General features: G+C 40.1%; 2 protein-coding genes and 2 pseudogenes across 8 annotated transcripts; 3 read left to right on the top strand and 1 right to left on the bottom strand.

Annotated features, from left to right (window-relative positions):
* Positions 1-2795: 2795 nt before the first annotated feature.
* Positions 2796-9189, top strand: LOC125349350 (annotated as a pseudogene).
* A 21154-nt stretch (positions 9190-30343) lies between these two features.
* Positions 30344-30920, top strand: LOC125366167 (annotated as a pseudogene).
* A 32966-nt stretch (positions 30921-63886) lies between these two features.
* Kif21a (kinesin family member 21A) lies at positions 63887-208848 on the top strand. 7 transcript variants are annotated; one of them, XM_048366627.1, is made up of 37 exons: positions 63887-64149; positions 140052-140274; positions 140394-140576; positions 142264-142413; positions 143389-143523; positions 144458-144625; positions 148413-148528; positions 149628-149823; positions 150447-150636; positions 151466-151529; positions 155618-155821; positions 161798-161836; positions 166252-166339; positions 167435-167552; positions 167964-168152; positions 168791-168990; positions 171493-171600; positions 172488-172556; positions 172661-172875; positions 173017-173170; positions 173584-173778; positions 174451-174552; positions 176138-176303; positions 176780-176800; positions 180639-180699; positions 181863-181917; positions 182850-183064; positions 185320-185427; positions 187474-187602; positions 190103-190141; positions 194673-194809; positions 197560-197740; positions 200186-200350; positions 202916-203033; positions 203325-203495; positions 205073-205272; positions 208115-208848. In XM_048366627.1, the coding sequence occupies exons 1-37, from the start codon at positions 64106-64108 to the stop codon at positions 208206-208208; spliced, it is 5010 nt and encodes a 1669-aa protein (XP_048222584.1). In that variant the 5' UTR covers positions 63887-64105; the 3' UTR covers positions 208209-208848. The 7 variants fall into 7 exon arrangements, with proteins under 7 accessions (XP_048222584.1, XP_048222531.1, XP_048222540.1 ...); XM_048366574.1 differs by lacking the exon at positions 161798-161836; XM_048366583.1 differs by lacking the exons at positions 161798-161836; positions 176780-176800 and having other exon boundaries at positions 63888-64149.
* Positions 125317-125812, bottom strand: LOC125366173 (cytochrome c oxidase subunit NDUFA4-like). The gene has a single exon (XM_048366666.1). It carries the CDS (start codon positions 125723-125725, stop codon positions 125477-125479), a length of 249 nt encoding a protein of 82 aa, XP_048222623.1. The 5' UTR covers positions 125726-125812; the 3' UTR covers positions 125317-125476.
* Positions 208849-288358: the final 79510 nt, after the last annotated feature.

Here is a 288358-nt window from a genome sequence, read left to right as displayed (position 1 = left end):
TGGGTAAACTGAGGCCTGGGGCCTTGGTTTGGGGGACTTGGTAAACTGAGGCCTGGGGCCGGGGAACAGGGTCTGGGGCCTAAGGCCTGGGTAAACTGAGGCCTGTGTACTGGGTCCTGGGGCCTCAGGCCTGGGTAAACTGAGGCCCAGAAGTGGCGCTGTGGCTCAAGTGGTAGAGTGCTAGCCTTGAGCAAAAAGCAGCCAAGGACAGTGCTCAGGCCCTGAGTCCAAGCCCCAGGACTGGCAACAAAAAAAAAAAACAAAAAAAAAAAACTCCTCCTTAAACTAGAGACTGAACTGTTTGAAAGTTGCTTCATTTAGTCTTCCTGCCACCCTGAAAGGTGAAAAAGGAAGTTCCCTTACTTTAAATATTTTTTAAGAGTCTAGTTAAAAATATATACAAGAACCTCTATACTTTGACTTTCAATAAAACCACTGTTAAATTATAATTTTACAAGGACTATCATTAAACATGGAATAATTTTAAGATATCATAAACTGCACATTTTTTGTAAAAAAAATCACTATTTATCATAGACATCCTCTCCTATTTCATACTCTGCCTAAACAATTACTATAGAAAACTTTTCTTTCCATTCCTTAAATGAAGAATTGGATAGAGTTGGAGGTTAACTAATATTGACCCTGTGGATGGTCCAGGGAAGGTTTTAAGGAGGTTCTTAATATTCACCAAAACCACAACAACATAGAAAAATACCTCGAAAGTTATGATGCCCTTCTGCCTTCTGCCACTTGAGGATACAGCAAGAAGACTGACATCAAACAACAAATGATGGTGTCTTGGACTGTGAGAAATAAATTTATGTTGCTTATATATTTAAAGGAGAGGTTAAGTATTTCTTCTCAAAATTGGGTAGAGTGATTTCTCCCTTCCTCAATTATAGACATAGAAATTGCTCTCAGTCCTACTAGACATAGATATCATCTGCCAATTCATATATATTTTGTCTCTCCATATGCCCTCAGTTCCCTTGATTTTATATATTAAATGACTCATCATTTTGTAGACCTGGAATTTAATTTCACTCTTAATCAGAATTTTATCAGCTAGCAAAAGAATATTTACCCTTCAAACCCCACCACAAACATTATTTGTCTGTAAATGTTTACTAAGGAACTCTAGCCAGAATTATTTTGAGTTTATTTCAAAATTTCATTGCTTCATGGGAATCTGTAGCTCCCACCTGTAATTCTAGCTACTCAAGAAGCTGAGTTGTGAGGATCAAGGTCCAAAGCCATCCCTGGCAGGGAAGTCCATCAGTCTTATCTTCAATCAACCACTGGGTTGTGACCCAAGTAGTAGGGCTAGTCTTGAGGAGAAATGCTCAGGAATAGTAGCCAACTCCTGAGTTCAGCCCTGGGTCCTGCACACGTGTGTGTGTATGTACACACATGTATATATATATACATATGTATGCATGTGTGTATATCTTTTGTATTTCTTACTTGATTAGGCCATATGAAATTAATAACTTTGTCTAATTTCTTTTATTAGGAAACGAATCCCTGGAGTTCTTTCTCTTCTGGGGTTCTATGTCCCATAAGACTGAGCTGTCTACACTTTTTTTGTTTGTTTTTTTGCCAACTGGGGCTTGGACTCAGGGCCTGAGCACTATCCCTGGCTTCTTTTTGCTCAAGGCTAGCACTCTACCACTTGAGCCACAGCGCCACTTCAGGCCATTTTTTCTATATATGTGGTGCTGGGGAATTGAATCCGGGGCTTCATGTAAATGAGGCAAGCACGCTTTGCCACTAGGCCATATTCCCGCCCTGAGCTGTCTACACTTTTAAATACTCTTAATACATCTGTCCCTTTATTTCTTTTACAGTACTCTATGTGTTTCCCCCTTTTACAAGGATTGCAACCTATAATGATTTATTTATCTGTACAGATATTGCTTGAATCCTTATTCAATAAAACAGTTTCTGAGGGACAAAAGCAAATCTTTCCTTAGATCATTAATTTTTAAGTGAGCCAATGCATTAATAACTCATTGACCTTGCACGAAGTCAGCCTTTAGACTGCCAACTCCTTGATTATTTAGAACTACTGTAGAACTTATTTCATTTGGGCGTTATTTCCTAGTGTCTAAACAAGTAAAAGTACATGCAAGTTTACAGCACGGTGCTCTGTCCACCGAATGTGTGACGCGGGCTGGGCACTGAGGCGGGGCTCACTCACTTCCAGACCTTTCTAGGTCCTTGCACCACGTATCTCAACAAAATCTGTCCCTTGCAGACTTATGGTGGCTGGTAGATGTTAAAGACCTTCAAAAATGTGGCTGTGACTTGACCTGGGAGGATGGAGAGTAGCAAAATTTGACCACAAGAACTGGTACCAGGAGGCAATGTTAGGACGTGGGGCTTTCTGGTCTCATTATGGCTTCAGGTTCCTCAGCCACTGTTGTTCCCCAGGCTGGGGCCTGGACAGGATCTGTGGATACTAAAGAGAGGCCTGCACCTGGCCACCTGGGAAATGGACTAACCTCTCCTCTCAGATGAGGCACCTAAGAAAGTTATCTGATAGCAGACTGCTTGGTAGAGACCAGCATGCTCATACAAGTCATAGGAATACTTCCGGGGTCACAGATAAAGTCTTTCAAACTGGACATAAGCAACGACTGACCTGTTTCTTTCTGGCTCTGTGAACAGGGATCCAAGTGACTGCACAGGACCGGAAGTGCCTCCCCCTCACAAAGGAAACCGGTTTGACTGGGCCTCAGCCAACCACTTCCGGTCATCTTTAGACTTTTGATAGTCCCTTTGTGTGCGAGATGGTGGTCGCCAGCCCCTCTGCTCAAGCAGGGGCCCACCGGCTCCCCTTGTCAGTGTCCTCACCACCGAGGACAGTCGCAGGGTGGCAGCAGCGGTGGCCGAGGCCACAGCTATGTCTACAGAGACATGGAAGTCCAATATGGCATCCTGGGTTCGCTGGCACTGGGGTAACTGGGGCTATGGTAGCTGAGGTGTCCAAAATCCTGCACACGTTTCCGGAGCAGCAGGGCCTGAAGTCGCGCAGGGCATTACTAGAGTAAGAGAGCGCAACTCCAGTCCTGAAGCCAAGCCTCCAATTCTTATCTCCAAAATTACCTAAATTTGCCCACTCACCATCTGTACCTCTCTCAAGTGGTCTAGTGGTGTGAGCCAATAGAGGGGATCCCATTGCTAGTAGATAGCATGGAATGTGGGTGTGGCCTCAGTGCTTTTATTCCATTGGCCAGAGAAATATGAAAAAACTGGAGGCGTGGCCAGAATTTTGTGATCTAGGCAGAATTGTAAAGGTCCCATGAGAGCTGCACACCTGCAACCCATTCCTTGTCCAGCCCTCCCACATGGGGGTAAAGTTAACACCATCTCTAGCTGGAAGTCTGCACAGCTCTATTGGTGACTGTTAATGACCATGACCTCCATTACAGTTACAGTAACTGATGATCTTGAGATTTTGCTCTCAGGCCACTGCTTGTCACCCTCTTGTGCTGTCGGGTTTAAGCACCATAACCAAGAATTCAGGTGGTGACTGAAGAATGGGTGGAGGTTCTCATTTCAGAACTTGGACTTCGTATTATCATGTCTTAAGAAATTTCTCCTAATTTCCTTCCAGTACCCTGGCTATCCTATTTCCCCAACTCTCCCACTCCTTCCTGGACAATTCCTGACTCTGACAGTCTATTTGTTCTCTTCCCATCTTCCTTCAGTCCTGGACTCACTTCTTAGCTAAGTCTTTCCTGTTGCTAGTGTATTCTATTTCCATAAGAAAGGGCCTTGGGGCCACCCAGCCTTTCTTTTACAATTCCATTCCAGGTATGAATCAGAACTGAAAATTTGCCAATGTCTTTCTAATACTCCATTCATATGTTTGTGCTTTTCTCACCCACCCTGACTCAAATGCAGCCCACCCAGCTCTGCTTTCTTCAAGCTTTTTCTGCAGTAGACCTGTATACTGACCAAATGCTTAATAACTGTAGGTTACTAGTGGATATCATATTTGGCAGACTCAGACATTCAATTCATTTTATCTACTCTTTAATAAAAGGCTTCCTAAGCACAAGTAGCTGATACAAAAAATGCATATTTTAGAGTCTAAGCTAAACAATAAGCTAAAAAAAGAATCCACAAATATTTTGCATACAATAAGATCTGACTAGTGTTTGGTTGACAACAGACTCTCTTTAAGCTTTGCCAAATGACATACCAAATTCCTTGTGTTGGAGAGCATTTCTAATGTAATTTCACCTACCTTTTCTCATTTCTCAACATCCCTTGAAGTTTCTATTGGTGTCTGTGAATCTATCCACTCTCTTCTCCTCATTGGCCAGTACCCTCCTTACTCATGGCTCACAATGGCTTCCCTATCCTTTCTTCATAGGACATATTTTTTGGATGAACTATAAGCTACTGATAACCAGCTTGAATTCTCCATATTTATCCTAATCTAGATTCCCATTGGAGATAATCTGATTGGCCTAATTTATCTTTCCTTGTGAGTTCATGCCCTGTGTTACTTGGTAATTCGGTCTCTGGAATTCAGCCCATCCTGGCTCTATTTGTTCCCTATGGGGAAAATCCTTCTTGTGTCTTTCAATATGGCCTCCACAAACCATCCAGACACATACCGATTTATCTTAAAATTTCTGTTTTCTCATGTTACTGGGATTTCTAAATGATGTATTGGTCTCTGTGGATAGTACCTGTATTTCTAGCCACTTGGGAGTCTGAAATCCTGTTTGATGTCCCATACATGTGCCACCCCAGCAGCACCTAGGGCATTATGGGAAGAAGCATTTGAGCAGAAGCTGAGGCACTATTGGAACAAGAAGAACCCTAACTGTTCACATGTTATCTGTTGTATGTACTGGGCTGCTTTTTCACCCTGTCTCCTAACAGTTACCATTTCCTTCCCTCAATATCATTCCTCAGAAGATCTGTTTATGGATGCCCCACTGGGATATGTGAAGCAACACATGGAACAGCAACACCACTTCAAGAGCATTCTTATCTGTAGCAGACTGTACTTTTACAGAAAAGGATTGATTCTCAAGTCTGCTTTTTCCATATTTCAACTTGTCCTTTTAGTTCCTCTATCTTTCTATTACTTTTTAAGTGGGACACAGTAACACTACCAATAACAGTTTAAAAAGGGAGAAATAATGGGATCACTTGGTAATTTTTTAAGTTAAAATATGATATATATTTCTTAATGTCTCAATAAGATCAAAGCATTTAAATCATTATAATACATATGTATATATACGTGTATTATAAATATATTTCATATGTATGCATAAGAAATATATATTTATGTGATAATAGAATAGAATATAAATTATATATGTGTATAAAATAGAAATATATAATAAATATATTATATGTAAATATGTCTATTTCTGTGTCTGTGTCTCTGTGTGTCTGTGCGCACGCTGCCCTGGGGCAAAGCCTGGCACTGTCTTTGAGCTTTTGAGCTTTTTACTCAAGGCTAGCACTCTACCACTTGAGCCACAGCTTCAAGTCCAGTTTTCCTGTTAGCTAATTAAAGATAAGAGTCTCACAGATTTTCCTGCCCAGGCTGGTTTCCAAGTGCAATCCAGCTCTCCACTTCCTGAGTAGCTAGGAATACAGTCATGAGCCACCAGTGCCAGGCTTAAAATTATAGTATTTTTAAACAAATATCACGGGCTGGGGATATGGCCTAGTGGCAAGAGTGCTTGCCTTGTATACATGAGGCCCTGGGTTCGATTCCCCAGCACCACATACACAGAAAATGGCCAGAAGTGGCGCTGTGGCTCAAGTGGCAGAGTGCTAGCCTTGAGCAAGAAGAAGCCAGGGACAGTGCTCAAGCCCTGAGTCCAAGCCCCAGGACTAGCCAAAAAAAAAAAAAAAAATATATATATATATATATATATATATATATATATATATATATATATATCAGAAAGACCTAGACTCAAAAGTTAAAAACAGGAATCAACTGAAAAAGCAGTTTGGCTTCCTTCCTACCATAGCTCTGTTTAGGCTACCTTACACAGACTAGGAGGCTGAAACTGAGCTTTCTAAATCTGCCCACTCCTTTCAAGGGTGAATACCTGCCACTTCTCTCTAAATGTAGATGGAAAGATGCAAGCATATCTGTAAAGGGGAAGCCCAAAAGCTCACCACTGACTCCGAATGCCAGGTAGGCCCTATTTTAGAATACTGAGCAGCAGTCATTCTGGCCACCCAAAACCATTGTCTAATGTTTAGGGATTGTTAGAGAACATGATCGTATATATTCCCCAAACTCAGAAATAAGAAAGGCAGCAGATAATAACTTCCAGATTAAGTCTTTATCTTCGATTTCCTGCAAAGGATTATTTCCTATTCTATTTCTTCAGACTCTAACCCCAAGTCAGTAAAATAAATCCCTGCTAAAAGTCTTGGCTTTGTGTGAGATACCCTGAAATGTTTTTCATGAGTGGACCTCAAAAACATGTGAATTGGGGTTTAAAAATTCCATTTGGTCCTATGCTTCTTCATCACTGTTGCCAGCACCAGATTATGTTTTTCAGTATGAGTCTTGGCAGTACAATCTGCACTGGATTGTCTTGTTATTATTTTGCTATGCTATTTTAAATGTTGCTTATCCCTCTCACTTGTCATTGTCAACTTTTCCAACATGACTAAGCATTGCACTCTGAGGGATGACCTTCTAATCTCAGATAGTGGATTCTTCACTCTATCTTATTCATATCTCTTTGGCCAAGTAAGTAACACCTGGAATAAACTCAAATGGGCCTAATCCATGATGATAACCTTTTATAATCATCCTGGTATTGGCTTTATTCAGATTATTTTGCTGATCATAAAATAAAATCATTTCCTTTTCCTTGTATGCATCAGTGACAAACTGATTTAGATGTCAGGTTCAGTCAATGCATAATTGTTCTTTCTTGGTAGCATGTAGCTGAATGACACAATATTAAATGCTAACTCCACATACACAAGTGATGACTGGATCCCAAATGTGGTTCCAGAAGACAATTCCAGGATCTGCAGTGTCCAGGCCACCCAACCGGCTCCACCACATTGCATCTAGTATCCCCCTGGGCCCTGGCTAATCATGCTGTTTCTCCAGTCACAACCAGGGCTTTACTTTGGAATCACTGTTACCTATCTTTTCCCCTAACTAGTGTGAGTGTGTGTGTGTGTGTGTGTGTGTTACTGATACAAGTCTGTAGAAAAGCAAGCTATCAAGGGCCTGTGGCCTATAGAACTTGCTGAAGGCAGGATAAGCTGGAAAGGAAAACCCGCTTGGCAAGGAATAAAAAAAAGAAATTTCAAGTTACAGGATAAAATGAAATAAAAAGCAGGATGGTAAGTCTTTGGTGCCACAACCTTACAGGAAACAGAAAGGAGATCAGAAAACCATCTTCAAGCTCTCCACTTCTCCCTATTGAACCCAAGGCCAGCCCCTGAAAGAAGAAGGCATGAGGTGGCTGAGGTAGGTGAAAATGCCACCCACTCCTAGCACATCTGTGCCATGAGCTCTTTTTCTCTGCCATATTTAGTTTCTAATAAACTTTCCCATTGCCTTTACTCATGGTGAGTCTTGCTTGAATTATTCTCATGTCAGATGCAAAGTTCTGAGGTCAATTTAGCTGTTCTAAATTTCTAGTAATATATTGGTTTAAGGATTTTGTTCTGACTCTGATACATGGAAAGGTCATATACTAGCATCTGAACTCAAAGTCTTGAGATTTACCACTTGAGTTATGCCATCAAACCTTTTTTCTTTATTGATTCTTCAGATGGGATCTCATGCTCTTGGCTCCAGCTAGCATCAGATGATGATCTTTGTACCTGTCTCTCCCATGTGCCTGGTATTATAGGGGTAAGCCACCATACCCAGCCTTTCCCTAACTCCCAAACATAGAATTAAAAATATTGCATGTATGTTGCTTAAGGACTGTGTTTGTAAGGTATTTAATGCTGATTTTTCTGTGACTAACTGCCCAATATCAATGGATATTTAATACTTGTGAATCAGTGAATCAATGGATAAAACAAATAAGAAATGAATGAAACAAATCTAAATCCTTCCCAAAGATAATTCTATTGATGCTTTGCCTTCATTACACCTGTTCTTTTCTTCTGTGATAATTGTGATAATTGTTTTCCTTGATTTTTCCATAACTATAGTTCTGTTCTTCATCTATTCTGACAAAAAAATGATTGCTTTCCCACATGGTCTAAAACTGCAGAGACTGAAAACCTCATAGAATATGCTAATTTTATATATAAAAGTAGGAAGGTAGGGCTGGGAATGTGGTTTAGTGGAAGAGTGCTTGCCTAGCATGCATGAAGCCCTGGGTTCAATTCCTCAGTACCACATATACAGAAAAAGCCGAAAGTGACACTCTGAGTGCTAGCCTTGAGCAAAATATACTTCTCCTCCACTTCCCCTTCCAGTTCCAGGTGCAGCGGGCTGGCAGTTCAGACACGGCCAAACCCAAGAACCACACCATGGACAACCAGTCCCAAAAATGGCATCAAGAAACCCAGATCACAAAGATACAAATCTCTGCAGGGGGTGGACCCCAGGTTCATGAGTTTTGCTAAGAAGAACAACAAGAAGGGCTATAAGGGGCTGGGAATGTGGCTTATTGGTAGAGTGCTTGCCTAGCATGCATGAAGCCCTGGGTTCGATTCCTCAGCATCAAATAGGCAGAAAAAGCAAGAAGCTAGGGACAGTGCTCAGCCCCTGAGTCCAAATGGCAGGGGGCAAAAAGGCTTTAAGAAGACGCAGGTGAACAATGCCAAGGCCATGAGCAAGACCCTGGTGAAGCCCAAAGTAGTGAACAACAAACACAGATGCCCCCAGCACCCCACCTGAAAGTTTCAGCACCTAGCCTACATGGCCCACCCCAAACCCAGAAAGCACATTCCTGCCTACATTGCCAAGGGCTGCAGGCTCACTGCTCCAAATACCAGGGCTCAGGCCCAAAGCACCGGCCCAGGCCCAGGCTTCAAGCTACCACTCCAGCTCAGGTCCAGGCTGCAGGGCCTAAGGGTGCCCAGGCCGCATCCCCTATGGATGCCCAGGATCCAGAAGCTAAAGGTGCCTAGGCTGCAGCTCCTAAGGGTGCCCAGGGTCCTGTGAAGGCCCCACATGAGACCTGTGTCTGCCAGCATTAGACAGTGGACTGCTGTGGCTCCCTGGCCACCGTCTGCAGGAGGGCTGGTGGCCTGGGTCATTTCTCATAATAAACCTGAGGCAGGGAAAGAAAAAGAAAACTTCTCTGAGCAAAGGAAGCTGAGCACAATATACTACATTGTACTTGACTTTATCAGCAACCTCCTAGATAGAGATTTCCATTTGAAAGAGTACTACTGTTTTGCTATTTGTTTAAAATCATGTAATTCCCCAGTCCCCTCACCTATCTATCCTGTGTCAGTTTTACTCGTCATTTTTGTGATAACCCAGGTGTGATTTGCTATCAACACAATGGTTATGCCCTTCAACAAACAAAATCTACTGTAATTTATCATTTGGAATAGCAAAATATACTCAAAGGGAACTCATGAGATTTTAATTTGATTCTATTTTCCAGTAACTGTTTGAATTTGAGCAAATGAATTATATTTCTTTAGTCATAAGTTACAGGATCTGAGTGGTCTACATATCATACATACTAATGATGCATTGTTGACTCTTGGCATATGTTAGACTCCAGGGCTTGTGTTCATGCATGGTTGGTTTGGCTGACTTGAACATTACAGTGTGGCAAGTCTCCATTACTGGCAGCTCACTATAATACTCTTAACAGCTATGCACCTCTGGAAACAGGGCAGGACTCCCTTACAGCAAGAAAGATCCACAGAACATGGAACATAATGCAAGGAAGGAGGCCCTCACTTATTGGAGGGAGGTCTAAACACAATGAAACCCAGAAGACCCAGAACAGGGCCCTTCCCTCTCCCCTTACTGTCTGTGGTGAACTCTCTCGTGTGATGTTTGATTGAGTTTAGTCCTTTTCCATGACCTCATTTCTGAATTTCCTTTCCCACCAACATCTGAATGAAGACAGTACTAAACACTGCTTTTCTGGGCTTTGTTTCCACTTAAGCCATGTTCAACTTTAGCTTTGGGAGAAGCAGGTAGTAAATGTTTGCTTTGACAGATTCATAGCTGAACAAAGCCCTTTGTTTTCTTCTTCTCTATTCTTAGGAGGGCAGAAACAAAATTGTTGTTGTTTTTGATTTGAAAAATTGCCCTGAGCAACAGTCAACACCCATCTTAGGCATGCATGTCAGGTTAAGTGCTTTAATAAATCAACACTGCAATTCAACCTGGATCAGGTAGTAACTGTGAAGAAGGCTTCATATGTTTTATTTAGTGGATTTACTTGTTATGTAATTTTTCAATAGGGGGAAGGCCTTGTGGAAAGAAGTGTGCAAACAATTAGGTTGCTATTACTTCAAGTGGTTGCTCACAACACAACCTAGGTGCAGCCTTGTCCCACACAGGTCCTATCTTGCTAATTATTTGTGGAAATTACACAGGAAGTGAACACACAGAACAAGCTGGGGAAATGCAGATGTAAAGTGAGAAGAGGGAAAAGCGTAGATACAGAAAGAAGTGAAAAAAATTGATCAGAAATGGTCTGAAAAAATTAATTTCCATCAACTACAGAATAAATATTGAAGCTATCTGTTGTACCAAAACTTCTAGATATCTTGTTTGTTTTTGAAATGTACTCCCTTAACCATGCATTAAAATAGTAAGGAGGAGGTAACAAATAGTACAAGAAATGTACACATGGCCTTAGGTATGAAACTGTAACTTTGACAATCACTAAGTAATTATTTAAAAAATAAAATAAAATAGTAAGTAAGCTATTCCTCTGTCTCTGTTTCTGTCTCTTTTTTTGTATCTCTGTGTGTCTCTCTCTGTGTCTCTGTCTTTGTCTCATTCTCTGTCTGTCTTTCTCTCTCTTTTTCCCACCAGTACTAACACTTGAACTCAGGGCTAAACTCTCATTTAGCTTGGTATTTATGCTGGTGCTCTAAAACTTGAGCCGTGCCTCCAGTCCAGCATTTTCCTGATCATTTTGGAGATGAAGTCTTGAGGACTTTTCTGCCCATGCTGCCTTTGAAACCTGATTCTCCAGACTTCAGCCTCCTGATTAGCTAGAATTGTAGACTTGAACCACCAGCACCCAATTTTAAGTAAGCTGTTTTCTAATTTAAAGTCACATAAACTAATTTACAGTGTTTCTTATTTTAATCTTTATAAGTTTATCATGAACACCTCATTTGTTGCTACTTCCAACAGTATTATTTATTGCTCTGCTATCCTGCAGACTATTCTTACAATAGCATAGGAAATATTTAGTTTTGTTTTGTTTTGGGAAGGAGGGAGGGAGGAAGGGAAGGAGGGAGGTAGGTAAAACATACTGATGATGACTTGGTGTTATGGAGGCACATACCACTTGAAAACTTGAAGCAAGAAGATTGTGAGTGTGAGGCCAGCCTGGGCTACATATCACAAAACACAACACAAGCTGAGCACAGTGATTCACAATTCTAATCTCAGCAGCTCAGGAGGCTGAGATCAAGAAGATGGTCATTTGAAGCCAGCCTGGCCCAAAAGCTTGTGAGACTCTATCTCAACCAAAAGGTGGGAACAGTAGTATATACATTGAAATGCATACATTGAAGCATCGTGGTTCAGGCCACCCTGAGCATAAAAAGGTAAAGCACCTGCTTAGTAACTAAAAAGATAAACAAACAAAATTTGAACAAATAAATAAATGAACTAACCATACTGATGCCTGAATTCTATTCTGAGCCCTGAGCAGCAGGAACTTTTTTTAAGGCATTGGAAAGCTGAATTCCAATGGCTCACCTCTGTAATCCTAGCTACTAAGGAGATTGAGATAAGATGATCACAACTCAAATCCAGCCTGGGCAGACAGTGCTAAGAATTTCTTACTTCAAACTAACCAGCAAAAGCCAGAACTAGGTGTGTGGTTAATTTGATAGAGGGCCAGCCTTGAGTGAAAAAGCCCTGAGTTCAAATCCCAGCACTAGCATTAAAAAGTATTTTTTTTTCAAATTTTTATTTTCAAACTGATGTACAGAGAGGTTACAGTTTCATACGTTAGGCATTGGATACATTTCTTGTACTGTTTGTTACCTTGTCCCTCATGTCCCCCTCCCTCCCCCCCTTTCCCTCCCCCCCCAGGTGTTCAGTTCACTTACACCAAACAGTTTTGCAAGTATTGCTTTTGTAGTTGTTTCTCTTTTTTTACCCTGTGTCTGTCAAATTTGGTATTCCCTTTGAATTTCCTACTTCCAATACCAGTAAACACGGTTTCCAATATACTCAGATAAGATTACAGAGATAGTGTAGGTACAACCACAGGAAGGTGATACAAGAACATCATCAATAATAGAAACTACACATACACATAGGACGTTGAAAGTAGTTACAACTGTGATATAACAATTGTTTCCATAACATGGAGTTCATTTAACTTGGCATCATCTTATGTGTTCATAAGGGTACAGCAATTGGGCCTTGTGATGCTCTGCTATGGCTTGCCTAAACCTGTACTAATTATTCCCAATAAGGGAGGCCATAGTGTCCATGTTTCTTTGGGTCTGGCTCACTTCACTTAGTATAACATTTTCCAAGTCCTTCCATTTCCTTACAAATGGGACAATGTCATTCTTTCTGATAGAGGCATAAAATTCCATTGTGTATATGTACCACATTTTCCTGATCCATTCGTCTATGGAGGGGCATCTGGGTTGGTTCCAGATTCTCGCTATGACAAATTGTGCTGCGATGAACATTGTTGTGCTGGTGGCATTACTGTGATTTTGTTTGTGGTCTTTTGAATAGATACCCAAAAGTGGGGCTGCTGGGTCATAGGGGAGTTCTATATTGAGCCTTTTGAGGAATCTCCATACTGCTTGCCAGAGTGGCTGAACCAGTTTACATTCCCACCAACAATGAAGTAGGGTTCCCTTTTGGCCACATCCCCTCCAACAGTTGTTATTATTAGTTTTCTTGATATATGACATTCTTGCTGGGGTGAGATGGAATCTCAATGTTGTTTTGATTTGCATTTCCTTTATGGCCAGTGATGTAGAGCATTTTTTCATATGTCTCTTGGCCATTCTCATTTCCTCATCAGAGAAGTTTCTTTGTAAGTCTTTAGCCCACTTGTTGAGGGGGCTATTGGTTCTTTGCGGTTTTGTTTTGGAAGAAGGTAATTTTTTTAGTTCTGCATATATTTTAGAGATGAGGCCTTTGTCTGTTGAATGTCTGGTAAAGATCTTCTCCCAGTCTGTGGGCTTTCTGTTTATCTTGTGAGCTATGTCCTTTGCCGTGCAGAAGCTCTGCAGTTTGATGCAGTCCCATTTGTCCAACCTTTCTTTGATTTGTAGCCTTTCAGGGTCTTTGTTAAGGAAGTTCTGTCCTGTGCCAAGGAGCCCAAGTGTTTCTCCTACTCCTTCCTTTAGTGTTTTCAGGGTGCCTGTTTTGATTTCAAGGTCTTTAATCCATTTGGAATTGATTTTGGTGCAGGGTGATATATAAGGATCTAGTTTTAGTTTGTTGCATGTATTGAGCCAGTTTTTCCAGCACCACTTGTTAAAGAGGCTATCTTTCTTCCATACTATTGTTTTAGCTCCTTTATCAAAGATTAAGTAGGCGTAGTTCTGTGGGTTCAATTCTGGGTCTTCAATTCTGTTCCATTGGTCTTCAGGCCTGTTCCGGTGCCAATACCAAGCTGTTTTTATTACTATAGCTTTATAATAGAGCTTGAAGTTGGGTATTGTAATTCCTCCAGCACTGTTCTTTCTGCTTAGGAGTGTTTTTGCTATTCTAGGTCTTTTATTGTTCCATATGAATTTCTGGATTGCTTCCTCTATTTCATTAAAGAATGGTGTTGGGATATTAATGGGTATTGCATTGAATTTGTAGATAGCCTTTGGCAATATTGCCATTTTGATTATATTAATCCTCCCAATCCAGGAGCATGGGAGGTTTTTCCATTTTCTTAGTTCTGACTTAATTTCATTTTTCAAGCTTTTAAAGTTCTCATCAAAGAGGTCTTTCACTTCTTTGGTTAAGGTTATTTCTAGGTATTTTATGTTTTGGGGGGCTATTGCAAAAGGAGTTGCTTTCCTGATTTCAGCCTCGGTCTTCGGGTTGTTAGCATAGAGAAAGGCCATTGATTTCTGAAGGTTTATTTTATATCCTGCAACTTTGCCAAAGTTTTGGATCAGCTCTAGTAGCTTGGGGGTAGAGTCTATGGGATTCTTTAGGTATAGGATCATGTCATCTGCGAAGAGAAAAAGTTTACTTCATCTTTTCCTATTTGGATCCCCTTTATATTCTCTTCTTGCCTAATTGCTCTGGCTAGGAATTCTAGTACTATGTTGAAGAGCAGGAGAGAGAGTGGACATCCCTGCCTTGTTCCTGATTTTAAAGGGAATGGCTTTAGTTTTTCACCATTTAGAGTTATACTTGCTGTTGGTTTTTTTTTTTTTAAGTCAGAAGGATTAAAGTCAAAGCCCCAGCTCAAAAAAAAAAGTCTTTATCCTCTGGAGCTCAGCCTCCTGAGCAGCCAGGATGACAGGTATGAGCACCAACTTTGGGCTTCGGGGGCATTTTTGAAAGGGCAAAGCATTTCCAACTCCTATAAGGTAAATTGCTACTGAGTTCACTCCCTGTCTCCACATGCTTCCTCCCTGTGATGGTGGATAGAGGTTCTGTGTGTGTGTGTGTGTGTGTGTGTGTGTGTGTGTGTGTGTGTCTGTGTGTGTGTCTGTGTGTGTCTGTGTGTCAGTCATGGGGCTTAACTCAAGGCCTGGGCTTTGTCCCTGAGCTTCCTTGCTCAAGATTAGTGCTCTACTACTTGAGCCACAGCACAATTTCTAACATTTTCTGGGTAATTTATTGGAGATAAGAGTCTCATGGACTTTCCTGTCCCAGCTGGTTTCCAATCATGATTCTCAGATCTCAGCCTCTTGAATAGGTAGGATTACAGGTGTCAGTCACCAGTGCCCAAACGTTTTTCTGTTTTTAAGCAGTTGCAAAGAGCCTTCCTGTTGTTGTTATCATAGTTATCATCATCATAGACACTTCTCAGCTGGTGGTCCTGAGACTTCAAACAGTGAGGAAACTGGAGCTTCCTCCAGAAGCTCTCTGCTCCTTAGGAATCATTCCAGTGTTAGCTGAGCTAAAGCTGCCACCATTTCTAACACTGCTGCAAACTTTGGGCATGCTCAGTTAATCACAAGGGTGGCTTTTGGAGTATGTTTACTGCCAACCTGGGCACATTCAGGAACATTTAAAGAAAATCAAGACTATACAGGACTGTCGGCATTCACACACAATGAGACCAAAGGAGGATGCTCTTAGGGGAGGAATGCAAAGGCTCAATACCTATGTGTACCTCATCATATAAAATAATATTTATCAAAATGAACTCTAGGAAATGGAAACAAGGGGCTTTTCTAGTTGTTGCTGTTTTTCTTTTCTTTTTGTCTTGTTTGTTTATCTGTCTTTGGGAGGGTAAGGAGGCATAGAAATGGAGGGACAGAGAGTGAACAAATGTAGCACTGGTACTCACTGGACACTATGTTGAAAATGAACTATGCAACTTGTAGGTGGGGATGGGAGGGGAAAACTTAGAGAGTGAGAGGGAAGGGGGTGACACTGTCCAACAGGAAATGTACTCTTTGCCTGACATATAAGTATAACCCCCCCCCCGTGCATCATCTTTATAATAACAATAAAAATTTGCAAAAAAAGAGAAGGAAATTGAGGACATAATGAAAAATTTCAAAGTAAACATTCCTGAAGTGAATATGGTTGAAGATGGAAGACAGAATAAGAGAAAGAAACAGGAGAGTAAGATTGACTACATGGTATGCCTATATGGAAATGTCATAATGAAACCCCTTACACAACTAATGTAAGCTCCTAATTAAGTAGGTGGTTCATGCCTGTAATCCTAGCTATTCAGGAGGCTTTAATACGAGGATGGAAGTTTGAAACTAGCCCAGGAAGGAAAGTATGTAAGACTCTTATCTTCAGTTAACCACCAAAAGGCAGGAAGCAGAACTGTGGCTCCATTGGGAGAGCACTAGCTTTGAATGAAAAAGCTAAAGGAGAAGTGGTGCTATGGCTCAAGTAGTAGAACACTAGCCTGGAGTTGAAGAGCTCATGGACAGCACCCAGACTCAGAGTTCAAGCCCCACAACTGGCAAAAATATTAAAAACAAACAAAAAGAAAACTTTGGGGCTGGGAATGTAGCTTAGTGGTAGAGTGCTTGCCTAGTGTGGATGAAACCCTAGGTTTGATTCCTCAGCAACACAAACAGAAAGGGCTGGAACTGGTGCTGTGGCCCAAGTGGTAGAGTGTTGGGATCTCTAGGATCCCTTCCCCCCCATCTCCGGGGGGGGGAGGGTTGCCTGAACCTCTATTTTCTGGAAGAAACTCTGCCCTACCCCTCATACTGGCAGAAGGAGTAATGCATGCCCTTGTGTCCTTTCTGGACTGCTCTAGGCTGAAGTGGGATGCCGAAATCCCTTCCTCAGCCCCCCATAATGTGTCAGGAAACGCAGGACAAAGATAATGGGGAGACGGCTGGATGGTTGAATGAGTCTCAAAGGATTTAATTGGGAGGGGTGTTTATATAGCGGTAATGGCGGGAAAGGGAAGGACTTGGGCCATTGGCTAAGCCGGGTTGCCCATAAGGTGATGTCATGAAACTTCCTTTGTGGGCTGGACAACCCTATCATGGTGGCATGCACGTGTTCGCCCCCCAGGGGTGGGGGTCTTCTTTTCCGTTTGAGGCCAGAAGGTGGGAGGGACTCGCTGTTACACTGTCCCAGGGCTGGGGAAGGGGCAGCGTCTGGCTCTTGGTGCCCTTCCCCCACCAAGGCCAAAACTGAGTCCCCAAGAGTAGAGCACTGGCTTTGAGCACAGAGAGGCTCAAGGACAGAGCCCAGGCCCTGAGTTCAAGCCCCAGGACCAGAAAAAAGGAAAAAGTAGCTTGTTGCCAGGTGCTGATAGCTCATACCTGTGAGGATTGTGTTCAAGCCAGCTGGGCAGGAAAGTCCAAGAGACTCTTAACTCTAATTAACCATTGAAAATTAGAAAGCAGAGCTGTGACTCATGTTGTAGAGTACCCAGGGACAGTGCCCAGGCCCTGAGTTCAAGCACCAGAACTGGCACATAAAGGAGGGGTGTGGGGTGAGAAGGAGGGAGGGAAGGAGAAATGAATAAATTTTAAAAACCCACAAAATAGCTTGTAAACCTAGCTACCTATTAGGTTGAAATTTGAGGAGCACAGTTCCAAACTATTTGAGTAGAAATGTCCATGAGCCTCTTGTCTCCAGACCATCAAAAAGCGGAAAGAGGAGGTGTGGCTCAAGTAATAGAGTGCCAGCCTAGGAAGCACAAAGCCCTGAATTGCCCTGAGTTCAAACCTCAATACTGACCCCCAAAAAAGAAATTACATTCCTGATTTTCTACATTCCTTATTAACAAATAGTGCACACATGTTGAGAGTGGCACTGTAGCTCAAGTGGTAGAGCACTAGCCTTGAGCTGAAGAGCTCAGGGACAATGGGTAGGCCCAGAGTTCAAACCCCACAACCAACCAAAATAAGTGAATGAATGAATAAATAAAGAAATAAGTGTAATTGTAACAACAGGTTAATCCATAATAGCTATTTATATGGAAGGATCTTTTAATCAGTTTTAGTAAATTATAAAAACACTAAATCTTAGACAATTCCCAAAATAGCTCTTTACTTATTTATGCATCTGATCATTTATTTTTGTTGGTTATTTGGAGAGTCTCACAGACTTTTCTCCCCTGGGCTAGCTTTAAACCATGATCCTCAGATCTTAGCCTCCTGAGTAGCTTGATTATATGACTGAGCCACTAGCACTTAGCCATACTAACACATCTAGTAAAAATAATCATTTAAAATAATAATAAAATTTAATGATATTTAATAATAATATTTTAAAAATAAAAGTATTTTTTCTATTTAAGTATCTAGCAAATCTTAACAAACAGCTTCAATCCCACTGAAATGTCTGTAAACCATTTTTATCCAGATGGGCCAGGCAGTTCTGCCTGTAGCCCCTCTAGACCTGATTCCCTGAGCACAATGACCAACACAGGAAAGAATCTGCCTAGAACATAGCTGCATCTAATACTACCATTTCCTTTTCTTAATGCATGTGTTTGTATTAAGCTGAGGAGCATTTCTCAATCTTGTTTGCTGGCTCCCTGTTTGCTGTGTTTACCATGCTCTTTGCTAAGGCTTTCCATGCCCAAGAGAATGAAAGGAGGCCAAGTATGGGCTGGAGCTAACTCTTTGTCACTTTGATCCTTGTCTTTTACCTCAATGTTTTTAATAATCAAGGAAGATGTTGGTGATATATTCAAAATTGAAGTTGGTTACAAAAAACAAAAAGAATATCTACAAGAATTCTACAGGTTTGTTATTAAATACATACCTGTTCTATGAACCTTACAAATTATTGATTAAAATGAGTTATTCAAGGTGGGTGGTGGCTCATGTCTATAAGTTTAGCTACTCAGAAGAAAGAGATCTGAGAATCAAAGTATGACACCAATCAGGGCAGAAACATCCACAAGACTCTTATCTCCAGTTAACTAACAAAAGGCAGGAAGTAGGGGTATGGTTCAAATGGTAGAGGACCAGTCTTGCATATAAAAAGCTAAGCAAGAGAGCAAGGCCATGAGTTTAAACTCCAATACTGGCATTTAAGGCAAAATGGATTGAATTGCAAAGAAATAACAGCTACAAGAATTCCACGGGTTTCCATTTGACATATACATATAATATGGACCAGAGTTAATTGTTTATTAGAATGGGATATTCAACCAGAGCATGAACTATTAGACTCAGATTAATTTTTATTTTTAGACTAAAGATAAGTAATGAGCCAGTGGCTCATGCCTATAATCTTAGCTACTTGAGAGACAGATCTAAGGATCACAACTTGAAGTCAGTTCAGGCAGGAAAGACTGAGACTCATTTCCAATTAACCAGCAAAAAAGCTAGAAGTGGACCTATGACTCAAAGTGGTAGAGAGTTAGCCTTGAGCAAAATAGCTCAGGGACAGCGTCCAGGCACCGAATTCAAGCCTCATGACCACCACCAACAATAAAAAGCAAAGATTTAAGGCAGAATTAATACATAATCATAGTAGAACAGCACCATCTATAGTTTATTTTTATGTTTATGTCTTCCCTTTAATACATGTGTTAACAACTGAGTTTATGCCAGAAGGGAAAATACTTTTAATTACTGAATAGCCCAAATTCAAAATATCAAGATAATAATAAGTAAACCATTATAGGTTTGTTATCTGCATAAGCAATCTATATCATAAGACTGAGCTCAAATTTTCCTCAACTGTGTATCCCACATATATTCATGCACATATATGCACATATATTCAACATTATAAATGATAACAATAATATATGTGTTTTAGGTTAAACATGGTTGTTGGGGGTGTTTTTTTTTTCATTTTTCTTTCTTTCTTTTTCCCAGTAATGGGTTTTGACCTCATGGGCTGGTACTCTAGCACTTGAGCCACAGTTCCACTTACAAAAAGCTGGTTAATTATAATTAATTTGTAGATAATTAACTTGGAGGTTAATTGGTAATACAAGTCTTACAGACTTTTCTGCCCAGGCTGGCCTTGAATCTTTTTTTTTTTTATTTGGCAGTTCTGGGGCTTGAACTCAGAGCCTAAGCCCTGATCTGGCTTCTTTTTGCTCAAGGATAGCACTCTACCACTTGAGCCACAGTGCCACTTCTGGATTTTTCTATGTATGTGGTGCTGAGGAATTGAACCCAGGGATTCATGTATTCAAGGCATGCACTTTACCACTAAGCCATATTCCGCCTTCCCACTCCCACCCTGCCTGGAATCTTGATTCTCAGTTGCTAGGATTACAGGTGTAAACCACCAACCAAAGCACAGCCATAGGACTAAACTTTGCCTTAATTCAAATTTACCTGTACAATGCATTTCACACACACACACACACACACACACTCACATTAGATAATAGAAATGACATATTAGATAATAGAAATGACATATTATATAATAAAATTAGTATTTTTTTCTTTTATCTTTGTGTGTGTGTGTGTGTGTGTGTGTGTGTGTATGGTGTGTATTGGTAGTAGAACTTGAACTCAGGGCTTTCAACTCTTACTTGGCTTTTTTGCTCAAAGCTAGGGCTCTGCTACTTGAGCCACAGCCCCACTTGTAGCTTTATACTTATTCATTGCAAGTAAGAATGTCACAGACTTTTCTGCCTATACTGACTTTGAACCTCAGTCCCCAGATCTCAGCTTCCTGAATGGGTGGATTTACAGATTTGAGCCGTCAGCACCCAGCTCCTTTTTTCTTTATTTCTTCTTCTTTTTTCTTTATTTAGACAGGGTTTTGATACATAGCCCAGGCTGGCCCTCAAACCCAAGATCCTTCTGCCTCCACTCCACTCCCAGAGGATTATAGGCATGCACTACCGCACCCAGCCTGAAAATTTTTCTTTAGTTGACATTTTTTTCCTCTCATGCTGAGCAATAACTTCCAAATAATAGAAGATTAAATTTGCAATTTCAGAGACTGATTTATAAGGCATAAGTCATTCTGGACTTTGGCACAAAGCTGTGTTACTAAAACACAAAAAAGTAGTAATTAAGGGATATATTTTTTCTCTCCTTCTCAGCGTCCATGAGAAACAAACACAGTAAATCATTGTGTGCTGAAGCTATGGAGACATTCTCATTTGCATGTCAAGGAACAATATCTTGAACCTCCAGTCACATTGCTTATGCTGATGAGGTGAAAAATAGAGCAAATTAGGTTGTCTAGTAAAAGGAAATTAACCTGGATGAATATTACCAAGTTTATATCTAAGCAGGCCACCCACATACACATATTCAATGATGAAGCAATGTGGAAAAATCATGATGCCTGTAGGAAAGTGAGAAGAAAGGGTGATGATTAACTATCTTGGCCTGCTCTTATTTGGTGGTGTGGCTGAGTCCACTTTCTACATGGAAGGACGTGGAAGATTATCTGGGAGTGAGTGTGAGGATGCATCATACTGCAGGACAGGAAGGTACACCCTTCTTCTGGGAAGATTCTCACTAAGGTGTTGAAACTCAGGAGAGGAGGAAGTCTGTTGATGGAACTTTTCTTGCAGTGACAAAGAGTTGATCATCTAGCAGGTCGGTTTCCACCCCCAGATGTGACATTGATTGACGATGTGATAAGACTCTTAGCCCTTGCTTAGTCTACAGGAAGTTTTGAAGCAGGAATGGTGGAAGGTTAAATTCATCTTCTTAAGGAGCTCTGAAATCCCCAGATACGGGGTTCATAAATAAGAGTTTGGGTCTTTGGGAGAGAGAAATCCACAGGCTGGAGAGGTCTTACCTAATTACATACATGACCGAAATGTTAAAGGTATGAGAAAGGAGCTTAGAAGGTAACCCTGAGAAAATATAGCTATTTGGCGATCAGCATTAGGTGTAATCATTTGAAATGTGAGACCTGTAAGTACCTAAAGAGTTAGAAAGTCATAGCAAATTGTTTGAAGGGAAATATTATTACATAGGACCATTTAGACACAACAGACTAATTTTTGCATTCTTTATCAATATCTTCTGATTTTTTGGCCATCTAGTCTCCCAGGACAATTTACACAGGTTTGGTTTTTGTTTATGGGGTGTTTTTTTGTTGTTGTTTTGTTTTGTTTTTAAATCAGTCCTGGAACTTGAATTGGGAACCTGAGCACTGTCCCTGAGCTCTTTTTGCTCAAGGCTAGTACACTTTGAGCCACAACACCACTTCTGCTTTTCTGGTGGTTAATTGGAGGTAAGAGTCTCACAGACTTTCCTGTCCAGGCTGGCTTTGAACTGCGATCCTCAGATCTTACCCTCCTGAGTAGCTAGGATTGCAGGTGTGAGCCAACAGTTCTCAGCAACATATTATTATTTTTTGGCAGTCCTGGGGCTTGAACTCAGGGCCTGAGCACTGTCCCTGGCTTCTTTGTGCTCAATGCTAGCACTCTACCACTTGAGCCACAGCACCACTTCTGGCTTTTCTTTTGTATTTTTTGGCCAGACCTGGCTCTTGAACTCAGGGCTTGAGCACTGTCCCTGGCCTCATTTTGCTCATGGCTAGCACTCTACCACTTGATGGCTTTTACTATATATGTGGTACTTGAAAGCATAGGTCCCAGCCATCCCAGAGGACCATGCGGAGATAATCACAAGCAGGAGAAGAAGGTTCATAAGGAGGTTTATTACTGGGGCCATAGTTCCCACGGGAGAGGTAGCTACATGGCTTCTGCACCTTATCCAGGTGGCAGCTTCTCTCTCTGGGGGTAAAGGGGAAGTAGTTAGGTAGTGAGTAGGAGTGGCTCGTTAGGTATGGGTGGATCTGGGGGCTAGTGGAATGAGCTGAGGACCTGTGGCTAGGGAAATGCTAGCATTTCCCCACTTGTTGTTTATTAATAACAGAGGAGGGGTACCAGGATGGGAGTATGGGCAGAGGTTGTTTCTTCTGGAACTACTTCCTGCTGAAAAGGGGCGAAGTAGTCAGGGGTCCCTGATTCATTATTTGGCCTGGTACCGTCCAGTTTGGTTGGTAAAAGTCCTCATCATTTCCACGAAAATGGTTATCAGGGCCAATGGGTGTCATGGTCTCCTCTGGCTACCTCCTGCAGCTTGGGCACATCAAGGAGTCACTGGGGCTAGGGTCCTCAGGGTCCAGATCTGTGCTCGGCAGAGAAGTGTAGTAAGAGGATGGCCTTGAACTGCAAGTTCCCAGGTGGTGTCCTGGGTAAGGGATGTTATCCTGTTAAAAGAGACTTGAAAAGGGCCAGGCAAAAGGCTGACAAGTTCACAGGACCAGTTAACATGAGCAACATGGGAGAACACACCCTGGGCATAAGCCAGAAAAGTTCCATTTGGAACATAAACCCAATTGTGGCCCATTACAAGGAAGGAGGAATAACTGGACTGGGGGCAGGAAAGAAGTGTTTAGGGATAGTGGACTGGTTGGGAGTAACCAGTCAGAGGCATATATATATATATATATATATATATATATATATATATACATATATATATATATGTATATATATATATTACACAAATAGTATATATACACAAATAGCAAGTAACAAAGGCAAGAGTGCAAGTTTCTGTCTAGATGGAAAATGGACAGGTATGGACATTAGGTGGGTAAACAACTATTCCTCTTGATCTTCCAGCTCTGATTAATTTTGCAAGGGCAAGTTTAAATTGACTCCATTTAAGATGAGACTTCATCTCCTCTTACTCCTCTCCATGGTTCCTCGTTGTCAGGATTGACCTTGTCCTGAAGGTCTAGGTGCTCTTTGCTTAATAGCTGGTCCCAGTTGCCATTCACAGGGTTTGAACTCAAGGCCTGGGCACTGTCCCTGAGCACTTCTGCTCGAGGCTAGCACTCTACCACTTGAGCCATGGTGCCGCTTTCAGCATTTCGCTGGTTCTCTTGAGCCAAGCTTCCAGTCTGGCTCTTTGCTGGTTAGTTGGGAGATGAGTTTTAGAGGGAGTTTTTTTCTCTGCCCTGGCTGGCTTCGAACTGCAATCCAAGGAGTCTTAGCCATAAAGGCCCTTTTTATTTCCAACTAGAGCAACAAGAGAACAATAGGAGTAGAGCTTACCTGTAACTTCTTGAGAATTGACCAACAAGTACTTGCCAGAGTTCTGATGTAACACTTAGAGAACAGCAGACTGAATGAGATCCATGTGCCATCAAATCAAATCATCATTTAACCTTACTGGCAGGTGGAAGAGAACACAAATGAATAACACTCAAGAGGGCAAAGGGTCAGGACAATGTAAAAGTCTCAGCTTCAGCAGATCCAAAGTGGTTGTGTCTTCCATCCTGAATCAGCAAGCTTTGAGGAGGTTTTTTTTGTTTTGTTTCTTGCCATCCCTGGAGCTTGCCTCAGGGCCTGAGCACTGTCCCTGGCTTTGTTTTACTCAAGGCTAGCACTCTGCCACTTGAGCCACAGTGCCACTTCTGGCCGTTTTCTATATATGTGGTGTTGGGGAAACGAACCCGGGTCTTCATGTATATACAAGGCAAGCACTCTTGCCACTAGGCCATATTCCCAGCCCCCCGAATCAGCAAGCTTTGAGTCAGGTGTGATGGAGACAGATAGGAGAGATGGGTTGGATCTGGGTGAGGCAGTAGTGGCATCTCAGAGTCCCCTGGATAGATTGTCACACCTCCTGCTGGGTTGCCTGCAAATTTCTACACAAGACTGGTTAAAGACATTTGAAATCTCCCAGTATTCCCTGGTTGCTTACTCTGAGTACTATGGCTTTTGTAGACTGATGCCCTACTGGTTTAGGCAGTGTGACAACTTTAAGGCCACAGTTACAGAGCTCAGGGTAGGGGGCAGGGTTACCGGGAACTTGAGGCTCCACATCCCTGCCCTGCCTCAAGGAATTCGAGGAATAATTTGACATGCCCATTACCTAGGGGATGGGTGGGCTCCACCTCCAAGAGTTATTGGAACCTTGATGGAACCAAGATGGTGCTTGCTAAAACCAATTCTATGTCCACCACATGGTCAATGCTAGAGAATGTTGGCTAGAGCCAACAATAAGCAGAACTTAACAGAATCTCCAAGCTTAACAAACATCAATCAAAGCAGATGTTAAACAAATATTGGTACCCTTGGAAGCTAGTACCAGCCCATCACAGGCAGGCAGGCAGGCAGAGTTTAGAGAGAGGCAGAGAGAGAGAGAAAGAGAGTGAGAGAGAGAGAGAGAAAGAGAACTCCACCTGCCCGAGCGCTCATAGACGTTATGTAAATTATGTAAGTCCTGTAAAATATTTCAAATTTATAAGATTGGGCTCAAACTTGAGCAGCTTTCCTGAAGCATTTTAGACTGTTCCCCACTTGATGAGTGACCAGCGGAGCTGAACTAGAGATCAGTTGACTCCAAACACCCACAATTGCTGATTCCCTTGACCTAGCCCAGTGGCTTAAGGTCGACGGCCCAGTGGCCTTCCCTGGGAGTGGGGCTCAGAACTGAGCCAAGATTTATGGTGGCCCAGTGGCCTTATGAAAAATCCGATCCAAGCCCCCGGTAATGGTCACTCACCCTGGTTGGAGGTTCAAACTTGTCGTTGTCGTGGTGGATGGAATTAGAGTGCTTGGTCAGGAGAAGTTACCTCGGTGGTCCTCTGGGTGGGCTTAGGACAGCAGAATAGGTCCCGGGGACAGCTTGGACCCCCAGAAATGGGGGAGCAAATCCACCGGGAAGCCTATCCTGGGTTTGGCACTAATGAAAGCATAGGTCTCAGCCATCCCAGAGGACCATGCGGAGATAATCACAGGCAGGAGAAGGTGGTTCATAAGGAGGTTTATTACTGGGGCCATAGTTCCCACGGGAGAGGTAGCTACATGGCTTCTGCACCTTATCCAGGTGGCAGCTTCTCTCTCTGGGGGTAAAGGGGAAGTAGTTAGGTAGTGAGTAGAAGTGGCTAATTAGGTATGGGTGGATCTGGGGGCTAGTGGGAGGAGCTGAGGACCTGAGGCTAGGGAAATGCTAAGAGTACTGAGGAATCAAACCCAGGGCTTCATGGATATGAGGTAAGTACTCTACCAGTAGGCCATATTCCCAGCCTCACATGTTATTTTTATTGTAATCATTACAACACCTTGAAAGCTCAATGGTAGGTTCTTTTCGACAGATAAGAAAATTGTGACATTAAAAATTTCCTCATTTTCCCAGGATGATGGATGTAGCCATAGAAAAGACAGAGTCAGCATGTGAGCCCAGGTGCATTCTAACCTCTGGGTTGTCATTTATGGTGGGTGGAGATGTGTATACTCGTCCTGGAGCTTGAACTGAGGGCCTGGCACTGTACCTGAGCCTTTTGTGCTCAAGGCTAGCACTCTACCACTTGAGCCACAGCTCCTTTTCTGAAGTTTTTGTTTTTTTTGGTGTTTTGTTTTTGTTTTTTGATAGCTAATTGGAGAGAAAAGTCTCATGGACTTTCCTGTCGGGGATGGCTTTGAATCTCAGCCTCCTGAGTATTTAGAATTACAGATGAGAGCCACCCAGGGGCATCCAGCAGGTAGACTGAGTTTTATTGTTCTTTAAGGGGAAGAGTTGCTTGATAATGGCAATGCACAAAGGGAGTTCCTTGTAAACTTTACCCAGTGAGTTTTGTTGTGCCTTAATTCAGGTATTCAGATAGAAGCTTTTCATATGTTGAGAGCCCCAGAGAATTCTAAGAGAAAATGTTGGGGTGGGGGTAGGGGGGCGGAGATTGGACTTTATATAAAACAATCTTAAGAAATGTTGTAGCAATTCACTTCTAAATTATTTGCTTGTGGGGTAACAGTTATATTTGTGCTAGTATCCAGCCATTGGAAAAGCTTTGTGGGTTACTACATACACAGCAAGGACCTGTGATGTTTGAAAATATGAAGGCATTTGCTAATGCATGCTTTATGCATGCATCCTCCTTTAAAATAAGGGTCTTAAGCTATTGTCCCAAAGTTACATGTTTTATTGAGTGACATTAATTTCATTTACTTTTATTATTTTTTGTGCCAGTAATGGGACTTGAACACAGTTCCTTTCTCTCTCTTGGTTTCTTTGCTCAAGGCTTTACCATTTGAATCATACCTCTACTTGCAGCATTTTGCTGGTTAGTTGGAGATGAGAGTCTTGGGGATTTGTCTAGCTAGGCTGGCGCCAAATGATGAGCCTCAGATCTCAGAATTAGTAGCTAGGATTATAGGCATGAGCCACCAGCTCTGGACTTATTTTATTATTTATTAAAAAAAATATGTAACACACTTTACTAGAGGAAAATTACCATTGAAGGCAGAAATTCTGAACTTTCTAAATATATATTTTTAAATAAACACCATAATATATGTATGTATATACATATATATTTATTTCATTTTTATTTTTTTGCCAGTTCTGGGGCTTAGTACTCAGGGCCTCAGCACTGTCCCTGGCTTCTTTTTTTTTTTTTTTCTCAAGGCTAGCACTCTACCGCTTGAGCCACAGCACCCCTTCTGGCTTTTCCTATATATGTGGTGCTGAGGAATCAAACCCAGGGCTTCATGTATACTAGACTAGCACTCTACCACTAGGCCATATTCCCAGACCAACACCATAATATTTTAAAAGTATGAAATTAAAGGACTCTGGCATAAGAACTATTACTTCCAAATTGTTATCCTGCAGATGAAATGGGAAAGAATGTTTGTACATACAAGCCACTTGTTTGCCAGGCACTGGTGGCTCACATCTGCAATCCTAGCTACTTGGAAGGCTAAGATGTGAGGATCGCAGTTCCAAGCCAGTTCGGGCAGGAAAGTCTGTGAGACTCTTATCTCCAATTAACCACCAGAAAACCAGAAGTGATGCTGTGACTGAAAGTGGTAGAGCTAGTGCTGTAACCTTGAGTGAAAAGCATGGGGACAGTACCCAGGCCCTGAGTTCAAGTCCCATAACTGACAAAAAAAGCCACTTGTTTTTACATTACATAATTTAAAAAATTAGTGTCAGGCAGTGGGGAGAGCTGGAGCCCTGGCTTTTATTTCCATTTTTTCCCACCAATTACATCTTGGACAAATTGCCAAACTAGGGCTGGGAATATGGCCTAGTGGCAAGAGCGCTTGCCTTGTATACATGAAGCCCTGGGTTCGATTCCCCAGCACCACATATATAGAAAATGGCCAGAAGTGGTGCTGTGGCTCAAGTGGCAGAGCACTAGCCTTGAGCAAAAAGAAGCCTGGGACAGTCCTCAGGCCCTGAGTCCAAGCCCCAGGACTGGCAAAATAAGAAAAGAAAAAGAAAGAAAAAATTGCTAAACTAAGATGGTTGGATTTGCTGATCTAAGTATCTTGTGCTGTTCAAACATTTCATCTATCTGAATTCCCTAAATGCAAGATGAACAGCTTACAGAATATTTTCTCAAGCAATGGTAGCCTCATAATGGCTTTGAGTCACTGAAGGTTCACTTCTCTTGGAGTTACCTGATAAGATCCTTTCTTGGTGCAGGGTGAATAGATGAGGTAATGTCTTAATAGACCACACCTTGTCAGGTAGAAGCACTTTATCAGTGGAGCAGTGGGTTGACAGTACCTGTAGATGGCTGGGCACAGGTTCCAACATCATTTTATTATGCTGGATGAAGGATTTGTGAAAATCAACATTGTAGCATGCTGAGAATGAAAGACTTCACTATCTTCCCCCTAATCTACAAGAAGTGGCAGGTACCAAGGCAAGATCTATGCTATGCAGATAAAAGCTGTATCTAGCAAGAAATTGACAAGCCATGAGGGATAAAGCCCCTGTGATCTCATAGCTCCCATAACCTTCATGTACTTGCATGGCAAGTTTCTTTAAGGAATCCTTGAGACTTCTTACACTGAAGTACAAATGCTGGCATTTGAGTCATGGTTGGAGGTAATTGCTTTGTTGCCCACACAACTGGAAGTGTTCTTTAATGTAACAATAGGATGATCTTAAGAAAATTAACATCATATTTTTGGGCACTTTCCCCTCTCCCTGGCCATCTCTTTTACCTGTATTATTTTTTAAACCAAGAAGCACACGTAGCTGGGTGCTGGTAGCTCACACCTATAGTCCTGGTTACTCAGGAGGCTGAGATCTGAGAAAAGCAGTTTGAAGTCAACCTGGGCAGGAAAGTCCATGACACTATCACCAATTAAGCACCAAAAAAAAGCCAAAAATGGAGATGTGGCTCAAGTGGTAGAGTGCTAGCCATGAGCAGAAAAGCTCTGGAATAGTGCCCAGGCCCTAAATTCAAGCCCCAGCCCCAAGACTGCTACCCCCTCCAAAAAGTATTTGTAAACAGATTACAGGTATGCTAATATCTTTGCTAAGCTCTTGCTCAAACTTCAGCTTTCTTGCTTTGAAGTTGTACACCAATTTCTCTCCATTTTGAAAATTTGAACATTTAATTTTTAGTTTATAACTCTAGACAGGAGGTCATTGTTTATAGTATTGAGCCCAATTATACTGTGGGTTTTTTCCCTCTAGTATTGAGAGACAAAAATAAATTAAGTGGCTACTGCTTTCAATTGGGTAACAAAGAGAGAAAATAGGGCTGGGAATGTGGCTTAGTGGTAGAGTGCTTGCCAAACATGCACAAAGCCCTGGGTTCAATTCCTCAGCACCACATTAACAGAAAAAGCCAGAAGTAGTGCTGTGGATCAAGAGGTATAGTGCTAGCCTTGAGCCCAAAGAAGCCAGGGACAGTGTTCAGGCCCAGATTTCACGGCCCAGGAATGGAAAAAAAAAAAAGGAGGAGGAAGAGGAAGAGGAAAGAAGGAGGAAGAGGAGGAGGAGAAGGAGGAAAGAGAAAGGAAGGAAGGAAGGAAGGAAGGAAAGGAGGGAGGGAGGGAGGGGGAGGAGGAGGAGGAGGAGGAGGAGGAGGAGGAGGAGGAGGAGGAGGAGGAGGAGGAGAAGAAGAAGAAGAAGAAGAAGAAGAAGAAGAAGAAGAAGAAGAAGAAGAAGAAGAAGAAGAAGAAGTAATTACTCTTGAGATTCTATCTGTAGATCTAAAACATACTTCAGTTCAACAAACATGTTCCTACTGCTATTCTATTGATTGTATAACATTACCAAAAAAATAAAAAGCCAGCTGCCTGTGGCTTAAGCCTTTAATCTTAGCTACTTAGGAGGCTAAGATCTGAGGATAACAGTTCATAGACAGCCTAGGCAGGAAAATCCCTGACTCTTACCTCCAATTAACCAGCAAAGGGTAGAAGTGGAGCCGTGGTTCAAGTGGTGGAGTGCCAGTCTTGAGCAAATTAATTTGAGGGTAATGCTAAAGCTTCTGAGCCACGTCTTCTTTTTTTTTTTTTTTTTGTGGCCAGTCCTGGGCCTTGGACTCAGGGCCTGAGCACTGTCCCTGGCTTCCTTTTTGCTCAAGGCTAGCACTCTGCCACTTGAGCCACAGCGCCACTTCTGGCCGTTTTCTGTATATGTGGTGCTGGGGAATCGAACCCAGGGCCTTATGTATACGAGGCAAGCTCTCTTACCACTAGGCCATATCCCCAGCCCCCCTGAGCCACGTCTTCTGAGTGCCTTGAGCTAGGTGCATTTGGCTCCTACCTGTAATCCTAGCGACTTGAGATTCTGAGAATGGAATGGTTCAAGACCAGCGTGGGGTTTTTCCTGTAAGTGGCCTGAGGTGACCTGTGAAAATGGTTCGCTACTCTCTAGACCCAGAATAACCCACAAAATCACAAGGTTCGAATCTTCGTGTTCACCTTACGAACACCAGAGAAACATCCCAGGCCATCAAGGGTATGCATATCTGAAAAGCTACCAAATACCTGAAAGATGTCAATTTAAAGAAGCAATGTGTGCCCTTCCAATGTTACAATGGTGGAGTTGGCAGGTGTGCCCAGGCCAAACAGTGGGGCTGGACACAGGGTCGGTGGCCCAAAATGAGTCCTGAATTTCTGCTGCACATGCTTAAGAATGCAGAGAATAATGCTGAACTGAAGGGTTTAGATGTAGTCTCCCTGGTCATTGAACACATCCAGGTAAACAAAGCACCCAAGATGCGCCGCTGAACTTACAGAGCCCATGGATTAACCCATACATGAGCTCCCCCTGCCACATTGAGATGATCCTTACTGAAAAGGAGCAGATTGTTCCTAGACAAGAAGAGGAAGTTGCACAGAAGAAAAAGGTATCCCAGAAGAAACTGAAGAAACAAAAACTTATGGCACTGGAATAAGTTTAGCATAAAATTGCAAATAAATGAATATTACCATTAAAAAAAAAAGACCAGTCTGGGGACAAAGTGTCTCTTTTTGACCAATATTGGAACTTGGTGGCCCATATCTGTCATTGTAGCTTCTGGGAAGCACAAATAAGCAGACGGCAGTCCAGGTGCATCCTGGGGAAAGGCATCAAGACACTACCTTGAAAACAACCAGTGCAAAAACAAGGACTAAGATGTGTGGCTTAGTATCAGAGTACCGGTCTATTAAGTTCAAGGCCCTGGGTTCAAACCCTAGTACTGAAAAAAACTGAGATATGTCTTAAGTAAACCCCAGTACTGAAAAAACTGAGATATCTCATCAGTAAATAAACATTTCTGATAAGAGGCTAAGGACATCGGAGGAATGCTGACTGAAGGAGGAGGCTGCAGCAAAGGCTCCTTCAGTTGACAATCCTGAAAGGCTGAACAGCAAGATTGCCAACAGTGGTGCAAGAGATCTGAGAAACTTGTTCCATGTGAACTCAGTAGAACAAAGCATAGCATCCACAACAAGCTTTCCTATTAATTCTATTTTTGCTATATCTTAGATATTTCTTTGTCTGTTTCTGTTTTTTTCTCTGTCTCTGTCTCTATCTCTCTCTCTGTCTCTCAGTGCCAGAACTGAGACTTCAACTCAAGGTCTTATACTCTTCTTTTCCACTCAAGGCTGGTGCTCTACCACCTGAGCCACACTTCTTCTTGTAGCTTTATGTTGATTAATTGGGGATAAGAATTTCACAGACTTTGAACCTTGACCTTCAGATCTCAGCCTCCTGCATGACTGGATTTATTGATTAATAATTTCTCTTGATATTACCACTCATGTTATCATTTTGCCTCTGTGTACATGCTACTTATTATTTAAACTGCATATATCATGTGTTTATGATCAGTGTTTAAACCTTACACTTGAGAGTTTCATTCATACCATTTATTTTCTTGTCTTTAATAATACAATGAAAGGGCTGGGAATGTGGCCTAGTGGTAGAGTGTTTGCCTAGCATGCTTGAAGCCCTGGATTTGATTTCTCCATACCATATAAATAGATAAAGCCATAAGTGGCACTGTGGCTCAAGTGGCCGATTGCTAGCTTTGAGTGCAAAGAGGCTCAGGGAAACGCCCAGGCCCTAAGTTCAAGCCCCAGGACTGGCAAAAAAAAAAATAGTACAATGAGATTTCCAAATAATTTGCATATTATAGTATTGGCAAAAATAATAACAACTTTGTTAAACCTGAAGGTTAATATGAAATCTTAAGAATCATCACAACTTGAAATTTTATTATGACCAGGAAATGGAGACAAGAGAGTTTTTCTTTGTTGCTGATTTTGTTTTCTTTTCATTTTGTTTGTTCATTTATCTGTCTTCAGAAAGATAAGGGGCCATAGAAATAGATGAACAAATGCAGCAGTAACACTTACAAGATACTAAGTGAAAAATGAACTATACAACTTATGGGTGGAGATTGGTGGGGAAAACTGGGAGAAAAGGAAGGAATGACATTGTCCAAAAATAAAGTACTCTTTACCACACTTATGAAACTGAAACCCCTCTCTGTACATCACCTTTATAATAACATCAAAAAATTATTATGTGATTTTTGCCCTACCAGGTCTTGAATCCCAAACCTAAGCTAAATATAAACACAAATATTAAGTGGGCTTTGAGTTTGAGTAAGTCTAAGTAGAGGGGGAAGTGAATCTATAGGCACACAATTACTATCACAGAGTAATAGAAGAGAGAATACTATCTTTAAGAAAATAGCAAGCTGGGTACCAGTGGCTCATACCTGTAATCCTATCTACTCAGAAGGCCAAAAGCTAAGTCAGATACTGCACACAAATCTGAAACCTTATCTCCAAAAAAATGGCACCAAAAAAACTGAAATTGGAGGTATGGTTCAAGAGGTAGTGCAACAAAAGCTAAACAAGGGCACAAGCCTTGAGTTCAAGCTTGAGTACTGCCCAAAAGAAAGGAAAATAGCAAAAACCTTCTGGGAGGAGCCACTGAAGCATTAGACTTATGGGTAGAAGCTTGCAAGATGTTTAGTTGAGAAGGTGTGGGGGAGAGGGAAGGATTAAAAACCAGAGCCTAGCACTAGTGGCTTGTGCGTAGCTACTCCCAGTTCTAAGCAAGCCCAGGCAACAAAGTCTCTGAGACTCCAATTCGCCAGCAAAAAGCCAGAGGTAGAGCTGTGATTCAACCTTCAGTGAAAAAATGCTAAGGCCCTGAGTTCAAGCCCCAATACTGGCACAAAAGAAAAAAATTCATGAAGGATGTAGAAAAATGAAAGAACATCACATGGAAAGGCGCAGGGAGCCCAGTTGGGGTAGGTTGGAGTGAGGGTTTCTAAGGGCTGGAAGATTAGGAAGGTAACACAACTTGCGTCCATTGTAGCACAGGCATCACAGTCTTTGTTAAGGATACTGAACTTTAGCCAGTAAAGAATTATAAAAGAAGCTTAGGTGTGGGTGTGACATTAACAAGATTTGTCTTCCCAGATACTATCCAGTTTGGGTCAGACAACTTAGATTCTGATCTTAGTTTCTACCTCAAGGCTTTGAGAAGCCACAGTTTCCTGCCAGGCTATTGAGTTCTGTTCAACAAGCACTCAACAACATCGGTATATAATCCTCTGCCAACACTCCTCCGCCTTCAAACGGACTCAGAGAAACACACTTTGTACTTTGAGATTATTCTACTCCAAGGTGGAAGTTTTCCCTCAGGTCTATGTACATACATTTCGGTTGTTCCTGTATGTGGCCAAGTTCTGTTCTTCCTATAAACACTTCTGAAATTGAATTTTTAAAATGTAGAAACTGGCTCACACCTGTAATCCTAGCTATTCAGGAGGCTGTTCTGAAGATCTTGATTCAAAGCCAGCCCAGGCAGGAAAGCTGTGAGACTCTTATCAACAATTAACCACCAGAAAATTGGAAGTGGAGTTGTGGCTCAAAGTGGTAGAGTTCTAGCATTGAGCAAAAAGCTCAGGGACAGCACCCAGGCCCAGAGTTCTAGCCCCACAACTGACCTGCATATATACATACATACATAAAAAATAGAATAGGGGTAGTGCTTAGTCTCTTCAGTGTTGCTTCTTTTAAACTTCTCTGACACTTTTTCAAATCCTTGATTAGGAGCGAGCTCAGAGGATTATGTAACAATAACTTGACTCTATTTTCCTTGACAAACTTGCATATGGAGAGAGAATGCATCTCTTGTTCACTTTGGTGTCCATTCATCTGCCTATGCCTCAATAATTGTTTCTGTCTCTCTTGGTTTCTATGGAGGTGCCAACAGATACAGGATTGCGCCTAACTATTGCTCCTAACCACCTGAATTAATCTGGAACTTGGATTAATACATATCAAAACTATGCAATATCAGTCATAATTTTAAAAAAACAAACACTGACATAGTTGTGTATATCTGTAATTGTGAGGTAAGAGCAGGAGAATCATGAGTTCAAGGCCAGAATGAGCTAACAAAATGAGTTTGATACCAAGGGAATATGTAGTGAGTCTCTCCCCCCCCCCCTCTCTCTCTCTCTCTCTCTCTCTCTCTCTCTCTCTCTTTCTCTCTTCTTTCCCTGTCTCTAAAAACAAAACAAACAAGTAAAAGAGAAAAATTTCTCTGGGAAAGGCCTTTAAACAAAGCTGAGTGAAGCACCTCTGGTTGAGAATCTTCTCGTATCCACAAACCACCCATGCAGTGGCAGGCTATGTCTTATTTTGATTGCTTATTTCTGCAGTTGAATCTTTAAATAAGAGTGCATGGCTCTATATTTGCTAAACCTTTAAAATTTCAGCATTTTTTACTTGTTTGAAAATGCTACCAAAGATGTTGAGTGGCTTGTTCAGTTGCATTTTCCTATATCAGTCATCTATGGTATAGGGATGAGTATTGGACTCTATCCATCTATCTGTCTGTCTGTCTGTCTGTTTGTTCGTCCCTTTGTCTATCTCTCTCTCTATCCATACATCTACCTGTCTTTCTGTCTATAATATATTTATCTATCATCCCTTATGAATCAATTACATATGTCTATACTCACTGGATGGGGGTTCCTACTTTTTTTTTTTTTTGGCCAGTCCTGGGCCTTGGACTCAGGGCCTGAGCACTGTCCCTGGCTTCTTCCTGCTCAAGGCTAGCACTCTGCCACTTGAGTCACAGAGCCGCTTCTGGCCGTTTTCTGTATATGTGGTGCTGGGGAATCGAACCTAGGGCCTCGTGTATCTGAGGCAGCCACTCTTGCCACTAGGCTATATCCCCAGCCCGGGGGTTCCTACTTTAAACATCCTTTGTGTAGCTGAACTTCTCAAATGTCCCACATTTGGCTTGCCCCCAACTCTTAGGTCTTATATCAAATGTACATTTTATCATCTTACTTGTATGTGTAATAATAGCTTGGACAGGACTAATAAGTCCACCCCCAAATAAAGTAATTTACCAGAAAATTTTTCTTTGGAGAGTCAGTGGTAGCTCTGAACAATCTCCAGTATAATTTTAAAAAAATAGAAATTGTTGGGTGCCAATGGCTCATGCCTGTAATCCTAGCTGCTTAGGAGTCTGAGATCAGAGGGTCTGGTTCAAAGCCAGCCCACGTAGAAAAATCCCTGAGACTCTTACATTTAATTAACTATCAAAAAGCAGGAAGTGGAGCTGTGGCTCAAGTGGGAGAGCTAGAACTGGTGCACACACAAAACAATAGAAATCATATAGCTCACTGACCCCATTTCACACTATGCTGATTTTCTATAACAATTTAGAAAATAGTTTACATTGCTTAGGTTTTAGGCTTTTTTTGTTTGTTTGTTTGTTTGTTTTGTTGCTGGTTCTGGGGCTTCAATTCAGGACTAAGGCACTGTCCCTGAGCTTTTTTTTTTTTTTGCTAAAGGCCCACCACCTGAGCATTCTGGCATTTTACTGGCTATTTGTAGTCTCATGGAATTTCCTGCCCAGGCTAGATTTGAATTGAGATCCTAAGATCTCAGCCTCTTAAGTAGCTAGGATTACAGGTGTGAGCCACCAGCACCCAGTTAGTTGTGCATTTTTATGCATAGTTCCTTCAAGTTCCATTTTTCTCACTATATGTGTGTTGTTAATTGCACAGAAAAACTTGTCAGAAATGACAGCACTAACTTCTTAAAGCTTAGTAAGGCAAAACGTCTTTATGAACCCTAAAAAACCTATAAGATAAATTATATAATTATATCTATTATTTCTGTATCTTTGGCCTCATATCCAAATCTCTGTAGCCAACACTATAGAAATGATGGCTAACTTGATTCTTATCACATATGTTATAGAATATGCTTGAGATAGAAAATAAGAAAGAGGTACAGGTCTAGAAACATGTTAAATTAGCTGAAGTCCAAATTATAGGCACTTTGTTCCTTTCTGACAAGGCCCTGGGTTTAATCTCCTCCCACTGAGTCTTTCCTTTGTTATGAATTACATGTATTCAGCTGTCACTCAGAGCTGGGGAAACACCACTTTTCATTGGTGCCTGGGAACCTCCGGAGCTTCAGGACAGAACAAAAGGGTAGTCTCCAAGTACAAAGGCTTAAAGGCCTGTTGTTACTGCCCCATCCTCAGGAAGCAACTGCTGCTCCAACAAGGACTAAACAAAAAAGGCTTGAAACTTGTGAGTGAATGGCTGGATGTATACAGAATTTCTGATGCTTAAACTTCATTTGCATTAGCTTTTCTCCCTTGTGGGATGTGCCAAAGCAATTTCTGTGTTCAGTTTTAAGTTAAAAGTGTTTAGACAAGCCAGGTAGCAGCAGCTCATCCCGGTAATCCTGTCTACTCAGGAGCCTAACACCTGAAGGGACACAGTTAGAAGCCAGCCAAGGCAACAAACACTGTGAGACTAAGAATCAGAGATTCTAGCCCAGCTTTTTAGCTGGTTAATTGGATCTGGGGGAGTTTTCTGCCTGGGCTAGCTTCAAACCTGGAGCTTCAGATCTCAGTCTTCTGAGTAGCTGGGATTATAGGTGTGAGCCTGTAAGCCGCCAGTACCAACAATTTTTGAATTTTTTTTTTCTTGGTGCTGGTCCTGGGCTTGAACTCAGGATCTGGGTGCTGCCCTAAAGCATTTTCCCCCTCTCTACTACTTGAGCCACAGTTCTGTGAGGTTTGGTGAAAGGAGAACACCACATGGTTCAGGCAGAGAAGAAGTTATTGAGGGAGTAGGGGGACGTGTACAGAGAGAAGGACAAAGAGAGGGACTATGGGTAAGTGAGATACAGAGAAAGGCAGGAGGTATGACCATAGCTGATGCAGAAGTGATGTCAGTGCCTGGGGAACCTCTCACTGTCAGAAGAAGGCGTGATGGGGTGGTTCAAGAAGTGACCTCAGCAGATGAGGAAGTGACCTCAGAGTCTGGGGTCCTTTGCTGACTCAGTCAGGTGATTATGGTTTCAGGCAGGTGATTTCCGGTAAGGCTAAGTGCTGTCTTTCATTAAGAGGAAGGGGGAGGGCTGTTCTCCCAGGCAGACCTAACAAGTTCCATTTCCAAATTTACAATTTTAATAATCACACAAGACTATATATATCCAGGCACTGGTGGCTCATACCATCTCCAATTAACTAGAAGAATGACTAGCGGGAAGCATGGCTCATATGGTAGAACACCAGCTGTGAGCAAGAATATGCCCTAAATTCAAGCTCAAATACCCAACTTTCCCCTTTTAAGAGGAAAGGGAAAGAAAAAAATTTAAATAAGTAAGTTACTAGCAAAGAAGCAGTATTTAAGAACAATGACTGTCATATATTATTGAAAGACATATGTTTAGATTAAGGAAAACAAAAGGTCACATTCACTCAAGGCTGGTGTTCTACTATTTAACCACAGGTCTACTTCCCACCTTTTGTTGGTTACTTGGAAATAAGAATCCTGGGGATTTGGGAATGTGTGTTAGTGGTAGAGTGCTTGCTTATCATGTATGAAGCCCTGGGTTCAATTCCTTAGTACAGAAAAAGCCAGAAGTGGCACTGTGAGTCAAGTGGTAGAGTGCTAGCCTTGATCAAAAGCAGCTCAGGGACAGTGTCCCAGGTCCTAAGGAAAAGCCTCACTGGCAAAAAAAAAAAAAAAAAGCTTCTTTAGGGCTGGGAATATGGCTTAGTGGTAAAGTGCTCAGCTCGTATAGATGAAGCCCTGGGTTCGATTCCTCTGCACCACATATATAGAAAAAGCCAGAAGTGGTATTGTGGCTCAAGTGGTAGAGTGCTAGCCTTGAGCAAAAAGAAGCCAAGGACAGTGCTCAGGCCCTGAGTATAAGCCCCAGGACTGGCAAAACAAAACAAAGTATCTTGGGGATTTATCTGATTTGGCTGGTTTTGAACTAGGACTCTCCAATACTTGAGCAGCTAGGATTACAAGCCTGAGTCACCAGTACCTGGCCCACACATTAAATTTAAGCCACAGGAAAAAAGTGTAAAAAGGAAAAGAAAGTGGGCTATAGGCCAAGAGTTGAGTTTGAAAATTCAGAAGCTTCCCTCACACGAGCTACAAAGAAGTTTAAGATACAGTTATCTGGACTTCCGGGAAGACAGCAGAGGAGCTGCAGTGCACTAGCTCAGGTCCCTCCAGTATCGCAGTTTTCTCACCCCATAGAAACTTTTACTACTAGAAAGACAACCAGCGTAAGTTGTAATAGTACAGGGATTCTGGCCAGGAAGGAAAAATCGACTTTGCTCATCTGAAAACACAGATTCGAGCTCTGGGCAGTATCCCACCGCCACACCAGTGCCAGCGCCGGGCACAGCACCCGGCACAGAAACCCGCACTCCACGCAGGTAAAGCACACAGCGGAGACCAGGCGGCGGCTGAGCATGGACGACCTGAAATTGCAGAGAAAGCATGAGTACCCCATGAAAGATATTCTCACTCGTGCCCACAGAGCAGCTTCGGCAAGGCAGCCCTTCCCCCACCGCCAGAGCAAAGCACCATCTTTGCCACTGGCATAGGGTCAGACCAGATTGGAACTAAAGCGGGCCTGGGAAAAGTGAGGTCAAAGTAGCCATCTTTGAAAAGGGCAAGAGGGACCGAACAGTGAGAGCCACCTCTGCCCAGGAGAACGCCCCCTGCCCAGGCGGGAGGTGTGCCCAGGCCCGCGGCTGAACCAGAGGTGCCCCACCCTGCCCACCAGAACTTCTAAATTTAACGTGAAAACAGCCAGCAGCTCCCAGCATCATGGAAACCCCAGATGGTGGAATGAATAGATCTTGAGACAGTTAAAAGGTCCCGTCACAGAGGAAGCCCAATTCCCAGCCCGAAACGAAGCTGCTTTCCATAGCCACCTCCGCCAAGGAGGCCGGCCTGCCCAGGAGTCAGAAGCCTCACACAGGCAAGCAACTCTCAGCCAGGTAAAACAGGCCAGAGGCACCCCGCCCTGCTCAGTCCACAGCCTATTCAAACCCAGGCGTTAAAGGCCACGGCCCCACAGCAGACAGAGGAGCAAACTGAAATCTGCCAAACCCAGACAATCAGGAATATAGACTGCAGACCATCACAAGGAAACCAGAGACTGGGGAAAGACCACCCAAACAAGGAGGACTCCATTTTTTTTTCTTTTCTTCTTTTTCTTTTCAACATTTTTTAAACTTTTTTTTTTTTGGGGGGGGGGGGGCCAGTCCTGGGCCTTGGACTCCGGGCCTGAGCACTGTCCCTGGCTTCTTCCCGCTCAAGGCTAGCACTCCGCAACTTGAGCCACAGCGCCGCTTCTGGCCGTTTTCTGTATATGTGGTGCTGGGGAATCAAACCTAGGGCCTCGTGTATCCGAGGCAGGCACTCTTGCCACTAGGCTATATCCCCAGCCCCAACATTTTTTAAACTTTAAAAAAAGAAAAAAAAAATTTTTTCAATTCGGAAACGTCGTCGGTTTTTTTTTTTTTTCCATGTTTTCTATTTTTACCTGTTTGTTTTATCAAGTTTTTTTCTTTTCTGTTTGTTTGGGTTGTTCCTTTTCTGATTTTTTCCTTTTTATTTTATTTTATTTTTTAAATAATTTTTCTCTGTTGTGTGCATCCGTCCCCCTCTTTTTTTTACTTTATTTCTCTCTTTGCATTCTCTTTCTTTAAAACTTACTTTCCTATGAAGAACACCTCCACTCTTTTCTACTAACTCTCCATTATCTATCATTGCAACCCTGTTCTCTCTACTGATTCTACTCTTCTCCACATTTCCACATCACTGAAACTAAACCAAAATCACCACCTCCCATCCCCAAAACATTTTACTCTATTCTCTTTACTACCTCCAACTTACCCTCCTGACTTACTTCCTGGACATCCAGTCTCCAATGACTCCTGGTTATTGGATAGAGGGTACCCCAGCTTAATCCGAGTGAATCAAAGGGGTTCATAAAGAAAGCCAGTCCTAAAGGAACTTAATATAAACAAGAATTGCATATAGGATTGTAACAGTAAATAAGTAACTACTGAATACAGGGCCCAGGATCAGTTGTTATATTGAAATTGTATTCTTTAGGAACAACAAATCTAATTTTATAGACAGGCATACAGAGTATCTGTACATAATTGTGAACTTGTAAGATTTACACAACAGTGCTTGGTAAGGGCTGCTTTGGGTCTTAAACGGTGCTCACAGGTGCTGGTAGACTGGCATCCCCAATTCAAATGGGCAGAAGAAACACAAGAAAGATGGTAAACAATGAAGTCTTATCCCCCACTCAAAACAAGCAGGAAGCAGAGCAGTCAATCAAAGACATAGAAGAGAACCCCCAAAAAGCTCTACAAAGTCTACTGATAAACATGATAAATGAAAAGTTTGAATCTCTTCAGTCAATTATTCTAGAGCGTGAGGAGGCAAACCAAAAATTAATGGAGAATTTCATGGCATCCACAAATAGAAAGATAAATGAACTTCAAGAGTCAAATGAAAAGATACCTAACCAGCGTAAAGATTTGAGAGACAACTCTCAAAACCAAAGTAATGAAGTTAATGAAGTAAAGAAGTCCATACAAGACCTAAGAAATGACATGGAAATTATCAGGAAAGACCAGTCAGAAGCAAAAGAGATTCGAAATCAAGTAGCTAGCCTACAGTCCTGACTAACTGAAGCAGAGGATCGATTTCAGGAGCTGAAGATTCCTTAGATTCTATGGAGAAAGATAAAAAATCAATACAAATCCAGTCCAATCAACAAAACAGATCACTACAGGAGATTCAAGACATGATCAGGAAGCAGAATTTAAGGATAATAGGTATTGAGGAAAACTTGGAGAAAGAGGTTATTAGGATAGGCAACCTATTTAACAGAATATTAGCTGAAAACATCCCAAATATGAAGAAGAAAAGGCCTATACAGATACAAGAAGCATTTAGAACTCCAAATCGACCAGACCAGAATAGGATATCCCACCGACACATTGTGATCAAAACAGGTTCAGTAAAGTGAAAGGAAAAAATACTCAAAGCTGTTAGGGCAAAGAAAACAATCACATATAAAGGAAAAACAATCAGATTTACCCCAGACTTCTCAGCAGAGACCATGAAAGCAAAGAGAGCCTGGAATGAAGTATACCAAACTCTAAATAAAAATAACTACCAACGAAGAATTCTGTACCCAGCCAAACTCTCCTTCATAGCTGAAGGTCAAATAAAAGTCTTCCACAATAAGGAAAAACTGAAACAATATATCTCCACCAAACCAGCTTTACAGAAAGTCTTCAAAGATGTACTATACAGGGATAATAATCAAGATCCCAATACAGACAGAGAAATGAACCCTAATTAGTAAACATCAGATCAAGAAATGGGAAGATCCAGCTTTAAACAAGATAGTGATAATGAAAGGAACAAACAATCATCTCTCAATCCTAACTCTCAACATTAATGGTCTTAATTCTCCAATCAAACGACATAGGCTCATAACTTGGATCAAAAATCAAGATCCATCTTTCTGCAGCCTCCAAGAGACACATCTATCCAGCAAAAGTAAACATCTTCTAAAAGTGAAAGGCTGGAAACAAATCTATCAAGCAAATGGCCCCCATAAGCAGGCTGGAGTTGCAATCCTAGTATCAGACAAAATCGATGTCAAATTAAAAAAAGGTAAGAAGAGACAAAGAAGGTTACTACATACTAGTAAAGGGATCTCTCCTACAGGAAAATATAACCAATCTAAATATCTACACACCAAAAGCAGGAGCACCCAACTTCATCAAACAAACACTACTGGCTCTAAAAACACTCATAGACCCAAACACATTGATAGTTGGGCACTTTAACACTCCACTATCACCTCTGGACAGATCAACACGCCAAAAACTGAACAAAGAAACCACAGAACTAAACAACTGCATAGACCAACTAGACTTAATCGACATCTACAGAATATTCCACCCAGCAAGGACAGAATACACATTCTTTTCGGCAGCACATGGAACATTCTCCAAAATAGATCACAGCTTAGGGCACAAAGAAAATCTGTACAATTCAGAAGTTTCAAAACCATTCCCTGCATTCTCTCAGACCACAATGGAATAAAATTAGAGCTCAACTCAAACAGCCACCACAGAAATTGCTACAATTCATGGAGACTAAACAACACACTGCTGAACCATCAGAGGGTCATTGAAGAAATTAAAACAGAAATTCAAATGTTTATGAAATTCAACCAAGTTGAGGACACAAAGTACCAGCTCCTTTGGGACACAGCAAAGGCAGTCCTCAGAGGAAAATTTATATCTCTGAGTGCATACATTAACAAACTGGAGAAACAGCAGCTCAATAATTTAAGGAAGCACCTTAATTTCCTTGAGAGAGAACAAGCAGCCAAACCCCAAATCAATAGACAGAAGCAAATAATTAAAATCAAATCAGAATTAAATCAATTAGAGACGGAAAAACCATCAAAAGAATCAACAAAACAAAGAGTTGGTTCTTTGAAAAAATCAACAAGATAGACAGACCCCTGGCAAACCTGACCAAAAAACAAAGGCAGCACACTCAAATAAACAAGATAAGAGATAAAACAGGTAATATCACCACAGAAATAACCGAAATTCAGAAAATAATAAGGGACTATTTTGCAAACCTTTATACCAACAAATTCGAGGACTTGGAAGAAATGGATGATTTCCTAGAAAAAATTCATATCCCCAAACTCAACCATGAAGATTTAAACCTTCTAAACAGACCCATATCCAGTATTGAAATAGAAATGGCAAAAAATGATCTCCCATCCAAGAAAAGCCCAGGTCCAGACGGATTCACTGCAGAATTCTACAAGGCTTTCAAAACAGAACTCACACCAATATTTCTCAAACTCTTCAATGAAATTGAAAGAGAACATTCACTACCAGACTCATTCTATGAAGCCAGTATAACCCTCATCCCAAAACCAGGCAGGGACTCATCCCGGAAAGAGGTCTATAGACCGATCTCCCTCATGAACATAGACGCAAAAATTCTCAACAAAATTCTGGCCAACCGACTTCAACAGGTCATCAAAAAAATAATACACCACGATCAAACTGGATTCATCCCAGGGATGCAAAGTTGGTTTATATACGCAAGTCAATTAATGTAATCCACCACATCAACCAGAGCAAGCTAAAGAACCACATGGTTTTATCTCTGGATACGGAAAAAGGATTTGATAAAATCCAGCACCTATTTATGCTAAAAGCCCTGGAAAAACTGGGATTCCAGGGAACATTCCTGAATATAATCAAGGCAGTTTATGACAAACCAACAGCAAGCATAACTCTAAGTGGTGAAAAACTAAAGCCATTCCCTTTAAAATCAGGAACAAGGCAGGGATGTCCACTCGCTCCCCTGCTCTTCAACATAGTACTAGAATTCCTAGCCAGACAATCAGGCAAGAAGAAAATATAAAGGGGATCCAAGTAGGAAAAGATGAAGTTAAACTTTCTCTCTTCGCAGATGACATGATCCTATACCTAAAGAATCCCATAGACTCTACCCCCAAGCTACTAGAGCTGATCCAAAACTTTGGCAAAGTTGCAGGATATAAAATAAAACTTCAAAAATCAACGGCCTTTCTCTATGCTAATGACCCAAAGACCGAGGCTGATATCAGGAAAGCATCTCCCTTTGCAATAGCCCCCCAAAACATAAAATACCTAGGAATAACCTTAACCAAAGAAGTGAAAGACCTCTTTGAGGAGAACTTTAAAACCTTGACAAACGAAATTAAGTCAGAACTAAGGAAATGGAAAAACATCCCATGCTCCTGGATTGGGAGGATTAATATAATCAAAATGGCAATATTGCCAAAGGCTATCTATAAATTCAATGCAATACCCATTAATATCCCAACACCATTTTTTGATGAAATAGAGGAAGCAATCCAGAAATTCATATGGAATAATAAAAGACCTAGAATAGCAAAAACAATCCTAAGCAGAAAGAACAGTGCTGGAGGAATTACAATACCCAACTTCAAGTTGTATTATAAAGCTACAGTAATAAAAACAGCTTGGTATTGGCACCGGAAAAGGCCTGAAGACCAATGGAACAGAATTGAAGACCCAGAATTAAACCCACAGAACTATGCCTACTTAATCTTTGATAAAGGGGCTAAAACATAGTTTGGAAAGATAGCCTCTTTAACAAATTGTGCTGGCAAAACTGGCTCAACACATGCAACAAACTGAAACTAGATCCTTATATATCACCCTGCACCAAAATCAATTCCAAATGGATTAAAGACCTCAAAATCAAAACAGACACCCTGAAAACATTAAAGGAAGGAGTAGGAGAAACACTTGGGCTCCTTGGCGCAGGACGGAACTTCCTTAACAAAGACCCAGAAAGGCTACAAAGCAAAGAAAGGTTGGACAAATGGGACTGCATCAAACTGCAGAGCTTCTGCACAGCAAAGGACATAGCTCGCAAGATAAACAGAAAGCTCACAGACTGGGAGAAGATCTTTACCGGCCATTCAACGGACAAAGGCCTCATATCTAAAATATATGCAGAACTAAAAAAATTACCTTCCTCCAAAACAAAACCGCAAAGAACCAATAGCCCACTCATCAAGTGGGCTAAAGACTTACAAAGAGACTTCTCTGATGAGGAAATGAAAAGGCCAAGAGACATATGAAAAAGTGCTCTACATCATTGGCCATAAAAGAAATGCAAATCAAAACAACATTGAGATTCCATCTCACCCCAGTAAGAATATCATATATCAAGAAAACAATAACAGATGTTGGAGGGCATGTGGCCAAAAGGGAACCCTACTTCATTGTTGGTGGGAATGTAAACTGGTTCAGCCACTCTGGCAAGCAGTATGGAGATTCCTCAGAAGGGTAAATGTAGAACTCCCCTATGACCCAGCAACCCCACTTTTGGGTATTTATCCGAAAAACCACAAACAAAATCACAGTAAAGCCACCAGCACAACAATGTTCATGGCAGCGCAATTTGTCATAGCGAGAATCTGGAACCAACCCAGATGCCCCTCCGTAGATGAATGGATCAGGAAAATGTGGTACATATACACAATGGAATTTTATGCCTCTATCAGAAAGAATGGCATTGCCCCATTTGTAAGGAAATGGAAGGACTTGGAAAAAATTATACTAAGTGAAGTGAGCCAGACCCAAAGAAACATGGACTCTATGGTCTCCCTTATTGGGAATAATTAGCACAGGTTTAGGCAAGTCACAGCAGAGGATCACATGAGCCCAATAGCTATACCCTTATGATCACATAAGATGATGCTAAGTGAAATGAACTCCATGTTATGGAAATGATTGTTATATCACAGTTGTAACTACTTTCAACATCCCATGTGTATCTGTAGCTTCTACTAATGATGATGTTCTTGTATCACCTTCTTGTGATTGTATCTACACTATCTCTGTAATCTTATCTGAGTATATTGGTGTTTTTTTTTGGCCAGTCCTGGGCCTTGGACTCAGGGCCTGAGCACTGTCCCTGGCTTCCTTTTGCTCAAGGCTAGCACTTTGCCACTTGAGCCACAGTGCCACTTCTGGCCGTTTTCTGTATATGTGGTGCTGGGGAATCAAACCCAGGGTCTCGTGTATACAAGGCAAGCTCTCTTGCCACTAGGCCATATCCCCAGCCCCAATCTGAGTATATTGGAAACCGTGTATACTGATATTAGAACTAGGAAGTTGAAAGGGAATACCAGAATTGAGAGATACAGTGTAAAAAAAGAGAAACAACTACAAAAGCAATACTTGCAAAACTGTTTGGTGTAAGTGAACTGAACACCTCAGGGGGGGGGAAAGAGTAAGGGAGAGGGGGGAGGGGGGTATGAGGGACAAGGTAACAAACACTACAAGAAATGTATCCAATGCCTAACATATGAAACTGTAACCTCTCTGTACATCAGTTTTATGATAAAAACAAGATACAGTTACCTGAATCAGAGTCTAAAAGGTAATCTCGAGTAAGGATAGATAAGGGAAAATGAGGCATGGTAAATAGCAGCCAAGAATTCAGAAACAAGCACTGTATTTGGAAACATAGCTGCACTATCTTCTTTGCTTTGCCCCTTACACTCCTTCTTAAGGTTAAGAACAAGGGCAGCTTTCTCCATCTGACCTTGCCTGCTGGCCCCAGATAGTGAGTGCTCTGGAAATTAAGCAGAGACATCATAAGAGAGACATGCATCCTGGAAAAGCAAACACTTGAGAGAATTATTCCTCTTGGCACCAAATACTTATCTCAAATATGGACACCTGTCTTGAAAAATGTATTGCAGATCGCATCTTTTCTTTGAAGGCATGCTCTGACACCAATGGTCAAAATTAATGATCAACTCAGTCTTCAAATGATAAAAGTGTAACACCAAGAGTCATTAACTATGCCAGGTGTGAGAATAAAGAAACACAATTATCCTAGAATAACTTGAAGTTAAAGCTTGCTTCTATTATGCATACCTCTGATGTCAAAGAGCTCCACATGTCTTCCTTCAAGCACCCAAGCTCTGACTTTTTGCTTGCCTACTTGCCTGCTTATGAATTAAGCTCTGTCAAATTTTCTTACCATTGTGAATTATCTGGAAATTCTTATTCTGAGACTGAAGACAAGGACCTGTGAACTAAAATGCTAAGTGGCGAGGAGTGTTTCCCTACTTCTAGGAGAAATCTCACTTGGAGTTGGTGACACATAGTTGATTCTCAGTAACAGAATCAACTTGTGCCCAGGTATCAATGCCTCACATCTGTAATTCTAGCTACTTAAAAGGCCAAGATCTACACCCATACATGTTAAAAATCCCTGGAAAGAACAGGAATAGAGGGAACATTCTTTAAAACAACAAAAGCCATATACAACAGACCAACAGCTATTATCATATTAAATGGGGAGAAACTAAAACCAGAAACTCAGAAACTAGACAAGGATGCCCACTCTCCCCGCTTCTATTCAACATAGTGCTGGAATCCCTAGCCATAGCAATAAGGCAAGAGGAGGGCATCAAAGGGATCCACATTGGCAAAGAAGAAATCAAACTATCCTATTTGCAGATGACATGATCTTATATCTGAAGGACCAAAAAAACTCAGTCCCCAAACTCCTAGAACTAATAAACCATTTTGGCAAAGTAGCAGGATACAAAATCAACCCACAAAAATCAGCAGCTTTTCTGTACACCAGCAATGTACAAGCAGAAAAGGAAATTATGGAAATAATGCCATTTATAATAGCTAAAAAAAGAATAAATTACCTAGGGATTAACCTCACTAAAGACGTGAATGACCAATTTAATGAGAATGATAAAAATCTAAAAAGGGAAATCAAAGAGGACACAAGGAGATGGAAAGACATCCCATGCTCATGGATAGGCAGAATCAATATAGTGAAAATGACCATATTGCCCAAAATGTTATACAAATTCAATGCAATCCTCATCAAGATCCCAGCTACATTCTTCACTGAAATAGAGAAAACAACCCATAAATTCATATGGACATTAATGGGTATTGCATTGAATTTGTAACTAGTCTTTTGCAATATTGCCATTTTGACTATATTAATCCTCCCAATCCAGGAGCATGGGAGATTTTTCCATTTCCTTAGTTCTGCCTTAATTTCATTTTTTATGTTTTTAAATTTCTCATCATAGAGGTCTTTCACTTCTTTGGTTAAGGTTATTCCTAGGTATTTTATGTTTTTTGAGGCTATTGCAAAAGGAGTTGCTTTCCTGATTTCGGCCTCAGTCTTCGGGTCATTAGCATATAGAAAGGCCATTGATTTTTGAGGGTTTATTTAATATCCTGCTACTTTGCCAAAGTTTTGGATCAGCTCTCGTACCTTGGGAGCAGAGTCTATGGTGTTCTTTAGGTATAGGATCATGTCATCTGCAAAGAGAGAAAGTTTAACTTCATCTTTTCCTATTTGGATCCCCTTTATGTTTTCTTCTTGCCTAATTGCTCTGGCTAGGAATTCTAGTACCATTTTTTAATGAAATAGAGGAAGCCATTCAGAAATTCATATGGAACAATAAAAGACCTAGAATAGCAAAAACACTCCTAAGTAGAAAGAACAGTGCTGGAGGAATTACAATACCCAACTTCAAGCTCTATTATAAAGCTATAGTAATAAAAACAGCTTGGTTTGGTATTGGCACCAGAACAGTCCTGAAGACCAATGGAACAGAATCAAAGACCCAGAAATGAACCCACAGAACTATACCTACTTAATCTTTGATAAAGGGGCTAAAAAAATAGGATGGAAGAAAGATAGCTTCTTTAACAAACAGTGCTGGCAAAACTGGTTCAACACCTGCAACAAACCAAAACTAGATCCTTATACATCACCCTGCATCAAAATCAACTCCAAATGGATCCAAGACCTCAAAATTAAAACAGATACCCTGAAAACACTACAAGAAGGAGTAGGAGAAACACTTGGGCTTCTTGGCACAGGACGGAACTTCCGTAACAAAGACCCAGAAATGCTACAAATAAAAAAACAAAAAAAGATGGACATATGGGACTGTATCAAACTGCAGAGCTTCTGCACAGCAAAGGACATAGCTCCCAATATAAACAAAAAGCCCACAGTTTGGGAAGAGATCTTTCCAGCCATACAACAGACAAAGACCTCATATCTAAAATATATGCAGAACTAAAAAAATTACCTTCCTCCAAAACAAAACCGCAAAGAACCAATAGTTCCCTCAACAAGTGGGCTAACGACTTAAAAAGGGACTTCTCTGATGAGGAAATTAGAATGGCCAAGAGACATATGAAAAAGTGCTCTACATCATTGGCCATAAAAGAAATGCAAATCAAAACAACATTGAGATTCCACCTCACCTCAGTAAGAATGTCCTTTATCAAGAAAACTAACAATAATAAATGTTGGAGGGGATGTGGCCAAAAGGGAACCCTACTTCATTGTTGGTGGGAATGTAAACTGGTTCAGCTACTCCAGAAAATGGTATGGAGATTCCTCAGAAGGCTAAATATAGAGCTCCCCTATGACCCAGCAGCTCCACTTTGGGCATTTACCCAAAAGACCACAACAAGAACACACTACAGCCACCAGCACAACATTGTTCATCGCAGCACAATTTGTCATAGCTAAAATATAGAACCAACCCAGATGCCCCTCAGTAGACGAATGGATCAGAAAAATGTGGTACATATACACAATGGAATTTTATGCCTCTATCAGAAAGAATGACATTGCCCCATTTGTAAGGAAATGGAAGGACTTGGAAAAAATTATACTAAGTGAAGTGAGCCAGACCCAAAGAAACATGGACTCTATGGTTTCCCTCATAGGAAATAATTACCACAGGTTTAGGCTAGTCACAGCAGAGGATCACAAGAGCCTAATAGTTATGCCCTTATGAATGTATAAGATGATGCTAAGTGAAATGAATTCCATGTTATGGAAACGACTGTTATATCACTGTTGTAATTACTTTCAACACACCATGTGAAACCGTAGCTTCTATTGTTGATTATACTTTTGTATCCCTGAATCCTTAAAACTACTGAAGGACAGAGTAGGAAAGATGCTAGAACTTATAAGCACAAGAAGGAACTTCCTGAATATAGTCCCCGGGACACAACAGATAGGGGAGAGACTCGACAAATGGGACTACCACAAAATAAAAAGTTTCTGCACAGCTAAAGACATGGCTACCAAACTAGAAAGACAGCCAAAAATATGGGAAAGGATCTTCACCAGCACAGCAACAGACAAAGGCCTAATATACATAATCTACAGAGAACTCAAAAAATTAACCCCCTCCAAACCCAGTAAACCAATTATTAAATGGGCAAAGGAGCTAAAGAGAGACTTCACAGGAGAAGAGATAAAAATGGCAAAGAAACATATGAGGAAATGTTCAACATCCCTGGCAGTAAAGGAAATGCAAATAAAAACAACCTTGAGATACCACCTCACTCCAGTTAGAATGGCCTATACTCTGAACTCAGGCAACAACAAATGCTGGAGGGATTACGGGGAAAGAGGAGCCCTTCTCCACTGTTGGTGGGAGTGCAAACTAGTACAACCACTTTGGAGAACAGTATGGAGGTTCCTCAAAAAGTTCAGCATAGATATACCCTATGATCCAGCCATACCACTCCTAGGCATCTATCCTGAACAACAGGTCTCAGGATATCAAAAAGACATCTGCACATCCATGTTTATTGCTGCACAATTCACAATAGCCAAAATATGTAAAGAACCCAGATGCCCCTCTACAGATGAGTGGATCCAAAAAATGTGGTACCTATACACAGTGGAATACTACATAGTGATTAGAAATGATAAAATATTGGTATTCACAGGGAAATGGTCAGAACTTGAACAAATAATGTTGAGTGAGATAAGCTTAAAACACAAAGAACAAAGGGGTATCATCTCCTTGATATATGACTGTTAGGGTGGAGTGGGGGGGATAGTAGGGACCAGGTCTGTGAAACAAAAAACTTTTTGTCAAATGGTATTTCCACAGGTTTGGGTCAGCGACCTTACATTATGTATCTAAAACCAAACAACTACTAAACATGAAAAGGTCTAGAATAGACCTATCAGTGGATCACAATATCTCAACAGCTATGAACATATGATCATATAAGGATAAGCAAACTCTACTGTTGACATTATGTTTAAAGTTCTAGGTGAATTTCCTTTGGCAAATGCCACGTGGCTACTGTATATGATTTTGGTACACTGGGAATTGTATATATGCCTACCTGATCTAGGGAAGGGAAAGAAAAACGAGGGTTTAAGATATCACAAGGTATGTACTCACTGCCCTATTATGTAACTGTATCCCTTTTGAACAATACCCTGTCAACAAAATTTAATTAATGAAAAAAAAAAAGAAAAAAATAAGGCTGAGATCTGTAGATCGCAATTTGAAGCCAGCCTGGACAGGAAAGTCACAGAGACTCTTCAATCAAGTGCAAGAAAAAAAAAAAAGCCAGCAGTAGAACTGTAGTTCAAGTGGTAAAGCTTCAGTTTTAGCCTCAGGTCTGAAACCAAAGAAAAAAAAATCAACTTTCACTTGGAATTCAAGGGTAATATTAGGGAAAAAAAGGATTTTTTTCAGGTCATCTTTGAACCTTTGAAACCCAGTATAAAATAACATACATTGTATTTGCAGCTATAAATACAGTGAGAATGAATTATATTTAATCCCCTCCCCCTCCATGCCTCCCCACTTCCTAAGCAAGTCCTGGGACTTGAACTCAGGACTTGAACTTAGTACCTGGGTGCTGTCCCAGAGGATTTTTGCTCAAGGATAACATTTTACTATTTGAGACACTGGACCACCTTTGGCCTTTTGATGGTTTATTGGAGAAGAGTCTCATGGACTTTCCTGCCGGGGTGACCTTGAACTTGGATCTTAGATCTCAGCCTCCCTAGTAGCTAGAATTGCAGATATGAACTACCTGTGGCCAGGTGTATCTACTTTTTTTTTTTTTTTTGCCAGTCCTGGGGCTTGGGACTCAGGGCCTGAGCACTGTCTCTGGTATCTTTTTTTGCTCAAGGTTAGCACTCTACCTCTAGAGCCACAGTACCACTTCTGGCTTTTTCTGTTTCTGTAGTAATGAGGAATCAAACCCGGGGCTTCATGTGTACAAGGCAAGCACTCTAACACTAAGCCACATTCCCAAGCTATGTATCTACTTTGAAAGAGCTTGAAATCTGGTGGGAAGACTTTCTTTTGAGACTAAGTCTTCTTATGTATTTTAGACTGGCCTTGAATTTGTGTTCAATCCTCCAAAATGATAAGAATAGAAAGCATAGAACAATTATTCCTGAAAGACATTTTAAAACAGATTTTAAAGTAAAGTAAATAACTTTAATAGCACCCATAAAAATATGAAGAAGCAAAGAGAAAATTGGATGGGTAGCATTAAGATTGGATTGAGCTTGGTATTGGTGGCTCTTGCCTCTAATCCTAGCTACTCAGGAGGCTGAGATCTGAGGATTGAGGTTTGAAGCCAGCTTGGGCTAGAAAATCGATGAGGTTCTTATCTGGGAATACAGCCTAGTGGCGAGAGTGCTTGCCTCGTATATATGAAGCCCTGGATTCAATTCCTCAGCACCACATATATAGGAAAGGCCAGAAGTGGTGCTGTGGCTCAAGTGGCAGAGTGCTAGCCTTGAGAAAAAAAAAAAAGAAGAAGCCAGGGACAGTACTCAGGCCTTGAGTTCAAGCCCAGGACTGGCAAAACAAACAAACAAACAAAAAACCCAAAAACCAAACAAAAAAAAACCCACATGAAGTAGGGCTGTGGCTCAAGTGGTAGAGGAAAAAGCTAATCAAGAGTACTGGTACATCTAAGTTTTATTAAAGTAGGTAGTTGATAAAGGAGAACATCTTCTGGTATTCAGGCAGGAGAGAAAAGTTCATTCCCAAACTGCTGGCCTGTGGCCAGATGATGCATGGCCAGAGAGAAGGGCCCACAGCTCACCTGCCCAAGCCTTATCTATGGCGGGAGCAGGAGATGTGGCTAGATGAGGGGAGGTGGCTTCCTGTAGGTATGCCATTTACCTGCATGGAGCCCTCCTGGGGCAGACCTTACAGTACACACACAAATACACACACACACACACACACACACACACATACACACACATCAAAGACATGGATTAACATGATAAAATATATACAATGTAAATACAAATGTCAGTTTCCTGGGAGGTCTTTGTTGTTAGAGTTTACTGTGAAATAACTTGTCTCAGATAAGATCAGAAAGCTGAGAGAAATTTCATATGGATTCAAGGAACACATCTTACAGAGATGACACGTGTATTTTGCTTTAAAAGCACCAAATGGATATTTGTATAAAGAAAATTTAGGGATCCAGGGATAAAAGCTTCATATTATCTTGTCTACTGTAGCTATATTCTTTGAGGGGAGGCAGGTGGCAGAATTTAATAAACATTAGCTGTTCATTGCAAAAGTTAGTAAAATAGACATCTCCAATTTAAAATATCACCTTCATGCTTTTAATTGCTATTGGTTTTCTGAAACAGAGTAAGAATAAAAAATCTATAGCTTTATTAATCTTGCAGTCTTAGGGTATCAAGAGCCACTAGAAATGAAAATACTAGACATGTAGAGTTGTAATGAATGAGCTATGTCAGAAATATAATAGGGATCTGGTTTCAATGGCTCACACCTGTCATTCCAGCTACTCAGGAGGCTGAGGTCTGATTGAGGACTGAGACAGGAAGCCAGCCCAGGCAGAACAGCTCACTAGACTTCATCTCTAATTAACCAGTAAAAAAAAAAAAAAAGCTTGGCACAAGGTGTGGTTCAAACGGTAATGTTCTTGCTGTGAGCAAAAAAGCTGAGGGAGCATGTGAGTCTCTGAATTTGAGCCCCTCTACCTGCACCAAGAAGGACAGAAGGAAGGAAGGAGGAAGGAAGGGAGGGAGGGAGGGAAGGAGGGAGGGAGGGAGGGAGGGAGAGAGAGAAAAAAGAAAAGTAGGAAAGAAGAAAGAAAGAGCAAAAGAAAGAAAGTAGAAAGAAAAATGGAAAGAAAGGAAGGAAGGAAGGAAGGAAGGAAGGAAGGAAGGGAGGGAGGGAGGGAGGGTGGGAGGGAGAGAGAAAAAAGAAAAGTAGGAAAGAAGAAAGAAAGAGAAAAAGAAAGAAAGTAGAAAGAAAAATGGAAAGAAAGGAAGGAAGGAAGGAAGGAAGGAAGGAAGGAAGGAAGGAAGGAAGGAAGGAAGGATGGAAGGAAGGGAGGGAGGGAGGGAGGGAAGGAGGGAGGGAGGGAGGGAGGGAGGGAGGGAGGGAGACAGAAAGAAAGAGGACAGAAAGGAGAAAGAAAGAAATAATGAAAGAAAGAAGGAAGGAAGGAAAAAGAGAAGAAGGAAGGAAAGAAGGAAAGAAGGAGAAAGATAGGAAGGAAGAAAGGAAGGAAGGAAGGAAGGAGAGAAGAGCAAAGAAGGAAGGAAGAGAAGAGAAGGAAGGGAGAGAGAAAGAAATTAAGAGAAATACAGTTAAACCACTATTTGTTTCTTTTTATAATGTTAAAACTTACTGAACAGCAATAAATTCACAAGATATGTTCATTTTGTTGCCTTTAAATCAGCAGTATTCTTGATTTTGCTTTGCATTCTTAGGTTCTTTTAATTCAGTTCTAATGCTAATTACTAATTTTAAGAATTCAATGTTATTATATGTATGTATATACACATATATGTATATGTATTATAGAGAGAGAGGGAGAAAGAGAGAAGAAAGGAGGGGGGAGGAGGAAGAAAAGAGAAAATGTGTGTGAGAGGAAGAATGAGAGAAAGAAAATCAGTACTTAAGCTTAAACTCAGGACTTAGCTTCATTTTTTTTTGAAATAGGGTCTCATTAACTGGGATTGCCTGAAATGCATTATGCTCTTTCTTTCCTATGTAGCTGGGATATCTGGCTTGTTAGTCTAATTCATTTTTTTTTCTGTCCGTCCTGCAGGGGGTCCTGCAGCTGCCTTGACCCTGGAGGTCACTTGTAAGGGGATCTTGTTGCCTTACACTGTCCTAAAATGTACTAAAGGAGTGCCATCTCAAGGAAGAGGGGGTGGAGGTTAGTTATTTACTGCCCTTACTAGATGGGCCTAGTGTTGCCTAGGAAGGAGCATGCTAACCTGTGGGAGAGGGACTTTCAGGCTTACAGGCATGATCTACCTGATCTACCAGCATTATGCTTTGGTAGCTAAATTCTTCATTGGCACAAATAAATAATCAGTTTATGCCTTATGGTATTTACTTTTGTAGCCAAAATATGGAGTCATTCTACTGTGGCATTTTTATTCAGAATGGAATTACTTAGGAAAAACCATTGCTTGGGCTTGGTACACCTTGAAGGTTTCTGCTCTATATAATGTAAAGTAACCCTGAGTAGCACCAGCCTACTCTCTTCAAGAAGTCATAAGAAAAGTGATGGGCTAGAAAACATACAACCGAAGGACAGGTCTATAATCAGTAGATATGGAGAAAAGAATGTTGGTATTGCTAAATAGATAAGAGAGGAAAAAGTAAGCTCTTCACTAAAACAAGCTAACACAATTGTCTTTTAAAAACTTAGTTCTAAAATATACATTAAAAAAAAACTGAGCCGGGAATGTGGCTTAGTGGTAGAGTACTTGTCTTGAATGCATGAAGCCCTGGGTTTGATTCCTCTGCACCACATAAAGAGAAAAAAAACTGCAAGTGGCACTGTGGCTCCTAAGCTAGAGTGGTAGCCTTGAGAAAAAGAAGCAAGGGACAGTGCTCAGGGCTGACTTCAAGCCCCAGGACTGGCAAAAAGAGGGAGGAGGAGGAGGAGGAGGAGGAGGAGGAGGAGGAGGAGGAGGAGGAGGAGGAGGAGGAGGAGGAGGAGGAGGAGGAGGAGGAGGAGGAGGAGGAGGAGGAGGAGGAGGAGGAGGAGGAGGAGGAGGAGGAGGAGGAGGAGGAGGAGGAGGAGGAGGAGGAGGAGGAGGAGGAGGAGGAGGAGGAGGAGGAGGAGGAGGAGGAGGAGGAGGAGGAGGAGGAGGAGGAGGAGGAGGAGGAGGAGGAGGAGGAGGAGGAGGAGGAGGAGGAGGAGGAGGAGGAGGGAGGAGGAGGAGGAGGAGGAGGAGGAGGAGGAGGAGGAGGAGGAGGAGGAGGAGGAGGAGGAGGAGGAGGAGGAGGAGGAGGAGGAGGAGGAGGAGGAGGAGGAGGAGGAGGAGGAGGAGGAGGAGGAGGAGGAGGAGGAGGAGGAGGAGGAGGAGGAGGAGGAGGAGGAGGAGGAGGAGGAGGAGGAGGAGGAGGAGGAGGAGGAGGAGGAGGAGGAGGAGGAGGAGGAGGAGGAGGAGGAGGAGGAGGAGGAGGAGGAGGAGGAGGAGGAGGAGGAGGAGGAGGAGGAGGAGGAGGAGGAGGAGGAGGAGGAGGAGGAGGAGGAGGAGGAGGAGGAGGAGGAGGAGGAGGAGGAGGAGGAGGAGGAGGAGGAGGAGGAGGAGGAGGAGGAGGAGGAGGAGGAGGAGGAGGAGGAGGAGGAGGACTAAAAAACTAAAAGAAAACCCCAACCAACCAACCAAGAAACCCCAAGTTACAAAGAATAAGTTTGGAGTGAAATCTTATCCGGGTCAAGTCTGGTCCTGCACAATTAGTAAAAAAAAAAAAAAAAAAAAAAAAAATGCTCCTCTGAAGAACTTGGCTCCAGACTTTGGCTCCAGACCATTATGACTTAATAGCTGTAATCTGCATTTCAATGCAATTAACTGGGCCAGTACTTTAAGGGTAATCAAGCTGCCTGCAGAACACATATGCTACAAACTCAACAAAAGTTCAAAGGATTGAGTTTTTATTCTCGGAATTTCCCTTAGACATGACAAGCAGATCCAAGACAAATACAAATAAAGTTTTAACATATTAGTAGTAACTATGAGCCACACAATCTAATTTTTATATGTCTTTATTTATTAGTGTGTGTGTGTGTGTGTGTGTGTGTGTGTGTGTGTGTGTGTGTGTCAGTACTGGCACTTAAACTCAGATGGGTGCTGTCCCTTAGCTCTTTCACTAAAGGCTGGTGCTCTTACACTTGAGCCATACCTCCTCCTGGACTTTTCTGCCCAAGCTGGCTTGGAATCATGATCCTCAGATCTCAACTTCCTGAGTAGCCAGGATTACAGGCCTGGGCCACCAGCCACCAACTATTTACATTCTTAATAAAGAAAACTTTCAATATACTGATTTTGTAGACATGATTTATGCTGTTCTGCAAATCTAAAGGCAATATAAATAGATAAGAAGGAAAGAGAAAAATGTTTAAGTTCTTACTTTCCACTCAGGAATGACTCCTATCAATAAGCAGAGGTTAGAAATAAGCAAAAATAAGAAAATATGTATAGTTAAATTTAACTTTTAGAAATGCTATGACTCTTTATAAAAGAAGTTAGTAAAAATGTAAAAACTGTTTTAATGAAAAGTAAATTACTACTATAAGGAGTTAAGAAAATGGAGGTGTGGCTCAAATGATAGAGTAGAAAAGCCAAGACAGAACTTGAGTCCATGAGTTCAAGCCCCATTAGCATACAGAGAATGACAGAGATAGAGAGAGAGACAGAGAGAGAGAGAGAGAGAGAGAGAGAGAGAGAGAGAAAAGAAAGAAAAGAAAAAAGAAATTTAAGGGGGTTGGAGGTGTGGCTCGGGTCATAGAGTACAAGTGTCTGTTACTCAGCAAAAAGGAAAAAAGAATTTAAGCTCATCTTATTAGTACAGTTTATTAGAAAGTCTTTATATGCAAACATTTATAGTGTAGGCCAAGATTTTTTAACCCCAATACTTATGGAACTAATAATGAAAGGCAAAGAGCATAGATTCGAAATACCTGACTTTTTCTTGTTTTTAATCTCTACCACTAATTTACTGTGCAGTATTGGAGTGTGTGTGTGTGTGTGTGTGTATGTGTGTGTGTGTGTGTGTGTGAAGGGGAAAGAGGAACTGCTGATTGCCTTCTATTCTCTATTAACTGCAAGTAAATTGGGATAGATTAGAATTGTAGAATGCTTTTCCTTTGCAAAATGAAAGGAACACTGCTTATGATTCACTAGTGCCCAGAATCTTTTCTTCTCTGGGTGTTTAAATACCACCTTTAATAGATACCATGGTCTGAAAACAGTCTTTCTGTGAACTATAACTAGTAGGCAACAGTTTAGCTATGATGAAAACTTGTTTTGTGTTGAAATCAAAGCATAGCATGCTCTTCTGGTAACCACTGATTTACTTTCTCAAGAAGTAAGTACTGGCTGTACTGGTGTTCTACAAATTCTGCCCTTTAGCAACTTGCAATCTACTTGAGGAGTTAGCAAATAAGTATTAGCACCACAATAAAGACATAAGCAAAATGCCATGGTAATTTGGCAGAAGAAAAAGTCATCTATATATATGTCCAGAAAAGGGATGACTTCAGTAGAAAGAGCATATTTCCTAAAAAAATTTCTTTTCTTAAATTCCTTTCTTTTTTTGTTGTTGTGGCTTCAATTAAAGACCTGGGCAACTCCCTAAGCTTCTTTAGCTCAAGGCTAGTGCTCTACCACTTGAGCCACAGCGTTACTTCCAGCTCTTTGGTGATTAATTAGAGATAAGAGCCTCACAGACTTTCCTGCTGAGCCTGGCTTCAAACTGCAATCCTCAGATCTCAGCCTCCTGAGTAGCTGGGATTTCAGGCGTGATCCACAGGTGCCCAGTTTTGTTTGGTTTTTAAAGCTAGGCTATAAATAAGGATAACATTTTAACAAAAGTTGTTAGAAAGGCTTCTCACATAGACAATTTGGAGAAATTATTATACCTATTTTCTTGAGTCAGTAACTGAAATAATACATGTCAAGAATTTAGCATAGTACACTGGCGTGGTAGAATAACCCTAAAAAGATTTTTTTTTGGTAGTTAAGAGAAAACATATAAACAAAACAAAACAAGACATTGAAAAACTCATATATCTGATTGTGGGATTAAAGGTTAATTTCTTTTCTTTTCTTTTTCTTTTCTTTTTTTTTTTGCCAGTTCTAGGCCTTGGACTCAGGGCCTGAGCACTGTCCCTGGTTTCTTTTTGCTCTAGGCTAGCACTCTGCCACTTGGGCCACAGTGCCACTTCTGGTCATTTTCTATATATGTGGTGCTAGGGAATCGAACCCAGGACTTCATGTATACGAGGCAAGCTCTCTCGCCACTAGGCCATATCCCCAGCCCCTAAAGGTTAATTTCTTTTTTTGGCCAGTCCTGGGGCTTGGACTCAGGGCCTGAGCACTGTCCCTGGCTTCTTTTTGCTCAAGGCTAGCACTCTGCCACTTGAGCCACAGTGCCACTTCTGGCCATTTTCTGTATATGTGGTGCTGGGGAATCGAACCCAGGGCCTCATGTATATAAGGCAGGCACTCTAGCCACTAGGCCATATCCCCAGCCCTAAAGGTTAATTTCTTAAAGTCATTTTCAGAAAAGATTTCTGAAGTGATGGTTGTCTAGGCATGTTTTGACAAAACAAGTTTTTTACATAGGAATTATAATCATAACTTTTTCTTTTAATCCTTTTGCTAGCTGCAGAAAGGAAGAGCCCCGTAGCTTTTAATGACTGATTAGCATTAAAAATTATAACAACTGGGGCTGGGGATATGGCCTAGTGGCCAGAGAGCTTGCCTCGTATACATGAGGCCCTTGGTTTGATTCCCCAGCACCACATATACAGAAAACGGCCAGAAGTGGCGCTATGGCTCAAGTGGCAGAGTGCTAGCCTTGAGCAAAAAGGAAGCCAGGGACAGTGCTCAGGCCCTGAGTCCAAGGCCCAGTACTGGCCAAAAAAAAAAAAAAATTAGAACAACTGTAGATGATGGAAAGACAGTGAATCAGGGAAGTGATAACCTTAGGGCAGGCTTCTCTTTTGACTGCCTCTTCTGGGTGTGCTGGAACAAATCATTGTGCCTTAGATTGGTACATCTGAAGCATCGCTACTGCTTATAAAATCACTCCATAGCCAAGTGCTGGTGACCCAGTGCCTATAATTGTAGCTCCTCAGGGGGCTAAGGAGGGGGCTAAGATCTAAGGATTGTAATTTGAAGCCGTACTAGGCAAGGAAATCCATGAGACTTATTTCCAAGTAAGTCACAAAAAACCAAGTGATTTAAGTAAGTAGTAGAGTCCTACCTTGAGGGAAAAAGCAAAGGGGAAGCACAAGGCCCTGAATTCAAGCTCCAGCACCTGCACAAAAACACCACTCTATTTGCAAAGATACTTAACAATAAAATTAGCTATTAGTTGATTGTGTATTCACTGGGAGCTAGCAGAACTAAAAAATGACAACAACAAAAACTCTTCCAAAATAACTCCATAGGTACATGGACAAAATATATTACTCACAGGTAAGAAGTCTACACTTAGGCCCAAAGTCACAATAACTCAGCTAATATTTAATGGCACCTTCTATGTTCTAGACACCATTGAAGGAGCAACAGAAACATCAGTGAATAAAATAGAAATAATCCGTAATAATCTCTCTTGTCTCAGAGCTCACAGGGAAATGAAGATAATAAACAACAACAGAATCAAGAAAATATCAGCTAGTGATAAAGCTGAGAAGAGATAAAATATAGTGAATGCTGTGGGAACAAATCAGCTCCATGGACAAGTAGCCAGAGCTGTCATACAGGGCCCTGTACTCAGAAGGCCCCTTTGGTTTAAGGCTCTGTTGTCACTCTGTGTGTGTGTGTGTGTGTGTGTGTGTGTGCGCGCGCGCGCGCGCGCACATGCACGTATAACTCTGTTACTGAAGCTTGAGCTCAGGATCTCACATACCATATTCCAGTGGCTTTCTCATGCAAAGCTGGTGACCTACCACTTGAGCCACACCCCTATGTCCTGCTTTTTGCTAGTGAACAGGAGATAAAAGTCTCTTAGCTCTGTATGCCTGGGCTGGCTTTGAACCTGGATCCTCAGATTTCTGTCTCCTGAGTAGTTTTACAATTACAATGTGAGCTCCTAGTATCTGACTATGTGTTACTCTAGGGCAGTTTCTTCTGTTCTTTTAAGAAAAAAATGCATAAGCATGTATGAACTTGGAAAAAGGAATTATATAATTCTTATAATTTAACATGTGTTAAATGCTCTTGCATTCATGTTAAAACAGGAACAATAATATAGAGATTTATGATAAAATTGATGGAAGCAATTTAAAAATTTCCATTTTCTTTGTAGAGCGTACGGTTAGGTACTAAATAAAACAGTAAGAAGTTGAGAGAACTTGGAAGAAAGGGGGGAAAACCTATACTTCCATGCATAGAGAAGTATTTTTATTCTTTTGTATATTATCATTTTGTACTTGGTTATAGCTGGCCTTTATGGGGGTACTGCTTTCAAGTGGGTGACAAAGAGAGAAAATAGGGCTGGGAATGTGGCTTAGTGGTAGAGTGCTTGCCAAGCATGCATGACGCCCTGGGTTTGCTTCCTCAGCATCACATATATAGAAAAAGCCAGCAGTGGCTCTGTGGCTCAAGAGGTAGTGTGCTAACCTTGAGTAAAAAGAAGCCAGGGACAGTGCTCAGGCCCAAGTCCAAGCCAGGGGTGGGGTGGGGGGGAAGGAGGAGAAAGAGAGAGGGAGAGAAAGAGAGAGAGAGGGAATAGTATTTAAGTTAATACTTAAAAGTCCAGAAAAAGCCCATTATGGGAAATAGCTATTTCAGATCCTAGACAAAAGGTAGGCACTGGTGTAATTCTTGTAATTCTCATTACTACGAGATTGAGATCTGAGGATCAATCCAAGCCAATTTGAGCAGGAAAATTGTGAGACTCACATCACCAATATCCAATTAACCACCAAAAAGCCAGAAGTGGAGCTATGTCTCAAGTGGTAGACTGTCATCTGTGAGTAAAAAAGCTAAGGGACAATGCCCAGGCCTGGAGTTCAAACCCAGTAACCTATTACTGGCACACACACACCCACAAAGGGAGAGAGGGGAATCGTACAAATGTCTTTTTCTTGCTAAATGTTCTCTGCTGTTTTTGCTTTTCTTTTTTTTTGGCCAGTCCTGGGCCTTGGACTCAGGGCCTGAGCACTGTCCCTGGCTTCCTTTTTGCTCAAGGCTAGCACTCTGCCACTTGAGCCATAGCGCCACTTCTGGCCATTTTCTGTATATGTGGTGCTGGGGAATCGAACCCAGGGCCTCATGTACACGAGGCAAGCGCTCTTGCCACTAGGCCATATCCCCAGCCCCTGGCTTTGCTTTTCTTGAAGCTTTCATCAAAGCTGAGATCTCTGTAAAGTGTCCAGTTCAGATCCTCCTGAAGGGGACCTGTCAGGGCATGATTAAAGACAGCTTTGATTGATTGATAGATAAATACTGAGGCTACTCCAGAGACTCATCTACAAGACTTCTGTCCCTAATTTGGCCTAGAAGGGCCATCTCCACCTTCCTCACCACCTCCTATTTAGGTTGATTGTAACAACTTAGTAGGTGGGGAGATTAAGAGACAGAATATGTTTGAACCTATAAGTATATACCTTATGCATGTTCCCATAGGTTTAGATCTTAATACTTAATTTTTTATTGTTGTTCTAAATTGGGCTGCTTCTGTTGACCCACATTTGTATTTCTGCTGAGTAGGATGAGTAGGTGCATGATTTTAGCTTATATATACTTGGGCAGTGTTTCTTTGGATCATGCCATTGAATCTAGTACCCTGTTTTGTGCAGAGCGACATAATTATTTATAGAAATGTATGGAGCGGTCCCCAAAGGATTCTCTGTGGCAAGCCTAACAAAGACATGTGGTGCCACATGTGGTACCAAAAGCATGTGGTGCCACAGCAGTGACAAGCAAAAACCACACTGGAACAATGTTGTTAGAAACCCGGGACTGGGAGAAGAGAGAAAATCAGTTGGGAAAGGCTGACTCCACAACTCCTTGTGTAGATGTGTGGGTGTCTATGGACCAGTACTGGGGCTCAATCTCAGGCAGGGCTGGGATGCTGTCCCTGAGCCTTTTCTGCTCATGGCTAGCATGCTACCATTTAAGCCAAAACTCCACTTCCGTTTTTATTTTGATGGTTAATCGGAATTCAGAGTCTCACAGACTTTCTACTCTAGCTAGTTGGGAACCAGGATCCTCAGATCTCAGACTCCGAAGCAGCTAGGATTACAGGCATGTGCCACCAATGCTCCTTCACTACTTTTGATGACTGTAATTCAGTTTTGGAAACACTGGGGCAGTATCAAGGTTCATTCAGTTCATGTTTCAATGATTGCACGGAAACACACTGGGAAGTAGAATAAATTCTTGAGGGTAAGTGGGTGCCAGCTGCAGAACAGTCAGACTCGGGTGGACAAAGGCGAGGAGGAGGTTAGGTCCAATGCCAGAGTCCAGAGAAGGGAGGGGGCGTCCCAGGAAGGGCGGCCTGGAACTAGGGCAAAGGGGGGGGGGGCAAAGTCCAGGTTTGCAGAGAGGACACTGAGGCCACGGGGAGGCACCAAGCGTCAGTAAAGCCGGACAGCACTGGTCAGCTCCTGGTAGGCTGCTCGATGAATTTATGTTTCGGATTTTGAAAGGTTTCACTCCCTTCTGGACCGGGCGGCTTCACTCTCAGGAGTCTGAAGGGAGGGTTCCCAAGGCTGGTGGCCCCCGGGCGCGGGCAACCTGCGCCGCAGCGGTCCCCCGCCCTCCCTCCCCTGTCCTCGGGGTCCAGTTGCGCCTGGCAGTGCCCGGCAGGGCGTGGCCCTCCCTCCTTCCCTCCACAGGCTGGGGGCGGGCGCTGACGCAGGGCAGGGGGCGGGGGCGCGGGGCCCGGGCAGACGGGCAGGGCAGGGCAGGGCAGGGCAGGGCAGGACCGGCGGGCGGGCAGGGCTCGGCCGGCGGGCACCGAGTCCCCACTGGAGGGGGCAGGGCGCACTCACGCGGTTTCCCGAGGTCCCCGGCGCAGCCGCACGCTCCTCCGGTCGCCGCGTCCCCGCCCTTCCAGCCGGAGGGCGGGGCGGGGCGGCTGGGGGGAGGGGAGGAGAGGGGGCGGGCACCCGCGCGCCTATCAATCATCTGCGCCCGCCACCGCGTCGCCGCCGCCGCAGCCGCCGCCACCTTTCCATTCAGTCGCCCAACATGGCTGGTGCGCGGCGGAGGTGAGCCGGCCGCCCTGCCACGCAACTCCGCACCCGGGCGGGGCGCCTCAGCGTCGCGCTGCGGAGATTCAGAGGAGAGAGTGAGGCCCAGGGACCCGGCTCAGTCGCCAGCATGTGGGGCGCTTCGGACGAGAGCTCCGTGAGGGTGGCTGTCAGGTGAGGAGTAGCGCACGGGACGCGGGGCGCAGGGAAGACCCGCGGGGCTCACCGCGGATGGTATCTCTGCTGAGGTGGAGCCACTTGAGCGGAATCCAGGCAGCGGTGGAGGCCTGGCGGGTCAGCGGGTGCCCGCCAGCCGCCTGGCCCCCCACCCCCGTCCCCCGTGGGCCCGGCGCGCGCGGAGGAGGGGCGCTGGGACCCCCGCCCTTCGGCCGTGTGGGTCTCTGCTGGAGGCTGGAGGTGGCTCTAAGGATCGGGGTCCCCCCATCTCCTTCACAGGGTGTCCCGATCCGCAGCCCGCGGGCCACAGGCGTCTCAGGCAGGCTTGGCCTCCCCCCACCCCCAGCCACCGAACGCATGGTGTGCCGGTTGTGCCTTGAGCTGGAGCTGCGTGGGGCTGCGCTGTGTTTTTGATTATCTAGTGCCTGTGTGTGAGTGCGCCTGTGAGTGTGATTCGTGTGGCCTCCCCTCCCCTGGCAGCGGGAGACAAAGCGAGGCGCTGTCAGCGCTGACTTTGGCGGTCCTGCAGCGCGCCCACTCTGGTTCCCTCCACACCCACCCACGCCTTCCAGGGCCTCGGGGTGCGCACCCGGGGGTGCAGGCTACATCACGGGCCTCTGAAGGGTGCAAAGGAGGGAGTGACTCCAGGCCAAAAACTGTCCCTGGAAATATATGAGGAGAGACACCCAGCGTTCCGTGGGGGTGAGGGGTCGGGAGAGGGTGGGGTTGGCGCATCCCGATTGGGGAGCAGAGTGGGTGCTACCTATGGGTGACACCCCAAGTGTCTGGGTGGTGGGCTTTGAAACACTAGCGTTGTATAACCTGGACACGAGTCGGCAGTGTCATTTAAATTGTTTTCATGCATACCAAGAAGAAAAACTCTTGACAGTTGGATCATGGAAAAAAAAAATTGCAACATCATCAGACTGTTTTTAAAAAATTAATGAAGCATTCATCATAGAGCCAGAGTGTATGGCCTTCCCACAGTGCAAGGTTTTCCCCGCTCAGAGAGTCCTCTGTCAATTCATTTCTCTTTATTCAGTGGCTTGGGAGATGACACAAATAATCTGTTTTTCCCCACCCCCAACTTTCCCAGATGTCTCCAGTTGTGAGAGAAAAAAATCTTTTCCACTCTGGTGGTTTATTCTGGAAGGCGGCTTTAAAAATCGTGTACTGCAAGCGTTTCTATAGTTTTTAGTTGCCAGTCTTTATATTGGAGACAAATCTTGATTAGAGATAGAAAATGGTAATTTTATATCCCTGGTGTCTTTAGTCAACTTAAACAAGAGAATGAATTTGAAAGCTTAATTCCTCCCCCCCCCCATATTTTAATATTTTACAGAGGAGGAAACTGTCACCTGTAGAGGTGACATTTTTATGCCTGTTTAGAAAGGCCTGTTATAAAGCTTTTTATAAAGCTTTTTCTGTTTCAAAGCTTTATAATTCGGCCTTTTAGGTTACTCAGGGGCTATGTATGCATTGCTAGATAAAATCTTTTCTTTCCCCTCCCTCCCCCCCCCCCCCCATTGACATTACCTTTCTCTTGGCTGTATGAATTAATAACTGTTCCAGGGCAAAAGAAGCCCAGAAGCCTAGGAAGGCAGTTTTGTTTTGCAGAGTCCTGGTAAGTGACAGGTAAGGAAAGAACATAGAATATTACTATAAACAGAAATGGTATTTATGAGAAATTTCTTTTGAGATTTGTATGTGTGAATTCTTTAGAATATACTAGGACATTGTGTTGACATTATATTATGTTCCACATTGCTTCCAGTGGATGTAAACACTCCTGGATGACCCTGAAGTGATAGTAACAGATAAATTCTTTCTACTTGGTTTTGCTAAGCATGTGAAGATTTTTTTGGTGGATATGTGTGGGTCTCATTTTGGTAGGGAAAGGCTATATATACTCGGTAACAGAATTTAGTAATCTACACCATAAAGATATCATTTGGTGAAATTTTAGACTTAAAAATTAAATATATTGTTCTCTGGTCCAAAAAGAAATACCCCCTAAACTAATTTTTATTTTACACAGGATAGAAAAACCTTGAATATTTACTTCTCTGTTTAGTGCCAGTACTGGGCTGGCCTGGGTACTGTCCCTTAGTTTTTTAGCTCAAGGCTGGTGTTCTACCACTTGTACCATATCTCCATTTCCAGCTTTTTGATGGTTAATTGAAGATAAAAGTCCCTTGAATCTCAGCCTCCTAAGTACCTACAATTACAGATGTGAGCTACCAGCATCTGGCTAGAGCGTTCATTTATAACAAATATTTATTGAGTGTATGTCTGTATAATTTCTGTATTTAAAATAGTAAAAATTGCTGCACATATGCCACATATCAGAGTCAGGACTGACTATTAAGATGTTTCATGTCATTTGAGTAACTGATCACAATAATTTTTTTTGCCAGTCCTGGGGCTTGAACTTAGGATCTGAGCACTGTCCCTGAGCTTCTTTTTGCTCAAAGCTGGCACTCTTACCAAACTTGAACCACTGGGTCATTTCCAGCTTTTTCTGTTTATGTGGTGCTGAGGAATCCAACGCAGGGCTTCATTCATGCTCTTGGCAAGCACTCTACCACTAAGCCACATTCTCAGCCCCTGCTCACAATAATTTATGACTTAGATTCCGTTGTGTTTTGTTGACCCTCTTACTGAAGGGGCATAAAATGATTGACTGCCCAAAGTTAAACAGATAGCAATGGTAGAAACAGTGTTCTAACTCAGACAGCTTGAGCTAACATCCCAAGTTCTTAACCATTAACTGCATAGGCAAGAGGCAAGAACTTGCTTTGCAAAGTGTAAGTTAGCTTAAGGTCAATTGCTTCTTCCTGTTACAAAACTAGTTCAATGATAAGGGAGTGGTTTTAACAGGTCATTCATTCATGTCTTGACATTGCCAGAAGAAAAGACAGCTAAGAAAGAGAAGCCTGAACTTAAATCAACTAAATATGTCCTCAGAAATGTTTCCACGCCCTCTGATCTGACTGTCCAAATTGTGATAGGTTTTATTTGCAGGATAAAGTAATTAATAGGAGCTGGGTGCTGGTGGCTTATGCCTTTAATCCTGGCTACTCAGTAAATTGAGATCTGAGTATCATGTTCAAAGTCAGCTGGGGTAGGAAATTGAGACTCTTCAGGAAAGTCTCAGGCTCTTTTCTCCAATTAACCACCAAAAAAGGAGATGGTGGAGGTGTGGTTCACATGATAGAACACTTAACTTTGAGCAAAAAAGCTCAGGATCAGTAGTACCTTGGCCCTAAGTTTAAGCTCCAGGATTTGCATGAAAGAAAGGAAGAAAGAAAGAAAAAAAAGGAAGGAAGGAAAGAAAGAAAAGAAAGACCTAGCAATACTCGCCTAGCAAGTGTGTTAAGGTCCAGAGTTCAAAACCCCACTACTACTACAACCACAACCAAAACAATAACAAATCAACACAAAGTGTCATTTTTACACACAAAATCAATAGAGACCTTTGACTTGCCTTTCCTTCTCAATGAATAATGGAGTGATTTTATTAATTGGAATTCACTCATTCCAGTAATTATGGCGTAACAGATAATACAGCACTGACTCCATTCAGGTAAACATGCAAAGCTACCTGATGCTTGTATTTTGCTAGACTTACAAATATGATAAAACCCATGGCTGTTATGTTTCTCAAAATAATGATTTGATACTTATGAGTCAGGAAAAGATATTGAACAGAAAGCTTCTCATTTAGGAAGAATGTTTTTTTTAAATTAAATTTTATTAGGAAGAATGTTTTTAATGTAGTTTTGAAAGATGCTCTTTGGTATAGTATATCTGAGATATATTACCTTTCTTTAAAGTAGATATGGATTTAGAAAATAGTATTGCTGTCCAACCCCATATAGCTATGGAATACCTGAATTATGAATAATGGTTTTGAGGAGTGGAATTTTTAATTTAGCTTTTGTGAGTTTAAATTTAAAATCTAGCCCTTGATTTGCTTACTGGAAACTTTTGAATTATTCTAGAACAACCTGGTTATATAGATCTACTTTTTCAACTGGAATGCTCATGAAACCTAAATACTGATAATATATTTTCAATAGAAATTTGTTTTCCTGGGCACTGGTGGCTCATGCCTAGCCACTTTGAAGGCTGAGATCTGAGGATTGTGGTTCCAAGCCAGGCAGGGCAGAAAAAATCTGTGAGACTTTTATATCCTATTAACCAACAAAAAGATGAAGCCTTGGGGAGAAAAGCTAAGGGACAGTACCCAGGCCCTAAGTTCAAACCCTAGTATCAGCACACACAGAGAAACCTTGGGTCAGAGTTTATCCACATACAATGACCAAAGACTTTGGATTTTAAATACTTAGTCTGAAAAAAATGAATGTAATCATTTTGAAAATCTTTATATTGATTACATGTTGAAATGATATTTTGATTACACCAAATTAAGTACTAAAATGAATTTCCTCAATTAATTTTTTTTGTTCTTTTTAGTAATGTAGTTAAGTTGGGCTCAGCTCATGCTTATATTCTAGCTACTTATGCTGAGATTTGCAGAGTCATGAGTTGAAGCCAGTGAGGGCAAAAAAGTTTGTGAACTTTCCCAATATCAACCAATAATGATAATGATAATAATAATAATAGCTGGGCACAGTGGTGTGCACCTGTCATCCCCGTTGTACAGGAAGCATAGGAGGCTAAAGATCTAGTCTACCCCTGACCAAAAATGAGACGCTATTCAAAAATATTAATGAAAGCAAAAAGGGCTTGAAGGTGTGGCTGAAGTGATAGAGTGCTTGCCTAGCAAGCACAGGCCCTCAGTTTAAACACTCACAGTATCACACAATTGATTTCTAGTAACTTTAAACTTATAAACTTTGCATTTTATATTTATTGGTGAGTACCTTTCTTTCTGTTTTGTTTTGCCAGTCCTGGGGCTTGAACTCAGGGTCTGAACACTGTCCCTGGCTTCATTTTACTCAAGGCTAGCACTCTATTACTTGAGCCACAGTGCCACCTCTGGCTTTTTCTATATATGTGGTGCTGAGGAATTGAACCCAGTGCTTCATGTATATGAGACAAGCACTCTACCACTAAGTCACATTCCCAGCCCCCTGTGAGTACCGTTTTATAATATAGTATAAAATAAAACTGTTGCCAGGTGCTGGTCTGTAATTCTAGTCATTGTAGAGGCTGTGACTTAGACGATCAGTGTTCAAAATTAGCCTGAGCAGAGCAGAAATTTCTGAGAGATTCCACCTTCATTTACCTAGCAAAAAGCTTGGCTAGAAGTGTGGCTCGAGTAGTAGAGTGTCAGTTAAACAATCAAGCCAAATGAGCTTGAGATCCTGATTTCAACCCCTGGTGTTGGCACAAATAAAACTGTTGACAGGCACATAAAAACCTGTACCCTAAGCGTACAGAAATGCCAAACATTAGGTATCTGCTTTTAGAGGAGATAGACACAAACACACTCGCGCACACACTTACCCCCCCCCCCCCCCCCACACACACAATGTGGTTTAACAGCAATGTTTTTTTTTTCTTCAAGGTGCACAGGGATATACAGGTATCATTAGTGATTTTTCTTTTTTTTTTTTGAAAGTCTTGGAACTTGAACTCAGGGCCTAAGCACTGTCCCTGGCTTCCTTTTGCTCAAGGCTAGCACTCTGTCACTTGAGCCACAGCGCCATTTCTGGCCTTTTCTATATATGTGGTGCTGAGGAATCAAGCCCAGGGCTTCATGTATACAAGGCAAGCACTTTTGCCACTAGGCCATATTCCCTGCCCTTGATTAGTGTTTAAAGCCAGCCCATGCAGAAAAGTTTTGAGATTCCATCTAAAAAAAAAAACAGCAACAACAAAATTACCCCCCTCCCCCCAAAGCAGGGCTAGAGATGTAGAGATGTGGCTAATGTGGTTGAATGCCAGCTAAGCAAACAAGCCAAGTGAGTGCCTGAACCTAGAGTTCAAGCCCTGGTATGAGGGAAAAAAAAAAAAAAGGATTAGAATTGAAACTCAGGTTCTCAGGTTTCTGATTTCTATTTCTGTGTTCTTAAACATACTTTCAAGTGTTTAAAGATATTTCATTAATTTCAATTTTATAAATACCTTTCTGAGACACAAATACATATTTAAAATAAATTATTTGAAACAATTTAATGTTGATTACACTTAGTATATTTCATGCAAAAACTGGACTCCAGAGTCTATGCATTAGGGAACATTGCATCAAATCCCATTTGGAGACATATCTATCTATATCTATATCGATCAATAGATATGTCTTGTTCATATGAGTTTGTGTTTGGCTCAGAAAGTAATAGAATAAAACAGGAGGGACTGAAGAGCTAGCAGATGACACAAGACAAAAATCATGGAATTATCATATGCCTAAAATATATTGATTGATGCTCCTTTTTTAGATATGGTTTAAGAAGTTAAAAAACTGCACAAACCCATTGAGCACTTTTGGCTCACACTTGTAATCCTAGCTACTCAGGAGGCTGAAATCTGAGGACCCTGTTTGAAGCCAGCTGTGGCAGGAAAGTTCATGAAACTTTTATCTCCAATTAGCACCAAAAATCCAGAGATGAAGCTGTGGCCTGAGTGGGAGAATGCTAGGCTTGAGTGGAAAAAGCTAAGCAAAAGTCCAAAGCCTGGAGTTCAAATTTTAGTAGACCTGTAGTGGACTTGTTAGTAGTAATTTATGGCACTGGATAGCATTTTGTCTCTTGTTTATTACTTCCCCTTGAGCTTTAGCCATCCTACCTGCTAATTGGTTAGTATTTTGATGCTTAATTATGGGGTAGTGAATGATGCACCAGAAAATCCAGTTTAGTGAAGCCAGGAAAGCAGAAATTACCTTGGTGGTTAATACCACCATCTGTAAAGTCTTTTATGTTCTTATACATTTCTCCTTGAAGAAGCTGATGTATGTCCTCCCCCCACCCCCCGCCCCTCAATGTTGAAACTCACCTGTGGGTCTTTGGGTTAAAAATGACTGTTTTGTGTCCAAAAAAATATGGATCTGATATCATCTGACTTTTAGATTTCGAAGGAAAACACATCAATGAAAAGATGTATGCCAGGTAAAAGTATATGCATTTCTATTCAAAGAAAATTTTTTTGTTGTTCTTTTTAACATTTCTGCAAAGGGGATTTATGAATTCTGTTGTTTGTCTTGGTTTCCCAGTGGATTAACTGTTTAATCTTCTCAGTGCTAAACTAGTTTTCCTATGGCTCAGGCTTTATTGGAAGCAAATGACAGCTAAGCCAGTGGGACAGTTTTCACAACACTAGTATTAGTATGAGGTCTTTCTGAATGTTTTAAGAGTTATATCTGAGCCTAGTGCTGGTGGCTCATGACTATCATCCTAGCTACTCAGGAGCTAAAATCTAAGGATTGAGGGTTGAAGCCAGCCTAGGCAGGAAACTCTTTGAGAATCTTATCTCCAGTTAACTACTTCCAGCATTTTGGTAGTTAATTAGAGATAAAGGATGTTACTGCTTAGGCTAGCTTGGAACCATGAACCTTCTATTTCAGGCTTTTGAGTAGCTAGGGTAACAAATGTTTTACAACTGGATTACTTAATGCTTTTTTTTTTTTTTTTTAAAGGGAGGACAAGTTTATTGACCCTATTGTAATCGTGTAACATTTGAAGCCTGTTGGGATTATTGATATGAAACAAATAGCTAAATATGCAGACTGGACTGATAAACTCTCTAGATTCATTTGGGATCAGCCTTCATAGGTGGCCATGCTTTTTCATCTTTTTCTTCAGGAAAAGAAAAAAACAAGGGGGTTGGAGGCATGGCTCAGGTGGTGGGATGCTTGCCAATGTGCATAAATCTGGTAGTAAGTTCTAGTTCTGGGCTCAGATGAAAATAAAAAAGAAACAAGAAAAATATTCCAAATGTTCCTGTGGACACAGCAGAGCCCAGGCCTTACTCTTTGTTTCTTAGTATCTCTTAGTATGTTGTAAGATTTCTTTTGCTTGTCTTTTGGGACCCTACTGGGGTTAGAACTCAAGCCCTTACATTTTTAAGGAAGCACTTTTATCACATAAACCACACCCACAGCCCAGCTCGCTTTTAGTTTGTTTTTTTGATGTCTTGGGTTTTTGCCTGGGGCTAATCCACCCCTTCTATCTCAGACTCCTGTATAACCCAGTTTACAGACTAGCACCTTTGTCCAGACTGGCCTGGAGCCATGGCCCCTGTGATCTCTGCCTTCTGTGTAGTTGGGATTACCTATGTACCAGTTTTTTTCTGGTTAATTGGATGTAAGAGTCTCATGGGCCTTCCTGCCTGGGTTGACTTTGAATCAAGAGCCTTCCATCCTTTGAGTATTTAGGATTACAGGCGTGAGCCACTGGCCCCTGACAGGAATTGTATTTTTTTTAGAGTAAACACATTCTTTGTCACATCTGCAAAGCCAGTTAGTCAGGAGTTGTTCTCTTTTGCTGTTTCAGGGATTAAGTATTTTATTTACATATAGTAAGTCTAATTGATTTATTCCTTATTGACATACTGTATTACTTTATTGATCTATCAGGAATTTTTATATATGCTTGAAAGAAGCCTAGTTAACTCTTCAATTATTTATTTATTATTTTTGTTTTTGGCCAGTCCTAGGCCGTGAACTCAGGGCCTGAGCACTGTCCCCGGCTTCTTTTTGCTCAAGGCTAGCCCTCTGCCATTTGAGCCACAGCGCCACTTCTGGTTGTTTTCTATATATGTGGTGTTGGGGAATCGAACCCAGGGCTTCGTGTATACAAGGCAAGCACTCTTGCCACTAGGCCATATTCCCAGCCCTTTAGTCTGGTTTCTTACCTGTGATAGGCTTGATTTTGGCTGTGTAGTTTTCCACCTACTTCAGTAGATTTGAAAAAGGATATAAAAAAAGAGACACCCATGTGAAAACACTTGGAACATGATTTCTACACAAATGTATGTGGTTATATTATTAAAATTTAAATTCCGTATACCCAATCATGGGCATGTTGGGTATAGTCCAGATTCTAGGCATTGGATTAGTCACTCACTTATGTGAAATCCATGATGTGAGCTTGCAAGGTGCTTTGAAGGTACTTAACTCAGTTCCCTGGCTTTTTGAGTGTTTCTTATTTGCATCACTAGGAATCATACAAAAATGTATATAAGGAAGTGGAGCTGTGCCTCAAAGTGGTAGAGAACTAGCCTTGAGCAAAAGAGCTCAGAGACAGTGTCTACCTGATTTCAAGCCCCCAATCTACAAAAACAAGCAATGTATATAAATAAGTTCTCTAAACTTTATCCTTCTTACCCTCCCAGTTTTCTTCTTGTTATAAATATATAAACCACACACTATAACCATACCACATTTCTCCTCTTGTAATTTGGTAGAATACATCATTTAAATTATTTTCCCATATACATTTCTGGTTTTTTTTTCTTTAAATTTATTTATTTATTTTTGTGTGCATGAGTTTTTGTTGTTTTTTTAATTTAAATTTTATTTTAAAGGTGATATACTGAGGGATTACAGTTGCATAAGTAAGGTAACAAGTACATTTTATTTTGAGCAGTGTTACCCCTTACCTCATTTTCTCCCACTGCCCCCCAATCTTTTCTCCCCCAAGTTGAAAAGTTCATTTCCAAAAGTGTCTAGTATCACTGTTGCATTGGTTCACCCTTTGTCCCATCATTTCTGTGATTCTCCTTCCCTTCTCCAAATCAGATAAACTTATATTCAAGAGAAAAGGTACAGAAATAAAAAAAATAGTAATAACAGGGAATAAACCAAAAGGGGAAAAAAAAGAAATGATGCAAACAGTACATTTCCATTTTTTGTTTCCATTTCCTGGAGTTCATTTAGATAACTATCATTTTATATAGTCATATCCACATAGATCTTGAGCCATGGTGATCCTCTGCTAAGAATATCCTAGACATATTCTAATTATTACATGTGAGGGAAACCATGCAGCCTATTTTTTTTTTTTTTTGCATGGTCTTTAGTATTTTGTAAAATTAGTACCATAGTAGCTGGGTGCTGGTGGCTCACGCCTATAATCCTAGCTACTCAGGAGGCTGAGTTCTGAGGATAATGGTTTGATGTCAGCTGGGCAGGAAAGTCTATGAGACTTTTTTTTCCCAATTAACCAGCAAAAAAGTCAGAAGTCCAGCTGTAGCTCAAGTGATAGAATGCCAGCCTTGAGTAAAAAAGCCAAATGAATATGTGAGGCCTTAAATTCTGGCACACACACCACATACCATACTGCTATATGCTGTGCTTTGTGATGTTTACAATACTTTCTACTAGCCTCACCCTAATATAAGAGGATAGAGACTAAAAATGGGTAATAAAAATAAGACTTTTCTTTCTAAATTGGCTGTTTTTTGATTTCTGGAACTATTGCTAATACTTTCCTTTTGCAGTAGGTTAAAGATTGCTGTAAGAAGGAAACCGAACAACTGGACCAGAAGCAAGAATGATACAATCACAATACATTTACCTTTTTGTACCCTTTCTCTGTTATCTAGAGCTGATGGGGCCAAGCACCTGTAATACTCACTGGCAGAGCTATTGAGAAAAGATGAGGGCATTTTAAAAGAAAATTGGTACTTAGAAGCAGGGGATGTGTTGTGCAAGCCTGTCTATGGATCTTCAAATCACATTTTAATTTCATAAGAAAGTTACTCTTATTCAGTTTTTGTTCCATTATTGAAATAGCATAATCACATTAGGTAAGGAATCAGAATAGATGAGGAAACAGCCATTCATAATTCACCCTGATAATTATAATTAGAATTTGGGTATATTTCTTTTCAATCTGCTTTTGTGTGTGCACCCATGCCTTTTGTTTTTAGTTCTTATTTCTCTCTCTCTCTCTCTTTCTTTTTCCTTCCTCCCTTCCTACCCTCTTTTTTTCTTTTTCTTCCCCCCTCCCCATTTTTTGGTGGTGGTACTTGGACTTGAACTCAGGGCCTCACATTCTCTTTTAGCTTTTTTCCTCAAGGTTGGCACTCTACTACTTGAGCGATACCTCTACTTCTGGCCTTTTGCTGGTTCATTGGAGATAAGTCTCAGCAACTTTTCTATTCACGCTGGCTTTGAACCTTGATCCTTAGATCTCAGTCTTCTGAATAGCAAGATTTATAGGCTAACATCACCCAGCTTTGTTTTTAGTTCTGTAATCAGTATGTGGGTATTCTTTTCTGGCCTAATATATATAATGAAATATATTTTTTATTTTATTTTTTCCATTTATAATAAGGAAAGACATTTTGATTATCCATTATCTGCTTTATTTCAATAACTAAATACAATATATATTGAATGCAATATGGAATGAATTCAGTATATCAAACTAACTGATAAATGTTTATTGTTTAATAAGGTCATTATTTTTGTTATTGTTGTTGTTTGTGTTTGCAAGTCTGGGGCTTGAAATTAGGGCCTCATGGTCTTCTTTGGCTTTTCAATCAAAGCCAGATCTCTACCACTGGAACCGTACTTCCACTTTTGTCTTTTTGGTGGTTATTTAGAGATAAGAATTTCATGGACTTTCCTGCTGTGTATGGCTTTGTAGTAACATCCTCAGCCTCTAGAATCAGTAGGATTACAGGCAGCTCTGTATCTATTTAGGCTTTGTAATATGATGCTTCGAATGGCAATGAATTCCATTAGTCTCGGTTATTATTATTTTTTTCCAGTCCTGGAGCGTGGACTCTGGGCCAGAGCACTGTCCCTAGCTTCATTTTGCTCAAGGCTAAACCTCTTACCACTTGAGCCACAGTGCCACTTCTAGCTTTTTCTGTTTAAATGGTGCTGAGGAATCGAACTCAGGGCTTCATGCATGCAAGGCAAGCCCTCTACTGCTAAGCTATATTCCCAGCCCCTCAATTATATTCTTAACATGTTTTGTTACACAAGCATAATTGGACCTCTCTTTTGTAGCAGATTTAGTTCTTGTCTTTAAGTATAGAAGTTCTTTTTTTTTTTTTTTTTTGGTCAGTCCTGGGCCTTGGACTCAGGGCCTGAGCACCATCCCTGGCTTCTTCCCACTCAAGGCTACCACTCTGCCACCTGAGCCACAGCGCCCCTTCTGGCCGTTTTCCATATATGTGGTGCTGGGGAATCGAACCTAGAGCTTCATGTGTAGGAGGCAAGCGCTCTTGCCACTAGGCCATATTCCCAGCCCAGTATAGAAGTTCTTTAATTGTCCTTGGTTCTTAATTTTGTATGAACTTTCTGTAACTCATAATTTTTAAATTTTTTTGGATATGTTTGTGATTACTACTGGACATAAGATAACTTAAGGACATTTAATGACTTAGCACTTTTAAATTTGAGCATTTTTGGACACCAGTTTTGTAGTCTGATTTTCTGTCTTTCAATATTATAATGCTGTTTTGTTTTATTAAAATAAGATTATATGTTATTGGGGTTTGAACTCAGGACTTTACATTTGCTAAGAGTTGCTCTACTATTTGAACCATGCCTTTGGTCCTTCTTTTTGCTTTGGTTGTTTCTTAGAAAGGGTTTTGCTTTTCTCCAAGCCGACCTGGACCACAGTCTTCCAATTTATACTTCCTACCTACCTGGAGTGTTGTTAAGTATGTCACCACACCCAGTTTTTCCTATACTTTTTTCTATACAATTCTTTAACGCTGATGGAAAAATATCTCCAGCCATGTACCAGAATTTTGAAGCCTTTCATTTAATCATTATAATAAAATGTTATACTCATGTGTCTATAGGAGCTCAATGAATATTGAAAATCTACATGGGCCAAATAAATGGAAATAATGCTATATATTTGTTGTGAGAATTAAAAACATTGATAATATGTTAAAATCCTTGTACTCTTTATGCTTAATAAATGTTTTTTTAAATATATATATTTGGCAGTCCTGGGCCTTGGACTCAGGGCCTGAGCGCTGTCCCTGGCTTCTTTTTGCTCAAGGCTAGCACTCTGCCACTTGAGCCACAGCACCACTTCTGGCTGTTTTCTATATATGTGGTGCTGAAGAATCGAACCCAGGGCTTCATGTATATGAGGCAAGCACTCTTACCACTAGGCCATATTCCTAGCCCCTATGCTTAGTAAATGTTTTAAAGGTGATAATTATGGCTACAGTTTTTCCCCTGGCTATTTATTTATTTTCCATGCTGGTCCTAGGTATGGGCACTGTCCCTGAGCTTTATTGCTCAAGGGTAGTACTCTACCACTTGAGCCAAAGCTCCACTTTCCATTTTTTTTAGATGTTAATTGGAGATGAGTCTTACAGGCTGTCCTGTCTGGCTTGGCTTCAAACTGTAATCCTTGGATTACTAGTATGAGCCACTGGTGCACAGCCCTTTATTTACTTATTTTTAAATTATATTTTTATCATCTTCAAGTAGTTGTGCAAAGGGGTTACAATTTACCTTGTCAGTTTATGAGTACAATGTATTTTGATTGATATCACCCCTATGACTATTATTTGTGTTACTATCCCTTTTTTCCTCCAACAGAAGAAAAAAATTAAAAGTTAAAAGAGTATCAAAATATTTATTCAGTGATTCTGAACTCTGGTTTGAGAACAAGAGCTAAAACAACAGTCTTGAGTACATTTCTCTCCATCTTATACTTCCAAACTCCCATGCCAACTTCCTTACTTAGGGGACTCTAGATAGACCAATTGGTCTTTAGAAGGACCATTGCCTATAGCATTTTCTGTTTTTTCTTTTCTTCCTTCCTTTTTCTTTTCTTTTCCTTTGTGGTGGTACTGGGACTTGAACTGAGTTCCTTGCAATCTTGCTTAGGTTCTTTTTCTCAAGGCTGGTACTCTATGACTTGAACTGCAAATCTACTTAGGGCTTTTTGCCAATTGCTTGGAGATAGGAGTCTTTCAGACTTTTCTGCTTTGGGTTGGCTTCAAAGTTTAGTCCTCCAGGTCTCAGTAGGATTACAGGTGAGAGCCAACTGTACCCAGCTTTGATTGCCATTTGAAAATGGAAATTTTCAGAAGTTTTCCTTAACACAGAAAAATGGTTTTCTTAGCTTCTATGACTTTACAATATAGGTGTAGTAATATTTTGGCTTTTCTTTTCTTTTTTTTTTTTTTTTTTTCTGTCTGTCATGGGGCTTGAAGGCTTGGTAACTGCTTTACCTGAGCCCTTTTGCTTAAGGCTAATGCTCTACCATTAAGTCACAGTGCCCCGTCTGGTTTCCTAGTGGTTAATTGAAGATAAGAGTCTCACAGACTTTCCTGCCTGAACTGGTTTCTTTCTTTTTTTGTCAGTTGTGGGGGGCTTGAACTCTGGGCCTGGGTGCTGTTCACTGAGCTCTTCAGCTCAAGGCTAGCACTCTACTACTTGAGCCATAGTGTCACTTCTGGTTTTCTGGTGGTTAATTGGAGATAAGAGTCTTACAGACAGACATTCCTGCCCAAGCTGGCTTGGAACTGTGATTCTCAGATGTCAGCCTCCTGAGTAGCTAGGATTACAGGTGTGAGCCACTGGCGCCTGAATGATGTGGCATTTCTTTCCTTCCTCCCTTCCTCCCTCCCTTCCTTCCTCCCTCCCTTCCTCCCTCCCTCCTTCCCTCCCTTCCTCCCTCCCTCCCTCCCTCCCTTCCTTTCTTTTCTTCTCTTTCTCCTTCTCCTTCTTCTTTTGCAAGTCTTAGGGCTTGAACTCAGGGCCTGGATGCTGTTACACCTTACCACTTAAGTCACCATTCTACTGCTAGCTTTTTGTTAGCTAATGGGAGATAAGAGTCTCATGGACTTTTCTGCCTGGGCTGACTTCAAATCATGATCCTCAGATCATCTTCCTGAGTGGCTGGGATTGCAGACATGTGCCATTGGTGCCCAACATACCTCTTAATTCATTACCTGATAAAGAAATGGACTGTTAAATCTAGATGACACTATTGATACCCACAATAATGGAATTGCATTCTTTTCTTTTTCTGTTTATCTCTAAGGACATGGTTGGGGGTTACTTATTGATTTCCAGCTGCTTACTTACCAAGGTGAGCTGATTGGCATGTTAATCCTTAAACTTCTTAAGTGTATTACTTAGTGTATCATTAACCTAAGCATACTTCTACATATATTAAGTGGGTTCTTACTAGGATCCCCTACCTAAAAGTGATTTGATACATACTTGTTTTATATCTAAACACCAAGGGAATGTCTCATTATTTCTTTGTGGCAAACCTAACCTAAGACTTCTAAAGATTTGATTAGAACTTCTTCTAAAGAGTTCCTTAAATATTAAATTGGGTTAATATTGAAACATAAGACATGTAAGTTTACATATTTTAATTATTTGGTCTAAAGAATAAAAAACATCAATTACCAAATACTTGTGAGTTTCTTCCTTTTTTAAAAAAACACAACAAGTTTTTTCTTTTTTCTTTCTTTCTTTCTTTTTTTTTTTTTTTGCCAGTCCTGGGGTTTGGACTCAGGCCGTGAGCACTGTCCCTGGCTTCTTTTTGCTCAAGGTTAGCACTCAACCTCTTGAGCCACAGCACCACTTCCGGCTTTTTCTCTACATGTGGTGCTGAGGAATGGAACACAGGGCTTTGTGCATGCTAGGCAAGCACTCTACTACTAAGCCACATTCCCTAAATAAAGCCATTTATTCCCTAAATAAAACCATTTTTAAAAATAGTTCTTTTAATACTTAAAAAAATACTTCATTATTTACGTGATAGTGCTGTTGAAACCTTTGACTAGATGACTAGTTTTGTTTGCCCTGAAAGCAAATTTCTACAAGGTAAGATGTCAGCAAGTGAAGTCTGAAATTTAAATGATCCCCCAAAATACCCATGTTCTTGTTATAAAACAAACCTGTTTAGAAAACAAACTTGACTGGTGGTGAGGATTGAGTCTTTCTATGCATGTATCAATGACCTAAGTCAGTCATCAGTCAATGACTGAACTGTTGGAATAATAAATATGTCTGTGTCTTTCACAAGTTGCTTTACTGTGAAGTGAAGCATTGTAGTGAGAGATGAACCTAGAATGTAGACAGTAGAAAACTAAATGAATTGCTGAATATGACTAAGAAAGCCATGTTTGGCTAACTTTGAATCAACTAGGTACTAGTGGTTCACACATGTAGTCTTAGCTATTCAGGAGGCTGAGATCTGAAGACTGAGGTTTGAAGCCAGCCCAGGCAGGAATGTCTATGAGATGCTTGTCTCCAATTAATCACAAAAAAGCCAGAAGTGGAACTATGGCTTGGTGCCATCCAGTGTGGCTGGCTCAGAGCACCAGCCTTGAGTAAAAAAGCCAAGCAGACAGACACACAGACACACAGACATGCAGACATAGACCCTGATACAAACACAGACACAGACACACACAGACACACACATACACACACACCCCAAAGCAGAAAAATCATCTTGGGCTGGGGATATGGCCTAGTGGCAAGAGTGCCTGCCTCATATACATGAGGCCCTGGGTTCGATTCCCCTAGCACCACATATACAGAAAATGGCCAGAAGTGGCGCTGTGGCTCAAGTGGCAGAGTGCTGGCCTTGAGCAAAAAGAAGCCAGGGACAGTGCTCAGGCCCAGAGTCCAGGCCCCAGGACTGGCCAAAAAAAAAAAAATCATCTTAAGTTGTTAACATAAGGATCATAAGTGGCAGAAATACAGTAATATAACTAAGGATAAACACTTTTCACAAGCATAGTGAAATTCCCTACCCTTAGAATACAAATAGATGCTTCTATATCATACTTTAATGGTTTTCTGTATTTGTGGCTGAGAACTAAATTGTCTATCTATAAAAAGAAGACATAATAGGAATTTTTTTCTTTCCAAAAGCTATTATTTTAGAGTTTTTCTTTGGATTATAGGATTGTTTATTTGCACATTTCAAAATTTTCTTTTTATAGTTAAATCTTTGAAGATGAACTTTGGTGATGAAAATAATGATCTTGGACTTTGAGTTCAAATCCGTTCTGTTCCATGACTCACAGTGAGGTGGCCACTGTGTAATGGAGCCCTATGGAAAATAATTGTTATGCTTCTCTATGACTCAGGCTCTGTATGTCAAGTGGATAATACCTCACCTGTATTTAGTACAGGCCAAATTAAAACATAAAATGAAAGCTATTGTGGAAGTGGAGCTATGGCTCAAGAGGTAGAGCTCCAGCCTTGAGCAAGAAAGCTAAGTGACAGTGCCCAGGCCTTAGTACTGTCACACAAAACAAAAAGCTATTGCTCCAAACTCATTGTAAGTATACTAGAAACATTTTAAGTACATTCTGACAGCAAAGTGAATAAAATTTTAAGGCTAATAAGTAGATCCCAGCTCTGGACATTCCAATTGAATTTGTTTCAAGTCAATTCAGTGTCCTTCAAGTTACTTCAATTAATTTTGTTAGCTATTGCAACTCACTAAGGTCAGCTGCCTAAAGTACATTTTGAGAAAACTTTCTGGGCAATGGTAAATGTGAGATGTATGAAACTGAAATAAACAAAAGCTTTAAAGCATTTATGTGGGGAGCTGGGGGCTCACACCTGTAATCCTAGCTACTTAGGAGGCTGAGATCTCAGGATCTGAGTTCAAAGTGAGTTTGGGCAGGAAAGTCCATGAGACTCTTATCTCCAATTAACCACCAAAAGCCCTAACTGGAGCTGTGACTCAAGTGGTAGAGCCCAGTGGCCTTAAGCAAAGAAGCCAAGGCATGGTGCTTGAGCCCTGGGTTCAGGCCCCAGTACCAGCACAATAAAATGAATGAATGAATATGAATAAAATGAATGAATAAATAAAAGCACTTGAGGAAAACCAAGTCCTTGGGGGAGAGTTAGGTGAAATTTTAGGTTGAAAGTTTTCTAATAAAAAGACTTCGTTTTAATGTATTTATCAAGCACTTATATGCCAGAAGCAACATCTCTAAATTCTAACTGCATTTAAACTTCAATTATTCTCACAAAAATCCTCTGCTTTGGGTAGGTTTCTCTCTCTCTGTGAGTAGAGTTATTGAGAAGTTAAATCAAAATGCCTGTGGTCACACAGGTAGAAATGTTAGGGCTATATTTGAATCATACTTCTGGCTGCGCTCTAGCCTTAATTATTCCTCTGTATTATTGCTGCGGAATAATTTCCAGCACAATTTCAGGGGAGAGGTGTTTGGGAAGGGAGAGTTAGAAAATAAGGTCAAGTTAGTGGACATATGTAGCACTCCTGAATGACTTTTTTCTTTGAGAGGAGGGATTGAATTTAGGGCCTTGTGCTTGTTAGGCAAATGCTTTACCACTTGAACTATATCTCCAATCCTTTTGCTTTTTAGTTTGTCTTTCTGATAAGAGTTTCATTGCTACCTTTGCCTTTGCCCAGGCTGCCTTGGCCTGTGATCCTCTTATGTCCAAATCCAAAGCAGTTGGGATTACAAGCATGCACTACCACACCTGACTGAACATTTCTATACTTTGGAAGTTGGGCTTCTGATGGAGAAATCTGGTCAAGAGCAGTCAGATGAGCTTTCTCTATATTTCAAGCCTAAGAGCAATTGACCTAAGAGCAAATGCCTGCTTTGCTGGAGGCTGAGGATGTTTTGCTAACTGGAAAAAAGAAATGACTATTCTAAGAGTGCTAGTGTTCCACCCTGTTTCTGACTTGCTAATAGTGCCTGGTTCCTTTGCCCTACTTACTCTTTTCTCATACCCAAAGCTTCTTGACCAAGTTCCAGTGAAATAGTTTATTTTTGTGCCATTTCCAGTTTTGTCCATTTAGGTAATGGGAAGTATCAACTATCTGTGACTTGTCAAACAGAGGAGGTAAAACTTGACTGTTCCTTCAGTTTCGTGTTTTTTTTTTTTTTTTTGCATTACTCCACTCAGATTTTTCCAGGTGAGTAGCAGACACCATTATATCCTTATATATTTATATGCTAGGATTCTGGAGCCTGAGATTTTCTCAAGAACTCATTCATTGTATGTGGGTATACTCACCCACATAGTCTCAGGGTTGATGGGTCCCTCTTGACAGCTCTGCAGAAATGAGATGCCATGCATGAACTTCTCTTAGGTCTTTTTCTATTTAAGTAAAGAAAATCTTGGGTCATACCTCGTTGGCTTGATAGAGACATTGTATATCCCCTATTCTTTGGAGAGGAGAAAACAGCATTCTATATTTAATTCCTTCAAAAACATCTCCATCATGAATCTTTAGCTTACAGTTCTATGACCTGAGGATGGGTGATAAGGCCAGTTTGGTGACCTCTTCTGAAATCCTTTGGGGATGTGTCTAGCTGCTTGCCATAGGAGACAAGCAGAGTCCTTTCCTTAGTTTATTATAACTGCAAGTGTCTTATATGAATTAATAGCTCATGTGATTTCAGTGTCAATATAGTTCCTTCCTGTAGCGTTCCTATCAGCCCTCAAGGAAATTGTGTATGCTTCAAAAGCGGTAGTTACAAGACTCAGTTCTACTTCTGCTGCTAATTAGATAAGTTGTTTTAGGTAAATCAAATGTGTTCTTGTGGCTTCATCCTTAAAGTGAGAAAGTAAAATAAAGAATCTTCCCTAAGATTCTTTTTTTTGGCCAGTCCTGGGCCTTGGATTCAGGGCCTGAGCACTGTCCCTGGCTTCTTTTTGCTCAAGGCTAGCACTCTGCCACTTGAGCCACAGCGCCACTTCTGGCCATTTTCTGTATATGTGGTGCTGGGGAATTGAACCCAGCGCTTCATGTATATGAAGCAGGCACTCTTGCCACTAGGCCATATCCCCAGCCCCCTAAGATTCTTTTCAAGGAATTTCTACTGATATAAATATACCACATTAGAAACTTTTTGCCTATTACCGTGGAGGAGAGCTTTTAGAATATGTCAGGAATATATCATGCCATTTCATGCACATTCTTTCCATCCATTTATTAATTTATTCACTCACTTAATACTATTTTATGTGTATGAATCCAGCCATTGCACTATATTCTTATTTTTTTCCCTGTAAGGAGAAAAGTAAAACAAAATGAAACAGTTTGGGAGATAATAATTGACCAAAAATAAATAAAATATTAATGTAGATGTATAGTTCCTGCTACACAGTAGTTGTTTAGCAATATTAATTCTACACTGAAAAAACTTAAGTCATTTGAACTTAATCTGGGAGCTGCTGTTGACTGTTAATGGGAAATTTTGTTGATTTCTGAGTATTCTTTGTACATTATCAATGCAATGTAATCATGTAATATCACCTGTCATAGATATTTAGCAACTTGCTTTTGTTTCAAAACTATTAACGGATAATTAACTCATTAGTGGGTAATTCTTACTGTTGCTACTGTAGATGCTTGAGTAATCACCATTGATTAAAGAATGTTCTGGCTGGGTACTGGTGGCTCATGTCTGTAATCCTAGCTATATAGGAGGCCGAGATCTGAGGATCATAGTTCCAAGCCAGCCTGGGCAGGAAAGTCTGTGAGACTCTTATCTCCAATTAAATGCCAGAAAACTGGAAGTTGCACTGTGGCTAAAAGTGGTAGACTGCTAGCCTTGAGCAAAAGAGCTCAGAGACAGGGCCCAGGCCCTGAATTCAAGCCACATGACCACCACCACCACTACCACAACCACCAAATCTTCTGAATTTAATGACTACAGTTCATAATTTCTGTTGCTAATATAGTGTCTCAGTATTTCTCAATTATCAAGGTGAAGTATTACAATCTAAAGATTTATAGATCCTAGACAATTCTAGGAAGCTTCATGATCTTTTCATTGTTAGGTTAAACAACAATTTGCTCTGTTTTCCATCACTCAGTGTGTCACTTCATGTACACAGGTCATTCCTACAGAATTACTAACTGCGTAAGTCTGAAAATTTACTAATCATCTGAGATTCAGATGATTACAAAATGGCACCTTACAAAATGGAAGATTTCTGAATTCTTTTCCATTAATAACTAGTTTCTGCTGATTTCTGTGTCAGCCTTAGCCTTTCCTTAGGAGAGACAAGTGTGATTCCCAGAACCTGTTATTCCATGTTCATTCCATTTTCATTCCATGTTCATTCCATGTTCATAATGTACATGCATTGTTGTTGTCTTTTATATCATTGTCATTTACATGATTCCTTTGGTGGTCTCCTTCTTCAAGATTTAAATTATTTTATGCTGGAATGATGACAGTGGTATCACAATGATGTAGAGTGGTATGATTATTATGATTATTCTCAAGAGAAGGCCTTCTTCCAGAGTGTTACTAAGGTTAGGTGTTTTGTTCTATTGCCTTTCTAGAACATAACTTAAAAGGAAGCAATGCCTTTTTCTTATTGACCTATTACATTGCAAAATAACACAAAGAAGCCTCATAACTATTCTCTAACTGGTTAAGATGTAGTTGCTCATGCATTCTCATTCCTTGTCTGTTTCATAGCATAATAAAAAAAGAAGAAAATTTAATGAACCCTAAACTATTGTCAGTTATTGATATTAGAAAATGTAGCTATGACTAAAGAAAATTGTACTCACTAAGAGTTTTTTTTCTTTGGTACATAATTTTGGTAGTATTAGATGATGTATTTGCACTTACTTTGTGTAGTGTGTGTGTGTGTGTGTGTGTGTGTGTGTGTGTGTGTACGTTTATACTATAGCTAGAACTCAGAGTGCTGTCCCTTAGCTTTTCCACTTCAGGCGATGCTCTGCCACATGAACTACAGCTGTACTTCGACTTTTTGCTGGTTAATCGCAGATGAGAGACTCTTGGACTTTTCTGCCTAGCTAGCATTGAACCATCAGCTTCAGATCTTAGCCCCGTGAGCAGCCAGGATGACAAGTGTGAACCACTGGCACCCAGCTGTATTCAATAGTTTCAAGTTATTTTTTTTTGAAATTTAGTGCTGTCATATCTTTCATCCTCCCATTTTATGATAAAGATTTCTTCTGCTGTACTCCCTGGTTGTTAACCATATCCTTCAATGTGTATCTGACCAGTGATATATTTTATATATAATCTTGCCCTATATACATATATATATACATACATATATATATATATATATATTCTTGCAATTCTCTTCTTATTCTCTTACTCTACTTCTCACCATTCTCACTGCCTTCATTCTAGTCTGGTCTTTATTATCTAATGTCTAACTATTTGCTTCAGTCTGTTAATCAACAATAGAAATAACTAACGTTTGTATAACTCTTTGTTGTTTAGATAATGAACCCTTCTATTTCCTTTTCTGAGTCTCTTAGTTAACTTACATTACTCCTGGGTTTGATACCTCAGTGGTGCTGTGGCTCAAGAGATAGAGTGTTAGCCATGGGCAAAAAGAAGCCAGAGACAGTGCTCAGGCCCTGAGTCCAACCTTCAGGACGGGCAAAACAAACAAAAAACCAACCTGAAGCTGCAGAGGCTCAGAAGGTCAACACATGTTTTAATTTTTTCATCTCTGGTGCTTAGTGCATGCATAAACTTATTTTGCTGAATGAATTCAACCTTTCTTCTTGGCCCTTCAATAGCTTGATTCCAGGAACTGAACTTTTGACCCTGCTTTGTATTGCTATTCCAATAATTTGTACTGTCTTGTTGATTCCAGTGTCTTAGTTACCGCCGGTGTTTACTGCTTAGTTCACCATTCAACATTCCCTTGTACTAACAGCAACAAAACAACACTTGTATTCATAGACTGTTGAACATAGACACTTCTCTATAGTAAGCAATCTTTACTAATAAGTAGCATCTCAGTCTTCAAGACAGTGATTAATTCATAAGAAGCCTTTAATCTGTATTTGTTGATTGACCATGAATTTTTGTTACATATCAAAATACATCTTTGTGGTTGAGCTCTGATAGCTGCTGAGAATATCTGCCTGAGGCTGACTCTACATGTGCTCGGAATTCTGCCTGCTGCTTGGCTTCACATTTCTGGTATATTCTGCTTACTTTGGTTCCTGTATAGTCTGATCTGCCTACACAAATACATTTCTTCATATTGTATGATGCTGCTGAGATCCTGCAGTTGTTTAGACCTGTGGGATTTTTTTTTTTTTTTTTTTTTTTTTTTTGGTATGTGTGTGAGTATGAGTGGTGGGCCTCGAATTCAGGCCTCATGCTCTTGCTTGGCTTTTTCATTTTTTCACTGAAGGGTAGTGTTTTGCCACGTGAACAACACCTCCACTTCTGGCTTTTTGCTGGTTAATTGGAGATAAGAGTCTTCTAAGAGTTGTGTGTCCAGGCTGACTTTGAACCAAGATCCTCAGATCCCCCTGAGTGACTAGGATTTACAGGCACGGGCCACTGGATGGTTTCATTTATCATCGTGATAAAAAGTGTACCTGAACACATTTTTTGTTTCTCATAATATGTATATTGTAAGCTCCTATCTCATCAGTTTATTTAGCTTTTGAGATATGGGGTTCTGAATTCAAGGCTTGTTAGGATGGCATTCTACCATTTGAGTCATACATACAGCCTATTTGCTGATTATTTTTCTTTTCTTTTTTGGCCAGTCCTGGGGCTTGGACTCAGGGCCTGAGCACTGTCCCTGGCTTCCTTTTGCTCAAGGCTAGCACTCTGCCACTTGAGCCACAGCGCCACTTCTGGCCGTTTTCTGTATATGTGGTGCTGGGGAATCGAACCCAGGGCCTCATGTATACGAGGCAAGCTCTCTTGCCACTAGGCCATATCTCCAGCCCCTTTGCTGATTATTTTGGAAAGGGAGTCCTGTGTACTTTTCTGCCTGGGCTGTCCTCAAATGGTGATTCTTTTTCTTCTTAGACTCTTAAATAGCTTGGATTATAGGCATGAGCCATCTGCACTGGACTAACAATCATTTTTGAAATCATTGAATTAACACTTGGCCATTTTCAAAATGATTATCTGTCAGAATTTAGTTTGTTTCCTTGGAACAAAGAAATGAGGTGTGAATAGTTGGTGTCTGTCTAGATACACATTCTATATGTCCCCAAGGAACCGCTTTGAAAAGTTTTCTGCCTGGTCAAAGAGACTCAGGATTAGGTGTTGCTGTTTTGTTTAAGTGGAATACCATTGGCTAGGTAGGGGTAGAGAAAAGAATTGACCAATTGTTTCCAAAATGGGGGTGAAACTGGACATGCAATGCAATGTAAGATATGAATTTATCTGTTTAAACAGAAGGCAAATACATTTAACTACTACAGTTATTTTGTTTATTCTTTATGATACCTTTGAAGTGCCATTTTCATATGTTTTAAAAGATGTTCAGAGAGGTAATTATGATTGGTCCTAAAAGACTGATGAAAAACCTAAAATTCTTGCCATAGGTATACAGTAAATGGGTGCTTGCAACTTGAAGTTTCAAAGCAACTATGTAGGCTTTCCTAAGTGGCAGGAGGGTCAATTTATGTTTATTTATTTTTAATTAGATTTATTTTTTTATAAGGGTAGTAGTTTTTCAGAACTCTGGTAAGTTATATAAATTTTATTAAAATCTAGAAGTAGTTTGAGCAAAAATAAATGTATCTTGAAGGTCTGAAGTAGTATTGAGGCAGTTTGGCAGTAGGAATTTACCATTCCTCTAGTTATAGCAAGCACACTAATTGTAATAAATAAATATGTCACCAATTAATTGCCATCTACTGATGGCAGAGGAGGCTTAACCTACCATCTTGCTTTTTATTCGTCATTATGGATCATTATTACCAAGTAGCTCAACATTGAAATGCCTTATATAAACCAGGTACTGATGTCTCATACCTATAATCCTAGCTACTTGGGAGGCTGAGATCTGAGGATTGCAGTTTGAAACAAGCCTGGGCAGGAGTCCATGAGATGTTTATCTCTAATTAACCAGAAAAAAAAAAAAAGCTGGAAATTGATGTGTGGCTCAAGTGGTAGACTTTCCGCCTTGGGCCAAAAAAGCTGAGACAATGCCTATTGAGTTCAAGCCCCAATACCAGCTGCCCCCCACCTCCAAAGAGATTTTATTATAGTAGGTCTGGAGAGGAACAAGCTTTTCAGTGGATGCTGAGTCTTTGAGTCGCAAGGCTATAAAATATAAATTGTGTCATTAAATAGCTTACATTTCCTCTGAAGCATTAGTGTATATATAACCTTATGAAATGTTTAGGCAATACTTAAAAGTTGAGGTAATTGAGACCCAATCCCAGGTATGGACAATATCTCATCTAGAAGTTAGATTAAGTCCAGACCATCATAGACAAGAAGCAAGTAGGGATTGCTTCATGGCAAAAGTAGGGTTAAGGTAGGTTGTGAAGAAAGAGAGGTGGAAAATGGAAATGACAACCAGAAAGACTTTAGGAAGTGGACAGGAGGATCAGAGACAAAGATCATTCTGAAAGAGTGGTAACTTTTCTGGGCAATTAGAAGCAGTCTCTTCCTCCTTTCCTTTCCCTCCTTTTCTCCAGAGTATGACATCTTTGGCGTGGAGAAAAAGAAGGAGATAGCTCTATAGTTTGCTTATTTGTTCATGTAGCAGAAGGATTTTGTTTTGCATTGTTGTTTTTCTGTTGTTTATTTCTAGTTTAATTGCACTGTGGTCAGCTCTCTGAATTTGTTGAGACTTGTTTTATAACCTAGCATATGACCTGCTTTAGTAAATGTTACGAAGAGTATGTGTTTCACAGTGTTGGATTTTTTAAAATTGTATGTCAATTAGGTCAAGATAGTTAATTGCATTGACGAAATCTATATGCTACTGATTTGTGTGTGTGTATGCATGTGTGTGCGTTTGCAGTACTGGGCTTGAAGTTAGGGCCTGTGCACTGTCCCTTAGCTTTTTCACTCAAGGCTAGTGTTCTACCATTTGTGCGACAGCTCCACTTCTGGGTCCTTGGTGATATAAGATAAAAGTGTCACACACTTACCTTCCCAGAATGGCTTTGAATTTTGATCCTCAGATCTCAGCCTCCTAAGTAGCTAGGGTTACAGGCATGAGCTACCTGTGCTGTCTACTCTTTATTTATTAGTTCCTGAAAGAAGTAAGTTAAATTCTCCAAATAAAATGGACTCAGTGATATTATTTTATGCTTGCTCTGTCAGTGTTTGCTTTTTAGAATTATAGGCATATTATCGAGTGGAGATAAACTTGGGATTATTATTTACTTTTGTTTTATGGGTTCTTATATCAATGTCTCACTGCTGTTATAGTAACAAATTACTGACTTGCAATAGCACACATTTTACTATTTTTTTAAAATTGGAAGTCCAAAATAGATTTCCTTTGATCTAAAACCAGGTACTGAAAGGGATAGAATCCTTTATCCTTCCTCTAGTACTGCAAGTTTTGCACATACCTCAGTTTTTATCTTTAAAACTAATGGAGTATCATCCTTAATATCTGTACTGTGCATTACTTTTTTCTTTTAGAAGGACTCTTGTGATTGCATCAGAACCAAGGGGATATGCAGGGTAACTTTCTTATCTCAAAATCTTTTCTGTAGTCATGTTTGCACAGTTTTTGGATAGATGCAGTAACATTTTTGGGTCCCAAGGATTAGGGCAGAGGTTTTTTGTTGTTTTGAGAGGGAAGTATGTTATTTTTGTTGTAATCTTCCTATCAATATGAAATATTCCACTGCATCTTTAAGCACTTTGTCATTAATTCACTTTGTTTTTTAAGGCTCATTAAGTTTCTTAAGTCTCTGAGCTTATTTCTTTCATCAGTTTTAGAAAAATCTCTTAACTACTACCCTTTCGAATACTGCTTCTGTCCTTTCCCTCTCTCTCCCTCCCTCTCTCTCTCTCTCTCTCTCTCTCTCTCTCTCTCTCTCTCTCTGTCAGTTGTGGTATTTGAACTTGGGCCTAGGAGCTGTCTCTGAGCTCTTTTGCTCAAGGCTGGCCCTCTACCACTTGAGCTACAGTATCACATCTGGTTTTCTACTGGAGATGAGTCACAAATTTTCCTCTCTGGTCTGGCTTTGAATCCAGATCCTCAGATCTCATCCTCCTGAGTAGCTAGGATTACAGGTGTGAGCCATTAGTGCCCAGCTTCTCTTATTTCCTGTTATATGTATGTAACATGTTGAGAGAGTCCCACATCTCCCATAAGGTTTGGTTTCTTTCTCAATTATTATTTTTCTGTGCTTTAGATTGGATATTTTCTATTTGTTTTTGAGCTAACCAAACATGTCTTTGTTGTCCAAGCTGCATTGTCCAAGCTTAATTTTAGATGTTATATTTTTTCATCTTAGAATACCCATTTAATTAATTTTCGGGATTCACAATTTTCTCTTGAAATTCTCTTTTATTCTTTTTGTACATTTTAATGCATTTGTAAGAATTGAATCCAGAGTCTCATATATAATATCTGAGTACATTACCACTGATAGACAACTTCAGCTCTTGTAATAGTTATTTTAGAAATCTTCACTAGTTAACTAATATCTAGGTCATCCACTGATTTGTTTTTATTGTCTTGTTTATTTCCTTTTTATTTGCCATATTGTCTTTTATTCATGTCTTCTTGTCACTGATCTTATTTAATCAAATGTGTAAAAGATAACTAGTATGAGGGTTTTTTTCTTTTGCAGTGAGGCATCAATGATAAGAACTGAAAAATTACTGTGAATAATATAATAGGATACCAGCTTATTGCTTCTGAAGGAATTGAGTGTGGAGACTATTTGTTAAAATGACTTCAGAATATAGCCAAAATTATGGGGTTTTCTATAGCACCCAATGAGAGATTGAGTAAACTGTGTAACTTTGAACAAGTTAGTTAGATGTCTTGGTTTCCTCTTTTCTAAGGTTAGATAATTATAGCATCTATCCCTCAGAGTCATTGTGAGGACTGAATGAATATGTTTGGCTGCATACTAAGTGCTTTCTGTGTGTTGGCTATTATTTAATGGGAACTGAGAGTGGATTATTGGATTTAGTTGCTTGAAAGTCTCTAAATGTCTTTTGATAGTGGGTTTTCAGAGATTGATGAGGACGAATGCCAGAGCAAAGGAGATTCAAGAGAGAATGAGAAATTGGCAACAGTAGTAACAGTCCATTTTTGAGATTGTTTTAAAGAAGATTAGAGAAAGGCATTTGTTAGAGGGGGGAAATGAGGTTAAGGGATAGATTTAAAATATGATCATAATAATAATTGTACCAATCTTCATAGTAAACCTACAAAGTAGGTACATATTTACCTTTGGTGTAAAAATGAGGAATCTGAGGTAGAAAAATTGCTTTTAAAAATAATTTTAATTTGTAATTTTTTCCTTGTGCAGTTCCTGGGGGCCTATCTCCCTGTCCCTGAACTTTTGTGCTCAAGGCTAGTCCTCTATATCTTGAGCCACAGCTCCTCTTCCATATTTTTTTTTTTTTTGTGGTTAACTGGGGATAAGAGTCTCATGGGACTTTCCTGCCTGCGCTGGCTTTAAACCAAGATCCTCAGATCTCAGCCTTTTGAGTAGATAGTATTACGATGTGAGCCACTGGTGCCTGGCAAACGAATGCTTTTATTTTCTGAATAACTTACTAGGAAGGGAAGAATTCTAGCATATAGAAGTGCTAGAAGGGGCTATTTCAGCAAGTTAAGTTTTCAAGTATATGCAAATGATGGAATGTACCCCATAAGTAAAGAGATTGACATCTATCTATCTACCTACCTACCTACCAACCTATACTTACCTACCTACCTATGTGCCAGTACTGGGGCTTGAAATAAGGGCCTTGCACTTTCCCTTAGCTTTGTTCAGTCAAGGCTGGTGCTCTACAACTTGCCAAAACTCCACTTCTGACTATTTGCTGATTCATTAGGGATAAGAGTCTCATGGACTTTCCTGCCGAGGCGTTTAACCTGGATCCTCAGTTTTCAACATCCTGAGTAGTTAGAGTTACAGATGTAAGCCACCAGTCTGACAAGACTGACCTTTGTTTGGAGCAGAGAGTGTGCATTCACCTTAATGGCATGGACAGCAGACACAGTAGATTTGGGAGTGGGACAAACAAGTTTTATTTTGACAGTTTATACTTCTCTTTGAAGTAAAAACAAGTTATGAGAAAGGCTGAAAGAATTGGAGCAGAAGCAATGAATTTGTTATTTTAAACAATGGGTAAGTGAACTACTTTAGAATCTAATGTTTTGGGGTTTTTTGCTAGTGCTGAGGGTCATTTGAATTTTGTGATGATTAATTAATTAAAAATTAGTTAATTTTTTGCCAGTATGGGGCTTGAACTCAGGGCTTGGGAACCATCCCTTGGCTTTTCTATTCAAGGCTGGTGATCTACCAGTTGAGCCACACTTCTACTTACGGCTTTTTTTAAAAAAAAACTTACGGCGTTTTTATGATTAATTGAAAGTTAAGACTCATGGATTTGTCTGCCCATTCTGGCTTAGAATGGTTACCTTCAGATCTCAGACTTCTGAGTAGCTAGAATTACAAGTGTGAGCCACCAGCACCCAACCTTGGAATTATAAATTTAAAATAGGGATTGTGGAGGTAAGAGAGAAAAAGACAGGCAGGAAACTCAACATTTTTGAGAAGGAATGAAAAAAATTGAAATAACATGTTAAAGCCTAGAAGGAAGGACAACAGTTTTTTTAAGTCTACCTGTCAAGTTTTGTGTTACACACCTATGTTATGATACACAGTTTAGCAAATGATAAATGCCAGTGGGTTACCTGGACCACAAAACTTCTCCCTTCCTGAGGAGGAAGTAAACACATGTGCAATGTGGGTGTCTTTAATGAGATGTAAACATTGATTTGGAATTAAAGCTTGAATTGGGAATCATGTAGCACCTGTCTAGTTTCCATGTTGTGCTTTAAAAATTTCGGTCCTTGAATTACCTATCTGTTCCACTACTTACTGTAGTGAAAGAGTTGGGTGCCTCTAAAGATAATACAATCATACTTCTTTTTTCTTTTATTATCCTTAAGTGGTTGTACAAAGAGTTGACATTTAACAAAGCAGTTTATGAATGCAATGCGTCTTGATCAGTGTCACTCCTTTCAACATTCTCACCACCCCTCTCAACTTATCCTATAGTTATTTTTAAATGAGGTACAATACAAAAAATGGCTTAAAAGTGTTGAAACAAGAAAATGATGATGATGGTGGTGATGGTGATGATGATGATGGTCAGGATGTATGGATAAGAAGTGGAGTAACAGTTTTTTGTGCAAAATGAAAAGTAAAATATGTACCAGGCACAGGTGGCACACACCTCTAATCTTAGCTATTCAGAAAGCTAAGGTCTGAGGATCATGGTGGATCAAAGACAGCTCAGGCAGAAAAATCCATGAGATACTTATCTCAATTAACCATCAAAACTTGGAAGTAGAGTTATGGCTCAAGTGGTAGAGCATTAGCCTGGAGTCTGGCTCTGAGTTCAAGTCCTAGTTCTGGCATATCAAAAAAACCTCAAGGGCTGGACAAGTGGCTTAGTGGTAGAGTGCTTGCCTGGCATGCATGAAGTCCTGGGTTCAATTCCTTAGCACCACATAAACAGAAAAAGTCCAAAGTGGTCCTCCGGCTCAAGTGGTAGAGTGCCAGCCTTGAGCAAAAGGAAGCCAGGGACAGTGCTCAGGCCCTGAGTTTAAGCCCCAGGACTGGCAACAAAGAAACAAACAACCCTCAAAAACCAACCAACCAGGGCTGGGGATATGGCCTAGTGGCAAGAGTGCTTGCCTCATATTCATGAGGCCCTGGGTTCAATTCCCCAGCACCACATATACAGAAAATGGCCAGAAGTGGCGCTGTGGCTCAAGTGGCAGAGTGCTAGCCTTGAGCAAAAAGAAGCCAGGGACGGTGCTCAGGCCCTGAGGCCAAGACCCAGGACTGGCAAAAACAAAAACAAAAACCAACCAACCAACCAAAAATAGAATATGCTCTGTAACTTTCAAGTTTCTGTTAGAATTTATAGGTTTTGAGTGATTTTTGCTTTCTTTGATTTAAACATGAGTCCATATGTTGTATGAACTAAAGAAGCAATTTTTTGAATGCAGAATAAGATGTTAATTATATATATATATATTCAGCTTATAACTGTCCTCTTGCTATTTTGTCTATTCCTGAGTGAATTTGTTATTTTTCTATTGCATGTATTTTCCTTATGGTCTAGTTAAGAATAACTCATTCTGGTTTTAGTAATCACAGTGAACAGGCAGCCCTCTGTTTTAGACAGAAAAATGTCTATTCGTAAGAAACATACAACAATAATGTGGGACTTTTTTGTAGCAGTTTGTTTTGGAACTTTATATACACTTTTATAAAGCAGCTGCAAAGGAAAAAAATATGTGTAGGTTTTTTTGGTTCTTAAATGTTAATGTAAGGAATACTTAAAAAAAAGAAACTTTTCAAATTTTTTTTTTTTTTTTTTTTTGGCCAGTCCTGGGCCTTGGACTCAGGGCCTGAGCACCATCCCTGGCTTCTTCCCACTCAAGGCTAGCACTCTGCAACCTGAGCCACAGCACCCCTTCTGGCCGTTTTCCATATATGTGGTGCTAGGGAATCGAACCGAGAGCTTCATGTGTAGGAGGCAAGCGCTCTTGCCACTAGGCCATATTCCCAGCCTCTCAAATGTATTTTATTTGACTAATACTTTTAAAGTATTTTCTGTCTTGTACTTTCATTAGATGGTGGCAGTTTAGATAAGCTCTTATAGTTGCTTTACATAAGAATTAGAATGTACATTCTTAAAAAGGTTGCAGTTATTTTGGTAAGGACTTCATAGAGTTGCATATCATTTTCTAATTAATTTCTTGAAGATAACATTTAGTGTTAAGGGAAATTAAAAGATAAACTTTCAACTTGAGTTTTACCACACAAATAGTTGTAAATTCTCCATTATGAATTTTCGTGGCTACCTACTATTTTTTTTTTTAATTTGAAAAATAAAAATCCTTACGGTAAGGCCAGGTGGGGAGGAAATCCTCTAGGAAAATTCACTTTCAACAGGGAAAATTGTAGCACTGTGCATTTGAGATTGTGTTGCTTTAGTGAGGGACCATATAGTATTTGGAATAGTATTAGTACTTCTGAAATAATATGGAAGTCTAACTGATAGGAGTTTTCCAAGATAAATAACTTAAGTTCTATCCTTTTCTTTTTTTCTTTTTTTTTTTTTTTTTTTGATCAGTCCTGGGCCTTGGACTCAGGGCCTGAGCACTGTCCCTGGCTTCTTCCCGCTCAAGGCTAGCACTCTGCCACTTGAGCCACAGCGCCGCTTCTGGCCGTTTTCTGTATATGTGGTGCTGGGGAATTGAACCTAGGGCCTCATGTATCCGAGGCAGGCACTCTTGCCACTAGGCTATATCCCCAGCCCCCTATCCTTTTCTTAATAGAGTGCTTATATAAAACTCAACATAAGAATATGTAAGAGATTTCACATTTACTACTAAATTATTGGAAACTATCTTTCAGAACTATTGATTGCAATTTTTTTACATTATTATCTGTGTCTTGGAGCATATTGGCCCTATTTCATTACAAGAAGTAAATATCATTTATGTTAAACGGTGTTATCCCAAAATAAAGGAGAATATGTATGTGTAATAACCAAATGCCTAGTACATATTTCCTATTTGCTTTGGGATGTGCCTTTTCTAAGTTATGACAAAAGTCTAACAACTCATTATTATTAGTACTACTTAAGGTAGCAAAGCTAATACCTAAAACAGTAATCCTTTCTTAGTTAAAAATATTTTTAAAGTTTATAAGAATGCAATAATATTTTCATGTGATTATATACCCCCTTCCATCAAGTTGTTAGTTTTTTTCCTGATGTTACTTTTCACCATAGGTTAGTGGTGCTACATTTGAGAATCTTATGGGTGCCTGGTAAATATGTAGATTTTCAAATTTAGCTTGTCTAGAAGTTTCCTCTTATGACTCCACATGCTTATTTAACAAAGTGATTAGAACTGGTCTGGTCCTTTGAGAAACTTTCTCCAGGTACCATTACTTAAAGTAACTCAAATATGTTCAGCATTAATTGAATTTTTAAGTCCACAATGCGTGCGCACGCGCGCGCGCGCGCGTGTGTGTGTGTGTGTGTGTGTGTGTATGTTGGTACTAGGGCATGGACTCACGGCCTGGTCTCTGTCCCTAAGCTTTTTCACTCAAGTATTGAGCTCTACTACTTGAGCCACAGCACCACTTCTGGTAGAGTTAAGAGACTTAAGAGATTTTCCTGCCCAGACTGGCTTTGAACTGAGATCCTCGGATCTTAGCTCATTTAGTACCCAGTGGCTTAAAAGAAGCAAAACTTGCCTTGCACATGTAATTCCAGCTACCAGTAGGCTGAGATCTGAGGATCAAGGTTTGACACCAGCCCAGCAGGAAAGTCTACGAGACTTATCTCCAACTATCAAAAAGTCTAACGTGGAGAGTACTAGCTTTGAGCAAAAAGCTCAGGGACAGTGCAAAGGCCTTGAGATCAAGCCCCAGGAACTGCACAAAAGCAAGTAAACAGAAAAAGACCAAAACTTGGCTACTAGGTGGAGATTGTTTTATTTAATAGCTTTTTAAAGTTCACATAATGAGTACTCACATTAAGATTGCAATGACATTGTACTTTTGTATAGAGTTCTATAGTTTGATAGACATAGTTACATCTGCTACTATTTTATCTTCACAGCAATCCTGTGAGGTTGGTGAAACAGGTATTATTATCCTCATTTGATAGATTGGGAATTAGGTTAGTGAGGAATTGAATGACCTGCCCTAGGTCACATAGTCAGTAAGCATCTGAGGTTTAGTAGAACATGAGTCACAACATAGGGCAATGCTCTTTGCAAATCATTTAAGTTATTGAACACTGAAGCATGAAAAATGTATGCATGAGTGCATATATGTATACTTGCACACATATTATCTACATGTGTGAATATATAAGCATATACATGTGTGTATAGGTGAGTGTTTGTATAAGTACTTTATACACATGTGTGTAAGTATCAGTCATGGAAAAATTTTTAAAGTGCAATGGATCTTGATCAATGTTACCTTGTCCATCATTCCTCCCATCTCTCTCAACCCCACCCATCCCCTGTTTAGACAGTGCATTCCATAAGGGCATGAATCATGTGTTACATATCTTCATTTTCTCCTTGCCTTGTCTCTTGATTTGTCAGAATATCCAGGTACTCTGACAAATCTTGGATGAATGAGTACATGGTATGTGAAGGATCTTTAGAATTTTGTATCAAAATGGAGGATTTAATGTGTATTCATATCTTGAAGTGCGAAAGGCTCATTATAATGCTCTTGATTTTTCTTTCTTTCTTTTTGGCCAGTCCTGGGGCTTGGACTCAGGGCCTGAGCACTGTCCCTGGCTTCTTTTTGCTCAAGGCTAGCACTCTGCCACTTGAGCCACAGCGCCACTTCTGGCCATTTTCTGTATATGTGGTGCTGGGGAATCGAACCCAGGGCCTCATGTATACGAGGCAAGCACTCTTGCCACTAGGCCATATCCCCAGCCCGCTCTTGATTTTTCAAGTAGGGATGACACCCACCCTCCCTCCCTTCCTCCGTCTATCCCTCCCTCCCTCCCTCCCTCCCTCCTGCCTTCTCTCTCCCTTCCCTTTCCGCCCTTCCCTCCCTCCTCCCTTTCTTCACTCCCAGATTTTTACTGGTTAATGAGAGATTGGAATCTCACTGTTGCCTGCCCAGGCTGGCCTTGAACCATAATCCTTAGATCTCAGTCTTCTGAGTAGCTAGGATTGTAGGTGTGAGCCACAAGTGCCAGGCACCTTTGAACCAATGATTCAAATGAAGCTTTTGATAAATGAGTTTTCATGTATTTGTACAGTTCTCCTTTTTATTAAATACTACATATATTACACATACATATATAATATTTAATATTCAGTATTACCAGTACTAAATCCCCCCCCCTTTTTTTTTTTTTGGCCAGTCCTGGGGCTTGGACTCAGGGCCTGAGCACTGTCCCTGGCTTCTTCCCGCTCAAGGCTAGCACTCCGCCACTTGAGCCACAGCGCCGCTTCTGGACGTTTTTCTGTATATGTGGTGCTGGGGAATTGAACCTAGGGCCTCGTGTATCCGAGGCAGGCATTCTTGCCACTAGGCTATATCCCCAGCCCCTAAATCCCCCTTTTTTGAAGGTATGTGTCTGTCAAAACACTTTTTCTTGCAAAATATTTGGGAAGAATTTAAGAGAAGGAAATGCTTCTCATGAAGGCATGCCTTTAATAAATAGTATGAGCACTGGCTTTCATTCAGCTTTTGGAGCTTAGCCAAGAGCTTCTCCCATGCATGCTCAGGTTCTTTGTGGCTGCACTTTGAGTTTGCCTGAGTATCTGTAGAATCATGGGGACTTGACTTTTACTGTTGTTGATATAATTTTATTGTGAATACCCTTTAATATATAAAAATTTTGTATAAAGCCTTAAGAAATCTAAAGAAATGATTTATAAATTTGACCTTTTAAAAACCACAATTGTAGCCAAAATATGGAAACAACCCAGATGCCCCTCTACATATGAATGGATCCAAAAAATGTGGTACCTATACACAATGGAATACTACATAGCAATTGGAAATTATGAAATATTGGTATTCGCAGGGAAATGGTCAGAACTTGAACAAATAATATTGAGCGAGACAAGCCTAGAACACAGAAAACAAAAGGGCATGATCTCCTTGATATATGACTGTTAAGGTGGGGGGAGGGAGGGACAGTAGAGACCAGGTCTGCGAAACAAAAACTTCTTGTCAAAGGGTATTTCCCCACAGGTTAGGGTCAGCGACCTTACATTATGTAACTAAAACCAAACAACTACTCAACATATAAAGGTAAAAAATAGACCTCTCAGTGTATCACAATAGCTCAAAAGCTATGTATGTATGATCATATAAGACAAGGATAAGCAAACTCTATTGTTGACATTATAGTTAAAGTTCTAGGTGAATTTCCTTTGGCATATGCCATGTGGCTACTGTATATGTTTTTGGTACACTGTGTATTGTATATATGTCTACCTGATCTAGGGAAGCGAAAGAAAAACAAGGGTGTAAGATATCACAAGAAATGTACACACTGCCCTATTATGTAACTGTACCCCTTTTGCACAACACCTTGTCAACAAAATTTAATTAATAAATAAATTTAAAAAATAAAAATCACAATTGGTTAGTGAAGCTACTTTGAAGTTTGTTTGTTCACTACTCTTATTTTCCTATCCATTATTCCTGTTACTTTTGACCTGGAAACAAATATATTTGTCCATATCTTTGAGCTCTTCTGAGAACTTCTTTCTTATTAGAAAAGCTTTCTACTATAACAGTTCTTCTGTGCAAAGGTTCTTTATTTCCTTTCTTCATGTGCTCTCTGGTCTTTACTGATTTTTTTCCCCTCCACTTCCTTCCCTCCCTTCCTCCTTCCCTCTCTCCCTCCCTCCTTAGCCTTAATCTAGATACACTTTGTTCCCTCAAGCTTGGCAATTTTTAAAGTGTTCCAATTTTCTTCTATAAACTTTTAAAATTATTTACTTTGCATTATCACAAAGAGGTTCACTTCAACTCATCAGCTTATAATTACAGTATACCTCCATCAGTGTCACCACTTCCATTGTTCTTCCCCATCTCTTCCAGCCCACCCATCCCCTCAAGTTACCTGATTTTAGTTCACAGATGTACTGTATTCAGCCACCCTTCCTCACTCACTGCCTACACCATTAGAATCTTCTTCTGCTTATACTCTGCTTTTGTTAACATGTGACCTGTGTGTGTGTTTATAAACATCTACCTCTGAGAGAAAAATGTGTCCTTTGTGTCTCTGAAACTGATTTACTTCCTTAACATAGTTTTCCCAAGATTGATCCTTTCTCTGCAAATGACTTAATATTCTTTTGGATAGATGAGTAAAATTTCATTGTGTGTGTGTGTGTGTGTGTGTGTGTGTGTGTGTGTGTGTGTGTGTATGTGTATGTGTCCCAGCTTTCTGCTAGTTAATTGAAGATAGAAATCTCATGGACTGCCTGGGCTGGTTTTGAACCATGATCTTCATATCTAGGCATCATGAGTAGCTAGGATTACAGGTGTAAGCCACTGGTGCCTGGCTCCATGATCTTTGCTTTACCAGTATAAAACAGTACCAAGAAAATGTTATGCATTATATAAGTGCATATGATTAGAATCTCTGGAATCTTGATGGCTTTTGTTAATTTTGCCTACCATAATACTGTAAGTTGGTAAAAACATATATGCAAGTAGCAACATTAACAAAAATAAAGGCCAGGGGTTTAATTTGTCTGATTTTTGTTAGGAAATTTATCAAAAGCAGTAAGGGGCTTGTCCAGTGAGAACCACAGGTTGTTTCTTTGAAGGTCTGCTTAAAAGTAAATGAAGTTTAAGCAACCTAAAGTCCAGCATATTTTCTACTTCTTAAAATCAGTAGAAAAACACTCCAATATTTGACATAAAATGCCATCTTTGTGGCCAAAGTCACCGAAGAATTGGCCTAGAAAAGGCCCTGCTTGCTTGGCTCTGGCCATTCCAGATTATGATCTGAGAGAGAGAGAGAGAGAGAGAGAGAGAGAGAGAGAGAGAGAGAGAGAGAGAGAGAGAGAGAGACCATTTTTCAAAATGAGGAGCACTAATGGAGTTCCTGCAGATTGATTTAGTGTTTATTTAGTATTGTTAGATACTTAAGTTCTGGAATATGCCTGAATTGGTCTGGCAGCCATAGCACTAAATCCAAGTTAGGATCCTTGTGCTGAGTTCAGAATTAGACAAGTGGAAAGCTTGCACTGCTTTTCTTCTGTTTTCATGTTCTTCCCTAGCAGAGTTAGATGGCTCATGGGAGATTGAAATGACAAGACATGAAATAACATGAAAACCTAGTAGAGTGCCAAGGCCATTGTATTATATGCTTGACATATATTATTTCCCTTTCTCCTCACTGCCATGCAGGCCCAGTGAATTAAAGCATTAATTCCCTCTCATTCTTGTGAAGAAAGTATCAAAAAATATTTCAGTTAGCTTAACAATGTATATCTTAGCCTGTGCTTCCATGACAACAGAGTCAAGGGAAGACCTTTAGACCCTTCTCTTCCATCCACTGTCAGAAAACTGGAAGTGGCACTGTAGCTCAAAGTGTAGAGCCTTGAGCAAAAAAAAAAAAAGCTCAGAGAAAGCATCCAGGCCATGATTTCAAGCCCTAGGACTAACAACAACAGAACCACAAAAAAATAGCAACAGCAAAAAACCACAGCTAAGTCAAGGGTCCCTCTGGACAAGCCACATGGAATTACTCATTTTAAAATATTCAGTTGTGCTCAGGAGGCTGAGATCTGAGGATTGCAGTTCAAAGCCAACCCAGGCAGGAAAGGCTGTGTGTGAGACTAATCTCCAATGAACCAATGAAAAAGCCAGAAGCTGTGGCTCATGGTAGAGTGCCATCTTTTGTGGAAAAAGCCAAGAGACAGTGCCTAGTCGCTAAGTTCAAGCCCCTGTACACACACACACACACACACACACACACACACACACACACACACACACACACACACTTGTTGGGAGGAGGAAAGGGGAATAATACGTTTCTTCTACTCATTGGGTAGCATTTGTTAACTGCCCTCCTAGGTTCTTCTGCTTGTGGGCATAGCTGGGCAGCCAGATCCTGCAACTTGATGAAGCAGGCCTTCATTTGAGTCTGAAAGTGGTGGGAAGTTGGGGGGCCAGGCCTCAGAGTCTCTTTGGATCCCCTCTGTAGTAGCTGCTGCAGCTCTTGGGCTGTGCCAGGGGCTCAGCCCTCCATCCAGGTGAGGCTGCCAGGTGAAGGGTCAGCAGGCAGTGCAGGTTCTGTTTAATTTTCATTGTAGGCGCCCCCTCCCCCCTGCATCTGAGTTTCATTTACGCTCTATCAGTGAGAGACAAAGCAGCAGTAGCCGGCAGTGATGCTTTCTCTGGGTCCTTGAGTACTAGTGCTCAGTGCTGCCTACCCCTCCTTATCCAGAGCTGGAGAGTCTGTCTAGTGGCAGGCACTTTATTTTGGTCTATCCACTGTCCTTTAGGTGCTTGCTTGCATTGGTAGTTGTGTTGTGCCAAGTCGCGAAACCACCACCAAGAAGACCACCGAGACTCAGACATTCCGAAATACAAAAGCAAGGCAAGGCTTTATTTAAGGGAGCTGCAACTCGGACCTCGTCCTACCCACCGACACAGCGGAGGTTAGGAGGGAGCCCCGAACTGTGATTACACAGGGCTTATAAAGGCAAAAAACAAAGTTACAACAATCAGGTGTTCAAGCAAGCAAGATTAGGACACAGGTACAAATCTAATTGGCTCAGGGCTCGAGGCACTCTGGGGGCAGTCAGAGTTAAGCATTCCCAGCGGTTAGAGTTCTAGACTGACTGGGCCCTAATGGACTTGTCCTGGGTCTGCTCACAGGGCCTGCTTATCTCAGGTTCACATGGTAAAGTGGGGTTCTCGTGGTAAAGTGGGGCCTGACTTCAAAGTCTGGCACTTCAGTTGGTTAAAGGTATGCAAGTAAGCTGGGTGCTGGTGGCTCACACCTGTAACCCTAGCTACTTAGGAGATAGATCTGAAGATAACAGTTTAAAGCTGGCCTGGAGGCTTCTTTCCTCCCCTCCCTCCTCTTTCCTCCTTTCTCCCCCTTTTCCTGCATCTTTCTCTCTCCCTCCCCTTCCTCCCCTTCACTTCCTCCCTCTCTCCTCTTTCCCCCTCTTTTTCCCTTCTCCCTTTCCCCTCTCCTCCTTTCTCTCTTTTGTCTCCTCCCCTCCTTTCCATTTTAGATTGTTATGGATTTAATATATACCCATATAGACTTGTTCATCCAAATAAATTGCCACACCCTGGGATCAAAGTCATGTTTTACATCTTAAGTAAACCATGATATTTCTTTATATATACTTTTATTTATTAATATATACATATATATGTGCTTGATGATTGACAGGAATTGTTATCCCTTGCCTCACTGCCTTTAATCTGACATGTTTTCTTCTTCCATAAATCAACCGATCAGTTAGTTTTTATTGAGTAACTTGTATGGGTTAGTTATTAAAATGATATAACTTTAATGATATTTTGGAATAGTATTAATGAAATTCACTTTATCTCTTTCTTATATTTAAAAAAGTTATCTTTAAGTGGTTGTCTGATGGGATTTCAGTTAAACTTGCCAATTATGAGTACAATGCATCTTAATGCCTACTACATTTTTTTTTCTTTTTTGCCTGTACTAGGGCTTGGACTCAGGGCCTGAGCACTGTCCTCTGGCTTCTTTTTGCTCAAGCTAGCACTGTAACACTTGAGCCACAGTGCCACTTCTGGCTTTTTCTGTTTATGTGGTGCTGAGGAATCGAACCTAGGGCGTCATGCATGCTAGGCAAGCACTCCACCCCTAAGCCACATACCCAGCCCCTACTACAGTTTTGTTTTGTTTTGTTTTGTTTTTGGCCAGTCCTGAGGGCTTGGAACTCATAGCCTCAGTGCTGTCCCTAGTTTTTTTTTTTGCTCAAGGCTAGCACTCTACCTCTAGAGCCATACATAGCACTACTTCTTGCTTTTTCTGTTTATGTGGGGCTGAGGAATTGAACTCAGGTCTTCATGCATGCTAGGCAAGCACTCTACCGCTAAGCCACTTTCTCAGCCTTACTACAATTTAAAATTTTTTTTCCTTATTTATTTTATAGTTTTTTATTATCTTTTAAAATTCTTTTTTCTTATTTATTTATTTTCTTTTTTAAATTCTTTTTTCTTCTTTTCATATTACTAAAATTTTTTAATAGAACAAAATTTAGGTCTTAAGTTTCCTTTGTGTTATTAAAAACAAACAAACAGTTTTAAGCCAGGTACTGGTGGCTCATGTGTGTAATCCTAGCTACTCAGAAGGCTAAGATCTGAGGATGGTGGTTCAAAGGCAGCATGGGCAGGAAAGCCCAGGATGCTCTTATTTCCAATTAACTACCAATAAAGCTGGAAGTGGAGTTGTGGCTCAAGAGACAGAGTATTAGCCTTGACCACAAAAGCTCAGGGACAGTGTCCAGGTTCTAAGTTCAAACCCCAGGTCTGGCGCAAAATTTTTTTTTAAATTATTATTATTTTTTGGCTTACTTGGCATTTCTTTGTTGCCATGTGGTTTATTTATTTATTATTTATTCATTGCCAGTCCTGTGGCTTGAACTCAGGGCACTGGCCTTGAGCACAAAGTCTCAGGGACAGTGGCTAGGCCCTGAGTTCAAGCCCCAGGACTGACAAAAAAAAAGATGATAGACAAGTCTGATACATAGAAGATAAATCTGGTTAAGAGCAAGTAGGAGAGAAAGGAACATCCATAGAGATTGACAGATAAGAGTTGAGGAGCCAGTGACCCGGCTTTTGCCTTCTGCACTTCTGCCAAGAGTCAGGGCTGTTGTCACCTCCCTCTTTCTTAGCAAGTCCTCTCAGACTGGGCACCGTCAAGAGCCATGGGGAGGTGCAGAGAACAGAGATGGATTACATGGCACCATGCCACAGATGCCAGCACTTCAGCCTGTCTTCAGTCATTTTCCGGGTGCAGACATGAACTGTAGGTTTGAATAGACAACTTGGTGAAAGGTATGCATAGTGAAACAGTCTTCATTGGGAGTGTGATTGATCATTAAGTCCATCCTTGTCCTCTGAGGTTCTGGAGAAGGTGCTAGAAGTTGTAGTAAACTCTCATCACTTGAAGGGAGGGAGGCAAATCATTGTCATTTGGCCAGTTGTCTGTCCTGGTTGTTCTCTTCCTTTGGAGAAGTGTCCTCCATACCTCCTTGTAAGCATGCTCTGTCCTTCTTGGAACCCAAGATGTGTACAAAGCGGCTGCAGGAGAGCGTGGCTCAGATCATAGGACACACATGCCAAGCAGAGACCAGAAGACCTAGCTTTCTTCCTGCCTTTAGTTAACTTGCGGGGCTGAAGTTAAGGAGTCAGTGCTTTTCAGAAACAAAACAAAACCACAGAATAAGTACCACTTACAGGAAGGCATGGGGGAGGAAGCAGGGGCAGAGATGCCAGTTGTGTGGGCACGATTGTAGCCTGGGCAGAGAAATTTTTCTTCTGCTCTTGGGTGGTGGCATCATGATAAAGGGGATTTGAGTCACCAAGGAAGGCCTTGAATACTGGGATGGGTTTATTTTTTTTATTTTTTATTTTTTTTTGGCCATTCCTGGGGCTTGGACTCAGGGCCTGAGTACTGTCCCTGTCTTCTTTTTGCTCAAGGCTAGCACTCTGCCACTTCAGCCACAGTGCCACTTCTGGCCATTTCCCGCATATGTGGTGCTGGGGAATTGAACCGAGGGCCTCATGTATACAAGGCAAGCACTCTTGCCACTAGGCCATATCCCCAGCCCTGGGATGGGCTTAAACATCAGCCTCCCTCACTTCCTCTCTAGTCATTTGGTTGTTTTTCAAATCCTCCACCTTTTGCCCATTCTCCCTCCCCCCTCAAGAAATCCTATACATGGGCGTGTGTGTGTGTGTGTGTGTGTGTGTGTGTGTGTGTGTGTGTGTACGCACGCACACTGGTGCTTGACTTTTGGGAAGAATAATATGAGTTTTAAACTTTGGCTGAGAATGTGGCTTAGCGGTAGAGCACTTGCCTAGCATGCGTGAAGCCTGGGTTTGATTCTTTAGCACCATATACACAGAAAAAGCCGGAAGTGGTGCTGTGGCTCAAGTGGTAGAGTGCCAGCCTTGAACAAAAAGAAGCCAGGGATAGTGCTCAGGTCCTGAGTTCAAGCCCCAGGACTGGCAACAAACAAACAAACAAAAAAGACAAACCTTAAGACTGATTTGAAGATGCCTGACCATGTCTCCTTTCCCATACTCCAGTTAAAATTATTTTTGTGTGTCTTATAACTTCATGTTATACACCTTAAGTATACAAAATGTAATTTCTTTTAAAGGTTCTCATTTAGACCATTTACTTGCATGAAAATGTAGTAGGAATTATCTGGAGACTCATACTTTATAAAGATTGTACAGTAAGGGGATTGAACACCTGGGAGACAGACTAGGTGTACTTTTTTGTTATGGTTGTTTATTTTGGGTGTTTTTATAATCCTACTTCTCTCATCCTTCCAAGAATCTTCCAGGTAAAAAAATTATGATAAGAAAATATCCAAAGCAATGAATTATATATTTATTTTCAGTTCCCTAAGACACAAATTGGTGACTGTGGGAGAGAGAACTGTGTCCCAAATGAAGGTAAAGTACAGGGCGTATGGTTACTGTGGAGAGTAGAGAGGAGGGAGTGTTAATACCTCAAATCAGAGATGCCATATTGCTCCCTTTCCCATAGGAGATATGGCACCACTAATAAACCTCCTTATAAACCTTCTCCTGTCCATGACTATCTCCACATGGTCCCCTGGCAAGTTCTTGCCTGATTCTGCAGACATGTCAGCCTGGAATGTTCTCTGCTAGGTGGGCATATTGACCAGTGATTCACAGCACAAAATAGGTCACTCTGAGTAAACAGTTGTTACACACCACTAAGCAGTAAAGATTATAAATCTTCAAAGAGAATAGCTAATAATTTGAGTTGCTGGTAATGGAGAATGCCAAGGTGAAACCACAAAAACAGTGGATAAATGAGCTTTTCCACCCTGAGCACCGCTGAAAGCCATCACTGAAATGACTTTGACAGTCAAGATAATCAATATCTGTATCCTTGAGCAATAGAGCCTCCTGCTATCAGGCCTTCCAGACAACCACAAACAGATTATCAGAAAGATAAAGTCCTGGAATACCCATAATTCTTTGACCAATGACATAGCCACACTGATAGACACATGGAATATAGTTTAAAATATGATCATGATATTTGGTTCTTTTGCCATGAAAAGGAGTTGATTCCCTTTTTTGATGCCCCAAATAAGCTCTACTCCATAGCATCAGATAGTATGAGCTTTCTTGCTAGTTGCATTCTGTGGAGCAGTGGGACCATACGTCCATGGTTCCTGAGGTCAATAGGCTCCACATTCCAACTCTCTCAGACTCTGCTCCATGCATATCCTTCTTTTTAAAAATTGTTTATTGTTTATTGTCAAAGTGATGTACAGAGGGGTTACAGTTTCATATGTAAGGCAGTGGTTACATTTCATCTAACTTGTTACCTCCTCCCTCATCTTTTTCCCCACCTTCTCCCTTCCGCATTTCCCTCCTCCCATGAGTTGTACTGTTGGTTTACACCATATAGTTTTGTAAACATTGCTGTTGCATTGGGGTTTGTCTTTTATCTTTTGTCTCATCATTTTGATATTCTCCTTCCCTTCCCTAGTTCCAATATATGTATATACAATATCCAGGGTACCAAAATCAGTTACAGTGATATCAAAGGTAAAAACCATGGGGAAGAAAGGCAAAAGAAAAAGGTATAATTTCACATGGTATGTTGAAAACAACAACAATGATAAATCACTTGTTTCTATAACTTGGAGTTCATTTTGCTTAGCATCATATTATATGTTCATATGTATATATCTATTGAGCTATTGTGATCTTCTGCTAGGATTTATCCTAGGTGTGTACTAATTATTCCTGATGTGGTATACCATAGAGTCTATGTTTCTTTGGGTGTGGCTTACTTCTAACTTAGTATAATTTTTTCCCAAGTCCTCCCATTTCCTTGCAAATGGGCCAATCTCATTCTTTTCTGTACCACATTTTCTTGATCCACTCATCTACTGAGGGGCATCTGGGTTGTTTCCATATTTTAACAATGATAAATTGTGCTGCAATGAACATAGTTGTGCTGGTAGCTTTAGTGTGGGCTTGAGGACCAATGGAATAGAACTGAAGACCCAGAAATGAACTCAAAGACCTATGGCTACTTAATCTTTGATAGGGGAGCTAAAAAAATAGGATGGAAGAAAGACAGCCTCTTCAACAAATGGTGCTGGCAAAATTGGTTCAACACCTGTAACAAACTAAAACTAGCCTTATATATCACACTGCACCAAAATCAATTCCAAATGAATCAAAGACCTCGAGCTAAAATCAGATATCCTGAAAACATTGCAGGAAGGAATAGGAGAAACACTTGGGCTCCTTGGCACAGGATGAAACTTTCTTAATAAGGACCCATAAACAGCAAATCAAAGAAATCTTGGACAAATGGGATTGCATCAATCTGCAGATCTTCTGCACAGCAAAAGGCATAGCTTGCAAGATAAATAAAAAGCCCACAGACTGGGAGATCTTCACTGGCCATACAACAAAGGCCTCATATGTAAAATACACATAAACCCCCAAAATTAAATTCCTCCAAAACAAATCCCCAAAGAAACAACTGCCCCCTCAACAAGTGGGCTAAAGACCTAAAATGAGACTTCCCTGAACAGGAAATGAGAATGGCCAAGAGACACATGAAGCAGTGCTCAATATCACTGGCCATAAAAGAAATGCAAATAAAAACAACATTGAGATTCCACCTCACCTCAGTAATAATGTCCATTATCAAGAAAACTAAGAACAGCAGATGCTGGTGGGATGTGACCAAAAGGGAACCCCACTTTTGGGCATCTACCCAGAAGATGGCATGCATATCCTTCTTGACTGACTATTGTTCATATCTTTTTCCTGTCATCACAGTACTACTAGCATATGATCTTTCACTGAGTTTTTTGGGCTTGTACTGTGAATTACCAGGCCCATAGGTGATCAGGGAAACCCTTTGAACTTACTGTTATTAAAAATCAGGATGGTTGTGTTAAAAAAAAAAAAGACCTCAAATCACAAATTGTATATCTTGGGAGAGATAGGGATGAGTGATAGAAGGGGTAACATGATCAAGATATATTCTACTCACAAATTGACATGTTGAATTGAAGCTCCTTAACTACTTAAGGGTAATAAGTAATTTAAAAAATTGCATGTTATTCCAGTAGATCTAAGAGCTGAGAGTGAACAATACATATAAAATTCAAAAGTATGTAGTCAAAGGAAAATGGGTCTGAATTAAATTATTTGAAGTGTTGTGAATTAAAAGTCTTATAGGATTTCCATTTTTATAACAATAGAAAGAAATGCCTTGTGCTCCAAGGCAGTCATAGCTGGAGGTGTGCTGGAGGTACATTTCTATTGGCAAAGGGTGCTCCTTTCCCCTCACTCTCCCAGCTAGCTCAGGAAACTGGCATGCCCTAGAGGACATAAACACAGTGCTTAAACACAAGGCTTGGACACTGCCCTTTAGCTTTTTTAAACTTCAAGTCTGGCACTTTACCACTTGAACCACAGCTCCATTTTTGACTTTTTGCTAGTTGATTAGAGATAAGAGTCTCACAGATTTTTCTGCCTGCGCTGGCTTTGAACTGCAGCCCTCAGATGTCAGCATTCTGAGGAGCTAAGATTACAGGTGTGTTTCACTAGTGCTTGGCTTGGAAAATATTCTTAACTATAGTAATACCTTCCAAAATTTTTTCCATGTTATAAGTTGCTTATAAATATAGGCTTTTGGAGGTTCTGAGTTGGAGACAATGGTAGCATACACCAGTGGAAACATTTTAAGTTGCCCATTCGGGCATCCATCTTATGAGCCATAGTATATATTATCATGAATTCATATCCTAGATTGCTCTTTTGAATGGACAAAAGAATTCCTATATTTTAGTGATACATGACAAGAATTTTGTAAATCAAAACATTAACCACATATGTATTATTGTCTTTTTTTGATTTTTTTAAAATTTAATTTATTTATTAATGGAACACAAATTTTTTTGACAAGGTGTTGTGCAAAAAAGATACAGTTACATAGTAGGGCAGTGTGTACATTTCTTGTGATATCTTACGCCCTGTTTTTCTTTCCCTTCTCTAGGTCAGGTAGACATATACAATATACAATGTATCAAGAACGTATACAGTAGCCACGTGGCCAGGCCCAAGAAAATTCATCTAGGGCTTTAAATGTAATGTCGATATTAGACAATATGTCAACAGTAGTCTTATATGAACTTACATACATAGCTTTTGAGCTATTGTATTCCACTGAGAGGTCAACTTTTGACCTTTATATGTTGAGTAGTTGTTTGGTTTTAGTTACATACTGTTGGGTCGCTCCCCCAATCCTGTGGGAAATACTATTTTTTTTTTTTTTTTTGGCCAGTCCTGGGGCTTGGACTCAGGGCCTGAGCACTGTCCATGGCTTCCTTTTGCTCAAGGCTAGCACTCTGCCACATGAGCCACAGCGCCACTTCTGGCCATTTTCTGTATATGTGGTGCTGGGGAATCGAACCCAGGGCCTCATGTATATGAGGCAGGCACTCTTGCCACTAGGCCATATCCCCAGCCCGGGGGAAATACTATGACAAGCAGGTTTTGGTTTCACAGACCTGGTCTCTACTGTCTCTCCGTCTCCCTTTCTTAACAGTCATATATCAGGGAGATCATGCCCCTTTGTTTTCTGTGTTCTAGGCTTGTCTCACTCAACATTTTTTGTTCAAGTTCTGACCGTTTCCCTGTGAATAACAATATTTCACCATTCCTAATCGCTATGTAGTATTCCATTGTGTATAGGTACCATATTTTTTGGATCCATTCATCTGTGGAGGGGCATCTGGGTTGTTTCCATATTTTGGCTATTGTGAATTGTGCCACGATAAACATGGAAGTACAAATGTCTTTTTGATATCTTGGGACTTGCTGTTTAGGATAGATGCCTAGGAGTGGTATGGCTGGGTCATAGGGAAGGTCTATATTGAGCTTTTTGAGAAACCTCCATACGGTTCTCCAAAGTGGTTGTACTAATTTGCACTCCCACCAACAATGGAGAAGGGTTCCTCTTTCCCCGCACCCTCTCCAGCATTTGTTGTTGCCTGAGTTCAGAGTATAGGCCATTCTAACTGGGGTGAGGTGGTATCTCAGGGTTGTTTTTATTTGCATTTCCTTTACTACCAGGGATGTTGAACATTTCCTCATATGTTTCTTTGCCATTTTTATTTCTTCTCTTGTGAAGTCTCTCTTTAGCTCCTTTGCCCATTTAATAATTGGTTTACGGGGTTTGGAGGGGCTTAGTTTTTGAGTTCTCTGTAGATGACCCATATTAGGCCTTTGTCTGTTGCTGTGCTGGTAAAGATTCTTTCCCATATGGTTGGCTGTTTTTCTGTTTTGTTGGCTATGTCCTTAGCTGTGCAGAAACTTTTTGATTTGTAGTAGTCCCATTTGTCGAGTCTCTCCCCTATTTGTTGTGCCCCTGGGACTATATTCAGGAAGTTCCTTCCTGTGCTTATAAGTTCTAGCGTCTTTCCTACTCTGACCTTCAGTAGTTTCAAGGATTCAGGTCTGATATTGAGGTCCTTGATCCATTTTGAGTTGATCTTGGTGCATGGTGATAGGCTTGGGTCTACTTTGAGTTTTCTGCATATGGCTGCCCAGTTCTCCCAGCACCAGTAGTTGAAGAGGCTAGGTTTATTCCATTGTATGTCTTTAGCTCCTTTGTCAAATATCAGCTGACTGTAAGAGTGTGGTTTTATTTCTGGATCTTCAATTCTAATCCATTGATCTTCCGATCTGTTTTTATACCAATACCATGCTGTTTTTGTTATGATGGCCCCTGAGTAGAGCTTGAAGTCTGGTATTGTGATACCTCCTGCACTGCTTTTTTTGCCTAGATTTGCTTTGGCTATTCTAGGTCTTTTGCTGTTCCATATGAATTTATGGATTGCTTTCTCTATTTCAGTGAAGAATGTGACTGGGATTTTGATGGGGATTGCATTGAATTTGTATAACAATTTGGACAATATGGCCATTTTCACTATTTGATTCTGCCTACCCATGAGCATGGGAGGTCTTTCCATCTCCTTGTGTCTTCTTTGATTTCCCTTATTAGATTTTTATAGTTCTCATTAAACAGGTCTGTCATGACCTTGGTTAAGTTGATCCCTTGTTACTTTATTCTTTTTTTGGCTACTGTAAATGGAATTGTTTCCATAATTTCCTTTTCTGCTTGTACATTGCTGGTGTACAGAAAAGCTGCTGACTTTTGTGGATTAATTTTGTATCCTGCTACTTTGCCCAAATGGTTTATTAGGTGTAGGAGTTTGGGGACTGAGTTTTTTGGGTCCTTCAGATATAAGATCATGTCATCTGCAAATAGGGATAGCTTTATTTATTCCTTACCGATGTGGATCCCTTTGATGTCCTCCTCTTGCCTTATTGCTATGGCTAGGGATTCCAGTACTATGTTGAAAAGAAGTGGAGAGAGTGGGCATCCTTGTCTTGTTCCTGAGTTTAGGGGGAATGATTTAAGTTTCTCTCCATTTAATATGATGTTAACAGTTGGTCTGTTGTATATGGCTTTTATTGTTTTGAGGAATGTTCCATCTATTCCTGTTCTCTCCAGAGCTTTTAATAAGTATGGATTTTGTACTTTGTCAAAGGCTTTTTGGGCATCGACTGAGATAGCAATGTGATTCTTGATTTTAGTTCTGTTTATGTGGTGAATTACGTAGATTGATTTATGGATGTTGAACCATCCTTGTGACTGTGGGATGAAGCCTACTTGGTCATGATGTATAATTTTCTTGGTCAGTTTCTCGATCCTATTAGCTAATATTTTATTGAGGAGCTTTGCGTCTGTGTTCATTAATGATATTGGTTTGTACTTCTCTTTTTTTGTTGGGTCTTTGCCTGGTTTGGGAATGAGTATGATATTAGCTTCGCAGAATGAGTTTGGGATTTCTTCCTCTGTTTCTTTTTTGCGGAAGAGTTTGAGGAGTATTGGTATTAGCTCCTCACTAAAGGTTTTGGAGAATTTGTTGGTGAATCCATCTGGGCCTGGGCTTTTCTTTGTTGGGAGGTTCTTGATTACCTCCTATATCTCTGTGTAAGTTACTGGTTTATTTAGTTGATTTATTTCTTCTTGGTTCAGTTTGGGCAGTTTATACTTCTCTAAGAATTGATCCATTTCTGTAATATTATTGTTTTTTACTGATTAGAGGTTCTGGAAATAGCTCCTTATGATTGTTTGAATATCGTGTGTACTTGTTGTAATTTTTCCGGTGGAGCCCCTGATTTTACGTATATGAGTCTCTTCTCTTCTTTTTTTTGTAAGTCTTGGGAGGAGTCTGTCAATTTTATTTATTTTCTCAAAGAACCAGCTTTTAGTCTTATTTATTTGTTGAATAGTCTTTCTATTTTCAATCAGATTTATCTCTTCTTTAATCTTTGTGATCTCTCTCCTCCTAGTCATTTTAGATTTGGTCATTTTTTTTTTTTTTTTTTTTTTTTTTGGCCAGTCCTGGGCCTTGGACTCAGGGCCCGAGCACTGTCCCTGGCTTCCTTCTGCTCAAGGCCAGCACTCTGCCACTTGAGCCACAGCGCCACTTCTGGCCGTTTTCGTATATATGGTGCTGGGGAATTGAACCCAGGGCCTCATGTATACGAGGCAAGCTTTCTTGCCACTAGGCCATATCCCCAGCCCCTCGGTCATTTCTTGTTTCTCCTGTTGTTTTAGTTTCATCGTGAGGTTATTCACCTGCTCTGCTTCCATTCTTTTAATGTGAGTGCTGAGGGCAATGATCTTACCCCTCAGTACTGCCTTAGCTGTGTCCCATAGGTTTCTTTGTGATGTATTTTCATTGTCATTTTGGCTTATGAATTCGTTGATTTCATCTTTAATTTGGTCTGTGGCCCAAGTGTTGGATAACAGTGTGGGGTTTGGCCTCCAAGAATGTGTATAGCCTCTGTGGTAACAGTTGTTATTGAGGGTTACCTTTAATCCACTGTGATCAGATATAATACATGGGATGACGTCAATACTTTTGTATTTGCTGAGGTTCTTTGTGTGGGCTATGACATGGTCTATTTTGGAGTATGATCCATGGGCTGCTGAGAAGAAGGTGTATTGGGTCTCTGTAGGGTGGAAGATTCTGTATAGATCTGTCAGATCCATTTGGGATATGGTGTTAGTTAGGTCCTCAGCTCCCTTGCTGATCCTCTGGGTGTTGGATCTGTCTCTTGGAGAGAGTTGGTATTAAAGTCACCCACTATGATTGTGTTTGGGTCTATCTTTTTCTGTAATTCTGTGAGAATTTGCTTGATGTATGTAGGGCCTCTTTTGTTTGGTGAGTATACATTTATCACCGTGATGTCTTGATTTTGGATTTTTCCTTGTATTAAGATGTAGTGCCCTTCCTTGTCTTTTTGAGTTGATTTTAATGAAAAGTCCAGCTTGTCTGAGATCAGGGTGGCTACACTGCCGTTTTGGTAGGTGCGTTTGCTTGGAAGATCTTGCTCCATCCTTTCATTTGGAGCCTATTTTTGTCCCTTGCTGTAAGGTGGGTCTCTTGTAGACAACAGATGCCAACTTTTTGTTTGCGGATCCATTCTGCCAGTCTGCTCCTCTTTATTGGAGAGTTTATATCATTTATATTCAAAGAGATCAAGGATAAGAGTGTTTTTTCTCCTTCCATTTTCTTGTTGGGCTGTTTTTTCCTCTTTTTTTTTTTCTTTCTTGTCTTTAGTGAGCTGCTCTTTCTCTTGGGCTCTGGCTATTGTAGTTTTTATCTGTTTCTGTCTGTGTCTTGCACGATCTCTGTTGGGTGGGATTCCCCTATTATAATTCGCTGTACGGCTGGTTTTTTATTCACATACTCCTTTAGATCCTCCTTGCTATGGAAAGATCTGGTTTTCCCTTCGAATGTGAACTCCAATTTAGCTGGATATTTAATCCTGGGTTGCATATTGTTTGCCTGTAGTACTTGGATGGTATTCTTCCAGTCACTTCATGCTTGATAGGTTTGTGTGGAGTGGTCTGCTGTTATTCGGATCCTCTTCCCATTGTAGAAAATTTCTTTCTTCACTTTTGCTGCATTTAGAATTTGCTCTTTATTCTTGAGATCTGAAGTCTTGAATATTATGTGCCTTGGGGTGGCTTTTCTGGGGTCTGGCCTGCCAGGTGTCCTATAGGCTTCGGTTACCTGGATGGGGTCCCTTGTGAGATTGGGGAAGTTTTCTGCAATAACTTTATTGAAAATATGATGAAACCCTCTGCTCTGGTATTCAGCTCCTTCTTCTATTCCAATTATGCGCAGATTATATCTCTTGTCTTTGTCCTTTAGTTCCTGGATTAGTCTGCCCTGAAGCTTCACCGTTTCTTGGAGTGTGGTAATTTTCTGGTTGTTGTCGGCTGCTTCATCATCCAAGCGAGAGATTCTGGATTCCATATGGTCAATTCTTTGTGCTGTGGATTTAATTGCGGAGTTTATGGATGACAGAGTGCTATTATGGTTGCCAGATCAGCTCTGATAGTGGAAATTTCTTCCTTTAAAGAGTTGTATTTTAAATCTATTTTTTCATGCATTTCACTTCTCAGGATGTTAAGGTCTTCTTTAACAGAGGTTTGCATTGTATCCATTTTTGCTTCCATTTCTTTCTTGGATTGCTTATTATTGTCTTTTTAACTATTCTTTATTCTCTTCCAGGAGATAATCAGTCTTTTGTAAGTGTGTTTGGAATCAGGTTTTGGGTTTTTTTGGAAGTACTGTAGTTTATACTCAGGGCCTTACACAGTAGTGTCGCATGCTTGTGTTTGTGCATGTGTATGCGTGTGTGTGCGCGCACGCACGCGCGCGTGCCAGTACTAAGGCTTAAGCTGAGGGCCTCATTCTCTTGCTTAGCTTTTTTTTTTCCTCAAGGCTGGCACTCTGTCACTTGACCCACACCCACACTTTGAGCTTTTTGCTGGATAATTGGAGATAAGCCTCTTGGATTTGCCTCCCAGGCTGGCTTTGCACGTTCTCAGATCTCAGTCTCTTCAGTAGACAGGATGATATAAGGCATTAATCATGGGTGCCCCTGTTAGAGTCTCTCTCTCTCTCTCGTTTTTGCTTGGGGCCAGCCTATACCTGCATCTTCCTACTTAATGTCTACATGTTTCTGGGATTACAGTCATGAGCCACTCTTAACTGTTGAGATGGAGTCCTGCTAACTAATGTTTTCCCTGAGGTTGGCTTCAAACTGCTATCCTCACAATCTCTGCATCCTGAATAGCTCAAATTCTAGAACCACTGCATTTGGCTATATTGAGTCAATTTTAAGTAACCAGATATTGAATACATGTGTATGAAGTGCTCTTTAAAATTTGAATTATTTCTTTATTTATTTACTTGCTCATTTAAATTCAGAGGATTGAGGATGTGGCTTAGAGGTAAAGCCTGTGTTTAGCATGTGACAATCCCTGAGTTTATTTTCTACCATCATTAAAAAGAACAATCAAGGAATGGGAATCTATGAAAAGTCTCCATTCTCTGGAAAGCATGATAAGAAATACTGTCTTAAAAATAGCATTACAATGCTGTGTGTGTGTGTGTGTGTGTGTGTGTATGTATGTATGTGTGTGTGTGTGTGTGTGTGTGTGTGTGTGTGTGTAGGTCCTGGGACTTGATCTCAGGGCTAGGACACTATCCTAGTTTTTGCTGGTTAATTGGAGATAAGAGTCTCAGGGTCTTTCCTGTGTGGGCTGGCTTTCAACTGTGATACTCAAATCTCAGCCTCCAGAGTAGCTAGGATTACAGCTGAGTCACTGGTGCCCAACTAAAAGTACTCAATATTTATAGTTCAGAGTATGCTTACCTGTGCTTATAAATTAGTATTTGAGAATGTATTTCATTTCAATGAAGTTTAACATTTTCCTAATTTTTAAAATAAGTGGTAATTTAGAGGGCTAGCGATATGGCTTAGTGGAAGAGTGCTTGACTTGCATGTATAAAGTCCTGGGTTTGATTCCTCAGCACCACATAAACAGAAAAGACCAGAAGTGGCACTATGGCTCAAGTGTTACAGTGCTAGCTTGAGAAACAAGAAGCCAGGGACAGTGCTCAGGCCCTGAGTCCAAGCCCCAGTTGGCAAAAAACAAAAAACAAAATAAGTGGTAATTTAGCACTGCATTTAAAGTCCTATTATTGTCTTGTAGCAAATGATCACATAGAACATAGAATTAGCATAGCAGACACAATCTAAACAAACCATTAGTTTTGATTGTAATTATGCTTTAAGCCTTTATCTTTACTTCTATACCTATTTATACATTAAGATGCTTGTTTATTTGATTGTTTATGTATGTATGAATGTATGTTTAGGTACTGGGATTTCAATTCATAGTCTCTTGTTTTTGCTTAGCTTTTTGCCTTCAGGTTGTCACTCTGCCATTTGAGCCACACCTCCAACTCTTGGCTTTTTGCCTGTTAAATTGGAGGTAAGAAGAGTCTCTTGGATTTGTCTGCCTAACTTGATTTGGAACCAGAATCTTCAGATCTCAGCCTCATGAGTGGCTAGGATTACAGTTGTAAGCCATCCTTGCCTGGCTTGTACATTAAGACTAAGACAAAAATGCCTTTTCATAGTTTTATAGACTTATGTAAGTTAGGGTATAAGATCTGCTGCTGTAACGGAAGTACAGGGTAGCAGATGCTTAGAATAATTATGCTTGTCCTAGCCTAACAAGGACTCAGGACTCAGGCTCTTGACACCTGCTTGCTTTTTTGTCTCTAGGATAGTGACTCCTTGTGCATGGATGGAAACTACCACTATTACATTCTAATAGAATGGGAGCAGGGAAGGCAGGGCCTGCCTTTTACGGAACTAACCCAGAAGTAGCACTCATCCTTTATATGACAGCCTTTTAGCCAGCGCTCAGTATTATTAGCAAAGCATGGTAGGAAATGTCAAGTGCTATCTAGTGCTTAGCTAGTATTCCTATTCTGATGGAAGATTCAAAGCATGCATTTGGGGAGCTATCTTTCAGTTTCTACATATACACTCTCAAAACATTTACATCCCTTTACCAAATCTTACCCATCTTATGATTTATTAACTGTGTCATAGGACGCCATTTGCCAGATCCCATGGTGTGAGTGGCTTCTTATGATTGGTACATCCAACCTGGACACCAATTTGTATGCATCTGAAATACACATCCAGTATACAAATGCAACACCCTGTAGGCAGTGTTACAGGAGAAGCAGGGAGGAAATTCCATCTGGAGAAGGGAAGTGAGGAAATTCGAGCCACTGATCATTAGCACATGTGAAATGCTGGGAGATTTGATCCTGACAGCAGGAAAATTGTGTGTGTGTGTGTGTGTGTGTGTGTGTGTGTGTGTGTGTGTGTGTACGTGCCTGCCTGCCTGCCTACCTATTTTGGCATTCTCACCACACTGTGTTAGGGGAGGAATCACTTGTTCTCAGTAGTTCCTGGCTACTTCTTTATTGTTTATTATTCTTCATGACCTTGCTCAAAAGTGGTCCTTGGGGGCTGGGAATGTGGCCTAGTGATAAAGTGCTTGCCTCCCATATATGAAGCTGTGGGTTCAATTCCTCAGCACCATATATATAGAAAAAGCCAGCAGTGGCGCTGTGGCTCAAGTGGTAGAGTGCTAGCCTTGAGCAAAATGAAGCCAGGCATAGTGCTCAGGCCCTGAGTTCAAGCCCCAGTACTGACAAAAACAAAACAAAAAAAAGTGGCCCTTGGAACATTTATTGTTTTCTTGGGGATAGTTTTCAAATTTACTTCCTGCCTGTATAGATAAAGATGTTGTGTCAGTACTGAGGATTGAACCTAGGGCCTGGGTAACAACCACCTAAGCCACAGTTTCACTTTAGGTTTTTGGAGGTGAATAAGAGAAGAGTCTCACAGCTGAGCAGTGGCTCATGCCTGTAATCCTAGCTACTCTTCCTTCTGGATGGAGTATACCATCCTGAGTCATATAGACAACAGCAACATGTAAGTGAAAGTGAAGCAATGAGACATGATGACCCTGAGCCCTCTCTACAATGGAACTCATCAGTCTCAGGCTCCAGACTCAGGAAGAGGAGGGAAAGAGGCAAGACTCCTTTTTTTTTCCGTTGCAGGCTTCTCATGTTGGCTCTGACCAGAACATGCCCACCTGAAAACATCTAGCTACAAAGAGGCTTAAAATGTACAAGTTCTGGTTCAGGCAAAGATATTATTAATTGCAAAATATGTAAGGAAAAAAAAGACAGTGAGTTGAGCACTAATGGTTCATACCTGTAATCTACTATGGCAGGGAAAGGAAGTCCATTGAGACATTTATTATTATTATTATTATTGGTTGGTTGTGGGGCTTGAACTCTGGGTCTGGGCACTGTCCCTGAGCTCTTCAGCTCAAGGCTAGTGCCCTACCACTGGAGCCACAGTGCCATTTCTGGTTTTCTGGTGGTTAATTGGAGATAAGTCTCATGGACTTTCCTGCCTGGGCAGGCTTTGAACTATGATTCTCAGATCTCAGCCTTCCGAGTAGCTAGGATTACAGGCATGAACCACTGCCCAGCTGTGAGACTCTTTTCTTATTCACCTCCAAAAACCTGAAGTGGAACTGTGGCTTAAGTGGTTGTCACCCAGGCTCTAGGTTCAATCCTCAATACTGACACAAAATTTTTAAAATGATACAGAGAGAGAGAGAGAGAGAGAATATGGATTTTGGCGTACCATAAGCAATTAATGCCACAAAATGTAACAGACACAGTTGAAATTTAAAGAAGAAAAGCAAATCCAAAACCTAAAGCAAATAAATGGAAAATTTTATTGCACTGAAATTTAATAGAGCAGGGCAATTATAAAGTACAATAACTTAAATTCATGATGTATAAATTTAATTGGTTTTTATAACAATTGGTTCTTCTATTTGCCTGTGAGAGGTTATATGCTCATGTGCATTATATTTGAAACTATGTGTTAAAAATTTATTTCTTCACCTGTGAGGTTTTTGTTACCCTCATTACCCTGTTACCCTTCATTAATACTTAATGAAGTCTAAAGTGTAGAAGAGACCCAAAATAGCATGGAGTTTTAAGCTTTCCCAGAAAAATTCTCTTAACTACAATGAAAGAAAATGTTCAATATACTAGTCAACTGGAAATGTTTTTGAATCCAGTCATCTAAAAACATTTAGTATAAATTTTGTATTCTCCATTTTGGAACACGTATTCTAGACTTTTTTATGTAAAAGTATTTATAGAGCCCTTTTTGAATTTAGCAAATGTAAAGTTGATATTGGTGGAAGATGTACATATTTTGTTTTACTTTTTGGCTTTTGTTCACATTGTTACAGAACTCTAAGTGTGAACTAATTAAATAATAGAGAAGATTGGATAGTTGGATATATTAAATTCACATTATATATTTTATTTCTATTCATTAGAACCCAGTGATGGAAGTCACATAGTGGCTACTAACAGCCATTTTTGTGTGTAAGTGTGAGGATTATACTGGGATTTGAACTCAGAGTTTTGTACTTGCTAGGTACATATTCTACCACTTGAGTTCTATCCCCAGACTTTCTGTTTTAGTTTGTTTTTCAGACATGATCTTGGGCTTTGGCCTAGAGCCAGTTTTGGACTTCAATCCTACTCCCTCCCCTTCTACTGTAGTTGGGATTTCAAGGGTGCACTAACACACGTGGCCATAGGTGGCAGGGGTTTTAAGGGCTACCTTTTCTCTTCCTTCTTTTCTCAGTAGCTTCCTCCTCAGCTCATGCTTCTAATATACCTGATTTCTCATTCTTCATTTATGCCATATTTTTTGAGAAAGAACTTTATGGACAATGGAACATAGATCTTTAAGGCAACAAACAATGACCTTTGCCTTCTCACAGTACTTACTTCCTGCAACTACCTTATCTTGAATAGAAAATACCTGTGATTTTCTCCAAATCAGTAGAAAAAAGTAATGATGCCAAATGCTGATTCATCATGCCTGAAATCCTAGCTACTCAGGGGGCTGAGATCTGAGGATTACAGTTCAAAGCCAGACCAAGAGAAAAAGCCCATGAGGCTCTTATCTCCACTTAACTACCAAAAAGTCAGAAGTGGAGCTGTGGCTGAAGTAGTAGAGGACCATCCTTGAATGAAAAAGTCATGTAAAAATGCAAGGCCTTGAACTCAAGCTCCAGTACCCCCTCAAATGAGATACCACTCCTATGATTATGTTGGATGGGCTAGGTTTTTGCAGTCTGGAGGTTCTCTTGGTGGTTTGGAAGTAGGAAGCCACCAGTTGCTTATTTATTTTGTTATTATTATCTTTACATAATTATACGAAGGAGTTTCAATTCAGCATATCAATTTATGAGTACAGTGGACAATTTGTTTTTAATGATCTTAGGTTTGTGCTAGTTAGATTTGACTAGTTAGAAACTTACGCAAGTATATTTACTTATTTATTTTGTGGTATTGAGAATTGAACCCAGGTTCTTTTACATCCTGTGGACTTATTTTACATTTAAACTGCTTATTTATTTTATATTTAATTTATTTTCCTTCAGACTCAAGAGCCCTCTGAAATCCCACTGTCTTTTCCTTTTCATAACTGTGTTTCTCTGCTGTTCTTAACTTGGCCCAATTCCTTTCACCTGATTTAATTTAAGGGTTTTCTGTTTGTTTTTGTGTGACATTACTGGGGCTTGCAGTCAGGGCCTGGGCACTCTCCCCTAGCATTTTTGCTCAAGGCTGGCACTCTACCACCTAAGCCACACCCCTACTTCTGGCTTTTGAGGTGATTAATTGGAGGTAATAGTCTCATGGACTTTTTCTGCCCTGGATTGGGTTTGAACTGTAATCCATCAGGTTTGAGCCTCCTGAAAGGCTAGGATTACAGGTATGAGCCACTGTCACCCAGCTTAATTTAAGGTGTTGAAACACAGTATAACAACAGTATTATGTGTAGCTTAGTAGAAATTTTGTTTCTCAACTGGCACCCAGACCATCAACATCAGAATTTGGTAGATCTCATATAATTCATGAGCAGTCAAGTTTTGGAGGTGCTGATCTAAGGTTATTGTATGTACATCACATTGAAATTATAGTTCCTTTTGTTTTTGCCTCATTTGTTGTTTGTGTTTCAAGGACTTTTCTGCCCAGGCTGAGTTTGAACCATGATCCTCTGGCTCTCAGTCTCCTAAGTAGCTAGGATTAGAGGGGTGAGCCTACAGCTCCTGGCTTGCCTGATTTTTTTTTTTTTTTAATCTTTAGATGAAGCATTCCAAAGTATCAAGAAGTCAAAGTTTACTTTTTAAAAAATTTCTCCTGAAGTACCTAGTTACCTATGTATGTAAGTACAGTAAATTCTTTGTTAGATTTAATTGTTTCCAGAAGAATTTCCTCTTATTCTCTGGAAACCTTTAATTCCTCTAGGTAGCCTTGAATGTTGAGAGTTGAGGTAATTATTTTGGTGATGGGGAAGAAATTTTGATAATCTTAGCAACCATTAGAACATACCTGGAAAGGGAAATCTAATAGGTAAAATAGATCTTTGTGGTTCAGACATCTCTAATGACATTTTAATTCAATTTCTAAGACTCAGATTGTTTTCTCTGAGTGTGCAAATGCAATTTTTGACCACATTAGAGTCTTTACTAATGGATGACATTTATCTATTTCCTCTGACCTTCAATTCAGTAAGAGAATTAAGTGCATTCTGTACACCTATCAAAGATATTTTGTTCTCTAATGTTTCTCTTGTACATTCAGAAACAAACAAACAAAAAAAAGCCTGAGAAAGCCAGCTTGCCATTCATGCCAGGGATCTTGTGACTTCCGAACTTAGATCTCATTTTAACGGTAACAGGACAAAGTCAACTGGCAAGAATTTTATGGGGATTGCTGCTTACACTTTTCTTTCTGATGCTTCATAAAATAAGGGAGAAACCCATGAATGACGTTCAGCTGGAGGTGTGTGTGTGTGTGTGTGTGTGTGTGTGTGTGTGTGTGTGTGTGTCTGAAAAAATAAAGCAAATATATGGGCACTGTACTATATTCCATATATACTAATCTATCTATACTATCTGTCTATAGTGTCTTTAGAAAAATATGCTGTGCTGATTGTGTATTCTGGGTGGATTTCCAAAATTATTATTACTTTTTTTTTTTTTTTTGGCCAGTCCTGGGCCTTGAACTCAGGGCCTGAGCACTGTCTCTGACTTCTTTTTGCTCAAGGCTAGCACTCTGCCACTTGAGCCACAGTGCCACTTCTGGCCGTTTTCTGTATATGTGGTGCTGGGGAATCAAACCCAGGGCCTCATGTATACAAGGCAAGCACTCTTGCCACTAGGCCATATCCCCAGCCCCTTATTACTTTTTTTTAATGTAAGCTTTTGTTTATTTTGGCAATTCATTATTTTGCTAATCATTTTCATTTCTAATCCAGTTTGCTTTTTTTTTTTTTGCCAGGCCTGGGGCTTGGGACTCAGGGCCTAAGCACTGTCCCTGGCTTCTTTTTGTGCAAGGCTAGCTAGCACTCTGCCACTTCAGCCACAGAGCCACTTCTGGCCATTTTCTGCATATATGGTGCTGGGGAATTGAACCCAGGGCTTCATGTATAAGAGGCGTGCACTCTTGCTACTAGGCCATATCCAGCCACTATTACAACTTTTTAAAACGAGGTCTTGTTAAAATTCTCCCTGGTTATACCTGCCTCTTTGGACATAATAAGCACTACTGTATAACAGAGCAGAGTTGTTTCATAGAGTGAATCCAATACAATTAAAAACCAATTTGAAAACCAATACTGGGGGCTGGGAATGTGGTTCAAGTGGTGGAGTGCTAGCATTGAGCAAAAAGAAGCCAGGGACAGTGCTCAGGCCCAGCGTTCAAGCCCTAGTACTGGCACAAAAAGAAAACAAAGCAAAACAAACAACACCAAAAATCATATGTCTACTCTACTTTCTAAAAATATCCCATAGGAATAGTCTTTTGTTTTCTTTTTAAAAATTGGATACATGGTTGCCTAAGAAATTAAGAGACACTGGAACTTTTGCCTTCTCAAACATGATTCATGGTTTTGGGTTTTTTTTTGTCTTATTGGCAAGCAGATTCCCTGTAATTGTTCTTAAAGTATTACAATATGAAGATGTTAGAATTTTAGAGCTAGTGCTAAGGAGGAACTTAATATTCCCTTCTTAATCTTTCACTGCATATAAGAATTTCCTCCATGATAAAGCTTCTTTTTTTGAATAAAAAATAAAACCCTACAAAATATAGTCATATTTATGCAAATAGCTCCAAATGTGAAAAAGCTCACATTTAAAGCACCACTGTTTCTCAGCATTTTGTATAGGGTGCCCTCAATCTATACCAGTGCTGCACTGCGAAGTTACAAGCAAGTGGACATGACAAAGCTGCTTCATTATGATGCAAAGTCTTGGATTTCCTAGGCCTGTTCTCATAGGAGTCCTGGCACTTCATGGGGTAGTCTTTGTAGCTACTGGGGGTGGGTAAGGAGTCTCCAGGGTACCCCCAGCAGGAATGACTTCATTTTTATACTTTAATGTTTTATATATTTCTTCAAGTTTCAGAGATTTATTAATCAGTGTAATAAATCCAACAAACCAACTTAATTATGTCATGCATTTACAGGCGCTATTTCCTGGTGAAGTGGAAAATTGTGCGATGGTTCTAAAAGACCTTCATTTTAAGCAGCTTTATTATGAGGGATTTTTAAATTTAGAAGTCTGGGCCTTCTTTTTTCAGTTTGCTGTAGTCCACATTCATGGAGTAGAACTTGTACTGATCACTGGGACCCAGTTTGTTCCAGGGTTCTGGGTTATTCTTCCTGTCCCAACTTACATCTGGATTGAACAGGGCCAGGCAAGTCACATACAGGGCTGCTCCGGTACCTCCCGCTCCAATAAACACAGAGAAGGGGATCAAGCTTGCATGTTTCTTGGCCTGGTTGAGGATCTGATGGAGCATGTTTGCAGCAGAGGCCTGATGTTCAAAAGAATAAAACTTCCAGGCGCAAGACTTACACCGTCTCTGAACCTGAACCCTGGTTGGTCAATGTTTTATATTTTTATGTAATAGGCTTCTATCTCAAGATTGTGTGTGAGAAGAAAAAGTATTATAGAAGTCACCCTGTTACTGGTGTGGATGGCAGGGGGCCTTTGGGTGTCAAGGGCTTCCTCCAAAAGGAAGAGTGAACATCCACTGCTCTCACTGCTGCTTCCAGAGATTGCTACGGAGCTAGCACTGTGTGAGAATCACTTGCAAAGCTAGCTGAAAATATAGATTCTGGGCCCCACCTTGGAAATTCTGACTTTAACAGGGCTGGGTGGGGCCTGAGAATCTGAATTAAAGATACAACAAAAGAAAAACACATTGAATATACCAAGTGATTCTCATGCAGCTAGATTTGTTAATTGGCAGTACTCTTATCTGTTATCAGCAGCCAGAGCCACTGTGGGTAACTCCCTACATTCTAAAACAGCCAACCTGGTTTTGATACCTTAATTGTTCATAAGCTATATTCTCATTTGGAGGGAGATATGCAGGTCTGGCCCTTAAATGAATTCTCTGCTATGTACCATGAATAGGCTGAGACATTCCTAATTTATGATTGTTATCCTGGAGTGTTTATCTATATTAATTCTCTCTCTGTATGTATGTATGTATTTATGATGTATGTATGTATGTATATGAATATGTATGAGTATGCAGGTACTGAGCGGCATTTGAACTCAGGGCCTGGGTGCTATCGTTTAGCTTTTTTGCCCAAGTCTGGTACTGTAGCACTTGGTGGTTCATTGGAAATAAGAGTCTCATGGACTTTTCTGCTTGGGCTGGCTTTGAACCATGATCCTCAGGTTACAACATCTTGGTAGCCAGGATTATAGGTGTGAGACATGTACCTGGCTTTCATTTTGTTTTCAAGATATCGTGGTTTGGACAGTAGATTACATAATCTATCAATGTCCCTTTTTTTTTTTTTGGTATCAGGCTGTTCATGCTAAATTGAAGGGCAAGTATTAGGGTTTGCCTTGCTTCTATAAACACCATAAAACACCATAATTTATTGAGGTTTTAAAAAATACACAAAAATTTCTTCTCTTTCACTTCTGGAGGTCAAAAATCCTAAAGGTAGGCTTGAGTTCCCTCTCTTCTGGAGACTTTGATCAGAATTTCTTTCTTTTTCTTTTTTTCCCCTTCACTTTGAATTTGCTTATATTCTTTGACTTTTAGTCCTTTCCCCCATCTTCAGAGCTGGCAATAGCTGGTCAAGTCTTCTGCACAGTACGTGACTTGGACATGCTTCTGCTAAAGCAAATCTCCTTAGTTGCTAGAAGGACACTCTGCTTACATTGGCCACCTGGATAATCTCAAGGTCCTAAACTCAGTCATCAATGTGATTGAGTTACCATGTAAGGTAATATATTCATGGGATTCAGGAATTTGGGACTCTTATTAAGTCAGCCACTGACCTATCTTATTCCCCTGTTGTCATATTTGTACTCCCAACTATCAATAGCCACTTTCAAAAGGATAGTATCTCCATTTCCTAGTAGGAATACAAATAGCATAGAGAACATACAGCCCATATTATAATAAATTACTATCTTACTATGTCATGCTTCTAAATTGAAGGATCAGGAAATATTGCTATCCAAATATTGTTATCCAAATTTAGAAAGAGCATGAGTTCATTTTTTTCTTCTTCTGGCAAAAGGACAGATAGATTAATGGTGTCATGAAGGGCCTTCTCTGGCCTATTTATTACTGTCAGTATAGTATGCAGAGATGTCACACACGTGACTATTCTGAGTTCAGACTTGCATAAGCAGTACTTTCAAAGATTATGGCCTTGAAACAATTGGGTTTATTGAAATAAAGTTTATAAGATATCCTCTGTGTTAGTTTTTTATTGGTACTCATAAATTCACAAATGATCACAGATTTATAAACTTAAAACAGGCAACATATATATATCTATTATAGCTCAATTTCTGTGCTTAGGCACCCAGGGACAGCTTTAGCTCAGGTTCCGGACACTGTAGTGAAACTGTCACTTGGGATTAGTTGTAGTTCTCACTTAGGGCTGGTGCAGGCTTTGGCAGAATTCAATTTCTTGCAATTGTATCACTTAGGGACCCCTATTTCCTTTTATTTATTTTTATTGTAAAGGTGATGTACAGAGGGGTTACAGTTACATAGGTCAGGTAATGAGTACATTTATTTTGAACAGTGTTACCCTTTCCCTCATTTTCTCCCAGTTTTTTCCTTCCAACTTCCCTCCTCCACAAGTTGTAAAGTTCATTTTCAGCATAGTGCCACTGCTGAATTAGTTCACTCTTTGTCTCATCATTTCTGACCCCTCCACCACCTTACACTCTCCCAAGTAGGTAACCTGACACACAGACAAAAGGTACGGAAAACAAAAGCATCAATAAAAGAGTAATAACAACAACAAAACCACAAAAAGTAAAATAAAAAATTTCTTGTTTCCAGTTCTTGGAGCTCAATTCAATAAACATCATTTTATGTGATTATATGCACATAGCTATTGAGCCTTTGTGATGGTCTCCTAAGAATATCCTAGACCTTACTAGGACTATACTAGGTATATACTAATTATTACAAATGAGGGAAATCATGGAGCCTATGTTTCTTTGGGTCTTGCTTACTTCACTTAATATATGTTTTTTTCCCAAGTCTTTCCATTTCCTTATGAATGGGGCAATATCATTCTTTCTGATGGAAGCATAGAATTGATGTATATCACATTTTCTTGATCCATTCATCTACTGAGGGGCGTCTGAGTCGATTGCATATTTTGGCTATGGTAAACAATGCTGCAATGAACATGGTTGCCCCTTCTGAGTCTGGAAAATCCTAATCATCCTCCAAAACCTAGATCAAATATAATTTCTTGCATGGAGTTTTGTATTTATTCCTCCTTTGAGCATGGATTTAATTTTCTTTGACCCCTGCTGCCCTTTGATGATATCCTTGAGTTTTTTGTTTTTATTTTTAAAATATTTGCTGGGTGCTACTTAGGCTGAGATGTGAGGGTCACTGCTCAAAGCCAGTTCTGGCGGGAAAGTCCATGAAACTTTTCTCAAATCAGCTGGCAGAAAGCAACAAGTGGAGACATGACTCAGGTGGCAGAGCACCAGGCTGGAGCTGTAAAGCAAAGCCACAGTTCCTGGCCCCTGTGTTCAAGCCTCACTATGGTTGTGTGCAAACATACACAGGCAGACAGACAGGCACATACACACATGCACACATGCATATACACAGACACACATACACACAGACAGACACAATTTTTTTTTCCTTTTCACTCAGTCTAGTATTTGGCAGGTGCTTGATATGGAATTTTTAGTCCTTTGAAGCGTTCTGGGAGGTTTGGGTTACAGACAAGCCAACAGATGGAGCAAAGCTGCAAGAACAACAATTCTATGAGCACTTTGGAAAACAGGCAGGTAGTTTGTCTGTCATGTAAAGCACCTCCTTTCCCTTACTCGCTCTGGTCTTTTGGAATAGAAGTTTTTCTTTCTGGGAGAAAGACTAAAGAAGCAAGATCCCAGAGTTTCCGGAAGGATTCATTTCCAAGAATGTAACTTGCCCTTCACTTCAGAAGGCAGATTAGAATTTTCTTTAAAACCAGAATTTAGCTAATCTCTTCTTAATTTTCTCTGGCTATTTATGCTTATCAGCTGACCTTTCTTGGATATCTGATATTCACTAGAGGAAGTGCTACAATGCCATCCCAGAGAAAGGTGCTGGTTTCTTACTTGAAGAGAGAGATTGTTTTAGTGCTCTGTATCCTTAGATGAACCTGGGGATAGAAAGATGGGAGACACTGGGATGGAGGTCAGGGGAGAGTCCAGGGAGGGTTCTATCTTCCCTTGCTTCTGTCGGTGGCTAGCCATCATGCAACTTCACCTGAGGGAACTCAGTCTTTGCTTTTCCAAGTGGTGCTTCACACAAGAGACTGAGGGTCTTCGTCCAGGATTTCAGCTCAAAATATTAACTCCATACACTGTGTATTAAATTGTTATATATTTTATTATTATTGTTGTTGAGCCAGTCCTGGGGCTTAACGTCAGAGTCTAGACTTTGTCACTGAACTTTTTTGCTCAAGGCTAGTGCTCTATCATTTAAGCCACAGTTCTACATTTGGTGTTTTTGGTGCTTAATTAGTGATAAGAGTCTCAAGGACTTTCCTGTCTGGGTTGGCTTCAAACTGCGATCCTCAGATCTTAGCTTTCTGAGTTGCTAGGATTACAAGCATGAACCAACAGCCCCTGGCTTGATCTGTGTCATTTTTCAGAAATATATTCTCCCTGGACACCGGGACACACAAAGTTACACTCTCTTGTTCTGGACTCACAGTCCATTCCATGTAATTCCTGAGGTGTATTTTGTTTTAAAGTATCTTGAGGAAATACTTTTGTTCCCATCAACCATCACTGTAATTAAAGATCCATTTGTATGGGAGGAGTTTCTTCCTGTGGACTGGAATTGCTTATTATTTATGCAGTGGATAAACTCTTAGGAAATGATCTAGTAAGTTCCTATAGAGTGTCAGAAACTTCTAGAACAGGGAGTGGAGGGTTTAAAGAGGGTGGATGCATCTTTGATGTGATGTCTGCTTACTGGAGTGAACTGCAAAGGGATTACAAAAAGGATCAGACACCTCAGTGGCTCAGTATGCTGTCAGAATGATAGCTGTTCTAGTTTTTAAGAATTAGAGGGAAGGAGTTAATAATAAGAAAGGAAGCTGAGAGCCGGTGGCTCGCCTCTGTAATCCTAGCTACACAGGAGGGTAAGATCTGAGGATCTTGGTTTGAAGCCAGCCTAGGCTGGAAAGAGACTCTTATTTCTAGTTAGCGAGCAAAAAGGCTGAAAGTGGAGCTGTGGCTCAAGGGGTAGAGCACTGGCCTTGAGTGAAAAAGCTAAGGGATGATGCCCAGGTCCCTAGTTAAAGCCCTAATACCTAACACACACACGCAGACGCACACGCACACACACAATCAAAGTGAATACTAGTAAATAGCAGGCAATAATAGAGATAATCCAAAACCCTAAAGAATGAGATTAAGAACCATAAAAGATCTGTGCAGTTTATTGGTGTTTGGCAGAAAGAATGATTCTCTTTACTATGTGCCAAATGGTGAATCAGGTTAGATTATAGTCAACCAGAGAACCACCACATTTGTGTGAGGATGAGATCAGAAGAAGAAACACTTTACAAAGACACGTAGGTTATGAAAAAGTCCGTCCCACGTATGTACCTGTAGCTTAAGGATATTTGTGCCTTTGGCAGTAGCCAGTTGCAAAAAAGGAAATGTTCTGTGCCATTAATCTGTCTTGCTTATGGGGAAAAATAATGTGACCAATAAATTAGCAAAAGAAAGGCTTATCCTGGGTTATGTTTATGTGCATAATACATTTATGTATATATACATAGTCCTGCATGTATAAGCATGTATACATGCATGTACACATATATGTATTGTGTATTATGTACATATGTATTAATACATATAAGAAATTATACTTTATTTATTTATTGTGTTACTGGAGCTTCAACTCAAGGGCCTCCTATCTGCTCAGCAAGTACTCTGCCACTTAAGCCATAATTCAGCCCTTTTTTGTTTCTGTTTTTGTTTTTGCCAGTCCTAGGACTTGGACTCAGTGCCTGAGCATTGTCCCTGGCTTCTTTTTGTCCAAGGTTAGCACTCTAATACTTAAGCCACAGCACCACTTCTGGCTTTTTCTGTGTATGTGGTGCTGAGGAATCAAAGCCAGGGCTTCATGCATGAGAGGTGAGCACTCTACCACTCTACCACACTCTGACACATTCCCATTCCAATATTAAGTTATTTTTTTAGGTAGGGTCTTGTTCTTTTTGCTTGTGCACATTTTGCATTATCCTTCTACTTGTATCCCTCATGTTGTGGGGATTGCAGGTATGTACCATCACATCTGGCTTGTGCTTTGAGATGGAGTCTTGTTAACATTATTTTGCCTGCACTAGTCTCCAACTTTACTTCCTAAGAATTTTGGGATTAGTGGCATGATCCACCAAGCCCAGCCCCATAATAATTTAATTCCCTCCTTTGAGCAAACCTGTTACTAAGGAACTTACTTACCTCTGTTCCTTTTTGAATGAAGTTATGTTACTGTCCGTATGGGAGTATAGTAATAAAATTAATAGGATGAAAGTTCCCTTTTAGGGCTTAAGGAATAGCTTAATGATAGAGTGCATTTAGTTATCATATGGAAGGCTCCTAGTTCAATCCCTAGCACCAAAACAAACACCCTCAAGCCTCCCATTTTGGTTCTTTTTATGCCCTATATGGATATGAACAGTGATATTGATTAATTATTATAACAAAAGCCTTATTTGGGGATAAAGACTTTTGTTGTCTAGTGTGCATGCATAATTGTCAGGGTCTCTAGCCTCCTGCACTCTGCTGACCTGCAGGAGAGATGGGGAAACACACCCCAACCAGGTGCGCCAAGAAGAGGAAAGGGTAGATGGACTGCCCACACCCAGCACCCCTTTTACCGGGGGACAAACAGACAGTCCGGGAGCCAGTCAGTGCTAAGTCTCACTTTATTGGGAGCAGGGCGCCGCTCTTATATGGGCCAGAGAGTGGCAGAAGGGGAGGGTTACATGCAACTACTGTAGGGGCGGTGAAGGGATGCCTGAGCTGTCCGTCAAAGGTGGAGGGCCGAGGACCAATCCTAAGAGGCGGCCTAATTCTATGTCACAGCCCACATGACTGCCTCTGGGTTCACCACCAGGTGCCATGCTGGCCACACCTGGTCCCAAGGCTGGGAGGCAGGGCTTTCTAGGACCGCCCTTCTGGATTCTGGTGAAACAGCCACAGGGACCCAGGGCTGGGAAAACAGGCGGGGCCAGCTAATTGCCTCTTAATGATGCAAGGCGTGCCCCACACATAATGTTCACTATTGTATTATACTTACATTCTTTCCAGAGTATATTGATATTTAACTTTCTTAAAGACTCAGGCATACAAAAACCATAAGTGGAGGTATGGTTCAAGTGGTAGATGTCAGCCTTGAGTGAAAAGACCAAGTGAGAGCTTAAGGCCCAGCGTTTGTACTGGCACAAAGAAAGAAAAGAAAAAAAAAATAGAAAGAAAGAAGAAAGAAAGGCAAGAAAGTAGTTTATTACAGTCAGCATAGGAAACCTTTTTTTCTTGAAATATCAATTAAAATAGAATTTGAATTGCAAATAACCTTATTTTATAATGTTCCTCATTTTATAAATTAAGAAAAGGAGATGTGGAATAGTTAAATGCTTTTTTAAGAACAAGGGCAGTGACTCATGCCTGTAATCCTACCTGTTCAACGGCCTCAGATCTGAGGATCACAGTTTGATGCCAGCTCAGTCAGGAAGGAAAGTTTGTGAGACTCTTATCTCTAGGTAACAACAGAAGAGCCAAAAGGAGAGTTGTGGGCTCAAGTGGTAGAGTGCCAGCCTTGAGCAAAAAAGCTCTAGAACATCACACAAGTCCTGAGTTCAGGTCCTGGGAGACACACACACACACACACACACACACACACACACACACACACACACACACAGAGGAATACATTTCTTGGAAGTAGTGGTAGTGTGCCAGCCTTGAGCAAAAGAGCCAAGTGAGAGTGTCATCATCTGAGCTCAAGCCCCAGTACTGACACATACAACCCTTCCTCCCCAAACAAAAGAATCCCCAAATCACTTGGTGCCTGTGACTCATGCCTGTAATCTCAGCTACTAAGGAGGCTGAGATCTGAGGATCTAAGTTCAAAGTCAGCCTGGGCATGAGATTCTTATCTCCAATTAACCACCAGAAAACCGGAAGTGGCGCTATGGCTTAAGTGGTAGAGCCAATAGCCTTGAGCTGAAGAGCTCGGGGACAGTGTCCAGGTCCAGAGTTCAAGCCCCATGACCAAGAACAAAAACAAACAATAACAACAACAAGCCAACCAAACAACAACAAAAAACAACCCAAACCTCCAGAACATCGGGTTTTTTATGACAGAGTAAAATGATGTTAGATTATCACAATTTTTCTTTGCTCACCTGGTACAGTTTATAGGAGTCATCAGTAATCATTTGTTAAATTATTTTAGACTTTACATGATATGTTCTTGTCTCCAAAGATGAGCAATAATTTAGCTTTTATATCTCTGCTATATGAAAATTATGCAGAAATATGTAAAGGGATAAGTAATTACTTAACTTGTAGGAGCAATGTTAGATGAAGACATTAGAGAGCAAGCTAAGAATGTATACATTTTTTCTCAGAAAGACTGACATTTTTAGATAGGCAGGTACATGCGGTGGAGGGGAAAATAATCACTTCAGAAATGAGGATCAGTCAAAAAAAAAAAAAAAGGAATGGCACACAGCCAACTGCAATAGAAATTGGGAAATAGGGAGTTGTAAACAGGCTCAGATTCTGAAGAGAGGTCAGGTTTTATGAAGGCTGTGGAAGTTCCTTAGTGTTCGGAAATAAAGTTTGTTAGTCCTCTTTGTTAGAGCAATATCAGAAAGGGAAGAGGCAGAAAACTAAGTCTACTATGTGCTAAAGGAAAGATTCAAATGTGAGAAAATGAGGGTGGTATTGGTTCAACTTAAAATTCATAGCCTGTATCATACTTTAATTTGAACCTTCAACACTCACCAGCTAGGCACAACAAATTACATTTTTATAGCTATAATTATGTTATAATTATTCACATGCAATATGATTATATATAATTATCCAAAATTATTCAGATGTATAGATAACATAATTACATATAGGTAATCTATAGTTACATAAATGTTATAGATAGAAAGCTATAGTTAAGCATTTTTGGTGGCCTTGTGCAATATAACACTGCTGGGCAATGTTAGAATATCCTCTCCTAAATGTGTATAGCATATGTTTTATGCTACTTAAAAGATATCCTTCCGTAAGAAAGCAGCTCAAGCTGGGAATTGGTGGCTCATGCTTGTAATCCTAGTTACTCAGGAGACTGAGATCTGAGGATCACAGTTGAAAGCCAGCCCAGGCAGGAAAGTCTGTGAGGCTCTTATCTCCAACTAACCACCAAAAAGCCAGAAGTGAAACTGTGGTTCAAGTGATAGAATGCCAGCCTTGAGTGTAAAAGCCAAGGGACAGTGTGCGGGCCATGAGTTCAAGCCACAGTTCCAGCATATAAACAAACAAACAAATAAAGTTAATGAGCAACTGATTTCAAGTTGTAGTCAAGTGCTCATTTTCATTTATGCACCTGTATTTACTTTTATTTGTTTTTATTGCATGAGTTTCATTAATTTCTCAGAGAAATGAAGCAGGTAGAAAGCTGAAACTTGGTATTAATGAGGTGCCTTTCAGAACACACTGAACTCAGATGTGGTGCCTAACTGGAATGCAAAGAAATCACAGGAGCTTCCAGATGAATTGATAATTGAATAGAGATTGAACAAGATGTTCAGAACTGGGCACCAGTGATTCACACCTGAAATTCGAGCTACTAAGGAGGCTAAGTTCTGAATATAGAGGTTCAAAGTCAGCCAGTGCAAGAACGTTCCTGGGACCCTTATCTTCAATTGACCAACAATAAACCAATGGCTCAAATGGTAGAGTGCTAACTTGAGCGAAGAAGCTAAGAACCAGCACCAACACCCTGAGTTCAAGTCCCAGTATTAGCACCACAAAGAAAGAAAGAAAGGAAGAAAACCCCCAAGATATTCATACTGGTAATGGAGTAGAGAACTGAGAAGAGGAAGAAAGCACTGTGTTTGACAGCACAGAAACAAGACAATATGATAGCCTTTCAGTGAAAGTGATTTAGAAATCTTGGCACTCCTACAGATGGAAATCTTTCATGCAAAGGTAGAGCGTAGCCAAAGCAGAGGGTAGACTGAATGGGTCTAGTGACCTGATTAATCTTACATTTCACAAATACCATTGATTCTGCAATGCATGCACGGAGCTGATTGTTCAGAACAAGATGTGATGGAGGCACAGCAGTGAGACTTTTGCAGTATTTGAATTAAGAGATAATGATGGCCTTGATTAGCATGGTATGATGCATGCGTAAAGGAAGAACTTGGTAGACCAGAGAGCTATTTCAAGGATAATTAATAGCTCCTGGAGCTATGTCATTGGTGCAATAAGGAAGAGGGTATAATTGGAAGATATTTCTGGATTTTACTTTTTTGGTTCTCATTAATCAAGATAGTAATTTTCCCGGAGGTGATTAGGGTCTTCTAGTTTCTTAAAGTAGGAGAGAAGGAGTTTGGAAAGAAGAAAATATTAATTTTGAGAAATACTTCTTATCATGAATTTATTTGGGGAATGGGTACTGTGGCTCGAGTGGTAGAGCTCTGGCCTTGAGCACAGAGAGGCTCAGGGACACAGCCCAGGCCCTGAGTTCAAGCTCCAGCACCAGCGAGAGAGAGAGAGAGAGAGAGAGAGAGAGAGAGAGAGAGAGAGAGAGAGAGAGGAGAGAGAGAGAATATATTTGGGTAGGGTGTGGTGATGCCTGCCTGAAATTCCAACTACATGGAGTATGTAGGCACAAGAACTGGGGTTTGAAGCTTGTCCCAGGCAAACAAGCAAAGAGAAGTCCCTATTCAAAAATTAAAACTAAAGCAAAACAAGGCTAAGGATGTGGTAGAGCACTTGCCTATTTAGAGGCATGAGCCCCGAGTTCTAAATGACAGTGAAACAATATGTGAACTGAGTGTGGGTGGCTTATACCTGCAATCCTAGCTGCTCGGGAGGCTGAGATCTGAGGATCACAGTTTGAAGCCAGCCTGGCAAAGTTCATGAGACTCTTATCTCCAATTACCCACCAAGAAGCTGGCAGTTGAACTGTAGCTCAAGTGGTAGAATGCCAGCCTAGAGCAGTGCCTAAAAAACCAAAAACAATATGTGGAACCAGATTGCTGACGTTTCTACTACCATAGGCTATTTCTTTAGTCTAAGAATGTAGATTCTTATGAGTCTTCATTTTGTTGTACTATCATTTTATAATAGAGCATGGTATTATTTTTCCTCTTTGTGTGTGTGTTTGTCCTGGGGCTTAAACTCAGGCCCTAAGTGCTAGCCCTGAAGCTTCATTGAGTACCTAGAATTACAGGTATGAGCCAGTAGCACCTGGCTTCCTCGTTGTCTTTTTAAATAATATCTTGTAGTATAAGTGCTAGATCTAAAAGAAATCTTGGAAATGGTAACTCCATTCCACAGAGCAGAAATCATTGCTCTAAGAGGAAACCAACTGAGATGGTGTGGTGAGTGAAAAAGAGTCCAGGTCTTCTGATGATCACTTCTTTGCTCTCATTGCTCTTCCCATAGTACCTACCATTCCCAGGTTGATTGTTGTAGCCCATTGAAAGAAAACACAGCTGAAGACTTTACCAAGTAAAAATACCAAGCCAGGCACTGGTAGATCACACCTATAATACTAGCTACTCAGGAGGATGCAATTTGAGGCTTGTGGTTTGAAGACAGAAAGACAGACAGGAAGAAGAAACAGAGACTCTTGCTTCCAGTCAACTCCCACCCTCAACCAAAAAAAAAAAAAAAAAAAAAAAAAAAAAGGACAAGAGAAACCCTACAAGTAGAGGTATGGCTTAAGTGCTAGAGTGCCAGCCTGGAGGAAAGTAGTTAAGGGACAGTGTCCAGGCCCTGACTTCAAGACATAGTAATAACACATACACACAAAAACAAGTAAAAAACAAAAACAAAACAACCCACAATGTCAGAGAAGAAAAGTATAGCATCCTATTTTAGATAATTAAGGTTCCAGAAATTCAGTCCCTTCTCAATTTTGCATTTTCTATCCTTCCATTGGTCTTCCATCTTGATGAGCTAAAAAAAATTAAATTCATGGGATATATACTAATGTTACAGGGTTTGATGGAGGGGATTCCCCATCCCTCCAAGAGTCCACCACTCAGAGACAGTCTCAAGCATAAAGATGGATTTATTGGGGAAGCAAAAAGCGAACTGACCGGCCACGGACACAGTGCAGACTCGGGAGCTGCCACTGTGACCTCGAGCAGTCCTCAAATTGGGGTTTATAAAGGTAAAAGCGTAGCACCGATGTAGGGGGGTTGGTGCAGGGGGTAGAGCAAGCAACTAACAAGTTAAGCCATTTACAGAAGCAGAATTTTTGGGTCATGTTGACCTAATGTACTTCCCCCAACATTTCCTACCATGTTTCCCTAATCAGGATGGCGTCAGCTGTACTTCCTACAACACTTAGGGGTTTAACTCTAATAAATAATCGAGCTTTTTAAAAAATCTGTATAGATTAGAATTTAAATCTCAAAAGCACGTCTGGTCAGGATTTTAAAAAATCTGTTTCTTTTTTTTGGCCAGTCCTGGGCCTTGGACTCAGGGCCTGAGCACTGTCCCTGGCTTCCTTTTTGCTCAAGGCTAGCACTCTGCCACTTAAGCCACAGTGCCACTTCTGTATATGGCCGTTTTCTGTATATGTGGTGCTGGGGAATCGAACCCAGGGCCTCATGTATACGAGGCAAGCTCTCTTGCCACTAGGCCATATCCCCAGCCCCTTTCTTTGTTGTTATCATTTTTATGTTTTCTGTCTCTGGTTGTCCTGCCTTTTAAAAACTGTTCTATCTTCATGGCAAGTAGGAGTCTCTAAAAAGCAAACACGTCATTGCTGGGTATACCCAACATGGTTCTCCTTATAGAGCAAGCAGGATGATGCCTGTTTTTGTGTTCTTCTGTTATGAATGGGTATTTACTTTCCTTCTTTGAAAAGAGGCCACACAATTATAAAAAGATAACAGAATCAGGAGCTGGTAGGTGGCTGTAGAGCTGTGTGCTGTGGTCTTCCAAGTGCAGTTAAGACAACCCATAATAATTTATAGGATTTTAGCAAGAAAATACTAGAACTCCTATTTGTATTTAATCTTATTGGTTGGTCATGAGGCTTGAACTCTGGGCCTGGGCGCTATCCCTGAGCTCTTCAGCTCAAGGCTAGTGCTCTACCACTTGAGCCACAGCACCACTTCTGGTTTCTAGTGGTTAATTGGAGATAAGAGTCTCAGGGACTTTCCTGCTCAGGCTAGCTTTGAACTAAGATCCTCAGATCTCAGCCTCCTGAGTAGCTAGGATTACAGGTGTGAACCACCGGCACCTGAACTGTATTTATTTTTAATTTCTTTCTTCACAAACTTCTGCTTTATTGTTTATCTTGGTCTCTCTCTCTCTCTCACACACACACAATCAACATAGGGGTTCCTAAATATATACCTTTAATGAATGCATAGCTATGCATATATGTTCTGGGGATTTGCTTGCTTGTCCCTCCCCGCCAAATTCCCCCCCCCCCCCCCATCTCTGTCTCTGTCTGTTTCTCTCTTTTAATTGTTTTCTTTGTGTGCCACTACTGGGGCTTAAACTCAGGGCCTGTATGCTGTCTTTTGTTTCTCTCTCAAGAATGTCACTCTACCACTTGAGCCATGGCTCCACTTCCAGCTTTTTGGTGGTTCATTGGAAATAAGAGTCTCATTGACTTTCCTGCCTGGGCTGGTTTTGAATCATGATCCTTAGAGCTCAGCCTCCTGAGCAGCTAGGACTTTAGCCAAGAGCCACTGGTGACTGGCTGGGATATCTTCTTGACATTAGGTTCCCAGGCTTGCAAAATGCTAGTGAAAAGCATGGAAAGATGAATGTAGGGTAAATATTGTGTCCTTCACATTTCAGTTTTGCCTATGATGATCACTGGAAATCAAGTGAATAAATCTAAAATTAAAATAAGAAACAGAGTTTTGGTAGTAGTTATTTCACTGAGCATCTACTGGAGCTGGAACTCAAGGTTTGGCTTTATGCTCAAGGCTAATGCTCTACCACTTGAGCTGTCCCTCCATTTCTGGCAATTAACCACTTTTTAGTTTATTGGAAATAAGAGTCTTACAGACTTTTCTGCCTTGGATGGATTTAAACTCCTCAGATCTCAGTCTCTTGGGTACCTAGGATTATAATGGTGAGCCACTGATACTTGGCTGATTTTTGGCGATTTTTAAGTAACATTGTGATTGTTAGGTAGTTTTATACTGAAATCATTCAGTATAATTCAATGTATATAAGTGTTATCATTAAGGAAGAAGTTGGGTGATTGCATCAGTCTTAAAAAACATTTAGTCAAGAATTTGAAAGCTCTTATTTCTTGAGGGATTTTTCTTTGTGGTTGTTCACTTGCATCTTATTTTATTTTTCTGAAATAAATTTATGTTTCATTCTCACAGAATAAGACCACAGCTTGCCAAAGAAAAAATCGAAGGATGCCATATTTGTACATCAGTCACGCCAGGAGAACCTCAAGTCTTCCTAGGGAAGGACAAAGCTTTTACCTTTGATTACGTGTTTGACATTGATTCCCAACAAGAACAGATCTACAATCAGTGTATTGAGAAACTAATTGAAGGGTGTTTTGAGGGCTACAATGCCACAGTGTTTGCTTATGGACAAGTAAGGACCATATTATTTTTGTGGCAATTGTTTGCTTTTCCATTCCATTGTGCTTTTATTTTTGTATTTTAAGTTTTTACTATGGTTGGGTATTCACTTTTCTCTGTTGTTCTCTTCAGACTGGGGCTGGCAAAACATACACCATGGGAACAGGATTTGATGTTAACATCATTGAGGAAGAGCAGGGTATTATCTCCCGTGCTGTCAAACACCTTTTCAAGAGCATCGAAGAGAAAAAACACACAGCAATTAAAAATGGACTTCCTCCTCCAGATTTTAAAGTGAATGCTCAATTCTTAGAGGTAATAAGCTAATTGTGTCACTGACGTGCTTTAAACTTCTCTTTCTCTCTCTGTGTGTGTGTGTGTGTGTGTGTGTGTGTGTGTGTGTGTAAGGGAGAAAGAGAGACGCAGAGAGAGATATTGAGATTCCTGGGGTTTGAACTCAGAGCCTCATACTCCTGCTCTGGCTTTTGCTCACAGCTGATGCTCTACCACTTTAGCCATGACTCCAGTCCAGTGTTTTTGCTGGTTAATTAGTGATAAGAGTCTCATGGACTTTTCTGTGGGCTGACTTCAAACCCCAATCCTTAGATGTCAGCCTCCTGAGTAAATTCTGAATTCTTGATACAAGGACTTACTGGGTGCACTTCATCTGTAAGCTGGTTGTTTTTTATAACCAAAATGTTATATTTATTATTATTTAACACAGAACAGACAACCAAATTCAAATTAGTATGATTTACCTTATTGCTAGTTTAAATGGGCACCCTTGGTTTGATAAAACTCAAGATGAATATAATCATGTACTACTACCAAAAGGAAAGTAAAAAAAGGAAAAGTACAGGAAGATGTAAAAAGCATTTTCCATTCTACCCTCATAATGTAAATTGTTGAAACTTTTCAGTATATTGATGGTAAAACAGGTCTCTGTATTCTTTTCTGAGGAGATAGCCAGGTCTTATCTAATTATTGATTTTTGGATTCATTAAGAAAGACCAAAGGACAAAAAGGAATCGATTTTTTAGGTCAAGTGGTAGAAATTCTTAAAATCTAAGCTAAGTTTTTGTTCACTTAAAACTTTTAAGCTCCTTAGGCATTGGAGTTTCACACCTGTAGTCCTAGCTACTCAGGAGGCTGAGATCTGAGGATCTCAGTTTGAAGCCAGTCCAGGCAGCGAAGTTAATTGGAGATAAGTTAATTGAACTCAGAGCCTCATACTCCTGCTCTGCTTTTGCTCACAGCTGATGCTCTACCACTTTAGCCATGACTCCAGTCCAGTGTTTTTGCTGGTTAATTAGTGATAAGAATCTCATGGACTTTTCTCTGGGCTGACTTCAAAGCCAATCTCTAATTAACCACCAAGAAGCTGAAAGTGTAGTTGTTTTCAAGTTTTCAGCCTTGAGGCAAAAGCTAATAGGAAGGCTTGAGGCCCTGATTTCAAGCCCTAGTACCTGCACCAAAACAAAAACAGATATAAAGAAAGAGGGAAAGAAAAAAAGAAAGAGAGCAAAAGGAAGAAACCTTTAAGTTTCGGGTTAATCTATATTTGGCACATATTTGTTTGCTTATATTTGTAAATATTTGCTTGTATTTTGCAAATAATTAATGGATCATTTTAGCTATTTCTGCACCCTCATTTAATGACTGAAGTCATTTACTATTCTTTTTTTTTAAATTAAATTTTATTGACAAGGTGTTGTCCAAAGGGGGTACAGTTACATAATAAGGCAGTGAATACATTTCTTGTGATATTTTACACCCTCATTTTTCTTTCCCTTCCCTAGATCAGGTCATTTACTGTTCTTGAAAATACATTTGACACTTAAAATAATAGCTAACTCATTCGTGTTTATGTGTGATTTTAAAGAAATCAGTATGATTTGGAAGAAATTAAAAATATGTATGTGAGATAAATAATACCATTTAAAGTGCATTCTCATACTTACAATTTTACCCAAATTAACCTTGTATTGTCTCTTTTGGGTAGCTTTATAATGAAGAGGTCCTTGACTTATTTGATACTGCTCGTGACATTGATGCAAAAAACAAAAAATCGAATATAAGAATTCATGAAGACTCGACTGGAGGAATTTATGCTGTGGGAGTGACAACGCGTACTGTGAATACAGAATCAGAGGTGACTTCTGTGTTTTGCTTAAAATAAATCATTGTTGACTGTATCCAGCTATCTTTTCAGTTAGCCTGTTTAAGATCCAGTTAGGAAGTCAGTGTATCCTTAAGTGTACCAAAGTTAAAATCTTGTCTTCTCTCATCATATATTTAAGCAATATGTTATTATTATTAAAATATCTTGAGTTATCGCTGGGTGCTGGTAGCGCATGGTCACAAATCCTGGCTACTCAGGAGGCTGAGATCTGACAATTTCAGTTCAAGGACAAATGGCAGAAAAGCTGTGAGACTATTATCTCCAATTAACCACCAAAAAGGTGAAAGGGCAAGTGTGGCTCAAGTGGTAGAGGGCCAGCTTTGAGCAGAAAAAGCCAAGTGCGAGTGCAAGGCCCTGAATTCAAGCCTAAGTATCAGTATACACACACACACACACACACACACACGGGAAAAAGTAATAAATTATGATAAATGCATTATAGAATCTAAAGCAATGTATATGGTTTTCTTGTACAGATAAAACTGGTTGAACAATTGATTTTCAAGAATGAGACCACAATCCTTTCATAAATTTGTTTTCTTTTTGTCTGTAACCTACTAGGATTGTAGCTTATAGATGTAATGAAGCTTAAAAATTACACAAATACAAAAAATTTCAATAGAAGATACAGAATATCCTGAGAAATTCGTATTATTGTTCAATTTGTACCAAAGTATTTTACTATAACAGTTTTGGAAGGGAAGCTGCAAATGTCAGCAAATGGCAAACAATAGCATCTCAGTGTTTTCTCCTATTTAAAAAATAATACACTATTATACTGAGAAGTTCAGCTCTCAAAGTGTCTGTCACTAAAATAATAATAGAAGAAATCCACATCTTTTCTGTCTCTTAATATGGGATATTTTTGTGTTTAGCTTAGGCATAGAATTGGATGATAGCTTGTTTCATATTGCTCATTGTAAAAGGTCTTTTCTTCTCTCCCAGATGATGCAGTGTTTGAAGCTGGGAGCTCTATCCCGCACCACTGCCAGCACCCAGATGAATGTTCAGAGCTCCCGTTCGCATGCCATTTTTACCATTCACGTGTGTCAGACCAGAGTGTGCCCCCAAACAGAGGCTGTGAGTTATTCTCATTTCCTAAAGTTTCTGTCTTTGTCAATGAAAACAACAACAACAACAAAAAAAAAAAACAACCACAAAAAACAGACAGACACCTGGGGGCTGATGGCTCACACCTGTAATCCTAGCTACTCAGGAGGCTGAGATCTCACGATGAGGGTTCAAAGGCAACCCTGGCAAAAAATTCCAGGAGTCTATCTTCAATAAACCGCAAAAAGCTGGAATTGGAGCTGTTACTCAGGTGATGGAGTGGCCGCCTTGAATGAAAAAAGTAAAGAGACAGTGCTTAGGCCCTGAGTTCAAGCCACAGTCCTGGCACACAAGAAAACCAAATAAATAATCACACGAATCCCTGAATTTGGTCCAAATACAGTTGTTTATTCACTTTCCTAATTCCTAATTCGGATCCTATTTAAGTTAAAGCCAGCTGACCATGTAAGATTTGGGAGGGAAAATGGATATATGTCTGCATCTGGTAGAAAGCCTGCTGTGGCTCTGTAGCCGGGCAGCCACCCAAGACCCTTGGCTTTAAGGATTGTCTGCTTTCTTCAATATAAGCAAAGCTTCAACTGGGAGCAGTTGTAAACTCTTACTGCAGATTCTGACATGAAGTTTCTAATTTCTAGCAGAAATTATGTTATGTGTGTGTGTGCTCAAGGCTAGTGCTCTACCACTTGAGCCAAGGGTCCACTTCCATTTTTTTGGGTGGTTAATTAGAAATAAGAATGGACTTTCTTCCCCAGGCTGGCTTCAGATCTCAGCCTCTTGGGTAGCAAGAATTACAGGTGTGAGCAACTGATGCCTAGACTGCATTTATATCTTTTGTGGTAATGTGATTGGCTCTTTGTGCTTATTTATGCATGTAGAATGTGGGCAGGGCTAACGGATATTTAATGTGAAAATAAGTATTTTCAATTGTTTCCCATCACTGTAGGAAAATGCAACTGATAATAAGATGGTTTCTGAATCATCCCAAATGAATGAGTTTGAAACCCTAACTGCAAAGTTCCATTTTGTTGATCTGGCAGGATCAGAAAGACTGAAGCGAACAGGGGCTACAGGCGAGAGGGCAAAAGAAGGCATTTCTATCAACTGTGGGCTGGTAAGACTACAGCACTGTGTTGAGAATCTCTCAGGACTTTTCTGGTTTTGTTTTTTTGGCAAGGTCTAAATAACCTAGTCTATCCTTGAATTCAAGGTAATCTTTTCGTCTTTGCTTTGAACACTGGTATTATAGGTATGCATCAACACACCTACTTGTGTTATTTACTTACTTATTCATTTATTTATTTATCCATTTTTGAGCTGGCACTGAGAGCTTGAACTGAGGGCCTGGGCACTGTTCTTTAGCCTTTTCTACTCAGGACTGTTGCTCTGCTTCTGGTGTTTCTGTGGTTAACTACAGATAAGAATCTCACAAAATTTCCTTCGCAGTTTTGTTTGTTTATTCATTCATTGTACCAGTACTGGCATTTGAACTTGGTCTGGGTGCTGTCCCTTAGCTTTTTCTGCTCAAGAATGGAGCTCTACCACTTGAGCCACAGCTTTACTTCCAACTTTTTGCTGGTTCATTAGAGATTTAAGTCTCATGGATTTTCCTACTCATGTTGCCTTTGAATCATAATCCTCAGCTTCCTGAGTAGCTGAGAGCTGAGGCTTGAACCACTGGTGTCTGGGTTTGTTTTGTTTCTATGTTATTTTTTGCTTTTATGAGGACTAGAATCAAATCCTCAGGCTCTTGCTCTGATTTTTTGCCATGCCTCTAGCTCCTTTTCTCTCTTGTAACACTTAATGTACCCAGCTGAAACCCAAGTCTGATCTGAGAAGGAATGTTATGCAATTCATTGAACAGAATTTCACATTGCACACTTTTTTGTTTTTTCTTTTCCACATTTCAAGTTTTCTTCATGTGTATACATTTAGCTGTATTAAAAATTGATATGCACAGAATATTATGTAGAAGTTACTTTAAAACTTCTCTCCAACTTTAAAAATATACAGTCAAAATAAACATTTAATGTTAAGTATTTCAATAGATAAGAGTCAAAAATGGCTTTTTCTTAATTTTTCAAAATCCACCTACAGATTTTGAGAGTTATAATCAAAGATTATTTTAGTAATATTATTTCAAAAGAAGAGGCTTTATAGATATGAGTTTAGTACCATGTCACCTAGAGATATTTTGACTGGAAAATACCTTGCAATTGAGTTAGCATAAGGTTTCTGTGATGTGTAAGAATATCAATATCTATCTATCTATCTGTCTATCTATCTATCTATCTATCTATCTATCTATCTATCTATCTATCTATCTATCTATCTATCTATCTTTCTTTCTATCTATCTAGGAAGCTAGGCATTGATGTTTCATGCCTGTAATCCTAGCTACTCAGGAGGCTGGGATCTGAGGATAGAGGTTTGAAACCAGCCTGGAGAAAAGTCTGTGAGACTCTGATCTCCAATTAACTAGCAAAAAATCTCATAGTGGAGCTATGGCTACAGTAGTACAGCATCAAACTTGATCAAAAAAGCTAAGGGACAGCACCCAGGCTATGGGTGTTCAAGTCCTAGTACCGGCACCAAACAAAACAAAACCAAGAAATACAGAATTTTTGTGTACTGAATCTTTTCCTATTGTCTTCATTATAAAATTGAGCATTTATTCCTGCATAAAAGTCTATAACATCCTTCAATTTCTGTGATGCCCCAATTTCCTTCAATTTCTGTGATGTATGCTTTCTCTCCCATCCTGGAGCTGGAATTTCCAATAATGTGGTCTATTTAAAAATATTGTTGTATAATATTTTGCTCCTATATAACCTTTCTTTGGTAAGATTACCACTGAATAATGATTAGAGCAAACCAAGACTCTCCATGCTCACACTCATCTCAATATTCTCATCATGATCATGTATTTAATTAAGCATTGCATAAAAGGTTAAGAGTTGTATTCTGGGCTTTGTATATTGTTTGGAATTTTCTAAGAAATGAATAATCATGGTTATATTTTCACTTAATTGTTTTAGACACAGGGAAAAGCTCATTGCTCTCTTCTCATGTTTATTCTGTTAAGGCATGTTGAACACAGCAAGTAGAGTTTTAGTGTTGCCAAAGCTTAAGATTTATGGGAAAAAAGGACTAAGATGCTACTTATTACATAATATTGGGCCTCCCAATGACATGGCTATAGATGTTTGTTATGAGGCAGATGTGACCATTGTTTTGAGTATTGTTTGTTCTACAAGTACTACCTTATTGACCATCGTAAAAACAGTAGAAATCAGTAGACAGGGCAGGAAAAATAACCGCTCTGTAATTTATCATAGCATATACTTATATAAACTTTATTGTTTATTTTTATTGTCTTTAAGTAGTTGTATAACATGTTGGTTCTTTAGTATAATGCATCTTGATCAGTGTCACCTATAGTTTAAAAAAATGGATGCTTGACATGAATAATTTTCTTGTCATTTGGGTTTGTTGGGTGGTGATACTAGGAAATGAAGTCTGGTCCTCACACTTGCTAAGAAGGTGCTCTTACAACTGAGCCATGAGTCCAGCCCAATTTTCTCCTAGTAATTTTTTGAGATATGGTCTCAATTCCTGCTTGGGCATTTGCCTGGGTGCAATTCATCTATGTTAGACATCCTTGTAGCTAGGATAACAGGTTCATACCCCTTCGTCCAGCTCTTCATTTAGAGGATGTCTTGAGAATATTTCTGCCTAGTTAGGCCTTCAACCACAAATCCCATCAATCTTAGCAACAAAAGTAGAGAGGATTACAGACTGGAGCCACCTGCAATAAGCTACTCATTGCATTTCTAAATCCAATATTACTGTATGGGAAATCTTTTTCAGAGAAAACACACTGATATTTTATTGAGGTTAAAGATTTTAGCCACATAGAGGATCTACTGTGCAACTGGAAGATCTGAATGTTAACTAACTAAACATTTTATTTTCACTTATGGGTACTAGCAGGGCTTCAAATTTCCTAGGGTGACACACTGCCACTTGAGCCATTTTTCCAGCCCTGCCTTTTGCTTTTTTTTCCTTGCTGTTTTTGAGATGAAGTGTGGTAAACTTTTATGGCTGGATTGGCTTTGAAACTCAACCCTCCATATCTCAGTCTTGTAAGTAGCTAGAATTATAGGTGCATGCCACTGTTTCCAGCGGGAACATTCTATTTCTTCATTGAGTTGAAGAGAAGAATTTTCAAAGCGAGTTGATAAATTAGGTAGAACTTGTGACTCTTCTGACATTTCTATTTTTAAAGAAATATATTTGTGAGTTATGTGTAATATATGTATATTTGTATGTATATTCATATAGATGGTGCTAAATTTCATGTAGTGTCAGTTATTAGTAATTAAGACAGAAACATTTGAAGTTTACTTTATGTGTGTTTGAAGATACAAAAATCAAACCAAACACAATTGTTTTTATTTTTTTTTCAGGTCTTGACTGTATTTCCTACAGACTTTCTTTATTAAAAGTATTATAAGTAGTTAATGTATAGCCTATAATCCTTGGTATGTGGGAGGTGGAAATTGAGACTATGGTTTGAGGCTAATCCCCAAAATTCATGAGACTCCATTCTAGCCGATGTCTGGGCATGGAATGCACTCCTGCCATGGGGAGCCACAATGGCTGGACACATGGTGCATATTTGTCATTGGCTGTGAAAAAAAGGCTATCCCAAATAGGAACACCAAGGTCCACGCCACTTCAAGCATAAAGTGAGACCCTATCTTGAAAATAACCAGCACAAAAAAGGATTGGTGGTATGGCTCAAGTGGTGGAGTGCTTGCTTAGTAAACACGAGGCCCTAAGTTCCAATGTCAATATTGCCCCAAACAATAAAATTTTTCTCTTTTTCTCTCTGTTAGTTGGCACTTGGCAATGTCATAAGTGCATTGGGTGACAAGAGCAAGAGGGCTACCCATGTCCCCTATAGAGATTCCAAGCTGACAAGACTCCTGCAGGATTCCCTTGGGGGCAACAGGTATGCAAAAGGGTTTACCCTCCACATTCCTGAAGTTTCATTATTCATTATTTTAAAAGTAAATTCAAAGGTAATTTATAAAGACAGCTTTTATGATTATGATTATTCTTGTTGGTTGTAGGGCTTGAACTCAGGGCCTGGGCACTGTCCCTGAGCTCTTTTACTCAAGGCTAGTGCTCTACCACTTTGAACCACAGCACCACTTCCAGTTTTGAGTAGTTAACTGGAAATAAAAGTCTCATGGGGACTTTTCTTCCTGGGGTGGCTTTGAACTGTGAGCCTCAGATTTTAGCCTCCTGAGTAGGTAGGATTTTAGGTGTGAGCCACCAGCAGGGGCCAAGACTGCTTTCATTACAGAGCACATTAATAGATGAGGAACTAATTATTATATTAAGTAAACAAAAACATAATTAGAAAATTGTCATTTTGTAATTACTGGGGTCTTGAACTCAGGGCCTGGGTGCAACCCCTTAGCTTTTACACTCAAGAATGGTGCTCTACTACTTGAGCCACAGCTCATATCTGGTTTTTGCTTTGATTAATTGGAGATAAGAGTCTCATGGACTTTCCAGCCCAGGCTAGCCTTACACCATGATCTTCAGATCTCAACCTCTTGAGTAGTTAAGAATCCATGTGTGAGCCACTGGCACCCAGCCATCATCATCATCATCATCATCATCATCATCATCATCATCATCATCATTTCCACCACCACCACCACCACCACCACCACCACCACCACCACCACCACCATCATCATGTAGCTGTACAAAGGGGTTTCTATCAAACATTCATTCATCTTGATCCATGTCACCGCTCTAGTCTTTCCCATTTCTTTCAACCTCATCCATCCTGTCTATTTTCACCTAAGTACATTGAATATTATGACTGTATTCACTACTATCTTCTTTATGTGTTTTTGTGGAGATACAAAGGGTTCGTGTTTTCTCTCATACATAAAAGTTTAAGGTGGTCTTAAAGCACAGGAGCTTTTATTTTTCAGTTTGTATCATCAATTAGTTGTTATCTTGAAGAAAACAGATGATTCAAAAAACATAATTTCAATATTTTATTTAATTTTGTCATTTGCATCTTCCAGCCAAACGATCATGATAGCATGTGTCAGTCCTTCAGACAGAGATTTTATGGAAACATTAAACACTCTGAAATATGCCAATCGAGCTAGGAATATCAAGAACAAAGTCATGGTGAATCAAGACAGAGCTAGTCAACAGATCAATGCACTCCGTAGTGAGATCACACGACTTCAAATGGAGCTCATGGAGTACAAAACGGTAAGCTGAAGGGGCTGGCTTTACATTTCATATGCAGCTAAAGCTGGCATGTTGTGAGCATAGTGACATCTTTTGCGTGTGTGTGTGTGTGTGTGTGTGTATGTGTGTGTGTACTGGTGCTTGAACTCAAGGCCTAGGCACTGACCCTTAGCTTTTTCTGCTTGAGGCTGGCACTTCAGCACTTGATCTAAAGCTTGACTTCCAGCTATTTTTGGTGGTTTATTGGAGTAAGAGTTTCAAGAACTTAACTGTTCAGGCTGGTTTTGAACTGGGATCCTTATATCTCAGTCTTCTGAGTAGCTAAAATTAGAAGTGTGAGCAACTGATACCCAGCAACCTCAGTGTTTATTCGAGTGGAAATAGTTTGGAGACAGAATTTTGTAGTCTTCCTTGTGGATAGTATCAATAATATTCCTTTGAATCTAACCAACCACTTTTTCAAAAGGCTTCTTACTCTATCAGTTATTACAGTGACTAATGCACCATGCAGGGTTGTTCAGGAATAAAGGATCCTTTGCCTTGGGACTGGTAAGATAAAGGGGTGGATGGGTATACAACTGTCCTAATGAAAACTCTTGTGGATTTAAGGCTTCAAAACCAACAAGATATATTTTCTTTTCTAGGGAAAAAGAATAATTGATGAGGAAGGCGTGGAGAGCATCAATGACATGTTTCATGAGAATGCTATGCTACAGACTGAAAACAATAACCTGCGTGTGAGAATCAAAGCCATGCAAGAGACAGTTGATGCGTTGAGGACCCGAGTGACACAGCTTGTTAGTGAACAGGCAAACCATGTTCTTGCCAGAGCAGGTAAGAGGACAAGTATGTGAAAGGGAGGATTAACTTCTGGAGGGCTGGGGACCTTCTTTGTCTTCATTAATTACTAGGAATTGTTGAAGAATATTAAAGTTTGTATATAGAGTCTGTAGTTTTAAGTGAAATGTATAATTTTTTTCAAATAATAAATTCTTGTCCTAACACACTCTGCCCATTGCATCAAATTACCTTGTTAATTGTTGGTTCAGGTAAGTATAGGTGGAAAATTTGCTGTTAAAAATTGTGTTTTAAGGAAGTAGAGGTGTGTCTCAGGTATAGAGTGCCACTCTTGATGGAAAAAGTGAGTGAGAGTATGAGGCCCTAAGTTTAAGCCTCAGTATCAGCACAAAAATAAACAGATAACGAAGTAAATAAGTCAGTTAAAAAGAGAAAAAGAATTGAGTTTAAGCAAAGTACCTGTGGCGGATGTCTGTAAACCTCGCTACTCTGGAGGCTGAGATTTGAGGATCATGATTGAAAACTAATCTAGGCAGGAAACTCCTTGAGACTCTTATCTCCAGTTGACTCCAAAAAAAAAAAAAAAAAGAAGAAGAAGAAGAAGTAAGTGAAGCTATAGCTCAAGTGGTAGAGTAGTGGCCTTGATGGAAAAAGCTAAGGGACACCATATAGGCCTTGAGTTCAGATCCTAGTACTGGCAATAGATAGATAGATAGATAGATAGATAGATAGATAGATAGATAGATAGATAGATAGATACAATTGTGTGTTTTTTAAAAAATAATTATTGGTGCAGATCCAAACTTCTAATTTTTTTAAGTCTTCATTTCAAAGGAAAATTTCCATTTCATATTTTTTCTTTCAGGTGAAGGGAATGAAGAGATTAGTAATATGATTCATAGTTACATCAAAGAAATTGAAGATCTCAGGTATACTTTTTCTGTAACACATAATGATTATGTTAGTTTGGGGATTTGTTATGGTTTTAATATTTCTATTTGTTGGGATCGATTGTTCAGCCCTTGCTTGGCAATATAATTATCTTTGATGTTTTTCTTCTTTCCACCACTTCCTCCATCATTTGGGAATAGAGCAATATGTACACATCATCATTAATTTCTTGAGTCTTCTATTCTTCCTGCTCCCTTTTACTTCTTCCATTCTTGTGTGGGAGAATCATCTCACTCCTATCATTTTGCCTGCTTTTTCCTTGTACATCTATTCGTGTTTCTTGTAGTGTGCTCTAGGACTGGTTATATACCAATACCATGCCATGGACTGGAGGCAAGCTCAATATAAAGGAATTCACAGTCAAGGAGGTTATCTTAAATATTAAGTCCTATAAAGTAAGCAGAATGGTAGAATTTAGTGAAAGAAGTCCTGGGCATAGTGTGAAAATGTGGAGAAGGTCATGGGACCCAGATTGAGAGAATAAGAGTGGGAAAAAATGTCAGGGACATGAGTCATTTCTCTAAGATTCTTAGGTTTCCTGGAATTCTCTGACATGGAGCTATTTTCTCTCGAAATTAAACTTCAGTCAGTTCTTTGGGGTCACATCTATGTTGTTCTGATACAATTCCTGCTGCCCATTTGCAGAAATTAACCAGATAGGAAGAGATTGTGCTTCACAGCTTACCTAACCCGTTCACCATCTTGAACTTACGTTCTTTTCTGTTACATCTCCTTTTGGGCTCTTCTAGGGGGTCTCAAACCATGATAGGATTTCCTCTACTGTTTCTGGCTCCATCAGACATGGGAGATCCTTTAAATGTTTCAAAAATTATAAATGGGACAACATCCTAAAGTAGCCATTGATAATATTACTCAAATAAGTACCGTGTGTGTGTGTGTGTGTGTGTGTGTGTGTGTGTGTGTCTGTGTGTCTGTGTGTCTGTGTGTCTGTGTGTCTGTCTCTGTGTCTGTGTGTAGATACATTTTTCATGCTTTACTGTTTGGGCTTTGGGACATTTTGTTTTGGCTCTGTACCACAGCCAATCTAGACTCACAGTCTCTATCCAGGTTTTCAGTGTTCTTCCTTAACTAAAGCTCCGAATTTATTCTCTGACCAATCTTTTGTTACTTTATAGACATATTATTTACAATTCCTTGAGACACAATTGATATCTCTGTTTCTTAATTTCAAAGGAACCTCTTCCATTTCTAACCTACTTCTTTTTATATTCTTTTTTTTCTTTTATCTTCTTCTTATCTCTTATTTCCTCTGTGTTGGTCATAGATTTGATCTGGTTTCTTTTCTCCACCCTGTTGTTCTAAGGCTGTACCTAGTTTTTATCTTATTGCACAAATGGCTTGATATTATTTCCTAGAACACTAACTGAATCATTTCTATCCTTCCTAGTTGCTACAAGCAACATCTGATATTCTCCTCCTTCATAGTCTTGAGTTCATGCTATTTCTTAAGCCATTAGAGAGCACAGATGATTCATAGCCTTGACTTCAATCATGGACCATATCTTTCCTGTTAGAGGATTAAATAGTTTCAGATTCCCAACTTCGATGCCTCTTTAAATAGATGTGTCCCAGCCCTGGGGAGTAGTCTTCTAGAATGCTAGGATTATAATACACAATGTAAAAGTAATTGACATGTGAGATAAGCATAAATAAACTTTGAATTCAAATTGGATTACCTGGATTGAAAATTAAACTTCTATTTATTAGTAGGTATGTAACCTTAGCCAAATTACTTACTTAGCCAACTCTGAGCTCTAATTTGTTAATCTGTAGGAATGAGATACTTGCTAGCTTCACAGAGTTATTATGGCTCTCAAATAAAAGAATAGAATATACAATTTCTCATATTGAAAGATACTGTAAAGGTCTAACAGGTTGCTATTTTTGCAGACCTTGTTCTCAAATTCTGTTTTTAATAGACTCAAGCTTATTTCATTCTAAATTTCTTTCAAAACTTGGTTTCATGAAGACTTTGTATTTACAGTTCTTAAACTAAATGTACATATATATATTTGTTCATAAATGTATTATTTATCCATATATACTTTCTATATTACATGTATTTTAAGTATTGATATATTTGAGATATTTCTATCTTATCTTATTCTAATTGTTAAGTGATAGTGGTTAGCTACATTAGCATATGTAAAGTAATTACTTATTAATCTTCATATTTTAAGGGTAACATTTTTGTAGAATTTTAAAAACATAAACATAGGAAAATATTTTTTAAAAAGTTGAGCTCACTTCTAGTCCCCCCACTGAAAGAGCGGAAGCTAGCATTTTGGTATGTTTCTTTGATAGTTTTCCAATGTGTGCTTTAACAAAATTGATTTAATTGTCTACATTATTGTTTTGCTATCTGTTGTTTGACATACAATATATCATGACCAGCATACAATGTTACTTTGTATTTTTTTCTGAAATGACATTTGCATGATTCCAAATAGCACTGTCTGGTGATTCTAGTTGCTATACTTAAACCTCTCTTACTGGATAATTATATTATTTTGAATTTTTATAAGAATAGTTATCATTTATTCAATGTGGTATCAGTTACTCAAACACATGTGTGTATGTGTGTGTGTGTATGTATGTGTGCACACGTGCACTCCCCAAGACTGGGGCTTGAACTCAGGGTGCTGGGTGTTGTTCAAGGCTGACATTCTGACTTTTTGGTGGTTAATTGGAGTTAAGATTCTCATGCTTGGAGTGGCTTTGAACCATGTTTGTTAGATCTCACCTCCTTAGTATCTGTTAAGGTGTGACCACCAGCTTCTGGGTGTTATGCAAGGCTGTTTTTTTTTTGTTTGTTTGTTTTGTTGTTGTTGTTGTTGGTGGTGGTGGTGGTGGTGGTGGTGGTGGTGGTGGTGTGTGTGTGTGTGTGTGTGTGTGTGTGTGTGTGTGTGTGTGTGTGCTGGTCTTGAGACTTGAAATCAGGCCTGAGTACTGTCCCTGAGCTTTTATACTTAAAGTTAGCATTCTACCTACCCCCTTGAACCACAGCTTCACCTTTGGGGTTTTGGTAGTTAATTGGAGATAAAGGTGTCTTAGGCTTTCTTGCCCAGGACAGCTTTGAACGCTAATCCTCGGATCTCAGCCTCTTGAGTGGTTAGGATTACAGGCATGAGCCACCACTGCCCAGTTTCACTTGTGTAAGTTTTTATGTTCGTTATATCATTAATTTTCATATCAATCCTAAAGAAAGTATGTTTTAATCTGCATTGAAAGAGGGATGACTGGAGACTTTTAAATTGATGGCCCAAGTTCCAGTGGCAGCAATTGAAACATACCCAAACTCTACGCCTGCCAACTCAGAGGAGTACAGATACTCCCTGCATACCTTGCTGCTCAATCTCCTGTCAGATGATGTGAAGGCAGCATGTGAATGTGCATGAAGGTGAATGGGAAGAGAGAGAAAGACAGAGAGAGGGAAAGACTTACATTTTCTCTATAGCTTATACAAAAATCAGCTGCTTCTAACACAGCCTGGGGTTTATGGGGCAAACCTAAGCAAGAGCAGGAGGCCCTGTTTTCTAGCCCTGGTACTCACATCAAAACAAAAGAAAAAGAAACAGAAAGTATGATAGTGGCCAGGTGCAGATGTCTCAAACCTGTAATCCTAGCTACTCAGGAGGCTGAGATCTGAGGATTGCAGTTTGAAATCAGTGCACATGATACTTTTCATCTCCAATTAAGCACCATAAAGCCAGAAGTGGAGCTGTGACTCAAGTAGTAGAGCAAAATATCTCAGGGACAGTGGCTGGGTCCTGAATTCTAGCCCCAGGACTGGCACCAAAATAAATAAATTTGAAATAAAAAAAGAATGAAAGGTTAAAAGGTGAGTTAGTTAATGGATACAAAGTTTCAGTTTAGGGCAACAAAAACATTTTGGCCATGGGGGTGAATGGTTGTACAATTGTATAAACATGGCTAGTTCTAGAAACCTGTACATTTAGAAATGGATAAGATGGTAAACTTTATGTTATATGTGTTATCCTGTCATAAAAATGATTTATACTTACCATATGTTTTTATTCTTTAGGGCAAAGTTGTTAGAAAGTGAAGCCGTGAATGAGAACCTTCGAAAGAACTTGACAAGAGCCACTTCAAGATCACCGTATTTCAGTAGCTCCATACCTTTCTCTCCCACTATTCTGTCTTCAGATAAAGAAACTATTGAGATTATAGATCTAGCTAAGAAAGATTTAGAGAAGCTGAAGAGGAAAGAAAAGAAGAAGAAAAAAAGGTAGCACTATAAAATTACTGTTACCTGAAGTTCATTTATTTTCAAGGATCTTTGGATTTGTAATTACAAGTATGCATAGTGTTGTAAGGAGATGAATATATAAAAGAAATCATTTAAGTGAGTTCACATTTACAATACTTTTTAATGCTTTATCTCTATAGTTATAGGTAAGGTAAGTAAGCTTAGCTAGAGTATGTCAAGATAAAGATCAGTACTTGAAATTATTGTATTTCTTCAAATAGTTGCTTTTGCATTCCATTCATCTTGCTTTTCCACAAAGCTTGCTGTGGAACATTACAATGCAATGTTTTCACTTACTTTTCCCTCTGTTTTCTTAATATCATTAAGCAGTCTCATGGGCATTCTAATTCCTGTCTAGATTAGTTTACCTAAAGGCTAAACTAATCCATTGAAATGTCATATCTCATCTCTGGAGTATTTCCCTTGTAGCTTCAAAGTAGATAAAGTATATAAAAGTATATAAAAGTTATTCATGCTTTTTCTGGCTTCCTGAATCTTCCTACATGGAGTAGCTCAGCCTTTTACCATTGCATTAGGTTTTTCTCTTCTTTGGACCCATGATAATATCTCCCTTTGAAATCAACTGGTGAGAAGGAGAGGAAGAAAAATATAATTTTGACCACTTGTAATGTGTGCATGGTGAAATGCTCAAAAACTCTTCACAAGTTGTTTACATATTGATTCTCTAATGCAGTCAAATAATTCAATGAGAATATATTTTAATCATGCAAGTGAAATTAAGTTGAAACATTTTTGGCTAGATACTCAAAAGGGGGCTTATTACAGGGAGCTTTGTAGAATTGATTTTTAGTCTACATGGTGATTTTTCTTTCCTCTCTTCTCCTTTCTTCTCTTTTCCCCTCTCCTCCCCTCCTCCTCCTCCTCTTCTTCCTCTTCTCCCTCTTCCCACTTCTCCTTCCCTCTCTCTTCTCCCTTCCTCCTTTCCCTCCCCTTTCTCATCTGTTCTTTTTCCTTTTCCCTTCCTTCCTTCCTTCCTTCCTTCCTTCCTTCCTTCCTTCCTTCCTTCCTTCCTTCCTTCCTTCCTTCCTTCCTCCTTCCTCCCCCTCCCTCTCTCTCTTCTCTCTATCTCTTTCTTTCTTCCTTTCTTTCTCTCTTTTTTTCTTTCTCTCTCTTTTCTTTCTCTATTTCTTTCTCTTTCTTTTTCTCTCTCTCTTTCTCTTTCTTTCTTTCTCTCTTTCTCTTTCTTTCTTTCTTTCTCTCTTTCTTTCTCTTTCTTTCTTCCTTCCTTCCTTCCTTCCTTCCTTTCTTTCTTTCTTTCTTTCTTTCTTTCTTTCTTTCTTTCTTTCTTTCTTTCTTTCTTTCTTTCTTTCTTTCTTTCTTTCTCTCTCTCTCTCTTTCTTTCTTTCTTTCTTTCTTTCTCTCTCTCTCTCTCTTTCTTTCTTTCTTTCTTTCTTTCTTTCTTTCTTTCTTTCTTTCTTTCTTTCTTTCTTTCTTTCTTTCTTTCTTTCTTTCTTTCTTTCTTTCTTTCTTTCTTCTTCTTCCTTTCTTTAGTCATAAACCTCAGGACCTTGTTATCCTTGCTTAATGTTTTGCTCAAGGCCAGTACCTATCCCTTTGAATAACATCTCTACTTCTGGCTTTTTGTTGGTTCATTTGAGATAAGAGTTCCATGAATTTGTCTACTCAGATTGACTTTGAACCTTGATTCTAAGGTCTTGCTGTCCTGTGTAGCTAAGATTCCAGGCATGAACTGGGGCTCCTGGCATATACTGCTTTCTTAGTTTATTTAGAACTTGAATTAGGGAACTAGAATAGTCAGTTGGTCAAAATGTTATTGAAAGTTTAAACTCTTCAAGTTTAACTCTGCTTTGTGTCTTAGTGTTAGGAAAGAATGATTAAAGGATTTACAAGAATGAGTTACACATAACTATACTCAGGAATTTGTGGCTGGGCTTTGCTTTTTTGAGACATTAGTGTTCAGTGGATACTTATCTTGGATGACTGATTAAGACAGCATTAGTACATGTGCAATCACCAGCTCTCCCCTTATGGAAAGCAATTAAACCTGAGCTAATTAAAGATCATAGGATTATTGAAACTAGTGTTAACCAATGTTTTGCTTGAATTAACAGGAGACTTTTACATGTGACTTATCATTTACTCGTAAAAACCAATTCTGTGGGTGGTCATAATGTCACATGATATGACTTGTTTTTAAGGCCAAGCTGCCTTGTGTTCATGAATAACAAACAAGTATTAAGCAAGGGTATACTTTTCAGGGCCATGAGCTGAGTATGCCCTTCTCCTTTTAAGATAAATTTAGAGATACTCTTTTAAGCACTTGTAGGGTATAAAATAATAATAAAAAAAAAACAGACACCAATCCCAGTAAAAAGGTTTTTGATCATTTTTTAGTAGTGCTTGACACCCAGACTTAATACTTCTGGCTCAGGTTGTTTATGTGATAATGTTTGGAAATAACCACATGATAAATAGTTCAGATGGAGAAATATTTTAATGAGTATCACAGATATAATAACAATTTTATGGTATATAGGTAATAGTAAAATTTAATGATGATGACTTACAAGCACCTAGATTTAAATATTAAGAAATAAGTCAGGAAAATGTTAGTTTCTAACAGAGATGTATTTGGAGAGAAAATATTTATTTTCAAAAGTATAAACCAGGAAAGGGCTGGGCATGGTGTTGCATACCTGTAATCCCAGCTACTTTGGATGCAGAGTCAGAATCCCAGTTTGGGCTTATTTCATTAACCTTATTTCATAAACAAAGCACAGCCAAAAGAGCTGGGATGATGGCTCAATAGGTAAAGTACTGTGAGGCCCTGGGTTCAGTTTCCAATACTAAAAGGAAAACTAAAGAAAAAATAAAAAATGAAACATTAAGAGAAAAAATTATATTTCCTAAGCTATGTAAAATACTTGATTTTAAAATGCTTTATAAGGCATTTTCACAACAAGCTCTTGTGTGTCTTTGTAAAATTAACACCGATATAATTTGTGAACCTAAAAATTTATATTCTGTACTATGAACACTATATGACTATAAAAAATCTTGAGTGCCATCTCTGAGTTCATGTTACTTTACATACAAATTTGTAGAATTTGATGAAATTTGGGATTGAAAAATAAAGATATTATTTCATTACATTTAATAAAGTATTTCATCCATTACACTTAGAGCCCAATAAGTCTATGTGTAATATAAATTCCTGTTTAAAAAAAACGACAACACGGAATTCCTGTAAGATATGGAGAGGGCTTGATTAGATTCTCTGTCCCTCCACTGTCATTATCATTGTCATTATCTCCCTCCTCCTCCTCCCCCCTCCTTTTCCTCTTCCTCTTCTCTTCTTCTGGGTGCTGTCCTTGAGCTTTTTATTTTGCTATACCACTTGAGCTGCAGCTTTACTTTTGGCTTTTTGGTGGTTAACTGGAGATAAAAGTCTTGTAGACTTTCTTGCCTAGGGTGGCTCTGAACGTGATCCTCAGGTCTCAACCTCCTGAGTAGCTTTGATTACACCAGCCACCAGCAGCTCCATTGTTTTTTTGAACTAATTACCACAGTGTTTTTAAAAGAGCAATCGGGAAAGCATTTGTTATTATTTATTATATTTAAATGTTGCGAAACAAGGAAAGAGAATGAGGGAGGACTTGGAATACCAAGGAAACCTCAGTGGAGGCTCAGAAACAAACACGTGGTTGAGGACATTTCAGCTTTCTAGGATTGGACAGTGTGGGAGGACTGCATGGTAATGAGAGTGGCTTATCTTAGGGAAAGGAAGGGTCGTGCTTGTGTAATTTTGGAAGGAAACTACTTAGTGTACAGCTGCTCACCAGGGTTCTAAGTATAAGCTATGTCTTATTACATACGCCACTGCATCTGCAAGATGCCTTCAATAGGAGTGTTTGTTGGGCAAAGGTCAAGGCTAAGGATATGAGGAGTTCCAACCCGTAGGTGCCTCTGTTTGATTAGATATGGAGTTTTTCTCTAACTAGGAAGAAGTCTAACCTCACACTGACTACCGATTACTCTAAGGAGGAGAGGTCATGGGAGGTACTGGCACAGAGGCCAGCCTCATGGTGTCTCCTAGGCCATATCTAGGGTGATGGGGAGGGTTGACTTCAAAATTCTGGGAGAGCACTTAAACTTTGATCTGCTTATTGGCTCATGTGAATCATATGTTTAATATAGATGTTGTGTGTAAAACATGCAAACACTCTTTACCCTGGAAATAGACAGTCCCCAGGGAGTCAGATTATTTGAGTCCTTTTTAGCTCATTATCACCAATATAAGCCTAAATTTGACTTAAATTTATTTTTTGCTTTCTTTTTGTGCATATAGATATAGCAATTGGCTATTTATGTATTTAGTTCAATAGTTTTGAATATCTAGCTTTTTACCTGTAATGTAAAGAAACAAAAAACTTCATTTATCCTTCAGACTGCATTATATTTGTATTTAGTTGTGTTGGGCTGAAACTCTAGTAACACAGATTCCTTAAATGTTGGTCTTATCTTCCTGTTACTAGTCATGCTACTCAACCATTTAATCCCAGGCTAGTATCAGTATTCAGGCTTTTTTTCTCAGAAAGATTACTAGTTTTATAACAGCAGTGTATAAGTTGACTGGGAAAAATCAATCACAGTCTAAAAGTCACATAAAAGCACATATTAAAAAATTAAAATGAAAGTTGGGTGCTAGTGGCTCACACCTGTAATGCTAGCTACCCAGTAGACTGAGATCTGAGCATCCTGATTTGGAGCCAGCCCAGACAGACAAGTCGGTGAGACTTTTATCTTTAATTAACCAGCTAAAAGCTAGAAGTGGAGGTATAGCTCAGGTGGTAGAGCCTCAGTACTGGGAAACAGACACACACACACACACACCCCTAAAATGAGAAAAGTGGCTTAATGAAATAATTCATACCTCAGGTTTCATCTCTTCATTTAAAAAAATTGATGATTCCAAAAGCGTTTTGTAATTTTGGGCAGAAATATCATTTTGGAATTCTGGGCATATTGCTATGTGTTTAAAAAGCTTAGCACATTTATTTTTGGCCAACTTGACAAGTGTTGGTAAACAGTTCATTTCACTGAGTAAAGATACTCCAAGATTGTGTCTTCTATAAATTCTGTTAACAAGCCTCTGCTAGCAGGTAATTTTTCTTATTCTTTTCATGCTAAAGGCAATCTTACTAATGGAAAGTACTACATTTCCCATTTTATTTCCACTTTTGCCTTACTTATGGCCTTTTGGTCGTTCATTTATAATAATTAGCACAGTAAACTTGTTAATCGTGATATTATTTTCAATTTATAAATTTATAATTTTCATTGTTAGCATAACACCCATATTTATTTGCCTGTAATACCATTTCATGTATTATTTTGATGTAGGATTTATTTTTTTGCTTAGAATTAGTGATATTCACATGTAGTATATTAAAACCAAAAGCAAGTTTTTAAAAAGTAGTAAGTAGAATGTGTGTAGTATGAATATTTTCATATGATGGTATAAAGGCATTACTTTGTAAAATCCTTTGAATGATGCCATAATAAGTCTTTGGTAAAGACTTAAAAGGAAGCGTATATTGTTAAAATTGTTTTCCAGGGGAAATTAAGAAACTTGGTTTATTTCAGACTTAAAAAAAAAAGCCATGGCATCCAAACATACTTAATGCTTCTCAACTTATATAATAAATATACTTTACTATTAAGTCATCTCCTTGGGTAGCTTTGTCTACTCTTCCCAGATATAATTCTACCTGATTTTCTGCTTGCTTTTTATTCATGCAAAATGTACTGCCTTTTTACTGCTTATTGTCCTTTGATGATATCTTTTACAATTTATTTTAAAGTCTTCAAGCTCATGTATCATTTTTACCTTCTTATCACTTTCGCTTTTTACTGTCTGGTTTTGTCCTTCATTGGCTTGGCCTTCCAATACTGTGCCTCGTGATTTTGAAGGCTACAGAAACTTGAGGAAAGCAATCGAGAAGAAAGAAGGTTGGAATATTTCCAAGGTTTTTTTTTAAAATTAAAATGTCATTGAAATATTTAGTTACCCTGTACAAGAATGTGTTACAGAATTATAGATTGCTTCAATCTAGATTAGCTGTGTACTCGTAAAAATGATGATAATTTCTATCAAAATAACAAAATACCAACATTTTTAAAAAGTACTTTCTAAGCTGAATATAAAAACCCTTACTATTTGCATTAATTTCAAGATTTTCATTTTGTTTCAGAATGAACTACCATAGTGATAAAGATAACTTAGTTTTTAAAAGTATAACAATGGCCAAACAAACTTCTGATATTTGATTTATTTTTTAAAAATCACTAATTCTGTATCTTTCAGAAACTTGTGAGCAGAGTGGGAATTATTAATTTAGGTGGGAATTGATACTAACTCATTCTTCTCTTTATTTGGTGCAATCCTTACTGGAAAGCAACATTAAAACAGCAACAAAGCAAAAGGAAACTGTGGCCTTACTTTAGATAAGTTTTACCAGGCATTCTTTTTTTTTAAATTTTAAATTCTTGTCTTTTTATTATAAAGGTGATGTAGAGAGGAGTTACAGTTATGTAAGTCAGGTAAAGAATACATTTCCTTCCTCCCTCCCAGTTTTTCCCTCCTATCCTCACCCAAAAGTTACCAGGCATTCTTAAAGCAATTTTTGCTTTTAAAATACACTTTAAGGGCTGGAAATATGGCCTCGTGGTAGAGTGCTTACCTTGTATACATGTAGCTTTGGGTTTGATTCCTCGGCACCATATATATGGAAAATTCCAGAAGTGGTGCTGTGGCTCAAGTGGTAGAGTGCTTGCCTTGAACCAAAAAAAAAAAAAAAAAAAAAGATGAAGAAGAAGCCAGGGACAGTGCTCAGGCCCTGATTCAAGCTGCACAACTGGCACACAAAAAAAACCCAAACCAAAACAAAATAAAATATATTTTAAGTGAACAACAAAATCATGGCAGTCTGCTTTCTTCCATTTGAAGTTTAAGAAATATTTAGAAGCAAATTTCTGACTTCTACATAATGAAAACTTGCATGTCATTGATTCAGAATTATGATAATTTAAATAAATAGCAAGTCATATTTTAATTAGAACTTTTCTTTGCCCATTTTAAAAACAAATTTTCCAACTTCTGTAGCCAAATTGATTAAGAAGAAGGTGCTGGTGGCTCATGCCTGTAATCCTGGCTACTCAGGAGGATGAGATCTGAGGATTGTGGTTTTGTTCAAAGCCAGCCTAGGCAGGAAAAATCATGAGACTCTTATCTCCAATTAACCAACAAAACCTGGAAGTAGAGGTATGGCTCAAATGGTAGAGTGCCAGCCTTGAGCGAAAAGTCAAGGGATAGTGCCCATGCTCTGAGTTCAAACCTCAGCATGAGAAAAATTGATCAAGAAAATAACTTTGTTTTAAACAAATTTGTAAAGATTTTAGAAGCACTACTTTAGAAATTCATCACTTATATGAAATAAGAACTGGAGAACTTTCCCTGTGTCTTAAAGGACTGGATTTAAATATCTTAAATCTTTAACAAATTGTAAATTCGTTGATAATATACATCCCATAATTTTATTCTGTATGTGATTGAGTTTTCTAACATTACTGAACATACATTTATATAAATATATGATTTTTCAAGAGTATTTTATAGCTAGAATATAATTCTAAATGTCTGCAGACTACACTAGAATACATCTAATCATTATATGTTTAGGATAATATAGTTATTACAGATTGAATGTAAGCATCACAATTGTGACATTCCTTCTCTTTGGGAATGTCAAAATGAGGTACATCATTAAAATTTAGAGTGGAAACATTTTGACCACCTTAAAATATATAAGCTCTTTAATTAAATTAAGTAGAGGTTGCTTCCAGTTTTTATGTGATTGGTGGAGGGTAGCAAAAGCAGAGTGTATTAGAAAAGTACTTTCCAATCACAAATGTGCATAATCCTATTGCTGGGGATTCTGGAAAAATGAAGACTCCAGTTGGTCTGAGTTGGAACCTGAAATTTTATTCCTATAGAAGTTCTTAATGATAGGGATGCTTAAGGCATCTGAATTTTAACTGTCTAGAAAACTCATTCTAGGAGACTGTCCTACGAGTCAGGACACTTGGCTTTAGTTCCCTTGAGTGGATAAACTTCCCCAGGCCACAGTTTCTTTTTTATTTGTCTAATGAAAGGATTAATTTCTAATATTCCTCTGGCTCCCAAGATTCTGATTCTAGATAGAGTATAGATTTAAATATCTTCCATAGCTGTTTAGATGCATGTTTTAAGTATCAATGTGCCTCAAATTATCAAGGAAAACTTGATTATTTAGGGGGCTGGGAAAATTGCCTAGTGGTAAAATCCTTGCCTCATATACACGAAGCCCTGGGTTCGATTCCTTAGCACCACATATAGAGAAAAAGCCAGAAGTGGTGCTGTGGCTCAAGTAGTAGAGTGCTAGCCTTGAGCAAAAAAAAAAAAAAAAAAGAAGCCAGGGACAGTGCTCAGGCCCTGAGTTCAAGCCCCAGGACTGGCAAAAAATAAAAAAATAAAAAGAACTTGATTATTTCAAGTACAATGATGATAAATACCAATTTTCATTTTAAAAGCCTAAGCCTTGCAAGTGATTTCTTGCAGGCCTTACTGGTGAATGAACCATGTAAAGTTATATGTAATGATTTTTCTACAGAGTAGCCTGGCCAATTTATGTGATACTTAACATACAACTGAAACATAAAATTTATTAAGCTGGGTATTGTGACTTTAGAATAAAGTTGTTGTGTGATTTGTATCTAAATGAAAGCAGATATAGGATGGAACTTGAAGTAATGAAGGAGCAATCGCAGAGGAAGAAGGGGAGGCTCCTTGGGGAGGGAACAGGGAGATACCCTTCTGGTAAATTCTTCTTTTCTAGCCCTAAACCTCAGGCCTAAGCCTCCAGAACAGCCCTATTTGAGTACTTTTATTGTATATCAGGGGAATTGATTAGATGTATGAGTGTGTGTATGTGTGTGGGTGTTTGTGTGTATGTACACATGCATGCACACATGTCCACACTGGTACTGAGGCTTCAATTCAGAACTTAGGTGCTGTCTCTTAGCTATTTGCTCAAGGCTGGTGCTCTACCCCTTGAGTCATAGCTCCACATCCAGTTTTTGGTAATGAATTGGGGACAAAAGACTCATAGACTTTTCTGGTCCTGAGACTGGGTGGCTTCAAACTGTGATCTGTTCTTCAGATCTTTGCTTCCTAAGTAGGTAGGATTACAGGCATGAGCCACCACTGCCAGACATAGAGGGTTTTTCTGAATGGTTCCTAGTTTTTTTCAAGTTCATTTTTTTTCATATAATGAAACCTATTGCAATGTACTTGATGTTTTTCATGGGCATTTTATTGGTAATCTTGCTGCTGCCTTTCCTTTCAATTTGGAAAGGAAATTCTGATTGAGTTTTATAACTCTTTCTAGAGGAATCTTATTTGGAAAGTATTGCCTTATTTGAGTATTATTTTTATTCTTAAAGATTTTAAAATGTTACAATAGCCTAGAAACATCCAACTTTGTTGAGTGTTCACACTTGATGAATGTTGAAATGTAGTGAACACGAGGATAGTCTCTCTGTCTAGTTGGTTATGGTTGCTAAATCTCCAAATGGTTTGGATAGGCAAAAAGTTTGTTAAATGTGGTCTACTGCTTTCCTATCAGGACTACTAGGGCCAATTAACTAGAGCCATGATCTGATGCTAGCATGTAATTATGGGCATAGTTATTAGATGTGGTAAATCCGTAGCAGGCCCTGGAATTTCCTCTTCTATTAGAGAGTGACTTCAGGCAGTTTTGGTATGGAATGGGTCACTTACTCTGTGAGAACATAATAAGATGGCCTCAGAAAGTAGCTGAGCACTGAGGCACCCATCTACAGTCCGTGTAGACAGAGTCATCAGAGGCAGAATTATCCCAAGTCTTTGGATTTATCCAGACATCAATAAAAATGTAGTTTTTATAGTTTTATTTGAGCAAAATTTTGTGTATTTAGATGCAAAACTAAAATGTTTCTTATTTCTTGTGATCTAAAATAGCCTGGTACTGTAGTTAATTGGCCACTGGAGTAATTGATTCTTAACTCTTTCATTATATTTTAGTCTTGAGATAATAATCTATTCTCCAGTATTTCTGAAAAAATAAGCTTGTGTTAATCTGTAATTCATATTGGTTAAGTAGTGACTTATATTCTCTGAAGCATTAGACAGCAAACTTCTGTCTTAGTCAAGTTACAAACTTCTTTGTTTCTTTTTACAAATGATTTACATTTTTAAAGAAGATCTGATAAAAAAATAAAGTGAACAATTTTCCTTTGCATGATAACACTGTACATTTATCTTCCTTCCTTCACTGATTTATTTTTAGTGTGCCTGGAAAAGAAGATAATGCAGACACTGACCAGGAGAAGAAAGAAGAAAAGGGGGTTTCAGAAAGAGAAAATGATTATGAAGTGGTAAGTGTAGCGAATGAACATGTGAACTTTAGACACTGAACTCATTTGTTCTTGGTTGCCAATGACTGCAATTAGTTACATGTAGAAGAATACTATTTTCTTGAGGACTTCTCTCCAGCAACGTAAACTATAAAATATTGATAAATCTCATTCTGATAAATGTATTTTTGTGTGTGCTAGTCCTGGGATTTGAGCTCAGAGCCTAGTGTCTGTCCCTTAGCTTTTTTGATCACAGCTAGTGCCCTTCTACTTGAACCACAGCTCCACTTCTGTTTCATGGTTCATTGAAGATAAAAGTCTTATAAACCTTCCTGCTTGGGCTAGCTTTGAATTGGGATCCTCATATATCAGTCTCCTGAGTAGTTAGGCTAACAGGTGTGCTAATAGGATAAACGGGTATCCTGTAAGCATCTTGTGAGTGTAGGTAGAATACTATGAGAGATGCGTGCTCTTTCATTCATGACCCAATTATCAAGCTGGATGCTGATGTTGTAGTTACTCAAATCTGAGATTTGAGGCTCATGGTCTAAAACCAGCTAGATGGACAAATCTGTAAGACTCATATCTGCAGTTAAACAGAAAAAAGTAGAGATGTAGTTCAAGTGATAGAGCATCAACCTTCAGCAAAAAAGCCAAACAAGAATGAGAGGCTCTGAGTTCAAGTCCCAATATCGGTATATGATACACACACATACACAGATACAGACACAATTATCATATAATAGCCTTAAAATCTTGGCATGATGTTTGTACTAATTAAAAGTGAATTTTTGGGGAGCTGGGGATATGGCCTAGTGACAAGAGTGCCTGCCTCATATACATGAGGCCCTGGGTTCGATTCCCCAGCACCACATATACAGAAAACGGCCAGAAGTGGCGCTGTGGCTCAAGTGGCAGAGTGCTAGCCTTGAGCAAAAAGAAGCCAGGGACAGTGCTCAGGCCCTCAGTTCAAGCCCCAGGACTGGCCAAAAAAAAAAAAAAGGGGATTTTTTTTTTCTGCGCTTCTGTGCTTTGTACTCCAGTATCTCTCTCACTTGAGGCAGTCAGTTTGCTTTGCCAATATTGTGCTATTAATGATGACAAATTACATTTCAGGAAGAGAGTCAAGAAGTGAGTGATCATGAGGATGAGGAAGAAGAGGAGGAAGAGGAAGAGGATGACATTGAAGGGGGTGACAGCTCTGATGAATCAGATTCTGAATCTGATGAAAAAGGTACTTAACCCCTCAATAGCAGGGCAAAAAGTCATTTCGAGAAGTTGTTTAAAGCTGGATGAAAGTCCCTTAGCATTCTTTATTTCATCCTTGTTGAAAGCAGCTTTTGTGACTGCTGACCAACATATTCCCTGCAAAGAGGCTCAGGTGCTGAAGCCAACAAGGCCTTTATTTCCTAACAGGATTTAGTCATCTGTGATTTCCATTCTTTAGTACAAATAGTATCTGTTGTCTTGACCAATGGGAATACTTCCTTGTTCATCTTTTTAGATTCTAATTTATCCAGGGAATTTCCCCACTAACTATCAAGTAAATACCTGGTAGAGATGCTGGTTTTACACTTGTTTGATAGGTAGAATTATGACATTTTGGCCTTACCCTCCTATTGTTTTTTCCTTCTCTTATAAATAGCCAACTATCAAGCTGACTTAGCAAATATCACTTGTGAAATTGCAATTAAACAAAAGCTAATTGATGAACTAGAAAACAGCCAGAAAAGATTGCAGACACTGAAAAGGCAATATGAAGAGAAGCTAATGATGCTGCAACATAAAATTCGGGATACTCAGCTTGAAAGAGACCAGGTGCTCCAGAATTTGGGTAAGATCTTTTTTCTTTCCTTTTTTTCTTTTTTCTTTTTTCTTTTTGGTGCCAGTACTGGGGATTGAACTCAGGATCTCTTATGTTTACTTTTTTTTTCTCAAAGTTGACACTCTACCACTTGAGCCACATCTTCACACTTCCAGCTTTTCTGCTGTTTAATTGGGGATAAGAGTCTCACAGAACTTTGTAATTGAGATGGATTCAAACTGTGATCCTCAGCTCTCAGCCTCCTGAGTAGCTAGAATTGGAAGCATTAGCCACAGCACCCAACAATAATTATTTTTAATGTAGATTAAAGTTTGAACTTAATCATCAAATGGTATTGTTACTTTGTAAGTCAGTTCATGATTTTCATTGAGAAAATGATTTTGACCATTTTCTGGCTAAAAAAGGCAATCAGTATTACATGTTAAATATTGTTGTTTATTTATTTTACATATGCTATCTACCTAGGCTATTTCATTACTACATTAAGAATGTACTACTTTGCTTTATGCTTAGCATATTGTTAAGTAAAAACTTTAATATTGTTATTGAAGTATAAGTTCTTTCTTCTTCAGTGTTGTATACTGTGACATCAAAATCCAAATCCATGTCCCAAAAAATCAAATGTAAATATCCTTTGGTTCATTTAGGTTCAGTGGAATCTTACTCAGAAGAAAAGGCAAAGAAAGTTAAGTCTGAATATGAAAAGAAACTGCAAGCCATGAATAAAGAATTGCAGAGACTTCAGACAGCTCAAAAAGAACATGCAAGGTTGCTTAAAAATCAGTCTCAGTATGAAAAGCAGCTGAAGAAATTGCAGCAGGATGTGATGGAGATGAAAAAGACAAAGGTATTGATTGTAGTTTCCATTAAGGCTTAATGTCGGTGATGCTTGTGCCATGTTCTTTCCATATTCAGTAACAACCCAAACCTACAAAAGACGCACTTTCCTGTTACCATTAGACGTTATCATCCAATAGGCCTTTTCATCAGTCTTCCTTGAGTAAGCTCAAAACCATGTGCATAAAAGCACTTCTAGCTTGACAGTGGTGGCTCATGCCTATAACCCTAGCTACTCAGGAGGCAAATCTGAGGATCATACTTCAAAGCCAGTTTGTGCAGACAAACCAGTGAGACTTGTATCTCTGACTAGCAAGTGGAAAGCTATGGAGGAATGGGTCAAATGGCAGAGTGTCCAAGACTTGAGCAAAAAGCTAAGCGACAGCATGCAGGCCCTGACCCACATGGGCACCCATATACACACAGCACCTTTGATGGATATTTCTTCTCTAAAATTTCTCCTACAATGCTAACAACGATATAAAATAATCATACATGCAAAAAATTTGGATAATAAACAATATTATGTCCATGATCTACTTTAAGATATTAAAACAGTTGGACACTGAGTCTTCTATATATATCTTCCTAGTCATTTTCCCCATTTTCCAAGAGGTAGCCACCACCTTAAATTTGTTATTTATCTTTCCCATTCATGGAAAAGTGCAAGTTTTCCTCTCCTAACTGAAGAGAGTATGCGACTGGTTTTTCCTTGTGGAGTTAATTGTAAAATCTAAAGATTTAAATAGCTGACAGTGCCTGGGCTGTGTCTCACACCTGTAACCCTTGCTACTTAGGAGGCTGAGGTAAGAGGATCAAAGTCCAAAACCAGCCTGGGCAGAGAAATCTCTGAGACTCTTATCTCCAACCAAAATCTTAACCACAAAAATCCAGAAGTGGAGGTGTGCCTCAAATGGTACGGTACCAGCCTTGAGTGAATAAACCAAACAATAAGCATGAGGCCCTGAATTTAAGCTCCAGTACCAGCACACATGCAGACAAAATAGCTGTCATGGAAATGATGGAGGAAGTACTTAAATGATGATCTTGGACTATCTCTGATAACACCAACAGTAGTTGAAAATTCCTTAGTGATTACTATACATTAGACTCTGTTTTAGTTAAGCACTGTCAAGTTATAATGTCATTAAATTCTTACAACAGAAAAAAATGTGATTGAGGCAGGAAATGGTAGCTTACTTTTATATCTCTGCTACTCAGGAGACTGAGGATCGATCACAGTTTGAAGCCAGCCCAGGCAGCAAAGTACCTGAGAGTTTTATCTCCAGTAAACTTTTAAAAGCTGCAAGTAGAGCTGTAGCTCAAGTGGTAGCCTTGAGCAAAAAAGCTCAGGGCTCTGAGGTCAAGCCCCAAGACATACATACACACACACACAATCACACACACACACACACACACACACACACACACACAGATTGTAGTTGAGAAAAATCAAAGCTTAACCTGAAGAAGTTAAGCAATTTGTTCAACACAGCTACTAATAACTGTTATCAAATTCCATTCTAATCAAATCAAATGAATGTTGAGTATACAAAGAATTGAGTATTAAATAATTTGTTAGAAATATAAATGTATTAACCCTGAAAAAAGAATTGTCTATTGAAAGTATGCAAGGCACACAATTTGTCACTGCTAAAATATGGAGCCAACCCAGATGCCCCTCAGTAGATGAATGGATCAGGAAAATGTGGTACATATACACAATGGAATTTTATGCCTATATCAGAAAGAATACATTGCTTGCTCCATTTGTAAGGAAATGTAAGGACTTGGAAAAAATTATACTAAGTGAAGAGAGCCAGACCCAAAGAAACATGGACTTTATCTATGGTTTCCGTCATAGGGAATAATTAGCACAGGTTTAGGCTAGTCACAGCAGAGGATCACAAGAGCCCAATAGCTATGCCCTTATGAACACATAAGATGATGCTAAGTAAAATGGTCTCCATGTTATGGAAATAAGTGTTATATCACTGTTGTAATTATTTTCAATGTGCCAGGTGAAACCGTAGCTTTTTTTTGTTGATGATCTTCTTGTATCCCCTTCTTGTGGTTATCCCTGCGCTATCACTGTATCTCATCTGAGTACCCTGGGTACTGTATATACTGGTATTAGAACTAGGGAAGTGAAAGGGAATATCAAAATCGAGAGACAAAAGATAAAAAGACAAAGGACTCCAAAAGCAATACTTACAAAACCATTTGGTGTAAACCAATTGAACAACTCATGGGGGGATAGGGAAAGGTAGGGGGGGTAATGAGGGAGGAGGTAACAAATTGTACAATAAATGTACCCACTGCCTTATGTATGAAACTGTAACCCCTCTGTACATCACTTTGGCAATAAATAATTATTCAGAAAAAAGAAAGTATGCAAGGCAAGTCTATATCTCCATGATCAGTGTTCAGAATTCTAAGAATTTGCTTCCATACACGTGGTTTCTTTAATGAATTCAGTGATGGAATAATAAACATATATTCCTAATTTTAGGTTCGTCTCATGAAACAAATGAAGGAAGAACAAGAGAAAGCCAGGCTGACAGAGTCTAGAAGAAACAGAGAAATTGCTCAGTTGAAAAAGGATCAGCGTAAGAGAGATGTGAGTAGACTTTTACTCTGTATTATGTAAGAATATTCTGCATGCAGCAAGACTGTCTAATCAATAGAAGAAACATCTCTCAGTTTAATTAATGCAGGACAGTAAGTAAGCATTGATTTTTATGAAAGGACATTTGCTATAGTATATGGATTATAGTAATTCAGTGTAAAAGTTTATGAAATGACTGATTACTATAAACTGTATTTATGGTTTATTTCTTAGGTGATGAGATAGTATTAAGTGTTTCAGTATTATATCAGAGACAAGTTCACGGTGTTTCTAGGGATTTCTACAAATGCTCCTGCCATAGTAACTAGTCCTTACTACTATTTATGTAAGACTTTTACTTTTTTGTATCAGTACTGAGGCTTGAACTCAGGCTCTGGGTACTTACTATCCCTTAGCTTTTTCACTCAAGGCTGGTGCTCTACCACCTGAGTCACCAGAAAGTCAGAGGTAGAAGTGAGGCTCAGGTCATAAAACACCAGCCTTGAAGGACAGAGTTAAAGGACAACACCCAAGCCCTGTGTTCAAGCCCCAGGTGCACACATGCACACACGCACATACACATACACGCAAACACACACACACACACACACACACGGAAGTTAAAGAGACATATTTAAAGGATTTAGAAAAGGGACCTGCATATAATAAACACTCTAATATTTGTTAAATAAATGTATGTAGCACATAATAACTTTTCAGTTTTAAGACTGGGATTGGTGTATCAGTATGTGTTTGTTGGGATGAACTGTATCTGTAGAAATGGATACAACGTTCTTAAAACTCTGAGAGTTTCCAAGAACTTGGGGGAAGTCACAAAGGAGTAGGACATAATATATATTTTAATTTCTGATTTCAGCTTGTTCAATGTTGTTTTACAGCATCAACTTAGACTTCTGGAAGCCCAAAAGAGAAACCAAGAAGTGGTTCTTCGTCGCAAAACTGAAGAGGTACAGTAAACTAGTTGATGATTTGGAGACTACATCTTGACTTTGAGATAGATGATGGATTCCCAGAGATCGAGAGGGTTTGTCAACCCCTGTTGTCATTTCAGGTGACAGCTCTTCGTCGACAAGTAAGGCCCATGTCTGATAAAGTGGCTGGAAAGGTCACTCGGAAGCTGAGCTCCTCTGATGCCCCTGCTCAGGATGCAAGTTCGAATACAGCTGCTGTTGACATGGATGCATCAAGGGCAGGTGCCCAGCAGAAAATGAAAATTCCTGTGGCAAGGGTCCAGGCTTTACCAACACCCACCACAAATGGAACCAGGTTCTCATGACTAATGCTCTCTTGATATTCAGTCATTACAGGCATTCATACTGAATGTTGTTTATAAATGAATCAATCTTGCTTTGGGGTGGGAGATAGTATGTAAGTAGTTATATTTGTCCATTTTTTAAATGATTGTAGAAAAAAATATCAGAGGAAAGGACTTACTGGCCGAGTGTTCACTTCCAAGACAGCCCGGATGAAGTGGCAACTGCTGGAGCGCAGGGTGACCGACATTATCATGCAGAAAATGACCATTTCTAACATGGAGTCCGATATGAACAGACTTCTCAAGGTGCGGAAATAGAAGCTTCCTGTGCTTGCTCTCACCAACTCTAACTAAACTCTACTCATTTTAATGCTTACTACATTGTTGTTTGGGCCTCTTCTTTCGTTGTTCTGGTACTGGGGCTTGAACTCAGTCCCTTAGCTTTGTCACTCAAGTCTGGCTTGCACCACTGGAACCACAGTCCAACTTCTGGCTTTTTGGTGGTTAAAGAGATAAAAGGCCAGATGTGGGCCTTTCTTGACCTATAATCCTGTCTACTTAGGAGGTGAGATGTTAGGATCCTGGGCACAGGATCTCAGCCTCCTGTATAGCTAGGATTACAAGCCATTGGTACCTGGCTTATTTTGGTTTTGATTGTATTTGGGCATGAGTAGGATGAATATCATTTTATTCAAATCTAACTTTTTGTTTTTAAATAGCAACGGGAAGAACTCACCAGAAGACGAGAGAAACTATCTAAGAGAAGAGAGAGGATCATCAAGGAGAATGGAGAGGGGGATAAAAATGTGGTTAACATCAGTGAAGAGATGGAGTCACTAACTGCTAATATAGATTACATCAATGACAGCATTTCCGACTGTCAAGCCAACATCATGCAGATGGAGGAAGCAAAGGTTTGTAATATAAAAAATGTTTAATGGCTGTCGTTTATCATTTTTGTGTGCTGGTACTGGGGCTTGATCTCAGGGGTCTAGGCATGCACTGTCCGTAGCTTTTCTGCTCATTGCTGGTGCTCTATCATTTGAGCCACAGCTCCACTTCTGGATGTTTGGTAGTTAATTGGAAACAGTCTTATGGACTTTTTTGCCCTGGCTAGCTTTGAACCAGGATCTTTACATCTCAGCCTCCTGAGTAAATAGGATTATAGGCATGAGCCACCATTCTGTCTTGAATTCTTTTTTTTTTTTTCCCACCAGTGTTGGGGCTTGAATTCAGGGTCCTGGGCACTGTCCTTGGGCTCTTTAGCTCAAGGCTAGCACTCTACCACTTGAGCCCCAGTCCCACTTCCAGCTTTTTCTGTGTATATGGTACTAAGGAATCGAACCTAGGGCTTCCTGCATGCTAGGCGAGCACTCTACCACTAAGCCACATCCCCAGCCCATGCCTTGATTTATTAATACCTTCAAATATGTCTTTTCAGCTTGACAAGATGCTTCTCGGTGCAGAGATCATGTGATATGCTTTTCTGTGCAGCTTCCTTGACTAATCAAGTACAATAGGCCTTTGCTTCCTGTTTAAATATATCTAGTCTAATGTAATGACCATTATACTTCGGTTTAATGTAGGAGGAAGGCGAGACATTGGATGTGACTGCAGTCATTAATGCTTGCACACTTACAGAAGCCAGATACCTGCTGGATCACTTCCTGTCAATGGGCATCAACAAGGTAAGATTTAATCATCTTTTTCCTGAAGAACCTAAGTTTTGAGCAATGCACTGAATTTCTTTCCTGTTTATTCTCTTTGGTCACACTTCCCTTGTTAATAAGCAATAAGGTAATTGAAAAAAAAAAGAATCTTCCTTTAGAGTTAAGAAGTCTTTAAAACAATGTTATGAGTTTGTTATCTATTATGATTATTGTATCAAAAGAAGAAAATTTCTATTGTGCCTTTTTTTTTGGTGGGGTGGGGGGTAGTGGTGGTGCCAGTACTGGGGTTTGAACTCAGGGCCTAGGCTCTGTTCTTTTAGTTTTTGCTGCTGAAGGCTGGTAGTTTACCACTTGAGCTATACCTCCACTTTCAGCTTTTTTTGTTAATTGGAGATAAGCATCTCAAGGACTAGCAGGGTGTTGGTGGTTCATGCCTGTAATCCTAGCTAATTCAGGAGGCTGAGATCTGACGATCGCAATTCTAAGCCAGTCAGAGGAGGAAAACCTGTGAAATTCTTTTTGCCAAAAAAAAAGTTAGAGCTATGGTTCAAGTGGCAGAGTGCTAGCCTTGGGCACAAAAGCTTAGGGACAAAGCTCAGCACAAGTGGCTCATGCCTATAATCCTAGCTGCTCAGGAGGCTGAGATCTGAGCATAAGGGCTCAAAGCCAGCATGGGCAGAAAAATCTGTGAGACTCTCTTCTCAAAGCTACTCAGCAATAGCTGGAGTGACACTGTGGCTCAAGTGGTAGAGCACCAGCCTTGAGCACAAAGAGGCTCAGGGATAGCTCTCAGGCTCTGAGTTCAAGCCCCACGACACTCCCCCTCCCCCAAGCTCATGGACAGCACCTGGGCCCTCAGTTCAAGCCACAGGGCTGGCGCGCGCGCGCACACACACACACACACACACACACACACACACGAACACACGCACACAATTCTGAAGTACTTTCCTACTTAGGCTGGCTTCAGAAAACCATGATCTTCACATTTCAGCCTCCTAACTCTAGCTAGGAGTTAGTCATTAGCTACCAGTGCTTGGCTCCTGTTTTGCTTTAGCAAAGGAAAACTATCCTCAAAATGAACAAGTTTGGTACTATAACTGAAAATATTGATCTTTTATGGTCTAAAAGATAATCAGAAAAAGTAACAATTCTACCAACCTGATCTTTTGGTAGTACTGGGGTTTAAAATCAGGACAAGTGCTCTCCCACTCAGTACACATCTCTGGCTTTTATCTGTGGAATATAAATGCTCTCATCTGTTACCAGTAAAGAACTTATGCCCAAATATTGAAGGTGTTAAGGACTACCAACTTCATTCTTTCTCACTCTGGGACTCTACTATAGTCTTTATGTTGTTTTCTTATTTAATCTTCATGCTGTGCCAAAAAGTTATTTAGACCATTTGTTACACAAAGAAACTGAAGATCAGGATAGCATCTTGGACAGGTGGACATTCTCCAAGATCATGAAGCTATTGGGTAGGGGAAGTGAGACACATCAAGCTCTGTCTGTCTTTGTGTTTGCTGTTTGACATGGATCTCTACATAGATTTCTCTTTTGTATGACCTAAGATAGTTTGTTGTGGTGGTTTTTCTTGTAGGGTCTTCAGGCTGCTCAGAAAGAAGCTCAAATTAAAGTTCTTGAAGGACGACTCAAACAAACTGAAATAACCAGTGCTACCCAAAACCAGCTCTTATTCCACATGCTGAAAGAAAAAGCAGAATTAAATCCCGAGTTAGATGCTTTACTCGGCCATGCTTTACAAGGTAATTTGGGCTAAATTTTAATTGAGTTGCATGGTAGCTTTGCTTTTCAAATATGCTATTTTATATCCTTCCTTTATGGTTCATCTGAATAGATGCTGTACTTATGCTTTTTAACAATTATTCTTCCTTTAATTTGCATGTCCATATAAATTGAGGGGAATTATTGTTATTCTAAGAAGTGATTTCCAACTTACCTGCTTATTACCTAGTCTTATTAAGCAATTATGTTTTTGGAATCAAAAGGACCAACTAAGTTTCTGAATTGGTTGTTTACTTAGAAGATTAACCAAGTTTCATGACTTTATTCTGTATGTCTAACTTCACTAAAGAACAATTTCTAAGTGTTTGCTATATGGCAACTATTCTACCTACCTTATAAATGGTACATAATCTTGTTTCATGTGAGTTCTTAACATTGGATCTGTTTTGATTGGAGTATTGCTTTTTGTTTCCTTTTTTTGCTGTGATTTATACAGATCTAGATAGTGTTCCCGTAGGTAAGTATATTTAGCTTTCTGTGTACCCTACAGCTGCATGAGTTACTAATTGTTCATGTACACTAATTGTGGTACACCTTATTTTAAAGATTTAAAAAACATTGGCAGCCAGTTGGTTTTTGCATGATCATTTTTTTTAAATGTGGCTATGATCACAAACATACTAAATCTTTTTGTCTTTATTAAACATTCCTGATTGTAAAATCTTAGTGGTTTAAAGAAATATGCTTTCCTTTATTTAATTATCTCTTATTATTTGAGCTCCAGTCATGACTTCAGGTTCGTAAATCTTCTTAGCACCTTCTCATTCTTAGAGGAAAATGTGGAATATGGCTTCCTTTTTCATTCTTAAATGTATTTGTTAACTCTCACCTAGTGTTTTAACCTCCCAAATAACTTCCTTTGTATGTATCTTATATATATTATATATATGCATATATATATACATATTCACTCCGTTCTCATCTGTTCTTTATTTTTGTAAACTTAGGCATAGATGTCTTTACAGTAGGAAGTGAACAAAACTAAGAACTTTTTTTCTTGGTTAAATAGGTTGACATAATGATAAGCATAACATTTTCCAGTATGGAGAAGTTCTGTTTTAAGCTATCCAACCTCTTGACAGGAACGAGGCTGATTAGGATAGGTAACTAGGGCTCATGTTAGGAATCTCAAGTGCCTGGCTCTGTAACCAGTTTGACATTTCATCTGTTAACAAGTCAATTCTATTCCCTCCTCCATTCTTCCTCTTCTTTTACCTTCACCTTGTTATTCTTCTCCTCACCATGCTTCTCATCTCTCTTCCCCTTCCTCTCCTCTCTTTCCTCCTTCACTTGCTTCTTCCTTCTTCTTTTTTCTTTTCATCTCCTCTTCTGTTCTCAGGGTCTTAACTGATAGTAATATTTGAGATCTCTCTCTCTCTCTCTCTCTCTCTCTCTCTCTCTCTCTCTCTCTCTCTCTCTCTCTCTCTTGCCAGTCCTGAGGCTTGAACTCAGGGCCTGAGCATTGTCTCTGGCTTTTTTTTTTTTTTTTGCTCAAGGCTAGCACTCTACCACTTGGAGCCACAGTGCCACTTCCATCTTTTTCTATATATGTGGTGCTGAGAAATCGAACCCAGGGTTTCATGTATACAAGGCGAGCACTTTACCACTAGGCCATATTCCAGTCCCTCTTTTTTTTTTTTTTTTTAAATTCTGGGCTTGAACTCAGGATCTCATACTCATACGTTTTTTTGTTTTTTTTGATCAAGGCTGGTGCTCTACCACTGGAGCCACACTTCTACTTGCTGGTTAAGTGGAGATAAGAGTCTCATGGAATTTTCTGTCTGGGTTTGCTTTGAACCATGGTCCTCAGATTTCAGCCTCCTAAGTAGCTAACTGAGCCACCAGTATCTGGTTTGCAATCAAATATTTCTAAAGATGTCAGTTACAGGATTGTTTTATTAATTCTTCTACACAGTACATACTACTTACTATACACTATACAGAGAGAGAGAGAGAGGTTTTTTTTTAATCTTTTTTGAGTTTATTTCTTTATTCATTCACTTGTTTTTGAGCTGGGACTTGAACTCAGGGCCTGGGTACCTTTCCCTCGAAGCTAGTGCTTTGCCACTCAAGCTACACCTTCACTTCTGGTTTGTTGCTAGTTATAAGGGTCTCATGGACTTTTCTGCCTGAGCTGGCTGTGATCCTTAATCTTCAGATCTCAGCATCCTGAATAACTAGGATTACAGGTATGAGCCACCAGTGCCCAGCTGAAGGGATATCTTTTATATTAAAAAAAATAATTGTAGAGGAAAACTTGGGACCATTTGGTTAACTTCCAGTGGAGTTAGATTGTGAAACTTTAGATATGAATGATCTTCAGAACTTATGGAAGTTTTATCTGTCTTGAGCTTAATGCTTTGATGAGAAAAGTTGCTGACCTTGGGCTAGTGTTGATGTCTCAGACTTGTGCCACGATTAGGTGATGTTATGCGTGGGACTCACATAGCAAGAGTGCTTCAGATCAATTTTGATTCTGAAGACATGTGTTGAGTTAGACTGTTGGGGGTGGGGGTGATGTCCTCTCTGTGTTGGGCTAGGTTGGCTCATATCAGGACATAGTTATCGCCCAAGAACAAATTAAGTGTGTTTTTTGTTTGTTTTTTTTACTAAGTATACCCATAACATTACAAGTTTTCTTTGGTTTTATCACTCTCTGTATATCTTAGCCTACCAGTATACCTGGGAAATCAGACGGAAGCTTGTTGCTTGATATAGTTGTATTTGCTAGTTACTTACCTTACCAATCAAAACATCCCTCTTTAGAGAAGACCCTTAAGCTTCCTACGAATGATGTGCTTTGGGGAACAAATTGCCTTGAAAACCAATGTTATCTTCATCTCAGAAATTGAAGTGTGTGTGTGTGTGTGTGTGTGTGTGTGTGTGTGTGTGTCCCCATCCTAGATGTGGCTCCATATTAGATAATACTATGAAATATTACTGTCTTTCTACCAGGGTATATGCCAACTGATGAGGAAGAAGACAAACATCAGTGGAGAGAGAGAAATTAGTTGATTGATCGAAGTCCCTTTCATATGATGTAAAAGTAAAAGGGGATGAATTAAGTAAAATACACACACACAGATAGATAAATAGATAATAGATACATGATAGATTATCTAGATACATACATGCATTCATAGGTAGAGATTACATATAATACTGTATTTATTTTTGTGGAACGATTTTACAATAGAACATGTGTTTCAAAAGCCTTCACTGATGTTAGGGGCAAAATTTTACACAGTTTATTTGTTGTGGCTGTTTTGTATACTGACTTCTTACTAGCTTTCTGTGTTTGATTCTTTCCTACCCCCTTTTCTAGTGTGTTACCATGGTACTAAAGTAGCAGTGGTTTATTTGTATTTATTTTCAGACTATTGCATGTAGATCTATTTTTTATGTCTTCTGTGTACATGTGAATGAGTTGCATGCCCACAGCTAACTTTTATGTATCTCATATATCTTCTTTCTACTAGGAAGTAAATGTTAGAAAAAAACAACAGAAAAATACTTAACTAGGTTGGGATAGCTATTCAAGTAAAACAAATATGTTTATATTGATGTATTTCACAGTACAGGAAAGAGCTCATGCAGCATTTACTGTAGCCTTGGAATTTTAATATGTATATTTGGGAGCTTGAATAATACATGATAAATACAGGGCTCTGATAAAAGTTCACACATACACGCGCACACACACACACAGACACACTATCTTTAAAATTAGGGTCTTTGAGAGTCAAGTGCTGGTGGCTCATGCCTGTAATTCTAGCTACTCAGGAGTCTGAGGTCTGAGGATCACAGTTCAAAGCCAGTCCAGGTAGAAAACTTTTGAGATTTTCATCTCCTACTGTCTTATCAAAAAGCCAGAAGTGAAGTTGTGGCTCAAGGGGTAGCGGGCCAGATTTGGGTGAAAAAGCCAAAAGCGTGTGAGAAAGAAGCCTTGAATTCTATCCCCAGGACTGGCACACACACATACCAAAGTGTGTATATATAATTATATATACTGAAATGATCACCTAATTCCCATTCTTTAAATATATGCATCCATGTGTCATCATTCAGATGTATGACTTTCCTGTTTGGACACACTTTGCCTCATCCTTGGACATGTATGTAGTCCAAGGGGTTTCCTAGAGGTATGTTTTGTAAATATCTATGATTTAGGGATTAAAGCCCACCCAGTTGACCATATCTGAGACATTGAGCTGATAGTTGCATAGCATAGGGATTATGGTTACCATTCACATGATGATGTGGATAACACTTATATTTGTGACATTTCCTTTTAGAAAATGTAGACGAAAGTACTGATGAAGATGCACCTTTACACAGCCCAGGATCTGAGGGAAGGTAAAAGAACCTTTAGAGACTCAATAGATTTGACTTGTTTATATGCTTTTCATCTTATATCAAAAGTTATGCTAAAACAGAAACACCTTTGAATTTTATGGCTAAGAAAATAGGTAAATAGAGTCAATAATATGGAGGGCAAACCAAGACAATCACAAATTTCAAAATACAAATATAGGAAAAAAAAGAAAAAGGAAGAAACTGGAGGCTGCATGCTGGTGCCTCATTCCTGTAATCCTAGCTACACAGGAGGCTGAGATCTGAGGATTGTTGTTCAAAGCCAGCCTGGACCAAAAGTCCAGGAGACTCTTATCTGCAATTAGCCACCAGAAAACTGGAAGTGGCACTGTGGCTCAAGTGGTAGGGTGCTTGAGCTGAAAAGCTCAGGGCCAGTGTCCAGGTCCACAGTTCAAGCCCCATGACCAACAAAAAAAAAAAAAAAAGGAGGAGATGGAGGAATGTCTTTCTAGAGTGCCAGCCAGTGAGTGAAACCGTCAGGTACTGAATTTGAGTCCTGGTCCCAGACAAAAAAATACCAACACAGGAACATTTAAAAGAGAAAAGTCAATTTTAATTCATTTACACACACACACACACACGTGTGCATGTGCTCCCACTCATGCTCTTGCTCTTGCTCCCTTGGCTTTTTTACCCAAGGATGGTATCCAGCCACTTGAACCACATCTCCTCTTCTGGCCTTTTGCTGTTGGAGATAAGAGTCGCAGAAACTTTTCTGACTTTGATCCTTGATCTTGGGATCTTAGTCTCCTGAGTAGCTAGTATTATAAGCATGAGCAACTGGCCTCTAGCTCATTTTGTTTTGTTCTGTTTTTTTGTCTTTTTAAAGTCCTGGGGCTTGAACTCAGGGCCTGAGCACTGTCCCTGGCTTATTTTTGCTCAAGGCTAGCAGTCTACCACTAGAGCAACAGTGCCACTTCTGGCTTTTTCTATATATATGGTGCTGAGGAATCGAACCCTGGGTTTCATGTATATGAGGCAAGCACTTTACCACTAGGCCATATTCCCAGCTCCATCATCTAGCTCATTTTGATGTGAAATATCATCTCTTTATGTTTTCCATAGACATATTCCAATAGTTAGAAAATGTAGTATTCTATAATAAGTTTGTATGATCTCATGGTTAATTCCTTATTTATATACAGCACACTATCCTCAGACCTTATGAAGCTTTGTGGTGAGGGGAAACCCAAGAACAAGGTAAGGAGAATTAAAATGACCAGTAATCATTTTTTAGTGTTGTTTATACAATCAGTAACAGAGAGATCTCGGATTTCACTTTTAAGAGAGTAGAATAGATGTGTATGTACTCAAACTCTCCTTTATAAGAAATTTAGTTTTTTTAATATTCCCCCTTAAGTGGTAATAGGAAAGAAATTCATTTTGAGAATTTTCTCTTTTAGGAACTGAATTTTACTGTACTTGTGCACTTTTTCTTTGGATAAGATATATTATATGGTGTAACTTTTTTGAACAATTAACTGATAGTTTAATCAAATGAATACCAAGAAGCTGAAACATGTCTCCGCTTTCCTCCCCTCCCCTCCCCTCCCTTTCCCTCCCCTCCCCTCCCTTCCCCTCCCCTCCTCTCCCCACTTTTTCCTTCCTCTGTACCTCTACCTTTCCTTCCCTTCCCTTCTGTTCCCCTTCATTCCCTTCCTTCCCCTACCTTCCCCTCCCCTTCCTTCTCTCTTCCTTTTAATACAGTGCTATTTGAGACCGATTATGTGACTCTAAGTATGATTTTACCACCTCTTACCTGTGTGATTGGGCAAGTTATTTACCTTCTCTGTAGTTTTCTGTAGATTAGTGAATTGAGATGATAGTATCCATCCACATTCTAATGTAATAAAGTGTTTAGAACAACACCTGGCACAGGAGTTCAATATAAATGTTAGCTGTTACTGGGGCCTACAGGACTTCTGAGTGAGGGATATGGAACCACGTCGGTTGATCACTGTCTTACACACTCTGTTTCACACACCTGCTAGGAAAAGATACACTAAATATATGTGTGTGTGTGTATGTGTATTTTTTACCTATTTCAAATGAATATACATCTCTCTTCCCTAATGAAGTTCTATATGTATGTTTGCTCCTGATTGCTTTTCCTTTCTTTCTCTTTTAACTAGGCCCGGAGGAGAACCACCACACAGATGGAATTGCTGTATGCAGATAGCAGTGAACTAGCTTCAGACACTAATACAGGAGATGCCTCCTTGCCTGGCCCTCTTACTCCTGTCACAGAGGGGCAGGAGATTGGAATGCATTCAGAGACAAGTGGTACTTCTGCTAGGGAAAAAGAGCTTCTTCCCCCATCTGGCTTGCCTTCTAAGATAGGCAGCATGTAAGTTGGGCCTAGCTGCACTAACTTCCTTTCTCTTTGCTTAAATTTTTTTTTAATATGCATGTTGCTAATTTCTTGTGTCTTTTTTAAAACATTATGTAAATAGTGTCTAGGTTTTTCAAGGTTAATTTGTGGTAGGTGTTTTCTCCCATATTAGTTTGAATAGTCAATATATTTTGAGATTTTTTGTTGTTGTTTATGTGATACCCAGGAATTGAACCCAGAACCTCATGCATGCTAGACAGTCTACCACTAAGCCACAATCCCAGCCCTTTTTTTTAGGATTATTTAGGATCATAGGTTATAATTTTCACAATGGCTGAGTTTATGAATTACAGACAAAACCAATTTAGAAATACCTAAATTAAAGTATACATGTAGAACCATGATATATAAATAGAAGCTCAAAAGATTCAAATTTGCTTCCAATTACCTATGTCCTAGTTCCAAGAGCCTGGTCAGAATAGTAAGTCTGTGTTGATCCTTCAAGAAAAACTTGCTAATTATAAACTGAATACATTTTGAGCTTTCCTAATTTTTATTTTTTTTCTTGTGCTGGTACTGGGGCTTTAAAGTCTCACACTCTAGCTTGGCTTTTTCACTCTAGTCTGATGCTCTACCTCTAGTTTTGTCTTTTTGCTAGTTAATTGGACATGAATTCTTCTACTTGAGGTGGCTTCCAAACAAGGTTTTCAGATCCCAGCCTCCAAAGTAGCTAGGATTACAAGTGTGAGCCACCAGTGCCTGGTTGCTTTCTTAATTTTTTTTTTGTCTTTTCTTTTTTGGTACTGGGCATTGAACCCAGGATGTTGCACTTGCTAGGCAAGCACTTTGCCACTGAGCTATATACATCCCAGCCCGCTTTCTTAAATTTTTACCGTGAAGCACATTGTATATCTGAGATGAATGTGTTTGCAAATACTTTTTGTTGGCATCATTAAAGATTTGAAGAAGGGAACATTTGCCCTTCTACCTGATATTTTGAACAAAAATTCTATTCAAAGTAAGTCTTACTTAGAATTTTTTTCATTTTATTTTGAGAACATTTTCCTACAGTGATTAGTATGTCTAGTGTGTGTGTGTGTGTGTGTGTGTGTGTGTATGTGTGTGTGTGTGTTTAAGTTTTGGTAGCTAATTCTAAAATAAGACCATTTGTTCATTTGTAATGATTTTTTAATGACACTTTTCAAAGTAACCCTCACATACTGTCTAGCAAGTAGCTGATGGAATGAATTTCATCTCTGCATTAAGGAATGTTGGCCCCCAAAAGCACATACTCTAGGGCTCTGCAATAATACAAAGTAATAAACTTTCCATTCTTGAATATCTGTTTTCCTAAATAGTCTTCATTTTTATGAAGGTATTTCTGTCATCTTCCATTCAAAATCACATCGCTACTTTTTATTTCAAAATTAATGTTAATGATGACATAGAATTTCCTGGCATGTGCTTGAAATGGCTTACATAATTAGTTCCGGATATTTCTAACCCATGTGGCTTCAATGCTTTTGTGATGAGAGTAGAAGAAATATTTTTAGCAAAGGTAGTGATGTAGAACTGGGGACAGCCTTTTAGAAGCTCGCATGTATTCAGGATTTAGCCTGTCAGATGAGTAGACACTTTGGAACTTCAAGAATAAATCTGTGGCCTGGAATTCAGATTCAGGTAATATTTCCTTTTTTCCCCCCTTCCATTTTAAAAATGAACTTAAACATGTATTTTTAAAATAAAAAATCTCATATTCTGATATTCTACCATTTTTGTTCTTGGAAAACATCATAAAGGTAATTTTATTTTAGATGAGACAATTTCCAATGAATCATTAACATTTTTACATTAACACTTATTATAATTATTTGACAGTGGTGTATTTGATGTTCATATTCAAAGTTTGTACATATTTAATATATACATATATTAAATATATGTACATATAATGAATATATATGTGTGGACATAGTTAATGTATACATATAAGTAGGTATCAAGTATATAAATATATGTACTTATAAGTTTATAAGTTTGTACATATCCTGTAAGACTGCTTATTTACAAAATTATAGTTACAGTACTCCCATCAACTAAACATAATTCATACGTTGTCCTATCTTACTTTTATTTTGTTGTTGTTTCCAAGAGACATTTGAAGTTGCAGTTATTACTGTACTAAAAAGTTTCAATCCAATATCTACCAAAGTGGTATGTTTATATTTAACATAATAAAAGATAATTCAAATCACCTCTTCCTATTTTAGTTACAGACAGTCATCTATTTCAGAAAAAAAATTACCAGAGCCTTCACCAGTAACAAGGAGAAAGACATATGAGAAAACAGAAAAGCCAAAGGCCAAGGAGCAAAAGCAGTAAGTTAGTTACTAATGCTCTTTATCCATTAAATGGTACATCACAATGTCCCCTGCATTTTGCTAAAGGAAAACAGTGGGTTTATTTGTTAGATTGAGACTCACTGTGGTTATGAGTATACAAGTAGTTAAGACAATCAAGTCAGCTGTTGGCTTGGCTAAGTAAGTGGTTGTATAATTTTTTGTCAGTCATGGGTCTTGAACTCTGGGTCTGGATGCTGTCCCTGAGCTCTTTTGCTCAGGGATAGCACTCTGTCACATGAGCCACAGCACTACTTCTGGTTTTCTGGTGGTTAATTGAAGATAAGAGTTTCATGGAAACTTTCCTGTCAAGGATGGCTTTGAACCACAATCCTCAGATCTCAGCCTCCTGAGTAGCTAAGATTAGAGGCGTGACCCACCAGCACCCAGCTCATGTAACCTTCTTGTCACACATATACCTGTTAATATATTTGAACACTTGTCACATTCATATACACTGTCCTTTTTCCCCCCAGTTGCTTCTCTTTTTGTTGTTGTTTGGTGCATGATCTCAGGATCTCATGAGTTCTCTTGGTTTTTTCACTTAAGGCTGGTACTATACCATTTGAGCCACACCTCCATTTCTGGCTTTGTGCTAGTTCATTGGAGATAAGACTCTTCACAGGTTTTTCTGTCTGCACTGGCTTCAAACTAAAATCTTCAGATCTCCACATTCTGCTAGGATTACAGGTACCAGCCACCAGCGCCCAACTTTAAGTTGCTTTTGTCTATCTCTTAAAGAGTTAATGTGTACACAGGCTGAGGTTTATTTAATGTATGTTGCAAGTCATCTTCTGGAAGAATTTGAATTAATTATGTCACCTGATGTATCTGACTTTTGTTCATTTTGCCATTTTAAGAAAATGTTTGAGTTATTGGTATTCTCCTCAGTGGTTTCTTTTGGATGTTCAGGGAGGGCCACTTTACTTAGCAATGACAAAGATAATCTGCTGATCCATGTCCACAAGCATTTAGTGAATGCAACACACAGCATGCAGAAGGCTAATGAATGAGTCACTATCTCCTTCCCACGTTTCCCTCAGATTATTTAACTGCTGCTGGTAACAGATAGGTCTCAGATGCATTCTTGAGGGACAACATCTGTGCCAATCTAATTTAAGTATTAGTAAAGTGCATTTCCTTCATATTTTTTAACCAAAAGAATTATGCATGTATCTTCCCTACCAATGGTCTTATCTATCATTTCCTTCATGAAAAACAAACAAATAAAAAACCCTGCATACTCTCTACTGTCTGTGTGTGTGTGTGTGCACTCACGTGTGCATACATTCTAGTACTGGGACTTGAATGCAGGTCCAAGGTAAGCATTTTTGCTCAAGGTTGTATTCGACAATTTGAGCCACACCTCCACTTCTAGCTTTTTCCTGGTTTATTGGAGATAAGAATGTCTGGGATTTATATGTCTTCACTGTCTTTGAACCTGAATCCGCAACCCTCTTGAGTATCTAAGATTATAGGTGTGAGCCACCAGTGCAGACTATAGTCTGTACTTTGACCACTGGTATAGCTGACTTGAATGTCATAGAATGTATCCTTCTAATCATCCTTTCTCTTCTAGTTTTAAAGATGAAATTTTCTTCAAATTAGATACCCCATGAAATTGAGTATCTAAAGAATCATTGGAAAATGAGGGATGGAATAAATACATTAAAGATAGATAAATAACTCAAATCAATAGGAAAATTAATTTTAAGCTCACTGGATCTGTTTCCTTACCTGTAAAGTGAGCAATTTGGTCTTAATTCTAAAGCTGTATAATTTTAAACGTTGGCACTGTGGCCATCTTTGCTATAGTGCCATATTGTGGTCAAGGTAATAAAAGCCAGTGCAAAATGCTTGACAATTGCTAAAAGAGGAAGAAGGAATTATCTAACAAAAAGCATGTATACATACACACACATATATACTTATATATATTTAAAGCATGCTTTTTCTTTTAATAGTTTACCTAACAAAGCATAAGCATTTAAAGCTGTCCATTTTAATGTTCTCTTTTTCTTGTAGCTCAGATTCTGGAACTTCAGAGGCTAGCCTCTCACCTCCTTCCTCCCCACCAAGCCGGCCCCGTAATGACCTGAATGTCTTTAGTCGTCTAACTGTTTCACAGGGAAACACAACAGTTCAGCAGGATAAGTAAGTCATCATAGAAGGAGCCCCTCACACTATGCAAACAGCATTCTGAATCCCTCATTAGAATCTGTGGAAACATTAAGTTATCTCTGTGTTAGAGATGGAGTCTGACTTGTGAACTCTCACAATATTTTATGTAGTTTTCAAATGGAAAGGAGCTCAAATTTGAGAAAACCATTCTCCTGCTGAACATTATTCCCTGCTGTAGATTTACACTGCTATCTTTTCTTTTCTTTTGCAAGTAAATTAGAACCAAGAAGCCTTTGGGAGTCTTGGGATTCAACTTCAACTTGTCCAAGCCCACCAATCTTAAACAGAGGCTCTCCCCCCACCCCCTTGCCTTAATAGATTTAAAAACTTACGAAGACCACTGTTTGATGTGTAACCTATGACTGTCAGTTTGGTTGTGCTGGATAAATCCACTACAGCATTTCAGTCATTGTAATTTTTGAATAGAACATCACTTTAATGGATAGAGGGGGTCAAAGGGGAAGAGAGTTATAGGGGAGGAGGAATTAGAAGGATGTGGAAAAATTTAGTTTTCATTAAATTAAAAAAGAAAAAGTATCCCAACATAGAATCAGAATCTCTTGCAAGAACTCAATACTAACAATATTGCCACCAGGTACTGCTAACTCTGTCTGCTTGGATTTTGAGTAAATTACATTGTGAATGTATGTGTTTAATATGTAACTGTTTCCTGTATGCTTTCTTATCCTGGCTTTTGCTCTTATCTTCATGTACATATTAACAGTCTCTGAGATGTATAAGATGCCATTTAAGATCTCCCTGTCATGTTTAACTTGTGCCAAGTGGCTCTATAAACTTAAAATCACTTATGATTTTCTTTGAATTGTAGATAAATTACTTATCTGTCTTTATTAGATTTTAATATAGTTTAATCAGCACTGGCACATTCTTTAAATTTATCTTGAGAAGTAAATTATTATTATGTGCTACTAAATAATAAAATCATTAATATTGTGAACTAATTTTTCTCACTAGTTTGAAAAGTCAGACATTCGGAATATCTTTGGGAAGTCTATTTTTCTTAGGCACATTAAAAACTGCCAAATTTTGTCTGTTGTTGCATTCACAGTAGTTATAAAAATTTTTCTGACAGATAATATTGAAAATTGGGTCATAGTTTACATTTTATGAAGTACTTTGTACTCTGCCAATATTTTGACTCGATGTCCTGCTATATAAGCTAAAACTTTGAGCAACTGACTATTCTGTTGAAAAGTCCTTTACCTTTTTACATCACTTTCTTTGGGGCTTCTTTTTGAGACCAGCATATTTCATTAGTGAGGTATTAAACCCCCACACTTTATGACATTTGCCTCATGCCTGTTACACAGTCTGAATGAATTTTCACAATACCCATACTCTCTGTTTTGGAAGCTTCAGATAAGGCAATCAGGAGTGGCTTTGCTTAACTTTAAAACTCTACAAAAGTCCCCCAATTACTGAGGGGCCTCTTCTTCAAAAGAACTCAGTGTTTTTGAGATAAGTTAAAACCATGGGTTAAGCCCCATGCTGGTGCCAGTGGCTCTTGCCTATAGTTCTAGCTACTTTGGAAGATGAGATCTGAGGATTGCTGTTCAAAGCCAGCCTGGACAGACAAACCTGAGAGACTAATTCCCCTGCAAAAAGTCTAGAAATGGAGCTGTGGCTCAAGTGGTAGAGTCCTGGCCTTGAATAAAAGAGTTAGGGACTCTAAGCTCAAGTCCCAGTACTGGCACACACAAAAAAACCAACAAACCCAAGGGTTATTATAAGTTTGAATGATTTATGTTTCAGGCAAATATACAATGTATCTATGGATCTTCTACACCAAAGTCTAAATTTAAAGTAATAATTGTTAAGATGTCCAGATGCTGGTGGCTGATGCTTATAATCCTAGCTACTCAGGAAGCTGAGCTCTGAGGACCAAGGTTCAAAGCCAGTCCAAGCAGGGATGTCTATGAGATTCGTATCTCCATTTAACCACCCCAAAAAACCAAAAGTGAGGCTGGCACTCAAGGGTGCCAGCCTTGAGTGAAAAAGCTAAAGGACGGTACTCAGGCCTTGAGTTCAAGCCTTAATACTGGTACACAAACACCTAGTTGTTAAGATGAATTAAATTCATTAATAGTTATTGACATGAGAAGATAAAAACATTAAGCACACATCAAAGTAAACAGAACAAAACTTGAAGTGAAAGTCATTTAGTTGGTATTATTCCCTTTCAAAGCCTAAACTATTAAAGTAAAAATGCATTCTGTGGGTCAATAATAGAAACTTACCCATGCTTCCAGCCCCCTCAGGTCTTGGTGAAAAAAACTGAGAATCAAAAATACCTTGCCTGAATGAGCTAACCTGCAGATACCCACTGCAAATCAAAAATGAAATGTTTGCTGTATTTCTGTTATTCATGTTGTTGCTTTCAACCCAATGTCAGTGTCTCTGCCTGTTAACATCTGTAATTCTTTTCCTCATAATTCTAACTCTTCCACTGTAGGTCTGATGAGAGTGACTCCTCTCTGTCGGAGGTACACAGGTACTTTCTTTCTACCCTTCTTACCTTCTTGCATTTCACTGTTTTTAATGCTTTTCTTAGAAATTCTAAGAAAATACCATTTTTTTCTGTTGCATGCAGTACTTGTTGAAAATCACAGAAGCACATTGATTCTTGTAGATAAAATAGTGGCCAACTCTATATGGTGGCTTCCAAGTCTTGGTGCTTGTTTTCTATCTCTAATCTAAATATCTTCTTCAGAAGCCATCAAGTTTGATGAGTACTGGTGAGAAGGGAGTTTCCTACTCAGTGATTTCAGTATTTTTATTGCTTCAAAGTTGGGAAAGTAAAAGGGTATTTTTTCCCCTTTTCATTAGTTGAGCAATTTAATAGAAAAAGCCCGGCACCAGTGGCTCACACCTGTAATACTAGCTACTCAAAAGGCTGAGATCTGAGGATATCCATTCAAACCCATTTGGTTATCTCTGATTAACCATTGAAAAGCTGACTGTGAAGTTGTGGTTCATGTGGTGGTGTGCTGGCTCAGGGACTGCTCCCAAGCCCTGAGGTTAGCTCCAGGCACAAAACAAAACAAAACCAACCAAAAATACATTTATGTGGTCTCATGTTACAGCTTGGGGGAAGGTCTTACTTTCTCTATCACTCCCAGTCCTATCCATCCTTTTGTCTTCTACCTCTCCTATGTGTTCCCCTGACTTATTGACATGTTCCTCATCTCAGCAGATGTTCCACAAGGTAGATTGGGTAGGGGTAGAATAGTTTCATTCACAGTGCTACAAGACTGTACTTGTTTGCATGAAAAGAAAAAAGTAGCTTCCCCCCCCCCCTTCAAATCAGGGTTGTTGTACAAATTTGTATGATTTTAATTTAATTTGAAAACATGACCTCCAAGTTCATGTTTATGTTTCAGAATGTGAATGAATCACAATAGAAAAAGAGATGCCATGGCTGCTGGCTGTGTCCATGTTTCTCCTGTTGTTTCTGTGTAGGGTAATCTAGGTACAATAGCCTCTTGAGAATTCTGAATATTGGAGAACATTTTCCATATTCAGTTAATATTTCATTTCAATATTGAGGTGATTTTTTTCTTCAGAAGATCAGATAATCAGTGGTATAAAAACACATGTAAATGATAGAGAGTGAGATATGGCGGTGCATACTTGTCATGCCAGTACTAGGGAGGCTGAGGCAGAGAGGATCAGGAGTTTGAGTCCAGCCTGAATTATATAGCAAGTTCCAAAGCCAGCCAGAGCTACATAGTGAGACCTTGTCTCACAAACAAACAGCACAAGAGGCATCTCTAAGAAATAACTGTATCCTACATAAAGCAGTGGAAGTGAGGCTTAGGATTCTTTCTTAATAAACCCTTTGCTGGGACAGATTTGTATTGGATATTGTGTTATCTGAGGATGTAGCTGATAAGCTGAGGGAAAGGAATCCTTTAGAAACATTGTATTTTATAACTGAAGGTGTGGTTTAGTTTTTAGTTGTTTTTTTTTTTTTGTTCTTCCTTTGGATGATTTCTGTTAAAACTTCTATTCTTCTAAGATAAATTTTTATTATTCACCCATATATGTGTGTGTATATATGTGTGCACACACATATGTACACACATGCTATACATATAATCCACACACACCTATATTTTGTACATATTTTTGCTGTCTGAAAAGTAACAACAGCCCATTCTTCATTAGAATAGTGTCTTTCCAGTATTTGAAGGTATGCTTGTAAATGTGGTGACATTAATTCCCATTTATGAACCATGCATTAATAGGACTTCAAAATGGCAAATTTATTTAGACTTTTGAGGAAATTTGCTCCATTACCCCTCACTTTCTCTTCCTCTTTTTCTCCCTTCTTTTCCCATCCCTTCCCCTTGGTCTTCCCTCCTTTCCCTTCCTTTTTCCTCTTTTCCCTTCCCTTCTTCCTTCTCCTCTACTCTCCTTTCTTCACCCTCTTTCTCCTCCTTTCCTCCTTCCCCTCCTTTCCTCTCTTCCCCTCTCCCTCCTTTCTGTCTGTCCCTCCATTCTGTCCTTTCCCTTTCCCTTTCCTTTTCCCTTCCTTCCTTGTACTAGAATTTGAACTCAGGTCCTCATATCTGCCCAGCTTACTTGCTGGGCTGATGCTTTATCTCTTGAGCTAACTCAGGTAATTTTTCTCCCACTGGTTATTTTGGAGGTAGACTCCCTCAGACTTTTCTGCTGGGGAGAGATTTGAATCATGATTCTCTAGATCTAAGATCTAAGATTATAGGCATGCCAAGCTATTTTTTAATTAAACTTTTTTAAAGTATGAAGATTGAAATGCTCTACCACTTGAGTCACGGCTCTAGTCCTTTTGTTTTTTTTTTTTTTTTTTTTTTTTTGGCCAGTCCTGGGCCTTGGACTCAGGGCCTGAGAACTGTCCCTGGCTTCTTCCCGCTCAAGGCTAGCACTCTGCCACTTGAGCCACAGCGCCGCTTCTGGCCATTTTCTGTATATGTGGTGCTGGGGAATCGAACCTAGGGCCTCGTGTATATGAGGCAGGCACTCTTGCCACTAGGCTATATCCCCAGCCCTAGTCCTTTTGTTTTTATTTTGATGTAGAGATAGAGTCTTGCTAACTTTGCCTAAGTTGGCTGAGAACACGGATCCTCCAGCCTCATTCTCCCCAGTGTCCCACTCTTTTTTTGTCTGTTTAAGCATTAGTTTACAAACATTATTGAGTGATGATTTCAAGTATCTGAAATTGTCAAAGTTATGCATTGAACAACACTGGGGGAAGTAATGAGTCCTGGTATCATTTCTGATGATGAGACAGATTCCTTTCATATGTGAAATCATCATAGCTAGACTTCAAAAAATAAATTATTTTTAGCTGAACATAAATTTACTTCCTTAAATTTTGATTCTTCCACTATTCCACTATTCTTCCACTAGCTTTTTAAGATCTGATTTCTATGAACCTGATTTATTGGCCGGAAACTGTAATCCTACTGAGGAGGCTGAGATCCAAGGATCCAGGTTTGAAGACAGCCTAGGCAGGCAAGTGCAGGAGATTCTTATCTTTAATCAACCACACACACACACACACACAAAAACCCAACCAAAACCCAAACAAGAAGCAGGAAGTAGAGTTGTGGCTCAAGTGATAGAGCGCTAGCCTTAAGCAAAAGAAACTCAAGGACTCAGGCCCCAGGAATAGCACCCTTCCTCTCCCACAAAAAAATTGGATTAATTAATGTAGTATATTTTTGCCTGTATTTTAAAATATTCAGTGTGTGTGTGTGTGTGTGTGTGTGTGTGTGTGTGTGTGTGTGTGTGTGTGTGTGTTGGCTCTGGGATTAGCCTTAGGGCCTGGGCACCATCACTTAGCTTTTATGTTTAAGGTTGATACTCAGCCACTTGAAACATAACTCCATGTCTGACTTCTTGGTGGTTAATTGGAGATAAGAGTCTCACAGAGTTTCTTTCTGGGGCTGGCTTTGAACTAGGATTCTCAAATGTCAGCCTCCTGAGTAGCTAGGATTATAGGCATAAGCTGCCGGAGCTTGGCTTAATATTTAATCTTTTTTTTTTTGCCTGGCCCTGGGACTTGAACTCTGGGCTCGGCTTTCCGAGCTTTTTTTGCTCAAAGCTAGTGCTCTACCACTTGAGCCATACCTCCATTTCTGTCTTTTTCTGAGTTATTTGAGATAAGAGTCTCATGGACTTTCCTGCTCTGGCTGTTTTCAAACCTTGACCCTCAGATCTCAGCCTCCCGAGCAGCTAGGATTACAGGTGTGATCCACTGGCCCCTGTCACTTTCAGCCTTTCAATTATGCTGTTGCATCCTGTCTCTGTTGTGTGTTCCTTGATCTGCTTAATAGTTCTAGTTTCTTCATTGTTCCTTAAGCCATTAAGTATTTTCTTTTGCTTCTCTTGCTTTAGAAGGTCTCCAGTTTCTCCATGGTCTTAAAATATGGCATCTCAAAATAAGCTCCATTCCACATGTGGCCTTGGCACAGGAAAGTATGCCTGGCACATCCTCCTGAAATGTTTACTTCCACTGAACCAATAAGCCATTGATGGTATCAGTAGATGGAAGACTACAAGTTATTAACTCTTCTAATTTGTACTCAACAGACAAAGCCCCATTAGGTTTTACTTTAAGATGGTTTTGATATTTTTTTTCTATTTATGGAATTCAGTTCTATCTTTGACTTAAATGTTTTGTTTATATTTTGTCCTATGATGATTTTAGCAGTAGATAGGTATATGAAGTAAATTTTTGTGTGTGTGTATGTGTTTCACTGATATATTTTCCAGTCCACATCTTGATTTTTAGTTTATCAATTTAATCAGCATGCTACTTTTGTCTTTAGGACTAGGGAAAGATTGACTGCACACCAGAGACCTTCTAGATTAACAGTGACCTTCAGATCTCAGTTTCCTGAGTAGTTAGGAAGACAGGCATGAGCCACCAGTGCCCTGCTCTTAAAGGTTTTGTAAAATGAGGGCAATAATTCAACCTGGTCTCACTCTAGTGTTGTGGAAGTGAACCTTTGCTTGTTTGTTTTTCCACACCTTAGGGGCATAATCAACCCATTTCCTGCTTCCAAAGGAATCCGGGCCTCTCCACTTCAATGCGTGCACATTGCAGAAGGACACACCAAAGCTGTGCTCTGCGTGGATTCTACCAACGACCTTCTCTTCACTGGATCAAAAGGTACCTGTTGGTCTCTAATGTGGATATATAATACATGGTGGTTGATTTTGTTGTTGTTTCAATGGCTATGTTTTCAACAGACTTTTGTTGGTTTTTTGTCGGTCTTGGAGCATGAGCTCAGGGCCTAGGCACTGTCCTCTTTATGCTCAAGTTTACTGCTCTACCACTTGAGCCACAGCACCACTTCCAGTTTTCTGGTGGTTAACTGGAGATTAGAGTCTCACAGACTTTCCTACCCAGGCCAGCTTTGAACCATGATCCTCAGATCTCTGTCTCCTGGATAGCTAGGATTACAGGTGTGAGCCATCAAGGCCCTGCTCAACAGATATTTTTTTTTTAATACAACTACTTAAAATCAGTAAGAAATCTGACCAGTTGGTTGAACTCCTAAAATATATCTAGTCATCACACAATTGAGGAGAAAGAATAGCCTCTTTATAAATACATTTCATCACAATCCAGAGATTACCTCTCCATTCAGTAAGTGGGCACCTAGTGTATGTATGCAGGGTTCTGGGTTTTTTGTAATGCACATCAGTGTACAGATCTATAACAGGCCATTAAAATATACAGTATGGTTAAAAAAACAAAGAAAATGACCCTGGCAGCTGCCATGTTCAATGCATGTACCAAACTGACATAGTACTACATATCTCATTTAGTTCTCACTTCCCTACCGATGAGAACTGTTGCAGTACTAAGTACCCAGTACCCACTGGCACCCGTTGCCTTCTTTTTTAACAGGTAGAAGAACTTAGTGTTTAGTAGATGAAATAGTTTGGGTTGATGTAACTGGCAACTAGGAAAACTGGGACTTAAAACCTGGGTCGACTCGTCTCCAGTTGTGCTCTTTTCACTCCATGTGAAATACCTGCAGGCATCTAGACCTCAATGTAAGAACTTTGGAGAGTTTCAGACTAACAGAAGTTTCAGAAAAAGAAGAGATTGCTGGATGCTTATTGGTTCAGGCCTGTAATCCTAGCTACTTTGGAGGCTGAGATCTGAGGATCAAGGTTTGAAATCAGCCCAAGCAGAAAAGAAGTCTATGAGACTGTGTGTGTGTGTGTGTGTGTGTGTGTGTGAATCCTGAGGCTTGAACTCAGGGCTAGGGCACTATCCCTGAGCTTCTTTTGCTCAAGGCTAGCACTCTACCACTTGAGCCACAGCACCATTTCCAGCTTTTGCTTTTTATGTGGTACTGAGGAATCGAACCCAAGACTTCTTGCGTGCTAGGCAAACACTCTACCAGTGAGCCATATTCCCAGCCTCTATTGAGAGTCTTACCTCCTATTAGCCAGAAAAAAAAGCTAAAGTAAAGGTGTGGCTCAAGTGGATGAGTGCCAGCTTTGAGAGACTAAAGCTAAGGAACAGTGCTTTGGCCTGGAGTTTAAGCCCCAGTATTAGCACACACATGTGTGCATACACACACACATTTAAAATATTGGTAATTATTCCAATTAAAATTCCAATGGAAATTCCTCAGTCCAAAAAAACTGTACTGTTAAAATATACTTTTCTAATAATTCAAACTAATTTGATCTCTCCAGGATAATCAGACAACTGTCAGAAAGAAATAGAATAATTTTATGTTTATATTTGTGACTCAGAATAAAAGTAAAATCCACCATTCCACTGAAAAGGAAAGGTATGTGTGATTAGTTCTTTAAAGTTGTAGTAATGTGCCCAAACATTGTTTTAAAGAGACTTATATAAGATGGCCATTTAAAATTGAGCCATCTAAATTAATACCTTTTTTTTTTTTTTTTTTTTTGGCCAGTCCTGGGCCTTGGACTCAGGGCCTGAGCACTGTCCCTGGCTTCTTCCCGCTCAAGGCTAGCACTCTGCCACTTGAGCCACAGCACCGCTTCTGGCCGTTTTCTGTATATGTGGTGCTGGGGAATCGAACCTAGGGCCTCGTGTATCCGAGGCAGGCACTCTTGCCACTAGGCTATATCCCCAGCCCAAATTAATACCTTTTTGATATGACTATTTCAATTTTATTTATTTATTTATTTATTTATTCATTCATTCATTCATTCATTCATTTGGTGCTGGTCCTGGGCTTGAACTTAGGATCTGGGTGCTGCTTCTGAGCTTTTTTCTCAAAGCTAGTGTTCTACCACTTGAGACACAGCTCTACTTCCAGCTTTTTGCTGGTTAATTGGAGTAAAGAGTCTCATGGACTTTCCTGCCCAGGTTGGCTTTGAACCTCAACCCTCAGAACTCAGCTTCCTGAGTCATTCAGATTATAGGCATGAGCCACAGGGAGCTGACTCAAAATTTTACATAATTACTTTTGAATACCACAGAATGCATCACCCCAGACTACTATCTGTTGTGCCTCTGAACCTGCTGTCAGTACACACCAGGGGTTAGCTGGTTAATTGGATAAATATTTTATTCTTTATTTCCTATTTTTTTCTCCTATAAGAGAAAAAATAGGTTTTACTGTTAAGAGAATTGTATTGAGTCTGGGAATGTGGCTTAGTGGTAGAGTATTTGCCTAGCATGCATGAAGCCCTAGGTTCCATTCCTCAGTACCACATGAACAGAAAAAGCCGGAAGTGATGCTATGGCTCAAGTAGTAGAGTGCCAACCTTGAGCAGAGAGAGAGAGAGAGAGAGAGAGAGAGAGAGAGAGAGAGAGAGAGAGAGAGACAGAGACAGAGACAGAGAGATAGAGACAGAGACACAGACAGAGAGAGAGAATTGTATTAACTATCTGCCTCTTTTTCTGTCTGCTCATTGCAGATCGTACTTGTAAAGTATGGAATCTAGTGACAGGACAGGAGATCATGTCACTGGGCAGCCATCCCAACAATGTTGTGTCTGTAAAATACTGTAATTATACCAGCTTGGTCTTCACTGTATCAACATCTTACATTAAAGTGTGGGATATCAGAGATTCAGCAAAGTGTATTCGAACACTGACGTAAGTAATTAAGAAAACATATAGTGTAAGAGTCAATGCTACTTTTTTTATGAAACAGAAGAAAATATAGTGCTATGTTTACATTTTACTAGGTTTTTTTGCTGTTTGTTTTGGTGCTTATCCTAGCACTTGAAATCAGTGCCTTGGCACTATGTCTGAGCTTTTTTGCTCAAGTCTGGTGCTCTACCACTTAAGCCACAGCTCCACTTCTACCTTTCTTTGGTAGTTAATTGGAGATAAGAGTCTTGTAGGCTCTCCTGCTGGTGCTGGCTTTCAACCACAGTCCTCAGATCTCAGCCCCCAAGTAGGTAGGATTATGAGTGTGAGCCACCAGTTTTCTATTTTTTTTTAGTAACCTGTCTATTTGTTTGAGGATATTAAAATATTCACCATAAAAGCACAATGAGAACATACAGAGAAAAGAAAGTTTCCTGATAAAATGAAATCCAAGGCTACTAAAGAGGTTGAGATCTGAGGACTGAAATTTGAAGCCAGCTAGGGCATAAAAGTCAGAGAGACTCTGATCTCCAATCAACCAGCAGAAAGTCAAAAGTGAACATGTGACTCAAATGGTAGAGTGCCAGCTTTGAATAAAAGAGCAAAGTAAGAGTGTGAAGCCCTGAGTTCAAGCCCCAGTACCTACCCCCACAAAAAAAGTTAAAAAATAAAATAAAATATAGGAGCACAATATTAAACAGGAAGGGATACGCTGTATTTGTGCTGTGACTGAATATATATTTTATATTTTTCCTAACCAAATGGTAAGATATTACATGTACCTATTATTTATTATTTTGTGCAGTCAAATGATTTAAATTGCTTCCTTTAAATAAATAAATAAATACCGGTCCTTAGCATATGGCTGAAATTTGTGTTGTTAGCAGAAAGGGCTTCCTTTCCACCTTTAGTGAACAAATATTGAGTAACAAACTATGTTTTTCAGGACAGAGACTATTGTTAGCACAAATTTTTATAATTTTATGCTATATTGGATAGTTGGAAGATGAATTTGTTTCCTCAGTGTCTGTTATTATAAGCATCTGAAAATGGTAAAACAAGCTGGGTGCTGATGGTTCACTCCTGTAATTCTAGCTACCCTGGATGTAAAGGTACTAAGGACCATGGTTTGAATCAGCCAGCTCAGGCAGAAAAGTCTGTGAGAGTCTTATCTCCAGTAAACTACTCAGAAAAGCCAGAACTGTCACTCTATCTCAAGTAATAGAGTGCTAACCTTGAGCAGAAGAAATTTAGGGGTAGTGCCCAGGCCCAGAGTTCAAGCCCCAGAACTGGCAAACAAAACACAACATAAAACAAATAAGAATTCATTCTTCTTTGAGATCAACAAACTCTTCTACATAACCAAAATTGTGATCTAGTTTGTAATTGTTTAAATGAAAGAAGGGAACATTGAAAAGTTTAATATTTACTGATTGGTAGAGTTTAATAGAGGTTAATTATTTTTAAGACTATTTTATTATTTGAGAAATATTAATAATTTCCTGTAGGGAATTTTTGTAAAGAAAGGATATTATATTCTATGTTAGAATTTTACAAATCTAATAGGATTACATCAGTTTTCAAATGATTGGCTTAACTAAGTATTTCAGAGGCTTTTAAGGGAAATATTTCAAAAACTTAACATCTAGAATTTACCTGAGGAAATCAAAATCAGTTGTGTTTAAGTCTTTAGTGAATAATAGGTATGCCATCTGTTACTGAGTTGAAGGAAACAAAAATTGGCAACTTATTGAAAAGGTCTCTAAAGTGTGTAAATCCCAGAAGAGATCTATGACAACGGGTTCTGGTGGCTCAAACCTGTAATACTAGCTATTTAGTAGGCTGAGATCTAAAGATTATGGTTTGGAGGCAAAAATTTCTGTGGGACTCTTATCTCCAGTTACCAAAAAGCCAGAAGTGGAATTGTGGCAGCCTTGAAACCAGCTGCCAAATGAGATCTAGAGGCCCTGAATTCAAACCCTAGTTTGAATTTGGCACCAAAGGCTGGGAGGGGGGTTGGGGGGAAGGTTGGAATCTGTATTCAAAAGGAATAGTCCAGGCCTGCTGGGCTTCTTGAAATTGCCACAAAATGGATTACCTTTGTACCATTTGCTACATTTTTATCTTTGATGTCTGACTTTACTGAAGAATATTTTAATTATCCCTCATTTAAGGCCTGAAATTTCTAGCATTATAATAGACATACACTGAAAGGCTTTTAAACCAATTCATCCTATTGTAAGCCAACATGTATGTATGGATGTGTATGTATATATATATGTGTGTGTGTGTGTGTGTGTGTGTGTGTGTGTGTGTGTATACACATATATACATATGCTAATAAAAAGACAAAGTTCCTGTAGCCTGTTTCCTAAGAATTCAAGAAGTGGTGAGCTAAATTCATATCTGAAAATGTGATCTCTTTTGCTCTGCTTTGCATTGGTTCAGATCTTCAGGTCAGGTTACTCTTGGAGATGCTTGTTCTGCAAGTACCAGCCGGACAGTAACCATTCCTTCTGGAGAAAACCAAATTAACCAAATCGCACTGAACCCAACTGGCACCTTCCTCTACGCAGCTTCTGGAAATGCTGTCAGAATGTGGGATCTTAAGAGGTAGGCGTTTGAGAAAATATACCACTTCTGAATGGCAAATACTACTTCATTATTCTTGTAAAGTTTAATCTTTACAATCAGAGAAGGTACTGTCAAACGATATCTATTTTTGTGTCCTGCACAGGGGCTTGAATTCAGGGCCTTATGCTCTCATTTCGCTTTCTTGCTCAAAGCTCATGGTGTAACACTTGAGCCACAGCTTTACTTCCAGATTCTTGGTGGCTAATTGGAGATGACTTTTCTGCCCAGGCTGGCTTTGAAATATGATCTTTAGATCTCAGCCTCCTGAGTCGCTAGGATTACAGGTGTGAACCACTGTGCCTAAACATCAACACACTGCCCTTGAATGTCTCCTTTGTCTTTCTTCACTCACAGAATCACCACTCTTCTTTCCCTTTAAATTTCCATTACTGGGGACAAAAAGTGAATGAAGAAAAGATAGAAATATTTTACAGTCTCCTAATACTTGTCTGAAAATGATGCCATTTTTAATTAGGAAGAGATGAAAATCTTCATGTTTACCAGTACCTTTGGAAGCATCATTTATGTAAAATCATTTAAACATTCTTTACTTGAACTTTTTCAGTTTATAAATTTAATAACTTTAGAGCATGAATCCTCATATGGAGGTTTTAAAATTTTTTTGTTATAAGGTATACATAAGTTGTGGAGTTGGGCACTGGAGGCTCATGCCTGTAATTCTACCTACTCATGAGGGTGAGATCTGTAGATTGTGGTTGAAATCCAGCCCTGTTAGGAATGTCTGAGACTCTTTATTTTCAGTTTGCCACCAAAAAGCCAGAAGTAGAGCTCTGGTTCAAGTGGTAGAACATTAGTCTTGAGCAAAACTCCTAAAGGGACAGCAACCAGGCCTTGCATACACAGACACAAAAAAGAGATCTACATAAGTTGTGAGGAATTGAGAAGAAAAAGTAGTCAGAAAGAAAAAAAGGATAAGTTGAACTGTAAACCTGAGTTTCATTTCCCCTGAAGTGTGAAGTTGCCAGGCTAAGCTCTACCTCCTTCCATGTAGAGATCCTGGGCCTATCTGCCTCTTCTGTGTGGTCCCCTATTGCTCTCAACGCATATCCCCTGGCCAGAAGGAATTACTGCGGAAGCGAAGGCCACGTGCAGCCTTGGTCAGCATGTGGTTGCGAAAATGCCCTTCCCCCTTCCTATACTTGCCAAGGAAGACAGGGTTAGCACGGACACCTCAGAGAAGCTTCAAAGAGCATTCTGTTTATTCAAGGGAGGGGCTAACAGACTTATAGCAGTAGTGACGAGCGAAGGGGAGGGACTGGCCAGGTGCTAGCGATAGGCTAATGAGCATGTCCATCATGGTGATGTCACGGAACTTCCCGCAGAGGCCCGGCCTCTTGGCTCAGCCTGCCGACATCACGACACACGTGCTCGCCGCCGAAAGGCGGGGGCTGGTTTGCTATCTCTTCCGGCAGAACCCGGAAGGAGGTGAGATGGGCTAGCAGCCAGCCATCCCCTACATCAAGTTCTGTCCTTTGGTTCTGTGGTTATTTTAGCTTTTTAATTTTTTTATCCTCTCACAATTTTGGCAGCAAGGCAACTTTCATTTATGAGTTTAGAAATATTTATTGAACATCAATTATGTCAGGCAATGTACCAACAATATGGTAGACAAGCAAGACAATGGCACTTTGTGCCATCTCATACCTTGTGTTGTGACAAGTACTGCAGACAAGTGACAGGCCAGACACTGTGGAGTGCTTCTCACAAGGGACTTGTCAGTGGTAAATCAGTAGATTCCTGTGTGAATAACTTTGATAAAACTAATGTGATACACGTTTGAAAGCATGGCTAAGGAAGTAGAAGCACAAGCTATAGATAAATAGATGAGAAAGAAATTACAGCCCTGAAATAATGTATTAGAAATAAACTGTCAAATTTCAAAATAGTGATTTTTTACAAAATTAATCAAAAAGAGGTAAGGATGTCATTTTCATTTCCTCCGTTCTTCTCTTGCTCTTCCTTCTCCTTGGAGCCACAGCTCCACTTCTGGCTTTTGGGTGGTTCATTGGGGCTATGTGTCTCATGGACATTTTTGTTGTTGTTGGTTGTGGGGCTTGAACACAAGGCTGGGCACTGTCCTTGAGCCTTTTTTCACTCAAGGCAAGTGCTCTACCACTTTGAGCCACAGCTCCACTTCCAGTTTTCTGGTGGTTAGTTGGTGATAAAATATCACAGAATTTCCTCCCCAGTTTGGCTTTGAGCCATGATCATCAGATCTCAGCCTCCTGAATAGCTAGGATTACAGGCATGAGCCACCATCTCTGGGTTGTCTTGTGGACCATGTTTCAGCCTTGAACAGAAAAGCTAAAGGGTAGCACCCAGGTCCTGAGTTCAAGCCTCAATACCAACACACATTTAAAAAAAAAAAAAAAGAAAGAAAAGAAAAGAAAAGAAGAAACAAGAAAAAAAAGTTACTCAGCAGCTTCACAGTTTTACAAAAGAGTATAGATTATTGTTGTTGAGCTTAGCTCCATCATGATGATAAACATTTTCAAACGAAATAATTTTTCTTTCTTCCCAAAGGTTTCAGTCTACCGGAAAGCTCACAGGCCACCTAGGGACTGTTATGTGTCTTACGGTGGACCAGATTTCCAGTGGCCAGGATCTCATCATCACTGGCTCCAAGGACCATTATATCAAGGTATGCGGTACAGGTGTTGAACTCCATCTGCCTGTGGAGTAGTAGAAAAATTGAATTTGGAGTATATAGACTCATCTTAAAAGCCTGCAGACATAAAAACATGTCACAGGGTAAAACAGGGCTCAGTTTCATTTTCTGTGTTGCTCATTTGAGGATAGTTAGTGAAGTATTGTAGCAAAACAAAACTATGATTAATATCATGAGTGTGTGTGTGTGTGTATGTGTGTTTCTTTGAATATGCACCTGTAGATGTTTAGTGGAGAATTAATAACCTGTGTGCTGCTCTTGTAGATGTTTGATGTAACCGAAGGAGCTCTGGGAACCGTGAACCCCACCCACAATTTTGAGCCTCCTCATTATGATGGCATAGAAGCCCTCACCATTCAAGGAGACAACCTGTTCAGTGGGTCTAGAGACAATGGAATCAAGAAATGGGACCTTGCTCAAAAAGATCTGCTCCAGGTAATGCCCAACCTTTTCTTGGTATGGAACTGACACTTCCAAAACAATCAATTATGGGGAGTCTGGTGGCTCAGGGCTGTAATTTTAGCTACTCAGGAGGCTGAGATCAAAGGATCAGAGTCCAGAGCCAACCTGGGCAGGAAAGTCTGTAAGACTCATCTCTATTCAATCAGAAAACTAGAATGGTGCTGTGGTTCAAATGGTAGCATGCTAGCCTTGAGCATAAAAGCTCAGGGACAGCCCAGGCCCTGAATTCAAACTGCAGGACTGGCACACGTGCATTTAAAAAAAAATTACTGATTAATTCAAGATCTGAAAGAGGCTTTATGTAAGTCTTCATTGTGTAAGGACAACTTTAATTATGACTATTATTAAAGAATGTTTTATTATCAACCACAAGAATTACTAATTTCAAGAATTAGCATTCAGCACTTAATACTTGCTAGATAAGAAAAGACAGGAGTAACAACTGAAAGGACTGAAATTGCTTCATGCATGTTTATTAAACACAACCAACCAGCCCTGGAATAGAGAAGTGGAGGCTTTCCTCTCTCATTTCCTTCCCTTCCCTTTCCCATCTCTCTTCCTTCCTTCCTTCCTTCCTTTTCCTCCCTCCCTCCCTCCTTCCCTCCCTCCCTTCCTCCCTCCCTCCCTCCCTCCCTCCCTCCCTTCTTTCCTTCCTTCCTCTTTTTCTCCTTCCTTTTTTCCCCCTCCCTCCTTCCCTCCCTCCCTTCCTCCCTCCCTCCCTCCCTATCTCCCTGGTACTGGGACTTCAGCCCAGGGATTCATATTCTCCCCTATCTTTGTTGCACAATGATAACTACTTCTTGAAACCCAAATCTCCTTCAAGCTTTTTTGATGGTTAATTAAGAGATTAGCATCTTGTGGGAGTTTCCTAGCCAAGCTGTCTTCAAAACCAATCTTCAAATCTCAGCCTCCTGTGTAGCTAGGATTAAAAGCCTGGGCCACTGTGCCCAGCTTTCAGAGTACTTCAGATTCTATAGCTTACTAACCTTAGAAGCCTTTAATACTAATAAGGTAGTGAATCCAACTGAAAATCACAGATCCACTACTTTAGATGGCTGAATGATCATGTCGAAAATAAACTTTAATATAATCACCAGGCTAATTCTGCATGCCAGCCATTTAACTTCATCAACCACAGTATTTGTAATTGAGTGTGCTATTTTATTTTTTTTTTAGATGTTCTTTTTATAATTAGGTTTCTTTTTTTTTAAATTTTTATTTTTTCAAATTTTTATTATCAAACTGATGTACAGAGAGGTTACAGTTTCATACGTTAGGCATTGGATACATTTCTTGTACTGTTTGTTACCTTGTCCCTCATGCCCCCCTCCCTCCCCCCCTTTCCCTCCCCTCCCCGAGGTGTTCAGTTCACTTACACCAAACAGTTTTGTAAGTATTGCTTTTGTAGTTATTTCTCCTTTTTTACCCTGTGTCTCTCAAATTTGGTATTCCCTTTGAATTTCCTACTTCCAATGAGTGTGCTATTTTAAAAACAATGTCAGTATGGGGCAGGTTGCACTTCAGCTGCTGACCTCTGTCTTTTCTCTCAGCAAGTTCCAAATGCGCACAAGGATTGGGTGTGTGCCCTGGGCGTGGTGCCTGCCCTCCCTGTGCTGCTCAGTGGCTGCAGAGGGGGCATCCTGAAGCTCTGGAACATGGACACGTTCGCGCCAGTTGGGGAGATGAAGGGCCACGACAGCCCCATCAATGCCATCTGTGTGAATTCTGCCCACATATTCACGGCCTCGGAGTAAGTCTCCCCAGGGACCTTTGTTCTGCATTTGTTCTTTGTGTTCAGATTGAAGCAGCATTAGAGGTTGTGAATGTCTACCAACATTGCACATGGGAAATCATTCTGCAGACTTAAAACTGTCTGTTTTAAGATGCCTGCTGTATTTGTTTATTTGTTTAGAGACAAGATCTGGCTCTGTACCTCAGGCTGGCCTTGAATTTGTGACCTTCCTGCTTCATATTCCCAGGTGCCATTATAGGCTCATGCTGCCATGCTCAGTCCTATTTTTTTTTCTTGCCAGCCCTGGGGCTTGAACTCAGGGCCTGAGCACTGTCCCTGGCTTCTTTTTGCTCAAGGCTAGCACTCTACCTCTTGAGCCACAGCACCGCTTCTGGCTTTTTCTGTTTATGTGGTGCTGGGGAATTGAACCCAGGGCTTCATGCATGCTAGGCAAGCACTCTACCACTAAGCCACATTCCCAGCCCAATCACCTCCTAATTTTTTTTTATTTTTATGTAAGCATTGAATCAAGATTGAATCCCAGATTACATGACTATAGTGTTGCTTGGGTATTCATACTCTGATGATAATACAAACTCTGCTGCTAGTTCTTGGTGATTTTGTTTATTTATTTTTGGTACCAGTTCTGGGGGTGAACTCAGGGCTTACTGAGTTCTTTTCTCAAGGTTAGGACTCAACTACTTGAGCCACAGTTCTCCTTCCATCTTTCTGGTGCTTAATTGGAGATTAAAAGTTTCATGGACTTTCCTTCCTGAGCCTTAATCCTCAAATCTCAGCCTCCTGAGTAGGATAGCCACTGACGCTGGTTTGCGATTTTAATTTTTAAAAAAATAATTCACACATGACTGGTTTCTAAGGATTTTTGTTTGCAGCTGGCAATACATTTGCTAATCTTCATAGTTAGGAATTTTTTTTTTTTATCATACTGGGGTTTGAATTCAGGCTATACTACTTGAGCCATGGTCACAGCTCCCCATTGTTTGTGTTTTATTTAATTACTCAGTTTGTTTTAGTTTATGTTTTAGAGAGAGTCTTATGCTTTTGCCTGGGGCCACTTATGAACTGAAGTCTTTCTACCTTCACTTTCTGGGAGTTGCTGTTATCGTTGTGAACCTCTGTAGCTCATTTTCTATTGACATGAGTTTTTCTAACTCTTGGCCTGTGCTACCTTGGAACTGAAGTCCTTTTAGTCTTTACTTTCTCTGTAGCTGGGATTATAGGCATGTGCCACCAAACCTGGCCAAGAATTAATTATAAAAGCAAAATCTGTGTGGTTTTCACTCTCTTTAATATGTATGTAGTAGTAACTGTTTCCTTCCTCCTGAATGTGACCAAATTGATTGATTTTTGCATTTTATTTGTATGTTCACAATGTATCTCTATGTGCTAGGCACGACTAGCTATAAAGAAGTAAGCAAAACACATGCAAACTTAGGCAGGTGTCAGTGGCTAAGGCTGTGTGTAACCCTAGCTACTCTGAATGAGATAGGAGGATTGTGGTTCAAAGCTAACCCAAGCAGATAATTTGTTAGTCTCAGCTCTAATTAACTAGCAGAAAGTCAGAAGTAAAGCTATGGCTCAAGTGGTAAAACAATAAACTTGAGCAAAAGAAGCTCAGGGACAGCATGCAGGCCCTAAGTTTAAGTCCTAGTACTTGTGCGGCGTGCTGCCAGAGCTGTCCCAGAGTTCACCTTCTTGGGTCTCTTTTCAGAGGATTCACAGTTATGCATGGCCTTTTGCACTGTCTTGAAACTCAATATTTTTGTCAAATTTTCTCTGTACTTTCAGTAGAAGGGTGACTTAATGTAAGCCAGTCTGTCATATCTATAAATACTACAGTCACCTTAAACACAACATATTCCAGACTGGGCTGTTGAGCTTGAAGACTTCTCACCCTTTGTCAGATTGCATGTTTTCTAAAATACCAAGTCCAGGTCTGATGTGAAGAGCTGTGACTCTGGGGCAAGAATGCCAGAATTCAAATCTTATTTCTGCTATTTATTTAAACTTATTTATTTATTTTTTGTGCCCAGAAGTGGAGCTTGAACTCAGGAATTCAGCTTCTGACTTGGCTTTTTCACTCAAAGCTAGTGCTCTACCACTTGAGCAAAAGAACCACTTCTGACTTTTTGTTGGTTGCGTCTAAGGGTCTCACAGACTTTTCTGCCTGGCTGGCTTTAAGCCATGATCCTCAGATCTCAGTCTCCTGAGTAGGTAGTATTACAGTGCTCTGTCATTTATTTGATGATCAGGCTGCCATGCACTATCAATAAAAAGGACATTATAATTACAACTACTTGGGAGACTGAGGAAGGAGAACAGTTTGAGCCCAAGATTTTGAGGCCATCCTGGGAAACATAGCAAGACCCTGTCTCAAAAATTTTTTCTGGGGCTGGGAATGTGGCCTACTGGTAGAGTGCTTGCCTCACATACATGAAACCCTGGGTTTAATTCCTCAGTACCACATAAACAGAAAAGGCCAGAAGTGGTGGTGTGGCTCAAGAGGTAGAGTGCTAGCCTTGAGCAAAAAGAAGCCAGGGACAGTACTCAGGCCCTGAGTCCAAGCCCCACGACTGACCAAAAAAAAAATTGTAAGAAAACAGTATTATGGCTCTTATTTCTAATGTAGGTCAAAATGAATTAAACTTAAATAGTGCATACCAAAGGTATATAATAACTGACACAAGCCAATCATTGAGAATATGAACTGCTATTCTGACATCATTGTAAATCCACCTTTGTTATTCTTATGTGACAATGTCTATTTTTTAGTTGGCATTTCTTAAAGGCAAAGCTTCCTTTTTCCCTTTCTGTTCATGTTAAATTTCTTGTTTTGTAGTGACCGAACAGTGAGGATTTGGAAGGCTCGAAACTTGCAAGATGGTCAAATCTCTGATCCAGGAGATCTGGGAGAAGAGACTTGCAGTAGTTAAGCCTAAAGATAAGTCATGCCCTAAATGCTGTGATAAGGCTCCGGGTTCTTTATTTAAAATATTCTGCCAAAGCTTAAGAATAAGAATGGGATGAACTGGAAAATATATCTGAATCCAAATGTTAAATATAAATGACATTCTAGTGAAACTGTGTGCTATCCTGTGTGCTTAATTAATTTCATATCCACTGATGCATATGTACTTTGCTATCAATCTATTGCTCGATCCACACTTTTATTGTGGCTGCATTTTGTGCCTAGCTATAAAAAGTCACCTTCAAATTATTTGAATCATGAGACTTTGGCAATAGTCAGAAAATACCCCTGGAATAGAGTACGTCAGCTCCTTCCTTTAGTCTGTGCAGGTGATTTACCTGTTTAACCTGTTGGAAGCATTATTCAAATTGGTCTCTGTCGAGCATTCCTATCAGCCTTGGAGGTTTCCTAAATGTCAAAACTCCTTTAGGGCAATGGGCAAAAATGATAAAGTAAGGAGAAAATTATTTGATGACTTCTCATAAAGTGGAATTGACTTTGATCTACTAACAAAGAATGTTTAACTGTTTGTTTTAAATGTTGGCATTTACTTGTCTTGATAAAAGTTTGCAATTTTGACATATACACACACACACACACACACACATATATATATATCACAATATATACTGTGCTCAGGACTAAACTACTGTAAAACTGTTGTTTTTTCTTAGCACTGGGCCTATGTTCTGTGTCACTATGTTTTAGATGTCCTAACAGAAAGATACTTTGATCTATTTTCTTATGGAGTTGTTTCTATTACCACCTTTTAATTTGTTTTCTTAAATTTAATAGTAGTATTTCCTTTCCCTTTCCTCTAATTTTTATATGCTGCTAAATATATTTTAAATATATTTTGTTTGCAAACCTTGGTAGCTGTGATGAGAATTCTCATCGTGCATGGTGGGAAAAGCTATGTACATAGGTAGATTCTAAAGAGAGAATATCTTGCATTATGGCTGTATGAATTTTTTAATCCTGTAGATTGGATTTTGTGAAATGATGTATAATTTATGTCTGCCCAGAATATTAATTTGTAAATCCTGCAAGTTTAATTTTTATGTAGATTGTATAACATTTGAAAATACTGTTTTATGTGATTTTTTTCCCTCCAAAAGTATTGGCTTGTAAATGAAATAGCTAGTGCTTCAATAAACAAGTGGCTATGGATCATTTTTATTCTGTCACTCTTGTTCTAATTGTAAGAAAAGAATCAAAGTTTATAAAACTGTGTCATCCAAGGAAAGATAAGCTTTGTTACCTATCAATGGAATCCTTTGTTTACTAGACATGAAACATTCTGGAGATGTTTATGTGGAGCCTCATCTTGGTGAGCTGTGGAAAACCACCTCACGGGAATGAAATGAAAAGAAATGGTGTAACTTAGGACTTGGACACAGATTGAAAAACAAATGAAAAAAAATCTCATCAGTGTAAAGACCGCTAGAGTCTTGGTTGCCTGGAGAGGAGAGGTCCTGGCTGGTGAGAGGGCAGGTAGAGGGTTTACAAGTACTAGAAACTCCCAGCAATGCTTTGTTTTTAAAATTCAGGTCCTAATTGTGTGCATATGTGCGTGCACACAGTGGTATTTACAAGGTCCTGTTGAAGCACTGGCTTCTGTCCTTTATATCATAATAGTAACAGATTCCAAGAGTGCACTTGGATAGTAGGTGCAGATTCCAAGAGTGCACTTGGATAGTAGGTGTACTGTTTGCTTGACTTTTGCTCCTATTCCTGATAATGTTCTACCACTTGAGCCACACCTCCAGTCTTGCTTTATGTTGGTTATTTTGGAGATGGAATCTAGTAAACTTTGTGGTCTGTGTTGGCCAAGGATCCTCGAGATCTCAGCCTTCTGAGTAGCTAGGATTACAGGTGTGAGCCACTGGTGCTCAGCCTGATTATATATGTGTGTGTGTGCACATACATGTACACACATGTATATACATACATATATGTACAGACATATACATACATATTTATTGATTTTCAAGGCATCTGGATCTGGGTGGATCTAGCAGATGCCTTCCATCCTGTCTTTTTTGGTGTCTTTGATCAACTTTCTGTGTTCATAGTATTCTTCCCTTTGTGAGATCTTCCTCTTACTCTCCCAAATAGGTATTGTTTCCTCTTCTTGCAGACAAACTGGGAATTAATTGGGCTTCCATGTTCTGGGAGTAACACAGGTTGGTGTGTGTGTGTGTGTCTCCTCCTCCTCCTCCTTCTCCTCCTCTTCTTCTTCTTCTTCTTCTTCCTCTTCCTCTTCTTCCTCCTCTTCCTCCTCCTACACCCCTTCTTCTTCTTCCTCTTCCTTTTCTTCCTCCTCTTCCTCCCCTTCCTCCCATTCTCCTTCTCCTTCTCCTCCTTCTCTTCCTCCTCCTCCTCCTCCTCCTCCTCCTCCTCCTCCTCCTCCTCCTCCTCCTCCTCCTCCTCCTCCTCCTTCTTTTCCTCTCCTCCTCCTCCTCCTCCTCCTCCTCCTCCTCTTCCTCCTCCTCCTCCTCCTCCTCCTTCTTCCTCTCCTCTTCCTCCTCCCCCTCCTCCTTTCCTTCCCCCTCTCCTCCCCCTCCCCCTCCCCCCTCCTATTGTTTGCAATCATTTCCAGGCTTCCCACATGCTCTCTTTCATTCACTTCATGATGTCATTTGTCTATCAAATCTTGTTTCAAGCACAACTCTCTTGGAACATCATGAGCCTCAGATACAGAGCAATTTCTGTTATACCAAAGCACAGGGTTCCTTTCTGTTGCACAATGGATTGTCAGTTTGTCCTGCTCTATTGCCTTCCTCATTTAAATTTTTTTTTGTGCCCGTATCAGGACTTAGACTTAGGCCCTGTATGCTGTCCTTTAGGGTTGTTTTTGTTTGTTTGTTTCAACATTGGTGCTCTGTTTGAGCTAAATAAAGCTCTACATCTGGCTCTTTGCTGGCTAGTTGGAGGTAAGAATCTCACAGTGGGTGGGGCAAGGTGGGGGTGGGGTAAGGTGGGGGTGGGGTGGGGGTAAATGAGGGAAGGGGTAACAAGTATGACAAGAAATGTAATCATTACCTTACATATGTAACTTTAACCCCTCTGTATATCACCTTGACAATTAAATTACAAGAAAGAATCTCAAACACTTTCCTGCCCAGACAGGCTTTGAACTACCATCCTCAAATCTCAGCCTCATCTTAAAATTTCAGCTAAGATTACAGGTATGAGCCACTGGTGCCTGGCAATTTTCAGTTGCATGTGTGTGTGCATGCGTGCGTGCATGTATGCTAGTTCTGGCATCTGAACTCATGGTCTGGAATCTGTCTTTGACCTACATTTTCCTCAAGGCTGGTACTCTACCACTTGAGTCACAGCTCCACTTATGGATTTTATTTGTTTCTTTTGCTAGTTAATTGGAGATAAGAGTCTCACAGACTTTCCTGCTCAGGCTAGCTTTGAACCATGATCTTTGGATCTCAGCCTCCTGAGTAGCTAGGATTACAGGTGTGAGCCACTGTCTGGCACTCATCTCAGTTTTCGACTTCTGGAGAGCAATGTCTGATTTCTTTCACTCAACATAGCACCTACATTGTCTGCATGTGGTCTTGCAGGGAAACCAAGAGTGTCTACTCTCCAGATGGTGAACAGAGACATTTCACAATGTCAGAAATGGAGAAAAAAGCTGACACTTCTCGTCTGAATATTTGAAGTGGGCTTCATACCTTTCTTTCCCAGTCATCAGTATTAGCCTAACCTGCCATAAAGATTTCTTTGGTTTTAAAATTTAATTGAAACAATGAGAATGTGACAATTAATTGAGTATTTCCCAGAGAAATAGGCTGATAAAATGGCAGCGATTTCACACTTCTGAAATCCAAAGGAAAGGATTCAGCATTGTGCTGTCACTACTGAAGTGATTAAAAGTATTAGTCAGAAATAATTATAGTTGAAAACAATTGCACAAATGATCACAAAATGCAATAAGCCAAGCAGTAAGAAAGAAGAGATTTACTATCATTCTTTTTGTTGTTGTTGGTTCTACACCAGTCTTGGGGCTTGAGCTCAGGGCCCAGGCACTGGCCCTGGACATTTTTGCTCAAGGTGAGTGTTTGACCACACTTTAGCCACATCTCCATTTCTGACATCTCCACTTGCAGCGTGTTTGTGAATAAGATTCGCATGGACTTTCCTGCTCCAGACAGCTTCAAATCCCCATCCTCAGATCTCAGTCTCCTGAGTAGCTAGGATTACAGGTGTGAGCCACAGGTGACTGTCCTTTTGTTAGAAATTATTAATGAGTGATAGGAACAAGTTTAAATGAATTAACATCTATGATTTTATTAAACTGTGATACAGACTCAATGAAATGAGTCAAGATGTCAAAAATCAAGAGTGTGATCACCACAAGATAGATACATCTTGAGAAGGATGTTACTGTTTCTCCATGAAGACATTCTTACATAAAGCTAGCTCAGGCAGAAAAGTTCACAAGACTCCATCTCCAATTAACCAGCAAAAAGCCAGACTGAAGACATGGCTCAAGAGGTAGAGCACTATCCAAGCAAGCAAGCTGAGTAAGCACAAGACCCTGAGTTCAAATCCTGGTATTGGCAGAAACAAAGAAGATGAAGAAGGAGAAAAAGCAGATCTGATCACTAGTTTTAGACACAATGAGTTAATAATCAGTTTTATTTTTCCAGAAAAAAAAGAAGGAATATTATTAGACCCAAATGGGCTCACTGGTGATTTCTGCTAAACACTAAAGAAGGGTTTTATACTAACTACACTAGGATTTTGTAGCTTTTGTTCTTAAATCTTGCTAATATATTTCATATTGCTATATATTTTACTGTAGGAGATAACTATAAAATGTGTATGTAGTTTTTTCTTTTTTTGTTTTTGATGGTAGTACCGGAATTTGAACTCAGGGCCTCAGTCTTGTTAGGTATGCATTCAAGCTGTGGCTTCAGCCCTTTTTGTTCTTTTATCTTTCAGATGAGCTCTCACATTTTTTCCCCAGGACTGGCCTCACATAGAGATCCACCTGACCTCAGCCTCCTGGGTAGCTGAGATAACAGATCTTTCAAAGAATTGGTCAGTCCTAGATGCCATGGGCTCCCATATTAAAGCTTAGTTCCTTAGCTTATAAAGATTCCAAGCCCCTATCATCCAGCAATTCCACTCCTGAGCGTTTGCCCAAAAGATTACAAACCAGGATAGAGTAAAGCCAGCAGTACAATCATTGTAGCACTATTCACCTTAGCCAAAGTATGGGATCAGCCCAGAGGCCAGAGGCCCCTCAACAGATTAATGTATCAAGAAAATGTGACACATATATATGTATACGTTTTCATATATATATATATAATGGAATTTTAGTCATTCTTTAGAATGGATGATATTGAACCATTTGTAAAGAAATGGAAAGGCCTGGAAAAATTTGTGTTATTGAAATAAGGCCCAGAGAGACCAAGTATGCATGTTTCACTTATATGTAGAAGGTAGATTTAGCTTACAAACTCATAAGTAAATACAGTAGGTGGGGTGCAAGTGTATACAAGTGTATTATCTGGAGTATGGTAGATTCAAGGGAGAATTCAAAGTTCAGCAAAATAGACACCAGGAAATGGGGTGGAGTCAAGGGGAAAGGGGTAGACAAATGAGGAGGAGAGGGGGAGAAGGTAGTCAAGAATACAATGCATATCCTACAAAATTAAGAAGAGTGAGGAAATGAGTGGTCAATCAAACTACATTGTATTCATAAACTGTTTTGCTAAATGGCAACTCCTTAGTACAGCTACTTAAAGATAATTTAAAAAATAAGGATCCTTACCTCAAGGTTGACAAGGGTCTTTGTGGAGTAGCTTTTATGATCATCTATCTTCCCCCAACCCACATTTTCAATTCCCTTCTTTATAATCAGAAAGGTGTACCTGCTTGTGCTACAAAGGGAGGAAAATAATTAAATTATTGAAAAATCTATCTTAGGAGTAAGGACACCAGACAATTATTTTGGGTGTGGATGTGGGAAGTTATCTTCATTTTTTGCCTGCTACTTTGCCTGCTACGTTCCTCAGATCTCAGCCTCCTGAGTACTTAGAATTACAGGTGTGAGCCACTGATGCCCAGTTCATTCAGATGCCCACATTGGCCTTGTGCTAAAGAGACCACTGGTATTTTGTTGATGTTCTTTAATGGAGGACCTGCCAGTCTTTCAGCATCCCTCCCTACAGACCATCCAGAAGATAAGGCAGAGATGGCAGAAGCAGTTTGAGTTAGGGGTTGAGTAAGAAGGAGAACAGAAAATAGGGTAAAAGCATGATGCTTGTGACCCCAGGATCTTTCACTGTGTAGATCACTAGGATGTTCTGTTTTGTCCCCTCCCCCCCAACATTCTTACTGTCAAGATTGGTCTGATTGGAGACATTCTAGGGAATCACTTTTTAACATGTCCACCAGGGGGCAGTGACATCCTCTGCAATGAAGGTGACTGTTGCTAGGACCATTTGTCATGCTTTTGGGGACACAAAGGAAATGTGAATGGGAGACATTAATTCTGACTGACCTGGAAAGGGGAAAGGGGGATCTGGAATCAACTTGTGGCAGAATTGGATCTTTCCTTCATTTGTTTCTCTGTCTCCCTTCCCATCATCCTTCCTACCCTCCCTTCCTTCCTCCTCTTCTTCCTCCTCCCTCCCTTATCTCTCTGTCTTTCTTTCCCTCCTTTCTCTATTACACAGCCTTGTACTCAGGGACTGGTTACTGTCCCTTAGCTTTTTTTCACTGTTTGCTCTGTACCAGTTGAACTCCACTTCCAGCTTATCTGATAGTTAATTGAAGATAAGAGTCTCATGGACTTTGCTTTCAAAGCTGGCTTTGACCTGTGATTCTCAGATCTCAGCCTCCTGAGAAGCTAGGATTAATGGCGCGATCCACCAGAGCCCAGCTTCTTTTTTTCTTAATGTAACTCAGTCTGTGGGGCTGGAGGTGTGGCTCAGTTGGTGGGGCACTAATCAATGAGTGAAAGTGGCCATAACTACTGAGTTGGAGTCCTACAGCCAACAGGATGTTTAATTAGCGTTGTTAAAATGACATATCTCTTTCAGCCAGAGTGACTACTCATTAAATCGGTGCTACAAGTGGTTAAATTGAATGGCTAGGTTTAAGATTCAGAAACCTTATAATTATTTAAATTCCCATCCATTTTTGGAACCTTTAGGTAGTTCTAGAAGTTTTATTTCATAAGAAGTATATGTCCCATGAAATCATATGAGCAAAAATTTTTTTAGAATAGAGGCCAATGGACAGAGAAGCACTTCGGTAGAACTCAAGATTTTAAGGCACTCAGGCACTAGTTGTTTTTGTTTTTTTTTTAATTTGTCTCTAATGCAGTATTAGCTTCTCAAGAGCTATGTGGTCACTCACAGGCTTAAATTAAGCAATTGTCGTGGTCAGAGCTCATGGCAAGACTAGAAGAGCCATGAAGGTATAGTAGAAAAATGAACAGTCTCACCAACAGGGAAGGCTGCTTCAGTCTTGGTCCTAATGGATGTAGATGAGGATCCTACACAGTCTGAGTTGGGCATGGTGTTACATGCCTGTAATCCCAGCTATGTAGGAGTCTGTCAATATGTGGGAAGTCCTACATTGGCCCAGGTAAAAAATTACATCAAAAAATAACTTAAGGGGGTGGAGGAGGCGGTGGCTAGAGTGAGTAGAGCATCTATCTTTCAAGTATAAGATCTTGAGTTTGAACCCCGGTGTCACCAAAAAATAAATAGATTAAAAGTCCCTACTATCTTAACTCTAGGAAATGGAAATGGGAGGCTTTTTTCTTTGTTACTATTTTTGTTTCATCTCCTCCTCCTCCTCCTCCTCCTCCCCCCTCCTCCCCCCTCCTCCCCCCTTCTCCCCCCCCCCCTCCTCCTCCTCCTCCTCCTCCATCTTTTTGCCAGTCCTAGGGTTTGAACTCAGGGCCTGGGCACTGTCTCTGAGCCTCTTTGTGCTCAAGGCTAGCACTCTAACACTTGAATCACAGTGCCAGTTCTGGCATGTTCTGAGTAGTTCATTGGAGATAAGAGTCTCATGGGAACTTTTCTGCCCAGGCTGGCTTTGAACTGCAGTTCTCAGATCTCAGCGTCCTGAGTAGCTAGGATAACAGGCATGAGCCACCAGTGCCCTGCTTTTTTGTTTTCTTTTCTGTCTGTCTTATTTGTTCATTTATCTGTCATTGGGTGGGCTGGGGGATGTAGAAATGGAGGAAAGAAGGTGAGCAAATGCTTTAGTGGTGCTCACTGGACACTATGCTGAAAACAAACTCTATAATTTGTAGGTAGGGACTGAAGGGAAAAACAGAGCAGGGGAAGGGGTGACATTGTCCCAAAAGAAATGTACTCTTTACGTAACTATGTACTGGAGTCTCTCTGTATGTCACCTTCATCATAACAGTTTTAAAAAGGGGGAAAGGTGAAAAGGTACATGAGTGCTCATGAAGAGGAGAGAATAATAAGAAATAAATTTAGATGAAATTTGAATTCATCTTTTCCCTATGGTTTTACTTTTGTTTTTCTATTTCTTACTATTTCCCCAGTTATATGATATGCACATATGGAAAGGACATAATGGAATCTGCTTTTAAAGCTTTATAAGGTCAAAAAGAGGGAAAGAAGTAGACATAAAGAAAAAGCAGTAGGATCAAAGCACATATTACAAAAATGTCACCATGAAACCTCTCACTTTGCACAATTAATACACACAAATAATAATTTTTTCTCCTGGTTCTGGGGTTTGAAGTCAGGGCCTGGATGCTGGCCCTGAGCTCTTTTTCTAAAATTGATATTAAGTAATTACATATATTTCACAGTATACATCTTAACCTTCACAATGATGAAAATCATCCTAATCTACAAAGTTTATGAACTTTAACAATAAAACCATTCTTTCCAAATCAGGTGATATGTACATTTCTTTCCTTTTGCTTAGTATCATCTGTTCCTTCTTTCTATCTCATTACCTGAGTTTTCTGGTTGCTGAGTTTCTGGTTTCTGGTTGCTGGAGATAAGAATCTCATGGACTTTCCTGCCTGGGCTGGCCTTGAACCACAATTCTCAGATCTCAGCCTCCTGAGTAGGTGTTAAGCCACCAGTGCTTGGCTCAGAAAAACAATTTTTAGCAACAGCAACAAAAATCTTACAATGTGACTTAAGCCTCACTGAGCCACAATCCTCACTGTTCATACCTGTACTTCAGGTGAGCTTGCACACCTGTCACAATTAGAGAATTCTATGCTTGCAAGCACAGAAATCCACACGAAGACTTTTCTTTTCCACATGACTAACTTTCCCAACTTTATCTGTCAGTACAGAGTCTGCTGTCAGTTATGAAAGTAATTTATTATTGTATTCAATAAGCAGAGGAGCTAGGAGAATGCAATCCTGTCCACACTCATCTAAAAGATAATAGTGCATGATTTCTACCCCAGTTCTTTCCCAGTGAATAAGAGAAATGCTGTTCATTCTGTCAGGTGTTCTGGATGGAGCAAAAGCAAAGTAATAGCCATTTGATTTTCCTCCTTCCCTGAACTTGAAGCTCCACAGGTTGGCTAAGCCAATGTTCTCCCTGCAGAGCCATCCTCCAGCCCTGGCTTGGTTTTTTTTGTTGTTGTTGTTGCATTTGGCAAGTGTCTCACTGTGTGTCCTGCCGTGTGCATGGGTGTGATCCCTCTGGCAGGTTTTTAGTAGCTAGGGTAACAGGTGTGAGAGGAGAATCGCTAGTTTTCATTCTTTTCTGCCTACACTGTCTTTGAACCATGGTCTCAACCATCTCTGCCTCCAAGGAGCTAGGATTAGCAGTGTGAGCCAGGGCCCTGCTGGAGAGTCAGCTGTGTAGAAGTTGAGGGGTCAGAAATTAGGGGTCAGAAAAGTGGGAAAGTGCAAGAAGAGCCAGGTTCCCTGCTGTGTGGGTTCCCCAGGGAGAGCAGAGCCCCAGGGTGGGCAGAGCCTCAGGCAGGGGAGAGCCCCATGGAGCCCTTCAGACAGCAGAGCTGGCGGGGGGCCTGTGGGGAGGATTCTCTGAGGAGAGCGAGGGGAGGACTCTGGACCTCCCAGCCACCACACTAGCTGTGTGCATATTTCATGGATGGATTCGTACATCTGGTGTGTGTGTGTGTGTGTGTGTACGCGCGTGTGCCAGTCCTGGGGCTGGAACTCAGCGGCTTAGGCGCTGCTCTTGAGCCTTTTTACTCAGTTAATGTTCTGCCCCGTGGCCGCACCTCCACTTCTGGCTTTGTGGTGGTTCTTGGGCGATAAGTCTCACGGACTTTCCTGCCCAGGCTGGCAATCCTTAGGTCTCAGCCTCCTGAATAGCTGGGGTTACAGGTGTGAGCTACGACGCTTGGCACATTTGGGAAATTCTAAAGCTTGTCTTGAATTTCATGTTTCTGTCCTCCCATTCAGCACACATAAACACATAACACGAGAGGCCTGAAACCTGTTCTTTGATGCTTTTCTTAGTCGAAGTTTCCAGAGATTTTTTTTTCCTTTGCTGAATTGAGGGACTTCACTTGGATTGATTAAAAGCTTATTTTTTAAAAAAATCCATTACATCCTGACAACTCCTTCCCTTTTAATCTCTTGTGCCAAGGTATACGTTTTACTTTGTTTGCCTAGATCGGTCATTAAATGTCCTTTTATAACCCTGACCTATCTAAGTATGTAGATGGAAATAAGATCAGAATGCTTTTTGTGAGAGATAGTGTTCTTGTGGTAGAGTTTAATTATTTTTTTATCTTTGGGAGTCCTTAGTTTTTTTTTTCAGGATACATTTAATCCCTCATCCCCATGTGTGATGGTGTAATAAAATGACTATATGACAGCAGAAATCTATTCCAGCTCTCCAGGTAGTAGAAGGAATATAGGTAAGAATTCAGTCTTTGAGAGTCTGTGTGTGTGTGTGTGTGTGTGTGGGTGTGGGTGTGTATCCCAAGGAAAGAGAAAACAAAAGGTGGAACAAATTTGCTAAGCCTCTGAAATGCGGTTCTTGTTGCTACATAGAAGAAAGGTTGTCAGCAACCTATGGATTAAATGGATTTGTTCTTTCAAGGGAAATGTCGAAGCTTTTTCCTTCCAAAAGATTGAAGAAAGCCAGATCTGTTTTCATCTCCACTATGTTCTATCTCCCATGGATATTTCTAACAACTACTAGATATCAGCAGGAAATTAGCAATAAAATGCAGAACTTCTGCATTGTTCACTCTATAGGACACATTGGTTTTTTTTAAAGTATATTTTGTTCTTGATTTGCTCTTTTATTTCTTCAATTAAAATTTGTTTCCTTTTTCTTCTTTCCACTATTTGAACATTTTACACAATTTTAATTTCATATTGAATTCTTTATATAATAATAAGTAGTTGGCTGTCAGTTTCTGCTGGTTCTTTGCACACATACTTTAAATATAAACTTTTTTGTGTGCTAATACTGGACTTGAACTCAGGCACTGTCTCTAAGCTTTTTGCTTACAGCTAAGAAGAGCTCTACCATTTGACCCATAGTTCCACTCCAACTTTTAGCTGCTTAATTGGAGATAAAGTCTCACAAACTTTCCTGCCTGGGCTGGCTTTGCATAGTGATCCTTAGATCTCAGTCTCCTGAGTAGCTGAGATTACAGGTGTGAGCCACCAGTGCTGCTAAGCAAAGTTTTAATAATTTTTGTGTTTATTGTTTAATACTTTCCTCAACAAATCAGATAACAAACATGACTCTTTTTTTTTACTAAATTGGTAGATAATTACAGACTTACAATAAAAGCGTGAGCTATGTAGTGATGGTTGGCTCTCCCTTATACAAGATGAGACTGTTTCACTCTCCCTGTTTCCTTCCTCCTAGGCACCTGCCCAGCCAAGAGATACATCTCACTCAGCTTCTTGGTTCCTCCATCTTTTAACCTTAAACAGAATGAGTTCCTGTTCATTCTTTCTTTATTGTTGTTGTTCTTTTTTTTTTTTTTTACAGTAGTGTATCTTGGCTGCTTTTCTTTTGTGTGTGCATCTGTGTGGCACACATGTGCCATTACTGGGGCTTGAACTCAGGGCCTGGGCACTGTCCTTTAACTTTTTTATTCAAGGCTAGTGCCTTGCCACTTGAGCCACAGCTTTACTTCTGACTTTTGGCTGATGAATTGGAGATTCCTTCTGGGGCTGGCTGTAATCCTAGCTCTCAGGAAACAGAGATCTGAGAATTACGGTTCAAAGTCAGTCTGGGCAGGAACGTCTGTGAGACTCATCTCCAATTAACCAGCAAAAACTGGAAGTGGAGCTGTCGCTCAAGTGGTAGAGCACTAGCCTTGAGTGGATAAAGCTAAGGGACAGTGCTAACTTCTGAGTTCAAGCCCCAGTACTAATTTACATATGCACTTGCATGCAGGCACACACACACACACACACACACACACACACACACACACGATTTTAAGTCAGACTCTGTATTCGGATCTGGATACCACACGACCTACTGAAGTTGATACATAAAATGAGCTGTCACAGGTAGAGTCCAAATTGTATAAAAGAATGCTAATGTTGTCTTACATTTGAACCTTGAATTTTTATAGGGTCCTTTCAAGTTTACTTTTTGGTTTTTCATGGTTGTCCTATTCTTGTCTTTGCATCTGTTTCTGCATGTACTTAATTGTTCATACTTCCTAGTCATATTTTGTGGTGTTCTCTCTCTCTCTCTCTCTCTCTCTCTTGCTCACCCCTCCATCCCTTCCCACCCATGTTCTTCCCCAATGACTCTAAGCTCTCTAGGGCTCCTGAGACTTTCCTTCTAAATAGCTTCTATTTTATTTTGATTCCCTCAAGGAGAGCCATCCATGCAGCCTTCTCTTCCTCTTCCTTTCTCCTCCTTCTTTCCTTCTTCCTCCTCTTCTTGTTCTTTGTCAGTCCTGGGGCATGAACTCAAGGCCTGGATTTGTCCCTGAGCTTTTTTCTTCAAGGCTAGCTCTCTAGCACTTGACCCACAGCTCTACTTCTGGCCTTTTGGTAGTTAACTGGAGATAAGAATCTCACAGATTTTTTTTCCAATAAACTATTTTTTTTATTTTATTAATTAAATTTTGTTGACAAGGTGTTGTGCAAAAGGGGTACAATTACATAGTAGGGCAGTGAGTACATTTCTAGTGATATCTTACACCCTCATTTTTGTTTCCCTTCCCTAGATCAAGTAGAATATATACAATACCCAGTGTATCAAAATCATATACAGTAGCCATGTGGCATTCGCCAAAGGAAATTCACCTAGAACTTTAAATATAACGTCAACAATAGAGTTTGCTTATCCTTGTCTTATATGATCATACATACATAGCTGTGGAGCTATTGTGATCCACTGGGAGGTCTAATTTAGACCATTTTATGTTTAGTAGTTGTTTGGTTTTAGATACATAATGTAAGGTTGCTGACCCACACCTGTGGAAATACCATTTGAAAAGAAGTTTTTTGTTTCGCAGACCTGGTCTCTATTGTACCCCCCACCCCACCCTAACAGTCATATATCAAGGAGACCATGTCCCCTTGTTCTCTGTGTTCTAGGCTTGTCACACTCAACATCAGTTGTTCAAGTTCTGACCATTTTCCTGCGAATACCAATATTTTATTATTTCTAATCACTATGTAGTATTCCATTGTGTATAGGTACCACATTTTTTGGATCTATTCATCTGTAGAGGGGCATATGGGTTGTTTCCATATTTTGGCTATTGTGAATTGTGCAGTGATAAACATGGATATACAGATGTCTTTTTGATATCCTGAGACCTGTTGTTCAGGATAGATGCCTAGGAGTGGTATGGCTGGGTCATAGGGTATGTCTATGCTGAGCTTTTTGAGGAACCCTCATACCGTTCTCCAAAGTGGTTGCACTCCCACCAACAGTGGAGAAGGGTTTCTCTCTCCCCGCATCCCCTCCAGCATTTGTTGTTGCCTGAGTTCAAAGTATAGGCCATTCTAACTGGAGTGAGGTGGTATCTCAGGGTTGTTTTTATTTGCATTTCCTTTACTGCCAGGGATGTTGAACATTTCCTCATATGTTTCTTTGCCATTTTTATCTCTTCTCCTGTGAAGTCTCTCTTTAGCTCCTTTGCCCATTTAATAATTGTTTTACTGGACTTGGAGCTGGTTAGTTTTTTGAGTTCTCTGTAGATGACGGATATTAGGCCTTTGTCTGTTGCTTTGCTGGTGAAGATCCTTTCCCATATGGTTGCTGTCTTTATAGGTTGGTGTCTATGTCTTTAGCTGTGCAGAAACTTTTTATTTTGTAGTAGTCCCATTTGTCGAGTCTCTCCCCTATCTGTTGTGCCCCTGGGACTATATTCAGGAAGTTCCTTTCTGTGCCTGTAAGTTCTAGCGCCTTTCCTACTCTGTCCTTCAGTAGTTTCAAAGATTCAGGTCTGATGTTGAGGTCCTTAATATATTTTGAGTTGATCTTGATGCATGGTGATAGACTAGGGTCTACTTTGAGTTTTCTACATGTGGCTGCCGAGTTTTCCCAGCACCATTAGTTGAAGAGGCTATGTTTTTGCCATTGTATGTCTTTAGCTCCTTTCTCGAATATCAGCTGACTGTAAGAATGCAGCTTTATTTCTGGGTCTTTTATTCTATTCCATTGGTCTTCAGGTGTGTTTTTATACCAATACCAGGCTGCTTTTGTTATGATGGTTCTATAATAGAACTTGAAATCTGGTATTGTGATACCTCCTGCACTGCTTCTTTTGCCTAGAATTGCTTTGGCTATTCTAGGTCTTTTGCTGTTCCATATGAATTTATGGGTTGGTTTCTCTATTTCAGTGAAGAATGTAGCTGGGATCTTGATGGGGATTGCATTGAATTTGTGTAACAATTTGGGCAATATGGCCATTTTTACTATATTGATTCTGCCTACCCATTAGCATGGGAGGTCTTTCCATCTCCTTGTGTCCTCTTTGATTTCCCTTTTTAGATCTTTATAGTTCTCATTAAATAGGTCATTCACGTCTTTAGTGAGGTTAATCCCTAGGTAATTTATTCTTTTTTTAGATATTGTAAATGGTATTATTTCCATAATTTCCTTTTCTGCTTGGACATTCCTAGTGTACAGAAAAGCTGCTGACTTTTGTGGGTTGATTTTGTATCCTGCTACTTTGCCAAAATAGTTTATTATTTCTAGGAGTTTGGGGACTGAGTTTTTGGGTCCTTCAGATATAAGATCATGTCATCTGCTAATAGGGATAGTTTGATTTCTTCTTTGCCAATGTGGATCCCTTTGATGCCCTCCTCTTGCCTTATTGCTATGGCTAGGGATTCCAGCACTATGTTGAAAAGAAATGGGGAGGAGTGGGCATCCTTGTCTTGTTCCTGAGTTTAGGGGGAATGGTTTTAGTTTCTCCCCATTTAATATGATATTAGCAGTTGGGCCTGTTTTACATGGCTTTTATTGTTTTAAAGAATGTTCCCTCTGTTCCTGTTCTCTCCAGGGCTTTTAACATGTATGGGTGTTGCATTTTGTCAAAGGCTTTTTGGGCATCGGCTGAGATGATGATATGGTTCTTGGTCTTAGCTCTGTTAATGTGGTGAATTACGTTGATTGATTTACGGATGTTGAACCATCCTTGTGTGTCTGTGGGATGAAGCCTACTTGATCATGATGTATAATTTTCTTGATCAGTTTCTGGATCCTGTTAGCTAATATTCTGTTGAAGAGCTTTGCATCTGTGTTCATTAGTGATATTGGTCTGTAGTTCTCTTTTTTTGTTGGGTCTTTGCCTGGTTTGGGGATGAGTATGATATTAGCTTCATAGAATGAGTTTGGGATTTCTCCCTGTGTTTCTATTTCGCAGAAGAGTTTGAGGAGTATTGGTAGTAGCGCCTCACTAAAGGTTTTATAGAATTCATTGGTGAATCCATCCGGGCCTGGGCTTTTCTTTGTTGGGAGGCTCTTGATTACTTCCTGTATCTCGCTGTAAATTATTGGTTTATTTAGTTGATTTATTTCTTCTTGATTCAGTTTGGGCAGTTTATACTTCTCTAAGAATTGATCCATTTCTGTAAAATTATAATTATTTAGTGAGTAGAGGTTCTGGAAATAGTTCCTTATGATTGTTTGAATATCCTGTGTATTTGTTGTAATTTTTCCGGTGGAGTCCCTGATTTCACAGATATGAGTCTCTTCTCTTCTTTTTTTTTTTTTGTAAGTCTTGCAAGGGGTCTGCCAATTTTATTTATTTTCCCAAAGAACCAGCTTTTAGTCTTATTTATTTGTTGAATGGTCTTTGTATTTTCAATCAGATTTATCTCTTCTTTAATCTTTGTGATCTCTCTCCTCCTAGTCCTCTTAGATTCAATTTTTTCTTATTTCTCCTGTTGTTTTAGTTTCATCATGAGGTTATTCACCTGATCTCATTCCATTCTTTTAATGTGTGCACTGAGGGCAATGAACTTGCCCCTCAACACTGCCTTAGCTGTATCGCATAGGTTTCTTTGTGATGTATTTTCATTGTCATTGTGGCTTATGAATTCGTTAATTTGGTCCTTAATTTGCTCTGTGACCCAAGTGTTAGATAACAGTGAGGGGTTTAGCCTCCAAGTATTTGTGTAGCCTCTGTGGTATCCTTTGTTTTTTATGGTTACCTTGATTTCACTGTGATCAGATAAAATATATGGGGTAACATCAATACTCTTGTATTTGCCTAGGTTCTTTGTATCGACTATGACATGATCTATTTTGGAGTATGTTCCATGGGCTGCTGAGAAGAATGTGTACTGGGTCTCTGTAGCATGAAAAACTCTGTATAGATATGTCAGATCCATGTGGGATGTGGTGTTACTTAGGTCTTCAGCTCCCTTGCTAATCCTCTGTGTGTTAGATCTGTCTCTTGGAGACAGTGGAGTATTAAAGTCTCCCACTATGATTGTGTTTGGGTCTATTTTGTTCTGTAGTTCTGTGAGAATTTGTTTGACATATTTAGGGCCTCTTTTGTTCGGTGAGTATAAATTTATCACCATGATATCTTGAGTCTGGATTTTTCCTTGTATAAAAATGTAGTGCCCTTCTTAATCTTTTTGAACTGATATTAATGAGAAGTCCAGCTTGTTTGAAATCAAGATGGCTACCCTGCCATATTGGTAGGTGTGTTTGCTTGGAAGATCTGGCTCCATCCTTTCATTCGGAGCCTGTTTTTGTCTCTTGCTCTAAGATGGGTCTCTTGAAGACAACAGATAACAATTCTTTTGTTTATGGATCCATCTGCCAGTCTGCTCCTGTTTATCAGAGAATTTATACCATTTATATTCAAAGAGATCATGGATAAGTGTGGTTTTTTTCCCTTCCATTTTCCTGTTAGGCTGTTTCCTCTCCCTTCTTTCTTGTCTTTATTGAGCTGCTCTTCCTGTTTGGCTCTGGCTATTGTAGTTTCTTTCTGTTTCTGTCCGGGGGTCCTGTACGTTTTCTTTTGGGTGGGGTTCCCCACTTAGAATTCGCTGTAAGGCTGGTTTTTTATTCACATAATCCTTTAGTTCCTCTTTGCTGTGGAAATATGTGTTTTTTCCCTCGAAGGTGAATTCTAATTTTACTGGGTATTTAATTCTGGGTTGGCAGTTGTTGGCCTGGAGGACATGGATTATGTTTTTCCAGGCTCTTTATGTGTTGTAAGTTTGTGTGGAGAGGTCTGCCGTGATTCTGATCTTTTTTCCATTGTAATATAGTTCTTTCTTCATTTTGGCTGTGTTCAAAATTTGCTCTTTATTCTTGAGATCTGAGGCCTTGATAATTATGTGTGTAGGTGAGGATTTTCTAGGGTCTGGTCTGCCAGGTGACCTATATGTTTCTGTTATTGGGGTGAGGTTATCCTTTGTGATATTGGGGAAGCTCTCTGCAATAACTCTATTGAATATGTGTTGTATTCTTCTGCTCTGGTACTCCTCTCCTTCATCTATTTCGATTATAGGCAGATTATATCTCTTCTCCCTGTCCACTATCTCCTGGATTAGTCTTCCCTGGAGTTTGACAGTTTCTTGGAGTGTGGTAATCTCTGGTCCTTATTAGCTGAATCATCATCCAAAAGAGAGACTCAAGATTCAAGATGATCGATTCTTTATGAGTGTGGTTTGCATTGAGGTGAGTCAGCTGTTTATGGTTGCCAGATCAGCTATCATTGTGGTAATTACTTCTTTTAATGAGTTGTGTTTTGAATGTATTTTTTCATGCATTTCATTTCTCAGGATGTTAAGGTCTTCTTTAACGGAGCAGTAGACTGTATCTATTTTTGCTTCCATTTCTTTCTTGACTTCCTGAAGGTGCTTTGAGACTTCCATCCTAAAGTCCTGGAATTGTATTCTAAATTCGTTCCTGAAGCTTTCAATCATTTCTGCTATCTTAGCCTCAGTTGTTTTTTTATTCTCCATCTCCTCCTCGGTCGTACTACTTTTTGAAGCTGGTGAGTTGGCTTGACCTTTCCTGAAATTTGTAATATTTCTTTGCAATTTATGCATCTGGACTTTTTGCACTCTCAGGGGCCTGTAGGTGGTGGCCTTGGCTTGGCTTTGTGCTGGTTCCCTCTGGTCCGTCAGTGGGAACTTGTTTGTATCCTGACTCTGGGTTTGAGTTTGGTTGTTGAACCTTACTGACCTATGGGTGAGCATGATCGTCTTGCTTGTTACCAAGGCAGTTACCCTCACCACATTTAGGGGTGGGTAGGTTCTGTGTCTTTCTCTGCAGGACTTTGCTCTGCTGCTGTGTTGTGCTGACCCTTGTGGGCCCCTGTTGGGGGCTCATGGGTCACTGATTCAGCTTGGCTTGGAGACTTTTCTCTTCTTTGATTCTTTCCCCTCTAGTTGCTGTGGTTCAAGAGATCTCACCTCTCAGATTGAGTGTTGCCGCTGAGGGGTGGCTCGCCCACCTGTGTGGAGTGTTCCTGTCAGAGCAGGTGTTGCTGTTGAGGCCCGCCCACCTGTGCGGAGTGCACCTATGAGAGTGGGCATTGCCACTGGGGGGGCCCTGCCCACTTGTGCGGAGTGCACCTATCAGAGCGGGCATTGCTGCTGAGGGGCAGCTTGCCCACTTGAGCGCTCCCGCAGGGGGGTGGGCACAAGATCCTCCTGCTGGAGGGCTAGCACGCTGACCAACGCTGGCCCTCTGGAAGGGCACGTGCATGTGTGCTCTTGTGCTTCTTTTGGGGGCGCGCTGCCCAAGATTGTTGGAGGATGCTTGTGCCCTCTCGTGAATCTACTGTGGGGGCAGTATGCGTGGTCCCCAGTAGGTTCAAGTGTCTGGGCATGGATTGGTGCCCACAGACTCTCTGCTTCTCTGCTGGGGAGGAGGGCATGTGCTCGGGCCCAGGTCACCCTGCTGGGCTGGTATTGCACACCTGCAAGCCTGTGACTGTTGTTCAAAAAGTCCACACAGCCCAGGGCACCTCAGGTGGCATTCAAATGCCTACCAGTCCCCGGGGCCCTGATGGTGGGGCTGGTGCAGACAGATTCAGGCTCCCCAGCTTGGGCTTTGGGGGATGCTGGCCTAAGGTGTCTCCTGGCCACTTTGTTGTGAGCTGCTCTGCCTGTTGCTAGCTCCTTTGTCCTCCCAGGAGCTGTAGGGTCCTAGAGCCGTCAGATATGGGGCTCGTTTATTCCCTCGGGGGAGGAAGGGGGAGATCTAGCTTCTTTGTCCCCTTGTGATGAGCTCTACATCAGGTTTTGGGTCTCTGCCAGAGCTGATCTCCCGGGGGGGGGAGGGGGGCGGTGCAATGGGGAACTTACTGGCCCTGGATTGTGTGTGTGTCTCACGCTGCTGTGGGCTTTTCCAGGCTGGGGTGTGGCAATGGATCGTTTGGCGGTGGCAGTCCCGGCTCTCCCAGTCCAGCTCTCCCCGTCTGCATTGCCCGGTTCCCCTGCCATTGTTGTCTGGTCCCGGCCGTTCGGTCCTGCACTGCTGGTTCCGTGGCACCGTCTGTCTCAGTCCGGTCTGCGCACAGTCTGGGGATTGTGGAGCTCCTGCTGGCTAGTCTCTGCACTCGTGGTGGGACTTTTCCGCTGTTGCTTCTGTGGTCACTAATGGTCTGCAGTCCCATTTACCGGTGCCGGGGCCGCTTTCCCAGCCTGACCCTGTTCGGGCTGGGGTGTGGAGGGTACCCCAGAGATTTTCCAGCTCTGTGCAGGATATAGGCTTTTCTTTCTTTGTTATTTTTCATTTCCTGTGTTTCTCTGTTTGTTCTGGTTGTTGGGTTTGCTGGTCTCTTGATGAGGCATTGGGTGTTGGAGTTCCCAGCTCACTATTTGGTTGGAGCAAGTTGGGGTGCCACCCTATTGTGACGGTGCCATCTTCCCACCACTCACAGATATTTTTGTCTGTCTGTATATCTACTTATATTTGTGTCAGGGCTGGGGTTTGAACTCCAGTCCTGGGTTCTGTCCCTTAGCTTTTTCACTCAAGGCTAGCATTCTATGACTTAAGTCCCACTTCTGGCCTTTTGGTGGTTACTTGGCAATAAGATCCCTTAGATTTATCTGTCAGAGCTGGCTTCAAACCTTGATCCTTAGATCTCCGCCTCCTGAGTAGCTAGAATTACAAATGTGGGCCACTGGTGCCAGGCCATTCATGTTTTGAATTTACATCACTTTCAAAAGGAAAGTGAATAAGAATCTGCAGGGATGTTATCTGGATATCAGTTATTTGTAAAACATCCAAAGAATTCTAATGCTTAGGCACCACTGAGACAGAGAGAGCTAGAATTAAAATGTATTAGAGACTTGCGACATGGGCAGTGTAATATTAACTCTGTATTGTTTTTATTTTTTAAATTTTATTTGAGGCCAGAATATGTGTCTGGATTTTGCAAAGCTTTGCTAGACTCCTCTTCACTGCAAGTTTATTGGCAGTCCAGCAAGTGAGACCTGAGGTCATAAGCATGTGTAACAATTGATGGAAGGGGCACATCCAATGCAGGGCTTGAGACTGAAGAGAAATCAGGGCCATAATGGAGGGAAGTGAACTAAAGCTTTGCAGAGTACATTCCCAGAGACCCAGTAAAGCTCCAGTGTACATCTTTGCTTTGTAGACTAAAGTTGAAGGAAATTGAACAAGACAGCTGCAAGAGAGCACACTGTGGAGTGTTTAGAAACTCTGTATGGAGAGTGACAGTGGGGAGTGTGCTGGGAGATGAGCTGAAATGAGGAAATTTAGTCCGTGTGAACAGGCAGGCCAGTGAAAGCTTCGAAGGTGGCTGACACCTTATGATCATCCATCATTTTCTGTCACCTGTCTACTGAACAACTGAACATTCATTGGCCAGCAAGCTTTAAGTAGCCATTTCTACATATCTATCTGTCTGTCTACCTATCTATCATCTATCTACCTATTATCTATATACCTATTGATTAGCTACCTACCTACCGGTCCATCTATATCCATCATATGTCTATCATCTATCTATCCATCATCCATCCATTAGCTATGTATTTATATCAGTCTATCTACTTACTTGCCTACCTACCTACCTATTATTACCTACCTATCCATTTATTTTGTTTGGAAGTATTGAGAATTGAATTCAGGACATTCTAGTTGCTAGGGAGGTGCTATACCCCTTGAGCTATGCCTCCAGCCCCTTTATGGGTTGGTTAATTTCTAAGAAAGAGTCTCTTTTATAAGTAAGCCACATATTTTTTTCAGAGCTTGATTATTTCGATGCTCTTGTTGGCGTGAACGTTGTATTAAATATATATACTACCCTTATTTATTCATTTATTTTCTATAAATAGTTGTACAAGGGATTTCAATGCAGCATGTCAGTTTATGAGGACAATGCATCTCCTCACCCCTTCCATCATTCTCCCATCACTTCAGTTCCTTGCTTCCATTTTCACATGTGTGCCTTGAGAGTTGATTACGATGATTGTATTCACCACTCACTTTTCTCTCCATGTCCCCTTCTCCTAAAGTCTGACTGCCCTCAGATAAAACATGTTTCAGTTTCCTGGTATTTGTTTTGTTAAGTCTTGTTCTACCACTGGAGCCATGCCTCCAGTCCCTTTTTGTGTTGATTATTTTCAAGATAGAGTCTAACTTACTTTGTGCCTGGACCAGACTGAGCTTCAGTTTTCCTCCTGTGCTTTCCCATCGTGGAAGAGACGACAGATGCCCACCACTACACTCAGCCATTGGTTGAGATGGAGTCTCATGACCTTTTGTTCCTGGGTTGGTCTCAAAATGTGATCTGTTGATCCCTGAATCTCCAAGTGGTGGGCTGTGGGCTTGAGCATGATGCCAAGCTTCTGTTTTGGAGTATGTGTCTGCTGGAATGAAGCTCTTGCTTGGATTTTCCACTGATGCTCTGCTTGAGCTGCAGATCTACTTTTGGCTTTTTGCTGGTTAATTGGAATTAAGAGTCTCTTGGACTTTCCTGCCCAGATTGTCCTCAAACCTCAGTCCTCAGATCGCAGCCACTAGAGTAGCTAGGATGACAGGCATGAGCCACTGGCGCCCCCATTAATAAGCTACTAGTTGGAATCTGTACTCAGTTCTAGACGTGCTATGCCTATGTGGAAATCTGATTCTTTCCTTCTAATAAGCAGAATGTGTTCGAGCACAATTCCTGTATTCAGTTTTGCTCATTCAGCATGATTAAACAACATGATGAATAAACCACACATAATAGAATAGTAGCTTTCTGAATTAATGGGAAAAATGATGCAGTCGCTACTCTTGGCTACTTTTATTTTTCTAGCCAATATCATGTTTCTAAAGCTATTTTCATTTTTCGTGTGTGTGTGTGTGTGTGTGTGTGTGTGTGTGTGTGTGTGTGTGTGTGTGTGTTGGTCCTAGGACTTGAACTCAGGACTGGGTGCTGTAATCCTTAGATCTCAGCCTCAGAGTAGGTAGGGTTACAGAAGTGAGCGCTCATCCATTCTCAATTTATTAGGGAAACAAGAACCACATATGTATATTTTTTTGGCTAGTCCTAGGACTTGAACTCAGGGGCTGAGCACTGTCCTTGAGCTTCTTTTGCTCAACACTAGCACTCTACCACTTGAGCCAGTGCCACTTCCAGCTTTTTCTCCTTATGTGGTACTGAGGAATTGAACCCAGGACTTCATGCATGCTAGACAAGCACTCTACCGCTAAGCCACATTCCTAGCCCTAGAACAACATATATTCAATCCCAAATTTATTTTCTTATATAGGTACAGTAACATACATTTTATGTATATTATATGCTTTTTGTATATATATGTTACATGTATATAATAAATGTATAATATATAATGTATTATATTAAATATACTATTATAATAATTATACTATTATGCTGTTATAACATATTATTGTATTATTATATATACTATTATTATATAATATGTATTATATAATATATAATAAATGTACTCTGTTTCTTCAGTGAATTTTTATATATTAACTGGGGGGTTGTAAAAGAAACTTGAAACAAATAGTCTCAATTTTCTTACCTGTGACTTCAGTTCCTACTAGATACTTGTTTAGGGTAACTGAATACCTACATTCCTCCACTTTCTTGGGTTTGGATAAAATTAATCTCAAAAAGTGTTAAGGTTAGCTGGGTGCTGGTGGTTCATGTCTGTAGGGAATCCTAGCTTCTCAGGAGTCTGAGATCTGAGGAGCATGGTTCAAAGCTAGTCCAGGCAGGAAAGTCCATGAGACTCTTATCAATTAACCACAAAAACAAAAACAAAACACTTGCCAGAAGTAGTGCTGGGGCTCAGAGACAGCACCAGGAACCTAAGTTTAAGCCCCAGAACCCGTACACACACAAAATAATGTGTACCGTGAAAGACAATTTTGTATACAATTGACCCTTGGGGTTCAGAGCTTTGTTTCAACAGATGGCCAAGACAAGAAGATGCCCCAAGGGCCAAGTCAACAAGGATACTGGAGGAAACAAAATTATTTCCAGAGTTTTCACAAACCATCTGTTCCCTGTAGCAAATCTAGTTTGGCCTAAGCATTATATTCATGACATTTTTTTTTTTTTTTTTTTTGGCCAGTCCTGGGCCTTGGACTCAGGGCCTGAGCACTGTCCCTGGCTTCTTTCCGCTCAAGGCTTCATGACATTTTATTTCTTATTTTCTGCAGAAATGAGACATCTTTTTCTTTAATGATGAATCAACACAGAAATGAAAATAAAAGTGCCCCTCTTCATTATTGCATCTTAATCACTTGACCAAAACTCACCAACTGAAAAGGAAGGGATAAGGAATTTTTCTTTCTCAGTTGTGTATATTTCAAGATATAATGCTCTACTTTGCATTGTGATGTGTTTCACTGCAGGTAGGTAATAAACATCCTGAGAGATGGAGCTCTTTTCTGACTTAGTGTCAAATTCAGCTGGTTACAGTATATTTCTTGGCTTTTTTCACTGTACATGTTAAGTTGTAACCCCTTGAAGATAAATCCCATTTGAAGATAAAGCAGGAAAAACCAGCCAACACTGTGGCTCATGTCTGTAATCCTAGCTACTCAGGAGCTGAGTGCCCAGAGTGGAAAGATTCAAATAGTTAAAATGAAAGCTATCTAGTTGAAAGCAGATAAAATTCTTCTTGCATATAAAAACACATAGTAAGTTAGATGACAAAATTTATTTACTTAGGGAAGCTTGAACAATATACAGATTGAAATAAATCATGGCTGATATGGTGTGAAATTTCCTGTTGTCCTGAAATTTTGAAATCTTTTTTTATCTAATGTCCTTGTCTCTTATTTTCATAAAGTAATGCTATGGATGATGTTACCAAGCATTGTCTCTAAGAGGTTAATATGTGAATAAGTGATTTAAAGTAAAAAAGGTCCTGAATGCTTAGATAGAAAGCATACCCTCACTGGACCTAATTGAAGACATTTTCCTGATTTGACACTAATAGTCATTTTAGCCAATGGTGTACAGACTTATTTCCTTCCATCTAAAATGATGGAATCTATGAAAAAATATATTATACCAGTACTAGGGCTTGAACTCAGAACTTTGCACTCTTTCCTGGTTTACCACTCTGCCACTTGAGCCATAGCTCTACTTATAGCTTTTTTTTTTTTTTTTTTTTTTTTTGGCCAGTCCTGGGCCTTGGACTCAGGGCCTGAGCACCATCCCTGGCTTCTTCCCTCTCAAGGCTAGCACTCTGCCACCTGAGCCACAGCGCCCTTTCTGGCCGTTTTCCATGTATGTGGTGCTGGGGAATCGAACTGAGAGCTTCATGTGTAGGAGGCAAGCACTCTTGCCACTAGGCCATATTCCCAGCCCTACTTCTAGCTTTTTGCTGCTTAATTGGAGATGAGAATCTCACAGATTTGTCTGCCTGGTTTGGCTTTATAATCCTCAAAGCTCAGCCTCCTCTATAGCTAGGATTACAGGTGTGAGCCACTGGCCTCAGGCCTGGAATTCCATTCTTGATGACCAGAGCTACAATGGAACTCTGATTTTTCTTCTTGAATAAACTTAACTCCTCAGAGTATTTCTTCACTGGACCATGGTTGGTTGCTTGGTAAATTAACACACATGGGTTTGAATGTTTTCCTTATGTCGCTTTGTTTCTTTTATATCTGCTTATTTTATTCCTTGATAATGTTAACACATTGGATTGATTCCTTACCCATTGGCATGTCATCAAGATGTTGAAGAAAATGCCCATCTAGCGATTGCGTATATACGTAGGGATGGGTGGTAGGCAGAAATGTCCATTTGAACCCTTCTTTCAGTATTATTAACAATCTTGAGTAAATGACCTGATGTCTCTAAGCCTTAGTTTTGTTTATAAAGAGATCATACTTGGCTAGTTTATGGTAGGGCTTAAAGAATACCACATACTAAGAATTGAGGCTGAGCTAGTTTCCATGATCCTCCCATCTCTGCCTCCTGAGTAGCTGGGTTTACAGGAGTGAGCCCCAGCACCTGGCTCAGATATGGCCCTTTTAGCATTGACCAATGGCTGTGCTTCCTTGGGGCTTGTGAGTAAAACAGGAGTTTTCTGTGAGAGTCCATAGTCAGTTTTTGTTGTTAACTTAGGACTCAAAACTTTCATTGAGTGATTGGTGTTTAGCTTTCCCCTCATTGTGTAGAAATGATCAATCCATTCTGTACCATATATTAGATGAACAAACATTTGAGCAAGTCATGGATTTTATTACAGATTAATCTTCAATGGGGATGTATTTAGTTCAGGGTTTTCTGGATGAACTCTACTCTTCAGATTTTGTTTTCAACAAGAACAAATGTGGCATGTGCTATTGGTCACCTATCTAGTGTTCTTTCTTTTTCTTCTTCTTTCCTCCCTCCCTCCCTCTCTCCCCCCCGCCTCCCTCCCTCTATCCCTCTCTCCCTTCCTCCCTTCCTCCTTTCCTTCCTTTCTCCTCTTCCTCTCTCCCTTTCTCTCTTTTTTTCTGAGACATTTTAAGTAAAATATGTTATTTTTCTTTAAAAAAAAAAACACAAACAAACATAAACTGGGCACAGTGGCTCAAGCCTATAATGTTACCTTCTCAGGAGGCTGAAATCTGAGAATCGCAATTCAAAGCCGGTCTGGCAGGGATGTCTGTGTGACTCTTATCTCCAAGAACAACAACAATAACAAAGGCGAAAAGTAGAGTTGTGGTTCAAGTGGTAGAGCTAGCCTTGAACAAAAAGCTCAGGGACAGCACTCAGGCCTTGAATTGATCAGAACACACACACACACACACACACACACACAAACACACACACACCATATAAGCCTCTGTCCAGGTTAACCAAGGGGAGGGGAAGAGAAGACACAAATATCAGAAATGAAAACAGTCCCCCATTGGCATTTAAAAGACAATTTAGAGTACTATAAACAATTCTTTGCTTGTACATTTGGTAGCTTAGTTGAAATGGAGCAATTCTGTAACAGTAATAAGAAAACAGTGAAAACATGTCACATATATATTACAATTTGTATATGTAATATAATATATAGTACATACAATTATATACACAATTATATTTAATGAATATATAAATGTATTAGCATTATAATATTCAATATGTAAACATATAAGCACTATAATGTATAATAAAATTATAATATAATCTATAATTATATATAATATATATAATTTAATATATAATCATTTACGAATATATACCAAACCAGATGCCCCTCAGTAGATGAACAGTTCAAGAAAATATGGTATATATACACAATGTAATTCTGTACTTTCATCAGAAAGAATGACATCACCCCATTTGTAAGGAAATGGAAAGACCTGGAAAAAAATCATGCTAAGTGAAGCCAAACCCAAAGAAATATAGGCTCCATGGTTTCCCTCATTTGTAATCACTGGGGTATGTCTAGGATAGTCCTAGCAGAGGATCATAATAGTTCAATAGCTATGTATATATTGCCTTATAAAATGAAGCTAATTGAAATGAACTTCAAGATATGGAAGCAATAGATTATTTTGTTGTTGGTGGTGGTGTTCATAATCTACTGTACTGATTTTTTTCTTTCTTTTTCCCCCCTTTGGTTTATCCTCAGTAGTCACTGTTTTTGATTTTGGTACCCTGTGTGTTGTATACATGTTTATCTGATTTGGGCAAGGGAAGGGGAAGAACAAAATGGTGAAACAAAGGACAAAGGGTGAGCCAACGCCACAGCCATGCTCACAAGATACTGGGTTGGAAATGAACTTTACAACTTGGTGGAGGGGGGGAGTCAGGAGAGGATAGTGGGAGAAAAACGAATTGGTGGTAACAATGTTCAACAAGAAATGTACTCATTACCTTACTTATGTAACTATAACCCCTCTGTATATCACCTTTACAACAACATAAAATTAAATTAAAAAATAAATCTGATATATTATTATGCTATATAATAAATATTATATACATAATATATTGCATACAAATGTGTATTTATATATAAAATATATTCTTTGTATTTATTTATATATGATATAAATATGTATGTTATATCTTACATATAACATATATACGTATCTCTTTTTTTTTTTTTTTTTGCCAGTCCTGGTTTTGGGACTCTGGGCCTGAACACTGCCCCTGGCTTCTTTTTGCTCAAAGCTAGCACTCTACCACTTCAGCCACAGAGCCACTTCTGGCTTTTTCTGTTTATGCGGGGCTGAGGAATTGAACCCAGGGCTTCATGCAAGCCAGGCAAGCACTCTACGACTATGCCACATTCCCAGCCCCTACACATATCTTTTGCAGCACCTGAAAAATCCAATAGCTTGTCCTTACTTTACAATTCTACATCTACCTAGCTGCAGTTGTCATGGTTACATTAGTGACAGCACCGTCTTTCACTGTGGGAAGCAATTGCATGCAATCTACTTTCTTGTTAGCTTTTCTCACCTGTGTTTATCAGAGCTTTGCATGCTTAGGTATGTAGCATTAAGAAAACACATAAAATGTTTATAATTGTAAAGGCCCTTGACAAGTGACTTAATTTAAATCATTTGGGAGGGAGGAAGCCCTGTCAATACCTAAACACAACAGGAGCCATCTGTGAAGACATTTTAGCAATTATCTCTCTCTCTCTCTCTTTTTTTTTTTTGCCAGTCCTGGGTCTTGACTCAGGGCCTGAGCACTGTCCCTGGCTTCTTTTTGCTCAAGGCTAGCACTCTGCTACTTGAGCTACAGCACCACTTCTGGCCATTATCTATATATGTGGTACTGAGGAATCAAACCCAGGGCTTCATGTATACAAGATAAGCTCTCTTGCCACTAGGCCATATTCCCAGCGTAGTAATTATCTCTTAATCATTTTCATTCACTCACTTTGAGTTCAGTCTCTTAGTTATGCAGTGAGCTCATTATACTTGAGACTAATTTTTCAGTCACATTACTTAGAAATAAATGTATTTAAGGTCAATTTGTTTTGCTTTTACTCTTCTGACACAGATTCTGACTTTGTAGCCCAGGCTTGCTCCAAAATTGTAATTCTTCTGTCTCAACCTTCCCGGAGCTTGGATTCTGGGCATAGAGCACAGCACTCGGACACTTAAAATAAAATTTAAGCTTCTGTAAATCTATGTGTAACATGGTATTTTGGATTATTTCAAATGAACTCATTGGCATGTTGTATTTTTATTTCTGTCCAACTTTTATGTTCTAGGAATCACCTACTGGCCTTATTTTTTTATCTGTGTATTTTTTTCAAATTTTTATTATCAAACTGATGTACAGAGAGGTGACAGTTTCATACGTTAGGCATTGGATACATTTCTTGTACTGTTTGTTACCTTGTCCCTCATATCTGTGTATTTTTAAACCATTCTTGCAGGCCTGTGCACCAAACTCTGACTGGCAAAACATTAGCTAAGATCGACTGCTGACGTGAGGAAGTAAACATTTCAGGGGATATTTTGAAGCCGTTGTAGGGGTGAGGATAGAATGCTAAGTCTGCCATATATGCTGTTGAAATTTAAAACACCAAATGAAAGGCTGTATGTATCCTGACTAAATGTTTTCAAGGGTATTTATGTATACAAAGACATTCCTGAGCTGGGAGCCAGTGACTCACACCAATGGACCTAGCTACTAATGAGGCTGAGGTCAGGAGGATAGTGAGCAGAAAAGTCAGAGACTCCATCTCCAAATTAATGAGCAAAAAGCAAGGCTGGAAGCATGCTCCAAGTGGTAGAGAACCAGCCAAGCAGGCTAATCCATTAAAAGCTCAAAGCCTTGAGTTCAAATCTTGATACTTTTAGAAATATACATACATATATATATAATATGTTACGTATTATATATACATATACATATATATTCGTAACATATTATATATATATATATGTATATGTAAGAATTTTAGTTAGGTTGCATTTGAAGAGCAACAGTGTGTATGGGGCCGGGTTGGGGGGCGGGGGAGACCTGGGACAAGAAGGGCACTTTCTCCTCTTCTTTTGTAGTATCTAACTTGACATTTATTTTCATTGTAATCAGGATATACTTAAAATATCGAGGTATAGAGAACAATATAAAGAAAAAAGGGATTTATTTATTTATGGTGACAGTCCTGGGGCTTAAACTCAGGGCCAGGGCACTGTCTCTTAGCTTTTCTCTTTAAGGCTTGTGCTCTACCACTTGAGTCACAGCCCTACTTCTGGCTTTTTGATGTTTAAATGGAGGTAAGAGTCTTACAGCATTTCCTACCTGGGATGGCTTTGAACTTTAATCCTCAACTCTCAGCCTCCTGAGTAGCTAGGATTACAGGCATGAGCCACTGGCATCTGGCTTGGGCTTTTATGTTATTTTACATTTGTTGGTCCTGGGGCTTGAACTCAGGGCCAGGGCACTTTTCCTGAGATTCTTTTGCTCAAAGTTAGCACTCCACTAGTTGAGTCACAGTACTACTTCTGGCTTTTTCTGAGTAGTTTGTTGGAGATAAGAGTCTGATGTCTCTGCCCAGGCTGACTCAACCCGTGATCCTCAGATCTCAACCTCTTGAGTAGCTAGGATTACAGGCATGAGCCATTGGCACTGGGCTTTATTTATTTTATGTTTTGTTTTTTAAAAAATACCTTTTATATTCTTAACCCTAGAGCTACTAACATCCTAAAAGTTGGCATGAGTTTTTCCCACACATATTTTTATAGGCGAATTTCACAAGAAGCACTGATGTTAACTATGATGTAGAAAATGCTCTAGCTCAGACATCAGGAGTTTTAAGCCCTTGAAGTAAGTCACTTGCTAGCTCGTCATGACACTGAATGGGTCCTCGACCTTTCTCAGCCACATGTTTTTGACATATAATCATTTTATTTACTCATCGATCCTATTCATTTCTAACATGGTATTTCTCTGTTTTGACATATTTTCTTGAAGTTTTAGCAAGGATTTGTTTTAATATAACTGGACAAAGTAGAGGGAGATTTTGAAAAATAGAAGAACATTTCCTGCCCCCACGCAGGAAGTGAGAGTTAAAGACCTGTTTTTTATTTTAATACAGTGCATAATTTTCTCCACCTGTACTTTCAAGTTGACTAAGACTTCACTCAGGTACCAGGGATACAGTATTTTACATGAAATAGTGTGGTTTTTTTTGCCATTTGCATATTGTTTCAGCTTTAAGGACAGTAAGTTTGGGCTGCAGATCTGATCTCTAAGACTGAGCCCAGTCAGGTGACAATCAAACAGCAAGGACAAGAGGGGCAGATGAGAGTGAGCCATCTGACCGAGCGGATGGCCAGGAGTTTGGTAATTATCCCTTTCATTGATGCCAGGGTGATTTCCCTCCCTGTGCTATTTTTCTCAGTGGCAACCTGGCTTGCCTTCTTTTACCACAGTAAGCACATAAAACGCAAAGGAAATGGCTGCTATAACCTTTGCCCTTTCTCTGTAGATCCCAGGAAGATCCCCACCCCAACATCCTCCCCTCCTTGCCATCACCTTCCCTCTGCACACATCACAAAAGTGTCTTTAACTTGATGACACTGTGAATAGATAAACAGGTCATGAACAAAGTGATGCACAGGGTCAGAACTAGGGAGATGTTTCCCGCATACAAAGTTTCAGAGTTGCTTTTTATGTTTGCTTCCTTGTGAAGGTCATTTTGAAAATTGAAGAGACAATAGGTAAAACGTTAAAAGTTCAGAAATAACCTCTCTTAAAATTCTAGCCTGGCACCGGAGGCTCATGGTTTTTCAAGGTTGAGATCTGAAGATTGTAGTTCAGAACCAGCCTAGCTAGAAAAGTCCATGAGACTTTTAACGAACCAGCAAAAAACCCAGAAGTGGAACTGTGGCTCAAGGGGTAGAGCACCAGACTTGAGTGAAAGTGATAGTGAACAGTTCCCAAACCCGGAGTTCAAGCCCCAATGCCAGCACAAAGAAAACAAAAGGGGATGGGATATGAAAAAGGTATATTATAAGCATAAATGGGGGGTGTCATAATCAAATTCCTCACTTAGCATTTAGTAGTATTAATATACAATGACACACAGACACACACACACGCACACACACACGCACATTCTTGGTGATTCTAATAGGTAGTCACACTATGAGAGACTCCAGTCTAAATAGAAGAGAATTTTTAAAAAAAGATTTAAACAAGATTATGGGAAAAACATAAATCCTAGATTTTTGTTTTGTTGGTACTGGAATTGAATTCAGGGCCTAGGGGCTGCCCCTTAGCTTTTTCACTGATGGCTAGTGCCATACCACATGAGCCACAGCTCTACTGCTGGCTTTTTGCTATCTAATTGGATATCAGGGTTTCATGGACTTTCGTGTCCAGGCTGACTTTAAACCTCAATCCTCAGATCTCAGTCTCCTGAGTCTAGGTGTCTTTTGATGATAAGATCTTTAGTTCATTTAAGATGCTTCTCAGAGCTGTAGGAATTTATTGCTTTTACATGTGTTCAATTTTCTCACTTGCATGCATTAAATTTGTGAAGTCACTACATCTCCTTTATTGTTTTATTTTTTACCCCATTATTTATATTGCTGTGGCTTCAAGTATTTTCAACAACTGGCTGCAACACTTCAAAAGTTTATTACCATGACCTTAGTAGGGAATTTACAACTTTATCAATGGTTTTAGAGGCAAAACTATTGCTTTCCAGTAAATGTGAGAATTACAGAGAAGCATATATCAAGGAATGAAATTGCCAGTGAACTCATGAATTATCAAAAGACATTGAGGAGTTCTTGGAAAATTAAAAAAAAGATACAATTTACTCACAACTCTTAAAATTATTCCATGTTTCTTTCTCTCTCTGTAATGCCATAAATTCTGGTTAGAGTTAGTGTCATGCCCCCAATAAACAACATGCTATAGCTTTTCTAATTGTGTAGTAATACAGAATAATCTAGGCACAGTGCTTTTAGTACGCGCCACATAGAGCAAGATTGGAGGTTTAATTGCTGCTCAAGGGAATTTAGCCTTCCTGGTAGCTCATACCTGTAATCCTAGCTACTCAGGAGGCTGAGATCTGAGGACTGTGATTTGAAATCATCCTGGACAAGAAAGTTGTGAGAGTCTTATCTCCATATAATCAACAAAAAGCCAAATGTGGAGATGTGGTTCAAGTGTCAAATCATCAACCTTGAGTGAAAAAGCTAAGCTAGAGTACAAGGCCTTGAGTTAAAGACCCAGAATTCACACACACATTCACATGCACACAAAAACACACTTCTCATACAAACCAATGTAAAATGAGCATTACTTTTACTTTCACAATTACTCAGAAGTGAAGTGTTCTGGTCTAGGTTGCTGGTCCATGCCCAAGACTGCACTAGTGGTAATGTTAGCCACAGAGAGAGAAAAATGGAGTTTCTTTTCTTTGTGTGTGTGCCAATCCTGGGGCTTGAACTCAGGGGATGCTGTTTCTGAGCTTTTGCACTCAAAGGCTAGTGCCCTACCACTTGAGCCACAGCTCCACTTCCAATGCTTTGGTGGTTAATTGCAGATACAAGCTGCACAGACTTTCCTGCCTAGGCTGGCTTCAGACCTCAGTCCTCAGGTCTCAGCCTCTTGAGTAGCTGAGATTACAGATGTGAGCCATTGCTGCCTGACTGGAGTTTGTGTTCAATCATGTGTTTTAGGAGTGCTCTACTTCCTACCACCTAAAAACTTGTGATTTTACTTCCTGTGAACATTGACTCCATCCGTCATATTGTCTCTAGAAGTAATTTTCATGTTAGTCAAAGGCATATGCAGTTTGAAGATGGAATTTTCAGCCTGTGACTCTGGGGGAAATAGCCTCTGATATTTACCTGGGGGTTTCTGAGTAATATCTTCCCATTTCTTTCTTTGTGCATTTTAATCATTGACTGCCTTTCTGGTAGTTGAGGATTTAACCACTTACCATGTCTTCTTTCTAATTTCCCAATGGGGCATCACATTTTATTTTGAATGTTCACATTTTTATGACTACATCTGTCTTAATGTATGTATAATGTTCACGGTTTTCTATGGTCACTTAACATCTTATCTATCTATCTATCATTTCTATCTATCACCTTTATGTTTACCACCTATCAATTAACCATCTATCCTATCTATCTTTCTATTTATCTATCTAACATTCATCTGTCTGTCATCTATTTTATTTATCTATGCATCTATGATTCATACACCAATCTAAGATCATAAATTTATCTGTCTATTATTATTTATCTACCTGCATCTTGCTATAGAACTTTTGAGTGTTTGAAAATACCGTGATTGCATCTGCCCACATTTTGGTGTAGGTAGAGGTGTGTGTGGGAAAGTGTGTACACAGAACACTGAAATTACTCTCAAAGTATTGTCCTTGCTTTCCCCTACTGTTCGAAGTTGCTATTAGGCGCCAATACCACTTATAATTTCTGATTCTTTGTCTCTGACTGCCCCTTCTCCCAGCTCTACTTCATAGCTTTTTTGAACTTTAGAATTCTGTTCTGAAGCTTCATAGCGTGTCTTTAATCAATTAAGAGGCAATGGGTTAGAGGAACTGTTTCTGCGTTTTTTTCTCAGTCCTGGGGCTTGAAATCAGGGCCTGAGCACTGTCCCTGGGCTTCTTTTGCTCAAGGCTAGCACTCTACCACTTGAGCCACAGCACCATTTCCAGCTTTTTCTGCTTATGTGGTACTGAGGAATCGAACCTAGGGTTTCATGCATGCTTGGCAAGCACTCTATCACTAAGCCACATTCCCAGCCCCTAGAGGAACTTTTTAATATAGGAGCTGTCACTTTTAGTCCTGGAAATTTTCTATGTCTCTGTCTGTCTATCTGTTTCTCTTTCTCTCCCTGTGTGCCAGTACAGGGACTTAACCTCAGGTCCTGGGTGCTCTCCATTAGTTATTTCCCTCAATGTTGGCACTTGAGTCACAGGTCCACTTCTGGCTGTTGTGGCCACCAATAATTTTATTTTAAAGAGTTAAAAAAACAAATCTTCTACATCTTTATATTTCCCTGTGTTTCATGTATTTGTCTTTCATTTCCCTGAAGAAAGAATAACTATATAACTATTGTCTCAACAATTGCCTGAATAATCAAACCAAAAAATACTGCCTATAGAACTAGACCTCTTTCCTGTACTTTTGGGTGGGAGTTATTTTAGTTTTGAAAGATTTACCATGTGGAAATAAACTCATACTTTATGTGAGTCACATAAAACACAGAATGCCATGCCATAATTACTTCTAGTTCCTTATATTAATAACGTATCTCCAGTTTCATAATGAAAATAGATATCTTCAGTTCCTACTTGACATTGAAAAGCCTTCCCTGTAGACACCCCCTTCCTACATCTGTGCTTTCCAAGAACTTGCTTAATTGGATCAGTACTTGCCTGGTGAATCCCTTAAAGAAGAAACATTTTCAAATATGGATATAGCTATAGCCATATAGATACAGACATAGATATACCTCAGCCAAGAGAGGTGTGATGTTATGCTCTTCCATAACTTATGTGTAAGAGTTACTTTTAAAGTGAATTACTCGTTGGGTACCAGCGACTCAAACCTGTAATCCTAGCTACTCAGGGAGGCTGAGATCAGAGGATCATGATTCAAAGCCAGCCAACACAGAAAAGTTTATGATATTCTTATCTCTAATAAACCGCCAAAAAACTTACCAGTTGTAACTACTTCCTTAAAGGAAACTAAGTTTTTTTTTTTTTCTCAGTACATATTCCTGGAAAAAGAGTCACTTGGAAACAACTAAATGTTGGTTTAGCTCTCCAAAAAACTAGAGTATCATGTGCTGGTGGCTCATACCTGTAATACTAGCTACTCAGGAGGCTGAGATCTGAGGTTCAAGGTTCAAAGCCAGCCTTAGCAAGAAAGTCTGTGAGACTCTTATTTCCAATTAACTACTAAACTGTCTCAAGTAGTACTGTGGCTCAAGTGGTAGAGTGTTAGCTTTGTGCAAAAAAATCTCAGGAACAGTGCCTAGGTCCTGAATTCAAGCCCCACTATCATCACACACACACTGATGTGAGGTGATAGTTTCTAATCTAACCAAAATGTCACAATAGAAGTTTTTGACAAAATTGTCAAATGAAATAGTCATGTAATAGTTTTCAAGTTCAGAATGCTATTCATATTTAGATCCCACATTAAGAAATCAGAGAAACTGAAAGGATAGTAAACGTGTCTTCTTTCTAGTGACACTGGGAATTGAAGTTAGCATCTCTCACTGCTAGACAGGTGCTCTACCACTTGAGCCATGCCTCTACTCCATCAGTATATTTTTCATTTGCCTCTATTATTTCCATGGGGGATTCCATTCTGACTTGTCGGTGTGCACACAATAGACTTTGTCAGACCCAGCCTCTTCAGGAGCCATTGAGAAGTACAATTACTACTGCAGGCTCAGCTCCCAGGCCCCCAGGTAGGGTAAAACCACCCCACCCCCAGGAAGCCTTTTGTTATAAATGGAAATTACAGGACTTTTTTCTGGACTGATAACTATAAATACACGAGGAGGAATGATGTACTGGTTCCACATATGGAAGAAAAATAAACAAACTACTAACTGTACAGGAATGCAGTTTATACAAGGCAGGCACTCTACCCACTAGGCCATATTCCCAGCCCAGGAATGCAGTTTATATGATCAGCACTGAGCTTGAAATTAGGGTCTGGGTGCTGTCCCTTCACTTGTACCTCTCAGGGCTGGCATTCTACCACTTGAGCTACCCCTCCACTTAGGCTTTTTTTAGCTGGTTAATAGGAGGTAAGAGTTTCCTGCCAGGCTGGCTTCAAAGTATGGTCCTCCTGAGTAGCTAGGATTACAAGCATGAGACACCTGCACTCAGCTGCAAGATTTAAGATACTGCTGAAGGAAACAAAGCAAGCAATGGAAGTGAATCTCATGTTCAGATATAGTTTATTTGAGCGTAACAAGATCAAGTTCCAAATAAAGCCACCATATGTGATTTCTGGAGAATAAGCTTTTGCTTTTGGCTTTTGCCATTGTCTCCCCAGCAGGTCTTAGGACAGTCCTGACTACATCATACCTTTAGCTTATCACCTAGTCAGTTTCCCACTCATCAAGACCTTCTCCATTGCTGCTATGGCAACAGCATGGTACTTGTAACAGAGTAGCTAGTTAAAGCTAAGCTTTTAAGCAGTAAGAAGCACTTGTGGAAATATCATTATCTGTTGACTTTTGAGAGCCTTCCTGCTGTTGATATGATTCTAATGAAAGTCACTGAAGTCAGATTGCTTTCAGAAATGAGTGACTTGAACTAAGTGTCTGGATGTCCTATAAATATGCTGTAAGACAAGCTCACTGCTGAAAGTCCTGCTTGTAATTTAGAATCCAACCCATTCATGGCATGAGGTATGGCATATGTCCATTGTGACCGGTGAGAGAAATAAGAAAAACAAATCCTGGTTCTTGAAAGTTCTCAGAACAAGTGATCAGATTTTCTGAAGGGAAATTAATGCTAACTCAACTTTCTTCCCATAACTTGTTCCTCAAGGTAGCGTCCTTCTGTCTATCTGCATATTTCTCATAGTTTGAGTAGCATGGATAATAATTTCTGGGGATATAATTACTGAATTAATAGCACTTTTGTTTATTTAGATAAATAAATCATTTGGAGTTATTTCTAGTCCCATTTCCTGTAATATATGATAAGAGCATCATGAATTTCATGAGATTATGTATGGGAATTTACTTCAAATAAGTTTCTTTGTTTTACTGGCAAAACAGTGTATGATTTGTTTGAATCCTGAATGCTAATACAGAAGGGAATCTTGCTATAGATTTCAAACCCATAAATACAAATTTACTGAGGGTCACTGGTCCAGAAATCATTTTCAGGAAATCCTATAGATATTCTTTCAGTAATACCCTTGAGCCAGATGCTGGTGGCTCATGCCTGTAATCCTAGCTACTCAGGAGACTGAGATCTGAGAATGGAAGTTTGGAGCTGGCTCAGGCAGAAAAATCTCTAAGACTCTTATCTCCAATTAACCATAAGTTCCAGAAGTGGAACTGTGGCTCAAGAGATTAAGTGCCAGCTTTGAGTAAAGAAACTAAGCAAGAGCTTTAGGCTCTGAGTTCAAGCCCCAGTATGGTTACCCAAAATTGGGTTCAAGCTAGCTTTATCCAAAGTGGAAGATTTATTGGTATGTGTCAGGATCTGAATGATCCCTTTCTCCCCGATCTCCCGGGGAGAATGCTTGAACCCTAAAATCTATGAAAGAGCACTCGGCCTTGCCTTCTGCTGGCAGAAGGCCAAAGGCGTACTTTCATGGACTTGTGCTAAGTTGAGGAAAGGTTGCTGAAGCCTCCCCTCCCTCCAGTCCCCTCACATGTTACCAGGAGCAGGGGTGGAAAAGAAGGCATCAGGGACACGCTGCTATGGTGAGATGCATCTCAGCCCCCAGAGGGCAGGACAGAGAAATTTATTACGATAACAAAGGTGGAAGGGGAAGGACTTGGGGTGACTGACTGATTGGCTGACTGTGCTGTCACTCAAGTGATCCTGGAACTTCCTTTCTGGGCCAGGCAACCATCATGGTGGCATGCACGCGCTCACCCCCCAAGGGGTGAGGGGCTTCTTTTCTGGTTGAGGCTGAAAGGTGGGAGGGGCTCCCTCCCATTGTCCCAGGGCTGGGGGAAGGGCAGCATCTCGCTCTTGGTGCCCTTCTTCCACCAAGACCAAAACAGTCCCCAACAGGTATGATGATAGGATAGCATGTTCTCTTCATTTAAGGAAGAACTGGTTTTGGGTGCTGGTGGCTCATGCCTCTAATCCCAGCTACTCAGGAGGCTGAGATGTGAGGATCAAGGCAGAATTTCCTGGGACTCATCTCTAGTCAGTCACCAGAAAGATAGAAGTGGAGCTATGGCTCAAATGATAGAGCACTAGCCTTGAGACAAAGCTTAGGACAGTGCCCAGGCCCTAAGTTCAAGCCACAGGACTGGCACACAAAGAAAAAAAAAAGAAAGAAAGAACTGGTAATACTAAGAAAACTCAGGATGAGATTACAGGAGTTGACTTCCTGCCAGGACTGTCTGTATTTTCATCTTCTGTTAATGTCAGTTCACATGACAAGAATATAGTAGCCAGGAGCTTTGGGGCTTATTTGTGTCAAAAGAAGACAAAGTGGTTCTCTTCGTTAATTTTATTTAGAAGATGTCCAGCCATTGCCTCAGTTTTACAACTTATTTACCAACCAAACTTTAGATAGTTACTACAGTAAAAGATTAAGATTTGATGGTTAGCCCAGCAGTACATCTGCAGGGAAGAGAAAGCTCCTATAACAAACAAAACAGAGGTGGTAATTCCTCTGCATTGGGCAGAGCAAACCAGAATGGACAGAGTGTGTGTGTGTGTGTGTGTGTGTGTGTGTGTGTGTCTGTGTTTGTGTGTCTGTGTGTGTTTGTGTTTGTGTTTGTGTGTCTGTGTGTGTGCATGTGCATGCATGCATGTATGTGTGCACCAGAACTAGAGCTTGAACTCAGAGCCTCACCCTCTCATTTGGCTTTATCCACTCAAGGCTGATTCTCTCTTACTTGAGCCACAGTCCCAATTCTGGCTTTTGCTGGTTAGAGATAAGAGTCTTGTGGGCTTGTCTGCCTGGGCTCGGTTTAAACTGTGATCCTCAGGTCTCAGCCTCCTGAATACCTATGATCACAAGCATGAGCCAGAGCACCTGGCTAATTATTCTTTTATTTATTAATGGCTTAATCAGCGTAGTTTTGTAACATGTAAAAAATGTCTCACTATTTTTTGTGTGAAGGTGTATAGAGTGGATGTTTGAAATGGGGTACATATGGCTCTTTTACTTGGTATGCCAAGGGGGCAGTGTCTGCAAGTTTTATGTAAAGCATGCCAAGATGATGACTACCAAATCAAACAATTCTTATTTGCTTCCTTGGCTCCATCTGCCTTTTCTTTTAGAGAGAACCCTGTTCCTGTTAAAATAGAGCATTTCTTGAGGCTCTAATTATGTGTGGTGGGAACACAGGTGTGGGTTCATATTGTCCTCCAAGCTTCTATGCATCATTTCACAATGCACTTGTGCAGTAGCAGTTGCTGGGCATCTGGGCAATTGCCCATAACATTCAGTTCTGCTCTGTCTGACCCTAGCACACTGTGATCAGAGGATCACTGTTCAAAGCCAGGCCGGGCAGACAAATCCATAAGACTTATCTCCAATTAACCAGAAAAGAGCTGTAAGTGGGCCTGTGGCTTTAGTCAAATCTTGAGCAGAAAAGCCAAGTGAGTGCAAAAGACCCCAAGTTCAATCCCCAGTACTGCTCTCTCCCCCAAACACAATCTCTCTGTCCATCTGGTTTGATCTGCTTAGGGGAGGCATTGCCTCCTCTGTCTTGATTGCTACAAGACTTTCCTCTGCCCTGCTGAGGTATGGTTAAACTTGGTATCAAATCTTTTTTTTTTTTTTTGGCCAGTCCTGGGCCTTGGACTCAGGGCCTGAGCACTGTCCCTGGCTTCTTCCCGCTCAAGGCTAGCACTCCGCCACTTGAGCCACAGCACCGCTTCTGGCCGTTTTTCTGTATATGTGGTGCTGGGGAATCGAACCTAGGGCCTCGTGTATCTGAGGCAGGCACTCTTGCCACTAGGCTATCTCCCCAGCCCCTTGGTATCAAATCTTATTTACTTATTTACTGTTTATTTTACTGCAGTGAGCCTCACTTAGGTTTAGTGGTAAATACGTAAAAATCAGGATCAGACAACCTCTGGGCTTCCCTTAAGTAGAATTAGTGAAACAGAACCATTTTTTCTTCTTTTGACACAAGTAAGTCCCAGAGTTCCTGGCCACCATGTTCTTGTCATATAAACAGATATAAACAGAAGATAAAAACACCGACAGTCCTGAATGAGGTTGATTCTGATATTCTCATACTGAGAGTTTTTTTTTTTTATATTACCAGTTCCTTCATAAATGAAAGAATATGCCATTATCATGCAATAAATCCTCCATTTGGGATGAAGTTAGTTTGAATTGGACTTCAGAGAGTACTATATTTATTTATTTTTTAGTTTTGTTGTCAGTACTGAGGCTTGAACTCAGGCACTCATGCCCTTGCATTGTTTTCTCTAGAATCCTGTACTTACCCCATTGGCTAGAAGTATTTTGAGTATTTTGATTTGATGTCACAATGATTTCTCCACAGAAGGATTTTAGAAATGTTTCAAAGGACAGACAAGTTTAGGGAGACAGAAAAACAACACTTATTTGAAACTAAACATTTACTTCATCGCTCTACCTACTTGAAAATAAAGGGTAAACTTTAAAATATATAATTTTATTGTTATTATTAAGGTGTTGTACAGAGTGGTTGCAATTCTGTAAGTCAGGTAATGAATACAATTCTTGAACAATGTCATCCCTTCCTTCACTTTCCCCCGTTTCTCCTCCTACACCTGTCTACAGTTTCATAATTCATTTTTTCACATAGTATATATTGCATGCAGTGACTGCATTAATTTTTGCCAATTTAATTTAAATAAATAAATAAACAAAAATGTGATCTTTCCCCCAAATAAATGATTGAATTAAAATTTCCTATACCTAACTTTAATTGATTCAGAATTTGGAAAAATTTTCAATGTGAGGAGCAAAATATCATCAAAAGAATGGTCCCCATATTTTAAAAACAATCATAATATTGCTTTAAATAATATTTTAGTAGTTAAAAATACATTAAGAGCAAAAGGCAAATAAATCAATTTTGTAGGTGCTGATAGTGGGACTTGAACTTAGGGCCTCACTTTTTCACTTGACTTCAGATTTATCATTTGAGTCACATCTCTACTTCTGGCTTTTTTTTCTGGTTAATTGGAGATAAGAGACTTACAAACTTTTTTCTGGGGCTAGCTTCAAATACTCAGACTCCTAAGTAGCTAGGGTTATAGGCCTCTAGCTTCTAGCATCTTTTTTTTTTTAATATTTTTTTTTTTCGGAAGGGTGTGTGTGTGTGTGTGTGTGTGTGTGTGCCAATCCTGGGGCTTGTACTCAGGGCCTGGATGTTGTCCCTGAGATTCTTTATCTCAATGCTAGCATTCTTGAGCCACAGAACCACTTCTGGCTTTTTCTCATCTCCAATAAACTGGTTAACTGGAGATGAGAATCTTATGGACTTTCTTGACTATGCTGGCTTCCAATCATGATCCTCAGATCTCAGCCTCCTGAGTAGCTAGGATTATAGGCATGAGTCACCAGCACCTAGCTCTGGCATCAATTTTTATTCAATGTCTTTTTCTTTGTTTTTTTTCTGCTAGTTGTTGATATATCATATTTTGATTTCACTTGTATTTAAATGTATTTTATCATTCCTCTTTAAAGAGATATAGAAATGAAGGCACTGGAGATTAGTTAATCAAAGGAACACACCTTTTAAGCAGATCATTCTAACTTTGTTTGCAAATTAACTATGCATTCATTTGACCAATAAGGGACCAGCTAATATTTTAAGGAATGAAGCAATATAAGAAACAAAATACTTGAGTATCTGCCTTCACTTGGCTCAAAGGGAAACTTTACAAACAAGGCTGTAGTTGTGACATTTATGTATATTTGTGTACACATCAATCATTATATCTTATTTTTCATTGAATTGGCATCTTTGTCTTCATAAAATTAGCTGCAATTGGAGATAGCCTAGGCCCATGGCTTATCTGTATCATGGAACCATACGCTCTTCCTTCTCACTTTATTCTTTGATTTGATCCCTGTTGAGTCCCAATTTTCAAAAGCAATTCCAAACCATCAAGCCCTTGTTTGGAAAACCTACATTCTATTTCTGTATAATGTATTAGTCTTGATTCTGGCTTCAGGGTTGGTCTATGATTTCAGTACAGTAAATTCTGTGTTTCTTATCCCCACCCCCACCCCCATGATGTGAATCCATAAATTCTATTTCATTCCATAAATACTCAACCCAAGAAGCATTTACTTTATTTTCAAAAACATTCTTGCAAACTGTAAGAAGCTCTTGTCATTTGAGTTTTATTTCCTCTCAAATTTAGTGAAATCACATCAATGTTATTGAAATCATCTGTAGCAATTATGACTTCGGATGGAATATGAGGTTGTTGATTAATCCTGCCTTAAGAGGAAAGATGGTGGATTGGGGATAAATCTTGATAGCTGCATGGAAATCTGATGGCAGACAGAGCAATTCAGTCCTGGGAGAGAATCTGACCTTTGAGGCTGAAGTGAGGAAACACTAGACAAGAAGCTGAGATATGAAGATCTTGATTCTTCATGGGCAGACAAATCTGAGGGACTCTTAGATCTAATAAACTGGCAAAAACCTAGAAGTGGAGATGTGACTCAAGTGGTTTAGAATGCCAGCCTTGAGTGATAAAACCAAACAAGAGCATGAGAACTTGAGGTCAAGCTCCACTATAGGCACCAATTTTTTTTTTTAGTTTAATTGCATTTTGATCCTTATTCATTGTTTTAACAATTGCTGTTATTATTGAAAGTAACATTTTGCTATTCTTTTTAAACAAGAGGACCAATCCTTTTGATGGTATTTACTCTCTGCAAAATGGTTGTTTTGAACTGAGATCCTTACATCTCAGCCTCCTGAGTAGGTATAAACCATTTCAATTCTTTTGCTTAATACCTAGAAGTCAAAGTGCAGTATCAGATGACAGTGGTATTTTTATTTTTATTTTTTATTTTTTGGAGAAAAGTCGGAGTTGCGTTCCACCTTGGCCAAATCATTTTGCATTCTCACAGAGTAAACAAAATCACCAATTCTTTTCCGCGTTGAAGGCAACACTTGTTACTTCCTTCCTATTTCCTACTAGATCCAAATGGTCATTGGAGGATACTTTACTGTGGTTTTGATTTAAGTTTCATTTCTGATTAACAATGAGCATCTTTTCCCATTCCCTTTTGGAACTGTGTATTCCTTTTTGGAGAGAAAGATCTATTGAAATTCTTTGCCCATTTTAAATACAATTGTTTGGTTTCATTCCTATTGAGGTCTAGCAATTTTTTAGGTATTCTGGACATTACCCTCTTATAAAATAGTTGATTTGCAAATGTATTCTTCCAGTATTTAGATTGATTCTCCTTTTATTATGTTGTTTTCTTTGCTGTATAGGAGTTTTTAGTTCGGTATAGTTTCATTTGTCTAGTTTTGCTTTTGTTGAATTTTCCCAAAGATAAACATCTCTACCCAGGCACAGGGGGCTCATGCCTGTAATCCTGGTTACTTAGCAGGCTGAGATCTGAGGATCACTGTTTCAAATTAGCCTAAGAAGAAAATGTCATTAGATTTCATTTGCAAAATGATCAGCAAAAGGCTGAGCTGGAACTGTGGCTCAAGTGGTAGAACACCAGTCAAAGAAGGAAGACGAACGAAACACAAAGCCTTGAGTTCGAATATCAGTGCCAAAGGGGGGAAAAAAAACAAAGATAGATACCTTTGATGGTTTGTAGTTTGGATTTGGGACCAAGTATCTGGTTTCTACCAGAGATCTAATGCATAGAACAGCAACTGAGCTAGTGACAAATACCTCCTCTCTCGTGATTAAAATTTTCCTTAAATATAATCACTGGCCACTTATCCTACTTAGCACTTTGATTTCTTCTTTACCTCATCAATTCCTTTTCCCTAGCTAAAAAATAAACTTGTGAGCTAGGAACCAGAGGCTCAACTCTGTAATCCTAATGACTCAGAAGGCTGAGATCTGAGGATTGCAGCCAAGTAATCAATTAACCACCAAAAAAGCTGGAATTGGAGCTGTAGCTCAAGCAATGGAGAGCTAGCATTGAGTGAAAAAAGCTCAGGGACAGTGCCCAGGCCCTGAGTGGAGTCCTAAGATCAGTACAACAAATTAAACAAACAAACAAATGAACTTGTCAATAAAAATGCCACATGTGCCTAAAGCAATGAGCAAAGGTAAGAAATCCATAAAAGCAGCATTCCACGACAGGAAAAAGAGGTATCTAACCCGCATTTCAGAAATTCCACAGCTGCTTTCCCCAGAAAGACCACCTTCTGCTGGTTTTCCCCTGCCACTGCAGGGGAGTTTTGTCTGTTTTGAAGTTAATGTAAATGGAAATCTGTGACTGAGAGGGTGTTGATATTCCCTTCTGCTTGTCAACCCAGGAGACACTGCATTCTGACAGGAGGCCTCTGCCCTTTCTTAGAGCATTCACTTAGAAAAACATGGACTATAACGGCAAATGCATTCTGCATGCCGCTGAAATGTCTATATTACCCAGGGAGGCTCTTACTAGGCGGAAGCCCCAGGGTGGCTCTCTCCAGGACCTGGGAACCATTCTTTTGAAAGGAGATCCCCAAGAAGATGGCTTTCCTGTCTCCTGCTTGGTGGGCGGCCAGGAGCCTAACTTTTTTTTAATTTAAATTTTATTTTAAAGGTGATGTACAGAGGGGTTACAGTTACAAAAGACAGGTAATGAGTATGTTTCTTTGTGCACAGTGTCATCCCTTCCTTCATTTTCTCCCACTTTTTTCCCTCCTGCCCCTTGTACCCCCAAGTTGTAAAGTTCATTTTCAATATAGTGTCTAGTGAGTAGCACTGCTAAATTGGTTCACCCTTCCTCTCATTGTTTCTGTGGTTCTCCTTCCTGTCCCCAAATCAAATAAACTTATATACAAGACAAAAGGCACAAAAATAAAAACAATGACACAAGGGAATAAACAAAAGGAAAACAGAAATAACTGCAAACAGTATAATTAAAAAACTCTTGCATGATTTCCTTGATATATGACTGTTAGGGAGGGAGGAGGACAGTAGAGACCAGGTCTGCAAAACAACAAACTTCTTTTCAAATGGTATTTCCACATGTTTGGGTCAGCGACTTTAAACTATGTATCTAAAACCAAACAACTACTAAACATAAAGGTCTAGAATAGACCTATCAGTGGATCACAATAGCTCAACAGCTATGTACACATGATCATATAAGACAAAGATAAGCAAAAACAACTCTAAGAGAAGGACACATGAGGATTCTACTGTTGATGTTATCTTTAAAGTTCTAGGTGAATTTTCTGTGGCATACCCTACGTGGTTACTGTATATGATTTTGGTACACTGGATATTGTATATATGCCTACCTGATCTAGGGAAGGGAAAGAAAAATACAGGTGTAAGGTATCACAAGAAATGTATTCACTGCCTTATTATATAACTGTACCCATTTGCACATCACCTTGTCAATAAAATTTAATTTTAAAAAAATCTCTTGTTTTCATTTCTTGGAGTTCATTACAATAAGCATCATTTTATGTGGTCATATGCACATATCTATTGAGCCATTGTGAGCCTCTCCTAAGAATATCCTAGACCTTGTCCCAATTAGATGGCCATTATCAAGAAAACTAATAATAACAGATGCTGGTGGGATGTGGCTAAAAGGCAACTATGCCACTGTTGGTGGGAGTGTAAACTTGTTCATCCACTCTGAAAAGCAGTATGGAGGTTCCTCAAAAGACTAAACATAGTAGTTTGGGGGTAGAGTCTATGGGATTCTTTAGGTATAGGATCATGTCATCTGCGAAGAGAGAGAGTTTAACTTCATCTTTACCTACTTGGATCCCCTTTATATTTTCTTCTTGCCTGATTGCTCTGGCTAGGAATTCCAGTGCTATGTTGAAGAGCAGGGGAGAGAGTGGACATCCCTGCCTTGTTCCTGATTTTAAAGGGAATGGCTTTAGTTTTTCACCATTTAAAGTTATGCTTGCTGTTGGTTTGTCATAAACTGCCTTGATTATATTCAGGAATGTTCCCTGGAATCCCAGTTTTTCCAGGGCTTTTAGCATAAATGGGTGCTGGATTTTATCAAACGCTTTTTCCGCATCCAGAGATAAAACCATGTGGTTCTTTAGCTTGCTCTGGTTGATGTGGTGGATTACATTAATTGACTTGCGTATATTAAACCAACTTTGCATCCCTGGGATGAATCCAGTTTGATCGTTGTGTATGAGTTTTTTGATGACCTGTTGAAGCCGATTGGCCAGAATTTTGTTGAGAATTTTTGCGTCAATGTTCATTAGGGAGATCGGTCTATAGTCCTCTTTCCATGATGAGTCCCTGCCTGGTTTTGGGATGAGGGTTATACTGGCTTCATAGAATGAGTCTGGAAGTGAACGTTGTCTTTCAATTTCATTGAAGAGTTTGAGAAATATTGGTGTGAGTTCTGTTTTGAAGGTCTGGCAAAGTTGCAGGATATAAAATAAACCCTCAAAAATCAACAGCCTTTCTGTATGCTAACGACCCGAAGACCGAGGCTGATATCAGTAAAGCAACCCCCTTTGCAATAGCCTCCAAAAACATAAAATACCTAGGAATAACCTTAACCAAAGAAGTGAAAGACCTCTTTGAGGAGAACTTTAAAACCTTGAAAAACGAAATTAAGTCAGAACTAAGGAAATAGAAAAACCTCCCATGCTCCTGGATTGGGAGGATTAATATAATCAAAATAGCAATATTGCCAAAGGCTATCTACAAATTCAATGCAATACCCATTAATATCCCAACACCATTCTTTGATGAAATAGAGGAAGCAATCCAGAAATTCATATGGAATAATAAAAGACCTAGAATAGCAAAAACAATCCTAAGCAGAAAGAACAGTGCTGGAGGAATTACAATACCCAACTTCAAGCTGTATTATAAAGCTATAGTAATAAAAAAAACAGCTTGGTATTGGCACCGGAACAGGCCTTAAGACCAATGGAACAGAATTGAAGACCTGGGAATGAACCCACAGAACTACGCCTACTTAATCTTTGATAAAGGGGCTAAAACAATAGTTTGGAAGAAAGATAGCCTCTTTAACAAATTGTGCTGGAAAAACTGGCTCAACACATGCAACAAACTCAAACTAGATCCTTATATATCACCCTGCACCAAAATCAATTCCAAATGGATTAAAGACCTCGAAATCAAAACAGATACCCTGAAAACACTAAAGGAAGAAGTAGGAGAAACACTTGGGCTCCTTGGTGCAGGACGGAACTTCCTGAACAAACACCCAGAAAGGCTACAAATCAAAGAAAGGTTGGACAAATGGGACTGCATCAAACTGCAGAGCTTCTGCATGGCAAAGGACATAGCTCGCAAGATAAACAGAAAGCCCACAGACTGGGAGAAGATCTTTACCGGCCATTCAACGGACAAAGGCCTCATATCTAAAATATATGCAGACCTAAAAAAATTACCTTCCTCCAAAACAAAACCACAAAGAACTAATAGCCCACTCATCAAGTGGGCTAAAGACCTACAAAGAGACTTCTCTGATGAGGACATGAGAATGGCCAAGAGACATATGAAAAAGTGCTCTACATCACTGGCCATAAAGGAAATGCAAATCAAAACAACATTGAGATTCCATCTCACCCCAGTAAGAATGTCCTATATCAAGAAAACTAACAATAACAGTTGTTGGAGGGGATGTGGCCAAAAGGGAACCCTACTTCATTGTTGGTGGGAATGTAAACTGGTTTAGCCACTCTGGCGAGCAGTATGGAGATTCCTCAGAAGGCTAAATGTAGAACTCCCCTATGACCCAGCAACCCCACTTTTAGGTATTTATCCAAAAAACCACAAGCAAAATCACAGTAAAGCCACCAGCACAACAATGTTTATTGCAGCGCAATTTGTCATAGCAAGAATCTGGAACCAACCCAGATGCCCCTCCGTAGATGAATGGATCAGGAAAATGTGGTACATATACACAATGGAATTTTATGCCTCTATCAGAAAGAATGACATTGCCCCATTTGTAAGGAAATGGAAGGACTTGGAAAAAAATTATACTAAGTGAAGTGAGCCAGACCCAAAGAAACATGGACTCTATGGTCTCCCTTATTGGGAATAATTAGTACAGGTTTAGGCAAGTCACAGCAGAGGATCACAAGAGCCCAATAGCTATACCCTTGTGATCACATAAGATGATGCTAAGTGAAATGAACTCCATTTTATGGAAATGATTGTTATATCACAGTTGTAACTACTTTCAACATCCCATGTGTATCTGTAGTTTCTACTATTGATGATGCTCATGTAGCACCTTCGTGTGATTGTATCTACACTATCTCTGTAATCTTATCTGAGTGTATGGGAAACAGTGTGTACTGGTATTAGAATTAGGAAATTCAAAGGGAATACCAAAATTGAGAGACAAAGGGTAAAATAAGAGAAACAACAACAAAAGCAATACTTGCAAAACTGTTTGGTGTAAGTGAACTGAACACCACAGGGGGGGAAAGGGGGAGGGGGCAGGGGGGTATGAGGGACAAGGTAACAAACAGTACAAGAAATGTATCCAATGCCTAACATATGAAACTGTAACCACTCTGTACATCAGTTTTATAATAAAAACTTAAAGAAAAAACACTAAACATAGAGCTCCACTATGATCCAGCAATCACACTTCTGGGCATTTGTAGTAATGACCACAAACCAACCTACACTAAAGCCACCAGCACAAACATGTTCATTGCAGTATTACTTACCATAGCCAAGATATGGAGTCAACCCAGATGCCCTGCAGTGGACCAAGAAAATGTGGTATATATACAAAATAGAATCCTCTGCTTCCATCAGAAAGAGTGACATTGCCCCATTCATAAGGAAATGGAAAGACTTGGAAAAAATATTAAGGGAAATAAGCCAGACCCAAAGAAACACAGGCAGCATGGTTTCCCTCATTTGTAATAAGTAGAATATTTTTAAGAGTTTAACGTTGAATGTGTCAGGTAGTAAACACAGATGGCCAAAATCATAGAGAAAAATATTTGCAAACTCAGTGTGCTAGACATGTGCAATTGTTTGGTGCTGGCATTACTTCTCTGTTATACTCTGTTATATAGATTAGAATGGCCAATGAAATGTGGAAATGTGGGGTGGAACAGATTAAGTTTAAGCATCTATATTGTGCATGCGTGCCAATACTGGGGCTTGATCTCAGAGTCCAGGTGCTATCCCTTAGCTTTTTCACTCTACCATTTGAACCACAGCTCTACTTCCAGGTTTTGGAGGGTTCATTGGAGATAAGAACCTCATAGACTTTTCTGCCCAGACTGGCTTTAAGCCACAATCCTCAGATCTCAGCCTTCTGAGTAGCTAAGATTACAGGTGTGAGCCACTAGTCCCTCGCTAAGTTTTACCATTTCTGTCCCAAAGTAAGTGAAAGAGAGAAAAACACTTCTCTATGACATTTTGTTTTTATTGTAGGTAGTTTTGTACAGATTCTTAAATTGAGGTTTATTTTAGTCTTTAGTTGTTATGACTTCTTTTGGGCAGTATCAGGGCTTCTTGTTTTCTATGTAGGTTCTCTACCACTTGAATCACTCATCCATATTTTTCTCCTGGAAGATCAAAGTTCAAAGTCAACCTAGACAGGAAATTCCAAGAAACGCTATTTTCCATTAACCAACAAGAAGCTAGACTAGATAGCTGGCTAATGTGGTAGAGTTCCAGCTCTGGGCAAACAAGCTCAGTAAGGGGGTGAGGCCTGAATGCAAATCCTAGTGTCAACACACACAGAATAAGTTTAATTGATTTAAAAACAAAACAGCCAAATGTAGAGGTTTGCAATGATACTGAACACTATAATTGTAGGACAGATAAATGAAAATTTTTTAAGCATTTCTAGAAATCTTATCAGTAACAGAAAGTGAGTGCTATTATGCTGAATTGTTTTGGAATTCACCATGTATTGTCTTAAAAATATTGTGGTTTATTAACTGTGCATAAGCTGAAAATATTAAGTTTTTGACAATGACTGCTTCTATTTCAATTGCTAGAGAAACCACAGACTGTTTACATACTGAATTAAATATATACTAATTAGCCTAAGTATTTGATTGCTGAAAGGACTTAACAGGACTGAAACCTTATATTTACTTAGTAATTTTATTTTAGGCTAAGTTTATACTATAGCAAAAGCAAGAGAAGAATGTCAGCATGGAGGGTTCAGGCTTTGTTTTCGTTTGTGCTGTTTTGCTCCTCACTCTTCTGGATTCCCCAGGCAGTTCTGTCTCTGCCTTGCTGATCTCCCAGTCTGGCTTGTGGTGGGTCATCTACAGTGAGCTGATTCAGGCATCTTTCTTCTATGCCTTCAGCTGTGACTTCCCAAAATCCTGGGTCCTAACAAAACTGAAGGTAATTCACAATCAAATAGATTGTTAAGTCAAACTTTTTGCGAGTGAACTATGCTGGCAGATCCGGTGTGGGAAACAGCTCATGGATCTGTGCTTATAACTGTTTGTCTTCAGTTGGTCTACTTTGTAGTGTTGGTGAATGGTCAGGAAAGGAAGCCCACCTTCTTTGAAGATTTATTATGCACAATGTTAATCAGGCAGGAGGTAAAGGAAAAGAAAAAACACAAGAAATTTCAAAGTCAAAAATTTTACATGGGGGCTGGGTATATGGCCTAGTGGCAAGAGTGCTTGCCTCGTATACATGAAGCCCTGGGTTCGATTCCCCAGAACCACATATACAGAAAACGGCCAGAAGTGGCGCTGTGGCTCAAGTGGCAGAGTGTTGCCTTGAGCAAAAAAGAAGCCAGGGACAGTGCTCAGGCCCTAAGTCCAAGGCTCAGGACTGGCAAAAAAAAAAAAATTACATGCCCCCTCATCATTGCCCAGTTGTGTGGGTACAGAAATTCACACTCCTGTATTAATATTGGTTGTGTTGAAATCATTGTACAATCACCCAGTTGTGTGGGTACAGAAATTCACACTCCTGTGTTAATATTGGTTGTGTTGAAATTATTGTACAATTATTGTACAATTATTGTACAATCTCCTGAATGTTTGGTGAAAAATCTGCCTCTCCAAAAGCAAATTACATCCAGGGCCTGTAATCCCAGCTACTCGGGAGGCTGAGATCTGGGGATCATGGTTCAAAGTCAGCCCAGGCAGGAAAGTCTCCAATTAGACACCAGAAAACCAGAAGTACCGTGGCTCAAGTGGTGGAGCAAAAGAAGCTCAGGGAGAGCCCTCTGCCACTTCCCCCTCCTGGCCTGAGTACAATATAAGCCCCCTGGACAAGACCAAGAGAGGAGCCCATGACAGACACCCTACCTAGTGATCTGCACACCAACTTTCTTAGAACAGATTATTCTTTTATTGGTTGGTTGGTTGACATATTTTACACCAGTTGTACAGTAAGCGAAGAAACAATAGACAGATGGTGATTTTTCTTGTAATCCAGGTGTGTGTGTGTGTGTGTGTCTGTGTGTATTGTTAACAGAACTTTCCCCTCCTGCCATCCCTGCATGTGTTCCCACATGGATTTGGATTTGCTTCACATTTCTCTTACCAATTTGATAGACTGTAAAAAGCTTGTGTTCATTGATTGAAAATTATAAACAACTGATTTCTTGTGTGTGTGTGTGTGTGTGTGTGTGTGTGTGTGTGTGTGCACGTGCCAGTAATAGGGCTTGAACTCAGGGTCCAAGTGCTCGCCCTTAGCTGTTTCACTCAAGGCCAGTGCTCTACCACTCGAGCCACAGCTCTACTTCTGGCTATTCTTAGTGGTTACTTGGAGATAAAAATCTCACAGACTTTCTTGCCAGAGCTGCCTTCAAACCTTAATCCCCACATTTCAGCCTCTTAAGTAGCCGGGGTTACAGATATAAGCCACTGACACTTGATTCTGCATTAGAACTTCTCTTTCTGAAGATCACCATCTTCCACAGGGATGAGGATGTGAGGAAGTTTGAACTCCATTGCCAAGTACATCGGAGGTCACTATCCAGTTATTGTGGGTCTTACTGAGAACGATTGAAGTTAATTCATCCGTAATTTGCAATACAATGATGGATATTGGAGATATTATAAAGTATTTCAGAAATGAAGACTGAAGGATTTATTGTACCCTTCCAGGAGATGGGATCATTTTCCATACAAAACATTGTTCCTTAATGACAGACTGTTGAGCACAGTGTTTGGCTATCCACCAAAGCTGTCTGGTAGAGCTTAGGAGTCCAGGTTTGCTGTGGATCTACCCAGACACCTCTTACAACACAAAACTAATGAGTGAAAGAAAATAAAAACAAGAAACGAGAGTATACAAGTGTATCTTTTAAGATACACTTCCTATTAGAAACAGTGCTATTTAACATCTCTCTCATTCCCTCAAAGTGTGTAATTGGGCTTGTTTTATTATTGTCTATTCATGGTGACAAGGGTCTCAGTAGGAACCATTGTAAATCACAGGTTCCATTTAGAAACACTAACCCATTGTGAATGGTTTAAATATGTCCCATACATTGACTTCCTGTGACTTGGTATTCAGTGTACCAGGTAAGTAGTCCTGGGCTATTTTTGTTTCCATATGAAATAATACAGAAGCACGCTGTTGTGATGGTTAATCACGACTGTCTACTTGACTGGATGGAGACACACCTAAGAGATTAGGAAAGGGCACTACAGGCATGTCCAGGAGTATGTGTCTAGAGCGGACTTGCAGGTGGGGGGCCTTGAATGGGGATTTGATGTGACTCTGTCCCATAGGAGGGGGGCCCAGGTGAAGAGAAGTAAAGGATAACACATACCAGGGAGGTAGGACTTCCACCTTTCTCTTTCTGGGCTGCCATGAGGCGAGCATGTCTGCTCTACAACACCCTCCACCATGATATTCTGCTTCCTTGCAGGCCTAAGAGTAAAGGGAAACAGCTGCTTGTGAACTGTAACTTCTGAAATTTGCCTTTAATAAAGCTTTCTTTCTTTATATTTTCTTTCTCAGGTATGAGGCCACAGCAATGAAAATACTGCACAATTCAGTTTGCTATTAGCTAGTTAGTAGGTTCTTTAAGAGTTAAAATTATTTACTTATTCATGTATCAATTTTTAAAATTTTATTATTATCTTTTAGTAGTTGCAGTAAAAGGTTTTTTTTTTTTTTTTTTTTTTTTTTTGCCAGTCCTGGGCCTTGGACTCAGGGCCTGAACACTGTCCCTGGCTTCCTTTTGCTCAAGGCTAGCACTCTGCCACTTGAGCCACAGCGCCGCTTCTGGCCGTTTTCTGTATATGTGGTGCTGGGGAATCGAACCTAGGGCCTCGTGTATCCGAGGCAGGCACTCTTGCCGCTAGGCTATATCCCCAGCCCCGCAGTAAAAGGTTTTAATTCAACAGGTCAGTTAATGAATATAATGCATCTTGGTCAAGGGCTTGGGTGCTGGCCCTGGGCTTTTGTAGCTTAAGGCTAGTATTCTACCATTTAAGCCACAGCTCCACTTCTGGATTTTTATGTGATTAACTGGAAAGTAGAATCTCATGGACTTTCCTGGCCAGGCGGCTTTGAGCTGTGACCCTCAGACCTCAGCCTCCTGAATAGCTGGGATTACAGGTGTGAACACTCAGCTCCATTTTCCTGTTTTATTTTATTTTATTTTATTTTTTGCCAGTTCTTGGCTTGGATTCAGGGCCTGAGCACTGTCCCTGGCTTCCTTTTTGCTCAAGGCTAGTACTCTACCACTTGAGCCACAGCACCACTTCTGGCTTTTTCTGTTTATGTGGTGCTGAGGAATCGAACCCAGGGCTTAATGCATGCAAGCCAAGCACTCTACTGCTAAGCCATATTCCCAGACCCATTTTCCCATTTTAATACCAGAAATCCTGTTACACTTTGCCTTATCCATGGAGTCAGGGTCTAAGTGGTTGAATTCATAAACAAATCCTATGTTCTAGAACATTCATAGGCCTGTTCCTATTTCTCCTGAAACTCTAATCTAGGAAGTTGAAGTTTTCTGGTAGTGGGCATATTTGTTTGTTTCTTTAAATCTACCAAATACACTATTACCAATATGTACTAATTTTTGTGTATAATTGTTAAACATAGTTTACTCCTTAAGAATTTGTGCCCCAAGAAAAAGTTCGCTTAGGCGGTGGTTCCTCCTCAATGTCTACCACTTGAGCCATAGCTCTACCTCCAACATTTTGGAAGTTCACTGAAGGTAAGAGTCTCACAGACTTCCCTGTTTGGGATGGATTTGAATTACAATCCTTAAATCTCAGCTTCCTGTGTAGTTAGGATTACAGGGGTAAAGCCAGTGTCTAGCCACTCTAGATTTTAGATGCTTTGAAACCAAGCATAAGCATACCATTCAGATTGATTCCTGTGGATTTATTAATCTCAATAACCCATGCCTTATTTTAAATTTTTCCCAAAGCTTCTCATCTACAAAAATTGCTTAATTATATAATATAATGACATACTAAGCAAACTAAAGATAACTTTCTGCCTTTGTAACTCAGTATTTTCCTTAATACTTCCTACCAAACTTGAGTTCCAAAGCAATTTCTATTATATAATGAAGTATTAGAGTTTAGCTGAAGGAAGAAATATCCCAATTTGGGTAACTGAGGCTTTAAAAACAGCACAACAGTTGTGCAATGTTTTGTGTGTGTGTGTGCGTGCATGCGTGTGTGTGCGCAGGTACTAAGGTGTAACCTCAGGCCTGGGTGTTGGCCCCTTAGCTTTCTTGCTCAAGGCCAACATTTTACCACATGAATCACACTCAGAGCAGCTTCTAGTTTCTTGCTGGCTAACTGCAGATAAGAGTCTCATAGACTCTTCTCCCAGGGCTGGCCTCAAACTCAGGTCCTCAGGTCTGATCACCTTTAGTAAGTAGGATTACAGGTGTGGGTGCTCTGGTGCTGGCTCAGCGCCCCTGTATTTGAACAACATGTGGGTTTAGGTTGTTCTACAGATGTGTACATCTGAGTCACACTCATACTTTTGGTGCTTCACTTCCAGCATCTTGGTAGTTAATTGGAAACAAAAAGTCTCATGGACTTTCCTCCAAGGACTGGCTTTGAACTGTGATCCTCAGCCCTCAGCCCTTTGAATACGTAGGATTATCTGTGTGAGCCACTGATGCCCAGATCCGCAAAATAAGAATTTTTTTTTATTTGTTTATTAATTGAACACAAATTTTTTGACAAGATGTTGTGCAAAGGTACAGTTACATAGTAGGGCAGTGTGTACATTTCTTGTGATATCTTACGTCCTGTTTTTCTATCTCTTCTCTAGGTCAGGTAGACATATATACAATATACAATGTATCAAGAACATAAACAGTAGCCACGTGGCCAAGCCCAAGAAAGTTCGCCTAGGGCTTTAAATGTAATGTCGATATTAGACAATATGTCGACAGTAGTCTTATATGAATGTACATACCTAGCTTTTGAGCTATTGTATTCCCCTGAGAGGTCAATTTTTGACCTTTGTATGCTGAGTAATTGTTTGGTTTTAGTTACATACTGTTGGGTCGCTGCCCCAATCCTGTGGGGAATACTATTTGACAAGCAGTTTTTGGTTTCACAGACTTGGTCTCTACTGTCTCTCCATCTCCCTTTGTTAAAAGTCATATATCAGGGAGATCATGCCCCTTTGTTTTCTGTGTTCTAGGCTTGTCTCACTCAACATTATTTGTTCAAGTTCTGACCATTTCCCTGTGAATAACAATATTTCACCATTCCTAATCGCTATGTAGTATTCCATTGTGTATAAGTACAATATTTTTGGGATCCATTCGTCTGTGGAGGGGCATCTGGGTTGTTTCCATATTTTGGCTATTGTGAATTGTGCCACAGTAAACATGGAAGTACAAATGTCTTTTTGATATCTTGGGGTTTGCTGTTTAGGATAGATGCCTAGGAGTGGTATGGCTAGGTCATAGGGTAGGTCTATATTGAGCTTTTTGAGAAACCTCCATACTGTTCTCCAAAGTGGTTGTACTAATTTGCACTCCCACCAACAATGGAGAAGGGTTCCTCTTTCCCTGCACCCCCTCCAGCATTTGTTGTTGCCTGAGTTCAGAGTATAGGCCATTCTAACTGGGGTGAGGTGGTATCTCAGGGTTGTTTTATTTGCATTTCCTTTACTACCAGGGATGTTGAGCATTTCCTCTGTGTTTCTTTGCCATTTTTATATCTTCTCTTGAGAAGTCTCTCTTTAGCTCCTTTGCCCATTTCCTAATAGGCTTATTGGGCTTGGAGGGGCTTAGTTTTTTTGAGTTCTCTGTAGATGACAGATATCAGGCCTTTGTCTGTTGCTGTGTTGGTAAATATCCTTTCCCATATCGTTGGCTGTCTTTCTATTTTGGTGGCTACGTCCTTAGCTGTTGGGAGCCGAGCTAGCAGCTAAGCTCATCCTGACCTCTGGCTGTGCCGATGTCGCCAAGATGTCGGGAGCCAAACCTGCAGCTAGGTTCATTATCACCTCTGGCTGTGCTGTTACCGCCAGGATATGCTAAAGGCAAAGTCCACAGCCACTGTCTGGAATTGCTTGGTTACCTTGTGTTTACTGTAATCAAATGTGGTAAACTTCAAAGCCTCTTTGTGTTCTGGAATTTTAACAACCCTATGCAATTCCCTGGTTCCAAAACTGCATATAAGCTGGAAGTTAAGAATAAACTGTTGCTGTAGTCTTGAGGTTCAACCTTACGGCTGCAGACCTCCCGTACCCCATCTTTGTCTCTTGTCTTTTTTCTCTTGCCTTATTTTTCCTTTTCCTTATCCCCGCAGCCCCTCAGTCAGGATTCCTGTTTCCCTGCCGGCTGGCCCGGCAGGCTTAGCTGTGCAGAAACTTTTTAATTTGAAGTAGTCCCATTTGTCGAGTCTCTCCCCTATTTGTTGTGCCCCTGGGAAGTTCCTTCCTGTGCCTATAAGTTCTAGCCTCTTTCCTACTCTGTCCTTCAGTAGTTTCAAGGATTCAGGTCTGATATCGAGGTCCTTGATCCATTTTGAGTTGATCTTGGTGCATGGTGATAGGCTTGGGTCTACGTTGAGTTTTCTGCATATGGCTGCCCAGTTCTCCCAGCACCAGTAGTTGAAGAGGCTCTGTTTATTCCATTGTATGTCTTTAGTTCCTTTGTCGAATATCAGTTGGCTGTAAGAGTGCGGTTTTATTTCTGGGTCTTCAATTCTAATCCATTGGTCTTCTGATCTGTTTTTAATACCAATACCATGCTGTTTTTGTTATGATGGCCCTGTAGTAGAGCTTGAAGTCTGGTATTGTGATACCTCCTGCACTGTTTTTTTTTTTTTTTTTTTTTTTTGCCTAGAATTGCTTTGGCTATTCTAGGTTTTTTGCTGTTCCATATGAATTTATGGATTGGTTTCTCTATTTCAGTGAAGAATGTGGCTGGGATTTTGATAGGTATTGCATTGAATTTGTATAACAATTTGGGCAATATGGCCATTTTCACTATATTGATTCTGCCTACCCATGAGCATGGGAGGTCTTTCCATCTCCTTGTGTCTTCTTTGATTTCCTTTATTAGATTTTTATAGTTTTCATTAAATAGGTCCGTCAGGTCCTTGGTTAAGTTGATCCCTAGGTACTTTATTCTTTTTTTGGCTACTGTAAATGGAATTGTTTCCATAATTTCCTTTTCTGTTTGTATATTGCTGGTGTACAGAAAAGCTGCTGACTTTTGTGGATTGATTTTGTATCCTACTACTTTGCCAAATTGGTTTATTAGGTGTAGGAGTTTGGGGACTGAGTTTTTTGGGTCCTTCAGATATAAGATCATGTCGTCTGCGAATAGGGATAACTTGATTTCTTCCTTGCCGATGTGGATCCCTTTGATGTCCTCCTCTTGCCTTATTGCTATCGCTAGGGATGCCAGCACTATGTTGAAAAGAAGTGGGGAGAGTGGGCATCCTTGTCTTGTTCCTGAATTTAGGGGGAATGATTTAAGTTTCTCTCCATTTAATATGATATTAGCAGTTGGTCTGTTGTATATGGCTTTTATTGTTTTGAGGAATGTTCCATTTATTCCTGTTCTCTCCAAAGCTTTTAATAGGTATGGATGTTGTATTTTGTGAAAGGCTCTTTGGGCATCGACTGAGATAACAATGTAATTCTTAATTTTAGTTCTGTTTATGTGGTGAATTACGTTGATTGATTTACGGATGTTGAACCATCCTTGTGACTGTGGGATGAAGCCTACTTGGTCATGATGTATGATTTTCTTGATCAGTTTCTGGATCCTGTTAGCTAATATTCTGGTGAAGAGCTTTGCATCTGTGTTCATTAATGATATTGGTCTGTAGTTCTCTTTTTTTGTTGGGTCTTTGCCTGGTTTGGGAATGAGTATGATATTAGCTTCGCAGAATGAGTTTGGAATTTCTCCCTCTTTTTCTATTTCATGGAAGAGTTTGAGGAGTATTGGTATTAGCTCCTCACTAAAGGTTTTGTAGAATTCATTGGTGAATCCATCTGGGCCTGGGCTTTTCTTTGTTGGGAGGTTCTTGATTACCTCCTGTATCTCTCTGTAAGTTATTGGTTTATTTAGTTGACTTATTTCTTCTTGGTTCAGTTTGGGCAGTTTATACTTGTCTAAGAATTGAAAATTATTGTTTTTTGCTGAGTAGAGGTTTTGGAAATAGCTCCTTATGATTGTTTGAATATCGTGTGTACTTGTTGTAATTTTTCCGGTGGAGTCCTTGATTTTACGTATATGAGTCTCTTCTCTTCTTTTGTTGGTAAGTCTTGCAAGGGGTCTGTCAATTTTGTTTATTTTCTCAAAGAACCAGCTTTTAGTCTTATTTATTTGTTGAATGGTCTTTGTATTTTCAATCAGATTTATCTCTTCTTTAACCTTTGTGATCTCTCCCCTCCTAGTCGTTTTAGATTCTGTCATTTCTTGTTTCTCCTGTTGTTTTAGTTTCATCGTGAGGTTATTCACCTGCTCTGCTTCCATTTTTTTAATGTGAGTGCTGAGGGCAATGATCTTGCCCCTCAGTACTGCCTTAGCTGTGTCTCATAGGTTTCTTTGTGATGTATTTTCATTGTTATTGTGTGTTGGGGTCCATCTTCCCCCCTAGATGGAAGGGGCCTGAGGCACCTCCCCCAGCTGGGGAATGCGGCCTTTCCATCCTCTCTAAATTGGAATCCGGAGAAACCGGTCGGGCAAAGAGACCCCCGACTTAGCTGGCAGCCAGCCTGGCGCCTACCAGCCCCACCCTGGTTTGGCGCGCTCAGAGTGACGTAGCCCCTTGGAGGTCAAGTGACCAGCCCCTTGGAGGTCACCTGACAGCTCATGGCCTGTGGGAATCCTGGCCAACCCCCTTCCCCTGATCATCTCCCCTTGCCCCTCTCTCAATAAAGTTAGTTCGCTCTCAGAAGCTGACTCCGTGGTCTATGTCCGTAGGTAGGAAAACGGTCACATTGCCACGCGGGTCGCGCGCACGCCAGGACGGAGACGCCCCTACGTCTCACCCCGACAGACCTGCAGGCCGAGGGTTGGGGGAGAGGACGATACGAGGGTAATAAGAGAGAAAGGAATAAGCATTTGAGCCGGAGCAGAGAAAGCAGTCCCCACACAGTGGCGCCCTCGTGGGTTGCACGAATCCACGCAAGAAAGCCCGGCTCCCGACCGGCCCTGACGGAAACAGGTTGGAAATCCTGAGACGCGCGATCCTCCCACCCCAGGTAAGAGGATGGGACAAATCCAGAGTCGGCGAAACAATTCGCCCCTTAAGATCTTAAAGTTCACCCTCCAAAACGCGGGGATTAATATCTCAGAGCCCTGCGCCATACAAATTTGGGAGGAATTGACCCACAGGGTCCCGTGGCTAACTGGAGCCAACCCACTCTCATGGGAAACTTGGGACCGACTAGAGCGGGAATTACAAGCGACAAAATGTGGAGGAGAACTCCCACTGCGAGCCATTAAGACTCTCAAGGCTTGCCTCTCTTGGGACCCGGGCGGGGAGTCCCTGGATTCAGGAGAAGGAAGCAGGAGGTAATTTTGATCTGGAGCGGGCCCTGATGCCTACTCCAAAAAGCCCTGGGACTAAACCTCGTTCTGTACCCAGGAATCCAAGCCGCGGCAGACAGGAGATGAGCAGAGCAGCCGCAGGCTTGCTACCCCTCCCCCATGTGAGGCTCAGCTTGACTCTATACATATGCAGATTTCGGCAACCCTGAGCCGCTTTTCTGCGGCACCGGCGGCGCCCCGCAGCAAAAAAAACAACAACAACAAAAAAAAACTGGCCTGGCCACTTTTAAATTCAGAGGCCTTGAAACTACAGATTTTCATGAGTCCAGGAGGACGGTTCTTGAGAGAGGCAGGCCGAACGCGTCCTGGACAAAACATCTGCTTTACAGCCTGACTTTCAGATTCCCCACCAACCAAGGCAATAAACAGCCTAAAGGGGGCTGGGGATATAGCCTAGTGGCAAGAGTGCCTGCCTCGGATACACGAGGCCCTAGGTTCGATTCCCCAGCACCACATATACAGAAAACGGCCAGAAGTGGCGCTGTGGCTCAAGTGGCAGAGTGCTAGCCTTGAGCGGGAAGAAGCCAGGGACAGTGCTCAGGCCCGGAGTCCAAGGCCCAGGACTGGCCAAAAAAAAAAAAAATAAATAAATAAAAATAAATAAAAAATAAACAGCCTAAAGCCCCTTGCTGGGCAGTCCCTATTGCCAGAGACAGTAATCATGATATTTGGAAAAAAGTCCCGATTCTTAATTAATACAGGAGCAGATCGGACCATATGCATTTAATTGGACAACATTATTATTGGATCAGTAGATGCCCAAGTACTAGACTTGGCCTATAGCAAGGCCCAAACACTCCTTCAAAGAGGAGGGCTGCGTATAGCCAATGACAAGGTTCAGAAAGTATACCCCTTCAAGATCTTGGGGGCAGAGCTTAAACTAGACTCTGTATGCCTACTCAAGCCCATGTTAAACAGCCAATGAACTTGTTCTCTGATAGTCTGTATGTGGTTAACTTGCTACCCAACCTGGTATGTTCACATATCAAGTTGGATGGAAACCCGATCACTCCTCTGATGATCCAAGTCAGGTCTCTGTTAAAAGAGCGGAGTGAGCCTATTTTTTTACAGCACCTTCGTGGACACCAAGGACTGCCTGGGGACCTGGCACAAGGTAATCGTAGGGCCGACCAGCTGGCCACTAATGGAACCATCATAGCGCTAGCCATTGTACAACCTCAAAACCTCCAAATGGCCAAAGGGCTTCATGAGCGTACTCACTTAAATTGGAGAGGGTTACATCAGAGATTTCCTTCAATTCCTATAAAAGACTTAAAAAAGATTATAAGGACTTGCAAATCATGTATGCCTTTCGTGCAAGTCCCTCCCTTGCAATCTCCAGGTGTGAATTCAAGAGGTTTAAGACCCAACTTAATTTGGCAGACTGATGTGACCCATTACGCCCCCTTTGGAAGGCTAAAATATATATTTATGTCCATTGACACCTGCTCTGGTGCATGTTGGGCCTCTCTGCATACCGGTGAAAGAGCACGGCATGCTGAAAGCCACTTCTTACAATGTTTTGCTATCCTAGGACTGCCTTTACAGGTTAAAACAGATAATGGACCTTGTTTCACCAGTAAGCCTTTACAGGCATTTTTCCAAATGTGGAATATTAAACATACCACTGGAATACCTTATAACCCAAAGGGTCAAGCCATAATTGAGAGGCATAATAGGACCCTGAAGGATCAATTATTAAAACAAAAAGGGGGGGGAAGCCCCCAGGACCAGCTGAGGACAGCGATATTTACATTGAATATTTTAAATTTCTCTAAGGACCAACCTCTGTCGGCTTTCCAGAGACACTGGTCAAGCCAAACACCCTACTTAAAAGTGGAGGCCCGGTGGAAGGATTCTCTGACAGGGGCGTGGCGTGGACCCGACCCAATTATCAGTGCAGGAAGGGGATTCGCCTGCGTCTTCCCTACTGGGGAACCGAATCCAATCTGGATACCAGCTAGAGATGTAAAATATTGTCCAACAGAATGACCACCCAAGGGCACCTGCCCTTGAGGGATGTCTCCCCTTGTTTCCTCTCAGGAAAGCAAAGACCGAGGTGGAATTTTCTAAGGAGAAACGGGAAAGCCTGCCTGCACCAGCGATGGACCTGGACCCAGTGTTGGCCCTGTTTCTTCCCTGGACCCTGCCTGACGCCCTTTGGAGTAACGTTTGCTGTGGCAGCGTGGCCCACAGCCTTGCACAAGGACCAAAGGGAAATTTTGCACGGTTGTCCCTCCCTTTCGCTCCCCCCTTTGCTGCTTATCTCGGGGGTCCCCATTGGAGGGAAATAGGAGCTAAAGGACTTGGACACTTTAATGTTTTATTATAAATGTTTATAATAAGTAAGGTATTGGCACCTTGCTGTAATGTTTACTGTGAAGTGTTTACTAACCTCAGTTGTTAAGTTACCAGCATCCTGGCTGCCTCATCACCAGGACCTGAACCTGCCCCTCTACCTCACCATCGAGGGAAGGAAGAGCCATCTGTGCTACCTTGAGCGACACCAGACTGGACCAGAATTCCTGTTTTCCGTGGACTGACCCCGATAAGAGACCCTCCATTGCCTTGTGCCTTGTTGTAATTACTCATGTGTTACAATCGCTCATGTGTTACAGTTGCTCATGTTTGCATTTGCCTTGTATTACGATTGCTTATGCTCATGTCTGCTTTATGCTCCCATTTACCTTATGTTTACATCGAGTCTCTTGTTGTAAGCGATGGGCTAGAGCTGTCTAGGTACCAAGTGGCCTTTGGCCTTTTAGCCATATAAGAACCCCAAGAGGCTCGTCACTCAAACCCTAGGACCGGCTGCTCAGTAAGGTCCGCCGGCACCAGAAAAAATTATCAGGCTCTCTTTCGAGTGCCAATCCCACTCTCCCCAAGGCCTCTCATCGGGCCCGCCAGCCCGGCAGGAAGGTCAGCCTGAAGAGCTAGGGCGTTAGCCCGAGACGGGTAAGACTCCCCTTGGGGGGGGGGCAACCTAAGACATGGCACGCTCTCGAGTAGGGCGCCTCCTGCTGTTCGAAAAAAAATATATATATAAAAGAGGCAGATGTTGGGGTCCATCTTCCCCCCTAGATGGAAGGGGCCTGAGGCACCTCCCCCAGCTGGGGAATGCGGCCTTTCCATCCTCTCTACATTGGAATCCGGAGAAACCGGTCGGGCAAAGAGACCCCCGACTTAGCTGGCAGCCAGCCTGGCGCCTACCAGCCCCGCCCTGGTTTGGCGCGCTCAGAGTGACGTAGCCCCTTGGAGGTCAAGTGACCAGCCCCTTGGAGGTCACCTGACAGCTCATGGCCTGTGGGAATCCTGGCCAACCCCCTTCCCCTGATCATCTCCCCTTGCCCCTCTCTCAATAAAGTTAGTTCGCTCTCAGAAGCTGACTCCATGGTCTATGTCCGTAGGTAGGAAAACGGTCACATTGCCACGCGGGTCGCGCGCACGCCAGGACGGAGACGCCCCTACGTCTCACCCCGACAGACCTGCAGGCCGAGGGTTGGGAGAGAGGACGATACGAGGGTAATAAGAGAGAAAGGAATAAGCATTTGAGCCGGAGCAGAGAAAGCAGTCCCCACAATTGTGGCTTATGAATTCGTTGATTTCATCTTTAATTTGGTCTGTGGCCCAAGTGTTGGATAGCAGTGTGGGGTTTAGCCTCCAAGAGTGTGTATAGCCTCCGTGGTATCCTTTGTTGTTGAGGGTTACATTTAATCCACTGTGATCAGATATAATACATGGGATGACGTCAATACTTTTGTATTTGCTGAGGTTCTTTGTGTGGGCTATGACGTGGTCTATTTTGGAATATGATCCATGGGCTGCTGAAAAGAAGGTGTATTGGGTCTCTGTAAGGTGGAAGGTTCTGTATAGGTCTGTCAGATCCATTTGGGAAATGGTATTACTTAGGTCCTCAGCTCCCTTGCTAATCCTCTGGGTGTTGGATCTGTCTCTTGGAGAGAGAGGAGTATTAAAGTCACCCACTATGATTGTGTTTGAGTCTATCTTGTTCTGTAGTTCTGTGAGAATTTGCTTGACATATGTAGGGCCTCTTTTGTTCGGTGAGTATACATTTATCACCATGATGTCTTGATTCTGGACTTTTCCTTGTATTAATATGTAGTGTCCTTCTTTGTCTTTTTTAGTTGATTTTAATGAAAAGTCCAGCTTGTCTGAGACAGGATGGCTACACCTGCCGTTTTGGTGGGTGCATTTGCTTGGTAGATCTTGCTCCATCCTTTCATTCGAAGCCTGTTTTTGTCCCTTGCTGTAAGGTGGGTCTCTTGTAGACAGCAGATGTCAACTTTTTGTTTGCGAATCCATTCGGCCAGTCTGCTCCTCTTTATTGGAGAGTTTAAACCATTTATATTTAAAGAGATCAAGGATAAGGGTGTTTTTTCTCCTTCCATTTTCTTGTTGGGCTGTTTTTTCCTCTTTTTTTTTTCTTGTCTTTAGTGAGCTGTTCTTTCTGTTGGACTTTGGCTATTGTAGTTTCTTTCTGATTCTGTCTGTGTGTCTTGTACGATCTCTGTTGGGTGGGGCTCCCCTCTTAGAATTCGCTGTAGGTCTGGTTTTTTATTCACATACTCCTTTAGCTCCTCTTTGGTGTGGAAAGATCTGGTTTTCCCTTCGAATGTGAACTCCAATTTCGCTGGATATTTGATCTGAGGTTGCATATTGTTAGCCTGAAGTACTTGGATGGTGTTCTTCCACTCACTTTGTGCTTGGTAAGTTTGTGTGGATAAGTCAGCTGTTATTTGAATCCTCTTCCCATTGTAGAAAATTTCTTTCTTCGCTTTGGCTGAATTCAGAATTTGCTCTTTAATCTTGAGGTCTGAAGTCTTGAATATTATGTGCCTTAGGATGGCTTTTCTGGGGTCTGGTCTGCCAGGTGTCCTTTAGGCTTCGGTTACCTGGATGGTGTCCCCTGTGAGATTGGGGAAGTTTTCTGCATTAACTTTATTGAGAACATGTTTAAGCCCTCTGCTCTGGTATTTGGCTCCTTCTTCTATTCCAGTTATGCTCAGATTATATCTCTTGTCTTTGTCCATTAGTTCCTGGATTAGTCTGCCCTGAAGCTTCACCGTTTCTTGGAGTGTGGTCATTTTCTGGTTGTTGTCGGCTGCTTCATCGTCCAGGTGAGAGATTCTGGATTCCATATGGTCCACTCTTTGTATTATGGTTTCAATTGTGGAGTTTATGGATGTCAGAGAGCTATTTATGGTTGTCAGATCAGCTCTGATCATGGAAATTTCTTCCTTTAAAGAGTTGTATTTTAAATCTATTTTTTCATGCATTTCAATTCTCAGGATGTGAAGATTTTCTTTAAAGGAGGCTTGCATTGTATCCATTTTTGCTTCCATTTCTTTCTTGGCTTCCTGGGTGTCCTTCAAGATTTCTTCTCTAAACTCCTGGAATTGTTTTCTGATTTTATTTCTGATGCTTTCCATCATTCCTGTTAACATGGCCTCATTTGTTCTGCCAGTTCAGGAACCTGTGGGGCCTTGGGGCTGCTCCGCCCTTCCCCTACTAAACTGAATTCCCAGCGCCTTATGGGAGCTTCCCGCCTGATTTGGGGGTTCTTTGTTCCCTTGGGGTAGGGAGGGGGAGGGAGGGAGATCTAGCTTCTTTGTAGGGCTTGGGTCTCTGATAGCTGCTCTCCCGTTGGGTGAGGGTGTAATGGGGACTCACTGATCCTGGATTGTGTGTGTGTCCCACGCAACTGTTGGTCCTTCAGGGGGTGGCGAAGTATCGTGGTGGCTTCCCCGGTTCCCTTCTTCTGTCGCACTGGGTTCCCCAGCCACCGTCTGTCCGAACCCGGTGTGTACCCGAACTTCCCGTCGCCGTCGCCATGTGTCTTGGTCCGCACTGTCCCTGGTGTCCGTGGAGTCTCGCTGTCTGAATTCTGTGCTTCCGGCAGCCTGTCTGCCGATCGCCGGGTTCCCCTTTCCCAGCCTGGCCCTGTTTGGGCCAGAGTCAGCTGGTGGGGGGAGGGTGCCCCGGAGATTCTCCGGCTCTGTGTATGTTTTTGGCTCTTCTTTTTTGCTCCTTTTTGTTTTCCTGCGTTTCTCCACTGCTTCTGGATGCTGTTTTTCCAAAATAAGAATTTTTAACTCTCAACTTCTATGTCAAAATTTTCCAAGAGATTTTATTTATTTTTATTTATTTATTTTTATTTTTATTTTTTATTTTTGCCAGTCCTGAGCCTTGGACTCAGCGCTTGAGCACTGTCCCTAGCTTCTTTTTGCTCAAAGCTAGCACTCTGCCACTTGAGCCACAGAGCCACTTCTGGTCATTTTCTGTATATGTGGTGCTGGGGAATCGAACCCAGGGCTTCATATATATGAGGCAAGCTCTCTTGCCACTAGGCCATACTCCCAGCCCTCCAAGAGATTTTAATAATTTTAGATGGCAGGAAAGATATGCATGTACCTTACCTCCTATGTGTTTTATTTACTGGGCCTGGTGGCTTATAATTTTGGATTCTGTCCTGTGAATGAGTTGAAAGCAATGCAATTCATTTTTCCCTCACTTCCCTGAATGCCAGTGCATGGTCAGGAAAGAATCAAAATGCCGTTTTAGCTCTGCCCACAGAGGCTTCTCTGACAGCGTCTTCTCAAGTTGTCCCACAAAGCGCAATGAGAAGCTTTTAACTTGCAGCTGCAGGGCAGAGCAGCTTCACTAGCTCCTGTGTGTTGCCATGGAAACATCTGTTCAGCAGAGACATTTAAATTAATTAATATTGCACCTTGAAAGTTAGTTCAACCTGGCTGTCCTTTGGAATTCTTGATGGGTCAAGAAGATGAAACTCCCTGGGTTTCTGTGGCATTATGGGCCAATGGGCATTATGGGTTTGAAATTCACATTGCAGGGTTGGGATAGTAGGAGCCCTCCTATGTCAAACTGTTAGGTTTTTTCAAAACAGAGACAAGCACTTTTATTATAAAGAAAATATATTATTAATCATTACCTGATAGCAGTTACATAAGCTACTGTCTTGGAAAAGTTCAATTTTATTTTACTTTTTCCTACTCATTGCACAATGAGACCAGTGTTCCTTTCGCAAGGTAAGAAAGCATGGTAGATAGAGATGGGAGTTTTCTTACAAGACAAAGTACTTGTGTCAGTTCTCCATGGAAACTCAGCCTCAGTGGTTGTTACTTAGGAATTTAGACTTGAACCTGACAGCTTACTATTTTAGGACACCAACTATCTTCTTGTTCTCTAGTTGCCAGTAAATTCTTTAGTACATTTCCTAATTCTCTAATTTTTTAAAAATTAGAAGGAAACTTAAAAATGCAGGAGGACCTGGGCCCTGGAGGATCACACCTGTAACCCTAGCTACTCAGGAGCCTGAGAACCCAGGATGGTGGTTCAAAGCCAGTTCAGGCAAGAAGGTCCATGAGACTCTTATCTCCAATTAAATAGCAAAAGTTGGAAGTGGAGCCATGGCTCAAGTGGTAGAGGGCTAGCTTTGAGAAAAAAACAAACAAACAAACAAACAAACAAAAAAACCAAGAAAAAACTCAGGGAAAGTGCTCAGGCCCTGGGTTCAAGCCCTAGGACCAGCACAAAACAAAATAAAAACCCCTTTTACTATGTCATCTTAAACAGTAGGAGTTTTTTTTAAATTAAATTTTATTGACAAGGTGATGTGCAAAGATGGTACAGTTACATAATAAGATAGTGAGTATATTTCTTGTCATATTTGTTACACCCTCATTTTTCTTTCCCTTCCCTAGTTTGGGTAAGCATATATACAATATCCAGTGTACCAAAATCATATACAGTAACCACGTAGGTACGCCAAAGGAAATTCACATAGAACATTAAACATAATGACAACAATAGAATCCTCCTGTTTCTTTCTCTTGGAGTTCTTTTTGCTTATCCTCATCTTATATAATCATGTATACATAGCTTTGGAGCTATTGTGATCCACTGGTAGGACTATCCTAGACCTTTTATGTTTATTTAGTAGTTGCTTGGTTTTAGATACATAATGTAAAATCGCTGACCTAAACATGTGGAAATACCATTTGAAAAGAAGTTTGTTATTTTGCAGACCTGGTCTCTACTGTTCCCCTTCCCCCGACCCCCACCCCAACAGTCATATATCAAGGAGACCATGCAGCTTTGTTCTCTGTTAAACAGTAGGAGTTTTGGTCAGCAAAATTTCCTATACTTTTATCCTTTTTATCAAACTCCACTGACCCATTGCTTAGTGAGAGTTTTTCTGATGCTTGTTATTTCATTTCATTTCATTTCTGTGCATGCGTGTGTGTGTGTGTGTGTGTGTGTGTGTGTGTGTGTGTGTGTGTGTAACCTGGGTGCTATCCCTGAGCTCTTTTGCTCAAACTTAACACTACAACTTGAGCCACAGCTCCACTTCCAGCTTTTCAGTGGTTTAATTGGAAATCAGAGTCTTACAAACTTTACCTGCCTGAACTGGCTTCAAACTGTGATCTTCACATTTCAGCCTTCTTTGTAGGTAAGATTACAGGCTCGAGCCACTGGCACTGAGCTGTGGTTACATTTTAAATATATAAGTACTCTCTAAGGCAGGAAGAAGAAATTCTGGTTTCAACCCTTTGGGGTTAATAGAATCATGACTGATTTCACCGTCATTAAACTACAGTGCTGTCCATATGAGACCTTAGAATCGTGGGCTCCATGCCTTGTAGCACTTGTTCTTCCAGCTCAGTCGGTGGCATGGCAGCTGGCACAGACTGCATGCTTATTTAACAGGTTGCCAGTGACTATTCTAAAATCCCTACTTGGGTAGCATAATTTCCAAGTTCAGAAAATGTGACACCCTCAATGGTAATTTTAAAGAAATATGACAGGAAGTTTTGTGAAAATGTCCAAGAAAACAAATACTGAAATTTTCATAGCTACTTTTTTGTTGAAAAACAAAATTCTGTGGAAATATCTACCAGAAGAACACATAAATTCTTACGTATTTCATTTGAGATAATTCTATCCACAGCCAAGTGAATGAATTACAGGTAGAGTTACTAACATGGCTGAGTGCCAAAAATGTAATTGGGGGCTGGGGATATGGCCTAGTGGCAAGAGTGCTTGCCTCATATACATGAGGCCCTGGGTTCAATTCCCCAGCACCACATATACAGAAAACGGCCAGAAGTGGCACTGTGGCTCAAGTGGCAGAGTGCCAGCCTTGAGCAAAAAGAAGCCAGGGACAGTGCTCAGGCCCTGAGTCCAAGCCCCAGGACTGGCAAAAAAAAAATGTAATTGGGAGGAAAGAAAAAAAGTAAAGAAGAGTGAAAACGACTCCATTACATAGCACTCAGAACACATACTGGATATGCTTTGGAGTCCAGTGGGGCTACTGTAACCAAATACAGGCTGCCTGGCCTATAAACAGTACAAGGGTATTTCTTTCCATCTACAAGGCCAAGATCAAGGTACAAGTAGATTCTATTTCTAGTGAGAGCCTGTGTGACTGGCTTTGTGGTTCATGGGCTCCTGTTTATTATTCTTTCTCTCTCTCTTCTTTCTTCTTCTTCTTCTTCCTCCTGCTCCTCCCCCTCTTCTTCCTTCCCTTCCCCCCTCCTCCTCTTTCTCTTCCCTCCTCCTCCTTTTTGTGTCAGTCCTCGAGTTCAACTCTGGGCCTGAGCATTTTTCCTGTGCTCAAGACTAGCACTGTACCATTTTGAGCTACAGTTCCATTTCTGGAGGTTTATTGGTTAATTGGAGACAAGACTCACAGAATTTTCTGCTTTAGACTAGTTTAGAATCTTTTTTTTTTTGGCCAGTCCTGGGCCTTGGACTCAGGGCCTGAGCACCATCCTGGCTTCTTCCCGCTCAAGGCTAGCACTCTGCCACCTGAGCCACAGCGCCCCTTCTGGCCGTTTTCCATATATGTGGTGCTGGGGAATCCAACCCAGAGCCTGATGTGTAGGAGGCAAACACTCTTGCCACTAGGCCATATTCCCAGCCCTAGTTTAGAATCTTTATCCTCATATCTCATCCTCCTAAGAGGCTAGGATTACAGGTGTGAGCTGCTGATGCTGGATTTATTTTTCTTTTTGTATATTATTTCTGTGGTATCCTGACATGATGGAAAACAGATGTCAGTTTCTAACCTCTTCTAATGATGATAATTTCATTTAAAGTTGAACTACATAATTTTTAATATACATGCATTATGACTATCAGAATCAGGCTAATTAACATAGCCATTACCACAGTTTTTTTTAAATGATAAGGGCATGTAAGATCAACTCTTTCTGCAAATTTCAAGTATACAATATAGTTTTATTACCAAGAGTCACTAAGTTCTACCCTAGTTCTCCAGACTTTATTCATCCCATAAAACTCAACCTTCATATCCTTGAACCAAGGACTTGATTTTCTGTGCTGGAATTTTCTAATATCACTCATGAGGACCCTGAACACTTTTAAGGCCTAATTCTTTCCTCATGGTCGTACATTGTAATGTTTGGAGATTAAATTTTTTTCTTGGGGATCAGGATTTTAACACATAATGGAGAGAAAAGCAGGGGTCATTCAAGCATAGCAGGAAGACAGACCTATCCCCAGGAAATGTAGATAAAATGTTTGACTTTGGCAAACAAGAACTAGGATGGGAGTGAATGTAAGAGTACATCTAGGAAAAGGACACAGTAGTGTGGTGGTACAGTGGTTTTGTAGCACACTGGCTTCATGGCACTGTGGCTTTGTGGCATGGTGGTACTGTGGCTTTGTGGCAAGGTGACTTTTTAGGAGGGAAGCTTGGTGGCACAGTGGCTTTGTGGCTCAGTGGCTTCCTGGCATGGTGGCTTTGTGGCACAATGACTTTGTGGCATGGTGGGTTTGTGGCACAGTGGCTTTGTGGCAATGTGAGTTCATGGCAGGAAAGCTTGGTGGCATGGTGGCAGATCAGCCTTTTGTCATAGCACTTTCGTGGCACAGTGGCTTTTTGGCAAGGTGAGTTTGTGGCTGGGTAGCTTGTTGGCTCAGTGGCTTTGTGGCACAGTGTCTTTGTGGTACAGCGGCTTCCTGGCATGGTGATTTTGTGGCATGGTGGCTTCATGGCATGGTATCTTTGTGGCAAGATAAGTTTGTGTCAGGAAAGCTTGGTGGCTTGGTGGCTTTAGGCTAATCATTTTTTCTTAAACTGAGGGTTGAGTATATATATATATATGCATATATATTATTATATATGTTTTATCTTTTCCCCTTATTTTGTATGCCTGAAGGATTTTATAATCAACGTGAAACACTTCAATAGACTGAAATGAAATTGGGCAGTAAATAAAGCTCTTCTTCTTGAGGAAATGTGATTCTGAGGCTCAGAGAGACATGCATTATTCATCCTGTGTGCTCTAAAATGTCCATTTTATAAGTAATAGCTGAAAAAAGAATCAACACTGTCGATAACATATTACACATCACTGTTTTTCCTAAAATGAATAATTCTGGTTATTGAAAACTTCAGTATTATTGTGATTAGCTTGCAATTATTTATTGGGAGAAAACAATATTAAATGTTTAGTGTGGAATCTAATTATGTTTGTTTAAGGCTGATTTTCTGATGGATGCACAAAATTTAAGTCATAAAGTTGCTCAATGGAAAGATAAATTCCACATTTTAGAAATACTTGTAGACTTGGTAGTAAACGTGCTAAAACATTAACTTCTTGGGTTTCCATGAACAACAGTTGGTATCTAATTTTACAGATAAGGTAGTTGACGTGCAGAAAGAAGGTCTCAACCCCTGAAATGTCTTACTACTAAATGAACTGTCCTGCCATTCCTCATGGATTGGCAGTGCAGTAGGAAAGTTGTATTTTTAAGGGTCTCTCAGTTGCAATGCATTATAGTTCATTTGTGAGGAGTATCTGTTATATGTCAGTTTGCCTGTTTTCACTCCCCCAAAATTTAAAATAACCTTATGTGGCTATCTATCTATCTATCTATCATCTATCTCTATATATTTATAGTTATATGTGCCTATATACCTCTACCAGTCTATATTTAGATAGTTATATATATATATTTATGACTATATACTATAAATCTATAATGAATGACATAAATTCACAACTAGCTATATAACTCTTAAACAACTGACTGTTTATGTATATATACATATATAATTATAGCTGTATAACAATACACACATATGCACATACAGAGGCAAAAGTTCTGACTCATTCTTTCCATTTTCCCTAGCAATTTTGTGAAGACATTTGCTCCACTTATTTATTTAAACAGCCAGGACGGCTGTCAAACCAATAGTAGCTCTCTGTTGAATCAACAGTAGCTTTTCATCATATCATAACTACTAACGTTTTGTAGATTTTTCTCCAAGCATGACAATCTGTGTTATTTTTTTATTTTTTATTTTTTTATATTTTTTATTATCAAACTTAATTACAGAGAGGTTACAGTTTCATACATTAGGCATTTCTTGTACTGTTTGTTACCTCGTCCCTCATTCCCCCTCCCCCTCCCCTTCCTCCCCCACCCCCATGAGTTCTTCAGTTCATTTACACCAAACAGTTTTGTAAGTATTGCTTTTTTAGTTGTTTGTCTTTTGTAACCCGGTGTCTCTCGATTTTGGTATTCCCTTCCAATTTCCTAGTTCTAATACCAGTATACCCAGTTTCCAATATACTCAGATAAGATACAGAGAAAGTGTACGTACAATCACAGGAAGGTGATACAAGAAGATCATCAATAATAGAGGCTACAATTACATATGGCACGTTGAAAGTAGTTACAACAATCGTTTCCATAACATGGAGTTCATTTCACTTAGTATTATCTTATATGTTCATAAGGGGATAGCTATTGGGCTCCTGTGATCCTCGGCTGTGACTTGCCTAAACCTGTGCTAATTATTCCCTATAAGGGAGTCCATGTTTCTTTGGGTCTGGCTCACTTCCCTTAGTATAACTTTTTCCAGGTCCTTCCATTTCCTTACAAATGGGACAATGTCATTGTTTCTGATAGAGGCATAAAATTCCATTGTGCATATGTACCACATTTTCCTGATCCATTCGTCTACTGAGGCGCATCTGGGTTGGTTACAGATTCTAGCTATGACAAATTGTGCTGCAATTATTGTGGTGCTGGTGGCTTTAGTGTGATTATGTTTGTGGTCTTTTGGATAGATACCCAAAAGTGGGGCTGCTGGGTCATAGGGGAGTTCCATGTTTAGCCTTCTGAGGAATCTCCATACCACTTGCCAGAGTGGCTGAACCAGTTTACATTCCCAACAATAATGGAGTAGGGTTCCCTTTTGGCCACATCCCCTCCAACAGTTGTTATTGTTAGTTTTCTTGATATAGGACATTCTTACTGGGGTGAGATGGAATCTCAATGTTGTTTTGATTTGCATTTCTTTTATGGCCCGTGATATAGAGCACTTTTTCATATGTCTCTTGGCCAGTCTCATTTCCTCATCAGAGAAGTCTCTTTTTAAGTCTCTAGCTGACTAGATGAGGGGGCTATTGGTTCTTTTCGTTTTTGTTTTGGAGGAAGGTAAGTTTTTTAGTTTGCATATATTTTTGATATAAGGCCTTTGTCCATTGAATGGCCAGTAAAGATCTTCTCCCAATCTGTGGGCTTTCTGTTTATCTTGCGAGCTATTTCCTTTGGCCTGCAGAAGCTCTGCAGTTTGATGCAGTCCCATTTGTCTAACCTTTGTTTGATTTGTACCCTTTCTGGGTCTTTGTTAAGAAAGTTCCGTCCTGTGCCAAAGAGCCCAAGTGTTTCTCCTACTCCTTCGATTAGTGTTTTCATGGTGTCTGTTTTGATTTTTTAGGTCTTTGATTCATTTGGAATTGATTTTGGTGCAGGGTGATATATATTATGATCTAGTTTTAGTTTGTTGCATGTGTTGAACCAGCTTTGCCAGCACCATTTGTTAAAGAGGCTATCTTTCTTCCAGACTATTGTTTTAGCTCCTTTATCAAAGATTAAGTAGGCGTAGTTCTGTGGGTTCCTTTCTGGGTCTTCAATTCTGTTCCATTGGTCTTCAGGCCTGTTCTGGTGCCAATACCAAGCTGTTTTTATTACTATAGCTTTATAATACAGCTTGAAATTCGGTATTGTAATTCCTCCAGCACCGTTCTTTCTGCTTAGGATTGTTTTTGCTATTCTAGGTCTTTTATTGTTCCATATGAATTTCTGGATTGCTTCCTCTATTTCATCAAAGAATGGTGTTGGGATATTAATGGGTATTGCATTGAATTTGTAGATAACCTTTGGCAATATTGCCATTTTGATTATATCAATCCTCCCAATCCAGGAGCATGGGAGGTTTTTCTATTTCCTTAGTTCTGCCTTAATTTTGTTTTTCATGTTTTTAAAGTTCTCATCGTAGAGGTCTCTCACTTCTTTGGTTAAGGTTATTCCTAGTTACTTTATGTTTTTTGAGGCTATTGCAAAGGAGTTGTTTTCCTGATTTCAGCCTAGGTTTTGGTCCTTAGCATAGAGAAAGGCCATTGATTTTTGAGGGTTTATTTTATATCCTGCAACTTTGCCAAAGTTTTGGATCAGCTCTAGTAGCTTGAGGGTAGAGTCTATGGGGTTCTTTAGGTATAGGATCATATCATCTGCAAAGAGAGAAAGTTTAACTACATCTTTTCCTATTTGGATCCCCTTTATATTTTCTTCTTGCCTAATTGCTCTGGCTAGGAATTCTAGTACTATGTTGAAGAGGTGAGTGAGTGGACATCCCTGCCTTGTTCCTGATTTTAAAGGGAATGGCTTTAGTTTTTCACCATTTACAGTTATGTTGCAGTTGGTTTGTCATAAACTGCCTTGATTATATTCAGGAATGTTCCCTGGAATCCAAATTTTTCCAGGGCTTTTAGCATAAATGGGTGCTGGATTTTATCAAATGCTTTCTCTGCATCGAGTGATATAGCCATGCGGTTCTTTACATTGCTCCGGTTAATGTGGTGATTGCATTAATTGACTTGCATGTAGTGAACCAACTTTGCATCCCTGGGATGAATCCAGTTTGATCGTGGTGTATGATTTTTTTTGATGACCTGTTGAAGTCTATTGGCCAGAATTTTGTTGAGAATTTTTGAGTCTATGTTCATCAGGGAAATCGTTCTATAGTTCTCTTTCTGTGATGAGTCTCTGCCTGGTTTTGGGATGAGGGTTATACTGGCTTCATAGAAAGTGTCTGGTAGTGAACGTTGTCTTTCAATTTCATTGAAGAGTTTGAGAAATATTGGTGTGACTTCTGTTTTGAAGGCCTTGTAGAATTCTGCTGTGAATCCTCTGGACATGGGGTTTTCTTGGATGGGAGATCACTTATTGCCATTTCTATTTTACTGGATATGGGTCTGTTTAGAAGGTGTAATCTCCATGGTTGAGTTTGGGGATATGAATTTTTTTCAAGAAAATCATCCATTTCTTCCAAGTTCTCAAATTTGTTGGCATGATGGTTTGCAAAATAGTCCCTTATTAAGGTCTGAATTTTGGTTATTTCTGTGGTGATGTTACCTGATTCATCTCTTATCTTGTTTATTTGAGTGTGTTGCCTTTGTTTTTTGGTCAGGTTTACTAGGGTTCTCTCTATCTTGTTGATTTTTTTCAAAGTTTTTTTCATCTCTAATTGACTTAATTCTGATTTGATTTTAATTATTTGCTACCATCTATTGACTTGAGGTTTGATTTGTTGTTCTCTTTCAAGATAATTAAGGTGTTTCCTTAAATGATTGAGTTGCTGTTTCTCCAGTTTGTTGGTGTATGCATTCAGAGATATAAATTTTCCTCTGAGTACTGCCTTTGCTGTGTCCCAAAGGAGCTGGTACTTTGTGTCCTCAACTTGGTTGAAGTCCATAAACATTTGAATTTCCATTTTAATTTCTTCAATGACCCACTGATGGCTCAGCAGTGTGTTGTTTAGTCTCCATGAACTGTAGGATTTTCTGTGGTGGCTGTTTGAGTTGAGCTCTAATTTTATTCCATTGTGGTCGAGAGAATGCAGGGAATGGTTTTGATACTTCTGAATCTGTACAGATTTTCTTTGTGCCCTAAGATGTGATCTATTTTGGAGAATGTTCCATGTGCTGCTGAAAAGAATGTGTATTCTGTTGTTGCAGGGTGGAATATTCTGTAGATGTTGATTAAGTCTAGTTGGTCTATGCAATTGTTTAGTTCTGTGGTTTCTCTGTTCAGTTTTTGGTGTGTTGATCTATCCAGAGGTGATAGCGGAGTGTTAACGTCCCCAACTATCAATATGTTTGGGTCTATGAGTGTTTTTAGAGTCAGTAGTGTTTGTTTGATGAAGTTGGGTGCTCCTGTATTTGGTGTGGAGATATTTAGGATGGTTATATCTTCCTGTAGGAGAGATCCCTTTACTAGTATGTAGTAACCTTCTTTGTCTCTTTTTACTTTTTTTAATTTGAAGTCAATTTTGTCTGATACTAGGATTGCAACTCCGGCCTGCTTAGGGGGGCCATTTGCTTGATAGATTTGTTTCCAGCCTTTCACTTTTAGTAGATGTTTACTTTTGCTGGATAGATGTGTCTCTTGGAGGCAGCAGAAAGATGGATCTTGATTTTTGATCCAACTTATGAGCCTATGTCATTTGATTGGTGAATTAAGTCCATTAATGTTGAGAGTTAGGATTGAGAGCTGCTTATTTGTTCCTTTCATTATCCCTATCTTGTTAAAGGCTGAGTCTTCCCATTTGTAGATCTGATATTCTGGTTCACTATTTAGGGTTCATTTCTCTGTCTGCATTGGGATCTTGATTATTTTCCCTGTATAGTACATCTTTGAGGATTTTTTGTAAAGCTGGTTTGGTGGAGATATATTGTTTCAGTTTTTCCTTACTGTGGAAGACTTTTATTTGACCTTCGGCTATGAATGAGAATTTAGCTGGGTACACTATTCTTGGTTGGTAGTTATTTTTATATAGGGTTTGGCATACCTCATTCCAGGCTCTTCTTGCTTTCATGGTCTCTGCTGAGAAGTCTGGGGTAATTCTGATTGCTTTTCCTTTATATGTGATTGTTTTCTTCTCCCTAACAGCTTTAAGGATTCTTTGCTTGGACTCTACTGATCCTGTTTTGATCACAATGTGTCAGTGGGATGTCCTATTCTGGTCTGGTCGATTTGGGGTTCTAAATGCTTCTTGTATCTGTATAGGCCTATCCTTCTGGATATTTGAGAAGTTCTCGGCTAATATTCTGTTAAATAGGTTGCCTATTACATTAACTTCCTTCTCTAGGTTTTCCTCAACACCTATTATCCTTAAATTGGGCTTTCTGATTGTATCTTTAATCTCCTGAAGCAATCTGTTTTGTCGATTGGATTGGTTTTGTATTGCTTTTTGATCATTCTCCATAGATTCTAGGGAATCTTCAGCTCCTTAGATTTGATCCTCTGCTTCAGTTAGTCGGGACTGTAGGCTAGCTACTTGATTTCGAATCTCTTCTCCTTCTGACTGGTCATTCCTAATGATTTCCATGTCCTTGCTATAATTATCTCTTAGGTCCTGCATGGACTTCTTTACTTCATTAACTTCATTAATTTGGTTTTGAGTGCTGTCTTTGAAATCTTTTAGCTGGGTAGTTACCTTTTCATTTGACTCTTGAAGATCATTTATCTTTCGATTTGTGGAGGCCATGAAATTCTCCATTAATTTTTGCTTTGCCTCCACATGCTCTAGAATAATTGACTGAAGAGATTCAAACTTTTCATTCATCATGTTTATCAGTAAACTTTGTAGAGCATTTTGAGGGTTCTCTTCTATGTCTTTGATTGACTGCTCTGCTTCCTGCTTGTTTTGAGTGGGAGATAATACTCAATTGTTTGCCATCTTTCTTGTGTTTCTTCTGCCCATTTGGATTGGAAATGCCAATCTACAAGCACCTGTGAACACCGTTTAAGACCCAAAGCAGACCTTACCAAGCACTGTTGTGTAAATCTTAGAAGTTCACAATTATATATGGATACCTTGTATACCTGTGTATAAAATTATATTTGGTGTTCCTAAAGAATACAATTTCAATATAACAATCAATCCTGAGCCCTGTAATCAGTAGTTACTTATTTATGGTTACAATCCTATGAGCAATTCTTGTTCTTATACTAAGTTCTTTTTGGACTCGCTTTCTCTATGAACCCCTTTGATTCACTTGGAATAAGCAGGGATACGCTCCATCCAGTAACCAGGAGTCAATGGAATCTGGAGGTCTTAGAAGTAAGTCAGGAGGGTAAGTTAGAGGTAGTAAAGAGAATAGAGTAGAATGTATGTGGGGGGGAGGTGGTGATGGTTTTGGTTTAGTTTCAGTGACATGGAAATGTGGAAGAGGGTAGAATCAGTAGAAAGAACAAGGTTAAAATGATAGACAATGGAGAGTTAGCAGTAAAGAGTGGAGGTGTTATTCATAGGAAAGTAATTTTTAAAGAAATAGAATGCAAAGAGAGAAATAAAGAAAAAATACTGGACGACAGATGCACCTAACAGAGAAAAATTATTAAAAAAAATAAAAAGGAAAAAAGAAAAAAATCAGAAAAAAACAACAAAAAACAAACAAAAAAAATTTGATAGAACCAATGGGTAAAAATGGCAAACAAAAACAAACCAATGATGTTTCAGAAATTAAAATATAAAGAAAAAAAAGTAAGCTTAAAAAAAGTTTGAGAAAAAATAAAAAAATAAAAAGGAGTCTTTATTGTTTGGGTGGGCTTTCTACAATCTCTGGTTTCCTTGTGATGGTCTGCTGTCTATTCTATCGCTTGGTTTGGTTGACTTGCTTTCAGTTTGCAGGGGGTGGATCTGCTCTGACCCTCTTCTCCTGTCAGTGAAATCCTGCGGCTCAGTGGTTTCCATAGCTTGCAGGTAAGACTTGGGCATCCTCTGTAGATGGGGACGTGAACAAGCCCTCTCCCTACCCCCACCCTACCCCCCGCCTGGTCAGGGGTCGTACTCCTGGGTGGAGCTGGCTCTCACTGGTCAGTCCCTTTTGCCCTTCTCAAAGATGGCCACTTTGTCCTCACTTTCCCCAGGCGGGGTTTAGCTCCAGTCTGGTCTGACCCTATGCCAGTGTCAAAGATGGCACTTTGCTCTGGCGGTGGGGGAGGAGCTGCTCTGTGGGCACAAGTGAGAGTGACTTTCATGGGGGTACTCACACTTTCTCTGCAATTTCGGCCCTTCTGTGCTCAGCCTGTGATCTGTCTGTATGCCGCCATTTGGAGGATTTCTCCCCAGTCTCCGTTGAGTGCTTTAGCTGCGCCAGTGCCAGGCGCTGTGCCGGTGCCAGCACTGGCATGGCAGCGGGACGCCGCCTGGAGCTCAAATCTGAGTTTTCAGCCAAGCAAAGTTAATTTTTCCTTCCTGGCCAGAATCCCTGTACTGTTATAACTTACTTTTGCTATCTTTCTAGGGGTAAAAGTTTCTGTTGGATG

The sequence above is a fragment of the Perognathus longimembris genome, chromosome 1 (assembly GCF_023159225.1).
Source record: "Perognathus longimembris pacificus isolate PPM17 chromosome 1, ASM2315922v1, whole genome shotgun sequence".
NCBI lineage: Eukaryota > Metazoa > Chordata > Mammalia > Rodentia > Heteromyidae > Perognathus > Perognathus longimembris.
Note: the sequence above shows the minus strand (reverse complement) of the source record. Positions and strands in the feature narration are given on the sequence as shown.

Bases quoted from the DNA above. Each gene is read 5' to 3' on its own strand.
- LOC125366173 (XM_048366666.1), bottom strand. From the start codon at position 125,725: ATGCTCCATCAGATCCTCAACCAGGCCAAGAAACATGCAAGCTTGATC.
- Kif21a (XM_048366627.1), top strand. From the start codon at position 64,106: ATGTGGGGCGCTTCGGACGAGAGCTCCGTGAGGGTGGCTGTCAG. The intron at 143,524-144,457 runs GTGAGTTATTCT...CCATCACTGTAG, and splicing joins TGTGCCCCCAAACAGAGGCT to GAAAATGCAACTGATAATAA. The intron at 173,779-174,450 runs GTTTGTAATATA...GGTTTAATGTAG, and splicing joins TGCAGATGGAGGAAGCAAAG to GAGGAAGGCGAGACATTGGA.